Below are 264,050 nucleotides of genomic sequence, written 5' to 3' on the forward strand. Positions count from 1 at the left end.
GGTTTTTTTTATCGATCATCTTGTAACTTCTCGGGCATCAATGGGAAGCTACTGTGGAAAAAATGTTGAACCTAGAAGTTGTAGATTTGTAATGGTGGTACGTGTCAAATTTGTAACTGTTCTTGTTCTTAGCATTTTTTATCCGAATGTCGTAAAAAAGATTATATGCAATTCCCTGGCCCACGCCAACAATTAGGCAACAAGATTGATAAAGGCATGTGGGCGTGGTAAACTAAAATGTTGCACAAAATGTGCTATATCAGCTCAAATGAATAAAAATTACAACAATGTTTAGCAAGGTAAAGTTTTTGTATCACATCCGGTAGTAAGGGTATTCTGTTTCCGTTAAATATTGTTGTAATTTTTATTGTAGTAATACCATTTTAAAAAATGCTTTTGGACTGTCTCGTGTATTTAAAATGTCCACTTAAAAAAACAGTAATAAATAAATGTAAATGTGTAAAAGAGTTCTCCTGCAAGACCAAGAGCCGGGGATCACATTACATCTGAGCCTGAAGGTATCCGTGTCCCTGTGGGGTGGGTTCTGGTCCTTGCCCCTGAGCGCTGGGCCTCGCCAAAATTCCAACTGTGGGCGAGCCTGGTCAGGCCATGTTTACAACACTCCTTGTGGACCCCCTCTTCTCCTGGGTGTCCTCCTCCTTGGCTGGGGATGGCTGGCCCCTGCCTTGCTCTCTCCTGGACCAAGCGTGGGCCACGTGGGTGGCTGCCTAGAGCATGGGGCGGGTCTTCCTTGGGGGTCCTCGCCCGTACCTGGGGTTGGGGTGGGGGGATGCCCAGAACTCCTGGGTGGTGGTGGGGTGCTCGTCTGTGGGCGCTCTTCTGGGGCGGGGCCCCGCGGTGGACCCTCCCGGCGTGGCGGGGGGGCTGCTTTTCTGATTGGGCTTGAGCTTGCACTCTCTGTCCCCCCATGCCTCCCTGCTCTCTGGTTTTGGGTGCCCCCGTGGCGGTCCTGCTGGCCCTGGCCTGGCTGGCGGATGAGATTTCCCGACGGGAGGTTGTTCTCTATCTGCTATAATGCGGGCATTGGGGCGTTCTGGCTGCCGCTGCTGCTGCGGCGGGGGTCTTGGTGTGGGGATGGCTGGGCACTCTCCCTCCTATTTTTTTACATTCCATCATCCATTTTTAGAGGAACATGAACACTCACTTGAGCACAGGTGTTAGCTCACTTTTGCACAAGTAGTTTGCGTGATTGAATGAAATATTTCACACTAGATGGATTGAACGCACAAGTATGCGTGTGTGAACGAGATTTGTATTGTGTACATGTTGACATGTGAACATTTTTGGAGCCAACAGGTATGTTTATAACATTTGAGTGTGTGTGGACAGGCCCCGCCATTCTAGATTTGTATTAAATCTGAACCTAGCTGCAAAGATTATAAACATCCAGCTACTTGTTGCCTTTTCCCTTGTGCTATCTTAGGCAATTTAACATTGGGTGTTGGGTCATCTAGACCCACTAGACAGTGCGCTGACCCTTTTTTTTTCAATGATTTGTGATCTTCACTGGTGTCCATGGATTACATGAAATCCTCTCCACCTTTATCCAGCTTTGTCATGGTAGGGAGAACACGTCAAAGTAAAGGGGGGGGGGGTCTTCTAAGATAGCACAAGGGTTAAATGTAAGCGTGTCTTGCACCTCTCAGCCGGCGTACTATTCCGTGAAATATCGTCATCACATTCTTCTGTTCAGGGGTTTGAAAACTTGGCTGTTTATGTGGGAGACTCACATGGAAGAAGCTGCCAGCTGTTCTCTGTCTGCTGTCGGGTCCAGGGGTGTGTCTAAGTCCTCAAAATCCTGCAAGAGCATCTGTTTTTTCAAGAGCCTCAAACAGGAAGAAAGCTCATTGTGAGGTGAGCATTTCCACTGTAGGAACTGTCTTCATCTCTTTTTGAATCAGTTGGGAGAAGAAGAAACCTCTGTGATAAGTCAACCTCTGAAGCATTTCTTTGGTCTGCGTGACGAGATAACCCACACAGGGAGAACATGTAAACTCCACACAGAAAGGTCCCAGCTGGGATTTGAACCCGTGGCTTCACACTGTAAGGAGCCACAGTGAGAAGCCTCACGCCACAGACTTATTCACATCAGGCTGTTTTAAGCTGTGGAGGGACAGATGCCCTGTACAATTGTCAACGTGAGACTCACTCTGCAGTAGAAACAGTGAGAATTTTTCAACCCTTGTCCTGGCTTCCTTTAAAGCAGGGGTCTCAAACTTGCGGCCCGCGGGCCACTTGCGGCCCCAAGAAAATATTTTGCGGCCCCCTCCTTAATATGAAAATTTAATGTTAGTGTATCCCGCCAGTTATGTCTGAGTGACACTTTTCCAGTGTTGTGTGAGGAACGGACAAACCAACCAATCACGGTGGGGTATAAGACTCTTGGGTGCATGACCTTGACCACGCATGAAGCAGGAAAACATTTAGGGCAGGAAACCCGACAGCCCCCTTCCCAGACCAGGAGGAGTTCCTGGCTTGCCCTTTTAGAAAGTGTCTGTTCACATGTAATTTTCTAGATACATGCAGTCGGTGCTAAACTTTTTTCTGGGCCACACGGACTCGGAGGAAGGTAAAGGTTGTGATTAGGGTTATGCGCGGTGTTACGGCTGTGGCCGTATTTGATTTTGTTTTGTTTGTTTGTTCTGTGTTTTGTGTATTATTTCTGTATCAGAGTGGGACTTGTGTTTTTGTGGATCTATGTGTGTCTGTTTTTGTCTGATTATTTTCAGGTGTGGTGGAAAGGGTGTGGCCTCCCATTGGACCAGCTGGTGGAGGCAGCCTTTAAAGCCACCATTTGGACATCCAGTCAGTGGGAAGGGAGCCTTGCTGCAACAGTCTCCACTGTAGCTTGGCCTGCGGCTCCATTTTGTTTTGTATTTCACCACCTGTTTAGTTGTGTGTTGCACTTTAGTATTTTGTATTCGTAGTTCTTCGTAGTTTGTATTTTTGTGCCCACACTGATTAGTCTTTTGGTTTATAGTGATTTTGTTTAAGTGAAGCTGTAGGGGTGAACTGCCATTTTCTTTAGTACATTTTTTTATCCTGTTTTTGTTAGGTTAGGGAGGTTAGTTTTTGTCTTTGTTTTCCCTTTTCCTTTGTACAGGTAAGAAAACAAGTTTTCAGTTAGTTGGGGTTTTGTTTGTTATTTTGGCCTTGGTTCACCCTGAAGCCTTTTAGCTTCACTTTTAGTTATGGTTGGATTGTTTGTTTATTTGTAAATAAATTTGGTTATTTCATGGAGACATTTGTTTGGTGCTTTTTGCTACGGTCAACTTATTAGCCGAAAACTTTACTTTTTTTATGTTATGCCGCCTCGGTGCCCCTAGACACAAAGGGGCGTAACACGCGGCAACGTATTAGCCTTAACCAAATGGTTCCCGAGTGCGGCTGTGACTGCAGCTCACCGAGATGAACCAGCGCCTGGATTGTTGGCGAGAGCAGGCCGCATTTCCAGCTGCGTTTGCTTAGGTTGGCGCCTTGTTGCTCGCACCCCTTTCTCACTTTATTTTTGTGATGATTGACAGGTGACATTGGAGCAAAAACATACGTCATACACCAAGCGATCTGTGCAGCCATTTTGCAATGTTAGGTTTTGTGGAGGGTACCAACTGTTGTCAGAGAACTGGACTGCGTGGACCCACTTTTGTTCCAATCCACCTGGGTGATCTCAAACACGCTTATTGTTCATCTTGGCTGCCCGTATTTGGTGTTGCCAACATGCATTTCCATCCGTTTTTGAGCCTTTCTTTGATCTCAGGTATGTGTAACGCTTGTGCCAATCTCCAATGAACAGTAGTTTGAGATCAACTATGAAAATAGGAGTGGATGATTGACTGCTCTAAAAAAAACCTCTGACTGGGGAAATGTGCAAAAGTCACAAGCAAGAAAATCAAAAAATGGTTGAATTTTGGTTCTTCCTTTTAGGATTTAGGTATTTAATTCTATTTGAGAGTTTTATTAGTATCTTTTTTACAGAAAACAGTTAATAATAGAGTATAGTTGATAGTAGATGTTTCTTACAAATTTACTACCAAAGAAGGGATGTACCTGAGGAAGTTACACACAACTTGTTCACACCAGGGTCCTTGTTCATCTTATTTTGTGTCTGTGTAAAATATAGTAAAAGAAATCTGAGAAGAATGGACTTTTTTAAATTTCTGACTTAAACTGGCATTGGCTTTCAGACACTCACAAATTGTGTGCGCACGCTGAAGTTGCGGCCCAGCCTCAGTTAGACCCTGCCTTCAGTGGCCCCAAGGTCAACAGAGTTTGAGACCCCTGCTCTACAGGGACAGTCACAGGAGGTCTTCATGATCCATTTACCTGGCAGGCACAGAGATGGCAGAAGGGAAACAAAGCAGTGCTTAGATGTGACATGGAATAGAAAAACAAGAAACATACCCTCCTCTTTTTTACAGGCTTGGGACTGGCAGAGTGATCCAAAAGAGACACTCTGGCAGAGTTATATGTTTTTTATTATTATTATTATTAAATACGTATTTATAATTAATATGTGTGTATTACATTATTTTCAGTGCATTCATTTATGTATTTTTATTCATATTTTTTACATTTTATATACAAGTGGCCAGGATAGGCTCCAGCAGCCCCGTGACCCCGAAAGAGGGGCCCTGCCTGTGACCCCATCCCCGGACAAGCAGTGCTTAATATTCTATTTTACAATCTTTGTTTTATAACTTTTATAATTGTAGTTATTGCTTTTTACTGAACTGTTTTAATGTTTTATATTCATTTGCACAAAAATTGATTTTTGTTTTTGTTTTATCAGTTAGTCTGAAATTTCTCCTGTTTAATGCTGTACAACACTTTGGCTAACTGAGGTTAATACATAGTGTTATATTGATAAAATTGAATTGAATTGAATTGACATGTCCGCAGCTACTGAATGTTACTAATAGACATTTTAGAGGTTATACTTCTAAAAATATTTTGTATAATTTCAATATGTTGTTTGACATTTTCTGGAGAAAGTTTGGGACTAGAGTCATAATCCATTCTCATGCCAGGCGGAAGCACCCTTGTAAAGTTTGAAAGTTTCAGGCCGCCATGACTTTTTCAGTCACCAACTCAACGGGTTCAGCCTTAACAACCGAACCTCGTCCTCCAGGTTGATGTATGCCTGCATGTTGTGTTGATGAGTCAAAGAAATTTGATGGAGCACAGTCTATGTTCCAAATTTGCTTTTCGGCTGTAGAAATAACCACTTAAGGAAAGTAGTTATTTCTGACCTGCTCAGCCGCAGTGGCTCAGGCAGTTGAGCAGGTCATCCAATGAATTAAGGGTTGGCAGTTCAATTCCCACTCTCCCCACTCAGCTGTGGTTGTGTCCTTGGGCAAGACACTTCAGCAGTGGTTCTCCACTGGTGTGTGAACGAGTTTGAATGTCCCAGTGATGGTCAGAGGGACCATAGGTGTGAACTGGCAGTATGAACGAGCTGCCAAGTCACTTCATTGATATGAAATTGAAAAGATGAAGCAGATGTACTCAATAATCATGTGTTTTGACTGATTTGAGAACTTTCATATCTACTCAATATTTTGAAGTGTAAAAATGTTTCACTTCTTTCATTAAGTAATGTGCAGTATTGCTTTTCAGATTTTCTTTGTCCTCATTTTACAAGTTATCTCCTGTGAATGGTTTCAGGTAGATCAATTCAATTTCTTCCATTTTTTTACATATTATTTCTATAGTTTACAGTATTTGAGTTACTTCTACTCAATTTAAATTCTATTTGTGTCAAGTCACTTTATTGCAATGGAATATGTAATATATGTAATATGTAATGTAAATATTAAGTAGATATACTTAATAATCATATGTTTTGACTGATTTGAGAGCTTTCATATTTACTCAGTTATTTTAAAGTGTAAAAATGTCTCACTTCTTTTATTAAGTAATGTGCAGTCTTAGTTTATAGAGGGGAGGGCACCGAGAGGACATCGCCTGATTTCTCACAGTGATGTCCAAGCACCCCCCATGTCTAAAGTGCAATTAAAACTGAGAGGGGAGGGGCCTAATTTCGTGCAACAACCATGGGAGGGGGGCCACTGCCAACTTGTTCCCCCCCAGGCTTACCCCTGGGTCAGACCCCCCCAGTCTCTCTTGGGGCCCCGTCACAAGGAGATCCGATTCCCCCAGATGCCCACCCACCCCCACCCCGTCAAATCTAAACATCTAAACCATTAATCACAGATATTCCTACATCTAAATAATACTAATACCTATTAAACAAAGAACATTATGGTTCACTAATTTGAATTTACTGATTTAATTTATTTTCCTAAAGTAAAACAGAAGATTACCATAAAAACCAAACTACAGATTTGAAACACCTACTTCTAGTTCAAGATAATGACAAATACATAATCAAAGATACAATCAAAGTCAAACAAATAAAATAAAATAAAAGAATATAAAACAAAAGTTAAAAATAAAATAACTAAAACAAAGAGTCTGAGTCTTCTAACAACTAATCCAATGATCTATAAATCTAAAAAAATGCCTTTTATAATCGTTTTGCTGAATTCAGAAGTCACTGAGGGAAGGACTGTCAAAAGGAAGCTCTGAAATGTCATTGAGTGTTAAATCATCATCAGATGAGCTTTCTAAGACAGGATCAGGACTTTTCAATTTGGGGGTTTTCAGTGGAGGGAGTTTTTTCAAATGTTTACTTGGTAATACGCTTTTCTCCAAAACTGGCTCTTTAACATTTGAAGCCCCCTGGTTTGCCTGTTTTTCTTTCATTTTCTGCACACGTCTCTTTGAAGATTCACGTTTGTTTGTTAAAATGTAATTTTCCTCCCTCAGTTTGCTAGTGCTGGCTCGAACAGCATTAATTTCAGTCTTTGCTGCCTCACATTCTTTTTCCACCCTCTTTTGTTCTCTATACAGTTTCTTAAGTTCGTTGTTCTTTGCCACAACTTCTTCATTCATGCTGACGTAACTCTTTTTTTTCTCCTGAAATTTTGAGATCTTTTGCGTCGTCGTAGAAATATTTTCTTGCAAAAGCTGTTTCCGTCGATCAAGGTCCAAAAGCTGTTTCTCCATTAATGGTATTTGCTTGTTAAGTCCTTGCATTTCTTGGGATTTGCTGTTGAGACTGTCGGCTTCCAGTTTTAAATTTTCAATGACAACCTTCTGGTCTGCAATTCTCCTGGAGAAATCCTTTAAGACGTCTGATGGGTCAGACATCGCTTCCTGCGCACCGTCTTGGAAGACGCCTCCAAACTTAGCTTTCTGGCTTTTAATCTGCTGCTTCAAGGTTCCTATGCTGTCTTTGAGACTAACGGTAACTCTCCTCAGAGCACGCAGCTCTTCTTCTGCCTCTGTCTTCTTTTTCACATGTTGTTGTTGTTGTTGGAGTTCCTCTGACAGGGTCTGGTATTCAGCAGCCAGTTTACTTTTGTTGACTTTAAGAGCTGAGATCTCTGCCTGGATGCTCGCATGTTCTTTTTCCAACTCCCTTTGTTGCTGATGCAAAGTACGTAGAGTCTTGCTTTCTGACAAAACTTCAGCAGTCATCTTATTGTATTTATCAAGCGTGCTCTGAAGATTTGTGATTTCACGCTCCATCTCTGAAATATTGTCTTGAGCCAACCGTTTCTCTGCAGAAACATGATGCAGTTCTTTTTCTACGGCTTGTTTTTGCTGAACAGAAACTTTCAAGTCTTGGAGCTTGCGCCTGAGAACATTAGCTTCCTGTTCTAAATTTTGAACAGCGAACTTTTCTTCTGAAACTTTCCTCGACAAAGTTGAGATCAGTGTGTCAGGAAGCTCCTTAGACTCACTGATCCGGTCAAATTCAGCATTTTCTCTTTCAATCTCCTGTTTTATCCGTTCTATGCTGTCTTTGAGAGCATTGCTAACTCCCTTCAGAGCACGCAGCTCAGATTCTACCTTGCTCTTCTTTTTCAAAACCTTCTTTTTCTCTTGGATTTTCCCCGATAGGACCTTTTTTTCAAATTCTAGTTGACCTTTGTCGTATTGAAGAGCCACGATGTCAGTCTTGATGCGGTTATAAGCTTCTTCCAACTCCTTTTCTTCTGCATTTAAAGTATCCAGAGCCTTGCTTTGTGCCGCAACTTCTCCTTGTATTTCGATCACCTGTTCGTGTTCCTCTTGAAGTTGTTGGATTTTCTTTTTCAGCCTGGAATTATTTTCTGCCACCAACTTTTTCTGAGCCAACAGGCCACTCAGTTCTACTCTTAAACCTCCTTGGAATGTTGAAGATTCTTCCAATTCATGCAGTTGACTTTTCAGGTCAGTGGCTTCCCTTTTTAAAAGCTCAACAGCAAGCTGTTCTTCTTTAACTGCCGCTAACAGAGCTTGTGGATCAGATGAGCTGACAGTTCCTTCCAAAAGGAGGTTACAATGATGTTCAAGCTCAGCCTTTTTCCTTTGAATCTCTTCTTTCAGTCTTTGGACGCTGTTTTTAAGATGTGAGCTTTCTTTCCTCAAACCACCCAGCTCTGCTTCCGCCTCGGCCTTCATTTCCACAACTCTTTCTAAAGACTGGATTTCCTCCAACAGAGCCTGGTTTTCAGTCTTGAATAACTTAATGTCTAGTTTTTCAGTCTCGACATCTGTGGTTTCATCTTCATATTGTCTTTTTAAAGTTTTCAATTTCTGGCTTTCTATTTCAAGAATCTTCTTTTCCACTTCAAGTTCGTGCTTCAATAATTTGCAGTTGCCACCAGTATTTTGAAGCTTTTGTAATTCACACTTCAGCTTTAAACTTGAGTTCTGAGCAATTTTTCTCTGCGCCTTGAGTTCAGACAGTTCTTCTTTCAGTTCTTCTTCGTGCTGAATAGCATCCTGCATTACCTGAAGGTCCTGTTGAAGAGCACAGACTTCCTGTTGTGTTTGCTGGATGGACTCTTTTTCTTTCTGGATCTTTAACTCCAAAGCGTCCCTCTCAACACTCATGGTGTGCATCTGGACACCGTTCTCCATCTTCAGTTTATGAATCTCCTGCTCCAGCCTGAGTTTGTTGTTCTTGAGAAGACTTTTTTCGTTCCATAAAGCCAACAATTCTGCTTCAGCATTTTCTTTGCTTTTAATAGCAGTTTGGGTTTGATGGAGTTCCTCAGAAAGAGCCAAATTTCTTTCTTTCATTTGTCTAATCTTAAGCTTATAAGCTTTTGCAGTCGCTTTTATCTCCTCATGATCTTCCTCCCACTCCTGACTTTGTCTCTTCTTCTCTTCAAGAGTCCTTTGTTGTGCCTCGAGTTCCTCTATTATCAAGTCAAACTTTTTATTTTCTTTCTTCAGCTTGTTGATCTTAGTTGTTAGCTTGGAACCAGAATGTTGCAGAGAGTTTTCTTTGTTCTGTAAGGCTTGCAGATGTTTGGTCAAGTTTTCCTTTTCCTGGACAGAAACCTGCATTTCTCTGAGCTTTTGTTCAAGAGCTTCTGTTTCCTGTTCTAACTGTTGGACTACAGCTTCTTTCTCTTTGATCTTTTTGAAATGATCATGTTGTGAAGGGTCAGCGCACCTTAAGTCTTCCTCAATTTGAAGTTTATTGTTTCTTAGAAGCGCTTCCTTGGCTTTCAGCCCCTTCAGTTTGTTTTCCAGGGTTTTCTGGTCCGACAGTTTTTCTATGACGCTTGTCGTTTGTCTTTGATACTTTTCATTCATGCGGTTGAGTGTTTCTATCTTGTCCTGGTAACGTTTACATTTGTTTTCCAAATCGATCTGAATCTGAAGCTGCCTGCTTAGTCTGTCAAGTTCTTTCTTCAAACTTTTGTTTAGTTTAGAGGCCGCTTTCTTCCGTTTGTCAACGTCTTTGTACATTTCCTCAACCTTTTTGCTGTTACCCAAAGTCCCATCAAGAGTTTCGATCCTTTGACGTAAACTGTCATTTTCTTGTTGCAAAGAATCTAGTTGGCCATCCTGAAGAAAGCCCATGTTCACAGCAGTTCTTCTAAAGAAACTCATCACGAAAGTTCTTAAAAACTGTCCTAAATAAAGGCTTTAAAAACTTTAACAGCAAATGCTCCTGGGATTGCGGATCTAGTACTTAAACTGCAGTCTGTCCAATTAAAGTTTAGAGAGTCAGGGGTTATATATGTTAAAAAATATGATGGAGTCAAATGACATGTTGCTTGGTGTGTTTGATGTCATCAGTGATGTCATATTTCATCATAACAACAAAACAAGGCTGTGATGACACGTTATGACACGTCATCACAGCCATGTTTTTTAAGGACCTGGATTAGTTATGATGTCATCGCTTTAAAAAAAAAAGCTGTGATGTCATAGCATTTTTTACATTTGTTTTATTCTTATTTTTTTCATTTTGTGTTACCAGGTTGAAAAGTCTTATGAAATAAAGGTTTTTCTTGCGCATTTGCGAGTTTAAAACAGCAACAATAATCTTATCAAAGTAGCAGTTCTAGCAAACATCATCAGAGACATGTGACTGAAAAAAGAAAAGATCATAGAATTGATTCTTACCTGGAAAATGACAATAGTTGATAGCATGAGTCGAGCAGCCGTAGACATTAGCGTGCAGCGTTCCAATAAAACTCCACAAACTACTTTCAGGTGAGCCTTCTGTGTCAGACAACAGATTATAAAAGGAATTTAAACATTCTTTATCTGTTTGCTGCATTTTTGATTTAAGTCGTCAATGGAAATATCCAAAAATAGGAGTTTTAAAGTTGATAATCGCTCTGTCGGCTGTGGCTCTTGGGGGAATAAGTGATTGAGATTTGTGATCTCATTCATGTATCTGGAAACACACAGCCATGTTATTTACATGCTGATTAAACTGATTAAACACTGTAGATGTTTGTGTGTTTGTTGGACGCGTAATCCTATGTATTCATGTCTGTGTGTACGAGGAGGTGCCGGTCAGAGTGATGTGTTGCAGGATGAATATGTTGTTGTATCCCCCAACAAAACATCTTCAGTTGAAGATGTTGTGCCTCCAAGCTAGGCGTTTGTCTTCAACTTAAAAAGACTAGATAACCTTTTATTAAAACCTTTTCTGCTGAACCTCCTTTAATAAATGAGGGATTTTGCAGATATTTAACTCCAACTACAGCGTAACCACAGATTCTTATTATCAGCAGTGTCCTCCTGTGGTGTTGTTTGTAAGTGTAAAAACAAGAAAAAGATAAAGAAAAAAGTCATTTTAATGTTTTCACGCAGTTTTGTGAAATGGTTAGGAGGTTTATTAGATGATTATGAGACTAGAAGCAGAGAGGAAAAGCTTGTGGCTCAGTTTTCTTTGTTGTTTTTGTAATTTCTAATAAATGCTATTTTGCATAATCAAAAAACTGTTGAAAAAAGTGAAGAAGCAGTCAGATGTTCCAGAGGCAGTCGGGTAAGTTCTTCTTTCTTGTCTTTTTTTTTTTTTTTTTTGATTGGAAAAGATAAAAACTGTTTGAGGTACCTGTGTGTGTACTGTCGGGTTGACGAAGGACTCAAAATGCAGAGAGAAGGAGGCACACAGTTCCAAGTCAAGGGTTTATTTCCAAAACAGAAAGTGCTGCTGAGCAGGAAAACCTAACAAAACTACCCATACAGATTCCAGTGTGAGTATACTTTTGTAACCTCTCGAAATGTCGTCAATAAATGTCATTTTAAAAATGAAAAGAGATTTTTCTTTTTTACAATTTCAAAATAAACATGATTTTTTTTTCAATATAAAAGTATTTCATCCAGAAATAAATGCCACTCAATTAGTTTCTGTGTGTCAGGGAATCCTTTTAAAATGACTATTGGTAATGTCTGAGTTTGATTATTTTCTCATGCACTAATAATCCCAGCCCGCACGGGCTTATATGACAGTGGAAGACAAAATACAGAAAAAATATAGGAAAAGGCCATCACAAAAGAACAATAACTCACCCAATCAGAGTCTAGCAGAGTACAAAGTCTCCATTCCTATTGTCCATGCCTTTGACACAAATATTGCCAAACAAAAAATTTAATTTTAAAAAGCCAACATAAAATTTTATTTTCAGATAACCAAAACAAATCAGGAATTTTCTTTTCTATTACCTTATACAAACAAAGTCTGTGTTTTTCATATAAAGGACAATAAAACAAAAAATTAAATTTATCCTCCACCACTTGCAGCTCACAGACCTCACAGCGTCTTTCCTCCTCAGGAACGCCTTTAACCCTTGTGCTATCTTAAATGACCCCACCCTTACATTGACGTGTTCTCCCTACCATGACAAAGGTGGATAAAGGTGGAAAGATTTCATGTAATCCATGGACACCAGTGAAGATCACAAATCATTGAAGAAAAAAGGTTCAGAGCACTGTCTGGTGCGGGGGTCGGCAACCCGCGGCTCTTTAGCGCCGCCCTAGTGGCTCCCTGGAGCATTTTCAGAAATATTTGAAAATGTAAAAAGATGGGGGAGAGTAATATATTTTTTGTTTTAATATGGTTTCTGTAGGAGGAAAAAAAAGACACAAACATTCTTAATGTTTTCCAATGCTGTAAGAATGTGTAGAATAAATATTAAATTTCAACATTTCTGTCAACGAAGATTTGCGTCATCGCCTGCGACACATGTTTCTACCAGGAGGGCGGCGGACCGCTAGGCAGGTGGCTGATGTAAATCGAACCACCGTCAGTTCCGGGCATTGCTTGATGAAGTTGAAAGCAAATATTCCGATCTCCTGCTACACAACAAAGTCCAATGGATGTCCAGGGGTGACGTTTTGTGTCACTTTGTCTGTTTAGAACACGTGAAAACATTCCTGAAAAGCAAAGACCTGAACTACCCGCAACTGGAAGATACTGAGTGGCTGGAAAAACTGCACTTTTTGGTGGATGTGACTGACAAGCCACCTAAACGAGCTGAATGAAAGTCTCCAGGCGCCGCAAATGCTTGAAGCTGTTTTGTCAGAATTACAAACTACTGTCCACACAAAGAGTTAAGGTGCTCTCAATCTTTATGTAGTTGTAAGGCAGAATGTGGGGAAAAATGCACCCATGGAAAATAATGTGGCAGGGCTGCAGCCTACAGTGCAGCAGCATGGCAGCCAGACATCACCAGAGAGCCTCCATCTTGAAGAGGTCCTATTTTATAGGTGGTTGGCTCCACCCCTTACCAAACAAACACAATTAACAATCAAAATCAAACATTTCCTAAAAACAAAAGAACAAGTACATGCATTTTCCTAATTACCAAAGCAATAATTAGACAAAAAAGTCCAAACTTTAACAACATTCTTTAAACAAAAATGCAAAATAAAAAGAAACCATTTTGAATTTAAAACAGGCCTGTCAAAGGAAACCAAAACAATAGGTGGGTCCACTGGACATTCAGGATACAGGAAGTACTCCTATGGAATCAGGAAGTAAACAAATAAGACATAGAAAACAACCAAAAACAGAAAATGAATAAAGTGAATTGCAAGAACTGTTGGAAGTTTACAGCTATACAGTGTGTGCACCCACTGAATACACTTTATTTAACTCAAATCGTGACAGACTTGTGCTCTGTCACATTCGAGCGCAAGCTGACTGTCTTTGCCAGAGATGTACAGCGAAGAAGAGGATGCTGCTGCGTTTTACCCTTGCACTGACTTGCTTGGCATTTGCACAGAAATCCAACTCAACTGTATTAATTTGATTTTATATACTTTACCTTTTCAAAAGGCTGTTGTTGTTTTTTTTATAAACGCAGGCTGCGTTTTATTGCACTCTGTTTTTATTTCCCAGAGAGGCACGTCATCATGCATTCCATTTTGTTGTTTTTTGTTCGAATCCTCAAAATAAAAATGACATCAAAAATCGGATTTCTTTATTACATTTCTTTAATTTTATGAAAGCAATGAAACATAATTCATTAATATTATAATGAAGTTAAACTTGCGCAACAGAGTAGTCACGTGAGGCGTCGTTCTCCGCAGAATGCACTGCAGGGCAAATAAACATTTAATCGTTAATGCTCATTATGTATTTGTAGTAACTTACTCATTTTGATAGCAGGCTAATATAGCTAATATAGATACATACCGCATGCGTTGCCTTCATTTTAAGGCTTAAATAGGGCTTTTAATATTTTGCGGTTCCAGACATATTTGTTTTTTGTTTTTTTGGTCCAAAATGGCTCTTTCAACATTTTTGGTTGCCGACCACTGGTCTAGTGAGTCTAGATGACCCAACTCCCAATGTTAAAGTGCCTAGGATAGCATAAGGGTTACAGCGCCCTACTTCCACCTGTAGGGGGAGCACTCCTGCTCTTGAGCACATGAGGATCTTTGTCCTCTTTTTAAGTTGAACATATATGGCTCAGCAGAAAAAGTGTCCTTAAATTGCAAATAAGTTCGTAATTTTGGTTTTTGAAGCAGTTTCATTTTCCAGTCGTTTTCATAATAATTAACTAAAGTTTCTTTAACATTAACTATCTAACATTTTAAACAATTAAAAAATAATGATTGTAGGTTCACAGAGGACAAAATGTTCAACACATCTTTACACCAGGGATAAATATGAGCTCTATCCCAATCAAATATTTTACATGCAAGTCTCTCTTCAGGTAAAGTCACCAGCCGGTTCCATAATCCGAGAACTTCTGCTCTTTGTTTAATCACACAAGGTAATGACAAAAGCTGTTGCATAAAGATTTTCTGCACACATCCCACAGTTATCCGCTGTGCTCATTTTTTTCCGGCCTTTGAAATAAGCACAGATAACCAGTCAACCCTCCGCCTCTTGCAGCTGTTGGATATCTTCTATCAGTGAGCCATGCGCTACATTGTGATGTCTTGCTTCCTCATGAACAAAAAGGCACATCAAGTACGTTTACATCATATTTTTATCCTTTTCCAAGCTGGCTCATAATCAAGTGATCTATTTTTTACACCTCATTTTAGTCACAAACAGTCAAAGGGACGGGGCGGGTGGAGTGGGGGGCACCGCCCACGTCTCCAATGTTCAGGCTTCAGTTGTAAGGCAAGGCAAGTTTATTTGTATAGCACAATTCGTACACAAAGTAATTCAAGGTGCTTCACAAAACAGAAAAATGCATCAAAATCACAATACATCATAGAAATAATCAACGTAAAATTTACTTTAAAAGAAAAGAAAAAATTTGAAAATTGATTTAAAAATAAAGGAAGGAAAGGAAAGAAAAGTGCAGATAGGACCTTTCAGTCATATACACGGCTAAACAGAAATGTTTTAAGTCTAGATTTGAACATGAACACAGAAGAGGCCTGTCGTACGACCTTACGGCCTGTCTGTACTGTTCTCTAATGGAGAAAAAGTTATCAGCTCTTTTGTTTTTGTTTTTTGCCCCAGAGAAATACATCTTTGAGATGTACATATGTAAGATTAGTGTATTATAATGTAAATTCCTCATAAAATAACCCCAAAGTGGTATTTTGATCCATTCAAGCATTTCTGAGTATTTCTCTAAAAACCTGCTCTCTGAGCACCAGCCCCTCCCAACCCACAAAAACGAGCGGGTTCTTACATTGTGGCGTAGATACGTTGGAACCGCCCCTTCCAGGAGGAGTCTGAGCTTCCAGCTCCGCCCCCAGGCTAACTCACACACACACACCTTCACACTGGAGCTAGCGATGTTTGGCAAAAACTCTTTCCTTTTATATGGACAATATGCACATCCATCTTTGCAAAAGTTCAGCCGTTTGTTTTTGTAGGCAAGACGCAGACACCCTGATGAGGCCGGCTATAGGTGTACGTCATGAAATGGGTGACACCCACAGGGAGAGAAAGCCGGTGCCTCACAGATCGAGTCCCCACTTACTTCCGGGAAGGAAAAAAACTGATATTTGATAAATAATTGGTTGAATGCTGTAAAGCATTCTTGGTTGAATGCTGTAAAGCATTCTTGGTTGAATGCTGTAAAGCATTCAACCCCTTTGTTTTTCTCTTATGCTATCTTCCGCCGTTTTTCGGCACTTAACTCCTTCTACAATTTTTAACCTATTTTAACCATTCAACTTTTAAAATGTTCAGCTCTTTCAGCTTATTAATGCTATGACTTTTGGTTTTTCAAATCCTTGTACTTTTTAAGATATTCCAGGTTTTCCGGGAATTTTTGCCCTATTAAAATACATTGGGAAGTTATGGTACAAGAGGTTGCCGGTTCGAGACCCGGTTCGGACACCTCAAAAAATTTTCATCCATTCAACTATTAAAATTTTCAACTTTTTCAACTTATTCCAGCTATGACTTTTGGCCCTTGAAATCCTTCAACTTTTCAAGATATTCCAGGATTTTCCAGGATTTTCCAAGATTTTTGCTCCATTAAAATACATGGAGAATCCTTGAAACCTTTTTTTCTTTCAACCATTGTAACTTCAACATGCCTTTAGCTAGAAACACCGTTCAAACATTGCACTGCTCATAAGACTTTGTATTTCAATATAAGTTTTGAAATTATTATGGGATGGCAACACCGACTACGGTTTTGCGACCATTTTGTGCCTAAATGTGAGGCGATTTTAAACTTCAGTTTTTACCTATTTTAACCATTTTACTGTTGCAATGTTAAGATCTTTCAGCTTAATCCTTTCAGCTATTACTTTTGGTCTTTCAAATCTTTGAACCTTTCAAGATATTCCAGGATTTTCCAGGATTTTCCCAGATTTTTCCTCCATTTAAATACATTGAAAATCCTTGCAAACCTTTGTTTCTTTCGACCATTGTAACTTCAACATACTTGTAGCTAGAGACACCGTTCAAACATTAAAATGATCACAAGGCTTTCGACTATAAAATAAGTTTAGAAATCATTATGGGATGTCGACACAACCTACTGTTTGGTGGCCATTTTATGACAAAATCTGAAGCAAATATTGCAATAAACTTCATCCATGCCTGGAACTGAACAAACTGAAATTCACTGGATCTGGACATATAAGGAATGTGGGCGTGGTTAGCAAACAAACTTCGTTGCTAAGGCAACCAAAGGTGTACTTTTATCGATTTGCCTGAAACTGACGTCGATTTGTTCGTTGTCCCATGCCGACCCAAACATAAAATGGTTGCTATGGATATAAAATCAATAGAAAAGCCGCCATTTTGAAAAAGTGGATTTTTTTTTATCAACTTAGAACAAGTAGCTTTTACCAATATGATACTCTCAAACAATGTGTTTTTTTGAGTCAGTTGATGATGCTAGCACTTTTAGCCATTTTAGCATCATCTTCAAATTTTCAACAGTACATCCATTTTTTCAACAATTTCAGCTTTCATGCTTTACTCCGTCTACAAATTTTGACCTGTTTTGGTCATTCTATTTTTACAATGTTCACCTTTGACTTTTGGTCCTTTAATTTTTTTAAATATTCCAGGATTTTCCATGACAGTTCAGCCATTTTTCAACAATTTCAGCTTTCATGCTTAACTCTTTCTACAATGTTTGGCCTATTTTAGACATTCTACTTTTACAATGTTCAGCTTTTTCATCATATTTCTGCTTTCATTCAGCAATATAGCATTCAACCCTGCATTTTCTTTTGGAAATGCAGCTCCTTCTAGTTTGTTCTTATTGTGCCAAAAGTAAAATATTATTATGTATATGGATATAGTTTACCCCGCAACAGTTCAGCAATATAGCATAATATAGGCCCTTTAAATACATATAAAAAGAGTTTTTTAGAGTTTATACTGAACTTCTTGAGTGGAAAGGGGCACATATTAGCTCTGATATGTTAATTGACTGATATATTTCTGTGATGTACTTGGAACAAGAACACCCCAAGTCTGTGAACATGTTTACATGACTTATTTGTTCTTTTCCTACCCAGCGCCGCACCTGGATCGTTGGCGAGAGCAGGCGGCATTTCAGGCTGCGTTCGCCTTGTTGGCGCCTTGTTGCTCGCACCCCTTTCCCGCTCTGCTTTTGTGATGATTGACAGGTGACGTTGGAGCAAAAACATACGTCATACTCCAGGCGAAATGTACAAAAGTCACAAGAAAGAAAATCAAAAACTGGTTACTAAATTTAGTTTCTTCCTTACTGATTTGCATTTCAAAGAGCAAACTTAAAAAATAAAACATTCAACACAGATTTAAAATTGGGAGCATATACTGTCTTCTCCACCTTGAACTTCAATAAGTCCAAGTCCAGGTCCAGACGTAATGATGACCATCTTCAAGTCACACTGAGGCTCTCAGCCTCCCAGCTGTACCAGAGGAAGATGCTAAGTGTCCAACAGTAAGAAGAAGAAGGCAAGAGATGCCGTGTTCAGAAGAACCCATTGATTGAGGTTAAAGAACTGTGAAATTTATGTCTTCTTTTGTGTTTAATAGTTATAAATTAACAGTGTTAACTGACCAGTGTTAATAAGGACGTTTAAATCTGAAAACAGTAGATATAGAAAACTAATTAAACAGAAATATGTTTCTGATATGTTTACTCATTGATATTTTATTTTGGTATTTAATTTAATTTTATCCAGAGTTTTATTAGTACTTTTTTTTTTTTTTTACAGAAAACAGTTAATAATAGAGTATATTTAATATTAGATGTTTCTTTCTTTCATGCAGCTCATAGCCAAGACACGTTCACCCACAACGCACAGCGCTTGTCAGTGTAGCAGGAACGCACAGCGTGCACGCGCACACGGACGGGCACACGCACTATTTAGCCTTGCACTCTCCCGGTTAGAACAGCTATGAACAGTCTTAACATCGTTAGCTGGAATGTGCGTGGACTTGGTTCTGGGCCAAAGAGACTGAAAGTGTTAAATCACCTGAATGATCTTAAAGCAGATATAGCTCTGCTGCAGGAGACCCATTTATCTTTATCAGCTGGTCATCTCCTGTGCTGTTCCCAGTATCCAGCTATGTATTCTGCCAGTTTCAACTCCAAACAAAGAGGGGTTGCAGTTTTGATTAATAAAAATGTTACATTTACTCATAAGGATACAGTTACTGACCCAGAAGGCAGATTTGTAATCATTAATATATCCATTCAGAACAAGGACTTTTGTATAGCGAGTGTATACGGTCCTAATTTTGACGACTCTTCCTTCTTTCACAGATTCTTCACCTCACTCTCAGTTCACTCTGACTCCACAATCATTATAGGAGGAGACGTCAACCTTGTTTTGGACCCTGAACTTGACAGACTCAGCACAGCAGCAAACCAGCGTACATGGCAGTCTGCAAGTATTCTAAAGCAGTACATGAATGATCTAGGTCTCTGCGACGCTTGGCGCTCATGTCATCCAAGCACTAAGGGGTTCACCTTTTTTTCTCCAGTTCACCATTCACAATCTCGTTTAGATTATTTATTAGTCAGTAACTCCCTTTTGAAAGAAATTAAAAGTTCCAAAATTCATCCAATTATTATCAGTGACCATGCACCAGTTTCTGTTACTATTTCAAGGGAAGTACCCAGACCCTCGGGTTCAACCTGGAGGTTTAATACGTCTCTGTTAAAAGACCAGGAATTTATTGAATTCTTTAAAAAAGAGTGGGCAACCTTCTTAGAATTCAACGATACTTCTGAAATATCACCAAGTATTCTTTGGGAAGCAGCAAAAGCAGTCATGAGAGGGAAAATCATCTCTTATTCAACGCATAAAAAACGCAAGGAGAAAGCAGATTTATTAGAATTAGGAAATAAAATAAAAACTCTGGAGACTGCTTATGCTGCTTCTGCACAGGAACACATACTGGGGGACCTGAAAAATTTAAAGCTGCAGTTAAATGACATCATCAATAAACAAACACAATTCCAGATACAAAGGCTTCGACTGGAAAGATATGAAAACTCAAATAAATCTGGCAAATTTCTAGCTAATCAGCTTAAAATTAATAAAGAAAAATCAACAATCACTTCGATTATGGACCAAACAGGGAATGTCACCCATGACCCGGTAAAAATTAATAATGCGTTTAAAGACTTTTATCAAAACTTATACACTCCACAGATCAATCCATCAGAACAAAGCATCAACTCATTTCTCAACAATATAAACCTGCCCAAGTTAAACAAAGATCAAATCACAAATTTAGACTCTCCGCTCTCGTTGTCTGAGCTTCATGAAGCTCTGTTACTTATGCCTAATGGTAAAGCACCAGGACCTGACGGCTTTCCTGCAGAGTTTTATAAGGAATTCTGGGAACAACTGGCACCAACGTTTTATAAAACGGTAAAATTTATCAATGAAAGCCAATCTCTACCACCTAACATGAACTCTGCCAACATTATCCTTCTTCTAAAACCAGACAAAGACCCCACGAGTCCTTCAAGCTATCGCCCCATTTCTTTAATTAATGCAGATGTAAAAATTATCTGCAAAGCACTAGCACAGAGAATAGAAAAAGTCACTCCTCACATAATTGACTTTGATCAAACTGGATTCATCAAAGGCAGACACTCGGATGACAATGTCCGCAGACTCGTTAACATAATAGACTTTGCCACCATCAAAAACCAGGAAATGACTATACTATCACTGGATGCTGAAAAAGCCTTTGATAGAGTAAATTGGAAGTTCCTCATTGCTGCCCTCCATAAGTTTGGGTTTGGAGAATCATTCATCAATTGGATCAAAATATTATATCACAACCCCAATGCATCAGTTAGAACTAATAAACAGACTTCCAACAGGTTTTTTTCTTGGAAGAGGAACTAGACAGGGTTGCCCACTCTCCCCCTCTCTTTTTGCAATATTTATCGAGCCTCTAGCTGCAGCAATAAGACAGAATGAGAGTATTAAAGGAATTAAAACCAAACACAGCCATCATAAAATTAGTCTCTATGCAGATGACATATTACTGTTTTTAAGTAATATACATTCTGTAAATGAAACGGCAACAATCATTAATGAATTCTCTTCTATATCAGACTATTCCATTAATTGGAATAAATCTGTTTTATTACCACTGAACAGTAATGCGGAGCAAGGACTCACAATACCAGTTAAATCAGGCAATATAAAATATCTAGGTATTTATTTTTCCCCCAAAATATCAGAACTGGTGCAGCTAAACTACACCCCATTACTGAAAAACATACAGGACGATCTAACACGCTGGACCAACCTGCCTTTGTCCCTTATGGGCAAGGTAGCCACGGTTAAAATGAAAATCTTACCCAAAGTTAATTATCTCTTCTCAATGATTCCCACACAACCGCCATTAAAATGGTTCAAAACATTAGACTCATCCATATCAAGCTTTCTATGGAACAATAAACCTGCAAGAATTAGTCTAAAAACTTTAAAATCTGCAAAAAGCTGTGGAGGATTAGAATTACCTAACTTCCACAATTACTTTCTTGCAAATAGATTACAATACATCTTAAATTGGTTAAAAAATAATCCAGAAACCAACTCATGGTTAGACTTGGAACAGGCGTTATGTGGAAAGATCAACCTGTCAGATCTTCCATTTATTAGTCAAATAGTTAAAAAACAGGATTGTTTCAAAAGTATTAATATAAATGCCACTTTAACAGCCTGGTGGGAATTTCACAAAATATCAAAATCATCAATTCAACCGTGCAAAATGACACCCATCTGGAACAACCCAGACATCCTCATAAACAAAAAAATTATCCACTTCCCAGCTTGGCAAGCAGGGGGCATAAAACAACTAGAGCACATAATTATTGAAAGAAGATTCATAACTCCCCAGGAACTTCAAGACAAACATGGAATATATAACTTCTTGGAATATCAGCAACTTAAATCAATTATTACTAAAAAGTTTAAATACAGAGACAACGATTTAAAGCTACCAGATGTAGTTACCACTCTGATCAATTTCTCAATGAATAAAACTCTCTCCAAAATATACAAACTTTTATGTAATTTAGATAACAATATTTCACTTCCGACAACAAAATGGGATGCGGATTTGAGCATCAGCACAGATGAAAGTTTTTGGTCAGAACTTTGTCTAAACACCTTTAAAATGACAAAAAGTCCAAATTCCAAATTGCAGCTAATCCATTTCAAAACTCTTCACAGAATTTACTACACTGGACAGAGGATGTTCAAGATGGGTCTCAGTAACTCAGACATTTGTCAGCACTGTGATAGTAATCTACCCGACAATTACATGCATGCACTATGGTTCTGCACGCCTGTCCAGGCTCACTGGCAGCAGGTATGTGCCGATCTATCAGTCTGGCTTAAAGTTTCAATCACAGCTTCACCGTCACTTTGTGTGCTTGGTGACATGAGTGCCATCGATGTAGAAGGAGGATTAGGCTCTATCATTTTCATAACTCTTTGCATTGCTAAAAAAACTATTTTAAAAAAAAAGCAAAAAAAAAGCAAAAAAAAAAAAACATTAGATGGAATGGAAAAGCAAAAAAAATATAAATATAAGTCAACACAGAAATCTGCTGCTTGATCATATCAGCTTGGAAAAAATGTCAGCCCAAAGTTCAAGTAACTTTGAAAGAATTCGGTTTCTCTGGTCTCCCATAGCTAACTCCGTGACTTAGGGGGTGGGGGGGGTATGGTCGTCGCTGCTCCTTGCCCTTCTGCCGTGGGCCGGGGTGGGGGTCGGGGCCTCCGGTGCCTGGCCGGGGGTGGTGGGGGCTCCGTTGGTCGGGGGGTCGGGTCCGGCGCCTGGGTGGGGCGGCCTGGGGCGCTGCGTGGTCCTCTGGGCTTGGGTGTGGGGGTGCGTGGTGGGGGGGTGGGGTGGTGGTCTGGCTTGGCTTGGGGGGGGGGGGGGGCCCAGCGGCGCTGGATGGGCTTCCCGTCTACACCTGGGGCTGGGATCGGCCCTTCCCTGGCTCTGGGGCGGGACGGGACAACCCTCTTGGGACCCCCGGTCGCTCTGGGTGTCATCCGCTTCGGCTGCGGGGTCTGGGGGTGGGGTGGGGTGGGGGTCTTGTCGGCCCTGTCCTGTGGGGGGGCATTCTGGGGGAGGGGGGGGGGCACTATTGGTACGGGGCAGGGGGGTTGACGGGTCGGGGTCTCCGCTGAGGCCATCGGCGGTTTCCCCGGCCGGTTGGCTGCCTCGGTCCCGTCGAGGCCTGACCAGAGCTCTTCTAGGGCCGGCGTTTGGGGGTGGGGGCCTGGGCTTGCTACGGGGGGGGCCGGCGCTTTCTGGCTCCCCTCTCTCTGTGTGGGGGTGGTGGTGCTGGGCCTGGGGTGTCTGCGCCTCCGGGGGTGGGGCCCCGGGGCTGGGTGGGCCTGGCCCCCTTGCTGGGGGGGGGGGCGGGGGACGGCTGTTTGACCACCGGGGGACAGTCTATCATCTGTCCCCAACTTACCCCCTTCCTCATATAACCTCATAATAGGGTGAGGGGGTGGGGGGCTTAGCCTGCGATGAGCCTTGGGGGGGGGGTTTACTAGGCAGTGGCCCCCCTCCTGTGGTTGCCGTATGGAGTGGGCCCCCCCTCTTTCGGTTTTATTTGCACCTTAGACATGTAGGGCCCTTGGTAGGGGGGGTGCTTGGACATCACTGCCAGCAAGCAGCGGATGTCCTCCTAGCACCCTACCCGCCAATTTTAACCGCACCTTAGACATTTAGGGCCCCTTGGTGGGGCGGGTGAGGGGACGTCACTGTCAGTAATCAGGAGATGTCCCCTTAGTGCCCTACCCGCCAATTTTAACCGCACCCCCCTTAGTACACCCCCCCCCTCAATATATACATCCCAACATAAACACACACACATGCACACACACACTCTCTCAAACACACATACACGCACACACATTTTGCAAGGAAGGTGGGACCTAGGACCATCTGTCCCCTGCCTCTTCCCTGGTGGGGGGTACGGGCCCCTTTGCAACGGCGGCTGTGTCCCCGGGGTGCCGGCTTCCTGGGCCCGGCGGTGCTCTCTCCGCGCGGTGGGGGGGTTCACATTACATCTGAGCCGGGGGTGTTCGTGTCCCTGGGGGGTGGGTTCTGGTTCTTGCTCCTGAGTGCTGGGCCCCGCCAAATTTCCAACTGTGGCCGAGCCTGGTCGGGCCATATTTACAACACCCCTTGTGGGCCCTCTTTTTTCCCCGGGGTTCCCCCTTCCTGGGCGGGGGCGGCTGGCCCCTGCCTCGCTCCTCCCTGGACCAACCGTGGGCCGGGCGGATGGCTGCCTGGAGTGCGGAGTGGGTCTCCCTTGGGGGGTCCTGGCTCGTACCTGGGGTTGGGGCGGGGGGATGCCCGGAACTCCTGGGTGGTGGTGGGGTGCTCGTCTGGGGCTGTGGGCGTCCTTCTCCGGTGGGGCCCTGTGTTGGGTTCTCCCGGCGCGGCGGGGGGGCTGCTCTCCTAGATGGGTTGGGGCGGCGCCCTCTTTCCCTCCGTGCCTCCCTGCTCTCTGGCTATGGGGGCCTTGCGGCGGCCCTGCTGGCCCTGGCCTGGGTGGCGGGCTTGGTCGCCCGGGCGGCGGTTGTTCCCTGCCGGTTCCCGTGTGGCGTTGGGGGGATTCCGGCTGCCGCTGCTGGTGCGGTGGGGGTCTTGGGGTGGGGATGGCTGGGCACTCTCCCTCCTTCTTTTCACGTTCCACCATCCATTTTAGAAGAACATAAACACTCACCTGAGCACAGGTGTTAGCTCAACAGACTGAATGACTGAAATATTTCACACTAGTTGGTTTTAAGGCATAAGTATGCGTGTGAACACTATCTGTTTTGTGTACATGTCGACAGGTGGACATTTTTGCAACTAACAGGTGTGTTTATAACATTTGAGTGTGTGTGTGGACAGGCTCCGCCCTTTTTTTTTTTTTTTTTTTTTTTAACATTTAAACCTTACCATAATGATTAACAACCAGTAAACTTGTTGCTTTATGCTGCTTCATGGTCTTATCCCCCTTCCCCTCCTATTATCACCCCCTACCCCCCCTCTCTCTAACGTCCCTCTCTCTTCTTCCCCTCTTTCCTTTTCCGTCCGGTCCAACACCAAAGATTTTCAGACATGTTTGAAATTAATAAAGTTTGGCCTCAATTACAAAAGGGGTTTATTCAGACATACCTTTGGTTTGTCTGAAGATTAATAACCCCTCTTGTTAAAGTAAAATATGTCCAACCCAAGAGGCCCTCAGCTCTCATCTGACTGCCCAGCTGTTGGACAGGACAAGTTAACAAAAAAACAAAAAAAAAAACAAAAGATGTTTCTTTTAAATTTACTACCAAAGAAGGGATGTACCTGAGGAAGTTACACACAACTTGTTCACACCAGGGTCCTTGTTCATCTTATTTTGTGTTATAAAATATTGTTAAAATTCTGAGAAGATTGGATTTTTTTTAAATTTCTGACTTAAACTGGCATTGGCTCTCAGACACTCACAAATTGTGTGTGCACGCTGAAGTTCCGGCCCAGCCTCAGCTAGACCCTGCCTTCAGGGGCCCCAAGGTAAATTGAGTTTGAGACCCTTGCTTTAGAGCCATTGTAGAAGTAACGCCGTCCAAAAACTGACCTCTGTTGTTGGCTGAGAAGCAAGCTGAGTTGCTCTGTGATGTGCTGCTGCTGCATGAACAGCTCAGTGATTATTTTGGAGGGCAGAGGCATGAAAGCCAGTGAAATACCAATTTGAAGGTCACAACCTTTTGTTGATCTGAGCAGATGGGCGTTCTACGATCTGAACCTTTGAGAGGGTGGGTCAATGACTGATGGATGACACACTGCACTGCCAAGCAACGGCATTTCAAAGAGAGAAGCAGTAATGAGTCCACTTTGTGACTGCTTCAGATCACACTCATGGCTTTTAACCTTTTAAGGGTTTAAAAACGTTTTTCTAATTAAGTTTTTGAACAAGCACCACCTTTTTTTTTTTTTTTTTTTTTTTTTGGGAAAAAAAGACTCGTTTTCTACAGTTTTCTACACCTTTCCTTTTCTGTCAGCTGAAACTCTTCACTCAGACAACACACCTGACACTTTTCTCCACCCATTCCAACCTGCATGCACTCCCTTCTTCACTTCTTTTCCAACTTCCCTTTTTTTCCAAACTCTCCGTTTCTCTGGACTGTTGACCCTAGATACTTCAAATCCTTCACATTTTCTTCATCTCTCCTTCCTGTAGCCTCACTCTTCCACTTGGCTCCCTGTTATTCACACACATGGACTCCGTCTTACTGTGGCTGACCTTAATTCTTCTCCACCTCCACCTCTCTAGTTTTCCTCCACCTGTTCCCAGATACAAATCACAATATCATCTGCAAACATTATAGTCCATGGTGATTCCTGTCTAACCTCATCTGTCAGCCTGTCCATCACAATGCAAACAGGAAGGGGTTCAGAACTGACCCCTGATGTAATCCCACCTCCACCTGTCACCCCTACAGCACAGCCCACCACTGTCTTCCAGCCCTCATACATGTCCTGCACTCCTCTAACAAACTTTTTGTCACTCCAGACTTCCTCATACAATACCACAGTTCCTCTCTCTCCACTCTTCATCCTCTTCAATGCCCCCCTTCACTTCACCCTTACTAAACTTTGTTACTTTCTGCTCCACAACAGTCACCTACTCCATTCTTTGTTCTCTCTCATTTTCTTCATTCATCAACTCTTTAAAGTATTCTTTCCATCTTTTAATGACACTACTGACACCTATCAATACCTTACCATCCCTATCTTTAATGAGCCTAACCTGCTTCATGTCCTACACAGCTCGGTCTTTTTGCCTTGCTATCCTATACAGGTCAGTCTCTCCCTCTTTACCATCCAACCTAGCATACACGTCATCATAAGCCCCTTGCTTGGCCTTTGACCCCCCTACCTTCACCTTACACTGCATCTCCCTGTGCTCCTGTCTACTGTCCTCAGTGCTCTCAGTGTCCCACTTCTGCACCTCCTCATTCCACCACCAAGTCTCCTTATTTACTTTCTTTCCTGATGACGCACCAAGTCCACTCCTGCCTGCTTCCCTGATCACATTAGCTGTAGTTATCCAGTCTTCTGGGAGTACTTCCTGACCACCCAAAGCCTGTTTCATGCAACAGTCTTCCTTTTTCAGCTTCCACGGTTACCGTTACTGTTTACTGAAATCATGAATTAATGTTTTCAATCATTATTAAGCACTTGATTTTGTAACTTGAAAAGAATCTGTGATCAGAACCAGATTCAGAAACTATGTAAAACCATAAAATGAATTAATTCAGTGGGGTGGTATTATATAAACTAATTTCTTCCCGCTCTTTTTAAAGCAATAAATCAAGCTCTACTTGACTTTAGTTAATGATCACTATATTTATTTAAGCAAATGTACTGTTTTGTACATGTTTTTTTCTGTTTTTATCTATGAATTTCATCATTTCTGTAATGAGTTTGATAAATCTGTGTACATTCTTTAATGCTTTGACTACAATGCATGAAATCCATCCATCCATCCATCCATCCATCCATCCATCCATCCTTCCATCCATCCATCCATCCATCCATCCATCCATCCATCCATCCATCCATCCATCCATCCATCCATCCATCCATCCATCCATCCATCCATCCATCGTAGATTACATCGTCTACACAAGATGTAGTGTATCTGTGTGCTTCTACCTCCACTCTTCTTGGTCACCCAATGTTCCTGCCTGTTCTCCAAGAACGTGTTCACTAGAGCCATTTCCACATATTTAGCAAAATCAACCCCCATCCGTACCGTCTACGTTCCTCTCCCTCTATTTCCTGCACCAACATGTCCATTGAAATCTGCACCAATGACAACTCTCTCACTTCAAGGGATGCTCATCATTAATTCATCCTGGTCCAACCAGACTTTTTCCTTCTCCTTCAGCTCACATTCTACATGTGGGGCATTAAACAACATTAATCATCATGCCTTCCATTTTTATCTCGAGACTCAACTCAACTGTCACTCTTTTTACCTTCACAACACTCCTAACAAACTCCTCCTTTAAGAAAACTCCTCCTCCATTTCTTTTCCCATCTCCATCATGATAGAACAACATGAACCCATCTCCTTAGCTCGTTCCCTTGCTACCCTTCCGCCTGGTCTCCTGGACACACAGTACGTCTGCTTTCCTCCTCTGCATCATGTCAATAAAATCTCTGCCTTTTCCTGCCATAGTTTCAACATTCAAAGTCCCTACTCTTAGACCAACACTCAGAACTTTCCTCCTCTCTCTTCCTACAAAGACACCTTGCTCCTCTCCTTGTTCAGTAGTCCTATTTCCACCAGCACCCTGTCTGTTAACACTATCGATGGCGGTCGTTGTTAACCCGGGCCACGACCAATCGAGTATAGATATCATGGGTCTGATTTGCATAGTTGGTTTGGCAGAGATGTTATGTCAGATGCCCGTCCTGACACAACCCTCTGTACTTATCCAGGCTTGGGACTGGCACAATGAGACCCTGGCTTGGGCCCCCTTCTGGCTATGTTCAATAATTCTGAAGATATTAAAACTAATGTCACTGAACTTTCTCACATGACTAATTATCACCTATATAACTGTAGCTAACAACTTTATTTATTTATTTATTTGCATATCTACAGCACAGACCAAAAGTTTGGACACACCTTCTCATTCAAAGAGTTTTCTTTGTTTTCATGACTATGAAAATTGTAGAGTCACACTGAAGGCATCAAAATTGTGAAGTAACACATGTGGAATTATATACATGACAAAAAAGTGTGAAACAACTGAAAATATGTCATATTGTAGGTTGTTCATAGTAGCCACCTTTTGATTTGATTACTGCTTTGCACACTCTTGGCATTCTCTTGATGAGCTTCAAGAGGTAATCACCTGAAATGTTTTTCACTTCACAGGTGTGCCCTGTCAGGTTTAATAAGTGTGATTTCTTGCCTTATAAATGGGGTTGGGACCATCAGTTGTGTTGTGCAGAAGTCAGGTGGATACACAGCTGATAGTCCTACTAAATAGACTATTAGAATTTGTATTATGGCAAGAAGAAGCAGCTAAGTACAGAAAAATGAGAGGCCATCATTACTTAAAGAAATGAAGGTCTGTCAGTCTGAAAAATTGGGAAAACTTTGAAAGTGTCCCCAAGTGCAGTCACAAAAACCATCAAGCTCTACAAAGAAACTGGCTCACATGCAGACCGCCCCAGGAGAGGAAGACCAAGAGTCACCTCTGCTACAGAGAATCAGTTCATCCGAGTCAGCAGCCTCAGAAATGGCAGGTTAACAGCAGCTCAGATTAGAGAGCAGGTCAATGGCACACAGAGTTCTAGCAGCAGACACATCTCTACAACAACTGTTCAAAGGAGACTATGTGAATCAGGCCTTCATGGTAGAATATCTGCTAGGAAACCACTGCCAAAGAAAGGCAACAAGCAGAAGAAACTTGTTTGGGCTAAAGAACACAAGGAATGGACATTAAACCAGGGGAAATATATGCTTTGGTCTGATGAGTGCAAATTGGAGATTTTTGGTTCCAACCACAGTGTCCTTGTGCGATGCAGAAAAGGTGAACGGATGGACTCTACATGCCTGGTTTCCACCGTGAAGCATGGAGGAGGAGGTGTGATGGTGTGGGGGTGATTTGCTGGCGACACTGTTGGGAATTTATTCAAATTGAAGGCATACTGAACCAGCATGGCTACCACAGTATCTTGCAGCGATATGCTATTCCATCTGACAAACACAAGGACACTTCAGTAGCTGCAACACCTTTGCATTAGGTGTTACCATTCAGCAGAACAGGTTGTGCTGACTCATGTTGCATTCCTTACCACTTACCTGATCCTTCTAGTTTACAACAGCTAGTTCCAGAGCTTGGTATTTTGCTGGTGTCCACCTCCCACTCCATTTTATGAGCTCCTGCACTTCACAGTCCCCCCTTTCTTGAGTATATTTAGCCAGCCTCACGGGGCCATTCAAAATGTTAGGCAGCAGCTGTTGTTATTGGTGTCTTGTTGATCCTCTTCCGTCATCTACAGCCACATTTAAATATTTAATGAGATCAAGGAAATGTCATTGAAGTGAAGGTGATTAATGCTCATTGTCAGGTTCTTGACGGATTAGAGACAAGTGGAGAAAAATTCATTTCGATGGTTTCATTAACAACAGGAAGTTAATATGAATGGGTGGATAATAATGAAAAATAAAAAGACAGTGCTTGGACTTAAGGAGCAACCATAGACACTGCAATGTTAAGTAAACTCGCACCACAAGGTCATGGCAAGATGCTTAAGAAAATGTGATGTACAAGCTCAGAAGCATTACATGTTTGATCTGAGGTGCCACAACAAGTGAACTGCCACCACCCCCTTTTCCCAGAAAAAGGGTACTAGTATGTAGTTTTCTTGGATGGGGAAGGGAGAAGCTTAGTGTGGGATGGTCCCCCGATACCAACTCTGGTCCTAACTCTCTGAAGGCAGTTCAGCAGTGTTGATTTTACGTCCAGAGAGTAAAAAAGCAACCCGCCGCACTGAAAACATTTCCTGTTGTTTCAACTACAGAAAATCTATTTCTAGCGGATACCATCTGCCCAACAACTGAACTCTTGCCCCAATCTTTACCTCCAACATCGTGGCCAACAAGACCATTACTAGGACCCAGTCAGCAACTGGCAAAATGCCCTGAGAGACAAGTACTAGCTGCACCACCTGACCCTCCAGAGGCATTTGTGTGCTGTGAAGGCCTTGGACCTCTTATTAGTCTGAAAAGCCCAACTTGAAGAAAGATATGAACCTAGAAGAATGTGTGGGTCAGAATGATGTTTAAAATTTGTTGGGATCATCAATGTTTTAATCCAAGTTTAAGATTGTGTGCATTTGTTTGTTGCTGTTGTTTCTTGTGTGTTTGCAGTGCTGTTTTATTGATCTTGCATGTTCTATATTAGTATTTTTGTGGACAGACAGAGCGGCTGGTTGCTCACACCAGGACATCAATGGACATAACTCCTCACCACTCTTTAGTAGGGACTCAGAGCAGGTAAAGGGGCGGGGACGTAGTCTAACCGGCGACTGGAGGCGAGTCGCCAAAGGAAACCGAAGGTGGTGGGCGGTGAGCATGGAGAAGCGCCAGGTCTTCCTCTGATATATATGTCTGTGTGCAACCGACTCAGGCGCAGGAGCCTGAAGTTCTCCATTCGTTTTCCTTTCAGCTACAACACTGTTCCTCCTCTGGATGGACCCTTAAAGAGCAATGTAAGGATTAGATGGACTGGCACAACAAAAGTCTAAAAAGGCAGAGCTAATAAATAAATAAAGTAAAATGGAAAATCCCACAAAACAGATTAAAAAAGGGAAGTAGAACTTTGTCAGACTTTCAGGAAGCCTGGAGAGGAAAATGATCTTTAAAATGACAATTATAATTTTAATCGCAATGTAAAGAGACAGTGGTTAGAACTTGCTAGATTGATGCAAATTCACTGGTCAGTTAGAAAAACAGTTGGATATTGCATTAAAAAGACTCATGATAAAACTGTCGAATCTGACATTTTTTCTCTGTAAGGTAAAGAAAACACAAGTAGCAGGCATAGTAGCGATTGTACTTGAACATCCATTTAAAGGAAAAACAAGAACATTTTTGAAAATAAACATTTTTCAATGTTCACAATAAGATAAATGTTTAACATGTTATCGTTAAAATACAAAAATAATAATTTAAAATGTTAATGTTTAAAACTCCACTTCCAACAAATATTGTGGAGAAACCATGTAGAGGAGAGGCTGCTGGAGGCCTTCTACTGAGCCATCGTAGAACCGGTGCTGATGTTCTGCATGTCTGTTTGGTTCGCTGATTGCTCAGCTGCGGACAAAAAGGCCCTGCAGAGGGTGTCCAGGTCTGCTGAAAAAGTCATCGGTTGCCCTCTTCTCCCCCTGAATAACATCGCCAGAGCTAACAAAATACTAAAAGCCGTCCTTGTGTTAAACCCAGAGGACGGCTGTCAATCAGGCAGCAGAAAAAGGAATACCAACCTCGGACAATGGACAGAATATGGAACTTTTTATTTCACAGCATTACCTTATAATTATAATAATGAAATTGCTTAATCAATTATTGAAGATGGTTAAAGTAATTGATCTCTATTTCACTTCTCTTGCCCCAAAAAGTGATTCATAATGTTTCTAATGAAAAATAATCTGCACATATTTTTGACTTTTGAAACTTGATCTGCAAATGCTATGATGATTTCAGAAATATAATATATATATGGGGTGCTTAGCCTGCGATGAGCCTTGGGGGGGGGGTTTACTAGGCAGTGGCCCCCCTCCTATGGTTGCCGTATGGAGTGGGCCCCCCCTCTTTCGGTTTTACTTGCACCTTAGACATGCAGGGCCCTTGGTAGGGGGGGTGCTTGGACATCACTGCCAGCAAGCAGCGGATGTCCTCCTAGCACCCTACCCGCCAATTTTAACCGCACCTTAGACATTTAGGGCCCCTTGGTGGGGAGGGTGAGGGGACGTCACTGTGAGTAATCAGGAGATGTCCCCTTAGTGCCCTACCCGCCAATTTTAACTGCACCCCCCTTAGTACACACACCCCTCCCCCCTCAATATATACATCCCAACATAAACACACACACATGCACACACACACCATCTCAAACACACATACACGCACACACATTTTGCAAGGAAGGTGGGACCTGGGTCCATCTGTCCCCTGCCTCTTCCCTGGTGGGGGGTGCGGGCCCCTTTGCAACGGCGGCCGTGTCCCCGGGGTGCCGGCTTCCTGGGCCCGGCGGTGCTCTCTCCGCGCGGTGGGGGAGTTCACATTACATCTGAGCCGGGGGTGTCTGGTCCCTGGGGGGTGGGTTCTGGTCCTTGCTCCTGAGTGCTGGGCCCCGCCAAATTTCCAACTGTGGCCGAGCCTGGTCGGGCCATATTTATAACACCCCTTGTGGGCCCTCTTTTTTTCCCCGGGGTTCCCCCCTCCTGGGCGGGGGCGGCGGGCCCCCTGCCTCGCTCCTCCCTGGACCAACCGTGGGCCGGGCGGATGGCTGCCTGGAGTGCGGAGCGGGTCTCCCTTGGGGGGTCCTGGCTCGTACCTGGGGTTGGGGCGGGGGGATGCCCGGAACTCCTGGGTGGTGGTGGGGTGCTCGTTTGGGGTTGTGGGCGTCTTTCTCCGGTGGGGCTCTGCGTGGGTTCTCCCGGCGCGGCGGGGGGGCTGCTATCCTGGTTGGGCTGGGGCGGCGCTCTCTTTCCCTCCGGCCCTGCTGGCCCTGGCCTGGGTGGCGGGCTTGGTCGCCCGGGCGGCGGTTGTTCCCTGCCGGTTCCCGTGTGGCGTTGGGGGGATTCCGGCTGCCGCTGCTGCTGCGGTGGGGGTCTTGGGGTGGGGATGGCTGGGCACTCTCCCTCCTTCTTTTCACGTCCCACCATCCATTTTAGAAGAACATAAAACCTCACCTGAGCACTGGTGTTAGCTCACCTTTGCACTAATAGCTTGCATGACTGAATGACTGAAATGTTTCACACTAGTTGGTTTTAAGGCATAAGTATGCGTGTGTGAACACTATCTGTTTTGTGTACATGTCGACAGGTGGACATTTTTGCAGCTAGCAGGTGTGTTTATAACATTTGAGTGTGTGTGTGGACAGGCCCCGCCCTTTTTGTACTGCATTTGAACCTTACCATAATGATTAACAACCAGTAAACTTGTTTCTGTATGCTGCTTCATGGTCTTATCCCCCTTCCCCTCCTATTATCACCCCCTACCCCCCCCTCTCTCTAGCGTCCCTCTCTCTTCTTCCCCTCTTTCCTTTTCCGTCCGGTCCAACACCAAAGATTTTCAGACATGATTGAAATTAATAAAGTTTGGCTTCAATTACAAAAGGGGTTTATTCAGACATACCTTTGGTTTGTCAGAAGATTAATAACCCCTCTTGTTAAAGCAAAATATGTCCAACACAAGAGGCCCTCAGCTCTCGTCTGTCTGCCCAGCTGTTGGACAGGACAAGTAAAAAAAAAAAAAAAAAAGAAATATAATATATATATATATATATAATATATATCATATATATATATATACATATAAATTATCTGCACATATGTTTTTATACTTGATCAAAATATGCAATGAAGATTTCTAAAACAGTGTTATGTCTATTTTTTCTGATATAGTGTTATTTCTAATCATACTTCATCTTTGTCATTTATTGATACTTAAGGACTCTTAATGACCTGCAACTGTGTTGGTAAGGCATAAACATCTGATAAAAACGTATGAACCGGATAACTATAAATTATGTAATTAAAATGGTTACGGTAGAACAGGGGTGGGATAATATAAATTCAGTTCCTTTCAAGCAACCTTTGATTTAATGTCTAATTATCCTGTCATGGCAGTTCTCCTCCCCCTCCCCTCTTTGCTCTGCTCCTGACTCGACCAGCTGTGACCACACACCTCATCATCCTCCAACCCTTCATAAGGAGATCCAGCTATAGCATTCATCGCCAGTTCGTTGCCCCTTATGGTGCTAAGTCTGGTCTCCTGAGCTTATGTGTTGCTCGTATGTTTTTGTACCATGCTAACTTTTTTTCTCCTGCCTAAGGACTTCATACCACGAGTGTCACCTGAGTCAGATGTCGCCACGAGCAGTTCCTGTGTTCCAGAAAATCCTGAGAACTCAAAACCGCGTCAAGACCTCCAGCCACGCCACGAATCCTGATAACGCCAAGACATCCAGTCACGCCAAGAATCCAGTCCACGCCAAGACCTCCGTTTACACCAAGAGCCTTAATCACGCCAGAACCTTCTACCACGTCACGACTCCAGGCCAAAAAATAAATCCGATTACTTACCATCTTACTTACCTGTGTTTTCCTTCCGGGTTCCAGCGCCTGGGTCTGTCTCGCCTACTAGCCATGACATATCCTAAGTTTGATACGTCTTTGTATGAATGTATAACTGCTGATTGTATTGTTTTGTGCATTATTCTTGCTTGAATTGCTTGAAATAAACCATTTCAAATCAAAAATAGACTGCTCTTACCTCTTTTACAAACTGCTGCCATCAGGGAGAAATTCCAGGTCCTGCAGAGCCAGGACCAGCCCACTTAAAAACAGTTTCTACCCATGGTTCATCAGGCTCCTTAATGATGCTCTGTTATTACTCAGTCGCCCTGCATGTATATGATCATTTTTTTTTTGTGTTGTTTTTGATGTGGTTTCACTTATGATCTTAATGCACGTGGTATATTTTGCTTTCAACTGCTGCTTTCAATTTCGTCATGCTCCTGAAGGCATGACGACAATGAAGCATGATAAACCCTGATACCGCTGAGCAAAGTATCAGTGTATCAGTCTGTTTTCTTGTATCAGCGCTCATCTCTTCTCCCACTCAGAGAAATATCGACTTTTGGAGGACTTCTGTGTTAAGAAAAACAAAGAAAGTATCCTATAACTGTATTTTCCTATCCCCATTCAGCAATAGAACATTCTTTTGGATTTATTTTGAGAAAAAAATGACCTGTATGCTGTCACCTCCGTCTCATAAATGTAGATGATAAGATAGATATGATGCGACACAAACAACTACTGTATATCAGTAACTTTTACTATGTAGATAGGATTTTATTAGAAATAAGACACATTCATTTTGTGCTCTGAAAACTGTACATTAACAAAAAGGCAACCCCTGTAACATAGAAAAAGGGAGGGCGGGGTGGGGGGCTGTGTATGTAAAGGCTGGGTATAAACCAGTGGTGGAGGGAAGCTGGGGGCCGGGTCAGCAGCCATGGTTTGGACAAAAACACATCAAAAGAAGGGACGGGTGATATCAAAACACACACTGTTACATGGTTTTACACGACACTTGTCTTGTCCTGAACCTTGAAAGACAAAGGGAGGATTGGTAGCAGAATAATAATGGTCATATTCATTTTAATGATAACAGCTATCTCCAAGCACAGGTAAGAAAGATACTCATAGGCTAAAATCAATTCTGTAGATCTCTGTTGAAATAATTACAATGCTGTACATCAGGACTCCATGTGAGCCTTGTGCTTTCCAGTGTGCGACCACCTGCATGCCGGCTTTGTCTTGAAAATACTGAACCCTCATTCCCCATGACACACCCTGATGTTTACTCTGCTTGTGTTGTTCAGTATTAGAAACTTGAACACGTTAGAAAGACGGCCACTTCAGTTTCGGTTAGGATCTGACACAGACCGCATGCGTCTGCGGACTGTGGCTCCTCTTTGTCGTCCACGTTCCTTCTGCGGGATGACCGTGGAGATGAGAGACAAGTGGAGGGCATTCTCCTCTCACTACAGCATCTGAGCTGTCCTTAAATGACAAGGAAGCCTAGTTTATCCGTGCCATTATGACTTTCCCCAGTCTCCATGATCTTTTGTTGATCACTGCAGGGCTGGCCTTGTCCCACAACTGAGACAGAGCAGTGGCGTGTATTTGGTGGTCTGTGAGCTCAAAGCTGAGCTCGTCTTCACTGATGCTGCAAACGATGAAGGTCTGAGGCTATCTGAGCTGCGTTCAGTGTTTCTCAGCAGTAATACAGCAATGCCCTCATGGGAGCAGAGAAAACATTCATGATTGTTACACTGCAACAACTCAATACAGGGTGGGACACTGGATCGATACCTGTGCTGTACCTTTGGTACAGTATGATGCACACATAGTGGCTTCATCCTCAAACTGACAGCTGTGTCCCTCACATGCCAGCAGATCATAATATACAGGAAGATGAGCCGTATTCCGTAGACAAAATACCAAGTAAATTGTCAAAAGAGATGCCACGTTCTCACCCTCCTGCATATCTTGTTTTTTGGATGCTGTGACTCTCTTCTAAGGATGCTGTGACTCTCTTCTAAGCCCTCACAGTCGCTCTTTGCTCCAGCCTTTGTACAGAGCAGGACGGTATGTGTGAAATGGATTCTTTTTCTGGTAGCACTGGAAGAAACAGGCGATGCAAGGTGTGGCACCAAAGCTGGGGCTCACACCTCTGTCTGCAGGTCCATGATCTCTTGGCCCACCAGTGGAATGGTGGCGCCAGTCTTTTCCCACTCCACCGTCTGCCGCTCCAGAGGGGAGGCTGCCACAGTTTCCAGGTCTTTCCTTACCCAGGATGGAGGAGAATGTGCCTTCCGAATGCCCTCCCATGCTCTTTTACTGGGGGTTGATTGCTTGTCCTGCTAAGGAAAAGACATTAGAACAGGGTAATGAGTGATGTGTCTCTGTTAGTTTGGTGGACCCACTTCACGTTAAGCTGCTTTTCCTTCATCTGTCAGGTTGCCAGGACCTGACTCGCTTTTGAAGCCCATTGATTTACAAGCTATCTCCTATTTGCCCAAACTATTACTGACGGTTGTTTAAGGAATATTTAATATAGTGCAATTAAATTCATCCAATTTTTTTTAAAAATACAATTAGAAATCTTAACTCTTCAGATGAAGTATGCATCAACAGCATCAAAGCCTATGTCTGTAGCAGAGATGATTCATGTGTGTTGTAGATCAGTCTGAGGGAAAGGAACAGCACAGAATCTTTGTTTTAAATGTATTTTGAGCTGCAGAAGGGAAAGGTCACATGACCTGTTTCAGAAGGTAGAAGCTGCACCGCTTGATGTATTGTTGGAGCATGATGGGTACTGTAGGCAGGAGCCTTGCAAAGTAATCAATTACTTTTCTTTTTTTACATTTAATTTTTATTTTACAGTTACTTTTTAGAATTAAATTTTGCATGATTCTATAACCAGAGAGGCACAATGGAGGGGTAAAAGAGCCATTTGTGACTGCAGACTTTCAGTTTGCAGACCTCTGGTCCAGAGTCTTGTCTAGGGACAATTTGACACATGGCAAGATAGGAAGTGGACCCTCAATTCCACCACTTTCACATTTCACAGCAGCCCATATTAAACCCTTGCATTGGGATGCTCTAACAAAAATTCCACACCTCAAACTCAAGAATTTCAAACTTCAAGATGTTAATCAGCTTTACAGACCTACTCTATTAGTAATGGCTTAGTCAAATGCACCCATAGGGTGTTGATCCATCCAGGTGAGGTATTTTTTTAGGATAATGTAAGTTACATGCACTTATGATGTACAAATGATGCTGTTGTCCAGTACCCTCCAGTTGTTAGTCAGGTGCAAGTACCGGCCCCTTACTGACCGCGTACAAATGCTGCCAATGATCTGATTTCTGATCACCAAATCAGATCAGAAAAGGTGATTTAAAGAACGCGGCAGATACTTCCAGTTTCAGGTAAATGGGGGTCCTGTGTTAGTCTGAGTTAGTCTCTACAGCCTTGTCCCTGAGTGGCCGGTCTTGTGTGATCTCTGATCCCTGAGGGACTGAGGGGACCCTGACTATTTTTGCCGCAGCACTGTCCACCATGGGCTTTGTGCAAGGGGGGTTTTGGGTTCACACCTTCAATCTACATTTAGTGACATCGTGATACATTCTTGTAGACAAATACTCATCCGAACATACCTGCCTGCTCATCTCTGCACAGACATGGATGTTTGTATTTGTGCAGACATGCCAGATGCATGAAGTAAGTAACGTGTCTTTATGTGTTGGTATAAACTCGTCTTTCCCTAACCGGGTCCTCGGGGAACACTCTCCTGCATGTTTTCCATGTTGGTCTGCTTATGCACACATGATTCAGCTCATCGTCAGGCTCTGCAGAAGCCCGACAATGACAGTCATCAGAGGCAGGTGTGTCCGACTAGTGTTGGATTGAAAAAATGCAGGACAGTGTTCCCTTAGGACCAGGGTTGGGAAACACTGTATAACAAATGTAAGTTTCCCTTTATATATATATATATATTTATATATCAGTACCATCATTTGTCTTGGTTTGTGTATGTGCATATTTGTGCCGACATTGGTTAAACATGCTTATTTGTGTGGTTAAGTGTGTAGATGTTTTTCTGTTAACAGTCATGACATCGATAAAATTTAAGCCTCAAGCTACTTTTGCTGAGCCTTTTATTGCTTTCACTCTTTATGTCCAGCGTTTCTGGTTATCTGTACTACCTCTTCCCCTCTTTCTTCTCCCCCACCCCTGTTTTTCCACCTGGTCCAGAAGAAAAGTAAAAACCCTTAAACAATATTTATGATAATAACTGCTCAAAAACTAAACAACTTCCTAAAATAAAATGTTGTTTGAGACACAAAAAGGGGTATACATAAATATACTCTGAGAAGTAAATAACAGAACACCAACAGAACAAAGATACATTCTGTCCAAGAGGCTCTCAGATTCTGCCTGTTTGCTCTGGTGCAGGACAGGACTAAATGGAAACTATTTATTATGCATATGTTTTTAAAAATGAAAAAATCTTAGCTTTAACTTAATCAATTAACTTTGTCAATGTTTGACTTTTTGGGATTTGCATATTGTGCCTATAGGCATGTTTCCTACAAGCACATATTAAAACAGACACAGTCAAACAGGCGGAATAATTTGACCTGGTCAGAAGTCAGAGACTTTAAACATTTTCATAAAATGAACATTCGGGGTTTTCTTGCATGAGCTCACTTTCCCCCCGACATCTGCCTGAAGGAAGTCAATGAGATGCTGCTTGGCAACAAGACGGCAGGATGAGAATGTCATGAAAATGGTTGATGCTCTGAAAGAAAATCTGAAAACACCCCAGCCAATGACAGATGGCCACTTTCCCAAACAGTAGACATAAGTCATTTGGAAAAGGAAAACATTTGGAGCTATCGTGGTTCCTGTAACAACTATTTGAAACTTTTCTGTGTGGATCCATCTGAGCCCTTTATTGACCAAAGTCAAGAGGGGAAGCATCTAGGATTGTAAAACACCGACTCAAGTGAAAAATGTCAATAACATAAATCTGCGTTCACACTGAGCGTAATTGGCGCAGCGGGGGCGTCCAGTTTCAATGTGTAGTCAATGTACAGGCGCCATCATCACATTTTAGGACAAATATCGAGCAGCGACTGAAGCATAGATTTCATCCAGTGTGAACGCAGCGTTAAAATTATAATAAGAATTGAGTTTCATTCTACACCCACAGTGGAGAAGATCTCTGCCTTTTCCTCTCACTGGATTTTTCTTTCCTTTTGTTGTTGTGCAGTGTGTCTTTGCATGTTTGGGTGAACTGACTCCAAACCTCAAAGCTCCTCTCCTGTTTTTGGCTGTCACATGTCGGGTCAGAGGGTCACTCCAATGACTTGGGTGTTCATCCTAACCCTTGTGCTATCCTAGGCACTTTAACATTGGGAGTTGGGTCATCTAGACCCACTAGACAGTGCGCTGAACCTTTTTTCTTCAATGATTTGTGATCTTCACTGGTGTCCATGGATTACATGAAATCCTCTTCACCTTTATACACCTTTGTCATGGTAGGGTGAACACGTCAATGGTCATCTTGACCCCATTGGATAGCACAAGGGTTAAATATGTTTTAGCGTACACAAAAAGATGTCTCCCTGGTGTTATGAGTGCGACATGAACCTCAGCTAGTGCAGTGAAACTAATAAACTCCTGATTTCTGCTGTTTTGGCCTTTTTTTGTCACATTTATACAAAAACACAAATCCTAATAATTATTTAGCTAAGACAAATTCTCCATTAAAAACTATCTCAAATCAAATCAACATGTTATTTTAAATGACATAGCAATACATATAAGTATTCGAACCCCCTGTGACATGGAAGGGTCTGACATTTTTATCTTAGGTGCAGGTCCAATGTGAGAAACATAATGTAAAAAATCTTGAAAATCACATTGCATGATTTTTAAAATGATTTGTTTGGATGCTACTGCTGCCAATCAGCTAGAACTGTGACCCTCAAAGGCCTGTTAGTCTGTCTTTAAATAGTCCACCTTTACTCCACTTATTATCTTAAATAAGAAGCACATTTGCTGCATAGACACCTGTCCACTCCAATCAGCAGGACTAACCCAAATACTATCATGATCAAATCCAAAGAGCGGTCCAAACAAAGTTGTCTCAACGGGGTTCACTAATTGTACAAAACATAAAATCAGTCATTGAGTACAATAGCTGATAGCTAAAATGAACAAAACAGACTGGGCTAAACTGGGCTACCCTCCCTGTAGATCCTCCTTCACAAAAAAAAATGATGACAATGTCAGACCCCTCCATGATTTCTAAGTGGAAGAACCTGCGAGATCACAGGAATGCTATGATTCCTCCACACACATTGTCAGTTTATCCCTGGTGCTATCTTAGATGACCCCCACCCTTACATTGACGTGTTATTCCTACCATGACAAAGGTGGGTAAAGGTGGAAAGATTGCATGTAATCCATGGACACCAGTGAAGATCACAAATCATTGAAGAAAAAAGGTTCAGGGCACTGTCTAGTGGGTCTAGATGACCCAACTCCCAACGTTAAAGTACCTAGGACAGCACAAGGGTTACAGATGCAGCTTTAACATTGAATCCTGTGAATGTAAAGAGTCTAAAGTCAATACGCTCCTTTTAGTCTTAATGGGCTCCTCCCCTGTCAGGTGGGGGTCCCTATAATCTTCAAGCCACTTTTTGAATCGATGTTTTAAATAGGAAAGGGAAAAAATAGGGAGCAGGCTGTGGTTTTCTTTCAGAACTGTTCCCCTTCTTTGGTTCCAGTGTTTACACTGCCGTTTCTCTTGATTATCAGAACCAGGCGTGTCTCACACAGTTTGTTCTTACTTTGCTTTCATGTTCACAGAGCGAGTTTGTTGGGCATCATTTTCAACAAGTCTTATTTCTACAGAGATTTGGAGTCAGCCCTAAAAACATTGTTTCCTTGGTTCAGTTCCAGAGGCCTGGGCTAGGAATTCTGCCTTTTCTGTTTCATGCAGGTTTAAGCTTTGACACTGTAAGCAGATAAAAATACAGTCTTTTAATTTGATAGGGGATGTGCATTTTCAATCTGATAGGGATGCACCGATCCAGCCATTCCAACCCCCATTCTGAGATCTGGGTTCCATCTCTTTACTAGAACATATTCTCATTTGACTGCTTTGTGGAAGAAAAGGTCCAAACATTGTCAAGTTGCTAAATCGATGTTAGAAAACAAGGTTTATGTCTGAAAAGACACCTGATTTCAGATCTAGAGAATGCTGTCCAACAGTAATGTTTGGACATTACTACATACATGTGTTACAAAGACAAAGTAGAAATAACGATTAATTGTTAATGTGCTAAAAAACAAAAAATGAATCAACTTCACTTATTAACCTTTTGAAATATTGCAGTTGCAATACATTTTATGGTGGAGATAGAGGCCAAAAACCAACGCATTCTCCCCCCAACTCATCATATATGGAGGCATAGGCCGGGACCCCCCCTGCGTCACATATTAACACTTTGGGTGACCCCAACTCGTCGTTTCTCAAAATAGGATATCCTAAAAAGCTGGGAAGTAATCAACGTGTTCAACTATAAAAATAATTTGACTTAATTTATGTTTTATTTACCAACAAAAATGCCTAAGCTATTCGAAGTGAAAGCAACACAGTGAGCGCAGCATTCAGACTTATTATTATTAGTACGGCAGAAGTTCAAATCTGTGAAACCTAATGAAATATCTGATCGCAGCAGGCAGCACGCGTTGGGCTCACCCAAAGCATCAATACATGGCGCCCGTGCGTCCATGTTTGACAAGTTCGGGTAAGAACATGTGGCAAAAACGTTCAAACCTGAGAACTTTGATAAAGACTGTAAGGCAGGGGGGTGTCAGGATTCAGGTCTCGAAGGCTGGTGTTTTCCAACCAACCAACCTGCCATTTAAGCTCCTTAATGCCTAAACACGTTGGCTGTAAGCTCTGCAGTTGGAGCTCTAAACTGAAATAAACCCCCTTCTTTCTCTAGACCTGCCTGCTTCATGGTCCTGCTCTGAATGTTAGCATTCTGGTGATGTCACACCACATAGCTCCTCCTATCAAGAACCGTATGACCTTCTCCTGACGTACTGTTTCCATCATTGGGGAGGATGTCAAATGCCAGTGCTGGATGGGTGCATCTCTGATAATAGGGAAGGGAAGGGGCAGAATAGAATAAAATTAAACTCTTTACACTCATGTTGGTCTTGTCGCTGCTGGCAGAGGACACGCTCCATCTTTTGGAAGCTTTGGCATCAACAGGTGGAGATTCTCTATCCTTGTCTGCACTGTGAATCTTCCTGTTCAGGTCCTGAAACATGTCCTGGTGGCGTTTCCGGGTGTGCATTATTTTCTACACAGGAACATTGCATGTTACGTACAAAATAAACACAACAGCCTGTCATCAATTCTTTGTCACCCTGCTACATTTCATCTCTTTATCACACATCAGCTGTTTGCTCGTTCTCTGAAAGAATCGAATTGAAGAGACTAAAATTACCTCAAAGTCAAGCTCTGCATATCGGGATTTTCGTCTCTGGGGGGAAGATGAGACAGAAAGATTACAGATGTGCCTCGAGAACAGTGGAGCTCCAATGGTTCATACAATCTGGGACTCTGGGAGGAGGGAGACACTGACTGGACAGAGGAGGGTTTCTGTGGGTCAATCAGACCCCACATGCGCATGTTTGCTGTTAACAGATTCTGGCCAAATGACCTTTAAGTCCTTGGTCATGGAGCGCTGAAGGAAAGCCTGACCTTCAGACTGCTGGCAGCAGCTCCCTTACATGTCAGCTTAGGCCTAAAGACACCAGCAGGCAGGTTTGTGAGGCGCGCTGTGCTCGCTGCTGTGCGCCCTCGTCCTGCTGCTCCCGTCAGCAGCAGAAAACTGACCACTGCACAGACGCCATTCACAGTGCATGTGCCCAAAGAGGCTGGGGAAGGTTTTGTGGGGTCGTGTTTGTGCGAAAAACCATCTAGAGTAAGATAGGAGAAGTCAAAAGCAATGAGAGTATGAAATGAAAGCGTTGTAGCGTGAAAATCTAATTATTTACATCATTTTTTTGTTCACGTTGATGATAAATGTAAACAATGTCTGAGTCAGAAGCACAGACATGTCATGAAAATGCACAAATGCTGTGTCATTATGAGGATGACTGCAGTTCAGGAAAACAAGGTGAACTGAGCCTGGAGGAACAGAAAGAACTGTGACTGTTTCTTCAGACAACAGAGATATTTAAGCGTGTGCATTTGCAGGTAACACTGGCGCCCCCTGGAGAGGTGGCAGACCCACAACAAACAGCAACAAACTTTCCCGCTCCGTTCAGGACAAACTGTTGTAAAAACTGGTACTTTTTGATTGGACATTTTGAATGTGTCTGCTTGTTAATCCAGTTTGCAGTGTCAGCTGTTTACCTTGTTCTGTAGGAATTACTACAGAACAAATTGAAACCACAAGAATTTAGTGTTTTTGTATTTTAGTCCAGAGAGGAGGAAAAACAACAGCATGTGTGTGTGCAGGTTTTACATCCTTATCACTGTACTGTCATTTTTAAGGGGAAATATAGCATGTGTAGTGTTTTAAACTTCCTTTTAAGAGTCACAACTCGACACCTCCTCAAAGTGACGCAAAATGAAATCCATAGAAAACTAAGTCAACAGTAACAGCAGGATAGTGTTACGTGTCTTTTCTTTAAATATTAAAAAACAAAAGAAGTGGCATACACGTGTGACGCTGAAGTGACTTTAGTAAAGGGTCTAAATCATGCAAACTCAACTTTTTGAGCTTTTAAGTGTATTATAATGCTCATTCCTCACAAAAAACAACCCCAAAGCGGGATTTTGATACACACCCTTCTGAGTGTTCCTCTAAAAACCTGCTCTCTAAGCACCAGCCCCTCCCAAAACAAGTGGGTCCACACATTGTTATGTCACAAAGTGGGGAACAGCCCCTTCCAGGAAGAGTCTGTGCTGTCTTCCCGCCCCCAGGCTAACACACATACTTTCTCTGTGCAGCTAGCGGTGATTGGCTTCACGCTTTCATTTTCTATGCACAGTATGCACATCCATCTTTGCTAAAGTTCAGATGTTGTTTGTTTTCGTGGGAGAAACGCAGACACGCTCCCGAGGCCGGCTTTAGGTTGATGTCACGAAATGGGCGGCACCCACAAGGAGACAAAGGCGGAGCCTCAGAAATTGAATCGTCTTACTTCCAGGTAGGAAAATGAGCTTCGAAAATAACTCATATTTCATGAAAAATGCGTTCTTTAGTGTGCCAAAGCTAATTTATTATTATATTTATGGATATGGTTTACTTTGAGAGGCTTAAAAATAGCCTGATATAGGACCTTGCAGAAGTTGCTTAATCCTTTTTAACGTCCAAACCCAGAATCCACTTTGTTCTCTTAGCTGGTCAGTGGTTGTTTTCTGATGACACCAGCTGTGTGCTGTGAGTGTCATGATAGCGATTATTCCAGATCATAGTTACGACCGAAGCAAAAGAGAATCTTTCACTTTACTAAAGCAAAAAACAATTAATTTACTCAATTCAGACTGATTTTGTCTCAACACTCAGGAGCAGGAGTCAAAGATCTCTCTGCTCTGACGCTACAGGCTGTGTCACACAGCCACTACGTACATTTCCCACGCATGAAATTTCCGTCTTTCGTGATACATGTGTGATCTACGTAATTCATAAGTGGTCCTTGCATTCGTCATTCTTCGATGCAGACAGATGTCCGTCGCAGGTTTTGACCGACATGTTTTCAGTTTTGAGCTGTTTAAAATTTTTGTACGGTTGAGAATTACACAGTTTACGTAAAACGTACGCAATTGTGCCTGATTTTTGTGAGATGCATATGCTAATTTGTGTCTTTCCACAACTGGTCCACATATGTCTAAGGGATTTTAATGCACGTACCACAGATGTATTATTTTTATTTCGTTTATACTGTGCACATATCAGTTTAAAATTATGTAATTGACACATGAATCACTAATAAACTGCATATAAATAATCACACATGGTTCGTGTTCTACGTTGACTTCCGTGTTCTTTGTGTGGTTTATTCGTACCTTTTCCGTGGTTGTAACGTGGTTCATTCGTGATAAATCTGTCAAAATTTCATGTAAACACCAGAACTTTGGAGTTGAACGTATCACAGTAACTCGCTAAAACACAACATTGTTATTAAACTGGGTAATTTCAAGATGTCTATCAAAGCCACAGAGTTAGGAATGGTAGCTGTCAGCTACTCTCCTCTTCTGTACACCTTTAAATTCACTATATAAGTATTGGCTGGGCTCTAAGAACTTCTACTGCACAGCTTCACTTCCTCAACTTCTTCCAGTTTTCTCATCAAGAGATCCCACTTGGTCTATTTTAACAACCAAAAGCAGAGTTTTTGTTTTAACTTTACACTGCTTCCACTTCCTCCTCCTCATCATGTTTTTATCTATTAGCAACTACCCCAGCTGAATGTTGTTTTACAGAGGCATTTCCCACCCGAAGCTCCTAAAAATAAAGGTGTGATGTTTGGTGTATTTATCATGAGTGAATGTTGGACATACAAGGCATTGATTTCTCATTCAGAATAGATTGTCGGGGAAAACAGAAGTGCTGCTGTCGCTCTCATTATTTGAACAGCTGAGTTTCAGTGCTGAGAGCTAAACTGCAGCCAGGAAATTCTGCCGTTTGTTATTTGTATTTAAAAACCAACAAATGATCATGAAGGCCAATAACATACCAGTGATTGCAACAGCATCCATAAATACAGTTATGACCTATTTAAAAAAATGCTAGTTTCTAGATCATATGGAAGAGAAAAATAACTTATATTTACCGGTTGTAAATAGAGGCTATATTCATTTTTACTGATTAATAATAAACAAAAGTTACTTAAAAATGTGTAATTCATTTTAACTGGATATATGAGTCATTTCAAATTCCTAAAGCTGAAGTTTTAACATAATCTGCTTTGAAAAATGACTTGGATGGAAAAAGAATTCAACAGAGTTGCTAGGATTTAAATATTAAAAGCTGTTAATTATAAAACATTTGTCGCCTGGATCGGTGGGTTTTCTGTGAGGAGAGACGGAGCTGCATAAGCTTTGCATCCACGGCAAGTCACTGTCTTACCTCCAGAGAGCTCATGGACAGAGTGGAGACGGTCTCCCCTTTGGACATCACCCCAGAGCTTCCAGACTGTCCGCCGTCACACAAACCGCTTAGCTGGGGATCCCTGGGCTTGCCCTGCAGATGTGCAGGCGAGTCTCTGTCAGAGCAGGGCACACTGACCTGGTCAGCAGGCAGGCTCTTCATCCCAAAGCCGGGAACGGGTTCAACAACCGCCGGGTTTGCCAGGTGTATCAGCCTGGTCTGAGGAAGCTGCTCAGCGCTGTACTTGGCTGTCTGATCTTCTTTCCCCTTTACTGGTTTCAAGGTGCCCGTATTGTTTGTTGGCAGAATGATGTATCCTGGACCTTTCCCTGTGCCCTCACTGCTGCTGCCTTCACCAGTTCCTCGAGGCAGATCTCCGTCCAGCTGCTTCAGGAGCTCACCTTCGTGGACGTACACAGACTTTGCACCTGGAAGCTCAGTGCTGATTCCCTTGGCGGCGCCCTTTTCCCTGCGTAGCGTCAGAGTGTGGCTTGTGTAGTCAGCCACAATCTGGAGGTGAACCTTGGCCATGTTGGCTGGCATGGTGTTAAAGTTAGCGTTCTTCTGGAGCTTGAGGGTTCCAGATGAGGCCTTGTCGTCCCCCTGGAGGGATGCGCGCTTTGTGGTTCCTGACAAATAAATAGATTGAAAAACATTTCAGAATAATCCCACCCGCCTGCTTCTGGAAACTGTTTTAATGACAATAAAACAGTTACAGCGCACACTCCCATGTATGCCCCGCTTGTGTGAAGCCTGTAAACATACAGAGGGTTGATTTATCAAGCACATTAATTTCTGTACTTCCATGTTCCCGTCTGCTGCGTCACAACCAGAGAAGAACTGAAAGGTTTGTAGCTCCACAGGGATCCACTAAATATTGCTTTGGCCTATAATTAGCTGCCTTTGCTTTCTTTGTATTGTTTTATGGTGTTGTGCTAAAAGTGAATATCTGTGTCATCGTTTGATGTTCATGAGCTCCTCATCTTCCGTTTTACATGAAGACATTTATCCCAGTGTATTTCCACATGAGAAACCTTCTTCTTCTTCTAGATGAGAACATCTAGAGACTATTATGGTCTTGTTTGGTTTCTTGTTTTTTTTTGTACAGGTCTTCCTTTCTTTCTTTCTCCTTCTTTTGTGTTAATTGATTGTCTCCAGACATCTTTGCCCCCCAGGTCACTTCACGCCAAACCAAAAGAATCGTTTTACGCTCCAACTCAACAATCTCAATCTCATGGTGGCGTAGTACGGCAGGAGCTGAGCTGACTCAAGAGATCAGGGTGAAGGCACTCCCAACACAGAACTCTGCATTTGTCATGAGTCAAGAAGCTTTGCATAAAAAGATTGAGAAGATATGAGGGACCCTATAATGGTGTGGGTGTGTCTCCATCCCCACCAGCAAAATTTTGTTTGATGTGTCAGTTGTAGAGTCAGTTTCCTGACCACTCGTCGTCTGGAGGAGCACTGAAAAATGCAGGACAATGTTTCTAGAGTTTCTGGGTAAAACTGGTTTATTGTGCCTAAGATGCGACCAGAGTACCACCCTGAAGCTACATTCACACCGCCCTCGTACACTTGTGTTTTATTCAAGCCTATGTAAACACATGTAAACCTGAGTTTCAGGTCTCTGTGTTCAGACCTCTTGCTTTCACGCGTTCTTATGTCCGTTCTCTGGCTCTATGTAAAAATTAGCCTTTCATTGTAAATGGTAAATGGCGTTTACTTATACAGCACTTTTCTACCTTCTTCGAAGGCCCAAAGCGCTTTACAGTCACAGTCCCATTCACCCATTCACACACACATTCACGCACTGGTGGCAGCTCCACTGCCGAACACTGGTGCCAACCTTCAACCAGAGCCAAGGTGGGGTTCAGTGTCTTGCCCAAGGACACATCGACACATGGGCGTGCAAGGCGGGAATCGAACCCGCAATATTCCGATCGGAGGTTGACCGCCCTCCCACTGCCCCACAGCCGCTAAATCATGAAACACCTGAACCTTGACCAATCAGGGGCCCCAGATTTCACAGTGGCGTCCTTTCTGAATCACAGAAGTGCCAGACGGTTGTAAACATCAACATGGATGAGAAATTAATAATTACGGTCTGTGGACTGACAGCTGTGAAAGTAAAAGCCTGGAGCAAGATTCACGAGCTTACCACCGCTTCAACATTTCACACCAAGTCTCTTCCCCTGCAGGTGGTGGCCAAGCGCTAATAAACAGTAGAACAACAAACAGAAGAAGACGCCCCTCCCTGCCGCTCACTGCTTGTCCGGTGTGAACACCACAGGCTGAATGGGCATCCATGAAACCACATATAACACCTTCTTGAACGCACAACACATGGCCGATGTGAATGTAGCATAAGATTTTCAGGTTAAACTGCACAAGTTCACTGTTGTGCTTTGGCAGCTTGTATCAGCAATTTATTTATTCCTGTTGAACAGATGTGTAGGACAAAACAAAAACAAATCAAATAAATTAAATGAAACATTTTTTTCTGTCACTTCTCCATTTGGTGTCTTGTGTTTTGAAAGTTTTTTGTCTTCTTTCTGTCTTAGGAGCTAAAATGATTTGAAGTCCCATGAGGTTTCATATGCAGCCCAGTGCCTGGCGTACCGCAGTCAGGAGGGACTTCATTAAATGGCAGCAATATGTTACCGGCTCAGGCGGCCATTTTTGTCTCCTGTACCCACTCAGCACATGTTTGTCTCTTTCCTGTCAGCATGGGCAAAATTCAATTATGCAGCACTCAAGCTGCATTTCTTGTCAAACACTTTTTTGACAAGCAGATGTTAGTGAGATGGGGAGAGGAACTACGAGCAAGTTAATGCCAAAACCAAAGCCACCCATAAAACATAGTCAGCCTTCTGGGGAGCAGCATCTGCCCGCGCCAGAGGAAGAAACACACACTGATGAGAAACACTCAGCCTGGAGCTTACCTGATCTGCAAGCCATGTCCACGTCCTTCTCAAAGTCCGTCTGAGGACATAAAACACGCATGTTAAAAGAGAATTATTTTTAGAGACCATTTTCTTGGATCAGTAACATAGTATTAGCTGAGCCCACCATGAGCTGAGCGTGGCCGTTTTGAAAAGACCCTCCTGAATCGCCGTTAGTGTCTTCATGCCGGTCTACCACACGACACTTCACTGCCTCTTGGACCTGAAGCAAACAACCAGAGACCTTGGGAATTATTTTACAAACAACATAAGTAATATGAAAAAGCATGCAGTGAGTTTTAACTGAGCAGTTTTCTGCTCCTCTTAGAACAAACACCAAAGAGGATTTTGGTCAGAAGAAGAAGGAACTGTGTCTAAAGATAAGTTCAAACCAGACATGTGATGCACATGCTAAACACGCAGTCTTGAACACATTTTCAGCATATGGTATTCAATCTAGGCAAGCAGGGAGATTCTTATTTTTCTTTTTTTTACTGTTTACTAGCGGTCTTCCACATACAGTCGGATAAGGCTTGGTGGAAAATGTGGAAGCGTTGCAAAACTCGTCAATCTTGCTCCAAGCTTTTTCTTTCTCAGCTCTTTTCCCATTTATGAAGGACTTGGGCCTACTCCTCATCCCCTACCCCTCTGGCTCCTCCCTGTTGCTCCAGCTGTAGGGGCATTTAAGGCTTTATTGATGTCCTAATTAATTTTTTCAAGAGGGAGCTGTAGAAACTTAACGCTTGGTATCCTTTCACGTTGCACTTGTAGCGAGGAGGACAAACGCATTTCTACACACAACGTTAATGTTCAAATGTAATTATTGAGTTTTTGTCTTTGCATGACTTTTTTACGTTATAAAGCAAATGTTGTTACATATTTTCTAACATGGATGACTGGCAGCTATTGATGACATCGAGCTGTAGTAATTTGAAGAGAGTATTTTTCCATAACTCTCCACTTGTAAGGCTAAACTTAGGGGTGGGGAAAAGCCAGAGGGGTAGGGGAAGAATTTGCATTCAGCCATGGTGCACAAACTGCAATTAGTAATTTCTTCTTCATGATCAATTTTAAGAATATTTTTTATGGATAATCAACAATCAATAAGCACTAGATTTGGTTATCCTAAAAAAATCTACTCTTGATCTGATCAGAACCATATATTTTAATAGAAATATGAAAACTATAAAATGAATGAACTCAGTTTCAGTTTGGAATTCTACAAGTTTGCTTCTTCCCAGACCTTTTCAAACAATAAATCAAGCTCTACTTGACTTTAGTTAATGATCACAATATTTAATGAATCTAATGTGAGTTTGTTTTTAAACCAATGCTTTCACTATTTCTGTAATGAGTTTGATAAATCTGTATGATCTTTTTATTGTATTGACTACAATAAATGCTTGACCAAATCAATGGATCGATCAATCAGTCAGTCAGTTGGGTTCATAAAATGTTGCATAGCTACATTTTATGAATCAGTCAGTCAGTTCATAAAATGTTGCATAGCTATGCAAGAATGTGAGAGTGAACACGGAATCCCAAAATTCACATATACAAGCAATAACTGTACATAGACTTTTTATTGAAAGTGGCTAATTCGAAAGTGGCTAATTCTCTTTGGAATAAATTCATTATTTACTTTAATCAGATCACCTCAGCAAGCCTACCTGCTACAGATGATGGTGATTCTTAAACAAATGTTAGTACTTGTTAACTCGTAGGAGTCAGGTGAATCGCCCTGGTGGCTGAATGGTTCCAAATTGTTGTGAAACCCACAATTCCTGCATCTGTTTATCTTTTAACCCACAATTCCCCATTTTCTATGACCTTTTCGTTTTTGGTCTCAAAGCAACTCACAACATTCAAGACACTCAAAACCATTCAACTGCATAACAGTCAGCATAAAACACTTGTGCTATCTAGGCACTTTAATATTGGGAATGGGGTTATCTAGACCCCACTAGACAGTGCGTTAAACCTTTTTTCTTCAATGATTTGTGATCTTCACTGGTGTCCATGGGTTACATGAAATCCTCTCTACCTTTATCCACCTTTGTCATGGTAGGGAGAACATGTCAATGGTCATCTTGATACTATCACAGGATAGCACGAGGGTTAACTGTGCATCAAGTAACGTATCAAACAATAGAAAGAAATGAAGAGCAGCCTGCTCGCCAGAGGAAAGCGTGTTTGAAAGTACGTCTGTTGCTGCACAGTCATATCAGTTACTGGAAACAATGCTGTGTTTTGGGACTTCAAACCATCATATAAAAAAAATAACGTACAGGGACGGGGAAAATGATGTACCACCTGTTACAATCACTGTTAATCGTCTTTGTAAGGTTTAGACCATATTAAAAATACATACAATCAATTGTAATCTTAGATGGCAGATTCTCACACACACACATCTTTGTGGTTACATGCTACTGTAATAATGTTCATGCAAAACAACTTTAAAAGGCTGTGCTTCGAAAAAGAGCATAAGCTGCAGCGACGACACAACCTGTGACCTTCAACAGCCACCGTGGTGTTGAGGGAGCCTCAGATGAGTGTGTAGGTGAGGTACCTCTCTGCGCAGAATGCAGTGAACCATGACGATAACGAAGCCTTCCAGCGAGTCAAAGACGGCGAAAAGGATCTGGAAGAGCGCAGAGCGTCTGTCGGTGATGGCCAGGACGGCCGACATCCACGTGAGAGCCAAGAGCGGCAGCACCACGCAAGAGCTCCACAGCGACGCCCTGCAGGACAGCAATGGACCCCGATCAGCGCCTGCATGTTTTCATTCATGATCAATAGATACATGCATAATAACACTTTAGGCTTGTCCTTTGCTATATTGATGGTTTTACATACAATAATTCCAAATAATCAAGTGTCTCTCTTTATTGTTACTGTAAATAAATGATCTTCTCCTGCTTCTCTTTATCAATAGCATACTGTCAACATTTGCAAACTCTGCACATGCAGAGCTGCATCACAAGAAGAAAGTCTGTTACTAACACAAACATGCATCCATTGTCTTCAGATATATATGCTTACATTTCACATATATGACATGCATGTATGTATGCATTTAAGATGGTTTAGTCAGCACAGAGGATCTAGTGGCACAGGAAAGAGGGGGGGGGGGGGGGGGGGGGCAGTGGGGGGAAATAATAAACCAAAGAAGGCAGACAAACAGAGGAAGCTGATGACAGGAGGACAGACAGAGAGAGTCTGAAGAAGACCAGTCAATGCTGCTGCTCCGATCTGCTTCTCTCATAGGCTTTCCCGAATGTCTCCGTAATTTAAGCGAAATGAGCACATTAAGCTCCAACTACAGAAATCTACAGCTGCCAAACATCCTCACGTATTCATCGAGGCACATTCAGCCTAAATGATCCTTCTAAAATAACAGTCGTATGTTCAAATAAGCAAAGTGATGTCCATTTTGGAATTAACAAGAGAAAAACCCATGATGCAGTTCTTTCAGAAGGAACGCCCACATGCCCTTATTTACCACTTTTATCTAATGTTCTTGTCATGAGTGTTGAAAAAGATTTCTAGAACTAAAAAGTGAATGCGTCCCTAGATTCACACAATATGACGGGATTCTCCACATATAACCCACCCTTTGGGAGGGTGCCGAGCTGCTGTCCTAAGCTGCGTTTCCATTGACTATAAAATAGCTCAAATTGGATTTGCGATAATAAATTCTCCTAACGGAAGCACGACAATTTCGTAATAATTGGAATTTATCAAAAGACGTTTTTTGCGCTTGGAGGAGGTGTTTTTTAGGGCGTATTGAAATGGAAATTTTTAGGAAAACCGCAACTGAAACACTTCGAATTAAATGAGTCACGTGACCAACAACCGGATACCATTGGCTGCCTTGGGCGATGCACAGCGGGCGCCACAAGACGTCCCACAGCATCACATAACTTATCAAAAGTTGAGCGTCTCATGCGGAATCCATGGATCCATAGATCCATAGATCCACAATGTAAAACCACCATTTCCCAAAATGGCTTCATCCGTAGCCACTCCCACTTGTAAGGAGCTTGCTGCTCTATGGCCTGAAGAAAACAATAATGGTGACCGCTAAAGCCTCAATGTCTCTGCTGTAAATCAAAGTATTGTTTACATCCATCTCCATTTTTTAGAATGACTTATCATGTAAGTTATTTTGAGTTTATTTGCATAGGAAACAGTGTAACTGTAAAATTGTGTTTTTTTTCAACATTTCTATAATTTTTCGCACATATGTCATGGAAACGCAGCTACAGACTAAACTAAACTAAACTAAACTAAACTAAACTAAACTAAACTAAACTAAACTGTTTTCTAGATATAATCCCCGCCCCCACCCCTAGTCCAATCTTAATGTCAAGGAATCACTAAACTGCACACACCAGGATTTTAATCACCAGCATAAAGAAAGTCTGCTAGGAAACAACAGAACTTCCTATTTTACCACAAAACTATTACAAACGTTTAAAACAATTTTATATATCCTTCACTCTTACACGTCTTCACAACACTGACATAAAAATTCAAACTGTTGCTAACAAATATTCACTTCTGACCTCAGTCTAGCTTCCTTTACTCTTTCACATGACTTAATTGTGTCTCCTCAGTTTTATTCCTCTGTAGTTTTTCTCCCTTCTGCCTAAAGATGAAACCAGAACATGTCTCCTCTGTTCCCCCTCTTCCTCTTTGTTCAACAGTCAGAAACTCTTCTGTCACCTTCTAAACTCTTCCATGTCTCCACAGGTCTGGAAAGAGGACCAGCTGCTTTTTCCCTCTTCATCATCTTTGTAGTCTACCTCACATCATCCTAACTGATCTTTGCTACCTCTTGCTCCACAACAGCCTCCTCATTTAATTTGTGATCTTTATCATGTTATTCTTTCATCAGATTGTCAAAGTTCCTCTTTTATTCCTTCATCACAACCTGTCAACACATTTTCATCTATGTCTTTATCCTCCTAACTTACTGTTTATCCTTTCATCTCTGTTTCTCTGCCTCACCCGTACAGATCCACCTCTTGGTGTCCAAGTCCAGACCTTTGGCACCTCCCTCCCCTCCCTTTACCTCTGAACACACTCCTGAACCTCTTCATTCCACCACCAAGTCTCCTGATCTGCTCTCTTCCTTCCAGCAGAACCATCAGGTATCTTCTCCTCTCAGTCTCTGATCACTATAGAAGCTGTTCAATCATCTGGAAGAACCTCCTGATCTCCTCTTTCATCTCCTCCCTCAAGTCCATCTCCTTCCAACTTCCACCTCTTCTGCTCTGCCCTTGTCCTCTTCATCTTCTTCACCACCAGAGTCATCCTCACACCACCATTCACTGCTGTCTGTCTACATTCTCCCCACAGCTAATCCAGTCTGCAAGTTCAGTTCCTCATTTTTAGGACTGATTTGGTTTTGGTTTTTATGTTGGCTGTCCTTCCTGACCCGACCCTCCTCATTTACCTGAACTTGGGACTGGCACACGAAAGCTCTGGATTGTGCCCCCCTGTCGGGGAATTCTGCTTAGGTCTAAAATACTAAATCAAAAAAAGAACCTAAATCCTAATATACATTTTTTTTAACTATATTTTTAGTTTAAGTTTCCAAGAGACACAAAAACAGAATAATTCAGTTGTTAAGAGAATGTTGAGAATTTATAATTGATTGGATTTTTTGATAAAATAAACTATACATTTTAAATTGATGAGTTAATATATATTTATATATTTTTAAGTATAAATAGCAAAAGTGTTATTTGTCCGTCATGCTGTGACTAAACGGGATGAGAGTTACCACAGGAAGGGCCATAATATGTGCCACTTAAAATCTTTTATTGAACCCACCATGGCCCTCCCTGACAATTTTCAGGAGGTCCCACATTTGACGGTGTTCAGCTGCACACAGTGAAGCATGATCCTGGTGAGGCACTGTACAGGTTTTTGGCGGATTCAAAGCCGGATTAGTTCTACTCGTTAAAACAAATCGGTAATAATTCAACCAGAGAATGACATTTTGCAGTCTGGCTTCTATTCTCTGCAGTGTGAGTCACACTTGGCAGCAAACAAGCATGGAATCATTATGAAGCATTTTTGCATCATCAAAACTGAATGCTGCGTAGCGCGGCAACATAATACTTAGTGCTAGCTTAGCTCCGATCGGCAGATTTAGCTGGCAGCCTCAGCAGAGGACATCTCTGAAACTCTCTGTGGTCTTTTCATTCTGCTGCCTACAGCAAGAGGCTCACTCAATCAGCCTTCTAATCAAGAGGGCTGATCTGTATTTTTCAACAGTTCTGCTCAGATGTAACGACTTTCTCTTAAGAGAAATAAAATATCAAATAAAACTTTAAGTATTACAAGTTTTGTCAGATTTTGTAATCTTTCTAATACTCCTTCTGTGACAGGATTCATGTTTTTGATGTCCGATCTGACCATCAGAAGAGAGCTCATCTGTCAGGCATAACAAAGATGCTGTTCCACATCATCATAAAGATTGTAGGTGTATTATAATGTTCATTCCTCACAATAAAAAAATGCCAAAGTGGTATTTTGATCCATTCAAGCATTTCTGAGTATTCCTCGAGAACCCTGCTCTGAGCAACAGCCCCTCTCAATCCACGAAACCGAGCAGGTTCCCACATTCATATGTATGAAAGTGAGAACAGCCCCTTCCAATCTGCACTGCCAGCTCCGCCCCCAGGGCTAACCCACTTTCTCTCAGTGGAGCTAGCGGTGATCGGCTAAACGCTTCCCTTTTATATGCACATCCATCAGATATTGTTTTTTTTTGTGGGCGAAAAACAGACATGATGCCAAGGCCGACTCTAGGTTGTCTGTCATGAAAAGGTCGGCACTTACAAGGAATGAAAGGCCTAGCCTCAGAGATCAAATTATCTTACTTCCGGCTAGGAAATAAGCTTGCGAAAATAACTCAGCCTTCATGAAAAAAATGTTTTTTAGTGTGCCAAAGGAAATATGTGGATATAGTTTACTCTGAAAGGCTGAAGAATAGCGTGATATAGCCCTTTAATGCTGAAAGTCAGTTTAGCCTTTTGGCAACAGACAGTCATTACTCCAGTCTGTTCCAGATTGTCTGGACTGAGATCCTGTCTTCAGACTCTGACTGGTAATGTGTTGAACTGTGTCGTGGTTCTTCAGTGTTCCACAGACAACATGGTCCTTCCAGACACCTGTTTTCTAGCCTTTTTTTCTTGAAACTTTGTCCTAAGTTATCAGATTTTACTCCATCTCACTCCTGCAGCTTTATTTAGCCAAAGGCAAGCTTGAATTTTCCACACAGGCCCTCTCCAGATCATTGATACTGATATGGAAGTTCTAGAAGCAGACATCACTGATCACAGTAACATGGAAAAACAGGTGAAAACAGGCACCTGCTGGAGCTTGGTAAGACCTCAAGCCAACACAAAGCCCCCACTTTCCATGCAGGCTGACCACTAGAGGTTGGTTTCAAATTACTCTCACGTTTTTACCTAAAATAAATGTATGTGCAGTTCTGTATAGAAAAGGGGAGGATTATATCTGATGTTTGGATAGAAGCTCAAGCTTGTACCTTTTTAGAAGGGTGTTAATTTTATTGGCAGGAAGCTGGACCCATGGGTGAACCCAAGACAATCCTTTCTTTAATCGCCCCGTCACCAGTTTTCAGAATGTTGTTGAGATTGGTGGAAAAAACTATGTTCAGAGGCTATCTGTCTGCCGTTTTCTAATCAATGGTCAACTCTAACAAGAAAACAGCTGCTTGGCCTCAGATAAAAGCAGTTCAACGATTTAAATCTGAAACTTTCACATTTCTTTCACTGTGACACTTTGTTTTGCCAAATGGTTTTCAGAAAAACCTAAATAAAAAGGACTAACTCTATAGCTGCGTTTCCATCATGTGCGCAAAACTTTATCAAAATTCTAGAAAAACCCAATTTTGCAATTGCACCATTTCTGGTAAATCCTAATTATGTGAATAAACACAAATCAAACTCACACAATAAGTCATTCAAAAACATGACGACGGATACGAACAAGCCTTTCGTTCAAAGTTGATTCTGTTAAAGAACAACAAGGGAGCATTTGGATGACGACACAGCAGTGCCGGGCGGGTGCCGGTCAACTAGACCATTGAGAGCCTTTATATACGTCAATGAGCCAGATACAGAGACGCATGTGAGAAGCCTGTTCAGCAGTATTAGAAAATAAATGTTCAAACAAGTAAACAGTTGAACCCTTTTTCCTGTTTGATAACACAACTAGATATATTCGCATTTCTGCCACAGCCTTAGCGCTCATCATCATCTACCAAAGGAGACGTCGGCGAGCAGTGATGGAGAGCTCCTTACATGTGAGAGGGGCTATGGATGAAGCCGTTTTGGGAAATGGTGGTTGGGGATTTTACAGAGGAGCTGTGGATCCAACAATTCCTCATGACACGCTCAACTTGTGATGAGCTGTGTGATGCTGTGGGATGTCTTGTGGTGTCTGCTGTTTAGGGCTCAAGGCAGCCAATGTTCTCCACTTGTTGGTTATGTGACTAATTTAATTCGAAAAAAGTGTTTGCATTGCAGGTTTGCCCCAAAAACTACCTCCTCCGAGCGTTAAAACCCTTTTTGATAAATGTGTTTAATCGAAATTTACATGTTTTCATCATTTATTAAAGCAAATCCAATTTGCCCAATTTCGTAGTTAATGGAAACGCAGCTACTGTGTGCCTATTAATACACTCTGTGCAAACAGGAATAGCAGAAAAATATTTTTTATTTTCCGAAACACTAGACAGCTATGACATCATATTTAGAGTCAGAACAAACAAAAAAATGTGTCTGTTTTGTTTGATTCCGTGTGTCATTTTACGGATTCATCAGGTCCTATCATTTGACCATCAATGGTAGACACACAGGTCATTCGGGTCACCAACATTTACACCCTTTTTGTTCTTTCCAGCAGTTGTTCTGAGATGATGGTGACACAGCAGCAGCTTCTGCATTCAGGAGGAAAACTGCCTTAGGTCAAAGTTCTAAACCAGGAGAGTCCCATCCCAGTCCTTAAAGGCCACTGTCCGACTTGTGATCCATCAACCCCAGCTTCATATCAGACAAAGATATCTAAAAGCAGGCAGGACAGCAGCCCTTGGAGACTGGGATTGGGTAGCCCTGCTGTAGACAGATTTTAGTGAAACTGAAAGAGGAAACAAGTTAAATAGATCTTTCTGTCAGTTTTCAACCCAACATTTTTCAACATGGTTTCAGCATGTGACATTATTCTGGGGTGTCAAATTTTTTGTGGTCTTGAAGTTGAGTCATGGCAACAGGACGTAAAACTCTATTGGATGAATGGGGAAATACCCCAAGAAAGAAGACTTTAAGTCCATTTGCCATGACTCAACTTTAAGACCACATCACCTGAATAAGAACCTTCATCCACATTTTTTGTCATGTGATCCCTGCCCTGTGCAGTCATGACCAGATTTCATCAAAAGCTAAAAGTGTAAAACAGAAAGTTAAAACAGCGTCTAATTTTTTTATGGGTAGTCAAAAAGCTTTGACCCCACAGAAGAGATGTGGACATTACTGCACCTTATTTTAGACCAAAGTCCTGACTCTCAGCGCATCAGAGGGAAGAATGACAGAGGGAGGAAGGACAGAGAACGGGTCGAGTGTGGAGGGAGGGAGGCATACAGCAGAGGAGAGAACAGAAGCAAGAAAAGTGAAGGTAAAATAATTAGCGGGACTAACATGGCGTTACTGGTAGCTGTAGTGGAAACGTCAGCCGAAGAGATAACCCCGCACTTGGCACATTTGAGCGTCATATTGTACAGTGGCACTGTCATCTGACTGCAAAGTCAAATCAACACGCTGTAACACACAAACAGATACAAAAGCACCAGCACACACACTTACACACCTGAGCTTGTCTCTCTCTCTCTCTCTCTCTCACACACACACACACACACAAACACACGCACAGAGGGTCACAGGGTTCTCGCTCAGTCTCTCTCAGGGCTATGAACGTTTGACGTTTGCTGTGTTGACTTGTTTGTGGCTCACAGGGCAGGGGGGCGGGGCCTGATTACAATTGTTTTTGGAAATTTTCTGCTGGTTTATGTTTCTATTCATAAGTCAGTTTTATGACATAAAAGAACACGCACTCGTCAGTGACCGACCCAACCGAAGATCTGCTTGTTACCCAAACAGCCTCTACTGCAGATGACTTCACAAAGCGAACCGTCTGAATGTGCCTGAAGCTGGTGAAGTCCTTCTGTGCTGGGAGCTGATCACAGACACTGTTGACACAGAAACATCTCAGAACTCCACTCTCACAAATCCAGAGGAACACGTAGGCTCGAGCAGAACACACTGCAGGTCACAGCGTAATCACTGTGTAAGCACTGTCCATGTCGAGGTCAGCTCAATTTACATTTTCTGCACCGGAAATTTCCCTGACAGTTGAAGTGCTCTGACTGAAAAAAACATATTGGACCAATGAAAAGTAAGACCTGTAGCTTCTCTTTTTTTCCCTTGGCAAAGATTTCAAAGCCAACCGGATTCGTTGAATCAATTTCTACCTTATTCTCAGGAGAACAAACTATAGCATTGTTGGTCAATCTCTATGCTAGACAACTGATTGAAGTCTGTGCAGGTTTTCTAAAGAGAAGCACAGACAGCAGCACCACACTGTGGCTTCAGGTTCCATCAGGAGACTCCTTCAACACACTGAGAACAGCAGGACTTCAGAGCTGGACTACTTCTAGATAAGTGAGCTTGTTGATTTTGAGTGGGTGAGTTGCTCCACCTGGGGGGGTGAGGGGCTATGGCTGCACTCGCTGATTGTTGAAAAGACAAAGAACAATGTCCATGTCACACTAGAGTTAATGCAAGCCACCATACAAAGAACAGTGCTGCTGGTCGTGTGTCATGGTTTGAAAGTCAGACAGAGTGTTTGATATTGAATTTTAAAAGCTGCGGTATGCATATGCACAGTCATAGAAGGGGTGATCCAAAAGTTATAAAACAGAATTATTTGCATTAAATACTGTCAAAATAAATCCCTGTTGTTTATTTAACAAGAATAAGATTTTTGTAATTCATTTTTACAGACAAACCACGCCTACTTTAATCAAATACAAGATAACTAATACATAATATGATTTGAACATTACTTTACTATGTAATTAATATTGAGTTACAAAGCTTTTATTGCATGGAAACATTTAAAATAATATTAACACAACTGGGATCCTGATATGGCACGGTCTGAACAATGGCACCTAAATATAGGATAGAATGATACAAAAAGAGATCTATACTTAAATTAAAAATAAACAAACTACCAAACAGGCTTAAAAATTAAAATTAAAAATCAAAAAGAGTAAAAGTAAAAACCAAAGCTGTTTTTCTTCCTAAAGGTCAATGAATAGAAATGTGCTTGTGAGTTTGGGTTGGCTGAGCTCTTTTACCAGGTATGTTCTGGTACACAGAATCAGAACATTAAATCAAAGCTCTGACTGAATCATCTCCACTTCTAAAAATGATTCCAAACTTTAACAAAATACACAGTTTAGAGATTTAGTTTAAGTGGAAGCAGCCATTTTGAAATGACCAGGAAGAGCTCTTCTGCTGCCCCTAGTGGAATAATAATCCACTACAGGGCAGAAAACATGAACCAAATTCTATACCATGGGGTTTTTAAGAACAGTTTGGATCATGTTGATTAGAAAGGGGTCTCAGAAATGTGTGTATCAAATATGATACGAATGGTTTTATGGGGTTTAGTAAATTCAAAACAATAGTGCAAGTATCATTTGATGTTTTGGCCCTGTTTGACATAAAAATGTGTAAATCTGTAAATGTTTCTATTTGAATATGTCTGCCAATCTATGTTTAAAAAACATTTAAATATATTTGAATATTAGGTATTTTCTCGTCTTATTCCTTCTAGCAGAAAAAGTTGCAACACTTCAAAGTGTGTAAATGCGGCTTTTGCAACACAAAGAACACCAACAAATAAATACATAAAACCTTGGTGCGTGAAAAGATATTTCAAAGCAAAAACAATCTAATGAAATATTATACGACCTTCTGTAAAACAGCGGCGAAAGCAGAGCCGCTGAAAGAATCGATTTTCGTAGCCTCTAGAAAGCCAGATTAAAAATCACATCATGGAAGAAAATTTAATTTCAGGTAAAAGGGCAAGACAGCTGTTTAATGTACGCTGCAGGCAGTGATATTAAAAAGCCATCAACACTTTCTGCTCTACACCATTTTTCAAACTTCAGAGGAGAACAGGTAGGAGGAAATGCACTGAGATTTGAAAATAAAAATCAAACGGACATAAGACAAGGCAATACTTCAGTCAGAAACCTCCATCACATCATAGGAGAACAAATGAAACACAAGATTAAAGATAGAATGATAAAAATCTTTTCAACTGAAAGGTCAAACATTTTATTACTTTTCTCCAAGGACGTATAAACCCACATGCTAGAATCCTTTCACTGCACCAGTATGGGGGTTGACCTGTACGGGTGCTGAGGGTTTTGGGGTTGTCTGAGCCTGTAGAGCAGGGGTCCCCAAATCTAGGCCTCTGTCCTACATGTTTTCTAACCAACCTGCCATTAAAGCACCTTATTGGATAAACACACCTGATCCAGGTAATCAGCAGCAAATAAGGCAGGGCTTCTGGAAAACCAGCAGCACACCGGCTGTCGGGGCCTGGATTTGGGGACCTCTGCTGTAGAGGGTCGTAGAGAGGAGTGCAGGTGCATCTTTCATGCGCTCGTATAGTTTACTTTACGCCACACTCTAGTCATTAGTGTTGTACCCGTGCTGGATCCTTACCGATTGGGCATAAATGCTGCCTGCATGGGTATGTGACTGCCTGTAGGACGTCCACACAGACTAACCTCTAATTGTCAAATTTCCTCCTTTCAGGAAGAAACGAGCGTGCACGTATCACTTGAATACCCCTAACGGGCACCTTGAGCAGTCTGCAAGATTTGGGGAGGGTAGAACAAATTTAAACTACATCCAACGCACATGCGTCTCACCTACTTCACCTTTACGTGTTGCTTAAGTGTTCACTACAACCTGTCGCCCGCAGCATGAAAGTAAAATATTTTCTGCGGGCTACCAGTGTGCCCTATACAGGTTTTACTTTGAACTGAGCATGTTTCTTTTTCCAAAATTGATTACTACTCAATTTTAGGGTGGGATGGCACTCTGCAGTGGGAGAAGCCCCCAAAAAACATGATGCAGGTCCAGCTGCAAGTGACCTTGACAGGTTTCATTGGCACAGCCGGTCATTTCTTTTTCTAGTTAGATGGTCATGGCTGATGGATTTCATGGGTAAAGCTGAGACTGACAAGTCCAAGAAGTTCTAATAACAAACAGCAGTGGGTAGGGCAGGGGGATCTGGAATCAAACATGCTCCCCAGGCCTGGAGTTTGACTTCCATTCATTCATGCATCCATCCTTTCTTACATTCATTCTTTTTTACATTCAATCATCAACAGATAAAATCCAATTGAGGCACCAACTAAACCAAATCAGCAGAGTTGTTGGAATGTTCCAGCACTAAAATCCAAACTAAAGCTGTGCTCTCACCAAACCTGATTCACGCAGCAGGGGCGTGCAGTTGCAATGTTAAGTCAATGTCCAGACGCCATCTTAGACGCACCAGCCGTGATTTGACCGGTGCAGCACGTCCAGAGTTAAAAAATGTGAACTTTGGCTGAGAAGATGCCTCACGTCAACCAATCAGAGTCTAAGTGGGGGGAGTCCAAAACCCACATGGAGGAGAATCTGATAGTTTCCTAAATTTCATTATATTTTTCTTATTTGAATATGGACAATAATACAAAGATCCTCTAATTTTATTCTTATTTTTCCTTCCTCTGACTAATGCGGGACAGCGAGTCATCAAACTGGGTCACAGAGAGACAGAAGTACCGGTGAAAGCGTCGTCACTTATTCACAGCTCCTGCACCGTCCTGGGACTGTCTCTGAATGATGTCATGAACGCAGATATGGAGATGGGATTACCGATGATTTTGTAGAGCTCTTCATAATAAATTAACATGATCTCCCAACATCATCTGTTTCTTCCACACAATGTTTATAAGAGCTATACAGCTATCCGGCTAAAAACATTTAGTATTAGCTCCTCCCACACATGGCTGGAGCATCAAGCTTATAAACATACTTTTGGACAGGCGTCGAGCAGCGAGGCCACCTCGCATCCAAATAAAGGAGGCCGACACAAATTTGACGTGCTGATCCCGTTCGGTGTGAGCACAGCATAAGAGTTTACAGATACAGGGTGTGAGAAGGATGACGGCGTTAAGACTTATTGTCTGAACTTAATCAGGAAGTCATGACTGCCAGGCTGCCTAAAGAATGGAACCCACCCACACAAAAGAATGAAACCCACCCACACAGAAGCTGCACTGTCCAATCATCGCCTAATAAACTGTTCTGGTACTACATTGAAGCTCTTGTGAGGCAACACAGAGGTTATGATGAATAGAGACACGTGTCAAAGTGCATAAACATGCTGACTGATCACAGGAAAGTGTTTGACTCAGTGATATTACAATGAGTCCTAGAATGCCTGGCCCTTCAGAACCTTCATCAAGAACTACACAAAGCTGTTCCACAAGCCATCGTCAGATGTCGGATTTACCAAAATGTTGCTTATTTCTTCACTGCTGTTCTGCAAAGACCTGAACTCCAGTTCCTTTGCACATATTACTAAACTTATATTTTACGTGTACAATAAAAGTACCATTGACATCGGGCATATAAACACTTAAAGTTAAACTATCTCAACCTTTTTAAGTTCTTAAAGAAGATTTCTGTCTTTTGAATGTTAACTAATGAAGGCTGATCACCATAGGATATCAGATCTACAGCACTAATGGATCTATACTGTGAGAAACTTCACAGATTCAGGGCCTCGTTCTCACTCTGCTCTGAAGGATAAAAGACTTAGCCTACTTGTAAAACTGTTCAACTGCACCATTCTAGGTTTCCACCACGGTACAGTTGTGCTATAAGCATTAAAATTGATGAATCGGGGAGGTTAGTAAAAGGAGTTCAACTAGCAAAAATGAAATATAGTTTTTGCAGGACTAGATATTGACTGCAAATGTAAATACTTGGTGACAAAGGCGTAGTCAGAGGGCTGACAGAAGGGGTAAACAGTTCCATCTTCTGTACCAGAGTACTTAGTATCTCTGCCAAGGAACTACTGCTAATGGACTCTCTTGAGTGCAGCTAGTGATGGCAACAAACCCCCTGTTGCATTTGGGCATAGTTTGGTACAGATGGTGTTCTGTGAGCAGAACTTAGTCCAAGATGATGAATGGCTAAGCCATGCAGGTGCTCACAGATTGTCAATGCACATGTGAACCACTGCTTTATTAAGACCAAACCTAAGATTAGGGCAGAATATTGTGAGCTGGCTAACTAGCAAAGACAAGACAAAGCCTCCAAGAAAAACAAAACACTTTGTAACTAAAATCCCTGTATGAGATCTAAAGTTACTCACAAAATCCCCGGTCCAATTTTCTGCAAAAGTGCATGTTCAGAACACAAACCTTTGACTTCTTAATTACAGTTCAGCTTCCCTTTAGGAACCCTTAGGAAACATTTGAGTTCAAATTGAGTTTGTGCAGACAGGCACAGATCTACTCAAACACTGGAGCAGGAGCTGGTTTGCAGACCTGTTACTGAAAAGAGGTTGGATTAACAGTCTGAAAGTCATACGATTCATTTTATCCAACAAAGTGACTCTTCTCAACTAAACCCTAACACTTTGGACTTTTTTTTAAAATGACATTTAAACTATGCCTGAGAAGTTATTACATCACTGATGCATGATGGGTCTTTGTTTTCAGTGTATTCTGACAGACAGGATGCCATGTCCGTCCAGTCGGTTCTATAAACTAGTTTTTCTTGATCCCTGTACGTATTTTGACAATATTACTCACTGCACTTAAATTACTGCTGAGTACACATTTTTTAAAGATTATTTTTATCAGAGAACATTTTTTTGTGTGAATCATCTCTTTTGGGAAATCCTCCATCTGCTGTTCCTGCCGTTTTATTATATTTGACTTTTTTCACTTCAGTGTAATTCTCACTTATATCATTTGGAGTTAGGGCTTCAGTGTAACCAGTGTTGTCTTGAAAAAGTGCAGCACGCACTGGGGAACTTCAGTGGCACGGCCCAACAATGTAAGCTCTGAGTTTTTGGAGGAAATCCTTTTGGTTTCATTTTGCTTGTAAAGACGTAGCTGTTACTAAATCCCCCCTTTAGGATTGTCAAAAAAAGCCAGTGCTTTTGCCTCATAAAAGTTACGCAAGTGAAGCTTTAATGCTGACCTCAACGAAGCCACCAGAGATATTTGTTTTGCTCGCAACACATCATGTAAGAAGTTTTAAGAAATTAAATGGATCCTTATTGGGGCTGAGCCTTTCAGAATCCTGTAGCTCTTTTTGGAAAATTATAGCTATACCTGGGATCGTTTTGGTTAAAAACTAGCATTCTAAGACTAATCTTTTTATTGTTTTATTGTAGTTTATTGATCCCCTTTTTGATTTTGTAAAGATAATAAGTTAGAGTTTATAGACATGAAAAGGTAAAAATATCCAGCTCAAATACAAATAAAGGTAACGTTGATAAGACAAACGCAAAGTTGATTTCAACAGAACAGATTTGGACAGCTTCCGTGTGCCAACCAGATTCATGCAAAGAAACGGCTGCGGTCAGAGTACCGTCAGGAAAGCAGAAGGTTATTGCTCTGCAACATGAGCACGAGGGAAAGGAATGCAGAGTTTCTCTAAAAGAGCTACAGCACACAAGCTACAAGGACGATGGCTGAGTCACGTTAGGCTCTAACCAACTAACAGAGCAGGGAGAAGCTGTGAAGTCATCAGTGAAACAGTGGAAGCAAACGTTACAGTAGGCCAATCAGCTGAGGATTCAGCCAGTTTGATCAGAAGAGTGGGATGGGCAGATATTTTTACCCAATCACTGGTGAGATGGGAGGGGGCTTCTGAGACTGATGTGTTCCTGACTGGACAGCCCTGAGTGAGACAGAGGGGATTCTGTGCAAACTCAAACATGACATTTCAGACAGAAAAACAGGTGCAGCTGAACCCAGAGATCATTCAAGACAGCCAACATTGTTCATGAGGTAGAACAAAATGACAACTCAACGCATCAGCAGTAGAGATGGACACAGACCAGCCTGCAGAGTAAAGGGAAGCAACAGGCAAAACAGATCATAATCAGCATAATGCCTTTAAACATTGATTTTACCTGATTCCATTATCACACCAGACCCCTTAAATGTGCTGGAAAGATTCAGAATCAGGGCCGGGCTTTAAAAACTGTTATTAAACTTCAATCATTTTTTACTCAGAATGTTTTAATAAGGTCATGAATCCATTTTCTTCTTGTAAATAAGAATGAGACATATTTACTGTAATAATTCCATGTTTTATTTGAACAAAGTACTAGCGTAGTTTAGTTTAAAATATCAGTTTCATCAAAATTGCTTGTCATAACCCTACAAAACTGGTTTTGGTAATCAATCTAATTGTTATAAAATATCTTAAATTGAAAATTAAATAAATTGTAAACTTGTAAATCAAAATAAAATCCCAGAATCAACGTTTTGAGAACACTAAAACAGGTCATTTAGGACCAGCCACTTACAAAGAACACGTGAGCTGGAAAAGTGAGATCCATACCTAAAAAAAAAAGTTCTTTTTAATGTTATTCTTGTTTTTCATTCTGATTTTTTTTGCCCTGCTTCCCTTTACAACAAACATTCAGACAGAAAAACAACAAAAAAGGACGGATGGATCTGCAAAAAGGCAGATATCAAACAATCTGCAAGCACACAGTGGTTGGAGCAGAGAATGTGAAGCGTAAAAGAAAAAGGAAATGACAACACTCATCGTCTTGCTCAGTTTGGGCAGGACCAATAACCAGAGAGTCGTTCCTCAGTTCCTGTGTTCAGCTTCATCCAGACTTTTCCTGGATTTCAGAACCAAAATGTACATTATGGATAGGAGGAATTTGGACCTTTTCTTTCAATACAGGTTTCCGATTCCAGGGCACTTTGTACAATTGGTACAGTGATCCACTGGTTGAGTCGGTCAGTGACAAATCAGATTGTAAATGATTTTGATGTGAGAACTAGACGTTAAGTCGGAAAATAAAACCCTTTTGCCAAAACGTGGAGGATAACCAAGGCAAGTTTGAAACTCTCATAACTAATCAGGCTGGTTATGGGTCACTGTGAAGAATGAATGTGTGGTATAAGGCATACCCCGCCCTCTCCTTTAGTTTCATATCAGTTATGCCGTCTTTGGACACCAGTTTGTTAAAAACGAGAATCCCAATAACCATGTTAACCTGGCAAAGAGAAAAGTCACAGGATTAAAGAGGATAAAGGCATTTGCTTCACTTTGATCATGCACGATGACTCTGCCAGTGGTAGCGGTGGCATCAGAGTGACCAGTGTTAGTTATGAACTGATGTGCTTCATGTTGAATGTTGGTGGTAAGCAACATTCAAGCAAGAGACACACCAAAAGATGTGAAAGGATGAGTTGCTGCATTATAAATCTATTAAACAATCATGCACAGATTACAAAGAGTGCAGTCTTTTTGACATTCTTACAGTTCTAGAGCTTTGAGGATGCCCGTCAGTAAAAACCTGCAGGAGCTGGGACGCCATCATGGCTTCCAACAGCAGTGCAGCATCACACACGGCCAGAGTAATAGTGTTTTCCCAAACCATTGATTAGTTTGATGTGAAAACATTGAAACAATGATCAGCAGATCAAGCCGTGCATTGATGGTGCTGCAGTGATTCTCATATGAACTGCTGCTCAGCCCATGGCTTCCTGTTCCAGCGGTTCAAGTTTGGACATCTTCTCAATATTCTACGTTCTCCTAAAAATTCACATTTACTTTTTCATTTATTTTTAACCAGCACTGATAAACCTGATGTGTTTTACTTTATCTAAAAAGAGTTTAGCTGTTGTCACTAGTATTGTGCATTCTACTTATTCTACGGTGGCGCTGAAGTGCAAATCACATCAACAAATCACTCGACGCAAAAATGTTGTAAAGATCAATTATTGACAATTTAAAAAGCAAAACAAATATTTTTACAAAAACTGCGTTAAATTTTAGAAAAACGTAGAAAAAAAAAACGAAAAAACATTTCAGAAAAGAAAAGAAAAACAAAGTGGAAGGATAAGTACTGTGGGATATCCCTGATTGGATGAGGACGTTTGTCCATCATTTTCAATTGAAAGTTATTTGACATAAAGCAATACTATATATCATCATCATCATCCAATCAGCAAAATCCCATAATACCTACCTTCTCTGGTTTCTCATTGTGTTTTGTTTTTGAACATTTCACTTTCTTTTCTTAAATGTTTTTTGTTTTTACGCTTTGGTTTCAGGAATTTTGTGTTGATTTTACTGTTATCGCTTCATTGTACTGCACTAATTTTTATTTATACTTTTATATATACCTGTGCAACACTTTGAATTATTAGATGTTAAAGTGCTTTCATATTGATTGATTCATTTGTGTTGTTTTCTAAAATGTAATGCTGTGTTGTTAATATTTGTTTGTTTTTTCACATGTCGTTGTGATCTTTAAAAGGGTTTTGGTGTCGAGGGATTTGCACTCCAGGGCCACCGTACATTTAACCAAAAAACAAAAAATAGGTTTTTGCTGGATCTAGAGGACAATGCAAGACAACGTGTAGGGGGGAAATGCTAAACAGGGATACAAATATGAGGAGGAAGTCAGTCTAAAGAGAGGAACGGGAAAACAATGAAAAAAGAAAAATACTCTGAAAAACAATATTACAAAAAAGAAAGTGCCAGCAGAAAGAGAGGTGTTGAAAGATAAAAAGAAAAGGTGTGAGAAAAAAGTTAACAACTGGAGGATAGAAAAATAATCCACGGAGACAGAAATAAAAAAACAGAAGTGACAGAGCAGGACACAGCCAAAAAAAGCATGAAAAGAGAGAAAAATACAAAAAGAGAAAATTGAGGATTCAGCTGAATGTGCGGATAAGAAAAAATGGGAAATATGAGGGAGCAAAGCATGATGGGGTCCTGTAGACACACAGACCCAAACAGGGAGGGGAAGAAAGAAAGGGATAAATTCTCATTTCATGTGAAGGAGCAAAACTTCAATAATAAGAAGAAAATGACGAAAAAAACAAGCACAAAAATGATAAACAGATTAACCAAAATGTCTTTAACTGCAGAATATTCCTGTCGTTTACTGTTATCCCTGGAGAACATTTGACCTTTGATGATCGTTTATCTATCTATCGATTAGTGATGGAAACAATGAAACATGCAATGTGTTGTTAAACTGTTGTTTTGGTTTTCACTTCTTAAATCAGATGAGTTTTTTTCTCTCCTAATAATTATTATTTACCACATAAAACCCATTGATAGTTTTGTATAGAAAATAATAAATATTGCACAAGTACTCCAGTCCCTAACCTTGGGGTCATGCAAAGTAAAATTAAAACATCTAAAACTGACTGTTGCATGCTGGGAAGTAGATCCAGAATTAAAACAGAAGCTCTGGCAGTGGACAAACACAGACTTAAGAGGAAGAGAAATACCAAGACTACAGCTGCAGCAGGTCCAACAAATGCATAGAGAAGACCTCCTTCCAAAGACAGCCAACAACTGTGAGACATGACAGCAGAGAAAAGAGACACAGAGGTAGAGAAAGAATCAGACAAATGAGATTAAAAGAGGAACGATAAGAGAAGAGAAGTAAAGAGGCAGGTTGAGTGTTTTATGGATAAAGTGATTGATAGAAAAAAATAGTTGAAAAGAGAACAAGAGAAATGTTAATCTTTCATTTGAATGTGTTTAATTTTCCAGCATTAATACTTAAAGAAGAGCAGGTACTCAATAAGAGGCTTTGGACAACAGGCTTACTAGCTCGGTGTTCCATATCCTTTTGCTTTGGTGAAGCCCACTGAAATTGCTACTACGAGAGCAGGAAGACCTGGAAAAGAGACAAACAACTGAATGCCAACCCTCTGCAGTGAGACTGGTACGATGCAGCCAGAGAAGGACAGCAGTAAGAAGGCCCACCCCAGCCAAGACACAGGAAACGCTTCCGTATGATACGGTTTCTGAGGCGGCCTGTTACTGCCATGTATGACTGCCACGCCTCTGTCAAGACCCAGCAGAATGAAGACAGGAAGAAGAAATGAAGGAATGCAGCAATTAGGGTGCATAAGACCTGCAACAGAAGAAGATAACATCATTGAAACATGCCAGTGACGTCACTGGGGTTCTATGAGAAGAGATTCTGACCTTATTCCTCGTCTGAGTCTGTCCAATCAGAATCAGGGCGTTGGAGGAGATGATGGAAAGGCAGAAGTTAATGAGGATCACAGAGCGCTCGGACCGAATATACCTGCAGGAAGGTCAACAAAACTCTGAAGGCTTACACAAGATGATGCATCAATGGAAAGCAATCAAATGTGGGGTTATGCCATGGTCTTACCTCCAGACAGACACATAAATGATGATGAGCAACAGCAAAGTGAGTGAGGAAACTCCACAACCCACGATCAGGGTCACAGATGGGAGCTGAGTCTTATCCATGTTCTGAAAAAAGCCATGGAAAACAAAGAAGCATAAAACATCAAACTCTAGGCAGCATTTTAGTCTGGGACCCATTGGGTTTAACTGTTGGTGTCAAGAACGGCTCCCATGTCAGTTTGTAGCCTTTCTTGGTGTCTCTCCCTGTAGCTGCCCATAAGGGGTCTGAATGGGATCAGCAAGTAAATGAGGTGGGACTCCGATGGGCTGACTGCATGAGATCCATGTAGCCATGTCACCTGTCCGTGCCCCTTAGAGGTTATTATTTAATCTAAATGGAAACCATACTTTGCCCCACTTTTTGCTCGTGACCTTGGCGGGGGGGGGGGGGGGGGGGGGGGGGCGCACGTATGTCTGTGGACCAACCACAACTTAGTGACAGAGGTTAAAGCACATTCCTCTTTCAGCTGCAGGCCGGCCAGACACTGCTAATGTAAGTGAAGCCCCTTCCAAAGAAGCATACACTCAGGTGGTGCCTGATGTCATCTGCAGTACCACATCCCCCCCCGTGCAGACGTGTACCCCCACACGCGTTAAGACTACAAGTGAACAAAGTGAGTAACTGTTGTCGATCTTTCACACACTGGTACAGATGCCAGAGAAAAGTTAAGGTTGCAAAGTTGAAAAACAGAGTCAAAAAGATCAGCACTAATGCAAACATGTTTCTGACCAATTATTTGTGTATTTTAGTATTTAGTATTGACAGGTTACTATGAGATTTAGAAGGGTCTAACCTTCTGAACTAATAGTTGATGATAATTCCTCAGGTTTCAATTCAGTGGGTTAGAAGGCGTCTAGAGGCCATGTCCGTGCAGGTGCAGGTTAAGGTTGTGACACTTTTGGTTTTTGCTGTATAACTTTGAACTTTCTGAGCATAACCTTTGAACCTAAATGAAACAAAGGTGTCTAAAAGTGTTTTTTTAAGGGGGAGTTAGGGCTGTATATTTCTCTAATTAGGGTGACCCAGGGGAGAAACGCGTGGGTGTGCTCTACAGTGAAGAAGTTTACATTTAATGTAAGTAATGACTTGTTATTTTTGCATGACTTTTTGAAGTTATAAAACCAATATTGTCATGTATTTTACGATCACTGGCAGCTATGCGCTAACGTCGATGACCGGTGGCTATTCATGACACCATCGAGGGGTAGTAGAGTCTGAATTTGAAGGCATTATTTTTTCATAACTCTCTACTTTGGGGGATAAATGTAGGGGTAGGGAGGCAATTTGGATTCGGTCTAGCTATAATCAACTGACAGAGACCCCTATTTTTAATTATTTTCAAATTTAAACAACTTATGAAACAATAGCAAATGGCCGTGAGTTGTGTATCATAGGTTGGATTAAGCTAAGACGACAAATAATCAACATTTAATCGAATCATGTTCAGTTATACATAGAACTGAATTGTGTTTGTGTGAATCAGGATCAAACTGCTCCAGTACTTTAGCAGGGTTCTGACACTTTACCAAAGAAGCAGAACTGTCTTTAATCAGAGGCTGAGACAAAGACCTGGTCAGAAAGAACGGTGACTCTCACTTCTTCCCTCCTGCAATTGTCGTGTTTATCTGTTGGTCCGTTCAGTTAAACACACATCCCCACAAAACGCACACATATACATGACTGGCCCCACATGCACAGAAACACACACACACACACACCCACACTAACCAAAATGCAAGGCCTCAAATGTGCAAACACACAATAAATCAGTACATGGCCATTAAGAAAAAACATTTTTTTGTGTAGTTGGAAACAGTAAACTTGTCACCATGGCAACACCAACACCGCCATGATACAGCCAGATGGCAATGTGGGTGTATGAAATTTACATTTACATGTTTACATCTCATAAAAAACCTTCCAGATATAACCCCCCCCCCCCCCCCTATACATACAGTAAAGGTAGAGTCTGTACTTACTGTCTTGTATAAATCTGAATATTTGAAGGAGGATGAAGAGCCAGTTCCCATTCTTTGTTCTGTGTAAAACTGATAACTGTCCTCAGCCCTCAAGGCTTTCCTTCTGAACCATCGTAGAGGGATGTTTGTGTTTACATCGGTTTTCTTTCTGAGCTTTGCAGCTGTTTAATCTTTTCTTTTTTTGTTTTTCTAGCACAATAAACTTTTGAAATGATACAAGTTTTTATCAAACCATTCCTTCTGCCTTTGATTCGTTTAAAAAAATCCCCGTATGAAAGCCGAGTCTCCGTCTGAGATCCAAAAAGGTTTTCTTTTCTAAACTTTAGATAAAGAAGTCCGCCAAAAAGCTGCTGATTAATTTAGTCAACTCAGTCTGGATTGCCATGCTGTGAACCTTTTAACCCAAAATGTTGGCTAAAGCTACGCTACGCTGAAGTCAAAGACAGTTGGGGGGGGTGTTACTGTTTGTGGAGATGTGGGGCGGGGCGCTTCTCGTTGGGACTGAAGTAATTATCCAAAGTGGCTGCAGCAGCTCTTCTCCAGGTGAACACAGCAGAAGTGGGAGAAGGGGCAACAGTAATTATAAGCCTGGCTGTTGCTCACAGGTGGAGGTGGGTGGACATGTGGTGACCCCCCTCCCCCACGCTCGTTCACTCCAGCAAGAGATAATTGGCTGAGTTTAGAGCCTGTCTTGTATCTCAGTTTGATGAGTGTGCGATGGCCAAGTTAATTAAATCCCTCTGATTAATCTGTACTGCAGAGATTTCTATCTCAGACGGAGGGGTGGGGGCTTAGAAACTCCCACACCCTTCAGTGCAGTGACAGAACATGTCATTGGCAGGGTCCATATAGGAACATGAATGGTCCTCAGGTCAACAGAAACTTTCAAACGTACGTACATACAAATGTGTGGACAGATGCATGTGTCACAGAGGAAAATGCTGAGCTTGGCTGTTGAAATCAATTAAACTGAATCTGACCAGTCTGCATGGACATTTCTGCAAAAAAAAACAAAAAAACATAAATATATGTGTTGGTTTCTATAAGAGGCAACAGTAACCAAGGTGCACGGAGTCTATTTTCTGGAGGAGAAGCAAACTAGACGTGTTTTTATATGGAAGTTTTTCTGGAGCATAATTAAATAGAAAAGTCAATACCAGAAATGCTTTTTCATTTTCAAAATGAAGCTGCATTTGTTGACTCAAAATTAGAAAGAAAAAGCAATCCGCCAAACGCTTTTTCTGTTTCTTCTTCTACACTGCTTATTCTGTCACTTAATTAAAATGATAAAGAAAATGGTATTTGACATTTCAATTTCAAAAAGTTCTCTGGTAAATGTGTAGCAAAATTCATTTAGAAATGTCTAATTTGACATTAAAATGGATTTACAGAAATGCTTTTTCATTTTCACTATGTAACTGCATCAAATGACTCAAAAATAAAATTAAATGTCACTCCTTTAAAATTCTTTTTCATTTCCTTCTTTAACATCGCTCATTCTGTGACATAATTAAAGCAAAAATGCAAAGAGGGGATGGTATTTCGTTTTCACATCCACCCCGCAAAAACTGTAGCAAAACTCAATACCAGTGAGCATTTCCAGGGAGGATGTCTCTGATCAGTGCAGCCGGAGTCTTGGTGTTTGCGGAAGGGAAGGGTGCTTTGTAACGTTAACAATGACCAGCACCAAATTCGAAATAGGACAACTATTGCTGAAAGAAGTAGAGGAGGAAGGCATGTTCATAGGCAAAGAAAACAAAGGTGGAGTGTAGGACTTGGAGTAGGAACTTTAAATGTAGAGACTTTGTCAGAAAAAAGAGGAAAGATGCGTTGTGTCCGAATATCCACCCTAACCCCTAACTACAAAAAAACTATATAGTGCTGCTAGGGTTGTGCCGATGGACGATACCATCGTGACTGACTGGCATCACGATGGAGAGACACCATCGTGATGCCACGCCCCTGCCACACTGCGAGTTGACACCATAAGCCGCGGTTACATGTGCAAAATTTCTTGATCGGATCAATGATCGGATTGGAATCCAAACGTGTACATGGGCCCAGAAATACTTTTTCCGATTATAACAAACGTTCACATGGGTCACTCTTTCGGTCGGAATAAATCATTCGCACACGTGCAGTAGTATTTGAAATACCAGAAAAGGAAATGAGTTCCGCCGAGCGGCTATATACATAGACATCTGGCAGCTCGGTAACATACGAGATGATCTTCTAAACGTGCTTTTATTAATGTTACGGTTATTATGAAGCGCCTGTTTGCTCATCATTTTAATTTTAATCCGTGTGGTCAGTGCTTTTTTTATGTGGAAGGACGGAGCTGGAAGAAGACAGGGTTAGGAGAGGCTAACACGGGCTAACAACATTTAGCCTTTGATGAACATAAAATCCATGCGGGAAATTCTGCAATCTGCATATTGGCTGCACGTAAATATGTGGGAATAACATCAGCCTTTATTTTGTTAGGACACGACTGGACAAACAAATCCACGTTGATTGTTTGAACGGTTTCTACGGACTGAGCTACGTTTCTGCTTTGAACAGCTCACACACTGCCCCAAAGCCGCTGTTTGAGCTGACGGTTCGAGCTCTGCCTGGACACACACTTTTACCGGGAGACCCGGTTCTCCTGAGTTCAGTAACTCGTTCACCTAGAGCAGTCCGAAGTCTCCCACACACTCCGTCCACCGGTCCACTTGACTAATCAAGTGGACTACTTCTTTTCTATTTTGTTTTTTATTTTTTTCGTTAAAGTCACTTCCCTCAGTTTATACTGGATCATCGCGGATGAGTCGTTAGTTGGGAAATAAGATAAATAAAGAGTAATAAAGTAAAATAACGAATAATAATTAAATAACAACGAAAGATTAAAAATACCCCGCCCCCCGACGATATCATTGTCCATCCCGATGGTTTACTGCAAACATCGTCAACTGCCAATTTAAGGGACATCGCCCAACCCTACACTATGTAGTGCTGTGAATTTTGAAAGCAATTCAAACACCAAGCTCATTACTTTTTCTTTTTCTAACGCTGGATATGACGTCATCAATTTCAAGTTAAAATCTAATTAAAATGAGCCTTCTGCGAGTGTTATTGATGAGTCCACTGTCTTCTGAAGATAAAAACGTTGATGGTTTATCAAAAAATACATTTAAATATATTTTTGAGGTAAAAAATGTTCCAGCGCAATGCATTGTGGTCTATGTTCGTCGATCAAGTGAGCATTGATGCACACTGTTTTTTTGCAGAGACTTATGAGAAATTTCCAGGGCACTGGATTTATGAATTGTAGATTCGGACAGGACTACAAAATGGCGAACGCACTATATAGTGCACTATATAGTGCACTATATAGGAGTTAGGGTGGGAATTTGGACATAGCCATGGATCTCAAATGTCTTTAAGAAAGCAGCCAGAAAGAGAGCAGCTTCAAGATCATGGAGTGGATGGAAAGAGGAAGAGAGGAGAAGATACTGAGGGAGAGATTTGATAAGAATCTTCTGGAAGTGAAGAGAGTAGGATGAGACAGAAATTGGAAGTTAAAATTTGATGTTGTATGTTGTCAGTGGTTATACCGCCAGGAGACATATTAGAGTGGAGGGATGAAAACACGGATAACATCTTGTCCAGACATTGTAAACTGAAAGTGATCTACGTCTGCAAAGGGGTGGCTTGGGAGAGTGTAACCAGGAAGCCAAGGACAGTGGTGTGAAGATGACTCTAGTGCTGAGAAAGATGAAGAGAATAATGGGAGAGCAGAGGACCATGTGGTGGAAGGTGAAAAAAGAAAAGTGCTGTGTGGCTTTTAGGGAGGAGCTAAACAGGATATCAGGAGTTTCTTCCAGATAAATGGATAGGTAGCTACAACTACAGTGATCAGAGTGACTGGGACAAAAATAAATGGTGTGCGTCTGGAATGAGCAAAGCAGATAAGAAGACTTTGAGGTGGAATGAAGAAGTTCAGGAGTGTTATGAGAAAAAGTTAACCAAAATACAGTGGGATACTGAGAGGACAGAACAGCAGACAGGAGTACAGGAGTGCCTCAGTGCTGGTAAGTATGAAACAGGCTTGCATTTGGTGTTTAGCAAAAGTCCTCTTAAGTCTTTCAGGAAAACTTGTATATAATTGATTGACAATGTTATCATTTCTGTCTTGGGAGATGATGCCTCCATGAAGGGCCCAGACAGCCGTTGTTTAGGGACCTCCTACACTGACTCCACGCTCAGTCATTCTTGGAGTTTGGAAAAGCTGAGGTGTCCTTTGACTGTCTTTTTCTCCTCTGAGTCACTCCTACATTAAAAACATCTCTTCAATTAAGCTGAACTCCGGGAAAGGAAAGGATGTAGTGATAAAAAATCTCCATGTTTCTTCTGGAGTAAAGTTTCTTACAACTGCGACAGATCCAGCACCCTGGGAGCTGTTTTTGGAGGCAGCTGCTGCACTCTGCCTGTTCACAGGCTGGAGCGGGACACCAGACCCACTATTTACTCGCTTATTTGTGATTTCCCACTGCCTCGGGTACCGGCTGGCTTCCCGCCTCAGCCACAAATGCAACATCCTGTTTGTGTGATGCCATATCGTTGTTGAAAGAATTCATCTCTTTACATATGGCTGGAATGGGGCGCCTCTGAGGACACAGCAGAGAATACGCTGAAGTCCCACTGGAAACAGACAACTGCCTGTCTGTAAACGCCTCACTACCAAGGAACATACATGTCTGGCAACCACAGCATATCGTGGCCTCAAACCCCACAACCCTCAGTTAGGCCTCTAAGCTTTGCTCTTACTGTCTGAGTGAGAGCTACCGATTTAAAAAAGGAAATGTTAAATGAACAGAATAGTTGAGAGCAAAAAAAATCAAAAGATGCCTCCAGCAGAGTAGTAGAAGAAAAACAATGCACCATAAAAACAAGGGGAGAAAGAGCAGGAGGAAGAAGAGGATGGAGGAGTAGAAGACTGGGGTGTTTGTTATTCTGAAGCTGTAAGAGTCTAGCTGCAGACGGAGCGGAGGGGCCATTTAGGAGCAACTGCGTCTTGCTGTCGGAGTAATTAGCATGGGGGCTGTGGCTGTATAGGAAAGTAATAGTACATGGGGGATCGGCAATGAGAACAACTCCCCTCATTTGAAGCCAAAGGTTTAAGGTTTTTCATGGAAGATGAGTCATTGGTACAGGCGGACATCACACAGACATCAGAGTTCAACACTAGCTGGATTTCATCCCTTCATGTGCACATCCAGACTTCCCAAGGTGCAGCTCATTTTCATTCCTCAGTCATGTTAACATGCAAATATTCTCCAAAATCACCTTCCAGAAGTCAACACAAACACTGGCATTCGGCTTGAAAACAGCAGCTGACGATTAGAAAGTTTACTTTTGACTTTAAAGACAGAAAATGGCCAACAAAGTGGACAAAAACAGAACAAAACAGGAGTCTCAGCAGATCCAGGGTTTCAGTTTTGGATTTGTTAGTGCCAGAGTCAGATCTGACTAAGGATCTGATCAAGAGAATGCCAAAAGTGTGCAAAGCCGTAATCAAATCAAAAGGTGGCTACTTTGTAGAACCTAGAATATGACATATTTTCAGTTGTTTCACACCTTTATGTGTTAATTCCTAGTTTTGATGCCTTCAGTGTGAATCTATAATTTTCAGTCATGAAAATAAAGAAAACTCTTTGAATGAAAAAAAATCGCTGCTCTATCTTTTACAACAAAGACCAAATGTGAACTGCTTCCCTACTGCTCTGGCTCCCCCAGTTGCTCCAGTTATAGAGGCATTTGAAGGTATAGTGGAGTCCAAAGTGTTTTTAAAGGAGGAGCCGTAGCGATTTAGGGTTGGCTATCCCTCTGCTGGTAGGGTGATACGATTGTGGTGGGGAGGAGAAACAAATTTCCTAACGTAGGTGTGCTCTGAAGCACAGGAGTCTACATTTAAATGTAAGTAATGACTTGTTTTTGCATGACTTTTTAACCTTATAAAACCCATATTGGTATTTTCCAAGCGCTAGCAGCTACGCGCTAAAGTGGCTGACTGGCGGCTATTGATGACATCATCGAGCGGTAGTAAGGTCCGGATTTGAAGACACTACTTTTTCAACATCTCTCCACTTGGGGGGCTAAATGTAGGGGTAGGGAGAAGCTGTAGGGACAGGGAAGCAATTTGGATTTGGCCAAACACTTTAAGTTCATTTCATGGGAAACACATTAAAGGAAGTACGCCATTTTGATTACTGCAACATGAAGAACATTAGAAACAAAGAGAATCTGACGCACCAATGATCACTGGTTCCAATTGAGACTCTAACCAGTTAACTTTAGGAGACAGATTTGAAACTTTCAAAATCCCCCGCAGGAGGGGAGGGGGTATTTGTGACGACTTTATGATGAGGACTCCAATTTAAATTCCAGTGTGTGGACAGATTGATCCCGACTCGCATTAGTCCATCCTAACATGAGTCGTTTCCATTGTCTGTATAAGCAAACTGGACTGAGTGACCTGTCCCCATTATGTTTCAAACAGCAGTAGACACTGGTCCTTAAAAACACAAATCTAATAGACTTCTGAAGAGAAGCAGCTATAACTCAGTCATTCTATTTGTCAGAATAACCAGTCTTGCTCTACTAACGTTTATTTTATCATGTTATTGATAATCCTCACTTAAAATTTTTTTTCTTTAGTGCAAGTTATTCAAGTTATAAACGGTCGAATCAGATGCCTCAATAAAAGTAACGTTCAAAGTGTTTGATCAATTTTGTGTAACCCACTTTCAAGTGGTTGGGGTGTGGCCTTCCAACAAGATCACACCTGATTGGAGAGAGTAGTTGCCACAGATATCTTGACTTAGACTGACTCAGACCAATCACTGCGTACTGATGATTTCTGGTTCCAACATGGGGTTCATATCGTAAAAAGAAGTCGTCTAAATTGATGTCAGTTGGTTGGAACAGGAAATAAACCCTTTTCTATAGGTGACATTACACTCACTCATTCCAGTTCTCATATACAGTTGATGCGAGTTTAGGGACCTTAACCCTGTCAGTGCCATTGAACCCACCTTTTCAGGTTTGTGGAAGGTATGTAAATTAACCCAAATGAAGGTTAATGGAGGATACATACACGGGTGGTTCTAGAATTCAGGGTAATTATTGAGAGTTCGTATGGGACTGATGAAAACGCTCAATCCAAGGGTCTGCTGGGATCCAAAAGCATTCAGCTGAACAGCCGTCTCCAACGTGATCATCTTCTGGCATGGATGGTCTTCTGGGCCCAAAGCAGCAGGCCGACTGCCCTGCTGCTTCCTGTGTCTTTACGCAACCCCTGTTGCCAGTGTTGTTGCCATGGCAACAACTGCACAAATGGTTTCTGAGGCAGTGTTCAGTCTAATAATAACTAATTGCACATACGAAAATCCCACATGAAGACGCTGCCCTGTGCCAGATAAAAGTGAGGCGTTTCTGAGCGGCGCGGCGTCGTCTGCCTGCAGGCTGCGTCCGGCCGCATCGACGTTGTGTGCTCGCCATTGTGCTGGTTGTGGAAACCAATGCTTAAACAGATGCTAACCTGCAGATGCATGACCTTCTTGGGGGGGGACATGGTAACCATAGTGACAGCATAGACCGGCTAACATTTACAAGTGTGCTGGAAGGAACATCCATAGCTGGTGTAGCATCTGAGGAGAGGTGGAGGTGGTGATGGGGTGGGGGGGTAACCGTATGTCCATCATCAGCTGTGTCTGAATCACATCCACACCTCTAGTGTGAACATACGAGCCTGCTGCGTGTGCAGATGGAAAAACACACCGACACAAAGGAACAGAGACTAGAGGAGCTCGTGCGTGGAAGCCCGCGTGAACCTCTAGCATCATGGCTTTGGCATGTCGAAACGGAGAGAAGACAGGGAAGGAAGGGGGAGGGAAAGGCGGGAGAGGGAGGATCTGTTGATATGTCAGACACTGACGCCCTTCGGCGAAAAATGAAAGAAAGAAGGCTGATGCGTTCCCCCAAAGCCTGCAAAACACCTTTAGCGTCAAGGAAGGAAAGGGAGGCTGGCACACTTACCATGTCTGGGTTTAGCCGGGCTAAAATGGCGAAGGTGGACAGTCTGTCACACACGCACTTGGTTCGGAACGAGTCGACAAGCACGGCTTTGCAGCCTTTGGCAGACCAGGATCCGAGCAGAGAGGAGCTGCACACACATTCACACGCACGCACGCAGGCAGGCACGCACGCACGCAGACAGGCGCGCACACACGCACAGAAAGAGAAAAAGGGATGCGGTGAATGAAGACAGTTCCAGCCAAAGGAGGAAGAGAGCGGTTCAAATCCGCAACGATGCCTGGCTTTTACTCCATTTTACATTCCCGCGGCTGCAGCGCAGAAGGTGCAGAGAGCGACGCGTCCGCGCGCGCTCTGCCCGCCTGCATGAACGCACTGCAGCGTCCGCATCAACCCGCACGCCGCTCTGTCACCAGCAGCCTTATTCACATTAATAATGTCAAGGAGGCAAAGAAAGTCATGGATTCCTCTGAGACCTAGAAGAAAACATCTTTTCTAGTCAATAGAAAAAAAAAAGACAAATGTTTGCCAAAGTTTGTCCAATAAACAATTCTCTTGTGATATAGAGTATATATATGTATATATATATATACTTTTGCATCAAATATGTGACACCTGGCATCTCCCCTGTGTCACTTCCCTTTCAGTGTTCTAAGAAAATGTTTGATGCACTTTTCCATTTCTAGGAACTGTCTACCTACCACAAAGCCAAACATGTATCACTAAGTGCTCCCACTCTGTCATGCCCCTCACAACAACAGCCATTCAGCTCAATTGTCCAGCAAAGCGGATAGACAAACTAAGCAGCACTGACAGGCAAACGGACGAAGAGCTGCTGCTGCTGATCTTCTTCTTATCGATTTTTAGACTGAAGTGTGTTGAAGTCACAGCCTCATAGCTCTTATCAACATGATAAGGACGCCTCCTTGGATTCCAATTTCTTTCCAAAATATTAACTCATTAATCATAGCTGCTGTCCAAGATAGATTTTAATTTTGCGCAGAACAGGCTTCCATCAGCCCCCAGCTCAATACCCCAACAACAGAAGATTGGATGTTTCGTCCTTGCTTTGTCTCTGTCCTGTTTTTCTCTTAATTTCTTCCCTTCATGTCTCTAAAGTGTCGCCTTTTCAGGAGAAATCTGCTCAACAATATGAAACTCAACAATTTTTTTTTAATAAATCAATCCTTAAGCAATTAAGCAAAACAAAGCTAAACTTGCACAGACACGAACTACATTATAATTCCCTCCCTACTCCAGAACTACTACAAAACTAAATAATGCTGTTCCTATCAATGGAGATGTCAAAGTCTGCTCTTCCAGATTTAAGCAGTCTCTGAAATATTTAATTTTCAATTTTTTTTTATTTATTGTTACCTTTGAACGTTTCTGGTCATTTCAGTGAGCATTGTGGGCTTTCTTTCTTTAACTGAGGGGTACCAACAATTTTGTCCACCACTGTAGGTAATCAACACGAACATTTTATGATGACTTTTTATGAATCCACAATGTTCAGATGATGAAAACGTGGATGTTTTATAACTAAATTAATCTTCTTTTCAACAGAAACTGTTCAAACACAATGCATTATGGTCTATTTGCCAATCTATCGAACATCAATGCACACTGGTTTTCGCAGAGACTTGTGGGAAGTTTCTAGGGCACTGGATTTTTGGTTTGTAGATTCAGACAACTATACCATTATGTAGTAGTGAAGGAATTCAGACACAACCTAAGTCTTCAAAAAGACAGCGGTGTCGGCTCCACATTTCGGTCGAAAAATTACTCTTTTATTTGGTCCAAAAAGAGTAATTTAACTGGTGACCCATAGTTGCAGTTTTTATTTCCATTTTAAGCTTTAAAACTTTAACACTGGAGATGTGTCTGTCAAAGCCTGCTTTGCTTTGACCGTAACTCCTTACACGATCAACGTGAATCAGCTGATCGGCAGAGAAAAGCAGCTTTGTGCTGCAAGCAACACTTTAAAGCGTCTTTTCTCCAATATGCAACTTTGATAATATAAAGTATTGTGTAACGGCGCAAAGCCACTTATAGTTGATTAAGGAATGTAAACACTGGAGCTAAATCTCCGATGTCAAAGATTTAATAATCTTGTATTAATATCCTTTATGAAAGGAATAAAACGATGATCTGTTTTGTGCCATTGTAACCCTTGTGCTATCCTAGGCACTTTAACATTGGGAGTTGGGTCATCTAGACCCACTAGACAGTGCTCTGAACCTTTTTTCTTCAGTGATTTGTGATCTTCACTGGTGTCCATGGATTACATGAAATCTTTCCACCTTTATCCACCTTTGTCATGGTAGGGAGAACACGTCAATGTAAGGGTGGGGTCATCTAAGATAGCACAAGGGGTTAAGCTCATCTTGCAAAAACGTTAATTCATATTAAAACGTTTTAAATAAAGGTGCTAACATTCTGAAATTTTGTATAATTTCTGTTTCTTCTCTGCAGTCAGGTCCCCCTTCATCTGCCTGGTAGGAGATAAAGGGTTCATCAGGCTAAAGGAGCTTTCAAACATGTTCCAATCTAATGCTCACTACTCCAAAAAGCCAATGTGGATGATAATATCAATTTGAGCAAAGCCCCTGCAGAGAACCAAACCTTCCTCCTCAGCAGTATTCAAGCTTCTCTAGCACGAGAAAACCTTCCATTTCTACGGGATCTACGTCAACCAGGAGAGTTTCTAAAGTCATGTTACCCCCCCCCCCCCCCCCCCCCCAAAACACACACAGTCAATTCAATGGGTAGACCTATGATGAAGCTTACACCCCACCCGCACCCCCCGACACCTGCGTCAAAGTGAGTTTATGTGTAAATGAAAGAAACCTGCAGTGCAAATGGACTGCAGGATGAAAGTGCTTTAAGTGCTAAATAAATATAGTTCTCTGCCTTTTCAGAGTCCGCTTCCACCTTTCAAGACATTTCTGATCTTGCAGCAGGAGTGCAGACTGCAATCACAGCTTTAGTTAGATGTCTGGACTGTGGAGCGTCGACAAAGGCGTAAAGAAAGTGGGAAGGAAGCGGAGGATAAAGCCCTGCTTGGATCAAGCTGCAAACACAACCGTTAAAAGGTTGTTTCAGAGTTCTGTCCTTCATATCAGGTGCTGCATGCGGATAAGGTCAGTCACTTTCCTTTCCCTCAGCGCTTCCCAAATATAAATAAATATTGCTCCTAATGTCAAACATCTTGGAAAAGGCCACTTGTATTTCTCAAATACAAACATAGTGAATGTTTTTAGTTATTATTTGCATCTTTAAACCCCCTACAGTCTAAAGGACACTTTTATTTTGCTACAAATGTCTTTACTTTCCGAGATGACTACCTTTCATTTCAATATTTACTGCTCTTTGAGGAGGAAAACATAAAACTCAGACTTGGAAAATCCGTTTTGACAAACGTTTTTGAGTGATCTATGGGTGGGTGGGGGGTGGTGGATGGGTGGGCACTAAAGTGAGGCTTGTCTTTTGTTTGGACCCACAGGAGAGTTCCTGAGACCCTGAAGCATCACCACTGATCCCCTACATAGACCTGTTCCTAAAAGTTAGAATATCATGGAAAAGTGTTCATTTCCATGATTCCATTTAAAAAAATTTGACTTTCATAGAATATAGTAGACTCAGGGTCCAGGGTTTAATTGATTTCAAACATTTATTTATTTGATTTTTTTTCTTTTTTTACATAAATTGGGGTTCCAGCTCATAAAACCCCAAAAACAGGATTGCAGAAGACTTTTGGAGAAATCTCCATCGACTTCTCAGTTTTTCTTTATACAGAAAAATACAGATTATGATCACATCAAATTAACTTCAATTTCGTTACAGTGATGTTGGATTGAAGACAGCAGAGTTTACAAATACTAGCTCTGGACATTGCAGCCCAAATCCTGACCGACTGTGGAGATTTCACTCTGGACCTCCAGCAGCTCCTCACCGCTTGTCCTCCAAACCCTTTGACCTTGATTCCCAAATGAGAAAGACACTTTCCTTTCATCAGAAAACAGGACCTTGGACTTCTGGCCAACAGTCCAGTCCTTCTTCTCCTTTGTCCAGTTGAGACATTTTCTTCGGTGGTCCGGACTCAGAAGTGGTTTGTCAGCTGGAGGTCGTCTCCAGAATGCGTCTGAATGTGGTGGTTTTTAAAGCTGTTCCTCCACCTCATTCCACTCTCTCTGGAGGTCTGCAGGTTCTTGAATCTTGTCCTTTAGATGATCCACTGAAGCCCACGGTCTAGTCATTAGCTGCTGCATCTTCTCCTGACACATTTTGTCCTTCCTTTGGACTTTCTGTGTATCTACCGTATGTGGACAGCGCTCTGTGAACAGCCAGCGTCCTTAGCTAGGAACTTTTGTGGCTTACCCAGACTATGGAGGGGATCCATGATGGTCTTCTGGAAAGTTATCAAGCCTGAAATCTTTCCTCATGACATCATGACCATTTAATAACATCTGGGGAAGCTGTGCAGGTGATTTGAGTTTAGTAGACGATTAGGTGGTGAAAATCTGTTTCAAACATTCACGTCATGCAGAAATTTAGGCAGATTTTTCCACAGTTTTCTGATTTTCTGAAATCCTGATTTGGGGGATTTCATTGGATCTGAGTTTATATTTTATGACAGTTTTTTTTTTAATGGAAGAATGTAAATGAAAACAATTTTCTATGATGTTTAAATTTTTTGGAAAGGGTCTACAAACCAAAAAACAGTTGTGTTTTCCCTGAAGAACATGGGCTGCTGGAAGGGGTTTGTCTGTACCAAGGTAACCGGGTCTGTTCATTTGGATGTTATTTACTGTAAGACCTGTAAACATTTCTTTAAGCAGGTTTTTAATACAAGGCGTGACTGCTAAGATACTGCAAAAGCAAATTTTGCTTAATTAAATAATGCAAACTTAATGCAAACTTAATGCAAATTTATGAATTCCTCTGAAAATATTTTAGGTTTCTTGCTTAGATTCTGCAAACAAATGCTGATAAATACAAGCCCATGCTTTATATTTTTGATGTATATGAAAAGAGTTATTTTATAAAAGTTCAAGAGTTTTTTTCATGTTTCTGTCATAACATTGCAGTGTGCACAGCTCAATATCCACTTTAGCTCACATTAGATTATTCCTTTGAATGTCTGGAACACAAATGTGTGCAGCCATCTAAATGCAAATGTCCAAACTCACGAGACGGTAAAACATTTTTCCCTTTTGCCTGTTTTTCTCGTTTTACTTAAACAGAAAATCCAGGAAGTGAAATAGTAATTGTTTAAAAACCCAGAAAATCACTGAAATTGAACGTTTTAATTTGCATCTTTTGTTCTCCTCCGCACTCAGTGGGCCCCCTCCTCCTGGCGCCGTCTGCACGGCCCCACTCTGCATGTTGACATGTGGACTCGAGTTGGGAGGGAGAGGAAAGATCCCGCTGAGTGACATTTTTAATTTTCCACATGCTGCATCAGTGTTGCAGCCGTGACAGCAATGGCGCTGCATAGTCTCAGACAACAGCTGTTGAGATGTACAGCAGGCACAAACACAGCCGTCCTTCACTGGGAGGCAGCTCATCCATGAGAGAAAGCGGGAGTAAGACAGCGGCCTGGAGACGTCCTTCTGAAGTCATAAAAGCCAATATACTGATGTGTGAGTTAAAACAGAAAGAGATTCCCATCAGTCCCTGTTCTATTTGCTCTCTTTGGCACACTTTCTTTAGTGCTGTTGCTCTTAGCTGTTTATGCAGCGGTTATTTTGCTATGGTGTCAAACATCAAGAAAAACAAAACAAATGGATAAAATTAGAGGGGAAACCCAAACCTGCCACTTTCCTTAAATGATGAAGGTTAAACTGCTGCATCAGCCTTTATCGATACTGCCTGACAACTCTCTCCGTCTGTCAATCTATCAATCTATCAATCTATCAATGTATATCTAGAAGGGGGCTTGAATCCTAACAGAAGGTATTGGCTCGTCTTCTTTACTTACATATGCAGCAGAATGGTGATCTGGTTTGGTTTAAGGTGTATTTCGTTTTAAACAGGATTTATGTGTACTGCTGTTAAAAAGTAAAAAACAAAAAGACATTTGTTCTACGTGACAGACTGGCGACCTGTCTAGGATGCCCCCTGCCTTCGCCCACAAGTGGCCGGGATAGGCTCCAGCAGCCCCGTGACCCCAAAAGGGAATAAACGGAAGAAAGTGGGGAAAAATAAGACATTTACATTTTATTTATTATTTATTACTAGAATGTAAACAGTATCCTGTTCTTTTGACAACCACAACTCATCAACTGTTGACACAGTTGCTGTTGATCCAGTAGACTCAAGTGAAAAAAAGCCGCCTTGCACTGACATGCAACACTTTACAGCAGTGAGGTGTTTACTCTATCAACGTAAATCAGCTGATTTTATTCAAGTTCAATCATAGCAGCTGGACTTCAATTCTTCCAGTTGCTAACTTCATTCAACTTCAAGACAGCATCACCTGAATGAGAGAGAACCATCATCGACATATCAGCTGATTTTGTGTAGGAGAAAAGCAGCTTTGCGCCGTTATCCAACACTTGACACGATATGGAGAGCCTCTTTTCTCTTCATTAGAATCAGCAGATTCCCACTGTTCATGTAAACCAGGGCTGTCCAAATCCAGGCCTTGAGCGCCGGCCTCCTGCTGGTTTTCCAGAAATCCTGCCTGATCTGCTGCTCATCTAAATGCTGTTCAGCCAATAGGGAGCTTCAATGGCAGGTTGGTTAGAAAACATGTAGGACCTTCAGCCCTTCAGGGCTGGATTCTGACATCCCTGATGTAAACGTCTAAAGAGTTATGGTACTGTATTTCAAGGAGCACATGTTATTTAGGTGTCACCAGCTACATCTCTGGTGGTAAAGGGGTGACCATTATATAGCAGTCATTATTTTATTCATGCTAGTAACCATAGTTCACTTGTACATAGCTTAATGGTAACAGAAAAACAGACAGTTGAGTATTTTTTCCAAAGGCTGGACTGGGTTTTGGTGGCTCCTGCTGGTTTGCGGTCTCTTAAGGTCACAGATCTTTGCTATGTTAGGTTACAATTACAAAAATCTGTCAAATTATATTCCATGTTAACAATCATACAAACAGTTCATGTTGAATCCACTCACTATCTATGATTCTAGACTATGCATCTTTTTTTTTTTTACATGAATGCCCCATTTTCAATTTAAAATATACAGATTGTTAATGAGACACCAACATAACTGCAAAGAGGCTGCTGATGTTCTGACTGAGACCTTCTTCAAACCTTCAAGGTACAGCAGCCATCATTTTTAGTGTAACAGGTCAGGTCAGTGCACAGCTTTAACAATAAGGCTCACAGCCACTACGTACAATTTGCGTATTTTTCACGTATGAAATTTCGGTCTTTTGTGATGCATCTCTGAATATACGTAATTCATGAATGTTTCTTGCATTCTTCGATGTGCGCAGATGTCTATCGAAGGTTTTGAGCTTTTTCAAATTTTTGATTGGCTAAGAACTACGCAGTTTACGCCTACTTAGTTGATATACAATCATTACGTAAATCTTACACAATTCTGCGTGATTTTTGCAAGAAGTATATGCATATTTGTGGCTTTCCATGACCATTCCACGTATGTCTAACAGACTTTTCACGCATGAACCACAGATGCATAACTTTTACATCGCACATATCACGTTAAGATTACGTAATTGACGCACAAATCACAAATGTATCGCAAAATAAACAGCACAATAATCACACATGGTTCATGTTCTACATTGGTTTACATGTTCTTTGCGTGGTTCATTCGTGATATAGCTCTAAAATTTTCACGAAAACATTACTAGTTTTCTGACTTTTATCACCAATTTTCAAATATGGTCAATTTACATCTGTGCAATATGTGCAAATTGTAGGTAGTGGCAGTGGCTCATCGTCTTTACTGCCTGAAAAGACGATCGGGAAGAATCACAACACTAAGTCCAGAAGGTATCAATTTACAGGTTCAATTTAGAGGCTCGACACATATGGAAGCTGGCCCCCAACCTGCTGAGGAGCAAGATGTGCCTCATATCTGCATGAAAGTGAGTCAAGCTTTGCACAGTAACTCACATTAAAATGGAAAAGCAGTTTGCTACCATTTAAATTTCCTTCATAGTTTGTCTTCAGAAGAGTCGGAGTCTCACGATTCAACAGACTCCATTTGAGTTTGATCCTTTGACATGATGATGATTGCAGTTTTGTTTACATTGCGCCACGTAATTAGTCACTTGAGTGACAGGAAGTGTCACGTTCTTGATGTCTTAGATTTGGAGAAAATGTCCCCTTCTCACATCAGATTTGCATCTTTCCATGACCCAGTCATGGTGATGTGATGCACCCAAATATGTGCATCCACGTTTGGTATTTATTTTATTTATTTATTTTAAAGCCAATATTTTACAGTAATTAAAGAAAAAAAATGTACGCATTTGTTAAAAGTAGCCTATGAAATAAAAGAAAAAAAGGAACTGCATTAAGAGTCTGGTAGGCGGAACCTTCGGCACGCCAGCAGCGCCACCAGCTGGCTGAAGACAGCTCAACTTCCTGTTTCTGTTTAAAAACACTTTGGCCAATGAAGCCACTGCTAGATTTGTGTTTTTGATGTAAATCGAGAAGGTTTGAGTTATTTTTGCTGAGTAACAGCGGGAAAAGCCAGACCGGAAGTAGCCGGTGCCATCGCGTTATTTTGTGTTTGTAAGACAGTATGTTGTTAGCCCGTGTTAAATGAGCCTGCGTTGCCATAGCAACTCTGTAAATTATCTGCATCTATGACTCTGCATGTGTTTTGATGATTTTGTAAGACTCCTGATGTGACTTTAAGCATGTTCAAAAGCGAGACAAATATAAAGTGGTTTTTGTAGCAGTTGTAATTTTACAGATTGAATGTTCTTTTGTTTTTATGGTAAAGTTATTTTTCTAAATGTGAAATGTCCACCATTTATAAGCTAAAACAGGCTAAAGTAACAGCACATAGCAGTATGTCTGTTGTTTGTACTACAATTACAAAAGTAAAAGTAAATTAAATTTATGTGATTCTTAGATGTTCCTTTTGAAATTAAAATGTATTGTTTTAGAAAGAAAAAAGAACAAATAAATTGAGTATTTACTGATCTGACGTATTAATCAGATATTTAATGTAGAGTTTTGAGGTCAAATTGTATATTGGACAACTAAATGCACTGAATGGAAAGTGTAATTGTGTTGAAATACTTTAATAGAAGAAGAAGAAGGAGAACGAAGTGAGTGCTCCTGTTGTTCGCCTGCTGAGACTTGTTTTCATTTTACAGACACTATGCTTTTTGTTATTGTGGTCGCCGCACCCCGGATATGTCGTGACACTGACGCTCACCCAACTTTGCTCGCCACACCTGCTAATCAAACAGCAGTTTGGTCAAACATTGTCGGTCTGGCACAACTCAGCAAGGGTCTTCCACATAAGTCTATGGTTTTTCTTGTCAGTCAATTTAGCCTATTTCTCCAGCCTCACTTTCTTAAGAAAGATTCTTTTGCTAAGCTCACATTTGATGAAAGATTAATGCACCTAAAGCAGGTCACGGGCTGAGACACAAAACTAGTTTACACTGCAAAAACTTAGACATAAGTCAACAATTCAATATCCCATTGGTAGATTTTCTTTAAATAAGCAAATAAGCAAATAAATAAATAAAATAAAATAAAAATCTGCTAATAGGGAAAGAAAAATTGTATTACCCAGAATTTGTAAATTAAGAAAATATTTGTAGTCACTAAGACATATTTTGTCAAACTAAGATTATTTTACCACTGAAAAAGCATCAGATTTTTTTCCTTGCAAGACAGAAAATTAGACGATGTTTTTTGGGGTCTTTTCATTTACTTAAGTTTGTACAGTGTAATGCTCTTACGGGAATGTCCCAGAGACAAACCTCGGGAGGGTTTCAGAGAATCCCATTCTATCCATCTTTAAAATTAAATGAGAACATCTGGCTTCTTAAGGCGAAAAGTAATGAGCACCCAAAACATTTGCACTGTTAAACACGATTTGGCATTAAATACATTTGATTAGCCTGGAACATCACATCACAAAGCAGAGATTCAGAGAATAATAGACTTTACCTGTCACTCTCGTCCCATGATATGCAGGTTTGGTTGGAAGTCCCCTAAGGGATGAAGACAGAGTCATAATAACGGATTAAACCAGCACAATCCTCCATCATATTAGTTTTGTATTTGCAAATGTTGCAAAGCAAAAGGGATTTGGCAACTGACGTTGTAAAGGTGAGAGAATTCCACCACAACAGGAGCTGCGAGGGAAGGAGGGCTGGGCTTGATGGACACGGACAGAACTCTGGAGTTCAGGACAGTCGCATTTCTTCCAAAAGAAAAGAAAGACAGAGAGAAAGAAACATGTCATTTCAAACAAGGACAGAGTCTGCAGCATTGGCCTGACCCTCTGCATGGTGATGCATCTTTATAGAAGCTCACAAGGACAAAGCAAAGACGGTTGTTCAGCACCTGTCCCCTTCCTCGCTGTCACCCAACACCTAATTGCACCATCACCATCTGGTGTCGTGTTTGGTACAAATAATATGGTTGAAAGAAACTAAACACATACCTGCTGGCAAATAAAGCAAAGACAACCCATCATGACGTCAAACCGATCCCTTTCTTGGTGAAAGCTGAATGTAGAAATAATGAAAGTGGAGTCCCTGCAGACAGCTTTGGCCTGTTTGTTTAGTCAGTGAGTACCACATTATGCAGGACTGATTAGTCATCAGAAATTTTGGAAGGTTGATCAGTGAAGCGCCTACAGCCCCTGCCTTGTAGCCCAAACCGACTAAGTTGTAATTGCAAAAGCTTGCATGAGCTGGTAACTTTCTGGACGGCACAACGTCACAGTCTGGCACAAAAGAACTTCAGCGTCTATTTTATAAAGTCTCTCTGAAAGATGATCGTCCAATCATTTACCTAACTATCACTTACTTGTAAGAACATTTGGGTAGGAATGACACATTGGAACATAAAGCATCACAATTTCGGGTTAAAACATTTTTTCACCGTCTAAACTTGGTTTATTTCATTTCAACTTCCCCTTTCTCGTACTCATTTTGTGGTAATTTATTCAAACCCTTTGGAGGCTGCTTAAAATGGGTGGCTATTTTTACTTTTTGAACTGCATGTGGGATGAATTGTGATGAAAGACCCAATCAAGAAAAAAGTGAATTGCACCTGGAAGCACCAACACCAAAGCTGGTAAAATATGCTCAGCAGCTCTTTGGTAGTTTTTTTTTTTATTGTGTCCTCAATCCACAATCAAATTTTCAGCTTTCAAAAACGCAATCAGTCAACCTAAACTTTTATGTCATTCAGTTTCTTCATACTAATCTCATTTTTCTTCAGGCAGCATCAATTTAAAAACAGGGGAGGGGTCATGGATGGAAACAACAAAAGCATCCATGAAAACCCAAAGCAGGAAACGAGAAGTAAAGTGAAATATGAAAAATGGGGGGAGTGCTGGAGTTGGTGTTTGCCTCATCTTCTACAAATGCCTTTGCCTTCTGAAAAGAGGTAAAGAGCAGCTTTCTCTCTAACCACAGCTAGATGCTGTAACTTCCACAAGTTTCTAGACACTCGTGTCACATAGTTCTGCTCAAATGTGCACTGCAGGGTAAAGAAGATTGCTAAAATCTCATTCTAGCACAATTGCTGGTTAGCATTGAATGCATAATTGTTAAAGGAGCATGTGGTAAACTCAAAGACAGTGTTGGAGTTGCTGCTTCTGCTTTCACAGGCTCCCCTGCAGCAGTGGGTGCATGTTTAAATTGCAGTGCTGGGACCAACCACTTCACCCTGCGCTACTTTTGGAGGTAGTCGCGTGTATCATGTCCTGTTTTCAATTTGTCAGAGGCTATTTTAAAAATGCGTTTCCTCTTTAGCGTAGCTGTGTCTTCCACATGCATCAGCACATTCTGGACAGTCTGCAGATGATCCTCAGATCAGAAGTCAGGGAATGTTGCTCAGAAGGAACTAAGGCAGCAGCGGACTGTGGATAGAAACACCCGACGCGTTCTCACCCCAACTCGTCATGTATGGACCCGGACAGTGATCCCCCTCCGCATCACATATTGACACCTTGGGTGACCCCAACTCCTTGTTTTTGACTGCGCTTGCTCCGAATAAATTACTTTGGTAAAGTTTCACAGATTTTGACCTTTGCTGTTGGGCTGCCTAATTCTGATCTCTAACAAACTTCAAAGGAGCCTGGACATGCCGTAGTCTAAGCACTGCAGGATTTGAGTCCCTTTTAAATGTAAAAGACAAAAAACGTATACCACGTAGAACAATCATGCCAAGCCCGAATAAAAGCATTTTCAGTTCAAATGCTTTGCAAAACAAAAAGGTTTTCAGTTGTCATTTTTAAAAGAATTCACAGGGTGCAGTGAACGCCGGGAAAACAGAAGCTCATTCCAAAGACATATGAAGGAGCTTGACCATGAATATGGCGAGAGGAGGACTGAGGATCCACTTAAAATAAGATGCAGGTCTGTGCGGAACAGAAATATTGCTTGTTTGTAGGTGACCAAATGTGGTTTTTTTTAACAAGCAATTTACCAATTACTTCCTTAAAGTCAAACAATGTGATTTCCTGGATTCTTTCCTCCCATTCTGTCCCTCACACTGTGAAAAAAATGACAGACCTCACTCTTCTTTTTTACTTGCACAATGGGTGGCTGACTAAATAATTTTATGCCTCACTGTGATGAACAGCAGCTTTTGCCTCACAGACTAACTGGTGCTATATTGACAGCTTCTTAACTCATTCTAACAATTATAATGAAATAAATGCATAGGTATTTTTACAGTAGAAGAGATTCATAATTACAACAAGCGTTTTAGAAATACATTCACTGGCTGCTTTGTTAGGCACACATTTCAAACCGCTCGTATCCAACATTTCCAAGCAGCCAATCACATGGCAGCAACTCAATGCATTTAGGCCTGTGACATGGTCCAGACGATCTGATGCAGTCCATACCGAGCATCTGAATGGGTAAGAACGGTGACTGAAATGACTTCTCTGAACGCACAACAACTCCAACCTTCAGGCAGATGGGCTACCAGCAGAAGACCACACCAGGTGTCACTCCTGTCAGCTAAGAACAGGCTACAATTTAGTCTGGTCTGGTGAGTCTCCATTTCTGCTGCCACATTGAGATGGTAGGGTCAGAACTGGCGTCAACAACATGAAAGCATGGATCCATCCTGCTTTGTATCAACAGTTCAGGCTGGTGGTGGTGGTGTCATGGTCTGGGAGAATTTTTTTTTTTAGCACACTTTGAACCTCTTAGTACCAATTGAGCATGGTTCCAACGCCACAGCCAACCTGAGTGTTGTTGCTGACCATGTCCATCGATTTCTGACCACAGTGTTCCATCTTCTGATGGTTCCAGCATGTCATAAAGCTGGAACCATCTCAGACGGGTTTCTTGAACATGACGAGTTCACTGGACTCAAATGGCCTCCACAGTCTTTATTAACTATTTCATTCATTTTCAAATTTGAAAAGTTTAGCATCTTTCTTAATTTGGTTAATTTCAGTTAATTTTGAATCAACTTTGCTAAGTTTGGTGCAGTTGGTTCATTTTGGCAGAGTTTGGTGCAGTTATTTTGGCTCAACTTTAGTTCATTTTCACTCATTTTGGATGGGTCTGGTAAATTTTGTTTCGGTTTGGCTCAGTGTAGTTAAGTTTGGGTTACATTTTCCACACATTTTACCTTTTTTCTGTCTAAGTGGAGAAGTCATTGATAAGGTAGAGATCATCGCTGTGGGAAAAATCCCTCTTACCTCTGCAGAGTCACAATGCTGCCCAGGTTTCTGTACAGAACTATGCCGGTCACAAAGGCGGAGGAGTCATCTCCATCTGCATTGAAACAAAGAGATGTGTGAAAACATTAACAGCAAAAACACGCCAGGGAAAGTCAATCCAGTCCGCATTTAGAAATGAACAAACGTTTTGTGAATAACTGCAAAAAATCATGGAGAACACCATACCCGAAATCCCTCTTTATGAATTTTATGTCTGTCCCAAATGAAAAAAACTGCAGAGTCAGCATGACTGTTTCAGTTGTGTTTTGGGAGACGAGCTGGGATAATCCAGAGTCCCTCTCCCTGCTCATTGGATCTTGGAACAGGGTTTCCATTTCAAAAGACCATTTTTAATGGCAGTTATTCCTGTTTGAATTACTGAGGATGGTTAGTAAGATGTGATGTAGAGGCCTTCAAAGCCCACATCCTATATGTTGAAACCATGCTCAAACACCTGAATCAGCTTCTTATTGGATGATTGAGTTGTGGAAAACCGGGTGTCTGTTTAAGCCAAAACCATGCAGCACAGCAGACTCCAACGACTGTGATAGGGAAACAGATCTATCTCACCACGGGGAAATGCTTTTATCTCTTTGAAAACAAATTCTCGTTGTGAAGCTAAAGGGGTTAGATAAAACTACATCAAATGTTCTTAACTTTCTATCTCTCAAGTCCTTCTGATTTTAGGGAGGACCTGATGCTTGTTCCAGATCCTGTCTCGAACATCAGCAGGTAGGTGTAAATCTCCTCCTTCAGTGGGTGTCTGATCCACATTTCTTGGTGCAAAAAGCTTCCCAGTCTTTGCTTATCTTAGCAATAAATGTCTTTGCAAAGTTTGCAAAATTTTGGGCAGGTGATTATGTTCACCAAGATGGTCCTTTCCTGTTTCCAAAGCTGGTCTTGAAGAGCATGAGACCACTTGATCCAACGTTGCTTCTCTGCACTTAAGGGTTCTGGGTTTCTTAAACTGAGCCAGATCGTTTTTTTTTGGTCCAGTCTCACTCACCAGCTACATTTTATGGCATTTTCAGGAATTTTCTTTCAGACTTTGGTTCAGATTGATCATCTCACTGCTGTCAGTACAGCAGTGCATTTAAAAGCTGATCATTGCTCTGACAGTCTTGATGGGATGACGGGCTAATCTAAAGCTTGATCCCTTGATTCCTGGAGGAATGTTGAGGTTCAAATGCAATCACTTTTGGATGGATTTCTTTTCCTTTCCCAGTCCTGAGTCATGCAACTGGACAAACATCCAAGCTGTAATATTCAACCACCATGTTTTGATTCAAGATAGTTGTATCGCCAACTATTGCATTTCTGTAGCAGATAATATCTTGCAGGGCTTCTTCAAGCATATTTAGTGTGAGGAGACAATATGTTCCCACAAGGGACATCGTCAGTAAACAATCCATATGAAACAGAAGAGGCAAGTCACCATCAAACTAAGATATCAAGATGATTTTGAAATATTTAGAGCTTCTTAAATAAAATGTTGTTCTAGTTTGTAAAAAGAGGGGCTGTTTTAGTTGAAAGTATTCATCTCAGGCCATATGTGCTGTTCAGGTCAGGAAGAGATGAATTGGCCCTAATCTAGAAACCTTGACAGGTCGATTAATATATCTAGAGTAGGTGACATACTAAGGGGATATCTGCTTGCTGTTATTGATCTGCCCTGCTCAACATGCTGTGGTTTTCACGAGCGCCCCATCTCCCAGAAGGAACTCTGCAGCGTGAAAGGGAATCTGTCAAAACCTGACACCTGGGCTAAATGAAGGCACAATCTGTGATCAAATATTTCTCTCTCTTTGCAGAAATCCCAGCAACATCTGTCAGGCCACCAGAAAATAACAGACTCTCCAGCTTCAGCACGTCCTGTAGCAGACTGAGAGAACAGCAGCTCCCACAAGCAGGGAGGAAAACAAATATGACATGAGGGGTTTGAGGAGGAAGATGTTTTGTGTGTTTTGCTCATGTTCTTGTTAGTTAACCCTAACATATGTTCAACCAGGCTGCCAGTCACTACAACAGAGCACTATGAGAGACAGAAGTCCATCACGCTGTAAGGTTTTGGGATTCTTTGAGGTTGAAATGTGAATTCTTTCTTAGAACACTTTTGTGTTGCATGTGCTGTGATATGGAAATGCAAAGGAAGGTGATGGTCCTACAGATCAAGAAGGGCCAGTTGAGGTGGATTGGGCATCTCTTTCCAGAACCTCCTGATCACCTCCCTTGGCTGGCCTGGGAGCATGTGCGGAGAAGCATGGAAAGGAAATAAAAAATGGTGATTGCTACACCTTTTAAGGTGTGAAATCAGCTTAACAGGTGTAGCAATCAGCTGTGAAAAAAACTGCTACACCTGTTAAGACCAGAAGTTCCAGACATTGTCTTTCGAATGAACTGCTGAGCTCAAAATCGTATGGACTTAGTCACAAAGATTAACAACACCACAAAAGGAGGAAGGTAATCCCCGGCATTGTTTGTAGTTCACCCCGTTTACATGAAGGTTAAAAAGAAAAGGCTTGACAGAACAGAATGTTCTTTGTTATGTTTGAAAGTTGTGAGTTATGTACCTTTGGAGAATACGTTTGAAGTGAGAAATGGTTTTATATTAATTGTGAGCAAAGAACACATCACAGACACAGAACAGAACTTACATTTTGAATTTAATTAAACTTGAGAAAATTTATTTTTACTGGAATTTTTTAGTTAACATCACTGTTTCAAATAGTAAATTACAGCCCATGGTTATAAGCTTATTAGATGTTTTAGACAAAAATAAGGTGCCAAGCGATTTTCTGTTAATTTTTGTGTTCATGTTTATAATGTCAATTAAAAAAAAGAGGGATGCAGTGTATGACAGAGCTGCGGCCATTTAATGATGATGTCATGATGATGAATGTGATGAGCATGAAGCACGGTAAGGAAATGAAGTATAATGGATAAAACGATAGTAAAATAATTGACATTTATGCAAAATGGAAAAACTCTACCCCCCGGCAGAGCTAGAGGAAGTTTTTGTGGAAAGGGGGTAGGGGCATACAGTTTTACTGACACTGCTTCCCTCCGCATCACAGCTCCACATAAGTGGGAAATGATGGTTCATGTATTCGGATTCTAACTGACCCACTTGACTGAATATCCATGACATGAAGCGCCATTTTGAATTTTTCTTTTTAACAACTTTGCCATCACCAACAATAATGTGAATTCTAATGCAAAGAAATACAAAAAACATTTCCAATATATCTTTCCAATATATCTAAAAAGCTATTTAATTCACAAACAGCAGGTCATATATCTTTTTCAAACACATTTTGGCAATAACTACATTTGTGTGTTGTCTTACCTACAGCTATAGGATTTGATACGTCCGAACAAAATACCATTAATACTTCTGAGAACCTCTCAATCATTAACATGAAAAAATAGGCGTATGCTTTTGGCTTAGGGCCTGAATAACTTAATGCAAGTTCATTCTGTCATGGCATGTAAAATGAAATGTTTCTACTTTTTCATTAGTTTGCTAATTATAGTAATATAGTTTTTTTTAAATTGATCAGTGTCATTATTCATTTTTTTCACCTTCAGTAAATGGAGTGGCGATCAGCTGAAGTATTCATTTTAAAACTTTTGATAGTTTTGATATTAAGACACAAAATGTTACATTAAGAAAACTTTCACCAACCTTCTTGTTTTGGTGACCACTCAATAGATTACAGACACACGTCACGCCATATCATATGATTGAACCTTTTAACCTGGTCCTCCAGCTTTACTATCATGATTGTGTTTCTTGTCTTCCTTGCTGTCAATTACCTGGCTCAGATGTGTTGAGTCAATCAGATCGCTGGATCACATGATTCAGCTGATCCTCAGTGGGTGGGGGATGGGTTGCCATAAAACTGCTTTGGGTAAACCATGAGGACAACAACTGAGACCAACGGCTCAAAGATGTTATTTTGAACTACTGTCAGAGAAACAGATAAAAGCTTGAAGGAACCACGTTTAAAGTAATGGAAATAAGTCTGGGAAGAGTGCAGATCGGGTGTGTGTGTGTGTGTGTGGGGGGGGGGTGACATTGCCCTCTTTGAAATACTTTTCCTGCTGCTGAGAAAACTACCTCTAATTGCACCTGATTGGCTCCTGCCGGCTCCTGATTAGGAGTGATGGGCTCATTAGCATAGTAGCTGTGGCACCTTTTAATGGTCAAAGACATTGTGACTGATAGAAAGGCCTATTGCTCCTTAAAACTGTGGTTCTGGCACCAGGAGGCAGGAAGAATGCAAAGCCTACTGGATTTTATGGCACCAAACTTGGCACAGCTTACAAATTCTGTATTTTTCCTTCATGTGAGGAAGAAATTTTCCTCAGGTTTCCTCAGGTTATCCAAGAGAACAAAGAAGCTCTTTCCAAAGAGAACCATGGGAAAACTCTTTTTTCTCTTTCCCAGTGGCAGGAATTTTTTCCTCTGTGCAAGAACGAGAGTGAGTGCAATGTTGGTAACATTTTTCAAGCAAAGAAAAATAAAGTTTCTCAATATAACTAAAGTTTCAAGGTTGTCATCCTGGTATTATACCTGCGTGGAAGCAAGGTTCTTGATATGAAACCTTATGTCGTTAACACTGGAGCTTTGGCTCAAGTGTAGCTCCACTTCTTTCCTTTCTTCTATTAAAGTAGATGTCTGAAATCAAATCAAATCTTTCTTCTACCATAACTCTTCAACACAATTAACAGAATTCCAGTGAAACCTGTGGCGGAGAAAAGCGGTTTTGCGCTGTTATGTAACACTTGACGTTAACAAATGTGTTGTATAAGTGCAAAGCTGATAGTGTCTTCCAGTAATATTGATGGTGATGAGGACCAACATTGACAGAAGTTCTGTTACAAATAAAGTAGCAGACAAGGCTCCGGCTGGGTGGTGGGCGGCTCATGGGTCCTCGGGGGGGGGGGGGGGCTGGCCTCGTCCTTGGCCCGTGTCTCGGTGTCCAGCGCCCAGTGGCCCCCATGGCTGCTACCTGGTACGGCTGAGCGCGCCTGTCCTGTGGCCTGGGGGCCCTGACGCCGGGTTAGCCTATGTCCCCCGGTGGGGGGCCCCCCTCTGCGCCTGGCTGGGTTGTGGGCAGTCCCCCCCCCCCCCCCCCCCCCGGGCTGCGTGGGTCCTGTCTCCGGGGGTGCTACTGGCCAAGGGGTGCTAAGGCCCCCCCCCCCCTCTGGTCTGGCTGGGTAGGATCTGGTTCCCCTCATGAAGACACGGTTTACTTTGGCAGCATGCATGTATCTCCACCCCCACATGCACATTGCCACACTGCTCCTTGTCTTCTTCATCCCTCCTCCTAACCCACAGTGTATTGATGGACAGACATTTCCCGCTGGTCTTCGTGTCAGAATTTCACCTTTGATGTAATATTTGTCTTTTCAGCAGATCTGGTATAATTGTTGCACAGCTTAAAATAATAACTTATTCAAATCGGCACTTGTATCCCACTTTCTCACCCTCTGTCCGTTTTATTCTCTTCTAACCCCCCCACCCCCACATACTTTTCCCCTCTCCCTACCCACACACACTAAATGTAACAAATAAGTAATAAATAATAAAAAAACAAAAAGGGGTTTATACAAATTTACACTCTGGCTTTCCGAAGATATGCAACCTCTTTTTGTGATAGTAAAACCTGTCCAACACAACAAAAGGCCTTCAGCTATAATCTGTTTGCTCAGTTGTTGGAGAGAACAAGTTAAAATAAATAAATAAATAAAGTTAAACAACAATTCCAAATGAAAAGGCGTTTGTTCTGAAATGTTCTGATTTCCGACAACATCAGAAAAGTAGTTATTTCAAATTTCAAAAAGGTACCATAAAGGATACATTACTTGTGGTAGTGCATTAAAGCCCGAGTCATAACTGCCCCTGTAGGTGGACGTGAGCAGTCTGTGGCCAAAAAATGGGCAAATCTGTATGGGACACAAAGGTGACCCACAGAAAATATAAAGGTCATAGACTGCTACGTGAGCCTGGAGAGCAAAATGTTCATGCACAGTTTTGTACAACAGGTATGTAAGGGTGAAATACTGGCGTGTTGTACCTTATTTTTTCTTCTTTTTTTTTGACCCCCCGCCTCAAAAAACAACCTGCAGACCACTCAAAGAGCTTGTTAGCGCTGATCAAGTTGTAAGTGCGTTTTCCTTGCTGCAGTTTGGCTGTTATAAATTTGGAAATTAGACAATCAAAGTGCAGTTTGTGTGAACATCCTATAGGAGTTTTACAGGCACTTGCGTATCACGTGCACACCCTGTGTACGGAGCATTTGAGCGCGGCCAGTAAGGAACCAGTGTGAAAACGTTACTAATGACCCGGGTGTGGGGTAAGCCAACATACAACAGGATCATCCTCCGTGCGTCATAAGTTGCACTTCAAGTAATGTACAACAATGGTACATTCAATTTTCATGACGCGCCTCAAGATGGATGTACAAGCCTCAAGAGAACTGTAAGACACACTTGTCCCCCCTTAAAGGTGCAGTCGCTACTGTCTACAACCCCACATGGGCTGGAAACCCAAAAACCTGTATCACCCATATGGGTCGACCCTCGGTACGGGTGCATGTGACTGCGGCTATGGAAATTCTCTGTGTAAATGTGGGGGTGTGGGCTTATTTATGTTTTTTTTAAATCTTGTTTGCTTATTTGTCATTGTGTATATTGTGTTGACATCCAATAATTGTGCTGCACCTGAAAGTACCTAAACATATTTCCAATCCCTGAGCTCTTCCATATAGTCCAGTGGCTTTTAGAAGTGGTTCCTTCCTCATTCCTGCAGCCCACGTCTGAGCCCTGGAGGTTTTGGTTACACCTGGCTTTGGTTTGTAATGATCCCAGCTGTTTATTAAAGCCCTTTTAAGCCACAAGCTGATGTGTTACCAGCCTGTGGTTTGAGCTGCATGCTGCACAGAGGTGTGATGATTAGGCTGGTATTCAAATGCTGGTGGGGTGACACATTCACCTTGTTTCTTGTGGGAGTGCTGTGCCATGCATGAGGTCGGTTAAGAGGTACTAGATATTCTGGCTAACTCTTGACTCTGGGCTCGTTTAGAATCGTGTTTGGATTTCATTCTCTGGAGTCTTGATTTGTCCCCGCCGGAGGTGACAGGCGGGTGTTGGACCGCCAGTGGCCCATCAGCTTGTAGGCAGCATGCTGGCTATTTTCTCAGTCTTCCCTCAAAGTCAAGGTCACCATCACCTCTACTTTTTTCATTTTTGGGGGGGAACACTTGAAAACGACGACTGGAGGATTTTCTCACTTACGCGGTCAATGACCGGGAACCTGAAGAGGTGAAGGGGACCAGGAGAAGTAGCCAGTCTGGATCTGACCGCAGGGTGTGTTCTGACTGCAGAGCCCCCCCCCCGGTGAACTGTGTCATTCCACACTGACATCGAGGTAGAAGTGTTTAGGGCCCGGACCTTTTTTTTACATATAGCCTTCTCATTAAAATGAGCTTCTTCTTTTAAAGTGTTGATGTGTCTCTAATGTTTTCATTGCTTTTTTGGTTTTGTGAACGACTGTAGACTTCATGCCACTGAGAGCAAGATAACCTGTTAAGACCTGACCTCCACCAGTAAGGGCATCACATTTTGGGTTATATTACCATACTAGTTCATTTTGCTTAACTGTGGTGTGGTCAGAAAGAAATAAAAAAGTTATATCAAACAAGAGCTCAGGTCTGAAGAAGTTAAGTTTCAATTGTCAAGAAACGTGTCTTTTTGCTTTTTTTTTTACTAAACGTCTCTCAGAACATTTTAGGATTGTAATGTAAACCAAATACTGCGGCCATCTTAAAGCAGATAGTCAACTTTTATCTGTGAGCTTTTCTTAGAGAAAGAATGCAGCTCAGTGCTCTGGACTGTAGAAACAGAACAGACTCAACAAACTTGCCGAGTCAGCATTGTGGAAAGCAAAATATAGGTTCTCTGCACATTTCTTTGGTAGTTTTGCATGTTTCACTTTGTTTGGTTTGTGAATTAGCGACACCTGGGTGAAAGGTTGGATAATCACCAGCTCACCTGCACCCTGGAAGGAGGAGGAGAGGAGAGCTTAGCCTGTGTATTTCTGTTGACTGCTATTTTTCGTTATATTTACGCCATCAGTTTCTATGTAACCACCATTATCCGCCCATAGTTAATCATGTTTCTTAACTCATAAGAAGTAAACTTTTTATTCCCTTCCTCTAATTTATTTCTATGAATAAAAATAGACAATGCAAAACAACGGCATAGGTTGCGGCTTCATTTTTTTCGCGTCACCAAACATTTTCCCTCCACTTTAATAAAAAGCTTTAACTTAACAGAAAAAACAATCCGATGTGAATCTGCGTGTCGTAGTTTTTCTCAACTCCTGGTAAAATGCAAAACAAAGCTGTTTCCGCTGATCTCATTGATTCTGAATTGTCGGATGCCTCTGTCCTCTGTGGCACTTTCAATACGCCTCAAAATCCACCTCTAAGTGTAAAAACTTGTTTTTGATAAATGTGAGTTTTTTTTTTAATTGTCGTGTTTCCACCAATCCAGTTTGCACAATTTTGTAGTCAAAGTAAGACTAAAAATCAAGATAAAGCCTAAGTCAGACCGGCAGCAGAAGTTTCCACATTACAGACTTGAAGCAGAACCCCCCACCCCCCCACCTCCATTAAGCAGTAATGGCACCAAAGGGAACCTGCTCTTCATCAGGAAATCAGAGTTCCACATAAATTAATAAATTATTTTGAACATCATCACAGGAGAATCAGTGAACAGAAAACTGACTTTTAAAGTTATAAATAAAACATAATCTGTGATCAATCAAAGCGACAGTAAAAATGACTAAATGTTTACATATAGATAGACAACTTTATTTATCCATTTGGGAGGTTCCCGCATGGAAATTGACAAAAATATAAACGAGAAGCAGGTAAAAATGGAAGTATTCATTTTACATTCAGAAAGTAAAATAGTATTTGGGTTAGCTTCTATGCTGTTCAGTGACACCCATATTTTTTTATAGCCAATTAGTTTAGTATAGAACATCCTCGTGATAATCTGAATGTCATTCTGTGGTACAGCAGCAAAACTGCAGGTGATTGAAACCCAGTGTTGGTGTCTGCCAGCAGGTTTCACACGCAACATTAAATAGAAGTGTTTATCTGAGCAGGAGGCTCGGCTCTGCAGATTAATGACCGTGAATACTGTTTTACAAATCAAAAAGGCTGTTTCTCTTTTGTTTTATGTCTTTATCTGAAAGCATCCAGAAAAAGCGCCCCGCCCAGTCCTGGCGTCTGAAACGAGACCTGCAGCAGAACAGAGGATTACGTTCCGACTCTGCCTCTTACCCGGCTTTCCTGTGGACAGGATGTTCTTTGGGATGTTGGCTCTGTCCTCAGAGCTGCGGGCCCAGTCCACGTTGCCCCTCCAGCCTTTCATAGGGAAGGTGATGTCAGCGTGACCCATCACAGGCCGTTTGTGAATGCTCAAAACTGAAATAAACAGACAAATGGACCATTTACTCAAAGTTACACACCTGTAAAGTACTGACCGCCTGTTGTCTGAGACTCCGTTCACTTTGTTGTTAATTTCAGTTTGTAATTTGACCAGAGTTGGTTTGTTTTCATCTTGGAATATTTTTCACAGTTTTGGTTCCATACCAAGCTGACCAAACAAGATAGAAAAACACGAGTGAAAGCCTCCATTACAGAGAAATGAGAAACTGCTTTGGTTTAGTCAAGATTCTGTTTTCAGATTTGCATCAAAATCCCACGAACAGCAAAGGAAGTCTGATGTTTGCAAAAGAAAACATATTAACACATTTGAGGGCAGGCAGGAAACCGCAGAAACTTTCTCAGTGTAGTGCAGCTAGGGGAGGCAGGTGAGGCACACGTCGCTGCACCACTGGGTGGTATTAGACTATACAGGCTACCGCCACAACATGAAAAGGTTGAATCAACATTAAGAGAGTGAACAACCTTAAACTAAACATTTAAATGTTTTTTTTAGAACTCTGTTGTACTTTTTCAGTTACTAGCTTTAAGCATCACTAGCACCAGTATTTGAACGAGTTGCATCTTAAGGTGGACCGATAACGACTCCTAAAGGGAAAGGGAAAAATCAGCATGTCAGCTGCTTGAGTTCTTTTCAGAGCCAACCTGAACACATAGAAGGAGGGTCTAAGGGCGGGGATGTCCAGGGTCTGTCTAGTTAAGTTTAGCAATCAGCTATTGTTCATATTTTATGACAGATTCTGTGTTTTTGTGCAATTTTTGGTGTGAACTGTGTTGTGACATTGGGCTCTATGAATCAAACTGAATTAAACGGAATTGAACCTCAGGCAACATAAAACAAACCAGGATTCACTTATTTATGGAGCTGAACAACTCAGTAAAATACTGAATATTTCTGTGAAAAAAAATGGTCCTCCTCTTATCACGACTCAATAGTGAAGAAGTGAAGAGACATTTTCCTATAAACTGATGTATTTTTATGGTTTAAGGAAAAGAGAAGCATCAGAAACTAAATCAGTTTAGTTTCCTCACATGATCACAATGCTTAGTTTGAATGTTTGTGTTCAGCTCTTATAACCACGTCAGCTGTCTGATCTGCTCATCATTGTTTTCTTTCTTTTCTAATATTTCTATGCATTTCATCTTCTAGTTCTTTGGATTTTTCCTGTTATTTTTCTTTTTTTTGTTAAAGTTGTGCTTCTCATCAGAAATGTTTTCCCTGCATTCTGCTTTTGTTTGGTTTGTGTTTGGGGGTGGGGGGGGGTGGGGGGGGGGGTTACCCTCCCCAGGGATCATTTGCTTACCCACAGAGCAAAGACCCCTTGATGACCACCATAGTTTATTTTTTTTATCATTTGCAAGGAAACAAAAAAGGTGGAGGAATGAAAGTTGCTGAAATGAATAAAAACTGAAAAAGAGGGAAAATGTGTGAAACGTTTTAAGAACAGACAGCGCTGAGGGATAAAGATAAGACTGACCCAGGTTATCGGTGACTTCATACATGTCTTGGAAGTCTTTCATCCTGAGGCCAATGACATCCACAAAGTCCTCCAGCAGCCGGAACAGCTCTTTGATGCTGGGCCCCAGCTGAGAAAACACAGAACCACAAGAACCTCATTATGGACCAGCGTGGTTGTCGATGGAGGGATGGAATCACTCGTTTTCCTCTCAGTCACAAACAACGCTAACTTTTGAACTTTCTTCTGTTTTCATCCAACATCTTTTCACAAGTGGTAATGCAAGCATCACAAGATCTTTTTAGGAATTTCAAATGTTGACGCTCACGTGTTGATCAGGTGATGACCATTATCACCGGTCACTGCTTCGCTGCAGCAAAACTTGGCACTTTCTTTCATCTTTTTTAACACTAATACTTTTTCGGCCGCAAAACTGAACATGCAAACAATGGGTGTGCGTGTCTTAATATAGAGTCACACAAGTGGGCAGAAACCTTGGGTGAACGTCAACATCACATCACAGTTAGTTCCTCTGCAGCCCAGTGTGGTATCGACTAACTGTTCTCTCCACAGAGGAACCAGGCTCTGGTCTTGTGTTCAAACACCTGCTCCTGTCAAGAACTGCACTTCCTTAAAGTCCACATGGACACAATCCTCCAATCAGAGCTGGCAGGAGGAGGCCCCTTTGGGTGGAGGGAGACTTGACGTACTTCTGGAAAGATCATGTGACAGCTGACCCATTTAGCTGATGCAACTCATAGAACTGCCAAAGAAAATCAAGACTTAAGAAGCTGAAGTTTGAAGAGTTTTAGCACAAACAGACAGCTGAACATACCTCTGTCATTTTTGCATATTTTACCATAACCTCTGATTTGACAAAGACAGAATCGTTTACAGAAGATGATGTAATACAAACATGTTTTCTGCTCAGTATGTTGAAGCTTCAGAACTTAATAGCAACAAGCTGTAGGCCTTCCTCATACTTCACCAGGACTAAGTCAATCAGCCAGAGCTGTGGCCGAGATACGATCAGCTGCTGTCCGGCTCTGTGGCCTCAGGAGAAAACTCGCCTTTCCTGATCCATTTTGACCCTCATCACAGAAAGCAGGGCTTTCTAACATTATACCTGCACTTTTAATCTCAACCACATTAAAAGTGAGATTGATTTTACCCCTAGAGAAATGAAGGAGCAGTCTGGTGTTAGAAAACACAACATTTAAAAAACAAAACAGGAAAAAGCTGCGATTAAAACAAACCTGGAAACGCTCTCACTTTGCTTCATTTCCTGGGTTTAATGCCACGAATATGATCAGCGACGGCAGCATGGATGCTTCTTTTCTAAAATCAGGATTCATACAGTGCAGGAAATGTCTCTGAAAAGAGCTACATCATCTGCTGCTGCCCCCCTACCTGCAGTGACACACACCTGGGAGGTGTGAACAGGTGCAGTGGATGGAGGCGTGGTGGTTTCAGCTGCTCACTCGTCTGCTAGTTTGATTTTAGCTGCTGTTCCGCTACCGCATCACAATAATCTAAACAAGAACAACAGCCAGAGGGGCTGCACCGGGACTGATAAAGTATTAAGAATTCTAAATAGATGCAAAGAACTATATTAACTATGTAAAATAAACAAAAGAAAGTTAAGTAAATCATAAAAACAAATTGCTTAAATTCACTTTTTTCTTTTCAAGCAATTAATCAAACTCTGTTTGACAAACTTCATATTTAATGGATTCCATGTATCATGTTCTAAATAGTAAATGGCGTATACTTATATAGCGCTTTCTACCCTCCTTCGAAGGCCCAAAGCGCTTTACAGTCACAGTCCCATTCACCCATGCACACACACATTCACACACTTCTGTATGTGTGAGTGTAAAGATGTCTCTTTATAATTATAATTATTTACATATGCATTTAGATGTGAATTTTTTTGTTTTTATCCAGGATAAACATGTGTGTGCATTTCTTCATTTTTATTTTATATTGTAATTAATGTATGACTTGATAAGTTTAATGTATGTTTAGTTATTTGTTTGTTTTCTTTTGATTTTTTTGCTTTGCTTGCTTGAAATAAACCCTTTCCAACGATGTGTCCCTCAGCAACCCTGTCCTCACCGCACAAACAGCTGATTCCAGCTAGTAATGAAAGATGAAGAAGATGGTTACAGAAGCAGTGATACTAACCAGCTGTGCCTCTTCCCACCTCTCCCTGTTCTCCTCCATCAGCAGATTGCTGACTGACTGCACAAAGTTCTGGGGGAAAAAAAAGAGAAGATTTCATTTCTGTGACACGGTATGTTAAAATGCACGTAGCGGCTGTGTGACACGGCCCTAACAAGGCCAAGGTCTGCCTTCACGTACAGAAATCAACCAAAGACATTCTACAGTCCACCTTCCTAGGTTTAACCAGCTGTTCAGACCAAACCATGTGACTTCAGTGAAAATGTTGTCCACCATCAAGATGGTCACAAAGTCTTGGCCATATTTTCTAAAATACTGGACAAACATCAGAGTACCGGTAATCCTCCGTAGAAAAAGGTGTTCACTTTATAAGAAGTTTGAAAGAACTAACGTCTATGTCCCAAGTTGTAGAGAGTTAAACTCTTGTGTCTAAATTAACATTTTCAGAGAGAAATCTAAATAAGGTGTAGAAAGTGCGTTCAATATTGGCTCCACTAGTGCTTCATCCACAAAACGGCGTACCCTCATGTCTGCACTGCTGAGGCTGTAGTACGCCCTCCTGAAGATCTCTGTCATGTTCTTCAGCACGTCTAAGATGGCCAGCAAATCCCCGCTGTAGCTGGTTCCGTCGCTGGAGATGACCTTCAGCTTGGTCATGACCTCTGAAACTCCATCTCCTGCCAGGCCGCGCTGCGCTTTGGACAGATGTTCTCGAGTCTGACGGAGAAACACAACAACGCACTTTGTCATCTAGAACTATGGGGCTTTCTTTGTGTTGAAGGACTTTTTTGAAGGGTATTGGCAAAATACAACCAGCAGGCTAAAAACTATGGTTCTACAATAAATGAAGACTCTGCCCTGTTAAAGGTAATTTTAAAGAGCAGTCAAATCTTTGCAGCAGGATCTAAAAGTAGAGCTCACCAAAGTTTGTATACTGCGATAGTCATTAGAGATGCACTTCATATATGTTGGATTCTCCCAGTAGGCAATGCCCTCATCATCCAGGGTGCAGCGGCGGAGGATGAGACCTGGGGGGGGGGGCAGATGACCATGTTTTACCAGAGCCATGCTGGCTGTGTCTGATTCTTCTGTGTGCAGTGGGCACTCACCCACGGCATTGGGGGGACAGCGGACTGCTGCGGTTTCCCCTGCAGGGGTCATCTTCCACACAACGTTGGAAAAATTATCTTCACCGCAGATTTCATGGGGTTCTGCCCACAAGAAGGGGAAGTGCAGCAAAAAGCATGAGGGTTTTCTGTCTGACGCAACACCGCCTACTGTGGCTGCATCCACACACCTGGACACCTCTTTTCGTTACAGGGGCGGACCTCTTCTCGTTCTCCGGGACACGGCTGTCCTCCAAAGAAGGGGCCGAAGCAGATCCTGTTTCTCTGCTGCCTCCCCCCACCACACGTTTTGGTGCAACTTGACCACAAGGACCAAGGCTGCCATTTGCCGTCCACTGAGAAGCAAATGCAACAAACAAACAAACAAACAGGTCACTTGATAAATCAGACATACAACCACACAGGTCCTTCCAAACTGAAGACAAACAACAAATGTCCAAAACAAACATTTAACAGAATTGTTTGCTGTCTGTAAGACAGCCTAGTGTTAGTCATAAATGTTCAGCTGTCCGCTTTTTCATGTATTTCTTCTTGTCTTGGTAAAATACTGACAGTAATTTTTTGTCTGACGTTTCTGAGCTGGTGTTGGGGTCAGGTCAGGGGTCAAGCTAATGACCTCCCAGGAATCAAGCCTGTGTAGTGTCCAATGCACCACAAAGTCTGGGCTTTCTTGATGTCTGACATGCAGAAGGTAACCACGGTTCTTGTACCTGGACACTCCCCGAGATCGCAGTGGATGGTCTCCTGCCACTCCCCTTTGCACTCAGAGCCTCCGTACGAGGGAGGGTTGCACTGCCGGGTCCTCTTCATGGTCCCATTGGAACACGTAGTGGAGCAGAAGCTCCAGGGGGCCCATTCGTTCCATTTTCCATCCACTGGTGGCACAGAAACCACAGAGACAACACAAACTTCAACGTGGCCTCCTGGAGTGTTGGAAGTCAGATAACACTAACTGAGGTTAACGTGTGAGTTAAACACATTGGAATCTCAACATTTAGATCCATGATAAGTGGAGTCTGATTCATTGCAGCTTCATCAGCTTTCTTCTTTTCTATGATGCAGTTCTTTTCAGATTAAAACATCAGGATTGTGCTGTTACAACATACAAACATTGCAAGTGCAAATACATTTTGGAGAAAGCCAAAAAAAAGAAAAAGTGCAAACATAGTTTGCAGCTGCAGAAACATCAATGTGTGTATGTTTAACCTTTTAAGCTCTGACTAATGCTTTGTCCTCATGGAAAAGGGAAGTGTGGCTGATCTGATTTGGATTCTGAAGAAAAAAAAACGCTTTGCCTCTTTCCTTATGCAGTTCTGTCAGCACAAACCTGAAGTTTCAGCTTCTGGTCAGATTACACACAGCTAAGCTAACTGAGCTGTTACTGGCTTTCTTCCAGGCAGCAGCCGCTCAGTCAACTTCCACTTTCTAGCCCTCCTGCATTGTTTTTGAGACAGGATGCATCTGCCTTTATTCACACATTAAGACACACAGTATCCTAGATTTGTAAGGTCTGCCTCGCATGTCCTGAAGGGGCAGAACCAGAGGAACCCTGCTGGGGATGACAGTGTTCTCGCTTTCATGTTTGATGTTATCATGTGAGTTAAACACATTGGGATCTCAGTATTCAGATCCAGTTTGACTCGGATTCATTGCAGCTTCATTAGCTTTCTTCTCTTTAATGATGCAGTTCTTTTCATATCAGAACATCAGGATTGTGATGTATTTCAGCAGTCAGCAAATGACTGCAGAATGTGTTGCCGCAAAACCTTTAACAAAAAGTTGACATGATAAATTCTGTGTCAAACTCGTGTAAAATGTCAAGCCCCATTTCCTCATGGAAACGTGATTCACATTAGCTTTGTGTCTCATCATACATGTTTTTTGTATTTCCCCCCCCGCTGTATGAATGACACGTCAGCAGTGAGTCATGTGACTGATGTAACGGGGACTGATTTGATAAATGGGACCAAGGGAAGAGATGGAGGAGCACTTCAGGGAGTCTACGAGATAAAGAGGCACATCTATCGCCCAACGCATCGGATTCCGTTTTGGGAATTTCTTTCAGTTTGACTCGCCTGAACAAACGACTTTTTGGGTTTCTTTTCGTTATGGATGCAAGCATATCAGGAGTTGGAGTGACTGTGAACTCTGCAGGGAAGACACACAGGAACTTTAAAGATTGGTTTAGGGTGGCTGAGAATTTATGTCCTTTTTGTTTTTGTGGGTTGGTTTGTTTTTCTTTTGCTACATAAAATAAACTGAATGACAAAGAGTCAAATCTGTGGTGTACATATATCAATTTAAAGAATCCAGGGACAGTTAAAAATACTGAAATGAACACAAAACTGAAGAGCTGATCGTTCCAAATATATGAAGCGCAGAATGTCCAGGCACAGAAAACCTAGACAGGTTTGTGAGAATAGGTGTATTTTCATGGTTGACTTCATGGGGTAGACGACATGTTGGACCCTTCAGGAGAAATTAGGTGCTAACACACACGGTGCACTGTCTGCGCTGCCAAGCAGACCTACGGACCATAACTGCACAACATATGGTCAAGTGATGTCATTCCAGGCTGGTTGGTAACAACAAATACTAAGTTATATTATTAAAAAGTTAATCAAGTCAAAAATTGATTGCTTCAATTGTAAAAGTTGATCTTGTAAAGAACACTTGATTAGTGAAAGGATGGTTGCTGCCTTTGAAGATGACACGTGTACCAGTCCGAGCGCTGCAGGTAGGACTTCATGTGAATGGATGAAACCATAAACTGTATTTCTAAACAGTATTTCTGCATTTTATGGTTTCGTCAATTATGGTTTGTTTGTGCACCTATGGTGTCTGCTGTGCTTACCTGGACAGACAGCTATGTTGCAGAACTTGTTCTGCTTATTTGGTCCTTCACAGGGGTCCCCACCAAACTGCGGGGGGGTGCAGGTTCGCGTGCGGTACCTTTGACCCTGGCCACAGGTGGACGAACACAAGCTCCAAGGCGTCCAGTCGTCCCACGCGCCATGCACTGTGATCACAACACGACTCTTACATACCAAGTCTCCCAAACTCTCCATCATTTCAGGGGGGGGGGGGGGGGGGGGGGGGGGGTCTGTACTCTGTTGCACTGTTGTTGGATTCAGGGCTATAAAAGTTAATCCAGTTTTTCAGCAGCAACACTTTGCTACGACGCAAACATTTAAGTCACCTGCTGTGAGATAGTAAAAAATCACCCAAAGGGGTCACCATGTTAGCTTTTTGCCTACAGTGGGCAGGCAACAGCTGGAGTGGGCGGGGCTGCATTCAGGAGGGTGTTAGGAATACACCAGAAGAAGATGGGTGGGGGTTGGGGTGGGGGTGGGAGGCTTACCTGGACAAACAGAAGAATTGTTGCAGGGTCTCTGCTCTCGCAGCGGCCCACTGCACTGCGTGCTGTAGGAGGAGGACACGCAAAACCGCGTGCGGCTCTGCCAGCCCTCCCCACATGTGGCAGAGCAGTCGCTCCACGCTGTCCACTCCTCACCTGAAACTGACTCTACTGGGGAACAGGGGGGCAAGGGGCGGGGGGTGGGGAAGAAAAGGACAGGAAAAGGCGATGACTCATCATGCAGCATGCTGCCTCTGTGGTCACAAAGACGAGGGCCGAGGAGTCAAAGGTTAAATCTGTCTTCCGCCGTCGTCAGTGCCAGCATACGCTCCTTCCAAGTCCAGTGACTGCCCCCCCTTGCTTTCTGACACAGAAATGGCTTCTGTGGCAGGGAGCAGGGTTCGAAACCTGCAAGTTGCACCAAAAATGGTTCTGCCTGTCGGCTGATAAACTCATTTTTGATGTCTTATGTCCAGCAGACGGGAATGCTGCTCACCCAGAATCCATTTTCACTGAGGGTTTTCAGAAAACCAACAGGCAGATAAAAAGGCAGCCATGTCTTTGAAAGGAGAGGGGGGGGGACAAAGGAATGAAGGAGCACCTTACAATATTTTCACCAGTAATTCATTATTCTGAGTAGAAGAAATAATAATGACCAGCCTTTTAAAAAAGTAAACGGCAAACTGTTTGGAACATTTTTTGAAAAAGCTTTAGTCTCAGCGGTCTTAAGAAACTTGTCCGTCGAGGGTTTCGGCCAATGCGTCAGTTGAGAATAACTCAGTTTATGCATATTTTATGTAGTTTATACGTAATTATTACATAAATCTTACACAATTGTGCGTTACATTTGCAAAGTTCTTTCTTTCTACGACCGTTCCACGAATGTCTAATAGACTTTTCATGCAGGTACACCCGATGTATAACTTTTCTATCGCATATACGGCGCACGTCACATTCAAATAATGTAATTGATGCACAAATCACTAATGAATTGCATATAAATAGCAGCAACTTTTTTTATTTGTATTCATGTATGACCAATTTCTAGCGGTGCAATATGTGCAAAATGTCCATATGACATATGACATAGACTTGTGTTCTATGTCATGTGGACACGTGAGACCAAAGTGGATGACTTTATGACCAACGACAGCCGTGGCTTTGAATTTGTAAAACAAAAATCCATCCCACTGTCAAGCATGGCAGTGTGTGATAATGGTTTGGGCTTGTTTGAAAGCCACAAGGCGTGATTACACACATGACCTATGTGTGGAATTTTGGATCCTGCCATCTGTGCACCTGGACTGGCTGAAACTGGGTCATGAAACAGAACAATGGAAGCAGATCCGCTGCAGAATAGCTTCAGAGAAATGAGAGTTATTGAACTTTGATGGGAAGAATTGGAAAACCTGAACTGTTGAACAGGAGAAGCAGGCCGGATTGTGACCGAAACTGAAGACAAATCAAATTAGATGACCTATTTCTGCAACTGAAGGACACTACTGTTGTCCACATTTGCTTCTCCCAACTTATGGCAAACAAAAAAATGACCAGATGATTCAGAGTTACATGTTTGTCTGCACACAGGTGCAGAGCTGTGGGTTCGTGACCAGCAGCTCCTCACAGAGATCATCTCTGTGTCAGTTTTGACTCAGGCCGGAACCTGTCGACAAATTTCTTTAAATGACCCCCCCCACACACACACACCACCACCACCCTTCCCCAAAAGATGCATGAGGCATCTCACCTGTCTGAGGGCTCTTCTGTCCGCTGCGGGGCTTTTCCACATCATCCCGCTTAAGGCTGTCCACCGAGCGGAGCGACTGACTGCGAGACAGATGGAGACCTTTGCCTGAGGAGGGGGTGGGGAGGGGAGAACCAGATCTCCATGAACATTTTGTATGTGAAGCGGAACTATTCAAACAGAGCAGCATGGATCAAAGCTGTGATTTGTGTTGTGTGCAGCTGCGCCTTTCTCCTTGTGCTTCACTGTTTTCACATGCCTCCTCTGTCAGGACCCTTAAGGTCAGACCTGCATCGCCGCCGGAGGCTGTGGTCCTCCCAAAAATATGTCCCAAACTCAAGATGCTTTTAACTGTAAATGCATGGTCATCAGGGAGCCTGGGCAGGCCGCTGAACCACAGCAGATCCACAAGAAAGAAGCCCTGCAGATGCAGGGCGGTGAAGGTGGAAGGCTCACCCGAGCAGGAGTGTGAGTTGCAGGGCCGGCCCTCCTCCACGACGCCCTCACACAGAAACCCCTCGTCTGGAGGTGACTGACAGGTCCGAGTCCTCGTTTGGATCCCGCCTCCGCACTCGCTGCTGCATTGCGCCCATGAGCTCCACCCGCTCCAGCCACCTGCACACAGGAGTAGACGTTGCGGCGGCTTGCATCACTACACTTCAGCTGTGACCACTCTCAACCCAACTGAGGTTCTGTATGTGTTTCTGCATGGAAAACGACATCAGTTTGAAGGAAAACAGCATCTTCACTGTGAGGAAATGACGGCCAGCAGCTTGTTTCTCTAACAAAACATCCCACTCATGTCTGAGGCCCATTCCATGTGAACGCTTTTGCTCTTTGAGGCCTGAGCTTTACTCATGGAGGCTCATGGAAAACACAAACCAGTGTGGAAAACTGCAGATAATCCTGACAATCACAAGGAAAAGAGAATTCTCCTCAGTGCAGAAAGAAGGTTTTCTCTCCTGTCACTGATGCAAACTGGCAGGATGACGTGTTGCATATCAGCTCTGCATTTGTTCTCTGACTGAAAACATTCTGTATTTCTTGACTCTTACATAACTGTTTGATGAGCGCTAATTCTTCATGGGTTTTCGAGCGGTCTCCTGTGATCTCAGTTTAGCACAAATGAAACATGTCTGTGTGGCCTGGAAAACTAAAAAACCAGCATCATCAAAGTGTTGGACGCAGAGGGGTGTCGGGTCAAAGCAGAACCTGGACAGGAACCAGAGGACAAGAGTGCACATTCATAACATGAATCATGCACCCTTCTTCATGTTTCAGTAAAGAACATCCACTGGTTTGATTCCGCAGACTGTCATGGACGCGATCAAAGAGGCTTTAGATTTAGCCTCAGTTTTCCACCTGACTCTCTCTGCTGTCTTCCTCCATAATGCATTTGACAATTAAAGATAATAAATCATTTGTGCACCTGAAATCGTGCTGGCTTTTATCTCTATTGTGTTTTAGTGAAACCCAGGCATTGCACTTTAGCTGCTTATGTGTTAAAAGCCTGCTGTTATTGTCTGTTTCTGCTTCATGCTAAAACCAAAGGAACTAAAGTGAGGAGGAGGAGGAGATGGAGGAAGTCACCACCTCCAATGTTGCTCTGGTGCATTTATGTGAGATGATGACTGGAATCCTGTTTGGATTTGTCCTTCGCCTGTCATTGTTTGCTTGTTATGAAGTGACTGTCAGAACGCACTTCCAATGTTCTTTGAGGAAACAAAAGCACTTTCTGTGAGTGCCGCTCCAAAACACTCAAAACAGCCTGTCTGTCAGAATCCTTATGGCAACTTCAGGAGGCGGTTTGGTCAGGGGTCCCATCACTCATGAGCAGCAACAGAACAATCTGACGCCAGAGGCCCCCCCTCCCAAAAAAATCCTGGTGGTTTTGGTATTTCTAAAGTTATTTTGCTGCAGTTTTGGGGTAATATTCCAATAATAAAGTGGATATTCATTCAGAGCGAGGAAAACTCCTGACCGGATGGTCCAAGGCTACGTTTGTGACTCAGCTGCCATCACCTCTCACCTCATTCAGGGGCAGTCATGTTTGGGGGGGAAGTGAATAAAAGCCTCATCATGCAGAACCTCTCCAGGTTGTCTGTCAACCAGCTGTTTATTTTTGGGAGCAGGTCTGAACCTGGAGCGGGTCGGAACCAGGCGAGCCGCCCGTCCCTGGAGTGGCTCCCCTGTGCTGATGACTACGGTCGGCAAGCAGTAAACAGAAAAGAATTGAAAAAGTAATTTAAAAAAACAACAAAAAAATAACGGGCTGAGTATTAGGTTTAAAAAAAAAATCTAACTGTTGACTTAGAAAATGTAATGTTCTATGCAACTCCCACCGCCGTGTGACCCCGACAACGATGGAGAATGCCTGAAGTTTCTGCACAGAAGCTGTTGGGTTTAAACGGAGAATCTGATTCTGGATTCACTGAATTTTCATAGAAATTTCTTGATACATTTTCCTCACAAATTCGCTCCTCTGCCCCCCCCCCCCCCCCTCCTTGGAGAGAACCTGGATATTAAAAAACCAAACCCCCTCAAACTGTAAAAATAGAGGTGTCACAAATGCTTATTTATTCTGACTTATTTCCAGAAAAATGCAGCACATTACTAAACAAAACAATAGGCTGGACTCCAACAGTCCCTGTCAGGAACTTTCTTTCGCCAATGTTTGTCCTCATGTTCTCCAAACTCCTGACAGTTGACCTCCCACTTTTGGATTTCTCTGTTGGTCTGGATTGCTGCTTCCTTGGATCACGGCATGCTTAAGCCTCGCTGCATCATGGGACTTTGTAAAAGTCTTATGCAGCCATCAGGTGAGCTTCAGGAGAGCTTTTTGTTCCCCATCAGCCGCTGCTTCTCCTGGAAAGGTCACCTCTGTGTCTCCTGATGGTCCTGCTCCTTCCTTCTGTCCTGTCTACAGCTTCAGTTCAGTTTTCTCCCGGCCTCTAATATACATCCAAAATGTCCCCCTGGTTTGTCTTGTTGTGCGTTGTCCTTTCTTAAGATATTCTTTTATTTTACATTTTGTTTCAGTTAAACTCCCATCTGTGTTTAATATGAAGGACTTTCTGTATTGCTGTCCATGTTCAATGCCATTCCACTCACAGAGCAGCATTCATAACATTTCTTAGCTTTCAGCCTCCCCTCATTTGTTGTGCGCTTCAGCTCTGGACCACGTGTGGACCACGTCCTCCAAAACATTTATTTTCTCCTTTGTAAAGGCCCTCCATGTCCTCTCTTTAGTGCTGTAAGAACATGTTAGAACTTACTTCTGACCTGTTGCTCTTTTTCAGAAGATGTGAAACGTTAGCTTGACTCTTCAGCTTCAAGCACACAGAACAAGAGAAGAACTGCTCCATCTGTGGGATTGGTTCAATTGACTGTTAACTCTGATCCTAAGGGTTTTCAGAACAAATTCAGTTTAAAAAATGGCTTTTGTCAAATCTTCCCATCGTTTTACTCGTCTGTTTAGTGAAGAAAACCATCATTCCCACTGACTGCCTCTGCCCCCACCCTGCATGTGCTGCTCTGCTCTCCTAATTCAGCTCATTCTGCAGACAACGATGGAGGTCAGGGGCCTCATTTATAAACGTTGCGTACGAACAAAAGAAGGCGTACGCCACTCTCTACGCAATAGTTGAGATTTATAAAAAGCAAACTTGACGGGAAAATGTGCGGTCCTCCACGCAAGCTCTGACCCAGGCGTACGCACAAAAACGGGGGAAATGAGAAACAGCGACACCGTCGGCAGATGGAAGAAACACGTGAAAGTGAAAATGACAATACTGTCTCTCAGAAATAACATGAAAACTTCACAAAGCAAGTCTTACAATTAACAGCCAACACGAACACCCGTTTGATCGATCAGCAGTGAAACAAATAAAATAAATCAAGCGAAAATTACAACAGAAATTCAAATGAACACTTATTTGCAAAAAGAAAAGTGAAATATTTTCTGCAATATTGGCATGTTGTGCAATTCATCCTCATAAATAATATATTTAACAGAACGAAATAATGTACAAAACTGACATTCCCGTCAATGTGTCCGTCTGGCGGAGCAGATATAGGTGCAATTAGACAGACAGATGGATAGATAGAGAGAGATGCATTAATTGTCCAGTAGGGAAAGTTGTTTTCATAGTAAAACATTTCTTCATAAGCTACAGAATAATGGTATTCATGCATATGCCTTTAGTTTGGTTTATTTTTCATAAAACAATGTATGGCGTATGTCTCAACCATTCAGAAAGCAACAAGAAATTAGATTTGCGCTGATCAATTTCCCATTTCCACGTCGATTATTACCGACATCTGCAGCTTGTCAGATGTAATTAAATGGAGGGAAATAAAATGCCCCATCACAATGCGTAATGACGCACAATGGCTGATCTTGCCCTCTTAGAAGATGTGGCAAATGGAAGAATTCGGAGTGAACGTATCTTTAGACAGCAAGGAGACTTGCTGGAAAACGAGAACGAGTGGCTTATGAGCCGGTTCCGACTTCCTCTGCGGGCTTTTGGGGGGGTGTCACCCGGTGCATCTGGCGCATCGGTGTCCCCCTGCGCCTCAGTCACCACTCCACTTAAAAGGGATTCCCCAATTATTGCCGCCAGTCTACTGCGGTGAAGTTAGTTTTACGTTGGATATTCGACAGACATTCAGCGCAGATCTCCACTGAGGACTCTTAGGGACCGTCAACAAATTCACAATGCATGAGCTGGAGAAGATTGTAACTTGCAAAAATGAATAAATTATCATTAAAAAATGTTCATTTTCTGTCTTCTGTCTTAATAAATTTTTTCCTTATTTTTGCAGTTTGTGTCTTAATAATTTAGTTCCTTTGCAAATCTTACATTACTTTTTGTATTAAAATTACAGCTGTTCACATAAAATGTAATTGTTTCTTCAATAGCTCCCAAAACGCCTCACCCAAAGATATATAACCTATGCCGTATGTTTGTACTGACATCCCAACATCAGACACACCTCTTTGTTTTGTAATCAAAGATGTGAAATATTTTATATGAATTTTTATATAAAAATCCCATAGTTGGCATATGCAAGTTGGTCATTTTTTTCAATAGTTCCCAAACCGTACAATCCAAAAATATGAAACCCATGCCAAATTGTAGTACTGACATCCCAACATCAGACACACCTCTTTGTTTTGTAATAAGAGTTGATTTATATTTTATATGAATTTTTATATCAAAAATCCCATAGTTTTTTAGTTGGTCAATTTTTTCAATAGCTCCCAAACCGTACAATCCAAAAATATGAAACCCATGCCGAATTGTAGTACTGACATCCCAACTTCAGACACACCTCTTTGTTTTGTAATCAGAGTTGTTTTATATTTTATATAAATTTTTATATCAGAAATCCATATTTTGCATATGAAAGTTGGTAAATTTTTTCAATAGCTCCCAAACCACCTGACCCAAAAATATGAAACCCATGCCGAATTGTAGTACTGACCTCCCAACATCAGACACACCTCTTTGTTTTGTAATAAGAGTTGATTTATATTTTATATGAATTTTTATATCAAAAATCCCATAGTTTTTTAGTTGGTCAATTTTTTCAATAGCTCCCAAACCGTACAATCCAAAAATATGAAACCCATGCCGAATTGTAGTACTGACCTCCCAACATCAGACACACCTCTTTGTTTTGTAATCAGTGTTGTTTTATATTTTATATAAATTTTTATATCAGAAATCCATATTTTGCATATGAAAGTTGGTCTTTTTATTCAATAGCTCCCAAACCGTACAATCCAAAAATATGAAACCCATGCCGAATTGTAGTACTGACCTCCCAACATCAGACACACCTCTTTGTTTTGTAATCAGAGTTGTTTTATATTTTATATGAATTTTTATATCAAAAATCCCATAGTTTTTTAGTTGGTCAATTTTTTCAATAGCTCCCAAACCGTACAATCCAAAAATATGAAACCCATGCCGAATTGTAGTACTGACATCCCAACTTCAGATACACCTCTTTGTTTTGTAATCAGAGTTGTTTTATATTTTATATAAATTTTTATATCAAAAATCCATATTTTGCATATGAAAGTTGGTCATTTTTTTCAATAGCTCCCAAACCGTACAATCCAAAAATATGAAACCCATGCCGAATTGTAGTACTGACCTCCCAACATCAGACACACCTCTTTGTTTTGTAATCAGTGTTGTTTTATATTTTATATAAATTTTTATATCAGAAATCCATATTTTGCATATGAAAGTTGGTCGTTTTATTCAATAGCTTCCAAACCGTACAATCCAAAAATATGAAACCCATGCCGAATTGTAGTACTGACCTCCCAACATCAGACACACCTCTTTGTTTTGTAATCAGAGTTGTTTTATATTTTATATGAATTTTTATATAAAAATCCATAATTTCACAAAGCAAGTCTTACAATTAACAGCCAACACGAACACCCGTTTGATCGATCAGCAGTGAAACAAATAAAATAAATCAAGCGAAAATTACAACAGAAATTCAAATGAACACTTATTTGCAAAAAGAAAAGTGAAATAATTTGCATATGAAAGTTGGTCATTTTTTTCAATAGCTCCCAAACCACCTGACCCAAAAATATGAAACCCATGCCGAATTGTAGTACTGACCTCCCAATATCAGACACACCTCTTTGTTTTGTAATCAGAGTTGTTTTATATTAATATGATATAATATAAATAATATAATAATATAATATAAATAATATAATATAAAAATATATATATATCAGTACTACAATTCGGCATGGGTTTCATATTTTTGGATTGTACGGTTTGGGAGCTATTGAATAAAACGACCAACTTTCATATGCAAAATATGGATTTCTGATATAAAAATTTATATAAAATATAAAACAACACTGATTACAAAACAAAGAGGCCGAGGAAAAAATTAAAAACTTTATTCAAAGCCAGCTAAAGCTTCCAGAGGAAAAAGTTAAAACCATAAACTTTCACCGTGTGCATCGCATGGGAGCAGTGAGACCTGGGAACCGCAGGCCCAGACCCATCGTGGCCAAGTTTGTCCTTCACAAGGAGAAGGAAGAGGTGAGGCGCCGTGGCAGGGAGCTCCGGGGAACCGACTTCAGGATGGATGATCAGTTCCCCAAAGAAATCTTGGAGCGCCGAAGGATCCTGTTCCCCATCAGGAAGAAATTTCTGAGCGAAGGGGCCCGCGCTGTCATATCTGTGGACCGACTCTATGTGAATGGACAGCTCCACCGCGACCCAAACGTCACTCCCTGGCTCTTCTAAACCAGATATGTATCCACACCCTTTACACTCTCTGCACAGGTGTTAGTTTATGCTTATATGTGACACACTGGGCATAACTCACGGGGCATAAAGGTTTCCACTTTAGGTAAAATCACCACCAGTCTCCTCAGCAGCTTCAAGCCTGTTTATGATAGGTTTGTTCTGTTTCTACCCTCCCTGTTTCCTTATTTATCCCCCCCTCTGCACTCCTTTCCCTTTTTTCTTTTTTCACACACTATTCCCTCCCCCTCACCTAAGCTGCCACATAACCCAGCCACTCTACAATAGTACTGATCTGCACAACACACTCAGACACTCAGGATGTCCAGCATTACATCACATGCACTGTGCATTACACATTAAGCCTCATAGCAACATCAAGCACACAATTATGTGTACATATATACTCATTTTTGCCTCCATCAACAACATACAGTTTCTAGCATTCACCTCAACAGCAGCATGTCCACCCTAAGGTTAGTTACTTGGAATGTGCACGGAGCTGGAACCAGAGAGAAGAGACTGAAAGTAATGAGCAAATTAAAAGATCTCAAAACTGATTTTGCGTTTCTTCAAGAAACTCATATGTCTAGTTCCTCAGTGAATATTCTCGCCACAGCAGATTTTCCCAACGTATATTCAGCCTGTTATAATTCTAGACAGAGAGGAGTAACAATTATGATAAATAGGGAAATTAAATTCACAGAAACTAGTACAGTCATAGACCCAGAAGGAAGATTTATAATAGTCACTCTTTCCACCCAAAATATGCAGCTGTGTTTAGCTAATGTGTACGCCCCCAATGTAGATGACCCTAAATTCTTTCATTCCTTCTTCTCTGCGCTATCTGAACATACAGACAAATCGCTAATCATTGCAGGTGACCTCAACATGTGTTTAGATCCAGAGATGGATAGGCTAAATAACACAGGAAATCTTAGAATCTGGCAATCCAGAAACACTGTTAAACAGTACATGGAGGATTTTGGTCTTTGTGATGTTTGGCGTTTATTCCACCCCACGAAAAGAACTTATACCTTTTTCTCCACAGTTCATCAATCATACTCCAGGCTAGATTATTTCTTGGTTAACAGCTCCTTGTTGAGCATAGCTACGGAAGCACAGATCCACCCCATTACTATCAGCGACCACGCACCAGTTTCCCTGACTCTTAAAAACAAAACATCACCACCTTCATTAAGGAGCTGGAGGTTCAATACATCGTTGCTCAGAGACCCTAACTTTATAGATTTTCTTGCTAAAGAATGGTCCTCATATCTTCAAAATAATGACCACCCAGGTATTTCCTCGTGCCTTTTATGGGAGGCCGGGAAAGCAGTCATGAGAGGAAAAAAAATCGCCTTCTCATCCCACAAAAAAAGAAAAGAAAACTCTAAACTAGTGGATTTAGAGCAAAAAATCAGACTGTTAGAGGAAACCTACAGCAACTCTCCGGATGAACAAACTCTACAACAAATAAGGAAAGTAAGAATCGAATTAAATGAAATAACTAATCAAAGAACACAGTTTTTATTACAGAGACTACGCTTGGAGAGGTTTGATCACAGTAATAAATCTGGGAAATATTTGGCAAATCAACTCAAAATAAACAAAGAGAAGACAACTATTTCATCAGTCATAGACCTAACAGGAAATGCAACACATGATCCAGCTGCAATAAATTCAGTTTTTAAAAACTTTTACCAATCTCTCTACTCATCCCAAATTAATCCCTCTGACAATGACATCAACAGTTTTCTCAATAGCATAGATTTGCCTAGACCAACAGAGGAACAAATCACAGCCCTGGAGTCCCCTTTTACTAAAGAAGAGCTACATAAAGCATTAACCAACATGCCTAGTAAAAAAGCCCCAGGACCAGACGGCTTCCCAGCAGAATTTTATAAAGAGTTTTGGCAAATCTTAGCTCCCATTTTTCTCAGAATGACAATAGAAATTAAGGACAACAATTATCTACCTCCAAATATGAATTCTGCTAATATAATCTTACTTCTGAAACCTGGGAAAGATCCCACATCACCATCCAGCTATCGACCCATATCGCTGATTAATGCAGATCTTAAAATAATCTGCAAAGCTTTGGCGGGAAGGCTGGAGAAGGTAGTTCCCTCTCTAATACATCCTGACCAAACAGGTTTTATAAAGGGTAGACATTCATCTACCAACATGCGCAGATTAATCAACCTCATAGATTATACAACCATCAACAACCGAGAAGCAACCATTTTGTCACTGGACGCAGAAAAGGCATTTGATCGGGTCAACTGGAAATTTTTAATAGCCACCCTGAACAAATTTGGCTTTGGAAAATCATTTATTAACTGGATTAAAATACTATATGCCTCTCCTAATGCTCGTATCAGAACAAATGATCAAACATCTCCAAGCTTTAATTTACAAAGAGGAACCAGACAAGGCTGTCCACTATCTCCGTCTTTATTTGCACAATTTATTGAACCTCTAGCTGCTGCTATTAGGCAAAGTCGAGACATTGAAGGCATTCAAACCAAAAATTTAGAACACAAAATAAGTCTTTATGCAGATGATGTTTTACTATTTACTCCTAATTCACAATCTTCCATCTGCCAAATCATCTCCCTAATTAATAGATTTTCCTCAGTCTCAGAATACTCCATAAACTGGTCTAAAAGCACAATTTTACCAATTAATTGCAATTATCTAAATCCGTCATCTATTAAAATACAAACAGGCAACATAAAGTACTTAGGTATAAATATCTCCTCTAGGCTTTCTGATCTACTCAAGCTAAACCACACCCAACTACTTAAAACAACCGAGGCTGATCTCACTAGATGGAAAACTCTACCCATTTCTCTAATCGGGAGAGTTGCAGCCATAAAAATGATGATTCTCCCAAAAATTAACTACCTATTTTCAATGATTCCTTCCAAACCTCCAACTACTTGGTTCAAATCATTAGACTCATTCATTTCCCAATACCTCTGGGAAGGTAAACCCCCACGGATTAGTTTGAAAACTATTAAAAAACCTAAAGATAGAGGAGGACTAGGCCTTCCAGACTTCCAGGACTACTACTCCGCGAACAGATTGTGTTATGTACAAAAATGGCTGAATCCTGGTGTGCTGGATGAATCCTGGCTAGACATTGAACAAAATCTCTGTGATAACCTAGATATTTCTAATTTACCTTTCTTCAGTTCTAAAATTAAACAACACAAATGCTTCAGAAGTTTAAACATCAGCTCATCCTTAACAGCCTGGTGGGATTTTCTTAAAAAAAACAACCTCACATTATTTCCATGTAAACTTACCCCCATTTGGAATAACCCTGACATTTTGATTAACAAAAACATGATTCATTTTGCTTCATGGAAGAACAAAGGAATCGAGCAGTTCCAGCATATAATTCAGAATAGAAAATTTATGTCCCTCTTAACGTTATCCTCAACCTATGGAATTAATATAAACAAATTTCTAGAATATCAGCAGCTTAAATCAGCTATAAGCACTAAATACTGCCTGACCCAAATAGACCTAGACCCTCCCCTTACAGTAACACATTTCATGGACCTTAAAAATCCCAAACTCACCTCCAAAATTTTTAAAATGTTATCAGACATAGATGAAACCATTTACTTACCCATGACAAAATGGGAGTCTGAGCTATCATTGAATTCTAGTGATCAATTTTGGCTACAGATCTGTTTGAATGCCTTTAATATGACCAAAAGCCCTAATCTGCAACTTATTCAATACAAGATTCTCCACAGAACTCACTACACCGGACAGAGGTTATTTAAAATGGGTCTCAATCAGTCTGCTACATGCACACAGTGCATAGGTAACAACATAGACGACTATTTGCATGCCCTGTGGGTCTGTCCACCTGTCCAATCATTTTGGCGTAAGGTTTGTGAGGATTTATCAATCTGGTTTAATCATAAGATTCCTGCTTGCCCCAAATTCTGCTTATTAGGTGACCTGAATAACATCAACATGGAATCTAACAAGGCTTATATGGTTCTCACCGCTGTATGTATAGCAAAGAAAACTATCCTCCTAAACTGGAAATCTAAAAATAATCTTAGCATCAACCACTACAGAAACCTCATGTCAGAGCATATTAGTTCAGAGATAATGTCCTCCACAAAAAACCTGTCGGCTTCAGACTCTCCCTGGCTCCAGCTGGTTAGTCACATCACCTAGTGGGGGTGGGATGGTGATAGGTTGAGCCGGGTCCTGGCTGGTTGGGTGGGCCGGGGTGGGTTTGGGGGGGTGGGCTCTGCCGGGCCTGTCGTTCTCCCGGTTCGGGGCTCTGGTTGCCTGGGTGGGGTGGTGGTGGGGGCGCACACTCTGCCGGCAACTTGGCAGGGGTTCCTGGGCGGGTGCCTGCTGGGCGCAGGGTAGGCAGTGCGGCTGACCGGGAACGGCGGCCGGGTGCCGTGCTGGGTGGCTGGTCGCCGTGGCGGGGGCTGGGGGGGGGGCTTGGGGCTCTGGGGCCTGGGGTCGTCTGCCCGTGGCCGGTGTTTCGCCCGTGGCCGGTAGTTGGCGCGTGGCCTGGCCCCCCGGGGGTCGGCGCCGCAGTCACAGCAGGGGTTAATGGGTTCACTTGGGTGGGTTTATTTCATTATTATTATTATTATTATTATTATATTAATTATTTTATTATTATTAGTATTATTAGTATTATTATTATTATTACTTATTTATTTTTTGGGGGGGGGGGGGGCTGGGGGGGCAGTGTGCTAGTCCTTAGGGGGGCCAGGGTATGAATGGTGGGGCTGGACCCCCTGCCCCCCCGTTCTGGCACCGGGACCCTTCCTTGCTGGCTGTCTCTCGGCGCCGCGAGGCTCTGGCCTCCGACTGCGGCTGGCTTGGCGTTTCTGGCTGCCCGGCCGCTCTGGGAGGGGGGGCGCCTACCGCGGCCGGCTGGGGGGCCGGTCGCTCGGGGGAGCCTTCTCCCCCGGTTGTGCCCATCCGCCCGCTCCTCCCCGCTCTCACCCAAACAAATATTGCACACAGGCACATAGGGCCCCGGGATCTGGATGGGAGGGGTATGCTGGCGGGGCTCACTGGGGATGCCCCTCTCTGGGTTCTCGTTGGCACCCGCCCTCCTCCCCGCTTTTTACTTGCATATTAGACACTCTGATTCATCTAGGGCCTTGTGGAGAGGGTCTGGTGGAGGGGGGCACGGTGAAACATCCGTGCTCACCTTTCGCTGGCCCCCCCACAATTTTAACTTCCTCTGTAGACACACACACTGCATGCTAGCAGCACACACACAGCAAATACACACCACTCACAGAGGGACTCCGGAGTGGGGGGCTTTGCGGCTTGGCAGCGGTAGATCCCCCCACACTGGTGACCTCCTATTTTACCTGCAGCACACACACAGCACTCCCACACCTCCATACATGGGTGGGGTCGGGGGGGGGCGGCCGGTCTTCACCCGCCTGGTCCTCTCGGGGCGGCCGGGCTTATGGGTGTCCTGTCGGCTGCGGGAGGGGTCGGGCATGCGGCGCTGGGGGTCGGCCGGCTGGGGGGGGGGTTGCTGCTTGGCGGCGGGGGTAGGGAGGGTAACCAGATGATTGTGAGTATGTGTGTGTGAGTGCATGGGTAGGACCGACCTGGGGGCTGGCTCGCTGGGACCCTCTGGGGCTTTCCCTCCCCATCACAGAGAGGGGAGGGCACTGAGAGGGTTGGGGAGGGGGGGTCAGATATTGTGGCGGGGGGGGTGGTAGTGCGTAGGGTTTTAGGGGGGTGGCTGTGGCTGTGGGTGCGTGGCGATCCCTGGGTTGCTAAGGTCGCGGGCCTGGGCTGGCTTGCGGGGACGGGGCGCCGGTCGGGTGGTGGCCGGCTCTTGGGTTCCGGGGGCCCTGGCTTCATCCCTGGCCTTTGTCTCGGTGTCCGGCGCCCGGTGGCCCCCATGGCTGCCGCCTGGTACGGCTAAGCGCTCCTGTCTTGTGGCCTGGCCGGACACTGGGTTCGCTTGTGCCTCTGGGCATTGGGGGGGCCCCTGTAGGGGGGCCCTCTCTGTGCCTGGCTGGTGGGGTGGGCGGTCCCCTCCTCCTCCCCTCCCGGGCTGCCTGGGTCCGGATGCTGGGGGGGCTTCTGGCCTGGGGGGCTCTCCTCCCCTCTCCTGGTCTGGCTGGTCTGGCTGGGTAGGATCTGGCTCCCTTTATGAACACACGGTTCACGTCAGCAGCATGCATGTATCTCCACCCCCACGTGCACGTGCACACTCCACACTGCTCCCTGTCTGCTTCATCCCTCCTCCTTACCTACAGTGTATTGATGGACAGTTTTTTTTCTCGCTCATCTTAGTGTCAGATTTTCACCTTTGATGTAACATTCGTCTTTCCAGCAGATCTGGTATAATTGTTACAGCTTAAATTAATAACTTAGTCAAATCAGTGCTTGTATCCCCCACCTTTTCACCTTTCTTCCTTTTACTCTCTTCCACCCTCCCCTCACATTCTTCCCCTCTCCCTCCCCACACACACTAAATGTAACAAATAAATAAAAAATAATACGACAAAAAGGGGTTTATACAAATCTACACTCTAGTTTCTTGAAGCTATATAACCTCTTTTTGTGATAGTAAAACCTGTCCAACACAAAAAGCCTTCAGCTCTAATCTGTTTGCTCAGCTGTTGGACAGAACAAGTATTAAAAAAAGAAAAAAAAAAAAAAAAAAAAAAAAGAAAAGAAAAAAATGACCAACTTGCATATGCCAACTATGGGATTTTTGATATAAAAATTCATATAAAATATTTCACATCTTTGATTACAAAACAAAGAGGTGTGTCTGATGTTGGGATGTCAGTACTACAATTTGGCATGGGTTTCATATTTTTGGATTGTACGGTTTGGGAGCTATTGAAAAAAATGACCAACTTTCATATGCAAAATATGGATTTTTGATATAAACATTTATATAAAATATAAAACAACTCTGATTACAAAACAAAGAGGTGTGTTTGATGTTGGGATGTCAGTACTACAATTCGGCATTGGTTTCATATTTTTGGATTGTACGGTTTGGGAGCTATTGAAAAAATTGACCAACTAAAAAACTATGGGATTTTTGATATAAAAATTCATATAAAATATAAATCAACTCTTATTACAAAACAAAGAGGTGTGTCTGATGTTGGGAGGTCAGTACTACAATTCGGCATGGGTTTCATATTTTTGGGTCAGGTGGTTTGGGAGCTATTGAAAAAAATGACCAACTTTCATATGCAAAATATGGATTTCTGATATAAAAATGTATATAAAATATAAAACAACACTGATTACAAAACAAAGAGGTGTGTCTGATGTTGGGAGGTTAGTACTACAATTCGGCATTGGTTTCATATTTTTGGATTGTACGGTTTGGGAACTATTGAAAAAAATGACCAACTTGCATATGCCAACTATGGGATTTTTATATAAAAATTCATATAAAATATTTCACATCTTTGATTACAAAACAAAGAGGTGTGTCTGATGTTGGGATGTCAGTACTACAATTTGGCATGGGTTTCATATTTTTGGATTGTACGGCTTGGGAGCTATTGAAAAAATTGACCAACTGAAAAACTATGGGATTTTTGATATAAAAATTCATATAAAATATAAAACAACTCTGATTACAAAACAAAGAGGTGTGTCTGATGTTGGGATGTCAGTACTACAATTCGGCATTGGTTTCATATTTTTGGGTCAGGTGGTTTGGGAGCTATTGAATAAAACGACCAACTTTCATATGCAAAATATGGATTTTTGATATAAAAATTTATATAAAATATAAAACAACTCTGATTACAAAACAAAGAGGTGTGTCTGATGTTGGGATGTCAGTACTACAATTTGGCATGGGTTTCATATTTTTGGATTGTACGGTTTGGGAACTATTGAAAAAAATGACCAACTTGCATATGCCAACTATGGGATTTTTATATAAAAATTCATATAAAATATTTCACATCTTTGATTACAAAACAAAGAGGTGTGTCTGATGTTGGGATGTCAGTACAAACATACGGCATAGGTTATATATCTTTGGGTGAGGCGTTTTAATTTGGGAGCTATTGAAGAAACAATTACATTTTATGTGAACAGCTGTAATTTTAATACAAAAAGTAATGTAAGATTTGCAAAGGAACTAAATTATTAAGACACAAACTGCAAAAATAAGGAAAAAATTTATTAAGACAGAAGACAGAAAATGAACATTTTTTAATGATAATTTATTCATTTTTGCAAGTTACAATCTTCTCCAGCTCATGCATTGTGAATTTGTTGACGGTCCCTAAGAGTCCTCAGTGGAGATCTGCGCTGAATGTCTGTCGAATATCCAACGTAAAACTAACTTCACCGCAGTCGCCAGTCTCTCATCAGGAGGGGTCAGCTCCGGTGTCCCCCCCCCCCCCCCCCCCCACACAAACACACCCGTGGCAGACACGGATGTGTGTGTGTGTGTGTGTGTGGGGGGGGGGGGTGTCAGCGCTAGACGTTTTTTTGCCTTGACTTTGATGTCCGACCTTTTCTTTTTTATTTCGGCCACGGTCCGAGGTTGTGAGGCTACAGCATTTACAGCGTCTGCCGCCGTCTGCCACTCACGTGCCTTTTAGGCATTAGTAAGGCCACACTGTGCCCTCCAAACAACATTATTCTCCTCTTTTCCACCTCGCCAACGATAACTTCTACTTCACATTGAGTGAAGTTACGTTTTTTTGATTTTCTCTCCGTGTTCGCCATGGTTTCGCAATCAATGAATATTCATTTGTGGGCGTTTCACGGACTATTTATGGGCAACTATGGGCGTGTCATGAGGCCGCAAAAGCTGCGCAGCATTTAGAATTGGTTGTGATTTATTAAGAGAAAGATGCGTAGGATGTGCGTGCGCACGGTTTTATAACTCCGAATATTTCTGTGCGTACGCACATCCTATGTTTCATCCGTACGCCACTTCTGACGCAAATCCTACGCAAAGTTTTATAAATGAGGCCCCAGGTGAGCAGCAAACTGAAAACACACAGCAGAAACCTTTGCCTAGCCGCTCACCGGCGCCCGCTTCATTTGGTGTCCTTCAGAACCAGAAGGTGGTGGAAGATCTGTGCATCCTTCCCTGACCTTTAAAAAACTAAAGGTCAATGAAAAGATCAAAAAGTTGATTTGACCTTTTGCATTTTGTTTTTGGAAGTGAACACACAGACATTGAAATGTAAAACTTGACATGACTAGAAATGTGGGCGGGGCCAGCACACGAGTCGTCTCTAGACTCATTCAGACATGAAGAAAGCAGATGTGATTCCATTAAAACAAATCTGGCAACTCTGACATTTTATATACCCACGGAGAACCCACAGGGTCAAATTTAGCAAATTTTTGATGATTGTCAAGGAAAAAATTGTTATTGTAATTTCCTATTTTTTTTTTTTTGTGTTTTTAGTTTACGTTTTTTGGCTGCTGTTATTTGCTGCTTCCCACAATGAAATAAAAAAAGAAATAAAAACACTTCAAATTTCTTTAATTAGCTTTAAAATCCCTGAAGAAAATCGTTGTTGAGTTCCCCAGAGTTAAATTTCATGTAAAACAATATTTATATATAGTCCTTAATATCAAACTGCATCTGCCTTTTTCTTTTTTTTCCTGTTTTGTTTTCACCCTGAAGATTTTTATGGTAAAAAATTGATTAGTAAAAGATAAACAAACACAAGGTCGACTTCATGTTCAGATAAAAAAACAACAAAATTCAAATTTGAGTCTGAACTATTTTTATAAAAATGGATTTTATGTGAAGGAATGAAGCCAGCTTTAATCCTTGCAGAAAAGGGAGCAACAGCGCCTCCAAATGGAGATGTTTCTTTAATTCAGGGCCAACCACACGTCTCTTTATGAGCTGAGGTCCTCAGGGTGGTTCAAGCCTCTACTGTCAGCTGGGTCACTAATAACCAACTACTGACCACACCTCAGGTTTACAACATTAATGCAAAATGCAAAGTGATTTGACTTCATTGTGTTTTTTGTTGTCCTCTGTGACAGTCTCTCCCCCCCCCCCCCCCCCCCCCTCCAAATTCAGAACTGCTCCCAGATTGAGTTATTAGAATCCTCTGACAGGATATGAGGAGTGCAGAGCAGAAGAAACCCCCATCTGCTGCAGACGACTGGAATTTGGAGCCTGCATGTTGCCCCCAGTTTAAAGAAAAGTCTTTACTTTTTCGTTTTGTCCAAAGAGTAAGTCGACAAAAAAACAAAACACAACACTCACAAGGAGGAAGAATGAGCAAAAACATTCAGACGTTTCACTTTTGAGAAACGTTTTGTTTGAAGCTGATTTTGACCAGTTTTCCTTTTCTTGGTCTGAACCAGTTATTAACCCTTCAACACTGGAACTGTCACCGGCGACGTCTAAATAAACTATTGTAACTCCTCAACTGTTTAGGATGTGAATCAGCTGATTCTGACAGCTTTGCCGGGATGGGCCACCCATTATAAACATGGGATGCTGTCTATCGGGGCAAAGTTGCTCATCATAATCTTTCAAAGGAGACGTCTGCGTCTTCTTCAGGCCGTGGAGCGGCGAGCTGTAGCCACTGGCTGCAGATGAGGCCATTTGGGGAAATGGTGGTTGGTGATTTTACAGACGAGCTATATATAGAACAGATATAGAACAGTTCCACATGACACGCTCAACTTTTGATGAGCTGTTTGATGCTGTGGGACCTCAGGTGGCGCTCGCTGTGCAGTGCCCAAAGGCCGCCAGTTCCTATACCAAGCAGCGCATAGCCATCTGGTTGTTGGTCATGTGACTCATTTACTTAAAAAAATGTATTTCCATTTCAGTTTTGCGAAATGTGTCAATTTCAATACACCTTAGGGACAAAGGATGAAATTTAGCTCCTGTTCTAATAACTCCGGCATATTCATGTTGAAGCAGTTGCTGAAACATTGATTCATATGCACTGTTCAAATAAATAAATGATATAAAATAAAAAAATGTGTTTTGTCAAAAATCCCCCCCTTCGAAAACTTGTTTTCAATAAATGCAATTTTTTTTAAATTGTCATGTTTCCATCAGGAGAATTTATTATTGCAAAACCAATTTGTGCATTTCACAGTCAATGGAAATGCAGCTTATGATTGTCTCATAGGGCTGATCATTATTTATGTAAATTAAAGTCATTTTTCCACTTGTGAAAATGGGCAGTCCCTTCCATGCTAGTTTCCATGAAAGTTGAGAGAACTCTGATAACCTTGTCAACATCATTTTAGATTCTTTTGTGGTTCACTTCAATCTAAAGACGTCCCAACTGATAATAAGTGTGAATTTAGTCGAGGCCTGTAACCTGTTGGTGATCTGCTGGATGAGGATTTCCTCGTTTATCAGAAATGTTCTGTAAAGTGTCAAGACACTCACCATGCAGCTTAAGCAAGACCATGAAAAACATGTTCTGCCTGGAGACAGAGAACTAGAGACTATCTTAGATGACCCCACCCTTACATTGACGTGTTCTCCCTACCATGATAAAGGTGGAAATATTTCATGTAATCCATGGACACCAGTGAGGATCATAAATCATTGAAGAAAAAAGGTTCAGAGCACTGTCTAGTGGGTCTAGATGACCCAACTCCCAACGTTAAAGTGCCTAGGATAGCACAATTAAGAGAGTTTGTACAAAAATCTCCTCTTTGTCTTGCTTCTCCATAGCAGATTTTTCAGTAAGGAGGATTTTTCCTCACTTCCAGAAACGCTGTTCCTTCACTCTACAGCTACTCATCATCCTGAACCAACAGCCAACCTTTTCTTCTCAGCCAACCTCCACCATAATATGGATTTAGAATTCATGAATATTTATCTCTCTGCATTCTAGATGGTTTCTCCACCCCTCCTCCACCCACCTGGCACAATACTTTGCCATAGTCGGAATTTACCCACCATCAGTGTCTCCAGGTTCATTTATCTATAGTCCAAGTTTATCCCAAACACACACGACATTACTGGTCCAGAACTGACCTGCCAAAGATTGTGGACTTATTTCATGAACATTTTTCTGTCTCACAAATAAATCTTTACTCATCCAGTCAGATTGTTGCTCAGTGATATGTTGTGTGTTCATCTCATTCCTGTCCACAAACACCTTGAGGTCATTTTTTGCTTTTCCTTGGTATTTCGGCTGAAAGTTGTGTTGCTCTTCTCTACTATCGCCTCGGACATGGAGGAAAAAGAACACAGAAAAGTGGAATCGAATCGGTTGGTTCCACACGAAGAAAATGCTCCAAAAAAAAGACTATTTAGGCCTCGACTGAAATGACTTCTTATAAACATGAACACACCGATCAGAGATTAAAAGGGTTTTGTTTGGCTCAGAAGTAAGTTAGAAGTAGGCCAAATTATTTTGATCATATTTATTACATTTACTGTTTAATTACATGCTTTATTACATTTATTTGGTATAATTTATATGAAAATTCTGTGATTTATTCTGTGATTTCGCCTATTTATAGGTTTTGGCCTGCTGGCAAACATATATAGATACATTTAAAAAAATCGAAAGCATGGCAAAGGTCTCCATGAGTTCGTTGACACTTTAATTGCACATTGAGTCATGTTAGGCTGTGTTACCGCAATACACATTACGCCAACAATAGGCTACAATACATGGTAATGTCATCATGCATCTTAATGAGGGGCCTGCTGGTAGAAGGTTTGTTGTAAAGATGCTGCCCTTTGATATTCTTTTTTCTTATTGTCACACGGTGAGACGGTCTGTTACCATCCATCACAGCTTTAACTCCACCAACAAGTTTCCAGTATCCCACATTTGAAAGGATCTCGTTTGTCAAAAATGGATTAAATTTCTTATCAAAGCAGATGCACAGACAAGAAGAGTGAGCACACCAAAATTATCCCGCTACACCCAGCAGCGCAAATCAGATACGGATGGTATCTACCATTAAAAAAGGATCACAGAGGGCGCTTTCTTCTCTTAAAAAAAAAAAAAAAAGAGGTGTGATGAATGTCATTGTCATTGTGAAATTCCCCGTTTGGCCAGTCTGATTTAATGTACTCCATTAAGATGTGTGCTGATATCAGGAGAGCCGGCTGAAGTGTTGCCGAATGTCTTTTCCTTTCCTCTCCGTCTCTTTGTGTCCTGCATGCTCATAAATGTTTAATGGCACAGACAGATGCCTTTAAGCCCCCGCAGGCGACGACAAATATGTATTAATCTGCATGAATAGAACATGAAGTTGGCAGACATCCAGACACACACGGTTTTAATTACTCGCAAATCAATTTCCTTTGGGGTGAGGTCGGAATGAGAGGGGCCGCTCTGGAGAGCACTCTATTCGCTCCCTCGCACACACTGGTGGATGAACATGTGCACGCACAAACGTGCACACACAACTTTGTGGAGACAAACATTGTAGCAGTGCATCCTCGCACCATGTAAACACAATGGCTCCCACACTGCAGACTAAAAATAGGCAAGAAAAGTGAAAAATGGTCTTTCCTTCCTTCCTTCCTTCTTTCCTTTCCTTCCTTCCTTCCTTCCTTCCTTCCTTCCTTCCTTCCTTCCTTCCTTCCTTCCTTCCTTCCTTCCTCCCTCCCTCCCTCCCTCCCTCCCTCCCTCCTTCCTTCCTTCCTTCCTTCCTTCCTTCCTTCCTTCCTTCCTTCCTTCCTTCCTTCCTTCCTTCCTTCCTTCCTTCCTTCCTTCAGAAATGAAATCAGCCGTTTAGCTTCATCAAGCCCAAGAATACACATATCCTTTGCATTTGATTGTTTATTATGCATTCTGTTTTCTAATTACCTATAGGAGACTGCAGAGTTCTGTGGTGACAAGTTTGGACTTAACAGAATTTCCATGATTTGCAGAAACTGAGCTGAACCTTCGCATCCAGGAGCCACAGCTACGAATGTGGGATTTGCTCCCTTTTTAGCACGTGAGGTAAATCCATCCACTAAGAATACCTGCTCAAATTTGGATTTGGTGACGAGCAGCACACTGTAGATTTTAGGAAAAGGTTTAGAAATAACTTCCACATAAAAAGTTTTCAGGATTTGTTCCCTAGTGACAAACAGCCGAGCTAAAATCCTCCACTTCTGAGAGGAGTAATGTGATGCAAGAAATGATTGTCATGGAAAAATGCATTTCTCTTCTGACTCAAGAAAAGATTTTTAGTAAATATTACAAAGATTAGATTGAGTTTGTAAAAACATACAGATCATTGGCAAGTGGCCTTGAAGAAGAGCGTCTGTCCTGAATATGGAAGTTAGGGAGTTCAAATCCATGCTTGAGTCATACTGAAGATTCTAAATACAAGACCCAGTGCTTGATACTCAGTATTGTGGGGTTTGATTTGGGGGGGGGCGGTTAAACCACTAAATGGTTCCTTAACACTACTGTGTCTGCTCGACCCATGGGAGGGGTCAAATGTGAAAGACAAATGTCACACACCCATCATCACACAGAGATGATGGCATCTCATGAGTGCAGCAGAAAGAGGGTGAGAGGAAACACAAAAAGATCCAATCAGAACACAGAGTTCATGGTGAGGTTGAACACACTCGGTTACCTTGAAAGACGCTGGGGTGTGTATTGACAAGAGCCTGACGATTACGATACGCATCAATATGCGGCTCAAGATACAATACATATCACGATGAATCCCAAGACTGTATCAGAACAATTTTTCTATATTTCTTTTAGAGAATGACTTCGAAATAACCCAGAATCTTAATAAAATGGTAAAATTCATTTTGTTTACCGAACACCATCGTTGAGGACTGCAGTTGTATCTCATATACATGTCGCTTTAACTCAAGCAAGTTCACATGATAACTTCAAATATATTTTCTTTTTAAAGGTAGCAGTCAACATTATCTGATTTCCAAAATATTTTTCAGTATAAGAAAAATAAAATAGAATGAATGTACCTTAACCAATGAGGTTCTAAAAGTAGGACTGAGGAAATAAAGTGCTGTCTATTTTTAATATTGCAGTTTGCAGTAATGTAGCTTCTCCAGTCAGTACTTTTTATTGGTTCAGGAGCCTGAACGGTGTTTCAAAAATAAAGGAATAAAAAAATGTCAATTCTTTCCGAAAACAGTAAAGTGTGATGATGCAGCGTGACAGTGGGAAGGAGGCGCATTAATGTGGCGAAGATGCGTTATTTACGTGACAGTCTGCACGGCAACTCCAGCTCTACTTTCTCAGACGCGGAAGTAAACATGGATTTCCCCGCGAGTCCGTGTTTTTTTTTATCACGAGGTTGGCCTTTTTCAGAGCGTAGTATCACTGATCCATCAGGTAGAAACTATTGCCGTGAGGTTCTGCAGAACTTAGGCCTGCTTTGCCGACAGCATTTTTTTTTTTTACTTGTTCTGTCCAACAGCTGAGCAAACAGATTGGGGGGGAGGAAGAGAGTAAAAGGAAGAAAGGTGGAAAGGTGGGGGATACAAGCACTGATTTGAATAAGTTATTATTTTAAGCTGTAACAATTATACCATTTCTGCTGGAAAGACAAATATTACATCAATGTGAAAATCTGACACTAAGATGAGCGAAAAATATCTGTCCATCAATACACTGTAGGTAAGGAGGAGGGATGAAGCAGACAGGGAGCAGTTTGGCAGTGTGCACGTGCACGTGGGGGTGGAGATACATGCATGCTGCCGACGTGAACCGTGTGTTCATAAGGGGAACCAGATCCTACCCAGCCAGACCAGGAGAGGGGAGGAGAGCCCCCCAGGCCAGGAGTCCCCCCAGCATCCGGACCCAGGCAGCCCAGGAGGGGGGGAGGAGGGGACCGCCCACCCCACCAGCCAGGCACAGAGAAGGCCCCCCTACAGGGCCCCCCCCAATGCCCAGAGGCATAAGCGAACCCAGTGTCCGGCCCCAAGGCCACAGGACAGGAGCGCTTAGCCGTACCAGGCGGCAGCCATGGGGGCCACCGGGCGCCGGACACAGAGACAAGGGTCAAGGACGAAGCCAGGGCCCCCAGAACCCATGAGCCGCCCAGCTTCCGACCGGCGCCCCGTCTCCGCAAGCCAGCCCAGGCACGCGACCTGAGTAACCCAGGGATCGCCACGCACCCACAGCCACCCCCCATAACCCTACAACCCTACACTCTACAACCCCCCCCCCCCCCCCCCCCCCGCCAAAATATCTGATCCCCCCTCCCCAACCCTCTCAGTGCCCTCCCTACTCCCCGCCACCACGCAGTAACCCCCCCCCCCCCCCCCCCCCCAGCCGGCCGACCCCCAGCGCCGTATCCCCGACCATTCCCGCAGCCGACAGGATACCCATAAGCCCGGCCGCCCTAGCCGACAGCCGACAGCATTTTGACTGATGCTCTGTGCATTAGCCACAATTCGCATTTTTAAATGATACTCGCAGCAACATTGCACAGAGTTTCAGTTCGGTACCCATCCCAAGTAAAAACTAAGTAGTGCACGTCTCATAACAACAAACACCGTGAGGCTGACTGAATATTAAACATGAGCTGTTTCTCTCTGAGATCTTGTAGTTGTTTTGTGCGGTGTAGAGCTGCTCAAAGAGAGTCAATGTGTGGTGCTGCCAAGTAGCGGTCGGAGGTTTAGAATCAGAATCAGAATGACAAATACTTTATTGATCCCACACGTGGGAAATTTGTGCGTTTAAGTGGAAAACAACGATCAGCCGCTGAAGGACGCTCATAAATAATTAAATAAATATAGTCTTGACAGCATTTTTAATCGATACAAATATCGATAAATATAATATCGTGATATATCGTCAAATCGATTTTTCTTCACACCCCAACTGCTAACGGTTTGCGCGTGTTATATTTCTGCTATTTAAGAGGAAAAACATTTAGGAATCAAATCCATAATCAAACAATGGTTCGATTCAAACAAACTGTCTTTAAATAAAAATAAAACCAAGTACATTATATTTGGTTATAGAAAACGGGAAAACATCTCTGAGTTAAAAATTGAGGATGTTGTTCTTGAAAGAGTAAATGAAATAAAATTTCTGGGAGTAATTTTGAATCATACATTATCATGGAAACCACACATAACTTATGTTCTCTCTAAATTGTTCAAACCATTAGCCATCCTACATAAAGTCAAGTGTTTTTTAAACACAGCTACATTGTATATTCTATATCGTTCCCTCATAATTCCTTATTTGACCTATTGTTTAGAAATCTGGGGGCATAGTTACAAGTCAAACACAAAACCTGTTTTTATTCTGCATAAAAAAGCAATTAAAATTGTAAATCACTCTTCATACAATCAATCCACAAAACAAATATTTCCTAAATTAAGGGCAATTAAATTTTTTTATTTAGTAGATCTTAGTACTGGAATTTTTATGTTTAAAGTTAAAAACAATGTGTACCTGCCAAAATACTGGGTTTGTTCGAAATAAAAGTTAATAATTATGATTTTCGAGGTAAAGATATGTTTAAAAACAAAGTGGTCAGAACTAATGCATTAAGGAATAGTATTTTTGTTCAGGGGGTCAACATGTGGAATTTATTATCAGACGAACTGAAAAATGCAAAATCCATATTGCACTTTAAGAAAATGTATAAAGTTAAAATGTTTCAAAAATACCTCATGGACTGAGAGACTTTGGTGGTTGTGAGGTAATTTTGAGAAGTGTTTGTTTTGTTTTTTTTCCTCTTCTTTTTTTTCTGATTTAAGGTTCTAACAATTTGTGGTAGATGTGATGTTTGTATTCAGGGTTGGGGAAATAAGCCTTGGCTTCACCCAAAACCTTTTTCGGTTAATTTTGTTCAATGTTTATGCTATTTTTTATTTTATTTTTTCAATGTTTATGTTGACATTGATCAGTGTCAATGTTTATGTTGATGTTTTTAAGTTTGTTTGTTTAACATAACCAAAATAAATGTTTCTCACAAAAAGAAGAATCAACATACGGACACACTTTTTACATGATGTGACCCAAAACATGACATAAACATCGCATTTGCAGGCCAGCCACTCTGAAATTCACATTTAAAATGTTTGTTTTAAGTATGTAATAAATTTTTTTAATTCCAGTTTTTGAATATTTTTAGATTGTATTTGTCCTTTTTTAATTTCAGCATGCTTCATTTTACATGGAATGAGACGTGATGATAGTATAGTATAATTTTGAACTAATAGTTCTGATGTTTATATTTTGATTGTTGTAGTTTTTAGTTTATCCCTCCAATGGTTACAATACTATTTATCCAATCGGTACTTAATGTAAACGGGCAATTCTCTCATTGCACTCGCGTTAGCTACGGAGTCCCACAAGGCTCAGTTTTAGGACCCATCCTGTTTATGATTTACATGCTACCCTTAAGAAACATTATCAGGAAACACAGCATCAATTATCACTGTTATGCGGATGACATGCAGTTGTATTTATCTATTAAACCTGACCAGAATGACCCCATCCGCATTAACGGGATGGTTGTTGAACGTGTTTCCAGCTTCAAGTTCCTGGGAACCACCATCTCGGAGGACCTGTCCTGGGCCACAAACACCTCCAGCCTAGTCAAGAAGGCTCACCAGCGCCTTTTCTTCCTCAGGACACTGAAGAAGAACCAGCTGTCTTCATCCATCCTGGTGAACTTCTACCGGTGTGCGATCGAGAGCATCCTAACGAGTTGCATCTCAGTCTGGTATGGGAACTGCTCAGTGGCTGACCGCAAGGCACTGCAGAGGGTGGTGAAAACTGCCCAGCGCATCACAGGGACACCACTTCCTGCTCTTGAGGACATCCAGAGGAAACGCTGTCTACGTCAAGCTCGCAGCATTCTCAAGGACTCCTCTCACCCTGACCACGGACTGTTTAACCTCCTCCCCTCCGGGAGGCGTTTCAGGAGCCTCCGGACAAGGACCACAAGATTCAGGAACAGCTTTTTCCCTAAAGCTGTCTCCTTGCTGAACTCTTCCCTCTGACACCCCTAAAACACCCCCCCACACCACCATAGACTCCTCCCCCCCTCTTCAACACTCTGAATCATTTATTTATTCACAACAAGCAAAAACAGTAACTTGTTATTACTTGCACTACTGTCTGTTCATCCAGGAACACTGTATAATCCATCTGCACATTGTAATATTTTCTATGCACTTTACTGTCCATTGCAATACTGTAAATTATGTTCATAGTTCTGCCTATAGTGTTCATACCCTTTTACATAGCCCATCTGTATAGTATATTCATAGTACACCTATCTGTATATCGTGCTTATAGTATTAATATCTGTAAATTATGTCCATAATACTAACCTGTATAGTTATTGTACATACTATAGAACTTTATTCTGTACCTACTGCTTATTGCACTTCTGGTTAGATGCTAACTGCATTTCGTTGCCTTGTACCTACATGTGCAGTGACAATAAAGTTGAATCTAATCTAATCTAATCTAATCATATAGAGAAACTGAATGCCTGCATCAGAGACATCAAGACCTGGATGACAATTAATTACCTCCTCTTGAACCCAGAAAAAACTGAGGTCATTATACTTGGTCCTAAAAACCTCAGAGATGCTCTGTCTGATCAGATAGTCTCCCTGGATGGCATAAGTATAGCCCCTAATTCCACAGTTAGAAACCTTGGGGTTTTATTTGACCAGGATTTATCATTCAAGGTTCACATATCTCAGGCGTGTAGAACTGCCTTTTTTCACCTGTGGAATATTGCTAAGATCAGAAATATACTTTCTAAGAGTGATGCTGAAAAACTCATCCATGCATTTGTTACGTTGAGGCTGGATTACTGTAACTCCTTGTCAGCAGTGTGTCCTAAGAGTTCCTTAAGAAGTCTCCAGCTTGTTCAGAACGCAGCAGCTAGATTGTTAGCAGGAACTAGCAGAAGAGATCACATCACTCCTGTGTTAGTTTCACTTCATTGGCTAGTTCAAAATCCTCCTGCTAACCTGTAAGGCCTTAACCCTTGTGCTATCTTAGATGATCCCACCCTTACATTGACGTGTTCTCCCTACCAGGACAAAGGTGGATAAAGGTGGAAAGATTTCATGGAATCCATGGACACCAGTGAAGATCACAAATCATTGAAGAAAAAAGGTTCAGAGCACTGTCTAGTGGGTCTAGATGACCCAACTCAAGTGTTAAAGTTCCTAGGAATTTGCTTCGATCACAAAATGCAGGACTGCTTGTGGTTCCTAGAATTAGTAAAAGTACAGTTGGAGGTAGAGCGTTTAGCCATGAAGCCCCTGTTTTATGGAATAATTTAGCTCATGTAAGAGAGGCCGACACAGTTTCTACATTCAAAGTTAGACTTAAAGCATTCCTATTTGATCAGGCTTATTATCAGACCAGTTAGTATTCTGAGATTATTTACCTTACTGTTAATTTGTTAAATTAAATTTAACAATAACAATAAAGTTGTTGGTAGGCTGCTAGAAGGTTGAAGCTGGGGAAAAGTATGGTTTACTGGGGTTCTGTTCTTTATCCTGGTCTACTTCTACTCTCCTCTATTCTTGATCATTTATTTATCATTCAGGTCTCTATGCCTCTGTTTGGTGCAGTGCGAATCATGTGTTGTCCCTCTATACCCACTCCCCTCCGGGGGAGCGGGAGTGATTCCAGATTCTAGTTGGTTCGTCTGTGCTTCTGTACTTGGCCGTGGACCCTGCCTCTGGCTCGTCTCGTGCCCCTAGCCGTCCCCCAACTTCATCTAGACATCTCTGAGGTTTATTCTTTTTTTTTCCATAATCCGTTTTTTTTAGGAGTTATTCCAAAGCGAGAAGGAGGGTCTAAGGGCAAGGATGTCCAGTTTAGCCTAGTCTGTTTAGTTTTATTTAGCCATTACCTACTGAATTCTATGACTTCATGTCCTTTATAATTTCAAGTTTATTATAAACTTACTGGCATAAAGCCCATTGAGACGACAATTGTTGCAGTATTGGGTTATCGAAATAAAATTGAATTGAATTAAGCAAAAAAATTGCAGTCTTTATACATCTTTTTGACGATTTTACATTTATGACTGAACTAAAATTTAAATCAAGATTTAGAGACACATCTAAACAAACCGGGCTGCATGGCAGATAGCACTCTTCAAAAATCCTTTGCACTAAAGCTAACGTTAGCCGGTCTCTGCCAGAGCTTTGGTGCAGCTGTACAGAGGGAACATGGCTGAGTAACATTCAGCTGGTCTTTATGAAACATTAGTTTTCACTGTAAAGAAATACTTGAAATGATACTCAGCCCAAAGTAAGAAATTCTTCCACCCACTTGAAACCTTGGTGAGGTAAAAGGAGGAGTGGGTGGGTCAATGTCACGATAAGAAGGCATCTTTTGCTGAAGTGAAACAAAAAAGTTAAATGAACAAAGGTTCTGTTTCCTGTCCAATAATCACTGATAGTGCAGAGAAAAATGGAAGGAGAGTGAGGCAATGTTGTCTTTTTCTCTCTGCAAGGACATTTTATTACGTCCTCAATTCAGAGGGGATCTTTTGTCAGTACAGCCGTGGTAGCATGAGAGACAGCAGAGTCCAATTCTGCTCAATAAGCCCTAAACTCATCTTCCCTCCTTCACCTCCCACAATCCCTCTTTAACTTTGACATTCAGTCTTCTCCAAAACACACATTCTTTTTCAATTACTCAGTCTGCTGCTGCGTGTGCTCTATGCTTCACTGAATGCACGCATATGTGTGTGTGTTGTGCGTTTATTTTTCTGTCTACAATGAACTTGATGAAAGTCACCTTCATCTTCCATTTGGAGAGAGGATGACTGGACGGGCATCTCCTCTTACCGCTCCACTTTCTGCACCTTTGATCAATAGCTGTCACTTATTGTACCACACACATATACATCCACAAGCGTACGCGTGCATGGACACACACACACACACACCCACAGACACACACACATATAGACTCAGGGAGGCTTACATAGATAGGGTTACAACAAATTCATAGATTTACCAAAAAAAGGGAGCGTGAAGAGCAGTGATGGGAGCAGAAATGTGGAGCTGATGTCACATACAGCTCATGGGGGGGGGGGGGGGGGGGCATGGGGGGGAGGCGAATGTTGAAAAAGACATAATCAAATGGATGAGAGAAATAATCATGGAAACATGAAGCCCCGGCAGAAACAGGGTGAGCGGTTCACACAAAGTGAGTTGGCTGTATGAAGGATAAGGCCAGTGCTGACACCCAGAGGACAGAAGTCGTCAACTGCAGCCAAGAGATAACAGGCGGCGAAAGGAAAGAGGCGAGGAAGGGGGGCAGAGGAAGATGAAGGAAGACAGCAGCAGAAAGAAAAAAAATGTAGAAGCAGATAAGAAGAGAGGAGGAAGAAATGCTAAGCCAAACTCCAGCTGCAAGGAAGGGAATGAAAATGCTTTTGTGTGATCTTAATGCAGTAAAAAAGTCCCTTTTTTAAAAACTGTTAGAAAAACTAATGACGCATGTTTGATTCTACAAACACTATAAAAATGAACAGACACTCATCAGTCACATATGTACAAATGTAAATTACTTTAACCTCTGAAGGAGCCTTTGCTGGTGGTGACAGGTGCCAAAAAGGCTAAAATAAAGTTTATGTTAAAATCTTGGTCCAACAGTAAACCTGGATGTGCAAATGCAAGTATTTCAGAAGACAGATGCCCAGCCAGACTATATACACTTGGAACACAGAAAAAAAAACAAAAAACAATTCTGTTCAAAAAAAACAAAAGGAAAAAAAACACACAATATTTCAGAAAAAACATTTGACATTACGCTAATTCATCAATGAGATTTACTGTCCTTGACAGCTAAATAGAACACCTGTTCAGTGATGTAGTGGTAGACTGAGAGGCTGTTGGTTCAAATTCACAAAGGGGTCATACCAAAGACACTGAACAATGGACCTGCCCGTTTGACCTCATCATTAGGTGGTTGAATGTTGGGGGGTGGTCACAAATTCACCAAACTGTTTCTTAGCACAACTGCAGCTCATCACTTCCCCAGGGGAATGGGTTGAATCCAGAAAACAAGTTTCTTACATCCAGGTGTGTGACAGCTGATTAAACCTGACAGTTTTACAACGGTTCATTTAATTCAAGTTTATGCTCAAATGATTGTAAATATGCCAGTTTTTTTTATCGTGCGTGTTTTTTTTGTTTTTCTGTTGCAGGTAGCAGAATGGAAAGAAATGACTATTTTTAGTATTCTGAAGTTATCAAATCAATCTAATTGGAAAAGAAAGATTTTTCCGTGACAGTTTGGCTCCTTGTTTACTGTTTCCACAAATGTTAAAGGTCCTGTTCACAACAGATACTGTAGCTGGGAGTCCACACTGAGAACAAAGTGGACTAGGGTCGGAACACGTATGCTCTGTGGAAAAAGGTCAGAGCCGGCTCTACTTCCTGAGGAGGTTCAGGTCATTTAACATCAGTAGAACCATGATGAGGATGTTTTAAGAGTCTGGGGTCTATAGTGCCATCCTATTTGCTGTGGTGGTCTGAAGCAGCAGACTGAGGGTCGCAGGCTGAATAAACTGATCTGAAGGGCTGGGAGGACGGTGGGAGTGAAGCTGGATGGAGAGAAATCTTATCTTTCAGACAGACAGTCCTTGATTTACTAACTTGTAGTTCTGGTCTGTGAAGAAACACAGATATCTTAGTTCAGTTTCTTATTGGAACTGTTACATTCACTTTTGAGTGGACTGGAATAGAAGTGGCTCAAAAATTTGCCAGATTTCATTAAATAGGTGCTGTCCCTGTCAGATTGGTTGACAGAGTGGAGGTGGTGTTCCAGTTGCTCAGACGCTCTGATTAGCCTGTTGAAAATGAATGTGGGGAACCTCATGATTAATAGATGCCTTCTAAACCTCAGCACAACAGCTTCTGCTGGTACAGCCTCTTCCTGTGGAGCTTGACACTTAACCTGCATTTGAACCTACCACAGAGCACTGCACCCAATCAGCCCCCCTATAGGGGCGTTTGTGACAATGGGCAGGCAGTAACGAAATGAAGACTGCAGCCGTCTGGAACTGGATTAGCTGCTTCTGCCAAACACACTCAATGAAAACTAGAGCAGCTGATAAATCTGGCTCTCCGGACAGCTGATGAACTTCTTGGCTGTTAAAATGTGACAACACTGAGCTTTGACCAGTCAGGGACTTAGATTTGGTAGTGATGTATGGGTACCATACCATTCATAACACGGATGTGCTAACCGTTTTAAACATGATCATGAAGGAGTAATTGATAGTTGCACTTTTCTGCCCGGCCTGAATTCTATGACAAGACTTTTATATCTCCGAATAGAGCTGTGAAAGAAAAAGCCTGGAGCAAGTGTTGCACCACTTTGACTTTTCACATCAAGCCTCATCCCACTGTATGTGGCGGACAAGCACTAGTAAATAGTACAGCAAACAAAAGAAGAACATGCCGCTGTCTGCTGTGTGTTTTTGGGGATTTTTTGGCCACCTTTGTTTTTTTTTCGCCTGTATTTTCCTTTTTCTACCCACCTAGAAAAAGAGCTACAGTATTTTGTTGTACCTGTGCTTTTACTTGTTGCAATAGAAATGATGACACTCATTCATAATCGGAATATTCTAAACAGAATGTAGGAGAAAATGTGCATTCAGATCAAGTAACATCCCTGTGAAAGCAGAACAGAGTTCTTGCTCCTGTTCTCACTGTCCATATGCTGTTTGCCTCAGTCCCTTCTACACTTGGACTTCTTGGGCTGATGTTATCTTTTTCTGTCATGTGACGTAGAAGCCTGCCTGGAGAGCAAGAGGGGGTGCTGGGACAGAGGCGTAACAGCACTTTGTGGTGCAGGACGCCAAAAGACAATCAGTTTGCTAGTGTTTGCTTTTTTTTTTAACAACTATTTCAATCACTTTCAAAATCATGGTCTCCAACTATTTTCCGGCCGCGGACCGGTTTGAACCAAGTTGGTGTTTGATATTTTTTAGCTTCCGGTTTCTGAAAAAACTATTTTTCACGTTAAAATGTTAATAAAATAAATGTAGTTTAAATAATCTGAAAACATTAGTTGATTTTTTTTGCAGATGACCATGATTTGAAGAAGGAAAAGGAAGGAGAAGTTGTTTCTGATTTTAAAAAAATTCAATAAAAGCCATATTACAGTATTTTTTTCTCCAAAGAATGCCTTTATTACATTTTACATAAATCCTGATTCACAGGAACATTTTCTGTGCTAAAGTTTCTTAACAGCCGTCTTAATCTCCTTTTTACAATATTCCACAAATCAGAAACAACTTTATTTGATTGAATCTTCATTCTCTGTCAAATTTTTGGACATGTTTAAACCTAGAATCTGTGATAGAGATTTTCCCTTCAACATCAAAGTGGATGCTGACAACCAGATGCTAACTCTAGCTGTGACCAACTTTTAACCCTTGTGCTATCCTAGACACTTTAACATTGGGAGTTGGGTCATCTAGACCCACCAGACAGTGCTCTGAACCTTTTTTCTTCAATGATTTGTGATCTTCACTGGTGTCCATGGATTACATGAAATCTTTCCACCTTTATCCACCTTTGTCATGGTAGGGCGAACACGCCAATGTAAGGGTGGGGTCATCTAAGATAGCACAAGGGTTAAGATGTGATGGATAAATAAAGCAACATGAAACCACACAACCATCATAAAACTGGTTCATCCATCCATCCATCTTCCTCCGCTTATCCGGGACAGGGTCGCGGGGGCAGCAGACTAAGCAGAGATGCCCAGACTTCCCTCACCCCAGCCACTTCCTCCAGCTCCTCTGGGGGGACCCCGAGGCGTTCCCAGGCCAGCCAAGAGACGTAGTCTCTCCAGCGTGTCCTGGGTCTTCCCCGGGGCCTCCGCCCAGTGGGACATGCCCGGAACACCTCTCCAGGGAGGCGTCCAGGGGGCATCCGGACTAGATGCCCGAGCCACCTCAGCTGGCTCCTTTCGATGTGGAGGAGAAGCGGTTCTACTCCGAGCTCCCCGCGGGTGACCGAGCTTCTCACCCTATCTCTAAGGGAGCGCCCAGCCACCCTACGGAGGAAGCTCATTTCAGCCGCTTGTATTCGGGACCTCGTTCTTTCGGTCATGACCCATAGCTCATGACCATAGGTGAGTACTGGAACGTAGATCGACCGGTAAATTGAGAGCTTTGCTTTTCGGCTCAGCTCTCTCTTCACCACGACGGACCGATAGAGCGACCGCATAACTACGGACGCCGCTCCGATCCGCCTGTCAATCTCACGCTCCGATCTTCCCTCACTCGTGAACAAGACCCCGAGGTATTTAAACTCCTCCACCTGGGGCAAGGACACTCCACCCACAAAGAGATGGCAAGCTACCTTTCTCCGGTCAAAGACCATGGCCTCAGATTTAGCGGTGCTGACCCTCATCCCAGCCGCTTCACACTCGGCCGCAAACAACCCCAATGCACGCTGGAGGTCCCGGTTCGATGAAGCCAACAGGACAACATCATCTGCAAAAAGCAGAGAGGAAATCCTGTGGTCCCCAAACCAGATCCCTTCCGGCCCCTGGCTGCGCCTAGAAATTCTGTCCATAAAAACTATCAACAGAACCGGTGATAAAGGGCAGCCCTGCCGGAGTCCAACGTGGATCGGGAACAGGTCTGACTTACTGCCGGCTATGCGAACCAAGCTCCTACTCCGGTCATACAGAGACCGGACAGCCCTCAGTAAGGCTACCCGGACCCCATACTCCCAGAGCACCCCCCACAGGATGCCACGGGGGACGCGGTCAAACGCCTTCTCCAAATCCACAAAACACATATGGACTGGATGAGCGAACTCCCACAATCCCTCCAGCACCCCAGATAGGGTGTAGAGCTGGTCCACTGTTCCACGACCAGGACGGAAACCGCACTGTTGTTCCTGAATCCGAGGTTCGACTATCGGACGGACTCTCCTCTCCAGTACCCTGGCATAAACTTTCCCAGGGAGGCTGAGGAGTGTAATTCCCCTATGGTTGGAACACACCCTCCGGTCCCCCTTCTTAAATAGGGGAACCACCACCCCTGTCTGCCAGTCCAGTGGTACGGTTCCCGACTGCCACGCGACGCTGCAGAGACATGTCAGCCAAGAAACTCCCACAGCATCCAGAGACTTGAGGTGTTCAGGGCGGACTTCATCCACCCCCGGGGCCTTGCCACCGAGGAGCTCGTTGACTACCTCAGTGACTACAACCCGGGTAATAGACAGCCCCACCCCAAAGTCCTCACTCTCCGCTTCTTCAAAAGAAGGCGTGTCAGTGGGATTGAGGAGATCCTCGAAGTATTCCTTCCACCGCCCGACAATGTCCCCAGTCAAAGTCAACAGCTCCCCACCTGCACTGAAAACGGTGCCTGGGGAGAACTGCTTTCCCCTCCTGAGTCGCCGGATGGTTTGCCAGAATTTCTTCAAGGCCAACCGATAGTCCTTCTCCATGGCCTCACCGAACTCCTCCCAGGACCGAGTTTTCGCCTCCGCAACAGTCCGGGCTACAGCTCGCTTAGACTGCCGGTATCTGTCAGCTGCCTCAGGAGTCCCGCAGGCCAGCCAGGCCTGGTAGGACTCCTTCTTCAGCTTGACGGCATCCCTTACTTCCGGTGTCCACCACCGGGTTCGGGGGTTACCGCCGCGACACTCACCAGAGACCTTGCAACCACAGCTCCGAGCAGCAGCAGAGACAATGGAGGCGGAAAACATGGTCCACTCGGACTCAATGTCCCCAACCTCCCTCGGTACCTGTTTGAAGTTCTCGCGGATGTGGGAGTTAAAGACTTCCCTGACGGAGGGCTCAGCCAGACGTTCCCAGCAGACCCTCACAGTACGTTTGGGTCTTCCAAGTCTTTCCGGCCTCCTTCCCCGCCAGCGAATCCAACTCACCACCAGGTAGTGATCGGTGGACAGCTCCGCCCCTCTCTTCACCCGAGTGTCCAAGACACAGGGCCGAAGGTCGCCTGAAACAACTACAAAGTCGATCATCGACCGCCTGCCTAGGGTGTCCTGATGCCAGGTGTATTGATGGACACCCTTGTGCTCGAACATGGTGTTCTTTATGGACAAACTATGACGAGCACAGAAGTCCAATAACAAAACACCACTCGGGTTCAGATCAGGGGGGGTGTTCCTTCCAATCACACCCCTCCAGGTGCCACTGTCATTGCCCACGTGGGCATTGAAGTCCCCCAGGAAGACAATGGAGTCCCCCGTTGGGGCACTTTCCAGTACCCCTTCGAGAGACACCAAGAAGGCCTGGTACTCCGAACTGCTGTTCGGCCCGTAAGCCGAAACCACAGTTAGAGACCTGTCCCCCACCCGGAGGCGGAGGGACATGACCCTCTCGTCCACCGGGGTGAACTCCAACACTTGGCGGCTGAGCTGGGGGCTCACGAGTAAGCCCACGCCAGCCCACCGCCTCTCACCTTGGGCAACTCCAGAGTGGTAGAGAGTCCAACCCCTCTCTAAGGACTGAGTTTCAGAGCCCAGGCTATGTGTGGAGGTGAGCCCGACTATATCTAGACGGTATCTCTCAACCTCTCGCACCAGCTCAGGCTCCTTCCCTCCCAGAGAGGTGACATTCCATGTCCCAAAAGCCAGGTTCCATGATCGGGGTTTGGGCCGCCGAGGCACCCGCCCTCGACTGCCACCCAAACCACATTGCACCGGCCCCTTTTGAGGTCTCCTACGGGTGGTGGACCCATAGGAGAGTGGTCCCACGTCGCTCCTTCGGGCTGTGCCCGACCGGGGCCCGTGGGAAGAGCCCCAGCCACCAGGCGCTCGCCTGCGAGCCCCGACCCTGGGCCTGGCTCCAGAGCGGGGCCCCGGTGACGCCAATCCGGGCGACGTAATCGGGTCCTCGGTATTACGTTTCATCAGAGGCTTCCGAACCGCTCTTTGTCTGGCTTGTCACCCAGGACCTATCTGCCATGGGAGACCCTACCAGGGGCTTAAGCCGCAGACAGCTTAGCTCCTGGGATCACCCAAGCTCTCAAACTCCCCCACCACGTTAACGTGGCGGTTCACGGGGGAGCATAAAACTGGTATTTTCTAAATATGTTAATAAACATGAACCCACCGTGTCTGCAAGTTTGTTATCTGTCTATGTGAAATATTCAAAAGTCAGTTGCTACATATCAGGCAGAACAGCTTCTGTTACGTGAGAACAACTGTCTCGGTATTTGTAGGAGAACTCCTGGTTTTGTCTGTAAATGGCAGCTTTATTTTTCTGTGAAGTCGAAGACCGTTATCTGGTTTTCCTCACTGGATCTTTTCTCCCCAAAGAAACTTTCCAAATGCGTTTTTTTGCTTGTTTTTCATTAGCTTTTTAGCTTTGACCTTCTAACTTAGCGGTCCGATCATCACATGAACCTGGTCGTTTTTCAAAATAAAACGTCCTTCAGTATCAGAAAAGAAACGAAATGGAAATAATCAAAGTTGGTTTAAGCATTTTTTTTCTGTCTGCAGCCTGGTACCAAGTGGCCCACCGACTGGTACCGGCCCGCGGCCTGGGGGTTGGGGACCACCAAAATACATGTGTAAAGGGGAGTTAAATGCATAAATTAGTCTTTTTAAAAGTAATGCAAACTATAATCTAAACAAGATTCCACTGACAACCGGTTCGTATATGTAAGTGCAGTAAATTACTGTAACAATAAACTGAGATAAAATGCATTATGTTTTATTTGCTCTTACCAAGCCACTACCTAATCCACCCCCGCGATGCTCAGGACCCCCGGCGGTTTAAAAATTCAATCCCCAACCTCCTCTGGTTTGTCGTCTTAGTGCCTCCCACAGCACAGAAACAGTGACTTTTTCTATTTTAAACCAGAGAATAACCTTTAACCCTTATGCTATCTTAGATGACCCCACCCTTACATTGACGTGTTCTCCCTACCATGACAAAGGTGGATAAAGGTAGAAAGATTTCATGTAATCCATGAACACCAGTGAAGATCACAAATCATTGAAGAAAAAATGTTCAGTGCACTGTCTAGTGCAGGGGTCGGGAACCTTTTTGACCAAGAGAGCCATAAATGCCAGATATTTTTAAATGTAATTTTGAAAGAGCCATACAATAATGTAGCGTCCCTTTCCCACACTGAGGCACGGAGACTTAACCTCTTTTAAGGTTCTTTGTTCTGGTTACTGCAGACCGCAACAAACGCCGTACAATTAATTCAGCAACTCCTTATTTTCGCCCGCCGAGACGAGACGAGAGCGCTTCTCTCAACTTTTTATTCCCCTGCTCCCGCTCCAGTCCTCCCATTTCCCTTATTCGGCCCATAGCTGAACCCCATTGGTCCAAACTCCCTAACAACAGGCTGAGCGACAGAACAAAGGGCCAATCAGATCACTGCTTGATCGATGCGTTCCATGAACTCCAGAACTTTTAACGAGGCCCAACAGCCAAGTTAAACTCAGTCCGCGACAATATTTTTAAAACTAAAAATACAAATGAATGTGTGCATTTGATTTAATTTTAACACTTTTAAAGTACAATAAGTCATCGTTATGCTGTTGCTAATAAATGATTCGTGGTAGTTTTGCTGATGGTCTTGTCCGGTTGATACGTGGTGAGTTTCTGCTTCATGCAGGCGTTGAGACTTTAAACGTGATCGTAGGTCTGAATGTTTTGTAGATGTGAGAAAGACTGATCACATGCAGACGCGGAGTTAAACACACACTCACACGCTGCAGTGAGTGACGGGCAGCGGGGTTTACGTTTTTGCCATCCCTGCGCGATTCACCTGCCCCCCCCCCCCCCTTCTCCCTCACACATCCCGTCCCCGCAACTGCGCGCTCTTTCTCAGAGACGGGAGCGCGCCGTTTTAGGCACGGCAATTCACAGGTTTCCGGCTGGTACAAACTCTGTGAAATAATAGATAATAGTAAACTGATAGTTTTTTCTCCAAGCAACGCTACTACTGCGCGCCTCTGGCATCGCATCGCGCCCGAGAAGGACTGGTCTAATGAAAAAAAAAGTATAATTAAAGATTTGTCTGCGAGCCACATGTGACCATCAAAAGAGCCATATATGGCTCGCGAGCCATAGGTTCCCGACCCCTGGTCTAGTGGGTCTAGGTGACCCAACTACCAATGTTAAAGTGCCTAGGATAGCACAAGGGTTAAAACAGGGCTATATGTCTCAAGCTTTTTTCCTCACTAGAGGGCGCTTCAACTGACTTCTGACTTCAGGACCTTTAAAATGTCGGCCAGGCTTGTGTCCTTTAGGGTTTTTCTTTTCGTCCAAAACTTTCTGAGCTTCACCTGGATTCATGCTTCAGTGGTTGTGACAAAAATGGACAACGGCGCTTTTGTCCGACCAAAGTCTCTTCTGTCAGTAAAATGTGGTTCCATTTTTATGGCGCGCAGCAGCGTTGTGCAGGACTGACAAGTGAGACGCCAACGCTGCCTGTGGCTGGAATGAATGTGACACGCCACAGAGACTGTGAGAGAGAAGCCGCAGAAAACCCCCACTGGCACACAGGGAAGATGCAAATTCAGCAGACTTGCTGTGAGGTCACAGCAGCAACTGCTGCACTTCCATAGTTCTGCCAAAACATATATGCTGGAAGATGGCCACGAGCAACTTCCAGCCTGGAAATGTCAGACAACCCGTCTGCTGAAGGGATCAGAGGCAACTCAAAGTTCACAGAAATGCGTGAGGATTAGGGAATTTTGGGTTTCTGATTGAAATTAATCTAAAAACACCTCATTAGACAAACATGTAAGCCAGGAGTGACTTCACCAATTCCCTGCATAACTATGTGATGGTATTAAACACTGAAAAAAGGAAGTCTATAAACCATGGAAGGGAGGGTTAACTACACCAACAGGACTAATCGAACAAAGTAAAGTTAAGATTTGAAGAACTATGTCTTGACTTAATCTCACTGATGTCCACAACATTTATTTGTTAACCAAATTATCACAAATGTTTCATATCATAGGAGGTTCCGTTCAAAGGGCATCTTATGTGTACGGACACATGCCTATGCAGAAGTATTTCTTTTGATTTGGCAGCATTGACAGAATGGGACGTTATGGATTTGTGTCGCCAGAACATGCACACGGAGCGCCACAGAGATGCTCGACATCGTAGATGTTTTCAGAGGTTCAGCTTCTTAACAGAACTTTCCTCTGGAACATTCCTGAAGGTTCTGGGTCCAACACCATCATCTATTTTACATGCAACATCAACTTTTTGAGGTTTTAAGCGTATTATAATGTTAATTCTGCACAGACACGCTGCTGAGGCCGGCTCTAGGTTGACGTCATGAAATGGGCGGCACCCATAAGGAGAGAGAGGCGGAGCCTCAGAGAGGCGAAAATAACTCTTATTTCATAAAAAGATTGTTCTTTAGTTTTCCAAAGGTAATGTATTATTATATACATGGATATAGTTTACTCTGAAAGGCCTAAGAAAAGCTTGATATAGGCTCTTTACCACGCCTTCACATCGGTCCTTCTGGACCTCTTTAGTTACACAGGTGTTTGGATGCAGATGAGAGGACATGGCAAATCTTTAAACTACACCATAAGTCAGACTGATTTCAGAGAGAAAGGATTTGTGTTTGTGTTACAGTGTTGTGTAATAGTGTTGTGTCTACTAACAGACTGGGTGACAACAACCCCTGACTTTCTGGCAGGCGGGTAGGACCAAGCATCTGCGCATCTTTCTCCTATCAGTGGAGGAAAAACGTTAACGCTGTTCCCCTCGCATCATCTCCACAAGCCCAGATCCACAACAGCTTCACACGGAATGCTCTTCACTTTCAGGTGCAGGTCAGCTAACCAGACATTTCAATTCAGAAGATGGATGCCACATTTCAGTGGGAACGATAAGAAAATGCTCTCCAGGTCTTTCAGTGCGCCATCAGATCCTTTTTTCTGCAGCCTGACTGACAGCCTGCTGGAATGAGGCTTTTAACTCTTTTCCCGTTCTACACATCCATCTTTAGCAAAGAAAGCTGTCGATGAGGCTTATGCCTTTCAACAAGGCTGATAAGTGCAACACGTCAACCTCCTCAGGATTTTTCTAAGAAATGTATGTGTGTGTCACAGAAATAACTACTGAAGTCAAATGGACTCTTGATGTGAGACATGCTGACTTGATCAGTAACATTTCACTGATAGAATGACTTTTTAGAATAAAACATCCGAGTTAGAACCCTTTTATTTGTAATACACAGAACCTCTGCTTATGAAAGATAGAAACCATGGACCAATATGAATGTCCAATAGGGTTTAGGGTTAAATTACCTTCAATCGCAGCTAAATTAAGTCACCAAAGCTGTACCTGTTGAATTATTGTGGAATATAAAGTAGAGAAGATCAATTTGAGATGGAAGAAATGGAAATATAGATGGATATACACCATGAGACAGTTCATGATGTTCTGGCGCAACCAGAGGATGGGCCCAGGCTGAAACCCAAACCGTCTCCTCTGTGGACTTCTCCACCGAACTGCATGGCTTTAAGACAGAAAATTCTCCACACTACATGAATGCATCACTGGTTTAAAGTGTTTGTGTGATGGGAGCAACATTACATGGATCCTTTTAAAATGCTGCAGCTTTGTCCAGCATATGAAGCACACTGAGAGGTGTGCGAATCACAAACATGAGCGCAGAAGGACACGCACACACAGATCTCTGAGCAATGCGTTTTCTTCTTCCCACGCCTTACACTGCTCTCATACATCACAGGCCTTTGTCTCCCCACACAGCGTGGGACGGTGACTGCATTGTGACTCACACTCAGAGACACAGTGTGAGGAACAGACAGAAAGTGATGAGGATGAGAAGATAGCAGGGGGCTCCCGTGGGGTTCATCCCGGCTGACCATTCAAAATGGCCTTTGCGATCCAGAAACCTGATGCAAACGTGGAGCGAGCAGCTGGTAAATTTGAACTGATATCACCGTAATTCTGCTGTCACCATCACATTCCTGTGAAAGTAACCAGCGCGTCCACACTCAGAGACCAGAGAAGAGGGAAAGGTGCAACTTTAAAAAAAGTTTACAAAAAAATGTCCTAAAAGAACAGATAACATTAAAGCGTTTCACTGCAAAACATCTGAAAGTTGTTGTTTAGAAGAAAGGATGAGGACATCTTTATTTAAAAAGAGCACATGTCCAAAAAAACAAAATTCAGGGAGAAGTTGCCCTAATGGGGATGCACAGTGGAGTAGTGGTTAGCACTGTCACTTCACACTGAAAAGGTCCTGGTTTGAATCCCAGCTGGGTCCTTTCCTTGTGGAGTTTTCATGTTCTCCTTGTGTTTGTGTAGATTTTCTACAGCTTCCTCCCACAGTCCAAAAACATGCATCCTCTGTTCACTGAAGACTGTACATTGTCTTTAAGTGTAAATGCGACTGTGTGTATGTGGGTGTGTGGCCCTGCAACAGACTGGTGGCCTGTCCACCAGGGATAGGCTCCAACATCCCAGTGACCCCAAAAGGGGTTAAGCGGGCTTAGAAATTGGATGGATTGAAAATTTAAAAATTCTACCCTCAAATATACCCTACTACACACACACAAGCACAAAGACGTCCATGTTTTCCTGATAAAATCCTCTAAAGGCTCTGGCATGAACTTCCATTCCCACCTTTAGCACCATGAGAAGAAAAAAGAAGTGACGATGAGATATTTTAAAGTCTAATCAAGAAGAACCATAAAAAATGTTTCAATTATATAAATACACATAAAAAAAATTAAATTGTTGAGTTTTCAAATTAGATTAGCTTAACAAACACCAATCAGAGCTGGTCAGAGTGAAGTGGAGTGTCTCGTTCCTGAGGACACAAATGCCTTGCTTCCACTGAGCAGTCCTGTCCGGTCCGGTCCGGTCCAGTCTGGTTTAGAATGTTCCAGGCAATTCAGGTGAGCATTTCCGTTCAAAGTTGGATCGTCCCGGCGCATACAGGGTGTAGACCGATGGCGTAGATTTGTATCGTAGTAAACTGACTACAGCAAGAGCGAAGCAGTCAACAACATTGGAGGTCACGCAGCAGCTCGTCTTTTGGTACTTTATATGTACAAGTCATTTAATGTTAATGAGGAATGCAGGACGCAAAGAGGAATGCTGGCGCTGGTTTGGCGCTTTATTTCTGTCGTACTGACCTTATGCCAGTCAACGGATTTCATCGTGTGACTACAGTAGCTACGCTAACCGGTCTGTTCCAGTTTTCTATGGACTTACAACCAACAGGAGCCCAAAATTGGCACGGTTTGGTGAAGCTTAATGGGTCCATTTCATAATTTTAATGCTAAAAATACCAGTCCTGACTGGACTGTACCACTCAGTGAAAATGAGTCACGGTTTCAGTCAACTTCAAAATGGACCGACATTTTTTAAATTAATGGAATTCCATAAAATAATTAATTTTTTTTGTAACTGATGAGGAAGTGATTGAGCCCAATGAAGTTGCACTAAAGAATGAGAAACCCCTACAGTGTTTAACCCTTGTGCTTTCTTAGATGAACCCGCCCTTGCATTGACGTGTTCTCCCTACCATGACAAAGGTGGATAAAGGTGGAAAGATTTCATGTAATCCATGGACACCAGTGAAGATCACAAATCATTGAAGAAAAAAGGTTCAGCGCACTGTCTAGTGGGTCTAGATAACCCAACTCCCAATGGTAAAGTGCATAGGACAGCACAAGGGTTACAAGGCCAGGAGGGGAGTCCTGTAAAAACTCTTCCCTGTGCTGACTGACTTGTGAGTCACATCAGTCTGGAGCCATTAAATAAGGAGTAAAATATAGTGCCGCTGGAACAACCCAAATCTAAATGTTCAGATGGTGTTCTTTAAACCAAGCATAAGTGGGTGGAAAGCTTTAGCAGCTAGCAGGAAGTTAGCGTCAGACCAAGAATAGCTCACAGGCTTTAGCAGACTTCAGGAGGCAAGTTTGCCACTGTCTTACCAGCAGCTCCACAAGGCTTGGTCTCCATGGTAGCACCTCTGCTAAACATACGTGAAGAGCTCCAAACAGCAGCTCAGTGGATGGTACACCAACGTATGAAGACCGAGCTTTAGGCTTTGTTCGCTGACACACACGGACAGCTTCATCTTCCCAAAAATAAACTTGCTGCAGCTTTAATCCGCCTTCATTTCTGCGTTTGTGGGAATATTGATGACATTTGTTGACGGTGCGTGACACGACTCACTGGGAGCGTCACACCTCTCTAGATGAAGTTTGTTCTGTTCAAACATTTTCTCCATCTTTTTTAGTTGCAAACAAAGTTCCGTTGAAACACGGAAGTGCATCAGTCTTCATCATCTTGCGTATCCTGTCTTTCTCTCTAACAGCAGAACCGTGATGCACTCTGCCCAAGCTCAGAGCGGCGCTCACTCATGGAAGCTTTTAACCTTCACCAAACAAAGAAGCAGCATGTTAAGAACACATTTCTTTTTTAACTTGGAAGTAGAAGCATGACACAACGTTCCAGACCCCACAGAGAAAGGTAATTCATTAGTGATCTTTTTGCTACAGAAGAGCCAAACTCAAGGAGAGAAAATTCAATTTAGCCTGAGTAGTCTGAAAACATTTCCTCCAAGCTCTGCCTTAAGGCTTCAGAGCTGCAATAAGTGAAGGTGCTTTCTTTAGATATCTCCAAAATAAATTATCATTTCTTTTGAGATTAAATTGAGCACTGATATTTTTAGCAGATCTGGAGGCAATGAAAAAATAAGAAGTCTATCAAGCCTGAATGAGAAACTGTGAAAAGGCCCACTGTAATTTTGTTATTATGCTTTGATGAGAAGCAAAATGAGTAAATAAATGAATATAAACTACGAATGAAGAAAAAGGAGCCGCTGGATGTTCAGAGTGTACAGAAAGACATTCAGAGAGGCTCTGGCACAAAACTTTACGGCAAAATAAAGGCTCAGTCTGAGATTCCATTCATCGGAATTTTGTTTGATGTTACAAAACTTACAATAGAAAACAGTAAGAGGGAGAAGAACTCTACACAATCATTTTTGATTTTCTTTACAAAGCAATCTCATTCAGCGATTAGTTTATATGCTGAGTTTTCTTTTTAAGTGTTGTAACTTAAGGGAATTGGCTTCTCCGTCCTGGCATTGCTAAAAGGAGCCAGAAGCTCCAGCATTATCAGCATTCTTAAGTCTAAATGTCCTTGTTCCTTGTAAAATGCCAAATCACCATAATCCCAAATTCAGCTTCTCACACTCATCAGGACTTTGAGTGTACTTTGGTTTAACACCGCACTGCAGATGTCTGGGGGTTCTGATGTTGCATTTGGGAGGGAGCTGCAGCTCTGTGGCACTGAAGCTGGAGCCTAGTTAGGGCCCAACATTCCAGAGTCTTTGACAGCATTCAGTCTTTAGGAGACGCTATAGAGGGGTGTCAAAAATAATCTGTAATAATCTTGTTGACGTGTACAAAACAAAGAAAGATGTAAGACTATTTATTATTAACAAATGGCTAGAGAGTTTGACCCCAAACTTTATGTACCGTAACCACCAAGTGTTTCTTTTAACTATTTCCCTAAAAATGTCAAATCCTGTTACATTATCGCCTCAGAATTGTATGACAGAAGCAGAGTAACTCAGAGAACATCAGCAAAGGTTGAGGAGAGCATCTTTTACGTCCCTCCGGTAACTTAAACGAAAACTAAACCCAGACAGTGGCTGGGATAGGCTCCAGCAGCTTTAGGATTAAGATTTGGCCGGTTTAGAAGATGGATGGATTTAAACATCTGAGGTTAAAGTTAAACAAACAGCCATTTATTCGGGTGACACAACATAAAAGCCAGAATGAGGCTGAAATGATGAATAAACTTAAGTGCTAAGGCTTTAGAGCAAGAAAACTTTTGCTGAAATGCAGTCTCCAAAACATGACACCTACCATAAATGTAAACAAAGACTACAAGGTTAAATAAAAAAAAAGGTCAAAGCCATAATAAAACTAATGAGAAGGAAACCAAATGCTTTCACAATCTAAAGCCAGGCAGACAACAGGAGCAGGCTAAAGAACAGATTCCTTTTAGAAAGCAGCCGCCACTAGAGCAGAGGTTCATGGGAGCTTTTAAGCTTCCCTTCCAGTCAGGCCATTGGTGGGAAGTGGCAGCCTCAATCAGCTCTGCAGGGGGGGCAGAGTCAGCAGCTGTGGAGGAGCTGGACCTCTGCAGGAGATAAAACGCAAGAACATGCAGGGAACACCAGCGGTCGCAATAGACTACAACCTTCCATTATTTGTGGGAAGAAGAACATTTGTTGGCAACAGTACTCTGAGGTATTTTTCGGTGACAGTACTCTGAAATATTTTTTGATAACAGTACTCTGAGGTATTTTTTGGTGACAGTACTCTGAAATATGTTTTGATATTAGTACTCTGAGGTATTTTTTGATGACAGTACGTACTCTGAGACATTCTTTAGTGACAGTACTTTGAGGTATTTTTTGGTGACAGTACTCTCTGATATTTTTTGGTGACAGTACTCTGATATTTTTTGGTGACAGTACTCTCTGATATTCTCCGCTGATTTCCACTATGTTTGAATCCTTTATTTAGGTATCCTCCAGGGCAGGGGTTGGGAACCCATGGCTTGTGACCCATATGTGGCTCTTTTGATGCCCACATCTTGCTCGCAGACAAATCTTTAACTATAAAAAAATAAAAAAAGTTTCATTAGACCAGTCCTTGGGCACGATGCAATGCCAGTTTGTAACGCCCTGAAGCTTGCAAATCGCAGTCCCAGCAGATGGGCGCTCCCTTCTTTGAGAAGGAGCCGCGTGTGAGAAAGGAAAAGGGGAGGCAACAAGGTGAAGCAGCGCACTGATTAGGACACGGTGCCCGTCACATACCACACACACATACCACAGACTGCAGCGTGAGTATTGCTGTACTGACAATAGCCGCGGTTACATGTGCAAAGCATCTTGATCGGATCAATGGTCGGAATAAAATTCAATCGCGTACATGGGGCCAGAAAAACCTTTACCGATTAGAACAAACGTTCACATGGGTCTCATTTTCAGTCGGAATAAATCATTTGGGCATGCGCAGTAGTGTTGAAAATACCGGAAGCGGTAAGCAAACAACCACACAGTAGATAACTGGCAGCTCGGTAATATACAAGATGATCTTCTAAACATGCTTTTATTATTGTTATGGTTATTATGAAGCACCTGTTCGCTCATCATTTTATTTTTAATCCGTGTGGTCAGTACTTTTTCTGTGGAAGAACGGAGCTGGAAGAAGACAGGGTTAGGAGTGGGCTAACACGCGCTAACATTAGCCTTGTTTAAAAATCACAAAATCCATTACTCCCCAATGACAGGCTGAGAGACAGAACTGAGGGCCAACCAGCATCTCTGCTTGATGCATTCAATGAACTCTGGAACTTAGAACGGGACCCAAGAGCCACCCAGTCCCTACAATAACAATGTTATTAAAAATAATCCACAGATTTATTGTACTTTAAAGGTGTTGAAATGACAAAAAATGCACAAATTCCCCTGTATTTTTAGTTTTAAACATATTGTATGGCTCTCATGAGATTACATCTAAAAATATGTGGTGTTCATAGCTCTCTCTGCCAAAAATGTTCCCGACGCCTGCTCTATGGGGGATTGATGGTGTTTTACCAAACCATGCCAAGATGCTTTTTAGAGTAAAATGTGACCCTTTTAAAGTCCAGAAGACTTGGTCACGCCTGTGTTTACATTCATCACAACACTGAACTTTAAGGAAAACATCCTTTTAGGCTTTAACTCTAACCGGTGGTTTTATGTATAACATGCTCTCCAGAGCGGTGAAGAAAGCCACCTCAGAGACGTTTCTCACTCTGCTACGCTTCCAAACGCCTCCAAAAGCAGCAAGAAAGACTCATTTGGATCATCACGTCATTGGGATTTCATTAAGAAATCCTTTTAACCAGTGAGCTCTTCATTGCATAAAAGTCCAGTCTGTATGTGTGTGTCTGTCTACTGAGAAAAATGTCTTCAAATATCTAAAGGAAGATGTCGGTTTTAATGAGATACTCTTATAGGGCCGGTAGAGCAGGCTTTGGTTAACATCCTCTGAATTTACTGGAACTCAGTTCTGAATCTCTGAATGTGTTTCCCACACCGAGTGTGGGTGTGACACTGTGTCACCTCTGGGTGTCATTCCAGGTGATACAGCCAAGAAGAGCTGCCTTTACAGCCGCCCTGTGGAGCCACAGCCTGTTTTTAACAAGGACGAGGAGGCACGTTCACTCACTAACACACACCCAGCTCCCTCCAGCTCTGGCACACTGCAGCAATAAACATGTACTGCAGTGGATCTGTAGTAATTCATCTTCATTGTCCAAGACATCAAACCTGAAGAACGACAGCAACAGTCGCAGCTGCATTAAATGTCCTCGCAGCCAAGGAGACCGGCAACAAACATTTTAATTCTCTTCTTTCTCTCTCACACAATTTCACCCTTTGAAGACACAGCCCAGCCTCTCAACAATGGAGTACTTCTTCTCTGAGGGGAGAAGGGCTTCAAATCTCTGCGGCTCTGTTGGAGTGGAGAAGAGAAAATGGAGGAACAGGAGGGAACCTATGGACACAAGCTGTCTTTCACAGAATACCAGGATTCCTATCACATGCCTGCATCAGCAGCCTGGTCTCCTTCAGTCCAACATGACTGATGAGGAGGGCTGAAACAGTTCAACTCGTCCCCTCTTTTTCCTAATTCACATGTTTTTTGAATGATAGGAAATGAATGGTTTCTCGTTAAAGACACCACCGACATGCACGCGCATCCACATACACAAACGCACGCACGCACACACACACACACACACACACACACACACACACACACACACACACACACATGCGCCTTTTATCCACGTTCATCCTGGAGCACAGCTTTTATCATCAACCAATAACTGTCAGCTGTAAAATTGCTTAATTAAAGCATGAATTTTTAATAAACCCTAAGGCGCTGTGGGGAGGGACCTGAAAAAGGCCCCTCACTGACGATTCGCTTCCAGGATGGAGCGGCAGCTCCTCACACTAACCTCACATGCAACTCTCATTATTTGGTGGAGAAATGCTGAGCAGATAAAAAGCAGAAGCTTCACATGCTTCAAGGACAAAGCCATGAACTCCTAAATGTTGTGTTTCCCTTTTCTCTGCTGGATCAGTGCCACCCTCCCAGCGGCCATCAGATTTAAATCACATCATTCATATGTTGGAAACAAAGAAAAATGTACAGCAAACTCACTACACACTCCTCTGAGCATCCACTCACATGTGCCATTCATAATTACACCCCATCTTTGCATGACGGTGGCTGGGATAGGCTCCAGCAGCTTTAGGATTAAGATTAGGTGTAGAAGATGGATGGATTTAAACATCTGATAGACGTCTGTCATAAATAACACAGCAACACCACGTTTTTTTCAGGTCCAACACTTTAAAATTCCTCTCACTGAAGCTGATGTGTCCTGTCATTGTGTAGTACTTGTTTAAATATTGATCATACGTGACAAAAATTGGATGTTTAGCATGGTTGTCAGAGGGAGTTAGTTCATCCTCTCAAAGAAGGTCCTAATGCGAATCGTGTCCTCCTTGCCGTATGGTAAAAGGTCATACTAGAGCATCAGTATACAAGATGATTATTGATGTCAATAGCATAGCAGCATCAAATGGGGAGAGTAGTATCTGAACAGAATGTCTGTGTTCCAAAATGTTCACTTTATTCATATAATTTACTGTAAATGTCAACCTATGTATCATCTGCCCCTGACCTGAGGTCACGGGGCAATATTCTCTCTCAGGGGAGAATGTGAGCTTCTGCTCATAGGCCATTTCCTGCAGGGACTTGTCTGAACCGCCCCAACTCTGACCACCTCAGCTGAAGATAAAGAGCACCATGTGAGGGACTGGGCTTTTCCAAGCAAATGGCTCCTAACAGATGCCTAATGTCTATTCCGTATAATGAGGAACAAGACTGAACTAGTAAATTACATAAAACTGTAATGCTTATCAGGAAAAGTCCAGGATCTCTTGAGTCCTTCAACTCAAATACTGAACCCTTGACTTGGCTCTTCTCTCCAACTGTCCACTGAACAAAGGCAGGTTGAGGACGAACGAGTGCAAAGGAAAAAAAACCATGTGAGAAAGCCGAAGCAGCCTGAAGGAACACCATGCAGATGAAGAACACTGGAAGATGGAGTGAACCCTTCTAAAGGGTGTTAAAGGTGTTAGTGTCCCTAAGGGACTGGAATAAAAAAACAAATAATCCTACCTGTGAAGAACTCTACGTTAACACTCTGTAATAACATTTAAGCTGTTGTTCATTTATGCAGGATTTGCTCTGAAATAAATGCTGTAATCAAAATCAGAATTAGTTTATCGCCACAGGAGTGGAAGGCTTCACATAGGAATTAGCTGCAGTCCATGGTGCAAACATTAAATCACAATAATTATACACTGTGAACACGATTATTAAGCAAGTTATATTTTGAGGATGCATTTTCTTATTATACATCTCCTGTTTTCGTGGTCAATCCACAATGTAAACAAACCCTCAGTCCTGAACATTTCAGTTGGAAAGAAAGTCTTGATTTTCTAAAGAGAATGTGTGCACCATATTGGGCAACCATTCGTGTCCAGATAAAGATGCAAGTAATTGAAAAACAAAGATTTTCCCATCTAACTTGTTTATTTTCACCTGTTGAGGTGAGAATAAGAAACAAACAGACATTCCTGTGTACTGTAAAGGTAAAAGGTAACTTTTACCTTTACAGTACACCTTTACAGTACACAGGAATGTCTGTAAAAGGTAACTTTTACCTTTAGGGCCTTTCAGAAGGGCCTAAAAGTTCTCAATGGGGAAAAGGGAGCCAGGTCATCATTCTTCATCACTGTCATTTGAGATTTTTTGACCATTCTTGACATTTGAAATTCTGAGTCTTGTTTGGAGGTGGTCGGGATTCAGACTTTCTTCCCTAGACCATGTCTCTGAGAACTGAACACCTCTCTCTTGACGCTCCAGGCATGTTGCAGTCACGTCTTCTTTTCTCGACATGTTTCCTTTGACCATGTTGACTGTTTGCGACAAAATGTCTGATGGTTCTGCATTCATGCCTAAATAGCTTAGATATTTCACTCTTGATATTTCAAGAGTTCTGCATTCGTGGGAAAAGACCAATTTTGACTTTTTGACATCAGATATTTTTTAAGCCCGTTTTTACTGAGTTGATTAATCTGCTTAAATATTATACACACCTTTGACATTTTTCCTTTTTTTGGATCTTGTTCCCCGTCTCTAACATTCCACTCTCTCTCTCTTCTTTTCTCCATTTGGCCCCAAAAGAAATGTATTCAAACATAATTAAAAAAAAATATTTTGCACCAATCCAAAAGGGGTTTATACAAATATACACCTCACGTGTCGGAAGATTCATAATCTCCTTTTGTAACGGTAACATCTGTTCAACCCTAGAGGTCTTCATCTCTGATCTGTTTGCTCAGCTGCTGGACAGGAAAAGTTAACAAAAAAAAAATACACATCAGCTCATTAAATCCAATGAGTATTTGAGTTTTTACAGCTTGGAATTTGGAAATTATAAATAAAATGATGTTATTGTGATAACTGTTCACCGTGTAGAAGCTCTAAAATCAACCAAACAAGGATGAGTGTACAGATAAAAAGAAATCAAGTATGATAGAGCTAAAGAGAAGGATCAACATGAAAAAGAATGCAGTAAATTTTTTTTCCCACCCCCACAGGTGAACTGGCCCCCACATGAAGACTTTTCACTCGTTTGTGCTAAGAGCGCCACACCTCGCCTTCCACACACCCACTCACACACACCTAACTTGTCTTCGTCAGTAGGTCTCCCACTCCCAGACAGAAGGAGCTGGTCGCCTTGGTATCCAAGTCTCTTTCTGTTCCAACATTTCACTGTATGTTCGTGGGCTTCATGCAACCTGTTTGTGTGAGCGCAGGCGTGTGAGGACCCATGCATTACTGTGTGAAGAGGCACTGATGTGTTGGCTTTGCGGTTGGATCCTCAGCAGCCATTATGGAGGCGGACTGGAAGGTCCCTGCTTTAGTACCTGTGCTCCAGCTATGCAGAGGCCTGTGGGGGGGGGAAACACTGAACTTTCATCTGCTGCAGCCAGCTGCTGGCAGATGAAGGAAAAGGTTCAAACCTTTTTTTCTTTTCTTTTTGCTTCTGCAGACAATCCAATTATAAAGTCTCTTTCTACTGGCCTAGATCAAAACCATTGAGCAAATGTGTGCTCACAACCCCTTTTTGATGGAGGCAGTAATTTTAAAGACAGCATACAAAACCAGGTGGAAGGTTGTGATTGGTTGTTTGTTAAAAATGTTTCCTGGGAAGCAAATAGAACACATGGATCTGTATGATTTACAGGGTGTCCCATGTCTTCCAAACACCTGTTTCTCTGCTTGTAAGCCAGTGTAAGGTTTAAACAGAGGCAGTTCAAACCCACAGTCAGTCCTATCAATCCCAAAAATATGCTTGTGTTCAAAAGGAGAGAGAAGTAAAAAGGATTTTAAATGATAGATTAGCTTTTTGAGAATGCAAAATGAATGCTGGTGTATATGAATGTTATAAACAGGGATCCCCATAATAAAATTTATGAAGTAAAAGGTTTTATGAGGCAACACTCATTGTGATAACATCCAAATCTTTTCCCGGTTGGCAGGAAGTGAAAAAAGGTCTTTCAGTAGACACAAAAAATCCGGCTGTACTCTGTTCTGTGTCTCACCTGTAGGTAAGGAGACTGTATGCCTTCCTGCAGTAACTACATAGTTTTGTTGCTTTTCTGAATTGTTGTTGGATTTACTATCACATCTTTTTGTCCTATATCAGATATTCTAGTGGTTGTAATCTTGTCTCTCTTCTCTTCCTGCTTCAATGACTGATTTCTATCTTTTCTGCTCTTTTCAAACTGTTTAAGGTGTTGTGAGTGTGTTTTTTTTATGTTTATCCCACTTTTGCACATTTTCGTTTATCTTAAAACAGATGGTATGTGACTTTGTGCTCAGTGGTTACATGGTTCCTAACTCCTGCAATGACTAATTCGTTTCTTTTGTCCTTTAACACAGTGGTCCCCAACCCCCCGGATGCGGACTGGTACTGGTTCATGGGTAACTTGGTACTAGGCCAAAGAGAAAAAAAACAAATTATTTTATTTCTGTTTTTTTGTTTTATTTAGTAAAACTACCAGATTCTCTTCTCTACATCCATCAATGACTCTATCTTGACTCATGTCAAGTCGTTCTCCTCTGTGTAGTGTGTCAAATCCACTTATCACCTTCTTAACCCTCGTGCTATCTTATAGGGTCCAGATGACCCCACCCTTACATTGACGTGTTATCCCTACCATGAGAAAGGTGGATAAAGGTGGAAAGATTTCATGTAATCCATGGACACCAGTGAAGATCACAAATCATTGAAGGAAAAAGGTTCAGCGCACTGTCTAGTGGGTCTAGATGACCCCACACTCAATGTTAAAGGGCCTTGGATAGCACAAGGGTTAATAGTGCCAGTTCTGATCGCAACATCAAAACCTCCAAAGTAGCGAAAGTTATAAAAACAAAAGTCTTTGGACAGAAAAGAGTCAGAAGGAAACAGAAGAAGAAAAATGTCAGCATTTACATACAAAACCAGGAAAGTTTAGCAACAGTTGATCCCACACATTAAACCTGCTATGTATGATGTGGAGCAACTGATATTCTAATGTTGCGATGCTGCTAATAAAGTAACAAACACAGTAGCTTCCCTTTTATTATTCCAATTAGAAAATAACAGTTTTTGTGATGACATCAGTATTTTTTTATATTCACCACACCTTGAAAGTAAGAAATGGCGGAAGTTGGCGTCTGGATTTTAGCTTTCCCTTTTACTGGTTCAGGGTAAGGTTCTGGGATAATCTGTATCCGTTTTAATAGCTACAACTCAAAATCAAGTGAACAAAGAAAGTTTAAACCCCCTGCAGTTATTTTAGAGAGGATGTAATAAAACAAAGTTGTTGATTTGTGAATAGTATCACCGAAAAACTTTCCTATCGCAAAGCTACATTAGGCTACAGTTAACAAATTTTAGCACCGGAAAATTGACTAAAATAATAACATAAACTATGAGTAAGGTTTTTTCCCTGAAGAATAATATGACCTGAATTATGTTGTTTTAGTAATAAAATGACACAAATCCGAAATAACTTATATAGATAAGAAACTCTGTTTTATTGAATCTCAATTATTTTACAACATGTTTGCACACTGTGTTTTTAAACTAGAGTTCATGTAGGACCATTTTATTGTAAAAAAATAAAAGGATTTTTCTGGAAACTGGAAGCTAACAAGAAAATCAGACGCAATTTTTAGCCATGTACAGGCCGGTCCGTGAAAATATTTTTCTGACCTTAAGCCGGTTTGTGGCCTAATAAAGTTGGGGAACCACTGGTTTAACAGATATTCCACAGATTTTGTGTTTGTTGTGCTTTTTCCTCTTATCGTATTGTTACAGTTACATGAGTTTTCCTCTCCACTGTCCCCTTGTGGTTGTTCACTACAGATATTCCTCCAAAAACCCTTCCATGGTCACCTCATTACTGTACAATAACAATAATCGGGTCTAGTTGGAAGCATCTGGGCTCAATAGAATTTTAGCAATCATGGTAAATAGAGATTTGTCTGGTGTTTTCTGCTTTTTGTGTAGCGCTCTCCCACAACCTCAGTTATAAGCTGGTGCTTTATAGATAAATTGAAATAAATCTCTTAATGCATTTACTCATAATGCTGCTATTTATTATGTACAACTGCTAAATATGTAAACTACATGCAGCTATTTTGAAACCCCTTCTGTTGCAAAATAGCAGAGCTTAAGCGTTGGCAAGAAATGAACCTCCATGATGAAAACATGCATGTGCTAGAGACAGAAGGTGGGACAACATACGAGACAGACTCTAATCAACAAAGTCTTTGGTTATTGATAGTTCTGAAACCAAATAGGCCTAGCTGTGTATTGCTTGATCTATCCTAATCAAGGCTGCTTTGCCTCACACCATGTCACGCCTTTCCTTTTGTCCGCTTCCTTTATTGTTCTTCGCCGTTCTCTCTGCTCTGTATCTGTTGTTTTTTCTTCATTCATCATTCACAACAATCTCGTGCTGTGCTTTCTCCACTGTAAGGCTCCACTTAACTGCTTGGGTCTCCGACCTATTTCCACACAGAACCCATTTCCTCGTCCCAGCCTCTTTGTCTTCATCCAACCAACTTAATCCGTTCATTCACTCATCCTGCCAAATATTCAAAAGCCATGTGAGCGTATAAAGGGGCTTCATAGTGACTCTTTCACTTGAAGCTGAGATTATCAGCTGGGAGACGATCTGCCTACGTGGGCTGCGACACATCAAGACAGAAAAGCCATAAAGTGTCTTTGTTTCATTGCTCTACGCACCAAAAGAGGGATGTTTAATATGTTTTCCTTCCTTTCTCACCTTAAGGCATGCACAGCCCACACCCTGCTGGTAAACCATAAGCAGGATTGCATAAATGGAATACCTAGTGAAGGGAAGGCCAGGGTGGCATGGGAATATTAGCTGCTTTGGAGACTGGAGGAGGATAACACAGGAGATACAAACCACACCATTTTCTCTGTTCAGTTGGCTTCCCACATCGGGCTCAGTATCAGCCCACTATCCGCCTGGGGTGGGAAAGTCAGCGAGGTGAGGGTGATGGCTCAGATCAAAGGAAGGAAGAAGTGGAAGAGGACACAGATAATAAGACCATGTGTTAAACATTGGACACCAGCAGATGAAGGAGGGAGAAATAGATAATAGAGAGGCAAGAGAGACAAAAGGAAGCCAAGAGATTTTCTAACCATAGACCGTCAAAGGATGTCAGACCACATCCTGTCCACTGAGGGAAACGAAAGGGAGCTGGGATCAAGTAATAGACAATTAAACTTCAAGCTACAAGCCCCTCAACCCATTTTGCTTCTGCCCTTCTCTCCATCCATCTTCTTCTTTTATCTCTATTTGCATTACTCTTCTCCTCTCTCCCTTCCTATCACGAGTATCCCCACAGCTATCCAATATCAGCTCTTGATTCTCCTCTGTTCCCAAAAGCTTCCCTGGGGCCGATCAAGTGTCACTTCCTAGACTACTAAGAGACTGAATCTGCTGCCGACATTACAAGGTCACAGAGCTCAGTTCCATCAGAAGAAACTTTAAACCTCCGTTTGCTTCTTTCTTTCTCTCTTCCAGCTTCCAACAGCCCAACAGTTTTATCGCCTTTCAACCAATTCTGCAGACATTTGTTCATTTCTTACGAATTAAATCCATTTTTTTGACCAAAACCGATGCCCCTTAAAATCAGAAAGGAACATCACAACATTTATATTTAATGTCTTACATGCAAACATCTGTTTTACCTGTTAGAAAGCTTAACTTTGTTGTTGAAATACTGCAGTTTATCCTCCACAAAGTAAGTTCATTTAAAAAGTTAAATCTGTACTCACCACTTTGATCAACCTTTCCACTGTCTTTGATGCTGGGTAAGCAGTTTTCCAGATAAAGCCCGTTGTGATAACAGTTGTCAGCCTGGCTGAGCTGTGGTGGGGGCTCCCAGCACAAACAAGGGGTCTGCATGATGCCACAAGGCCTGTTAGATGTGCTGGAGGCCAGGCAGTCTTCTAACCACTGGCAGAGCATCTGACAGGCTGCCATACTTGGATTGCGTTTGCCAACTACAAGGTACTCAGTTTTGAAATCCCCACTGGTGCGAGGAGTCGGCGTGCCAGCCCGAGGAGGTCCCTTCCTGATCTGCAGAAACTGTTTTCCGGCTTCAAGGAAGGCCACTGGGACAGAGGCATCACACAGACCCACCACTTCATCAAAGCTTTCCATGCCAAGGTAGCTTTGTGTGGTCTCCAGTAAGGAATCATACTGGAATGTGCGCAGTTGTGAGGGCACACAGTCATTAGTAGGCTTGGTCAACTTGATGAAGATGGTGTAGCGCCGTCGATCTGGGTTCTGCAGGGTCCAAGAACAAGGCACAGTGGGAAACACAGATGAAGATAAAAAATACCCAAAGAACCGGTTCTGGACTAAAGTGGAGCAGGAATCAAAATCTAAAGTAGAGGGTACAACCTGACCCCAACTCCTCATTGGAAGAAGAGGAACAAAGTACAAAAGCAGCACTGGAAAAGGCCACCTTGCTTGGCCAGGAAGGAAAAATATGTTTGCCATGACTTAATGTTAAAAAAGAGATGACAGCTCTTTGAATGAGTCAACTTTCTGCTCTCCTCAAGTTCAATAAAAAGAGGGAGACAGAGGATGAGGACAAAGGGAATGGGGGAACGGTGCTTGTCCTGGGATCCAGCAGCAGGCCCACAGCTGTGTGTCAACCTCAAGATGAAAAGGAACCTGTGAAATACAAAAGGACAAGTTGAGAGTTAGATGTTGTGTCTGACCCAACAATAAAACATCAATTTTGTTTACTGACAGACATTTACAGCTACGGTTCTTTGTGCATTAAACTCAGAGCAGCCCGAGTAGCAACTTTTGTTTCATTATGTAAGTTTAAATTGGTCTCCAGCTGAGAAACAAGTGCGCTCTTCCTGTCTGATCAAATATGTCATCAGTCAGAACAGTCATTTTTTTTCCGTTAGAAAGCTACGCTTATGAAGTCGCAAAAATCATGCACAATTCTGTAAGATTTATGTTATAATTGTGCATAAACCACACAAACTACCACAGTTCTCAACTGACCCAAAATTTTAAAAAGCTCAATATTAAAATATATCAGAGATATAATTATATCATATAAAGACAACCAAAACCCTTGACAGACATCTGAATTATGTATATCACGCATGTATAATGAAAGACCAAAATTTCATATGGGGAAAATGTGCAAAATACAGGTAGCGACTGTGAGACACGGCTTTTAGAAGCAGTGCTTCAGGACTGTGGTTACAACAAGCAACTGAATGCTAGCATGGAGGCACACAGTAGTGAGAGACTGAAAAATACCCACTGAAATGATAGAACTTTTCGTCCCTCTGTCTCTGTGACCTTTGTCATATACTATCTACCCTGCTTAGATTTGATACATGCCCCGTTCAGAGCTGTGCGCTGGTGAGAGCTGCCTCTGTGTGCATTGACTACAATCTTTAAAGAGATTTGACCGAGTGTACGCCAAAAAAGGCAAACGTCCCTGAAGTCATGTTAAATGAACAGTTGATAACTTTACATGTTTATATAAGTTACACCAACTGTCACTTTAGCGGTTATGTAATGAAAACAGCAACAACTCAGAGATTATACTACAGGAAAAGTAATGCTCCAATGTTCTTACTATTGTAATGGCCAAGCCAAATGTGGGGTGTGGTGAATCTGTTGTTGAGCAGCAAAGCAATCCGTCATTTTATAAACAGATACCACCTGACCACCAATAGAGATCATAACACATTCCGCCACATTTGCTTTTTCCAATATTTTCATAGTGAGGAATTAATAAATATTATGTAGATAAATAAAATGAATAACTATAATAAAAAAAATAGTAAATGGCTTTACCACAAGCCACAATCAGTGGGCTTACTAGGACTTTGTTTTACCTTTCAAATGTATGTATACAGTACGTTAAATTGGTCTGCTACATTGAGATGATTACATTTTTTCTCCTTTGCAAGCTGATTAAGCCTGTTTACAATCAGCTGATGTCTTTGGTTTATCCGATTTATGAAATACCATTTAGTCAGAATAATTTGATGTCATTCATTTATTAAGAGAAGTTAATCACGTGCAGATTTTTCCCCTAAAAGCCGATATTTCATGTTTCCACTTTTATAAGATATATTTTGTTTTACATCTGTACATTTTATGTGCACATATCTGATTACTCCATTATATGAATTTTGTGGACTCATAAAAAGCACATTAAATGGCTCATTCTTTGTTATACTTAGTGAAGAGAGGAGTTTACATGACACCAACACCTTTGGTGTGATTGTGCCGTCTATAGCCTGAGATCTCTGGCATTTCCTCCATCGGTACCGTACCTCACTTTCTAAAGTCTCAGGTTTAAGTAAGAGCTCCTCCGACACAAAAAACATTTGGTTTCTACAAAAGCTTACATTTTAAAAGATTCATTTTGACTTTCTAGGAAATGTAGCATTTACTGGAGAAGTAGGCAGAGTTATTTTCCTCTAAATACAGTATGATGAGAAATGTACACCGATTAAAGTTTTGAACACATGAACAGGTTTAAAGTTTAAACTTTATTTTCAAGCTTGTAAATGTTGTGTGTTGCACATGTTGCATGCGTGCTCTTTGTCACCAGTTCTGTTCATCCTTTTTACAGGCAGAACTTTGAGGTCCAGCCAGGAGGTGAAGGGAGTCTGGTTTGGGGACCCCAGAATTATCTGTTTTTGTAGAAGCTCTGTTGGCTTCCTCAACTCAGGACCTTCACCATGCACTGAATGGGCTGGTTTGCAGTCGAGTGTGAAGCAGCTGGAATGAGAAACCAGAGGTCATGGTTGTCAAAAGGTGGCTTTCCCTCTGTGGGTGGATGGAGAATGAACCGTCTGAGTGGGAGAGTTGAGTATCTGTTCACAATGAAGAGAATGTTTGAACAGGATGTATTGACAGATGCAACATCTCCTCTGGATGCTTCCTGAACACCTCACTCTGGATATGGAGACCCAAAGGAAGAGTCAGGACATTCTGGAGGATCTACGTCCCTTTGCTGACATGGGGGCACTGTGGGCCAAAACTGGAAAAGGTGTCTGTGGGGAGGGAGGTCTGGCGTCTTTGCATAGACTGCTGCCCCCACCCAAAGAAAATGCATGGACGAACGGAATATGTGCTTTTTTCAAACAAGTACTTTCTGATTTTATCTAGCAAGCTCGTTCACAAACAGAAGGTGCTTAGCCTCAAGAATTCAAAAAATCTTTTTTTTTTTCATTTCATCATTACTTTATGTATTTATTTGGACTGGGAGAGTAAATGACTTACATATGACTCCGTATAATTCTCAAATCTGTTTGCTGAGTGGAATCGTTTGCTAATGGCCTTTTAAAATTAGTCCTTGTTTTGTTTTTTGGTTTGTTGTGCTGCCCCTCCTCTCCTGCAGCCCCCCATCCCTTCAAATAACCAGTTAAATAATTTTGCTTTAATGGATCACTTAAAGGCTGAATCACTTTTAATGATAAGCTCATAAATACAAGCATGAAGGGTGTCTAAATCTTGATGAAAAAATGGTTGCTTTTACCATCTGCTTGACACTACATGTGTTGTTGTGTATTTTATTCATTGCTGTTAATAATCTAAGAATGCTCTGTCTTGACTATAACAGCAGCCTCTGTGGTCTGTACAGAAATGCAGATCGCAGAGGCTCAGAGTTTCTTATTCATTTAAGCTCCTGGCTGAAACAGCAAGCAATCATAAGAACAAAGGGGCTGCATTAGCCAGCAGCCGGGGAGCAGGAATCAGCGAGAACACACCCAACAGGCTGGCTCTGTGAGCCAGTCCCATCAATGGCTCAATCACTAGGAAGCTACGGTCCCCCTCATAAAGATGTTTCAGGGAGAGACAAGGGAAGCATTGATGAGAAAATGATAGAGTCACATTCAGCATCACTTTTCACATCAGCAGCTCAGAGATCGCTGACTGATTAGCAGTGCAGCACATGGACCTTACTGCTATCTCCCAGAAAAAAAGATTTGCTCGTCTATGAAGACCAAACGTGTGCAAACATATCTGTATGTTTACTTCTTTGAGGTTCAGCATTACATTTCAGTTATAGACAGTTTTGTAGGTAAATCGTGGTGTAGGCCATTCAGTTAGAGAGTGTAACACTTTGCTGTCAGACGTGAAGCTAAAGTGAGTGACTGAAAATTGAATATAGATATTTTTAAAAGAAGCTTGTGAGTTATAGAATCACCAAAAACATTTTTGCTATTTAAGTTGTAGCAAATGGTAAAGATTGTCCAGATGCTAAGATGACAGGTCTTCTGGTTAAATTACTAGAATTTAAATATCCTATATCATGCAAAACCATTTTTTTTTCGTTTTTAAGAGTATTATGTTAATTCCTTACAAAAAAACAACCCCAAAGCATTTTTTTGATCCATTCACCCACATTTGGCGTCTTACTTCCTGTTAGGAAAATGAGTTGCGAAAATGACTCAATTATTCTCTTTTTTTCCTTTTATGTGCCAAAGGTGAAATATTATAATATATATGGATTTAGTTTACTCTGAAAGGCTTAAGAAAAGCATGATATAGACCCTGTAAACCACTCAAGTGTTGATTTACTTGTGTGTGTTTGAGGTCTCTGTCCTGCTGGAAGGTGAACCGCCGTCCTAGCCTCAGATCACACAGACTGTTATGGGATCTGTTTGAGACCACCACATGTATTTACCATCTTTTCCTCACCTCTGACCATTTTTCTAGTACTAACTGCTGAATAGCATCCCTACAGCATGATGCTGCCACCACCACGTTTCACAGTGAGAATGGTGTTCTTTGCTGTACAGTATCTGTTGGGTTTTTGCCAGATATAGCATTTTCTGAAAATGCCAAATGCAAAGCAGTTCTGTGAATATGGTGCAGTCAGTTTGCTGCTGCGACTCATACTTTTGATTGATTCCTAAAGTCTTAAGTATTTGTCAAAATAAAAATGGAAACGGAGGCATTTTATGTGTTTCCTTTATGGCCCTAACCCACATAGCTGTGAAGGGTGATATTTTATTGTCAGAGGTTTTTATTAAATTATGGGTTATGCCTCACATTTGATCCCATTAACATGCAGAAGACTCAACAAAACTCTCTGATCTTGGAATCGTCCCACACAATTTAAATCAACGTTTTAATTGATTTTACCTGAACATCTAAAACAGCAAAAATCCACTCTCTTGTCAAGGATATCTTAACAAACATCATCATTATTTTTGGAGTAGTGTAGGGGTTAAGGGGTTAAAGTTAGGGGTCAGTTTTTTCTAGGACCCTTCAGTTTTAAAAGAACCAAATGGATCCTTGAGTTTTTTTTGTTGCTTAAACTTTTTAATTACTAACAATGATGTATGAAATAGCTTATTAATGTGTACTATATAAAATACATATTTTCATCCCTAAATGTTTTACTAGAACAGAAAATAACAGAAAATAAAAGGTAGTGTTTACCATACATTAAATAAATCCTTCCAAAAAAATAAAAAATGAACCTGCCTTGAAGTATCCCATTTCTGTGTCCAAAACGTGAATGAGTTCCTAAAATGAGCTGGGTAACGAAGTTGAAAACAGAACCAAGCAGAGAGAAAAAGTCTGCAGTCTTTTCCCTCTCAACAGCTGCTGCTCTCCTACAGCTGCACCCTGCAGACTGCAAAAAGTAAACCTGCAGCGCTCCAAAATTAAACTGATAATCATCTGTCTCTGCTGATGAATGTGTTTACTGTGGAAAATGTCAAAGGCCCTTTATTAAGGAAAGGAAAGACACTTTCACACAGGATTCAGGAACTTTCTCCATTATGTTGGAGCAGGAAGTTTTCTGGTGAAAGTTTGATGCATCTCAGATGTTGATGCTGTTTGATGCCCTAGTATCCAAGTTTTCTGTCACAATCAGAAGTGTGTTATATTTTGAGAAAAAAAAAATCTATTCAGTTCCGCCTCCGGTGGGATGATGAGTCAAATAAGGTCCAAGTAATTAAAAAAAAAAAGTAAAATAAAGGGGCTGCACGGTGGTGCAGTGGTTAGCGCAGCAAGAAGGCCCCCAGTTCAAGTCCTAGCAGGGGGACATGAAAAGTACAACAATGGGGGCCTTTCTGTGTGGAGTTTGTTCCACCCATGCATGGGTTCTCTCCAGGATCTCCAGCTTCCTCCCACCATCCAAAAACATGCTTCATAGGTTAATAACTCTAAATTTTCCATAGGAGTGAATGGGTGTGTGATTGTGGACATTCTACCCTGCAACAGATTGGCAACCTGTCCATCCCCTCCTTTTGCCCACAAGTGGCCAGGATAGGCTCCAGCATCCCCAGACCCCAAAAGGGACTAAACGGAATAGAAAACTGAAAGTAAAATAGAGAGCAAAAATGGCTTAAATGAATACAAAAACTGTCACTTCTAAAAGTGCAGGAAATTATTTGCACCCAGTTAGTTGAATTTAGGCAAATGATTACCTTGAAAGGAAGGGGCGTTGCCCAACCACACTGTGTATTTAAACCTGAAAAACCCACTGGGTCAAATTTAGCCCTTGCTTTTTCTTTTTTGTTTAAATGTCATTTTTTCCCCCAATTTATTTTGTGTGTCTTTATTGAACATATTTTGGCGGCTGTTAATTGCTGCTTCAAAATAACCAAACAAAAACCAAGTTTGTTTAATAATTAACATCAAAAGCCCTGAAAAAAACGGTTGTTGGGTTTCCCAGGGTTTTTGAAACAAAAACATTTCTCACTCCAGATTATGAATCCCATCTTTCATAAAGAGAACAAAACTCAAATATTGCCCAACTTTCAATGTTTGAATGATGTCAGCATATTAGAAAATCATTGATATAGCTAAAATAGGTGAAAACTCTTTTTTTGTGTGTGAGAAAATACAAAATGTGGCAAAGTTTGTTGTGTTTTGCCCGAGGTGATTTGATTTGTATGTGTATTTTACTGCTTCTTTTGCAGGACTACTGTCTTGAACAGTTTTTGGATGCTGCACCGGCCTGTGAATGTCTGTCATCCAGTGACTTTAGGGGGACAAGCCCCATTCCTCACATGAACAGATTTCCTCCCACAAGTCAGATGTTGCTGCTGCAGCAGAAACTCAAAACTGGGCAGCAAAAGCCTTTTATTCTTCCTTTCAACTATAACTACTCATACTAACCATTACTATTACCTAAACTAAGAAATAAGACATTGGGGCTGCACAGAGGGGGAATGGTTTGCACTCCTGCCTCACAGAGAGGGTTCGAATCCCAGCTGGATTCTTCTTGTGCGGAGTTTGCGTGTTCTCCTTCTGCATGTGTGGGTTTTCTCCAGCCACTCCAGCTTCCTCCCACAGTCCAAAAATACGCTAAATTGTCTCTAGATGTGAGTGTGCATGTTATGAAGTTATGTGATGTGTGCAGCCCATACAGCGTGTACCACGCCATCACCCAGCAGTAGTTGGGATACGCTCCAAAAACTCCATGACTTCAAGAGGGATTGAGTGGGTTTAGAAAATGGAAAATAAAAAGTATTCATCGTGTTAATTGTTCTATTTTAATATTCATAAATTATTTAAAGTATTTTAAATATTTGCTGAGAAAAATGTTATGTATTTTCTGCTGTTTCAACATCTAAAATGTGGACATTTTTAGGGTTCAAATGATGCTTTTAAATTTCATCTGTAACTGTTTTGGTCATCCTTTTATACAGTGGGGCAAAAAAGTGTTTAGTCTACCTCGATTGTGAAAGTTCTCCCACTTAAAAAGATGAGGGAGGTCTGTAATTTTCCTCAGATACTTCAACTATGAGACACAAAATGAGAAAAAAAATCCCCAAAAAATTACATTGTTGGATTTTAAAGAACTTTATTCATTCATTCATTCATTCATTCATTCATTCATTCATTCATTCATTCATTCATTCATTCATTCATTCATTCATTCATTCATTCATTCATCTTCTGCCGTTTTATCCCTTTCGGGGTCACGGGGCTGCTGGAGTCTATCCCGGCCACTTGTGGGCAAGGCGGGGGACACCCTGGACATTTCGCCAGTCTGTCGCAGAGCTTAAAAGAACTTATTTGTAAATTATGGTAGATAATAAGTATTTGGTCACCAACAAGCAAGCAAGATTTCTGGTTCTCACAGACCTGTAACTTCTTCTGTAAGAGGATATTCTGTCCTTCACTGGTTTACCTCCATTGATGGCTCCTGTTTGCACAGGTTATTTACATAAAAGACACCTGTCCACAACCTCAAACAGTCACACTCCAAACTCCACTATGTCCAAGACCAAAGAGCTGTCTAAGGACACCAGAAACCAAATTGTTGACCTGCAGGAGACTGGAAAGACTGAATCTGCAATAAGTAAGCAGCTTGGTATGAAGAAATCAACTGTGGGAGCAATTATTAGGAAATGGAAGACATATAACACCACTCATAATCTCCCTCCATCTGGGGCTCCCTGCAAGATCTTACCCAGTGGTTTCAAAATGATCCCAAGTGCTCAACAGCGAGCAAAAATCCCAGAACCAGGCGTGAGGACCTAGTGAATGACCTGCAGAGAGCTGGACCAAAGTAACAAGGGCTACCATCAGTAACACACTATGCCACCAGGGACTCAAACCCTGCAGTGCCAGACATGTCCCCCTACTAAAGCAAGTACATGTGCAGGCCTGTCTAAAGTTTGCTAGAGAACATTTGGATGATCCAGAAGAGGATTGGGAGAATGTCCTATGGTTAGATGAAACCAAATAGAACTTTTTGGTAAGAACTCCACTCGTCGTGATTGGAGAAGAAAGAATGCTGAGTCGCATCCAAAGATCACCAAAACTACTGTAAAGCATGGGGGAGGAAACATCATGCTTTGGGGCTGTTTTTCAGTAAAGAGACAAGGACAATTGATCTGTCTAGAGGAAAGAATGAATGGAGCCATGTGTCGTCAGATTTTGAGTAAAAGCTTCCTCCATCACAAAGGGCTTTGAAGATGAAACAAGGCTGGGTCTTTCAGCATGACAACCTTCCTAAACACACTGCCCGGGTAACAAAGGGGTGGCTTGTAAGAGCATTTCAATATCCTGGAGTGGCTTAGCCAGTCTCCAGATCTCAATCCCATAGATAATGTTTGGAGGGAGTTGAAAGTCTGTGTTGCCCAGCGACAACTCCAAAACATCACTGCTCTAGAGGAGATCTGCATGGAGGAATGGACCGAAATACCAGCAACTGTTTGGGAAAACATTGTGAAGACTTAAAGAAAGCGTTTGACTGCTGTCATTGCCAACAAAGGGCATACAAAAACTACTAAGTTGAACTTTTGTTATTGACCAAATACTTATTTACCACCATATTTTGCTAAAGACATTTTTTAAAGTGAGACAATATAATTTTCTGGATTTTTTTTCTCATTTTGTCTCTCATAGTTGAGGTTTACCTATGAGGAAAATTACAGGCCTCCTCCAACTTTTTAAGTGGGAGGATTTGCACAATTGGTGGCTGGGCAGGAGGCTCCGCCTTTGTTTATACAGACACGTAACGTTGCGCTGCACAAAATAGTTCCCAAACAAAACATGTTGTGATATTTATCGCACTCTAACAGTGCGCGTTCATGTTTGGTGTTATGGAGTGAAGGAGAACAGTAATTAAAGGTTTCCCCCATTAGCCCTTGAAGTCCGAACACAGAATTAGCAGAAAAAGAAAATAATCAGCAAAAATGAATGTGTTTATTATTGTTCAAATCACGCACCTTATGCCAAACTTGAAAAAAAAAAACTTTCACAAAAAAAACCTGCATTGATGCATTGATGCGGTGATGCGGTTATAGTCACACCCCTATCTGCAAGCATAAACCAAAGGGAAAATTATCACAGAATTTTCTAAAAACTACTCCATTCAAGTCGAATTATCAGTAATTTTGCAATTAACAGCTGGGGGGTGCGGCATCGGGACACCGAATCCATAACTGGAATTAACAAAATAATTGTAGATGTCTGCTCATCTGGGGCAGCTGCAAGACCGTCTGAGGTGTTCTAATCCAGTGTTTTTCAACCTTTTCTGAGCCACGGCACACTTTAACCTTAAAAAAAATCCCGCGGCACACCAGGATCCAAAAATTTAAAAAAAAAAAAAAAACGGAGAAACTCATAGTCTGTATTGATCTACAGCCCCTCCACAATCTCACATGCATTTTTGAGATAATTGTGGCAGAAAAAGCTTGAAACTGCAGCTGTTTTTTTCTAAAAGATGTAATAAAAGTTAAGTTAGAAGATGTAAAAACAGTTTGATGTGTGTTCGTTGATTTCAAGACGTTTAGCAACAGATCTCCTTGAGCGCTGTCACTCTCACAACCCAATGCATCATGGGAGATGTAGTGCATTAAACGGCCGGCGGAGATCGCGTCTCTGAGCTTCCTTGTTTTGTTCACTTGTTCCACGGTCTGATACCAGATTCTGTGGAAGGCTACACCGCTAAAGACGAGCTTTAGCTGGTATTTTTGTTAGAACTGAGCGACTTTACGAGCTAAATCGGGACAAGGAAGTAAAGACTTTAACCACTTCTGATTGGTCAGACTGATGACATGTGATTAAGCTCCCCAAGAATGATTGGTGGAGACAGTTAAAAGGACGGGACTTTTCCAAAATACAGCCGGAGTTGCAGCTGAATCGCGGTACGTCATTCTTATCAAAATGTCTTTAATAAAATAAAATAAACGCAAAGAAAAAGTATTTTACGATCTTTTATATTCCTAACTCCTCAGTGTTTTATCAGGGCCTGTTTGGATGAACAGAGAGCTGAAATCCTGGAGATGGGAAATGTTTAATTTTTCAGTTAATGAGGGCAATTTCCCAAGGCACACTTGACCATCTCCCACGGCACACTAGTGTGCCGCGGCACACTGGTTGAAAAACACTGTTCTAATCACTCAATGGTGCAGACATCATGGAAAAAAGAGCTAAAAAAATAAAACAATCCAATCAGTTGAGCTTTGGCACAACATTTAGCCAATAAAAGAACCCAAAACAACACAAACAAAAGCTGCTTGTACAAAATAGACTCCTTCTAAACTTTTTCCGAGTTTGGAATAATCAACAAAGAAATACAAAAACACACAGCTACTTAAAAATGTTCTGATTAGCACTGTTACCACTTTACCACTGCCCATGCAGACCTTTCTGCCAGACAAAATACTAAATTAAAAACAATAATACTTATTTGAATATTTAAAAGATTGTTACAAAAATCTTTTAATGCAAAAACAAAACAAGCTCGCCAAAACGGGCCTCACACAATAGAAAAAAGCACTAAGTTGATCGATTCATAAAAAAAAAAATGAGTTTGTAGTGACAGTTTTGACTTCACATTACAGAGTAGGTGAAATGCTGCTCTGGTTGCCATAAAGCTACAGTTTGACTTGTGATCAGTTGCACTTATGCCATTAAAAACCCGATGTACTAAACGCAGAGGAGACAGGCCAGGATGCTTTCTTTAATGTACTTCTGTCCAAGAAATAAATCTGCAGGATGAAGATGTTGTGAATTTGCATTTTAAATGATTAGCAGTCCTGTGTTGTCCCAGGGAGAGCAAGCCAAACCCACACTTTGCCAACAGTAACAAAAACAAAAGAGTTTTCATTTGTATTTTCTGCTCCAATATTTGCCTATGTCTTTGCCTTTGTGACCAGCAAATTGTAATAGTAATTGTAACATCCCCGCCCCATCTGCTACAAATGTTTACACAGCTGTAAAGTTTCTCACAGTTTTTACAACAAACAGTCACAGTTTTTACTTTTGAGGGATGTACACCCTAGCCCTCTGCAACTTACTAAAAATGTGTTGTTGTTATTTAAACAACCGCCAGAGGGCACTGTAGGCGTGTCTCAGTATTTGCTACTGACAGCATTGCAGAAGAAGAGGCACTGATCAGTCTGACAGTGGGCTTGGCGGAGTCAAAGCAACACATATGATGAATTTAATGGATTTTGTGATTTAAAGTGATTGACCCGTTAGCATGTTCTTTATGCTATATGGTTGTCTGAATAATTGTTCATATTTTGTGCTAATTCACTAGATTCCTCCAATGTTTCATGAAGTTAAATACGGTTACGTGTGAAGTGTGCAAATATTCAGACTATTGATGTTATCTCTTCATTATTATGATTTGCCAATCTTGTTCCTTTTTTAAATACATTTCTCCCAAAAGTTTGACTTACTGTGTCTTGTTTATGTTAGGTTCTACATGTTTGTTTGGGTTTTGTTGGTGTTTCACCTTGTCTGACTGTGGCTCCTCCCATCTGATCTAAACCCTCACCTGATCCCTGTAGATCTCTGCACAGCTGTCTGCACTTCGCTGATTTAGCTCGCTTCTTATTTATTAACTTGACTGCTTTCTGTACTCGGTGTTGGTTTGTTTTGTATGCTCACTCTGTGATTTTCAGTTCAGATGGCTTCCCTGACTTCGCTTTTGTTCCTCTGGCGAGGTTGTTGTTATGAAATCATTAGACTTTTCGACTCTTTTCTGGCTCTTCGCCGACCAGCCCATGACACTGTATTAAACAACCTATCGTTCAAAAAATAGGCTAACCAATTAATAGTTTATCACTGCAATTTACTCAAACAGAAAAACACTGTGATTTCCTCCAGCTGTCAGCAGATGTGGAAAGGGTTTGCCTGACTGTGTTCAATCTATTTAACTCTTATTTGAATAATAGATTTATCAGCGATGATGCCCACAATGTCACTGAAAGTAGCAGTTAGTCCACCAGTTTAATAACTAGCATTAACAGTTAGCTCTCATCCTTCAGATAACGATCTATTTCATCTTTTATTTCTCAGATTAAAACATCGTTGACCCGACCTGGTCAAACACTAGACGGGAATAGTTCTACAGGGATGAAGATGGGTTACAGGAACCCAGGAAAGAGAGACGTTTCTCTTTCTTTTCATTTTTTGGAGGTGATTAAAACACTGTTTAAATGTTAAAGCCCAGAGCTGTCTCCGGCAGACAGGAAATAACATACAGTCTTTGAACTATCGTAACTCTGTTGTAATTCCAACGGATTCTGACGTGAAGAAAAGCAGTTTGGTGCCGCAACATTTTACCATTGTATTGTTGTTGTTTTTTTTTGGACTGGATGGAAAAACTGAAAGAGGGACAGTGGGATATTAGAGATAGGGGGACATGGTACAAGAAAAGAAAAATTGGGTAAAGTAGTTGGAGAATGATTAAAGAAACACATTGAGGGGGTAAGATTACAAACAAAAGGATGCAACGAGTTGTTCGAGGTTTATCATTATTACTTTGATAGTCCAAAAACACTTTCTACCACACTCAAATGCTACAGTACTACTAGTGCAAAAACTTTCATGCATATCAACACATACACATAAACTCACATAACTGTAATTTATTTTTCATTTATGCATCTTCTTAACCATTTTGTCCCTTTTGGGGTCACAAGAGTGCTGGAGCCTATCCTGGCAAGGCAAGGAAAATTGTGGACAGGTTGCCAGTGTGTTGCAGGGTCACAATTACACACCCATGCACACTCACATTAACAACTACGGACAATTTACAGTATCCAATTATCCTTTGACATTGATTATTTTGGACAGTGGAAGAAAGCTGGAGTTCCTGGAGAAAACCTGCACAGAAAGTTCCCCCATTGGTGTTCTTGAACCGGGAGACTTCTGGCTGTGAGGCAAGAGCACTGCGCCACCGTTGTACAAAGGCGGGCGGACACCTGAGCTCAGGCGAGTGTCCGTGTTCTACTGTGGACGATGATGTCATGGAATGTGAAGAGTTAAACAAAAGATGAGGAATGCAAGCTTATCCCACCCCTAACAGAAGGTGAGAAAGTAGTGGCAGCAAGGACCCCCGAGACAAGAGGAAAGAGGAGAAGCAGATCGAGGGGGTCCTCCCAGAGCAAAACCCAAAACCAGCCACCAAGACTGGAGTCAGATGGGCGTTCGTGTTTCAGTGTTTGGCCAACCATCAGGTCTTATTGTATCTTAAAGTTTCTAGAGGTCGCTCCGTAATGCAGCATTGCAGTTTCTGGGAACACTGTCTCAGCCTGCAACATGATCTCAATACGTTGGTCCATACATCCAACAACATAGTACTATTACAAGTTATGGATTGAAGTTGTGATTCATCAGTGTGATGCTGTCTTGGACTTTATATATTGACATAAAGTACAGACCAAAAGTTTGCACACACCTTCTCATTCAAAGAGTTTTCTTTGTTTTCATGACTATGAAAATTGTAGAGTCACACTGAAGGCATCAAAACTATGAATTAACAAATGTGGAATTATATACATAACAAAAAAGCGTGAAACAACTGAAAAATATGTCATATTCTAGCCACCTTTAGATTTGATTACTGCTTTGCACACTTTTGGCATTCTCTTGATGAGCTTACAATATGACATATTTTCAGATATACACATACACACACACACACACACACACACACACACACACACACACACACACACACACACACACTGATATATTTATATGTGTTTGTGTGCGTGTGTCTGTGATTATCCATCAATCTTAGAAAGTCTTTACAGGACATGATTTTAGCACTCTAGCACAAGGTCAGCAAACCAATGAATCAATCCTCCCCTTTCCTTTTAAATGTAGACCAGCAGAGGTGAACAATTACTTTGTCATGGACTAAGACATCAAACATTGATTTTGTGACAGACTTAGCGGGACTGGGGGGCTCAATGGCATCACTAAATAAGACAAAGTGAGATGTTGAATGTTCAAGTCATCAGGTCACAACGTTTAAGCTGTAAGTCTTAGGGGGGAGATGGGGGGAGGGTCCCATGCTGCCAGTGGTGCATGTTGCTTGCATCTGTTATAGTTCTGATTTCCAATCAGAGTTTCAATACTCTTCACCCAATCAGGTGTCCAGAGGGAGAGGGGGTATTGCTATGTTAGTGCTATGGGATGACAACATTTTCCTCTATCACAAGCAGCGTTTCCATCACACAAATGTGCAAAACTTTATCAAAATTCTGGAAATTTTGAAAAACTCACTATTTCACAATTACACTGATTCCTTTAAAACACAAACCACCTCAAACAATAAGTCATTCAAAAACATGGCAACGAATGTGGTAATGGTAAATGGCGCATACTTATTTAGTGCTATTCTACCTTCCTCGAAAGCCCAAAGTGCTTTACAGTCACAGTCCCATTCACCCATTAAAACACACATTCAAACGCTGTTGGCAGCTCTGTTGGCGCCAATTTTCCACCAGAGGCAAGGTGGGGTTCAGTGTCTTGCCCAAGGACACTTCAATACCTGGACGGGCAAGGCGGGGATCGAATCTACAATTTTCTGATCGGGGTCGCTTGCCATACCGCTGCACCACAGCCGCCCATGGCCGCCGACGTCAACAGTACTTTGATTTCCAAGAGATGCTTTTAAATTTCTGCCACGGCACTAGCACTCATTATAATCTATCAAAGGAGACGTCGGCGTCTTCTTCAGGCCGTGGAGCGGCGAGCTCCTTACACCTAGAAGCGATTACAGATGAAGCCATTTTGGGAAATAGTGGCTGGTGATTTTACAGAGGAGCTGTGGATCCAACAATTCCACATGACACGCTAAACTTTTGATGAGCTGTGTGATGCTGTGTGGCGCCCGCTGTGCAGTGTCCCAGGCAGCGAGTTCCTACCAAGAAGCACATTGCCATCCATTTGTTGGTGATGTGACTCATTTAATTGAAAAAAAGTGTTTCCATTGCAGTTTTGCAAAATATGTCAATTTTGATATGTCTCAAAAAGCACCTCCTCTAAGCGCAATCCATCTATTCCCACTTTATCCTGATTAGGGTAAGGGGATTTCCTGAAGCTTCTCAGCTCTGATCGATTAGTGTAAAGTAGACCTGCACAATAAATCTCAAATTTATCGTAATTGCAATATCAAGCTGTGCAATATGCATATCGCAAAAGTCAGCGAAAATTGCGATAAATGTTAACCTTAAATGTGCTACGACCATTTAATGGCAGCTTTAAGTATTTAACCAATCAAATAAATCCCTTTATGCATTTGATGAATCAGATGGACCCCTTTACGTCATTGACCAATCGGATGGACCCCTTTTATGTTAGATGCATGTCTACTATGGAGACGAGGGTAATTTGGAGTCTAAGTTGTATTGACTCTTATTTCAATCAAACTGTTGCGGTAAAATGGAAATGTTGTTTTTGGTTGTTTTTCTAATTTTTTATGTATCCTAAGTTATATCATCATCGCAATACTGATCACTAATATTGCAAATTGCGAGATTTCCTCGTGCAGCCCTAGTGTAAAGAATAGTTTGGCATTTTATCACTTGATGACATACAACAACAGCCTCTTGATCTAAAGGGGCCATTTAGAGTCTTTTATTCACCTTATGGAAGACACTGGAAGGAAGAAGACTCACAGGGCGAACATGCAAACTGCAGGTAAAAAGAGCAGAGATGTAAAGCATGACCTCCTTACTGTGAGGCAATGGTGCTAGTCGGTGTAAACACGCCCCACTGTGCTAATATTTGAGAGGAATTTTGCCACCAGTTCGGTTTTCTTGTTGTTTTGTCACATTTAAGATTAGTATTCTTGTATTAGATTTTTTTTTCAATTACTTTTTAAGGTTATTTATTAAATGACTCTGGGCTCCATAAACAGGTTCCCCTTCTGTTGACCCTGAGACATACTGCAATATACTTGCAATAAATACATTCCTGTATGTCATTACAATGAAAATGTAGACGTGTTTAATGAGTTGAGATTTTAATTTCTACACCAGGCTCACATTACCAGAAGTTACGAGCCTAAATAAGAACAATGGATCAGGCATGTTGTCATAAAACTGTTCAACTCTGACCCAGAAAGACCGTTGTTATGGTACCAGTTCATCAGGTACTGACATTCACACAGAATTTAAAATGAATGTAAGATTTCTGATTGGACAGTTGTATATCCCACACAAAAGACAATTGAGGAGACAGGGACATCTTTTGATGTAAAGAGGCACCACTCCTGTAGGACCCAGGACAGTCCCTGATGATGATTGTGCTTCTACAGCTACACAATTCACTCGGAATTTGTTATTCAACCAAGGTTCACTTGTTCCACAACTTTTCTGCTTTATTTGGTATTGTTATTTATCTATGAGGACCCACAAGTCAACATGACACCTGAGTTTGGTCTGCATTCTGAAAAAAAAAAAAGAAAAAAACTTTCTGGGATTTTTAATCCATTTACTCAAGCGTTCTGTAATGCCCAGCATTTTTTTCCACATTGATCTCATGTTAAACCCAACAGCTACAGGAGAGCTTTGTATAAAAGAAAACAGAACCGAAAATATCTTTAATCTAGCTTTCCTCTAGATTTTTTAGGTCACCGAGGCTCATAACATTTTTATTAGTTCCATTTTTAAAACATGAAACAATGGACTCAAGTCTCTTCTAGCATTTGTGTTCATACCTGCGCAGTCAAACACATCAAAGACAGAAAAATATAAGTAAAAATGTTTTCCTGCAGTCCGGCTCACAGACATGAAGTCAGTCTGATCATGTTTCAATGTTTGTCTCCAGCTCTGGTTGTTGTCTCCATGCTTAAGTCTGCTCGTCTTTTCCATCAAATGATCCAGACTGACGGCAGCATTAAATGTTCAGTCATCCCAGAGCAGTCCAGGATGTGTGGTATTGAGCAAAGATCAATCATTGATTCTGTTACATTAGGCTATCGCTAAATGTTGGAACATTTAGGGGGTCACTATGAATTATCTAGAACCAAAACTTACATCTTTTTGCCACAACAGCATTATAAAGGGATCTTAAGAACAGACAGTGCTGGGTAATGTAGTAACTACTCATTTTGTACATTTAATTATAAAGGTCAACATTTTATTCGGTTTTCTGAAGTATCTATTGAATGGAATTTCATTTCTTCCAGGGAGTTACTCATTCAATTGGTCAGAAGAACCATTCTGCATCTGATACGTTTTTTAGGATCTTTTTCTCTTTTTTCATTATATTTTTTTCTGTATTGCAAGTTATTGAAGTAATAAACTGACCTATCAGATGACTCCGTAAAAGCACGTGTTGCCTGTTGGCCCCCACCTCAAACATTTGACTGACAGATTCTATTGAGCCATTTCAGTGAAAAGTTGTGGACTTCAACAAGCTGATTTCTGGTTGGTGACACTAGTTGCCATAGAAAAATCTGGCTCCAAAAGCAGCACCTGTTTGCAGAAAATTGGCAACTGAATTGGCTTCATTCTGCTGAGCTGGAGGTAAGACCTTCTCTATAAGTGACATCACAGTCAGCTGTGTCCAGTTCTCTGATACAGTCAATGGTCTACATTGTGTTCATTTTACTAAGTAATGCTGCTGTCAATTACCATCTTGAACATGTACGGTTTTCAGAATATTTAGATTCAGGTTTCTTTGTTTTTTTGTTTTAGTATTAAGTACAGGCATCTTTGCTGAGACTGCTGCCCCTACAGAGGACGATGGATGGATAGATGGATGGATGGATGGATGGATGGATGGATGGATGAAAACTCAAAACCTGAGAAGGACTTTTACAATTACTGAAGCAGCTAAAAATATAACTATTTGGAATTTATTTGTGAGTTAACCAATGATGTAATGCGGTTAATTGTGACAGCTTTATGCAAATATAAAGACATTATTATTAATACATGATTTATTGAAAAGTTCAAAAAAATTAAGAAAATTAAAATCTTAAAATCCTAAACTTTAGTGGCAGAGTGACAGCTAAAGTTACTGACTGTGAGCCGTTAAGAAAGGTATTTCCCGTTTTATTAAGAGTTGCGGTGTTTGTTGACTGTTCTTTGGTCCATTTGTGCGGACAAGCTGTTGGATGGACAGACAGATGATGCTCTCTTCCCTGAGCCGCACTTGGACCAAAAAAAATTGTGATGTTGTCAGACTGCATCAGTCAAAGCCAACAGAGCAGGGTGCAGACAGCAAAGAGACGTCAGTGTTGTTTACAGCACTGTAACACTTGAGCTACTAAAGGCCCATTAGTGCTACGGGACCAGTCTGTTATGAGGTTAACTGTAAAGACTGCTGCTCTGTCTTCAAGCAAAGAAAGAAAGAACTGGAAATTCAGTGAGCAATTACTCTACCAATGACAGCCAATGACCGGGTTCAGATAAATCCAGAGGTAAACAAAACGTGGCTTTCGCAGTGACTGTAAACCCAGCCAACGGATCTGCTGCATACAGAGCAAACAGCCCGAGCAGTTTTACAAACAAATTAGTGGGCAGAAAGGGAAAAAACCATTCTTGGCTCTTGCATTCTCACTCCATCCAGTCATGCAGCCGTGTGCTGCCCACAGCCAGGAGTGGGGGCAGAGTAAGATCAGAGTCATGATGCGTGTTATCTCCCGCTCCTAACGCCCATATCTCTCAGCAGGGATGTTACTGATGGCAATGTGATGTCCCTTTCTCCACTAGAGCCATAAGTCTCTGCGTAATGGCTGCTTTGTTCTACAATGTAATCCCATTAATATGAAAGGCAATGGCACTGGATAGCAAATCAAATCAGGCTAGATTGCATTTAGATGAAAATGAGCTAATCAAAAAAAGCTATGTGTTAGCACAAAGGAAGGGGATTAAACCTGAAAGAGAACAACCCACTGACTGTTTTCACTTCTCTCACCACCCCAGCTCGACAACACATTTGATGCAATCTATAGAATGTTAAAAAGAAAAACTATAGACCCTCAAAAACTAAATTCCAATCAATTTTAGATTTAGTGTCAATATACAATCCAAACTGTCTTAAAGTTCTCCACAAAAAAGCAATGGTATTCCCAACTTTCCAGATTCATCTCATATAACTCCATCCACATTTTCTTCACCTCTCCATCATTAGCTGTATTTTTTGTGTGTGACCAGCAGATTACATAGAGGGGTTTGGGGAATTGAAACTATAGAAAAATGGTGCATCAACAGAATCATTTGTGGAGTTTTGCTTGTTTGCATCCTTGGTGGCTTGGGGTCTCGTTAACAAGTGGGGTAAGGACAGAGCCTTAAGGCCCGTTCACACCGGGACGAATTTTGCGCGCGATATTCGCCGACGTATAACGCCTCGTGACCAAACAAAGGGCACCAATGTGAGTGTGCACACCGACGCGAAAAAACGCCACGCGTGAAAGCGTCACTTTTTAAAAAACGCCTCGGGTTCGTTTTTTTGGTTTGACGCACCGCGTCAAAAAATATACGACCAATGACAATGGCGCTTTTGCACACGTGTCTAGAGCTTCTGAAGTTACATTAAAACACAACTTGGGGGCGCTCAAACACAAAACTGTCTTGCTGAGCACACATACCAGCGAAGAAGATATACGCCAAGTAGCATCTACACTGCCGCAAAGAAATAATGACGGACATTCTAAAATATCCCCGAAAACGCTCATAATACATTTTCAGCTCTTGTACCAGTCCATAAGACTCCCCACGTTCTTCTCTTCTCGTAACTATGGGATGTACCCAAAATCGGCGTCTTTTCCGGCGTCTTTCATCATTCAACAGAACAATAATTTTTTCATCGCTGGAACTGGAGCAGAGCTACTGGTGCTGGAAATATTCATGTTTTCTTTGTATGATTCTGACAAGCACGTAAATACTTGCTCTCTTCTTCTGAGTGAAAAGCGACTTTAAGAAGCGTGAAGTTGCTCAGCGCCACCTTGTGTAAAGGAGTATTTCTTTTTTTTACATTAAGCGCCATCTAATGTCAGGGAATGAAATTGCATGTTCGCTCGGCTCATCGTCAGCGAAAATCACCTGGGTGTGAACACAAAAAACGTGTTGAAAAACGCTGGCGAATATTCGTCCCGGTGTGTACGGGCCTTTAGCTTGTCAGGTGGGTAAATGCAAAGGGGACTGGTTGCAGACAATATCGCGCCCAGACATCATTAGCCAAAAGCGGAAATTCTGCAAGATTTCAAAATTCTAGCACCTTTCATTACAACTTTTTATAGTGAATAAATGGTTCAGTGTACAACATGAGCTTAAAACGGGGCAAAAAAACAATCATTGTTTTATTCCTTTCAAAAAGGATACTAATAAAAGTTTTCAGATTTGTGTCACTGTTACACTGGAGCTTTATCTTCAGTGTTTACATTCCTTCACAACCGTCATTTTTCAACCCTTAACGCGATCAAAGTGAATCAGCATATTCTGTCGTGGAGAAACACAGCTTTGTGCTGATATGCAACACTTGATATGCATATCGGTGAAAATCCGCGGTGTAAGTGTTGCCTACTGCCGGAAAAATATGCTTTTCTTTGCTGATCAGCTGAATCACGTTGATTGTGTAAGGAGTTACGGTCAGAACAAAGCAGGCTTTGACAGAGGCATCTCCAGTGTAAACGTTTTAACGCTTAAAGCTGAAAAAGACACGCAACTATTAGAGTCGCTAGTTAAATTTGTGTTTTTGGAACGAAAAGAAGAGTATTTTGAAAGAGTATTGAAAAGTCCTGGTCTTCCGTTCCAGCTAATGATGTCAAGCCGCCATGTTGTCTGCAACTAGGTCCTCTTGGTATATGCAGCGGCTGCAACAATGCAGCTGCTTCATGGTTCCATTGTGTAGAAGAAAGAGCTTGTTATGCCCCCTCGTCGCCCCTAGACACACAAGGGGGCGTAACATAATTGGGCCCATCAACTCGGGGTGCGCGCCCCGCAGGACACGCACCCGTCAACTCAACTGAATCCGAACAAAACTCATACAGAACAAACCACAAACTGTGCAAACTCAATTGGTTTCAAAGATCCCGGACGAGCCCCCAATTATGTTACGCCCCCTTGTGTGTCTAGGGGCGACGAGGGGGCATAACATAAAAAAGTAAAGGTTTGGCAACCAAAGTTAAATTAACACACACCAAAACGAATGTCTCCAAACAAAATATATCAAATGTATTTACAAATTAACAAACAATCAATACGAACTAAAAGTGAAGCAAAGGCTTCAGGGTGAACCCAGGCCAAAATAACAAACAAAACCCCACCTAACTGAAACATGTAAACTTACCTGCAAATGAAAGAAAAGGGAAATCAAGGACAGAACGCTAACCTCCCTAACCTAACAAAAACAGGAGAAAACATGTACTAAAGAAAATGGCGGTTCACCCCTACAGCTTCACTTAACACAACTAAAAACCAAATGACTAATCAGAGTGGGCACAGACAATACAAACTACGAAGAACTAAGAATACAAAATACAAAAGTGCAACACACAACTAAACAAGAGGTGAAATCAAAAACAAAATGGAGAAGCGGGCCAAGCTACAGTGGCGACTGTTGCAGCAGTGGCGACTGTTGCAGCAGTGGCGACTGTTGCAGCAGTGGCGACTGTTGCAGCAGTGGCGACTGTTGCAGCAGTGGCGACTGTTGCAGCAGTGGCGACTGTTGCAGCAAGGCTCCCTTCCCACTGACTGGATGTCCAAATGGTGGCTTTAAGGGCTGCCTCCACCAGCTGGTCCAATGGGAGGCCACACCCTTGCCACCACACCTGAAAATAATCAGACAAAGAATACAAACCCAAAGATCCACAAAACACAGAAGTCCCACTCCGATACAAAAATACACAAAACACAGAACAAACAAACAAAACAAAATCAAATACGGCCACAGCCGTAACAGAGCTAAACCAAAAGACAAATCTCTGGATTTACTGGTCAATCTGTGTACCTACCCCACCCATGGTCATGACTGAAAGGATAAGATCCAAGCGTCTGTGGCTACACAGTTGCTTAGAGATAGAACAGGGAGCTCTGTCACCTGGGAGGAGCTCGGAGTAGAGCTTCTGCTCCTCCACATCAAAAGAGGCCAGCTGAGTTAACTGGACATCTCCTCTGGATGCATCCTAAGGAAGTGTTCTAGGCCTGTCCCACCAGAAGGTGGCCCCAGGGACTGTGTTTCTTGGGTGACCTGAGGGCACCTCAGTGTTCCCACAACAGAACTCGAGAGAGATTCTGTGGAGAGGGAGGTCCGGACATCTCAGTTTATACTGCTATCCCCACAAGCCAGCTCTGGATCAATGGAAGAAGATGGATAGATTGATAGATAGATGGATGGATAGATAGATGGATTGATGGATGGCATCCTCAAGTTTCCAATCTCAAGGTCTCTACAAAGTTCACTCAGTGAAACATTTTCCACTAAAGGATTCACTCATTTATATTTACAATTTATCTGCATCATTCAGTGCATTCAAGGCTGGCTGCATATTTAACTACACACACGTCATCATTTCAGTGCATGCCGGTTTTTTCACCCATTGGTATAAGGTTGCATTTCTTTGAACGGGCATTGAAAAGGAAAACTCTGACAAAGTTTCACCAAACCCATCACTAAGAGAAACTCAGAATTAATATGTTTGGAAGAATAAAATCTTCCAAAGCTCTGATACAGACCAACTGAAAACCATCTCCTGAATATACCCCCCTCCCCCACTCCAGATACAGTATTAAACACATTTTTTTCTCCCCTGGAAATGCATCAGAAAATGTCTCATTAACTTATGTCCATGGTCTGGATTCTTACATGCTGCTTCACAGGACCCTGCTAAATTTCCATTTTTAGGAACCCTGAGGTTGCTGCTCCATGTGAAATGAAGCTGCCATTAAAACAGCTGGCATTGGTATTTTAGATAGCACTGATTTCAACTGTGGTCAAATTTGATTTGACTAAAGTATATAAATCAATCTGAAAGAAAACGAAAAACATGAAATTCGGAAAGTTTGTTTTTTCATCAAAGCATCTTATTTATAGACATTCTAGGTTACCTTGATATATACAGAAGAAACAACGAGGATCTAAAATGATTACATTACCTCTACAGCCACTGATTAATGACCAATAACAGCCAGAGATCAGGATCCAGATGAAGTCAACCATCGTATGCCCTTATCCCAACTGTGTTTTCAGAACTAGATTTTGATTCTTTACAGCAGGGCCTCAGACCGGTATCAGTCCATGGGTATTTGGGAACGGGCCGCACAGAAAGAATAAGTCACTTACATTACTTACGTTTTATTTATTTTGGAATCTGAAAGATCTTTCATTTAGAAAAATTTTCGGATTCTCTGTTAGATCTGTCTATGTCATTCTTGACGCAGGCCAAGGCGCTTTTCTCGGTCATTGATAGGTCAGTGATAGGTTACTGCTAAAATAAAACCTAGGAGCTAGAAAAATGAGTAAAAAACAAACGTCTTTGGAAAGTTTCTTTGCCAAGAGGAAAACGCCCAGCCAGGTGACAGAAGATGAGCCTTTGACTTCCAAAAAAAAAGAAAGCTACAATTAATAGACAGTACTTCTTTTTTGCACCATGAGTGTGGGAAGGGGAGAGGATGATGACACCTGTGCGATGTACAATGACATGCCTGTCAATTAAAAAGCTGAAAGCTCGTCTTGTCACTTCTCTGTTCCTCCTTCATCGTAGGGTTGCTACAATAATCCTCCACCACATCTTAAAAACCGGTCCGTGAATAATTCTTATGATGTCATACCGGTCCGCAGGGTAAAAAAGGTTGGGGACCACTGCCTTACAGTATTCCTATTGTGCTTCCACTGTGACACTAGCATTGCAAATAAATAAAAAAAAGAAAAGAAAACATGGCTGTGGAGTTTAGCAGCACAGACCTAAACTGTTTTAATATCAAGGTAGAGTAAAGAGAAAGAAGCTGCAGCTCATTGACTGTATAGGAGAACTGGACAGAGTGAGTCTGACAGCACTCACAGCTTCTGCTTCCAATTTAAGTCAGTCTGCATTTTCTGCAGTATCGACACCGCCATATTAGGACCAGACATCGTCAGTAAGGAGCGATTGGTCCGAGTCTTTCTGAGTCTACATTTCTATAGCAACAACTCTCTCCAATCAGCAGAAGCTCCCAAAATAAAAAGTTTGTTATCAACTTTGATCAAACATGAAACATTTTTAAAGTACTACACACTTAGGGAAAATCACTAAAAAATATTTATATCATTTAACAGACAAGAATACAGACCCTGAAACGTTATAGCGTCTCCTGCTGAAACGGTTAGTGAAGCTGTGAGTCTGCTTTGATTCCTGAAACATTTTAAGAGGCAAAGTGTTTGCAAAGCTCCAATTTTTTACATCCATAAACACATTTCAAAATTATTGCATTAGGATTTTAATCTGAAGCTGATCAGCTACATGACCACCTAGTACACTGCAACAAAGATACGTCCTACTAGTCTTTCTGCTTCATTAGTCACTTTACAGTGATGAGCAGCAAATATCATAGGGCATACACAGGGTGACCTCCAGATTCCAACTTTCTCCCAATTACTATTTCATTCTTGCAAAAAAAATATCAATGTAAAAGAAGGTACATAGTTTTACAGAGCAGAACGTTCTTATCTTCTGGAAATGCTTTTCAAAATAAAGCGCTAGCAGGAGTGAAGAACACTGTAAGATTGAGCCAAACACTGCGAGAAAGAAAATATGTGCAAACAGAAAAAAAATAATGGTAACATCTAGACATTTTTTCTATTTCTTTGGTTACCAGTAGTTTTTTTATTTGTGCTTATCACAAAAGTTATTGAATTACAGCTATGGATGTTTCGATGTTTGGATCTGAGTTTTGTTGGCAGTTCCAACAGCCAGTTTACAAAGAACAAGCAGCACTACTAAACGTGCACGGGAGGAAAAGAAGATAGTTTAAAATCGGAACTAACGTGACAGAATAATCTCCAATAACTTAACAATAGAATGTATGGATTTGTATTCCTATGACAGAACCAGATCAATCTGTCTGAGGCAGAATCAAATCAAATGGACGTAAACCAATGAAACATCCTTTCAAAATTACATAAATCAATGATCAAATCCATCTGGGAAAACACCACTTGGACCGAGGTACTGTAGGTTTATTTAGCTACATTTATTTTTAACTATAAGTTAAAAAAGGACCAAGTGCATCACAGAGGACAACACACGTGTGATGACATCAGCAAAAACTGATTAGTCCATTAGTCCAGTCCAATGTTTGGAAATACTTTGAATTTAGCAAAGACATGTGACCATACAGTGTGCTAGAATGTTCTAATAATGTTCCCTTTGGATTCTTCGGATGTGGAAAATCTCTGAGTCACACTGGTTGAAATTTTGGCAAAAGATGTCCTGGATCCATTTTAGTTCGGCCAATCAGATCGGAGAGAAAAGCTAATCTGATGGAATGACGTTGATGGTGTTAACAGATGAATAGCTATGGTACCTAAAAAATTATGTTTGATTTAAGCATCGCCAGTGACATCCCAGGTGTTAAAAGGGTTAATGGATCACAAGTAACAGCTGTAATTGCTAGTAGTTCGAGATGGGCGGCTGCACCTGAGCTGAAATGACCATAACTATGTACCTTTTCCCAGATGGAATGATTAAAAAAGGCAAATGCCGAAATTTGTCAAACTAACAAATATTGGGGTCGACCCCTAATTTAAGGTGTTGCTCAAAGTCAATATGGGCCTTGCAAGCCAGAAAAGTTAAAAGTCAAATTAGGACCTTGTTAATGCGTGTGAGTGCGTCTGTGTGAGTAAGTCAGAAAACAAGGACATTTTCAGAGCTTCTTCTCACGGTTACATGTCAAACTGCTGATGGCAGCATGAGACACCAAGTGAGAACCAAACTGAGCAGACTTTCTGGCTAAATTCCTCCTCAGACCACTTCAGATGCTGAAATCAGATGTCACAGCTTGCGGTCCTGGGGCTTTCAAATGCTTCTGTCTATTCTAGGTTGAGATTAACGCAGTAAGACACTGACAGCTGACAGAGGAGGGCCTCGCAGACACAATGAGCTCATGAACAAGCTAGGAGTCAGCTCCTCAGAAATGTAAAATGTGCATGCGGGAAATTTAGGAAAAAGCCCCAGTGTCAAAGACATGAGGCCATTAAATTGTGGGTGTTTTAAGTTCTTGAACATCTCATTAGATTATCAATAATTTTCTGAGGTTTAATAAGCTATAACCTCCGCTCTTACCGTAGCACACTGACAATCATGTGGATTCATAGCACACAGCGACTGACACAAAAACTTAGAGGACCGCGCACCGTTTGAAGGTTTTTTTGTGCAGCTTCGGCCTCCTTTGAGCTGCAGTCTTGATTGTAGAAGGCTGATTTATAAAATAATTGGAAAAATGTGTTTTCTTACAAACATGCATCTTAACAGGCACATTGTCCACGTATGACATTTCGGTCTTTAGTGATACATGTGTGATATACGTAATTCTTAAGTGTTTCTTGTGTTCGTTATTCGTTGATGGCCACAGATGTCAGTTGAGGGTTTTGGTCGACAGGTCTTTACGTGAACTGTTTTAAAATGACAGAGTTTATGTGTATTTTTACATAGTTTATACGCAATTGTTATGTAAATCTTACGCAATTGTGCAGGATTTTTGCAAGATGCATAAGCTAATTTGTGGCTTTCCGTGACCATTTCACGTATGTCTAACAGACTTTTGACGCATATACCACCAATGTATAACTTTTATAATGCGTGTACGGCGCACATGCCACGTTAAAATTACGTAATTGATGCACGAATCACCAATGAATTATCTATAAACGGCGCAATAATCATGCACGGTTCATGTTCTACGTGGAGTTATGTGTTCTTTGTGTGGTTTATTCATACTTCTTACATGGTTTTAACGTGGTTCATTCGTGAAACATCTGTGAAAAAATTCCACATTAAGACCACAACTTTTTCTACATATATTTACGAATAACCAATTTCTATCGATGCAATATGTGCAAAATGTACGTAGTGGCTGTGTGACACGGCCTTTAGAAGAAAACACTGCCTAATGTCACATCTACCCAGAACATGACGTTTCTGAAGCTAGTGTGTGTGTGAGTGTGTGTACGTAGCTTAGCATGACCGATAGGAAGTGGCTTTGATTCAGAAGCTGACTTCAAAGGTGTCATTTCAGAAGTCAGAGGAGAGTGACTGGAAATAAGTGTCCATCCAGCCAGCACAGACCTCTAGTGTCAGGTGGCGTGCATGATGGTGCGCGTGTGCAGAGTTTTCCCACGGTTAAAGGGCTCCTTTGAAGCCGGCTCTCCTGCTTCCCTCTCATTGCCATGCAAAGGAACCGGTGGCCCACACTCGGCTGTGACGGCTGAAATATTTACCGCTCTATTTACCAGGGATGTCCTGAGTGACAGGCCAAGCCTCTTCCTTAAAACTTCCTCGCCCTTTTCCCCGTTTCCTCATCGCTCTTCTGGCTCCGGGGCTCTTATGCCAGCTGTGTGGATAATAAACTGTCTGAGTGACAGATTTTAATCCTGTTCTATTCTCATAATATTTGCTCTCCCAGCAGTGTGTCAGCCACTATCAAAATGCCACAGGCAGATTTACAAGTGCAAGAGCCACCAAACAAAGCTTATTTTGGTCTGGGGTTGAAGGGTGTAGAAAGAAATCCATAAATGGTGCAAATCAAGCGGACAAATTTACGGCTGACACCTGTGGACTTAAGATTCTGCAGCAGTCGCTGAGGGAAAGAGGCGGCGAGGCTTGGAAGGGTTTGATGTGGGTGACAGTGAGCGCTTCTTAATATTCCATCTGTGTTTTGTCACATGTGCAGAAACGAGGCGCACCCGCGTGATTAAGTGACATGAAAACAGACTAAAGTGGGCCTCCTCCATCACGTCGGCATTCTGTTTTTGTTTGGCTTGGCTGAGCATTCGTTCTGAAAGACCGTCTTGCTTCTTCAGGGGAATTACTGTCATCAGAATGGAGAACGCTGGTTCTGTTGCTGCAATTTCTTCATCAAAAAGAAATACATCAGGATTCATGTTTTAAAAACATTTCCTAAGAAAAAAAAACACATGTAAGAAATGTATCCGACTTGTAAAAATGTCTTGGGTTGATGTGTTTTGTGAAGTTTCTCATTTGTATTTCCACTGTGGATTTAGGTAGTGTTCAGCCACCTCTCCTGGTGTGCCGAGGCGTGTGGCCCCAGCCAGCGTTAAGATATATTAATAAAAAGTAAACAAAGACCAGGAATGCTTTTGTTTCTACTTCTATTTTTTAGGGACACAAACAAGTTTTTTCTTTTATTTGATTTGCTTGGATCTTGATTTGGGTTTACAAAATGTTTATGATATGAAACTTAATATTTTTGACAGAATTTCCGTAATAGATTGAAATAACAGTTTTTGTAACTTGTAACACAAGCTTTAGGACATGACGTAAAGCTTAAACCGTCTACTCAGTCAACGTCAATTAGCTGATTATAACGCAGAGGATGGTGGCTTTTCATTTTACCTTTGCACCAATATGTAGCACCATTCACGGCGCAAAGCTATTTTTCTCCACTTCAGAATCCCTTGGAATTACAGTGACTGTGTGAACGGCTGAACAGTTACAATAGTACAGAGAACGTCAACACTGGAACTAAATCAGAATCAAAGTCTGAGGACTTCATACATCCCAAGGAAATTGCATCTACAGCAGAACTCCTGTCACAGAGTTTCTACACGGTCAGATAAAGAAAAGAGGAAGAAGCTATGTGCAATATCCAGTCAAGTGCAGATTTGCAGTGTTTAAAACATTAATGTGTAATAATTTGCAGTGTTTAACGCTCTGGTGTTGAAAGGTTAAAGTGCTCCTATTTGAACAGCTTTAGGTTTAGGTCCCACTCCGATCATCTTTTAATCTTTTATTCAAAGCGTTCCCAGTGGTCTTTTAATTACAATGATGCCATTTTTAGCCAAAATCGTTGTCATTTTCTGGGACATAGTTTCTGCAGAGCATCAGGAGTATATTAGAAATTCACCTCTGAGTTGTGGCTGTTGGCACAAAGCAAGTCTGCAACCATTTCCCATTATCCCTTTGATTCCACTCTTACAGCCCTTCACAATGCCAACCTAACATTAGCAGTGCAACAGAAATGGCGAGCAACATCAGAGCTATCCAGTCGAACAGTTTAGATCCAGATTCCAGCTCAGACGAGGAAAACAAAGACATTCATGTATATCTTTGTCTGCAGGTGGATGCATCAAAATGGAGCAGAGCAGGGAACTCATGGCCCACTGATTGTAACTTCTACATAACAAAAATTGCATTTTTTTATCTGCTACTAATTCTACACAATTCCAATAAAAAAATACTTAGGTAATTTTAAGATAATTTTTTCTTTATATATGGTAATTTCCGGACTATAGAGCGCACCTGATTACAAGCCGCACCCATTACATTTTTAAAGAACAAACCATTTTGTACATACATAGGCCGCATGTGCCCACAATGAAACATGTGTTGTAGAATGAGGATGTGTATGTGCTGAAACCTCACACTGCTGTGTGTAAGTAAGAGGAGGGAGCACTCGCAGTGGAAGGAAGGGAGAGCTCGTGCAGCACAAGAGGGAGTGAGAGCTTGTTCATGTTTGATATACAGAGTGAAGGAGAACTGTTATAAAAGAAGGTTTCCTCCAGAAGAACGGTGAATGATTCTTTTTTAACCCGCTCTGGAGGCTCTGAGGATCTGAACAGAAAAGTGAACCCAAAGGAAGATCCGCCTTCGCAGAGAGGATCTCCCTGCATTTTCTGACCACCGTCAGAAAGAAAACAATTAATCCAGGAAAGTTTCAACACATGATATATTTACAAAGAAAGACAGTACACAGAAATAGTTTTCATAGTTTTCATAATATACCTTCCCAAACTAGGGGTGTGATGATAACCGCATCACCGCGGTGATTCACACTGCTTTTAACGATTATTTTTAACTTGAAAGCTGCATTATATGCATTTCTTCTTGAATTTTCCATGATGAGGTTCTATTCGTGCTATTTATTCACAAAGCGGTAATTTATATTAAACTTGACACACTTCCTTGACACATTTACCGTATTCCTCCTGTCTCACTCTTACCCTTTCTGCTCGAGCGCCTCTAGCGGCCGTTAGAAAAAATACATTAAAAAGAAAAAAGAAGAAAAAAATGCATTAATTAACCACATCATTGAATAAATTACGGTATATGAAAAAAAGCTACAAGAACGAGCTAAAAACACCAAAAACACTATTTTCATTGGAGTTTAACATGACTTTTATTTCATTGCTCAGTGTAATTGATACAAAGTCACTTAGAATGATAATTATTGCATGAATCCCCTGTGTAAAATTTTTCTTTTTTATTCATCCTACAGCAACAATCTAAATTGTAAATACTTTTCAGTACATTTCCTGGTAATCTGTTTTTCTCTCTCTCAAAACAATAAAGAACGTTCAAACGCAGGTTTTGATCAAACACAAACTGACATTTAAACAATTTTTACTCACTTTCTGCTGCAGTTGTGAAACAAAAGATCCAGACGAAGAGACGATGGCTTTCAAATCACTAATGCTAAACACTGTGTGATGCTGCTTACCCTGAGTTTGCCTTCATCTCTCTCTCACACACAAACGCACACACTATCTCCAGAAAAGTCATGTTCTGGGTAGATGTGACATGCAAACTTCTGGACTTTTGGAAAGTAACTGGTAATTATCAGTAATAAAGAGTGTAAGTAGGGATGTCACGGTTTTTGTCTGTTTCTTTATCCAAAATGTCAGCACTGAAGCACAACAGACTCGGAAGCTTTTCAGGATGTTTGACAAAGAGAGGAACGAGCAGGACTGAAGCTCGGGAAACCCTACAGCCTACATTACCACAGAACCTCGTCAGCTGCTGCGTACAGGTGAACAGGGCCAGGGGGAAGTTTTCCATGTCTGAAGTCTCCACATTTTTTCAAGATTAGTTTTTAGACTGTGGAAAAAAAACCCGAAGCTGCTGTGTAGCCGTGCAGTTCTGCCAATGTTTCACAGTTGAGCAACAGATTTATTTACAATTTGCCACCAAACTGAGGACAAAACATAAAAATCACATTTCATTCCCATTGCTTTTGATGCCAAATATTAAAGAAAAACCCCTGAAATTCCTCCAAAGCTTTCCTGAAGGACCGAATGCTCCTCTGCAGAAAAGACTGCTCCTCCCACCGCCCCCCTGCTCCCGGACCTCCTATCATCCTGCAGCGCATATAGAAGCCACAAAACCCCCCAAAGGCTGCTGCCGTGGTTCTGTAGCAGAAAACACCACGACACGCCTGTGGGGGCACTGTTACTGCACTTTCTTTGTAGGCATTCCCAGGGGGGTGTGGGCTTCACACAGCACCTCCCCACCTTACATGGAAAACCAGTAAAATGAACCGTATAAAAGACAGAGTGGTGACTTTTAGATGGGTGGGGGTGGGGTAGTAAAAGATCTTCTTCAGCATGAAGCTTTCTAATTAATTTTGCAATGCACCGCTTAAGCAGCGTGTCTATCGCTAACTAGGCGCGCATTCCCCTGAAGCGCTTTGTTTGTGAACCACTCCTTCCCTCCAACAACCCAACTTGATTCAAAAGATTCTTATAAACTCTGAACTTCAAAGCTCACAATGCAAACCCAAAAAAAGTAACCTCTTTGTCCTTTTGTTTGTGTTAAACATCAGCTTAGAAAACAAAAATGTGCGTTGTCGTAGGCAAAAACTTCACATGGGTCATGTTAGACGTTCATGTTTTGCTCTTAAGTTCACTGCAGTGGCAGCATTAATGTGTGTGTGCATGCGTGTGCATCTGTGCGTCTGTAAGAGAGGAAGATATGAGCTCCAGAGATCCAAACATGAAACATTTCATTTGGTTGAAAAATCATTTCATAACGTCTTTCTGGGTCTTAAACCAAATTAGTCTTCTTTACCCTCAGGCTTGGACTGTAAAATCAGCTTCAAACAAGGTTTTCTTTTCTGGAACAGAGCTCAGGTTTTTCATAATCATCCAGCAAAATAAAATCAACACAAGCAGAGTGCATTTTATTAAATATATTTCCCTCAAGTCCCTGTGTGTCACCTGCTTTCCGCACTACAGGCTGTTCTGTGCCGTTCCAGACCGGTCTGAAATCACTGGAGCTAACCGTCTGCATTTCACTTTGATCTCACAAAAGTCTGTGCGTCATGTCTGATTTTTATGATTCATGTCAGAAAAAAAAGGTTTTGTAATCCGAGCTGGCTGCCTCATTCTCGGAACGGGATCTGAATAGGATTAAATGGGAAATTTTTGCAGCTATTTTTCTACTTTATAAAAAGAAACGACCAAACATTTCCTTTCTGAGCAGAATCATTTACTACTTTAGCCTCTTTACAGTTTAACACCCTTTTTTTACTGGAATATTTAGTTATTAGCAACAGCAAAAGGTCTACTCTCAGTCAGAGAGAAGCGGCTCTTTATCTTAGATATTAAATGTTAGTGATCTTCATTCTCTACCTGATAAGAAAATCTCAGTGTGACTGTTTAGTGCAGGTTTTCTTTGTGAGCTTCATGAATAACGCTGTTTTTCACTTTCATTTTCTTCTTCTGATGATCGTTTCACTGAAAGCGGCTCTAAATCTAGAAAATGTCTGTGAGCAAAGAAGGGCTTCACCCATGGATGATTTTATTGATTCAGTGTGAGACAAACCGGTGGAGGCCTGAAAGAATTTCATGCAACACTAACACATGTCAATGTTTTGAATATTACAAAGTAACAATATTCTTTTTTTTTTGGGTGGGGTGGGGTGTCTTTCACAACATTTTTGTGAAAGACCTTCAAAAACCCTTGCACCATCAAAACTGAATACAACAATTTTTTTCTAGTTTTAGATAAGCGACTTATTTAAAATTTAGGGAAGAAAACCTTTGCAGTGTCACTGTTTGGTGTTCAGGTCAAATCTCCCTTTAAAATCTGCCTCATTTCAACAACTTCAGTTTGAAACCAGCAGTTGGTTTTCACACACAACCCCAACATGATGCACTACCACACACAGTTCCACCCATCCAAGCACAGAGAACAAACAAAAGGAAAAGAGATGTGCGGTGAGGTTTACGGCTGGTGAGGCACTGACGTCATCCATCACAAAACCCTACAGAGAAGCTTCTTCAACATTTATAGTTAAAGTGTGTTGTTTAAAATGTAATTTCAACATTTTTCTTCTGTTTAAAAAGTGTAGCATGAAAAAAAGTCAACAGAATTTTTATTATTGACTTACTTTTACTTCTAAACGACATCCGTGCGCAACTCCTCCTGAAGAAACCCATGATTACCTGTTTAAGAAGTGTTCCTTTTCTTTCCTTAGTTTTAAAATCTCTCTATCTCCATGGAGATCTTTACCAGAGACGTGTCTCCACAAATTCCTGAGTTTAGACACAAAAGTTTCCATTTAAAAAAATGATGCTAAACTATATTAATATTAAATAACAACTGGATCTCTGCACATGATTTGCTTCTGCTAATTCTATAATTCTTTAGCCATGGTGTCACATTCTCTGGGATCAACAGCACCCTCTGCCTTGAGGCAGGTGTACTGCGGGCCTCACCTATTGTATTTCTAATGAACATTAGCGTTTAGCGGATAAAAAAACGCTAAACGAGAAATAGAAAAATGAAATAATTTAAACGATTGATTAAAAATTAAAACGACCCAGAAATGACTACAAAGTCAATCGTCCTCCTCCTGCCAAGGTCTCCGTGGTGCTATGGAGACCCTCGTGTTTGAACGTGGTGTTTGCTATGGACAGTCTGTGACGAGCACCAAAGTCCAACAAATCAGCTCAAATTCAGATCAGGGAGGCCATTCCTTCCAATTATGCCCTTCTACGTGCCACTGTCGTAGCCCACATGGGCATTCCCCCAGGAGGACAATGGAGTCCCCCGAAGGGGCACCTTCCAGTGTTTCTCAGAGAAACACCAAGAGGGTTGAGTCCTCAGAGTTTCAGGGCCAAAGCAAAGCGCGGAGGAGAGCCTGACTATGTACCTCTCAACCTCCTGCATAAGCTCAGGCTGTTTACCTCCTAAAAAGTGACATTTCAAGTACTAAAAGCCAAATTCCATGATCAGGGGCTGTGCTGCAAAGGGCACCTAGCATGGACCGCCACCTGCACATTTTTACAGCTCTCCTGCAGGTGGCGGGGCCACCAAGGAGTGATCCAACGTCATTACTTTGGCCTGGACCCAACCTTGACCTGTGGAAAGACCCTTTCCCACTCTGCCCGGCTACAGAGTGTTGCCCCGGTGATGCCAAACTGGGTGACACAATCATTTTTTTATGTTTGTTTTCTTTTAGGAGAATGGTAAGTGAGTTTTGTTTGTTTATACTGTGTGTACAATTGGTCAAAAGTTTTTAATTTTCTGTTTTTTAATATATGTTTACTATGATAAGCTCTTAAAGTACAATGAATAAAATATAAAAAAGCTATTTTGATGCTACTTTATCCTTCTTGGGGTCTCTGGGGCCTACTGGAGCCTATCCCAGCTGTCACTAAGATATTGCACAGTCCAGCCTACAAGCCTACAAGCCACAGACGGAGCCACTCAAAGACCATGTGCTGTGTTGTTTTTTATTACAATTTTTAGCCAAAAGGAAAAGAAAAAGAAAGGATTAAAAAACAACCAGTGAAAGACAGTGCTCTAGAGAAAATGCCAGAGGTCAGAGGAAAGCAGGCAGACAGGACACATAAGACAGAAAGGCAACAAGAATTTGAATGACCACTTGAACTTGACCTAAAGTGCACAGAGCAGGATCTGAGAAGCAGCAACACCCTCAAAGGACACAGTCAGCAGATTTTCCTTATGTGAGTTAAAAACCAGGAATCAAAGCCAGGGTTAGCTTGAGTGGAGCTAAACTGGGAAACAACAAACGGAAACAATGTCATCTGATGGCAGGAATCCCATCTCTAGTGGGAGGGGTCAGATAAAACCACACGTCCTTTACTCCATTCTGAGGCGGTACTCTGGAGATGAGATGTTTGCATCCATGTCTAAGCCATGCTGAGGTCTGGGAGAGCAGATTTAGTGTGTACGTATGAACTGATCAGATGATGTGGACAGAAATCAATCTCTGGAGCTCCTCAGAATTGCCACATATTCAGCCACCGGTTTGCTGAATGGAGAATTCCTGGAGCTTGGGTCAGCACTGATGAAACTTGAGGGTGTGCGGAGAAACTTTCAAAGTTTCCTCAGACAGGATGGCCTCATTACTCCACAGAGCGCAGGAGGCGCTTCTCCTTTCAAATATTTTTCTTACAGTTAACTGAACCCCAGGCTTTGTGTTTTAGGTTGAAATGTATTTTTTTTTCTTTTGTCACAATGATGTTTTTTACAACATAACCCAGCATTAGTGTAATGATCTGTAGCATTTCTATCTAAATTAAAGTCTGCTTTGCTGCACTCATGCTGTTGGAAAGTTTAGCATCTTCATCAAACTTTTACCATTTGGTGTGTGAAAATGAATCTTTTATCAGTGAGAACCGTTGGGTGCACATCAAGCCAAGCAGGTTGTGTTTCCCTTCGCTATGGAAAGCAAAAAGACTGTGTTGGCTGTGACTGAACAAATACAGAAAACAGCGCTTACCACAGAAAGTCCCCTTTCATTACCATCAGAATTCTCCTCTGATCTTGGAGAACGTGAAAAAATGAAGAAGGTTCCTCAGGAGGCGGATGGCGGGAGTTTTTTTTCCATGATGGCAGGAATGAGAAAGAAAGGAGAACTAATACTAGCTTTGGAATGAAATCCAGGTATTTTGTGAAAACCAAACTGTGTACTAACCAGTTTTCTGGTCAGCAGTTTGATACTCTGATAAAAAGTGTCTACAGCGCCAAATGGACCTCACAGACCTGATCTTAGCATGCTAACCCCAAAGAGGCCAACGAGGTGATCCAGTGGTCGTTCAGATATTGGAAACTCAACAGTTTATGAACATGACAAGTGCTGACAGCAGACATTCCCCAACATGTATTGGTGTGCTTTAGAAATGAAACCTTGCAGGGCACTCAAAATGAAATCCCTGCAGATAAATATCTCTTTATCCGTAGCCTTGTAGAACTTTTGCCACTGCTCGACAGTTTCGGGGTTTCAAACTAATTTAGCTTGATTTCCGTCCAGTTCTGTTAAAGCCGTTGTAAACTGCCCCCTCAGCACAGAGCAGACAAACTCAGTGAGACACTCAGATGATCTAGTGCAGCTATTAGCAGCTGAAGACCAAGACTTTTCAGATCCAAGAAAAGCCATCAGAGCAGGCCAGCATCCATTTGAATGTTATGTAGCATATATCTGCTCATATTTTCAGCACTTCATCATCACCATCAGTTTCACAACTCTCACACACATGCACATTCATGTACACACACACATGCAGTGTCACACTGAGGTAAGTGTTTTGTTTTTGCTGACATGGAAAATAACGTCAAAAGCTACTCAATCAATCCATTATATTTGCTTAAAGGAACAGCTTGAAACAGACGCCCACTGGTTTACAACTTTTAATGTGTTAATTAATGTTTTAATGTGAGCTTAGTTCTCCACCACTAAATTTAGAACACAACCAGGTTTTGTTCATTTTCTTTTGATCCAGATCTGTCTCACCATGGGAAATTTTGAAATCTGACTGGACAAAAAGGCACTTTTCTATTAAATGTAACACAAGGGAACACAAAATTCTGATGAATGATTATTTAAACGAGAAACACTTATTCAAATCTCACTACGCATGTAAATGTGTTAAAAATGTAGGCTGGGTTTAACAACAGTTGTCAAAAAATCATTTTTGTTTTCTTTCATATGGTGTACCGTGATTAACTTTGCCGATGAAGAGATAGGGGCAGATTATATAAGTTTTCCCTTTTCTGCTCTTTTTTTCATTTATTAACAGTTATAATTTTACTTATATATATATATATATATATATAGAGAGAGAGAGAGAGAGTGAGAGAAAGAGAAAGGGATAGATAGATACATATTAAAGACTAAGTCTTTAAAAAGACATAGATCTCATGGATCATGCAATTTTGTCAAAACAATCTTTACCTAGTGTGTTTTCACAAAGTTCATAGATTGTTTAGTTGTCTGCATTTCTTTCTAGGATAGGATTTTTTAAAGTAAGCCTTTTCTCTATTTTGGGGTATTATTCATCTTGGTCCAGAGTCACACCACCAAAGATTACGAATTTACTTGATGTCAATTTTCTATATCACCATAAATTCCCAAGATCTTTCCTTATTGAAGCTTTGCTTTTATAAGGAAGATCTACCTCACTTACTGGTATGCTGGATTTTTTGCCACTCGACACATCATCATCATTGGGCCTTCACTTTATACCAAGAGCTAAATCTCATTCTCAGCCCATCACAAGGATATTTTTGTCTTTAAATAAGCAGCTCATTAACTCCACCCTGTTCCCCACCTGGAGTGATGCCTTTCAAAAGTCTGGTCTTAACCACCATGTGGGAGTATATTCATCTATGATTCGAGCTTATCCCAGGTATGCATGACATTGTCGGCCAAGACCCCAACCCTACAGACTACACACCTATTTCATGCACATCTTTCTGTACCACAATTGAATCTTGACTTGAATTCCTGATGATCTCTACATATTGAAATGACATTTACCTTTAGTATAATTAAGGTAAGAACGTAATGAATTAACCCGTTCATCAAAGACAGCTCTTAAAGTCTTCAGGTAGACGCTGCCCCACAGTGTCAGCTGGTCTTTGAGCCACGTCCTCAGTCAACATGCCCTTGGAACAATCAGGCCTGAATGTCCAGTGACATTAAACTGAGGTTTACCAAAATGGGAGCACAGTTATTCCATATGTTTGTGTGTGCATGTGCACGTGTGTTTAGTGGGCGGGCAAAGGGTCAGGGAAGTCTAATGATTTCCGAATCTAAAGTTTTAGGGCATCTTTGAGCATTTTACAGTTTCACAGTTTAACAGCAGAACAAATTGATATCTTGAGTAACGAGATCTGGCAGAGATGATCAGATGGACACAGACCTCAGCAGGTAAAGAAGGGAGGGCATTCAACTGACACTGCTGAGGATGGAAGAGGACAGAAAAGATGAAATATTTGCAATAAGAGTTTTATATAATAGAGATGGGTGAAGAGAAAATGACAAAAGTAGAAAAGATTGAAAATAGTTAAAAGGAATAGGTTGGTAGTATAAATATAAGAGATCTTTTAAACTACTTCTTGCCCATTGTTCCATCCATCATTACCTCCATGTGAAAGGCCAGAACAGCAAATTATTGAAGGATCAAGCAGACAAAATGTGCCGAGCTCAGTACCAGCTGCAATATCTGATAAGTGGAGAAAAATGTAATGAAGTGGAACCTGGAGGGGTCAAACGCTTCCCTTAAGTAGAGCTGTTCAACAACACAGCTGACCAAAGCAAATTGGAAATTCTGCACTTTGGGACCACATGGCTTTCTTTTTGGTGGCACAAAAACTTTACTAAGACATTCATTTCACACAGAACAAACTGCTGCTAGACACAGTCGTTATACAAATCAATATTTGGACGAATATCAGGCTTTTTTACGGCAGGGAACTCTGCCATCTGACCTACATCTATTTGAAGAGAATTTGACGGCAGTAAGAAGAGTGAAGAGTCTGAAAGTAGACTCCAGACCTTCCACTCATCCACACTGCCAAAAGCAGTCTTCCTTTTTTTGTTTCCTGAGAATAAAGACAGTTCCTCCCACAGCTTTTGATTCAAACATTTGATTTTGCCATTCTTCATCTTTGCATGCAACAGAATTTCACAAATTTTACGTTTTCCAATCATACTTTGCTTTAACTTTAGGCTCAAATTGCATTTATGTGCGTTTTTCCAATGTATACGATTAAGCCTGGAACTGGAAATTTGGTCCAGACCAAGTCCTGAACCTTGAGTTTGGTCTGTATTCAGACTGCCGTCAAGCAGACTTTCCTGTTTCCGACCAAAGCTTGTAAACAAAACCACATGACTAAAGATCTCTTCACTCATTGGTGAGGAATTAAGAAGCCGGGGCAAAGCAACTAGAGGCAGAAATTCTGCGCTTTGCAATCCTTGTCGAGATAGTTCACTCATTCAAACTTTATATTTCGCTGACCTGTATCAGCATCAGATACAACACTTTTATTTTGGTATGGCGGAGTCATGGTGCAAGATGGTTACTGAGGAGACGACGTTTTAGACGGTACACTGCTTAGTGTTTATAGATTGTTGGGAAAACAGTGAACAGTAATGTGTCACATTAAAAGTTGTTTCAATGAGCCTGCATTCATCCCATCACATTTTAATTGAGTTGCTGTGTCTCGTCGTTGTGGTGTTATGACATTATTTTGAGAAAAATCTATTAAGGAGCTACAAGGTGGCTTTTAGGATGACGTCACAGCAGCACCAGTCGGGTGTGTTAACAAGACACAGAAAAGCATGTTAGAAGCGTTTTCAGCAGTGTTAAAATAAACGTTCTAACAAATAAACAGCTGGATCCTTTTCTCTGTTTGATAACACGATAATCATTGCCTTCCATTTACGTCCGTTGAGGAATCTCAGACGAACCAAAGCTCAGACTGATTGGAAACGAAGCAAAACCACCTCCAAAGATGAGTCAGAGAGCGGTTCCTGGTCCCGGACCAGAGTCCCCTTGGATGTATTGAGACTGAAAAATTGGTTCTCTGGTTCACTTTAAGCAAACCAAATGTGTCCTGTCTGAATATACTCTAAGAAAACTCATCACAACCAAGTGTCTGCCTTTGATTCATTCACAAGGCAAATTTTTGTTTTTGTCTTTTTCCAGAATGAGCGCTAGCAAGCATTCTAGCACGCTGTCATATTCTTTCCACACATCGCGGTGGTAGTTTTTTAAATAGCTTGTGAGATTTGTGGTGTTAAATTTGGACATTTTTCCGTCTTTGTGGTACTTTGGTCGAACACATTTTGCAAACAGCGAGTGAGCCGTTGGTCTCAGACACAGTAAAACAAGCCCACATGGGTGAGTGCTGCACCATGTTGCAGACAGAGCTTTTTTTTTTTACTTTATTGTACAAACGTGTTGCAGACAGAGCTCTCTAGTGCAGGCACTGAGAGGTGACATCACTTACATGTGACAGAAGCTTGCAGGATGGGCGGGGTGAGCAGACATCTTGCTGGCAACGATATTATTGTGCAACCCTAGTTGTAATGTTCAGTTTTCTTTGAATGTCTGTCAATAATATAGTCGTTTGTCATGCTTAGGTCTAGTAAGTTTGTCTTTTGTTTATTTATGAAAGTCTTTCAGTTTCCATCAAGAAGTGTATCTTCTGGATGTGGGTCTTTCACCTCAAACCCTGGCAGAGATGCCTAAACTGAATCGCCTCAGCCACATGTTTTCCCAAATAACCTCAGACAACAGACTTCCTTCCCTGCACAGGTCTGGCGTGAAAACAGCCCCACCCTTAACGCAGATTCCCCGTCTGTAAAGGTGCGCTATTCAGCGAGGAGAGTCGGGATAAAGATGATTAGTTCCAGAACTGATGGCTCCTGATGGGGCGCCCAGGGCAGAGACACAAATCAGGGCTCTGCTATGGATGATTATCTAGCCACTCCAGATCAAAGGCTTCTCTTCTTCTCATCAAGGAGGATAAAGAAAAGATCATCAAAAGATCCTTGCAGTGTGAAAGCACCTCTGCTGTTTTACTGGTTGAGACTAAAGCAGCTGCAGTGCCGGCCCAACCACCACAGCAAAACCTGAATATGGAGTATGTGATGCATGTTTTCTCCTCAGTTTATATGTTGTCATAAACACGCTGCTGGTGACAGACAAAAATGATGTGAAAAGCATTCTTAAACCCCTCACGAGCCTGTGGGGGTTAAAAGAATAGTGCCACTAGTTATAAAAGAGCAGAATTTACAACATAATGTGTTGATGATAGCTCACACTCTCAGCCAAAAACAGGGTCACGCCACCGCTGAGTAAGCTGTGGAGGAAGCAGAGTGACCCATCTGTGTCTGTGTGCATGCGGGGGAGATGCCGTGAGCGTGCCCACACGCATGCAGAAAATTTGGAGGCATTGCTTCGCTTCACAGCATGCTGTGATGAAGGAGTTGACGTGGCTGTGAGGAGACGCTGAGCTGTTCCTGAGATTACAGCAAATGCTCTTATCGTTATCAGAAACTTCGGAACGCGGGCACGCCTGCAGCAGCTCTCAACACTTTTGTCCACGACTTTACTGACACGGAGTCCTAAAATGCAGCCATTCAGGCTTCTTAGGTCTGCTAGGGATGCAAGAGGATTCAGTACAAGGTCAGCAAATCTGTTTAAAAGGTGCAATTCCGCACAACAAAGCCGCTACAACGCAAAAGATTTGTCCTTTAACTCCATAGAAGTGTGTCTGTGGGTGTGTGTGTGTGTGTAAGCCTAGGGGCGGGGCTGGCAGCACAGACTCTTCCTGGAAGTGACATTTCCTCACTTTGTGACATCACAATGTGACGATCAGCTCATCTTCGTGAGTTGGGAGGGGCTGGTGCTCAGAAAGCAGGTTTTTAGAGGAATACTTAGAAATGCGTGAATGGATCAAAACACCGCTTTGGGGTTATTTATAGTGAGGAATGAACATTTCTATACACTTAAAAGCTCAAAAAGTTAATTTATCTTAGTATAGGCCATTTAATACAATTTTTGGCGTTTTCTCTCGGAAATGCAGCTGTTTCCCAGTAGGGACGCAATGATTCACTTTTCCCACAATTCTGTTAAAATCTAGACTTTTGGGTCACGTTTTTTTTTTTTTCTGTTTAAAAAGATAAGATAAGATAAGATAAGATAAGATAAGATAAGATAAGATAAGATAAGATAAGATAAGATAAGATAAGATAAGATAAGATAAGATAAAGATACTTTATTTATCCCAGTTGTTGTAGCGTCCGCATACAGCCCCAATACAAACACACAAACAGTGGGCGACAATCAGAATAAAACAACAACAATCGGTTCACCTAACAGCTCTAAAAAAACAGACAGACCTCAAATGAGTTTATCTACTACAAATGAATGATGTGTCATAGAGTCCAATGGGGTGAGGAAGGAATGATCTCCTATAGTGGTTGGTGTGACAGCGATGCCGCCTTAGCCTCTTGGAAAAGGTACTCCGCTGACCGTCCAGAACAGGATGGAGAGGATGCTCAGGATTATCCATGATGGATACAAGCTTGTTTAAAGTTCAAAATCCTATTTTTAATTTGCTAATAGGTGAGTAGCGATGACAAAAGATTGTTCCGTTGGTTCATACTTAGCCTGGTGTAAGCCTTGTGCTATCTTGTGGGGTCCAGATGACCCCACCCTTACATTGACGTGTTCTCCCTACCAGGACAAAGGTGGATAAAGGTGAAGAGAATTTCATCTAATCCATGGACACCAGTGAAGATCACAAATCATTAAAGAAAAAAGGCTCAGCGGGTGGGGGTTCAAATGACCCCACTCCCAAAGTTAATGTGCCTTGGAGGCACTTTGGGAGTGGGGTCATCTGGACCCCAAAGATAGCACAAGGGGTAATAAAAGAGTAAATAATAAATTCCTTTGACATACGCGGTTTGACATCTTCAACGTTAGCATACTGGGATGCAGTCTGGACACAACGCTCCCCCCCCCCCCCCCCATTCGGTTCAATGGTGTATCTTTGACTTTCAAACTAAGGATTGTGGCACCTCTCGTTCCCAAGGTGAGCTGGCCCTCCGAGTGTGTAGCTGTAGAGCAAAGTGACCACGCAGACACCAACTTAACGACGCAGCTTGCAAAAACAGAAAACAGCACACCTTGTTGTGATGCGGTGCTGAACTGAGGCAGACTAATGACTCACTGGCTCTAAACCTCTTTGAGTCACAGCCCTCCCAGAAAAAGGTTGCTGGTCATGACCGCCTGCCCTCCCCCAATCTGACACAAGCCTGTACACTGTGACCCACATACACCCCGCCCAATACACCATCATGAAAATCTGCATGTAATGCAGCCACTTTAAAAAACAGGCTATTCTTGGATTTTGTATCCCCCCCCCCTCGATACCCGAACAGGAGCTTTTGGATGCAGAGGGTTTGTTTGCCCAGAGCCACGCCTTAAAAGCTCTGACTGCTGATATTTTCAGGATTCACGCTCTGGAATGTTCAGCCACCAAAACGCCGAACAATGAAACTGATTTACTGATTTGTACGTCTGGACGTTTCCACTGAAGAGCATTTTGGGGTTTCACGTCTGTGCACATTAGAGCAAAAAATGATTTTTGTACTAAAATAACTAACTATGCTATAAATATTATATGTTAAAAAATTTGACAATTAAAAATGGTTTTCTGCAAAAAACGCAAATGTGGCGAGATTTTCCTGTATCCATGACGCTTTGCAGCTGTTAAATCCACCGCTGGCTAAGCCTTTTTGTCATCAGAACACACCGAGGTGTAAAGGTGTTTCCTCGGCTTCCTTCTCCGACGTGCCAACGTGTCGACAGAAATAGAAGACAAGAGATTCCTGCTAACAGAAGGCTTTGACTCACAGCCACATGTCTTATATGCTGACATACTCGAACTGCTTCTACATAAGGTTTCCAGGAGAATAAGTTTGGAACCAGAAGTCAAATGAAATCATTTTCATCTCAAAATCCAGCAGAGTGCAGCCCTGCAGACTCGGCAGGAGCAGGGATGCAAGTTTCTCCATTTTGAAAAGCTCAGGGTTTTTCTGGCCTGAGGGCTGCACCTTTGTCTGTTTATTTTCAGACCAACTAAAGTGATTAATGAGCATAAATGCTAAAAATAGAACGCTTCTTACATTTCATGTCTGTCATGGAGATAAGATCTGCTTAAGGCAGCAACAAGAGTCACACAGTTTCCAATAGCAGGATATTTAAACAGTTTTATGTTCCCCATGAAGGGAAAACATGATTTAGTTTCATTTAGGCTAAACAAAAAAGTCTCAAATGATTTAAAATTTATGACTGAAGCTATGGGGACGTATGAAAACGAGGGCATTCCCCATGACAGCCCAGCGGCAAACGAGACACAGAGGAGAGACTGTCCAGCCTCTGCATTCAGCTGTGCGTCATGCATTTGCTGCTCCAACAAACTGTGAAACAAAAGAGGACTGGAGATATCAGACACTCCTGACTGTTTCCAGCAAGCACTGAGCAAGAATGGCACACAATCAGCAGAACCCCCCACCCCGGCTGGCTCCAGGAGGTCCACTCGCTGCGCTCCCTACTGCTAGGGAACAGGGTTTGCGTTGCTCTGGATCCATTTGAACTCCTCCGTTTTCATCTGTAGCAGCTAATACCAGCAGATATAAGTCACCTCTCTTTGGAGATGAACAGTCATCAGCCAGTGATCAGAATCTGCAGTTTTCCGCCTGATCAGATCAGACAGAAAGCAGCCGAGCTGAACCCATCCTGCTTTGTCCTCCTGTGTGTACATAAGCTTGAGAATCAGTCCCTGTGTTTAAACCTCTGTAAAACTGAGGTTATGTGTCACACAGACGAGGTCACTGCACCCACACCTCACAGGGGGGTTGACCTGTACGGGTGCTGCAGGTTTTTGGGTTGTCCGGGTCCGTGGAGCGACATAGAGAGGAGCCGCTGCACCTTAAGAGAATTCGCAGTTCCCTTGCAGTCACCTTAAAGGACGTCATCAAAATAGAACGCACCATTGTCCTGTGTGTGTGGTAAGTGTATCAGGAAGTATTTGTAGAGATAATGGATGTTACACACACTTATGACGTGGGAGTGTTCCTATTGTATGGCGTCCATTATGCAGCACTATAGTCGTTAGTTAGGTGTGCGTACACGGAGTGTGCAGGTAATACGTAAGTGCCTGTAGAACACCTGTAGGACATCCACAAAAACTACAGTTATATTTTGTTTAATTTTCTAATTTCTAAAGGCTGCGTCACACAGTCACTACATACATTTTCAACGTATGAAATGTCAGTCTTTAACGATACATGCATGATCTACGTAATTCCTAAGTGTTTCTTGCATTTGTCATCGGTCAATGTGCTCAGATGTCTGTCGAGTGTTTTGGCCAACAGGGGTTTATAAGAATTTGGTTTTGAGCTGTTCAAAATTTTTGGACAGTTCAGAATTACTCTGTTTACGCGTATCTTACGTAGTGTATACACAATTAATACCTCAATCTTACTCAATTGTGCATGATTTTTGCAGGATGCAGACGTAAATTTGTCTCTTTCCACGACCATTTCACATATATCTAACAGACTTTTCATGCATGTACCATCAATGTAGAACTTTTATTCATGTATCCGCCGCACATACCACCTTAAAAAGATGTAACTGACGCATGTATTTTGGGCCACATTTGGGTTTTACGTAGGATTACGTGTTCGTACTTCTTCAGTGATTTGAAGGTGGTGCGTTCGTGATACATCTGTAAAAACGACACATAAAGAACACCTTTTTCCCTTTTTATACGTATATTCATGTATGACCAACTTTCATCTGTGCAATATGCGCAAAATGTACGTGGTGGCTGTGTGACACGGCGGTAACAGACAAGCTGCACGTAGGGAGTGCAGCACCTTTCACTTGTCCAACTCCTTGCACAGTCCTCGGGGTTCAGGGGGGTTGAAAAAAAGAAATATTCATACGACCTGCTTGTATTACACCTATTCCTCCCTCACCTACCCTGGTGTGTTGTAGAAGTGTTCTCAGTATGACCAAAGAAAAAATGTGCACAAACATTTTGTTTCTACGTACTCAAAGAGTGGTCGACGACCTTGATATTTCCTGTGGGCCACCTGCGTGGGCAGATTTGCCCATCCTTTGCCCACAGACAGTCGGTATCCACCTACAAGGGCATTTGTGATTAGGGCATAACTGACACTCAAAAACCCAAATCAGCAAATCGCACATCCAGAACTCTGAAACTGGACCAGAGCATCTAAACTCAGAGCAGGGAGAAAGAATTCTCCCTGGCAGTCCTTCAGTCCAAACTGAAGCTGCACAGCAGCAAAAAGAGAAATTAAGGACAGAGTTCTTGTCAGACCATGCGTTTCCAACTGTGCATCTCTCTGTATGTCAGACATGAACAGGAACACTGGTACTAAAGATAAAGATTCAAGTATTACCCCTCGCTACTTTAAACATGCTTTTCAAACACTGACAGCATTAATGCTCCTCAGAGTTAGCCCTAAACTCCTTCATCCTCTACATTCAGGTCCATCAAATGAACATGGACCATGAGTGTAGCAGGTTGTCTGGCATGTTGTGCACATCAGCTGAGAAGCCCCAGTGCAGAAGAATCCGCCGAGCCACCAGCAGCAACTCTGTGCTCCAAGACAAGTATAGTGGAATTCATTACAAAATTCATTGATAGATTTTTTTTTTCTTCATCATTTCCAATCTGTGAGCATGCAGCCAAGCCGTGGTGTTGTTTGTTCAGAAAACTCAATAGTCTTAAAGCCTGGCGCTCCAGAGTGATCAGGGGTGTAATTGGGTAATCCGCTGCTTTGGATAAATCAATAGTTTGTGCAGCTCAACATACTTCTCTAAGTACAGACTTAATTATACTTTAAATCTGCTCTGATGTAGCTTTGCTGCTTTTTCTCACACTGACTTGGCTAGCCTGCTTTATGTAAGACGACTGGTGAGTTAGGAAGTTCTGCCTCTGACCTCTCAGAGTGTCCTTCAACTACCAAAAGAACCAATGAAGATTATCCAGCTCCTGGAGATGTGCTCCACATCCACAAAGACCCTGTAGTTTGATTGAAAGCAACAACATTCACTGCTCAGCCGGCAGTCGCTGAACAAAGGATCAAAGTCTGCATTTGTACGACGATGATTATGAACATGTTTGTCAAGCAGCCAGTATTAAGCTCAGTTTCTGCTTGGCTGCTCTCTCCGCAGTTGTTTCCAGACAAAAGACGAGCCATGCTGCACTGCTTTTATACCTTAGCAACAGGGATGATTAAGTGATCCGACACTTTCCTGCAAGCTGCCGCTCTCAGGTCTGCCGCCGCTTTGAATTCTCACTGCACAAATGTGAACCATATCAACGCTCCACATTCAGGTCTTTGAGCTTTATGCTGAGGCTGTCCAGCCCCAGCCCCACACAGCAGGACATCAGCCAGGCCACACCATCCCAGCAACAGCCGAAACGGTTTCTGGCACCACAGACAAGCTAAAATAATTAGAACAGGTTTAAACGTGTTTGTGACACATAAATGCAGGATGTTTTTGCCTATTGTGTTGCATCATATTTCAAAAGAAAACCCATTGCTCAGTTTGAAAAGGGTTTCAAACGCAGAAAACTTCTGATAGAGCAGCTGTAATGGATGACAGGAGATTACACAGACTGCACAGATAAAGCAGCAGCGAGTGTGTATGAGTCAGACCTGCGCCGTCATGTGCAGCCACATATGTTCGGACATATTTATTGGCATGAAGCCGATAGGGACACAGAGGTTACCTGGTGGTTGAGCCGTGAGCCTCTACTTTGGTTCTGAAGGACTGAACAATGAAACCTCTGCCCGAGTCACTCTTCTTTCCAAAACTACCAATGATCAGGCGATCACAGGAATATTTTTACAGGATCAACTCTGTGAGTACATGTAGAATAACATTAAAAAAGGCTTTTGTAATGACTGACTCCAGTGCTTTTCCTCCATGGCGTGTCTCAGTCGCTGAGCGATGGGCAGACTCAGACAGACGCCGCCTGTTGACATCAGAAGGTCTTGAGTCAACAGCCCCTCTCCATCTGGCTTTTAATCCATCTTTTATCATCTGACTGTCACCTTGTCACCCACGCATTTCAGTGACACCCCCAGCGTCCCTCTCACCCTCTCATCTTTGGCCCTCTGATTTCACAGATGTGAGGTTCTCTGATGGTGCGCAGCCTTGGACACTGTGACCTTGTCTGAAAATTGGGAATCGAGAAGGAGGACGGAGAGGGGGGGGGGGGTGCAGTCAACGGCGAGGGTGTTTCCAGGAGCGCAGACACAAAGGAGGACTTCTGGATTAAAGAAACATGCGCGGATGTCTGCAACGCCACTGATGCAGAACACAGCTGACTGCAAATCGGAACACCTGAGGGGAGGAAGCAGGGGTGGGGGGCAGGGTCAGCACTCAGATTTAGCAATAAACTATGAGAGATTCAAATCCATGCACGTCCAGTACTAAAGTCTCGCGTGGAAAAAGCATTTGATTATATGGCTATCAGAGACACATTTGAACGTATTTGCCTTTGAAATGTTGATATTATTAATATAAGATAAGAAATAGGAGGAAGCCGCTGAACCACGGACACAAAAAAACAGGACAACACAAAACGAGCAGCAGAGGCGGGAAATGAAGCCGCAGAGTTTAAGATGTCATCTGCTGCGGACGAAAGGTCGTTACTGGAAAGGAAAATCTGACAATATCCAAAATATCCACAAAAACAACACGCCGACGGACTCTGCCAACATGGCGTCGGCCTCCCTAGCCAAAGCTGTAGCTCCCTCAGTGAACAGCGTCCATTTTTAAGAGTTCAACTACGTGGAGCCTTTATAGTTTCATCTTAGTATTAATCAACATATTGATTTCAGTAATGTTCTTTATCTAAGCTTTAGAAGCGTTCTTCTTGTTCCATCTTTTCCTTTTTGATTTGAGGAAAAAAAACAAGTTCACAATAAAGCATCTTAAAGGCAAGAAAACTTAACAAAATCTGTTTTGCTTTTATAAAGCCTTGAGATTCCCCCCTTCTTGTTTGGTATTTGGAACATATCTGCTCTTGCTTCCTCTGGCACCTCGTTCAACGGTCGACACACTGCTCAGAAGCAACGGGAAAACACGAACTCATGGCTTCTTCCCACCACCATCATCTTTAACTTTGAAATTAAAGTTTGCATCAATCCACCAGTTATTTTTTTTATTATGGTTATAAGCAATGACATATTTTTAAGCCTTAATCCAGTTCTCAAAGTTTCACAAACAGGCCAAGCCTGTCCTGTCTGGGCTTTCCTTCACAACTGAGGACACCATGAGGTCCAAACACCAACAAGCCATCAGCGATGAAGCCAGCTGAGGGCTGCAGGCTCACAGCCTTCCTCTTTCTCCATGAACACCGCTGGCCCGGTCACCTCCTCATCACACCCCAACCTTGACATCCCATCACCTTCCCCTCTGGAGTGAAGTCAGGTGGAGAAAAAATGAGCAAAAAAGTGAAATAAAAATCTTTAGGGAAAAACACTAGAGGTTTATGTCAATATAAAACAGATACTTTGTGTTTCTTGACGCACTCAGGTCCTTCTCTGGGATGAAGAGCTCAAACGCTGCTCATCTTCATATCCCCCTAACAGGAGGACGCTGGATTGCAGCTAAGTCATTAATTAACTCAATTAAATTAATTGATTTTTTTTAAAAGCCACAATTTTGCGCAAAACAATAACATATTTTTAATAGTGTATATTCCTGAATTCATTTTTGACAAGTTAGTTAAGAGTTGTACTTTGTCATTTGGAGAGCAATCTAAACGTGGCGGAGAACAAAGACGCTGCGCTGCGTTCCCCCCCAGAGACCCCAGAACTGATGGTTCCGGAGGAACCGGTTCGGGCTGCAGAGCTTCTGCTGCCCAGCAGGAAGGAGACATGGAGGCGTTCAGAGCAAACATCCAGACGGCTCCTACATTCCCTCCACCTGCCTGCCTGCGTCTCCCGGATGCTCACCTGCAGTCCGCGCACACGGAACGGGTTGAAGTAAACTTTCGATGAACCCTACAGTTAAGTCACTGAGAGGTCATCGAAATGACTTTGACACCTTTTTCAAAAAAAAAAAAAAAAAAGAATCCAAGTAAAAAACCGAGACCGTTTACCTTGACCGAGCTTTCAGTGACCAAAGCTGCTGCGTTCCGGGCGCTCAGAACAATTCCGACAGGAGAAAAAGGGAAGTCCTACAAGTCCACGCAGCGCTCCGTGGACTCAAAGAAGAGTTGCCTCATGTTGAATCTAACTAAGGTTGTGCTTGGAAGATGAAAACGCAAAAACGCACGGCGGCTGCTCTGGATGTCCGTTACGCGCCCCCAGTGCGTAAAGCAGCTCCAGACAATTCCGTCCCAATTCTCCTGCTGTCACTTAGTCCCCCAAATAAACTTCTTCTGCTCCTCCTGGCTCCACAGAATAAAACGATGTCTTAGTTTTAGCTCCGTTTTCAGTTCAATAGATTTTTCCTTTATTGCTCTGTTTCTTTTTAATTCCCCTCAAATTCTCCTCGGTCTGAAAAAGTTGAGATGTTCTCCCAACGTGGAGCTGTTCCCGCGCGCAAGGTGCGCACGGCGCGCAGGTAGACGTGCGCCTTCAGTGGTCAGGCGAACCAAGGCAGGTTGGTGGCGGTCTGGGAGCCGCCGTCTCCCGGCTCTGCTCTCAGGAGCGTCCTTGTCTGTCCGCGAGTCCGCGCGCAGCGACAGCCACTTTCCTTATTTGGAAGCCAGGGGCTCACGCTGCTGTCAAGTGACCCAAAGCGCACCAACATTACTTCCAGGCAAATCTTTCAAAATAAACCTCCAACTCACAGTCACCGGACACACCTAGAGATGACCTCTAGTTCAAAACACAAACTAGACTTGAGACTTGACTTTCAGAGTGTAAATTAAAATGAACGTGGAATCAAATATGATAAATTAATCACTAAAACAACTGTCCTCTTCATTCTATTTTTTCTCCAATTTTTAGAATTCTATTTTTTTTTCCAAAATCACATAGGGCAACATGTCTATTATTCATGTTCTACATTTAATTTAACAAATCTATTATTCCATCTTGTGATATCTCATTTCGAAATCGCTGTATAGATGAACAGGTGTAACGCTAAATGCCAAAATGTCACAACTGTTTGAACATTGGAATGATCAACATAATTTGTGCCACAAAAGGAGAAATAGTAACATCATGCAGGCTTCTCTCTTGGGAATGCTCTTATTTTGAAGTGAAATTACACTTTTTCATGTGGATTCTACCTTTACTTGTCTCAAAGCTCAAAGGGTGTCTGTGGGTTAAAAAAAGAAAAAGAACACACCCATCAGCCCCCTCTTCTGGAGTGAATATGCGTCAGATGGATGTTGTATTAAGGATTTTGCTTTTTTGCACCACCTGCAATTATCATGGCAGAGAATAAGTTGACAACAGACGAATTTTTCTTTATTCATTTTGCTGTAATGTTTCCAGAGATTCTCTTTTTTCTGTGAGTTTAACATTTTGCATTTTAATGTACACCATATACAAAATATAATTTTACTTTCACCTGTTGTCCCGTACGTGCACTCTGAAGGAGACTGATGTTTTTTAACATTTGTTTGATGAAAAAATGTGAGACATTCAGGCGTATGTCTTTCTACCAGCTTCATGTTGCTGTCCTTTTGGTGACGTATCCTTCTCAAATACATGGTCATGGTTAAATCCAGTGATCATTCATGATGTCCGCCTTACTGCAGAGAATGAAGCCCTCTCAGTGGAACAGTACTAAAAAAAAGAAAAATTCACAAACTTCCCCTATAACCTCTATACTGATGACATCAGACGATTTTGGGGACCTTGGAGACCCTCCTATCGGTCAAGTATTGTCCTGCTGCCTTCCTGTCACGTGCCTGCCGCAGGTTTGCCTTAGGCCAACCTCCAGGCGCTTCACAATATTCATAACATTAATAAAAGCACGTTTACACGATCATCTCGTATATTACCGAGCTGCTGCATAAATGTATATGGCAGCTCCATGTGTTTACAACGGGACTCATTTCCTCTTCCGGTTTTTTCAGCACTACTGCGCATGCCCAAAATGATTTATTCTGAAACATTAACATGGTCACACTTTCAGTGTGACCATGTTAACGTTCGTTCTGAGCACACGGTTGAATTTTAATCCGACCATTGATATTTTGCGCATGTAACCGCGGCTAATGACGGCTCTTTGGATCTGATCTTGAGAGTTGACAGCAACAGTTTCCAAACACACTTCAAAAACTCTGGACCTTTTATCTCCTCATTATCAGTGAAGCAAGCCATGATTAGGTCGAAAAAACAAAAGAAAACCATCAGAGAAATGGCAAAATTATTAGGCGTGGCCAAAACGAGTATTCGGAACATTCTTAAAAAGAAGGAATGCACTGGAGAGCTCAGCAACACCAAACATCCCGGAAGAACATGGAAACAATGTGGATGACCGAAGAGTTCTGTCCCTTCACAACAGTTGGTCAGATCAAGAACACTGGTGGTAGGTGTATGTGTGTCTAGGTCGACAATCAAGAGAAGACTTCACTAGAGTGAATACAGAGAGTTTCCACAAGATGTAAGCCATTAGTGAGTCTCAAAAACGGGAAGGCCAGATTAGAGTTTGCAAAATGACATCTAAAACTTCACAGTTCTGGAACAACATCCTATGGACAGATAAGACCAAGATCAACTTGTACCAGAGTGATGGAAAGAGAAGAGAATGGAGAAGGAAAGGAACTGCTCATGATCCTAAGCATGCCACCTCATCAGTGAAGCATGGTGGTGGTATTGTCATGGCTTGGGCATGTATGGCTGCTAATGGAACTGGTTCTCAAGTATTTATTGATAATGTGACTGCTGACAGAAGCAGTAGGATGAATTCTGAAGTGTTTCGGGCAATATTATCTGCTCGTATTCAGCCAAATGCTTCAGCACTCATTGGATGGCGCTTCACAGCCATACTACAGCAGCAACCAAAGACTTTCTTAACCCTTGTGCTATCTTAGATGACCCCACCCTTACATTGACGTGTTCTCCCTACCATGACAAAGGTGGATAAAGGTGGAAAGATTTCATGTAATCCATGGACACCAGTGAAGATCACAAATCATTGAAGAAAACAGGTTAAGAGCACTGTCTATTGGGTCTAGATGACCCAACTCCCAATTTTAAAGTGCCTAGGATAGAACAAGGGTTACGGGAAAGAAGTGGAATATTATGCAATGGTCACGTCAATCACCTGACCTGAATCCGATTGAGCATGCGTTTCACTTGCTGAAGACTAAACTGAAGGGAAAATGCCCCAAGAACAGGCAAGAACTGAAAACAGTTGCATTGGAAGCCTGGCAGAGCATCACCAGGGATGAAACCCAGCGTCGGGTGATGTCTATGCGTTCCAGACTTCAGGGTTTAATTGACTGCAAAGGATTTGCAACCTGAATGTTTGATCTATAATTATTCTTCTGTCCCATTACTTTTGGTTCCTTAAGTGGGAGGCACAAATGCAAACTGTTGCAATTCCTACACTGCTCACCTGATCTGGATGTAAATATCCTCAAATTAAAGCTGACAGTCTGCAGTTAACACACATCTTGTACGTTTCATTTCAAATCCATTGTGGTGGAGTATAGAGCCATATATATAACTTCAATTTCAGTTGAAGTTATTCTTTTAAATGTAAATATTTTGCCATAAAAAGCACCATACAGCTAATCAGCATAAACAACAGTTTGGCTTATTTTTTCTGATCAGTTAATTCAGTTTATGTAGTTCAGCAGCTATTAGCTCTGTCCAGAGAAGTACAACCGTAAACAATTCAAGAAGCAGTCATCTCACTTCACTGATTCAGATGTTTTTTGATTGGGGCTCCGTGTCCTATAATGTAGGATTTCAGCCACAGTATGCACCACGGTGACTCAGAATCCTCATAAACAAACCGCCATGATAGGATCTTCTGCATGCATGCCCTTAGATTCATGCCCTCTCTCTTCAAGCTGCAAATGATGTGTATTCAGGCACTAACCCTCTTACAGCCTGGCACACATGTACATAAAGATAGTTACCATTGCCACGAGGCTTGCCCCCATAGCTGGGAAAACCCTCTGATGTGAAATCAGCAGATGCTTTTAGATCAAGAGCACAAACAAATGCATCTTCACTCCATTACTGTCATTGTGCTGACTTCAGTCAGGAATAATGTGGCATGCATAACAGCACATAAGGACGCATTAACACAGAAAGAACACAGAAGACAATGTCTACTAATATCTTCTTTCTCTTTCGGCTTTTCCCATCAGGGGTCGCCACAGCGAATCATCCTTTTCCACCTCACTCTATCATGGACATCTTCTACCCTAACATTAGCCAACTTCATGTCCTCTGTTAAGACATCCATGTATCTCCTCTTTGGCCGTCCTCTTGCCCTCCTGCCAGGCAGCTCCATCTCCAACATCCTTCTACCAATATATCCACTATCCCTCCTCTGAACATGTCCAAACCATCTCAGTCTGGCTTCTCTGACTTTGTCGCTGACACAGGCAACATGAGCCGTCCCTCTGATGTACTCGTTCCTTATCCTGTCTAACCTGGTCACTCCTAAGGAGAACCTCAACATCTTCATCTCCGCTACCTCCATCTCAGCCTCTTGTCTCTGTCTCACTGCTACCGTCTCTAACCCATAGAGCAGAGCTGGTCTCACCACTGTCTTGTACACCTTTCCTTTGAGTCTTGCTGGCACTCTTCTGTCACACAACACTCCTGACACTTTCCTCCAACCGCTCCAACCTGCCTGCACTCGCCTCTTCACCTCTTTTCCACAATCCCCATCACACTGAACTGTTGACCCCAAGTACTTAAACTCCTGCACCTTCTTCACCTCAGTCCCCTGTAACCTAACGCTTCTACCTTGATCCCTCTCGTTCAGACACATGTATTCTGTCTTACTACGACTGACCTTCATACCTCTTCTTTCCAGAGCAAACCTCCACCTCTCTAGCTGTTCCTCCACCTGCTCTCTACTCTCACTGCAAATTACAATGTCATCCGCAAACATCATTGTCCAGGGAGATTCCTGTCTTACCTCGTCTGTCAGCCTGTCCATCAGCATAGCAAACAAAAAAGGACTCAAAGCTGATCCTTGGTGTAGTCCCACCTCCACCTTGAACTCCTCTGTCTGACCTACAGCACATCTCACCACCGTCATACTTCTCTCATACATGTCCTGAACTACTCTGACATACTTTTCTGCCACTCCAGACGACCTCATACAGTACCACAGCTCCTCCCTCGGCACCCTGTCATACGCCTTCTCTAAATCTACGAACACACAATGCAGCTCCTTCTGACCTTCTCTGTACTTTTCCATCAACATTCTCAAAGCAAAAATGGCATCAGTGGTGCTCTTACGGGGCATGAAACCATACTGCTGCTCACAAATCTCCACCTTCTTCCTAAGCCTGGCTTCCACTACTCTTTCCCACAGCTTCATTGTGTGGCTCATCAACTTTATTCCTCTATAGTTGCTGCAGTTCTGCGTGTCACCCTTGTTCTTAAAGATTGGGACCAGAACGCTTATCCTCCATTCCTCAGGCATCTTCTCACTCTCTAAAATCCTATTGAACAACCTTGTTAGAAATTCCACTGCTGTCTCTCCTAGGCACTTCCATACCTCCACAGGTACGTCATCAGGACCAACGGCCTTTCCGCTCTTCATCCTTTTCAGAGCCTTCCTAACCTCATCCTTTCCAATCTCTGCTACTTCCTGCTCCACAACAACCACATCTTCCTCCCTTCTTTCCCTGTCATTTTCCTCGTTCATCAGCTCCTCAAAATACTCCTTCCATCTTTTCTGTACACTCTCTTGGGTTGTTAGCACCTTTCCATCTCTGTCCTTAATCACCCTTATCTGTTGCACGTCCTTCCCATCTCTGTCTCTCTGTCTGGCTAGCCTGTACAAGTCCTTCTCTCCTTCCTTTGTGTCTAACCTGTCATATAGCTCATCGTAAGCTTTCTGTTTGGCCTTTGCCACCTCTCTCTTCACTTTACGCTGCGCTTCCTTGTACTCCTGTCTACCTTCCTCAGTCCTTTCTACATCCCACTTCCTTTTAGCCAACCTCTTCCTCTGGACGCATTCCTGTACTTCCTCATTCCACCACCAAGTCTCTTTACCGTCTTTCCTCTTTCCAGATGACACACCTAGCACCTTCCTACCTGTTTCCCTGATAATCTCTGCTGTAGTTTCCCAGTCCTCTGGAAGCTCATCCTGACCACCCAGGACCTGCCTCAACTTCTGCCTAAATTCCTCACAAGTTTCTTCATTCTGTAGCTTCCACCACTTGGTCTTCTTTTCTGTTTTCCCTCTCTTCTTCTTCCTGACCTCCAGAGTCATCTTACACACCACCATGCGGTGCTGTCTGGCTACACTCTCTCCTACCACCACTTTGCAGTCATTAACCTCTCTCAAATGACCTCGTCTACATAGGATGTAGTCCACCTGAGTACTCCTACCTCCACTTCTGTATGTCACTCTATGTTCCTCTCTCTTCTGGAAGTAAGTGTTGACTACAGCCATTTCCATCCTCTTCGCAAAGTCCACCACCATCTGTCCCTCCAGATTCCTTTCCTTCACACCAAACCTGCCCATCACCTCCTCATCACCTCTGTTGCCCTCACCAACATGCCCATTAAAGTCTGCTCCAATAACAACTCTCTCTCCTCTGGGAAAACTCTCTATGACCTCATCCAACTCACTCCAGAATCTCTCCTTCACTTCTAACTCACAGCCAACCTGTGGCGCATACCCACTGACTACATTCACCATCACCCCTTCAATTTCTAACTTTAGGCTCATCATCCTGTCTGAGACTCTTTTCACCTCTAGAACACTGTTTACAAACTCCCCCTTCAGAATCACTCCTACCCCGTTTCTCTTCCTATCAACACCATGATAGAACAGTTTGTATCCTCCTCCAATACTACGTGCCTTGCTGCCCTTCCACCTTGTCTCCTGCACACACAGTACATCTACCTTCCTTCTCTCCATCATGTCTGCCAGCTCTCTGCCTTTCCCTGTCATTGTGCCAACGTTAAGAGTCCCTATTCTCAAACCTATGTTCCTGCCTTTTCCCTTCTCTCTCTGGCCACGGACCCTTCTGCCTCCCCTCTTTCTTCCACCAACAGTAGTCAAATTTCCACCGACACCCTGTAGGTTAACAGCATCGGTGGCGGTCGTTGTTAACCCGGGCCTCGACCGATCCGGTATGTCTAAAGTGTTGTGGATGATTCGCATGGTTATTTTGGCAATTTTTTACGCCGGATGCCCTTCCTGACGCAACCCTCTCTATTTATCCGGGCTTGGGACCGGCACAGAAGTTACTGGCTTGCAACCCCTGTGGGGTTGTGCCTTCTCATATTAGTAGACAATGTCTACTAATATGAGAAGGCATATTTGAAAAATCAATCTAATAAAAACAAAACAAGTAATTATACATTTAGGACTTCACAGTGGGAAGTGCTGTCAGCTTTCAGCATGAAGGACCTGCATGCAAGGTCTCTGATGACTGTCAGGGCAGCTGGGCTCTTTCTGTTTGGAGTTTGTGTGTTCTCCTCATGCATGTGTGAGTTTTCTCTGGGTATTCCTGCTTCCTCCCACTGTCCAAATGCATGATTCAGGGATTATTTGTCAACTGCATTGTTCCTTCTGTGTGTATGTGTACGTACATGTGCGAGTCTATGGCCTGGTGAAGCATGCAGTACCCACCAATACCTTTGTCCAGATGTAGGTGGGATAGGCTCCAGCAACTTGCACAAGAGTGGGTGGGTACTGAAGATGGATGGATGGGCAATACATCTAAACTGTGCTGCATAGTGGTGTTGTTTTATTTTCAAGCGTTAATTTTATCCTCACATGTCCAAAAGCTAATGTGTTTATGCAGTCATCAGTTCTTTGGAAAATCTAAATCTGTGTTAGTCAGTTGGAAAACTGTATTTAAAAGAAGCTAAGAGGCCTTTTGTTTTGGAATATTGTTGAGCTAATAGGAGCACACAGTGTGAGAAAAGTGTGTGGGTGTGGAGACAAAGCAGCTGTGCCAGCAAAGCAAAACGAGGCACTTCATCTTGTAATGCCTTTCTGTGAAACACAAGAAATAATGATTGCCACGTACTCAGGAATTAATTAATGCTTGACATGGATGAAGATTGCCATTCAACATCATATAAAATGGAATTAAGAACTGTTAAAAGCTTTTCCCTCGTCTTATTTTTCAGCTATAATGAAGCTGTAATTTGGGGCACATTACTTTTAATTGCAAACATTTTTCATGTTGTGGCACATTTTTATGATCTCATAATAGTGAGGTTGTGATGCTTTTCTTTAATACATGGGCATGTTTATATTACAGTATTGTTAAAAAGAGTAGGGTTTGTATTTACTGTGGATCTTTAATTTGACAATAAGTCTGGTATACAAACCCATTGAGCCCCCAAAGCTTTTGAACAGAGCGCCTTTCAAGAGCTTGGTGAGCTGAACCAATTGCAAGGAACTGATCTGAAACCAAGTGGTGCTTAGCTATTATATCTCTGTTCCATTCACAGTTTATCTACAACAAGCATGAGGGGGGCCATCCGCTCACATCACACCAGGACACCTTTGGCACAAGATCCATGATCAACTTTGTAGTTGTATCTTCTGACCAACAGAGCTTTCAACCAATCACTGTTTGGTGGTGAAGTTGATTCACTGGTGGAGGAGGAGGCCAGACAGACTCCGGTAGGTGTGAAAGCATTGTGGGAGTCAGTTGAGAAAGCTTTACCCAGATACCAAGAGACAGAGTGGGTTCAAGTGGAGAATGTTTTCCGCCTCCAATGTCTTTTCAGCTGTTCAAAGTTGTGGCTGTGAGGTTTTGGTGCCTGTCAGGGCAGTATTCAACAAACTCAATGACAGGCCCTGGAAGTATGAACTGCTATCAATCTAACAAAGGTGTTCTAAGGATTCTGGCTAGTTTTTGGGATTCCTGAGGCTGCTAATTGGCATGCAACACAGGCAGTTGCAGAAGCACAAAATAAATTAATAAACTCTGTACACACTCAATGGCCACTTTATTAGGCACACCTGTCCAACTGCTCTTTAAGGAAAATTTCTAATCAGTCAATCAAATGGCAGCAACTCAATGCATTTATGCGTGTAGGCATGGTCAAGATGATCTGCTGCAGTTCAAACTGAACATCAGAATGGGGAGAAAAGGTGATTGAAGTGACTTTGATCTTGGGATGATTGTTGGTGCCCGACGAACTGGTCTAAGCATTTTAGAAACTGCTAATCTACTGGGATTTTCACCCACAACAATCTCTAGGGTTTACAAAATGTCCACTGAGTGACAGTTCTGTGGGCAAAAATGTCTTATTGATGCCAGAGCTCAGAGGAGAATGGCCAGATTGGTTCTAGCTGATAAAAAGACAACAGGAACTCAAAGAACCACTGGAACCAACCGAGGTCTGAGCAACACACAACACGTTCAACCTTGAGGCAGATGGGCTACAGCAGCAGAAGACCACATGGGTGCCCCTCCTGTTAGCTTAAGTACAGGAAACTGAGGCTACACTTCACACAAACTCACCAAAACTGGACAATAGAAGATTAGAAAAACTTTGTCTTTTCTGATGAGTCTCCATTTCTGCTGCCATATTTGGATGGCAGGGTCAGAATTAGGCGTGAACAACATGAAAGCATGGATTTATCCTGCTTTGTATCAACGGTTCAGGCTGAATAGATTCATCCATATCTCAACCTTTGGGAAGTGGTGGAACGAGAGATTGGCATCATGGATGTGCAGTCGACAAATCTGCAGCAACTGCATGACGCTATCTTGTCAATATGGACCATACTCTCTGAGGAATGTTTCCAGTACCTTGTTAAATCTCTGCCACCAAGGATTAAGGCAGTTCTGAAGGCTAAAAGGGGTCCAACCGGGTACTAGCAAGGTGGACTTAATAAAGTGGCCGGTGAGTGTATATTTTCTGTTAATTACACATCATAATTATTTTTGTACCAATATTCAACCTGGAATTCTTCCTTTACTCAGTAAGGTGGATGAGCAGAATATTTTGAAGGACTCTGTGGGCTACACTGCCCTGGGGGCTGCTGTGCCCTGTCATCTGCATTGCACACCATTATCAGACATGACTAATTTAGCATGTGGCCAAAGAGTCTAAATGTGTAATTAAATATTTAATAAGGCCACAGACTATCCACCCACCTTGGAAGAGCAGCTTCTGTGCAGCATTTCTGCAGAAAGCCAACCCAGACCTTACCTGCAGACAGTAGCTCTTTTGCTTTCTTCTTGTGTCAATTTGGACATAAATGGAAGAGAACTTAATGCAAACTTCTGAAAAATCTTCTTCTTCTTGCTTTTACAGTTTTTTTTCTTTCTAAATGGATTCATTTTAGTTCTGTGGTTACTGTTTTATATTGTGATGCAGTTCTGTGTCATTTTGATTCGTTAAGCTTATGCTGGATAACATTGTAAGGCACATTAAACCCCAATTACAGCTTGACCTTTGAAGATTCTATTATCTAATAGACTCAGAAAAAGGAACCCTTGTTAATAGTGGAATGATTTTTTCTGTCTGCTTAATGGCTATTAATAAATTAGCTTTTGTTTCTTTTTTTTAATACAGCAAATTGTCCAATCCTGACATAAATTTAAATGCACACAGCACATCCTGCTATTTTTAAAAGTAAAACTCTTCATGAGGCGTCTTTAATGTGAAATGTTGATCATTGGTACATGAATATTTTCAGGCCTTGACAAGCTTGGCGATCTGAGCTAGGACCTGGAGCCAGTCCAGTTCCACGGTGGCTGGGATGTGCGGGGGAGGACGGGACCATCCAAGCTGGAAAAATCTCTGCTGCTTACATCTCATCTCTCAGCTGCATTTCTGCTGAGAGAGGAAGAAAGGGATGCAGGAGATGTGAATATGTGTCATCTTATGGAACATAGAGGGAATAATATGAATTTAACAAAGTATGAGTGTGTGACTGAGTGGAAGGATTGTGAATGTGCATATCTTGAAGACTGAATCAAAGGCGGCCTATATATAGTAAAGGCAGTGATGGTGAGTGCCTCTTGTCACTGGAATTACCACAACATACAGAAACGTCTTTAGGTTTCCATTTGCTTTAAAAAGGTTTATATATAATTAGAGCGCAGGATGTAATTATCAATGCATGTGCTATACTGAGTCTGTAATAAGTGTTTAAGTGTAAATGCAAGTGAAGGGGAGTAACAAAGAGCAAACTCAGCACTTTGTAAGGTTGTGACTCAACAATAAATGTCACCAAATTAAAAAGCTTATCAGTTTATTTGCACACAAACAAAACTGTCCATTCTAAGAGTTGTGATGTTTTTTTGTTGTTGTTGTTTGTTTTTTTAAACTTGTCCTGTCCAACAGCTGAGCAAGCAGATCAGAGCTGAGTGCCTCTTGCATTGGACAGATTTTATTGTTACGATAGGGGTTTATGGATCTACAGACAGACTGAGTGTATATTTGTAGAAACCCCTTTTGTATTTGAGGCTAAGCTTTATTTATGAAACTTATATTTGTATGCATTCCTTGTTGGACCGGACGGAAAAAAGGAAAAAAAAGAGGAGGTAAAGAAACAAAGTGGGATGTCAGAGATAGGGGATAAGGGGTTAGAGTGGGGGGTAGTCATTAATACAAAGTCAAAACATAAAGTGTCGTGAGTAAATGACATAACTTTGTTCACAAAACGAAAATTAAAAAAAAAAAAAAAATAAGTAAATAAAATAGTCTGCAAACAACTATTTACGGGTTAGAAGTATAATCATACATTAATGATTAAGGATTTATCTCCCAAGATTACTGCACAGGTATACATAATATTCGCACTACCAATATATGTGAAGAGCGGTGTAGAAAAAGAGAAAAAAAATACCCATGCCCATATTTGTGCAAAGGTGAGTAAGGGGATGGGTTGAGTGTGCCTCTTAGAGTGTACCTTGATCACACTGAACGCTCCAGCAAAGGCAGGAGGCCAGGCCCCCCACACTCCAGAGCTAGGGGCAGACAGCGCAGCAACCCGGACGATCCAGTCATCCAAGAGCCTCACCGTCAGAAAAAGATCCAGGAGCAACCACCCTCCCGTGCACCTGACCCCCACCACAGAAACGGAGACGGAGGTCAGGACCCAGCAGCCCCCCGGTCATTTGAGAGTGTGGTGGTTCTATAAAAATCTGTAGTTTTGTCTTTCTTTAAACAGCCTTTTATGTATTTTGTTTTTATGTTTTTGTTAAGTTTTTCTGTTGGTAGATGTTAAGTAGAGTTTTCTGTTATAGTACTTGTTTTATATGGTGTCTGTTAACTGTTTCCACAGCCATTTATTTCCTGTAGTAATGGCTGTCATAACTCAGTATAGCATGGGCATTTTTTAAGGTTTAGTTCTTCAATAACTTTGTGTTTAGTTCTTTTTGTGTGTAATAGTTGAATGGAATGAACAGGGGTAGTTTCTTCATTCTTTATTAGGAACCTTTGCCAAAGTCAATGGCATCCTTTCAAAAACATCCAATCATCAAGCTAAAAAAAAGCAAAAACAACTAATTGATTAATAATTTGGAAAATGTATAGTCTTGATCTGCATCTAAAAGCAAAACTTGATGGTTGTCACCTTTTGAAATGGAATCCTAATCTTGGGTCCCCACCATCCCCTGGGTTTATTATTGTATGTTGGCTGTTGATGTCCTTGAAAGCATTGTCTTTTTTGATTATTCCACTCAGCATTTTTTCATCAGCATCTGCTTTTAGCCTCGACTGCGTTGGTGCTTTGGAATAAATGATCATGTTCCAAGGTGCTTTGAAGGGCTCTTGGGATGAGATGGAAAGCCCTTTCATTTTCAGAAGTCTGCTCTCTACTCATGGCTGCAGAGCTAGTAGTTAAACACTGGATAGGTATTGGTACATTTGCTGGAATCTGATCATTCTGAATGCAAAAAGCTGAACCTTTTAAGATGTTTGTACAGTTTATTATGTGAATTTGACTGTGCATTGCAAAATACACTGAAACATACAGAATTACCTTTTAATTTTGTCCGGTCAAAGAGAAACTGACATTTCTTATCCTCTTAAATTCCCTGCTTGTGTGTCTTTTTCTCTTGAATTTGGAAATTTTTTACACGAAAAGATCAAAGCAAAAACAATACAAAGCAACAGAAGTATATATCTACATAGAGAAGTATCAAAAATAGGACAATTAGTCTTAAAATTGATTTGAAAATGCACATATGTCCACATACACCACTAAAATATTACTCTTAATCATAAATAGACCCCTTTTGCTCTTTTGTATACAATACATGACACAAAGAAACTGTTCGTCAAAAGGAGTTTAGTATCAGGTTCTTAACTTCTTTACAAGCACAAATTCAGGTCACTTGAAAACCTATAAGTATCTATAGATCACACGACAAACATGAAGTACATTATCATTTTGTAAATCGACATTGTATTATTTCAGAAATCATCTTTATTTTTAAGATTGTCTGCAGATAATTTTATGATATATTATTTTCAAGATTTTCAAATGTCTTTTATTTGTTTTGAACTTGAGTCTATGGCCCCTTTTTCCAATTCAGTCTAAACATAAATTTATACAAAAAGGGTTTTCACAGAATAACAAGAAAAGAAAAAAACGGAAAACGATCAACTAGGATCAAAATTAAAAAAATAAAATAAATCAATAAATCTTGTGGATATTTATTTATTCTGTCACCCTCCATAAATGCTTTAAAATTTTAACAGTTGACAACTTTTAATGTCTTCCTTGCATCTATTCCATTTCTGATCCCCTCCTGTGAAATTTAACATTTGTTTTCACAGCTGGTATCATAAACATATTTGAGTGCTACAGTCGAGAACTGTACCACTTGACTGGCAGACAGAAGTGGGGATTCCTCTTTTCAAGAATTGGGACCAGAAGGCGTGTTCCAACTACAATCACACCCCTCAGCCTCCCTGGGAAAGTCTATGCTATGGTTTTTCAGAGGAGAACCCGTCTGATGATTGAACCTCAGATCCAGGAACAACAGTGCTGTCTCCATCGTCGTTGTGGAACAGTGGTCCAGCGCTACACTCTTCTTATGGTGCAGGAGGGTTTGTGGGAGTTTGCTTATCCAGTCCATATGTGTTTTATTCATTTGGAGAAGGCGTTCAACCGCGTCTCCTGTGATATCCTGTGAAGGGTACTCTGGGAGTATGGGGTCCAGGGGGCCTTACTGAGGGATGCCTGGTCTCTGTATGCCTGGAACAGGAGCTTGGGTCGCGTAGCTGGGAGCAAGTCGGACCTGTTCCCAGTGCATGTTGGACTACGTCACGGCTGCCCTTTATTACCGGTTCAGTTCATAGTCTCCATGGACAGAATTTCTAGCAGTGACGTGCGGTGAGGTTAATGGCTGGTGAGGCACTGACGTCATCAGTCAGATTTACAAACATATGAACCATAATGATTAACTTATTCACCATTTGATTGACAACAGTTAACGTGTTTTGTTTAAAATATAATTTCAACATGTTTTTTTTCATGTACAAACTGCAGCATAGAAAAAAGCACAAACCTTGTTATTGTCTTACCTTAACTTGTAAATAAAGTCCATACGCCGCTCCTTCTGAAGAAAATGACTTGCCGCTTGCTATCACTTCTTCTAGTATTTGTTAGCGTCATAATCTCAGGGCTCACCGGCGCCCCCTAACATGAGGCACGAGAACTGCTGGCCTCACCCAGCGGCTTTTTTGCCGGCGTTTAGCGCTCAGCACAAGAAACACGTCCCTCACATACAGTTATTGATAAAAACAAACACTGTACATCATATACATCTGCTAAATTATGTAAACTCAGCTCATATAGTACAAGTGATTGAACCGACATACAGAGAGACAGCAGTATCGTCTGACTGCATAGGTATTGCGCAATCCAAGGTGAGGCTCAGTGGTCTGGTGCCTCATCGCACGTCACTTAGTATCTGAACGGCACATGCGGAAATTCAGCGATTTTGAAAAGAAAAAACACCCAGAAATGGTACATTTAAATGGAAAATGACTGCAAAGCACAAATTACTGATTAAATATAATAACTGAATTTATTTTTTTCTCTTTTCTTCCCATAATGATAGGGGAGGCACAGCCTCACCTGCCTCTCCTGACTGCACGTCACTGATTTCTAGGTGCAGCCAGGGACCGGAAAAGGTCTGGTTTGTGGACCACATGATCTCCTCTCTGCTCTTTGTTGTCCTATTGCCTACATTGAGCCAGGACCTCCAGCAATGGGGGGGGGTTGAGACCAAGTGTGAAGCTGCTGGGGTGAGGGTCAGTACCACTGAGTCTGAGGCCATGGTCCATGACCGGATAAGGGAGGGTGCTGCTGTCCCAGGTGGAGGAGTTTAAGTGTCTCTGGGTCTAGTTCACGAGTGAGGGAAGATCAGAGCATCAGACTGACATGCAGATTGGCGCGGTGTCCACAATTATGCGGTCGCTGTACCAATCTGTTGTGGTAAAGGGGACGCTGAACCAGAAAGCAAAGCTCTCAAAGTATCTTTGTTTTTGCTGATTTTAGAAGCTGCTGATCAGCTGACCTAAGAGAGCAAGAGCAAACATAAGGTTGCAGCAGCTCAGAGAGGCAGACAGTTTCCAAGCTGAGCAGGGATCTAAAATAGATTCCAAAATGAATAGTCAGGACAGCCAATGAAATAATGCTAAAATAGGGGAAACAGGAGGATATTAAAAGATGTGCAGCTACATTTTGTATCAGCTGGAGTCGAGCATTGACTAAAGCGCTAAACCCCATATGTAAGGAATTGCAATAATCCAGCCTATTGGCAACAGTGATGAACGACTATCAAAATACTTAACCTAACCAACCAAGGCAAAATCCTTTTTTTGTGTGCTTCTTATTGCCTTTGGGGATTAATACTGACTATTAACGTTTTCTAAATGTCTGCTTTACTGTTTGGTTGAGCAGGTAGCTGAAAGGTTAAAAGAAAGGGTGGGTCTCACTTTTGCCATCTGCCTTACGTGTAAAAACTTTACAACTGAATTGATTTGTTTTTCAGTCTAAGGTCCAAATTAGCTGCAGTAGATTTCGGTTGTTTGTTGAAAGTACCTAAATCATCGGTAAGGGACACAGACCTTTTTATTAAAAACCACTACCTCTGTATTACTGTCAATGGGGCTTCAAACATTTTAAATGTGTCTATGTCTTCACAGCCAAAAGGCATTTATATTGTGTTTCAGCAGACAGATCTTTCTGTTTGAGAGACACATGGTTGACAATGGTCTGCAAAACAGGGAAAAAGACATCAGGTTTCCTACCAACAGAACTAAGTGGCAATTGATACAAGGAGAACACAAGAAGGCCATTAAGGGACCCCCCATGACAAGGGCTCTAAAGAGGATACCAAACTAACACAAAGGGTTGAAAATTAAAATTCTGTGGACGACAATTTCAGTATGGACAAGTCTCAAAGCACAGGAACCACACACTCAGCAGAGTCTGTAGCTAAAAAAGTATCATCGAGGATAGTGTTCTTCTAAAAATACCATCAGTAGGATGTAAACTATTTATTCAAGAACTTTGGAGATAAAGGTACATTTAAAAATTGGCCCAAATTTAGTAAACATTGTGGAAACCCGTATAGCACATGCCGTGGCATGTTGAAAACATAAAGGAACAACACCTGAACTCAGACTACCATTGATGATTGAAGAACAGCTGGACTGATTGAGGAAAAATACTCTTAAAAAGCCAATAAGGGATGAGATTCCATTTTGACTTTGATGGCTTTATCATAGACAATCTCCTGTAAGAAGTCCAAAAGTAATTGGACACTGATGGCCAGTAAAGTAAACCTGCCGAAAAAGGCAGAACAAAAACTGCAATTGAAGGATAAGAACCATGAGACAGAAACTGACCTTATTAATGGAAAGTCTTCACCTGAAGTAGGTGAAACATCAGTACAAGCTGCTTGAAGCAGACTGAAGATTAAGTTTCAAACTGGACATTGGGCTTTTGATGATATGCTGCATCAAAAATCAGAAAAACATTTTATGTTGACTTCCTTCACAGCACCTTTATTCTGTCGCCAGCATCATTTGAAATGACATTTCTAACTTGTCCAACAAGTTGAGGCAGTTATTAACACAAATGAATTCTCAACCAAGTATTGAAGATGGAAATATAACTTTGAAGACTTTATTTGGATTGATTAGTTGTGATCATATTGTCATGGCTAGTACACGGAACGGACCCAGACGCTGGAACAGGTGAGTGAAAGGTAAGTAAAGAGTTTATTTTAAGTTATTGCTGATTCCTGACGAGGCTGTGGGTAATGTGGCTGCGGCTCTTGATTGTAGTCTCCGGTACCGTACGTGCAGAGTCCCAAGAGCTGGGAGGCCAGACAGAGTTCGTGGCATGGCTGGAGATCCAGAGGAGCACAGACACTGTGGCTGACAAACACAGGTGACGTCGACGAGGAGTGTTATGGCAGCTGCTGCTCGAGGAGGTGAGATTCAGGTGACACTCTTGGCATGAGGTGAGGACCTGAAGCGAAGAAAACAGTCAAGGTTAACTTCGGACGAGACAAGGGGGCCAGACGTAGAGAGCTTCAGGAGACTAGGCACCATCAGGGTTAACGAACTGGCGGAAAATGATGAAGCTGGGTCTCCTTAAGTAGCAGGTGTCTGATGAGTATAGTGGTCACAACTGAGAGGGATGAGCAGCAGAGCTGGAGGGGGAGGAGTCTGACAGGCCACCATGACACATATGATCATAATCTCTGTCTTAATCTTTCTGCAAAAACTGAGAAGTAAATGATGATTTCTCCACCGTTTTCTAATTTTCTGAAATCCTGTTTTTGTGGGTTTTAGAAGCTGGAATCTCAATTTATGCAAAAACAAACAAATATTTGAAAATCATTAGAACAGTAGGGGAAAGTTTTAAAATGTCTGTGAAAGTTTGTGAATGGAATTGTGGAAATGAATACACTTTTCCATGACCTTCTAATTTTATTGAGAGTGTTTGTAAATTTAATTCATTGCCAAGGGGGTTAGCTGTAACTGTTACGTAAGAGAAACAATGCTGTAGTTCATATTTAGCTTTAAAAGCGAAAACAATTTTTTTAAAATAGCACACATCAGGTAGTATTCAGTATTATCAGATCTGAAAAAAAGTGACAGAGCATTTGATCTTCAGAGGGTTTTCTGGCATCAGCACATAGCAGCTGAAGGAAAGCAGATTTAGTGTGTGAAAGCTGAAAATGTGTGTCCCGGGAATCCACAAGAGGTTCAAGTTAATTTAAAGTTTACTTTTCCCTTCCACCAGTACACGATGAGATTTTTGAATCTTCTATTTTTTCACATTTGATATATTTTTTACTGCAAACTTGGGAAACAGTTTTTAGGCTGAACCTCATTTCTGAAGTTTTCCAGCCCTAGAAACTGAAGAAACCGAGTCCTTTTGGTTTTTACAGTAAACTTACACATGGGGTTGAAGAAAAATAAGTGGTCTTGAGCATTTTAAAGACATTCACACACACACACACGCACACACTCTTATTTAGTGATATCGCACATGTGCAGAGCCAAACACCATATGTGCTGTTTTGCACCATTAGACAGAATTCCCCTGCAGCTGCAGTACATACAACATTTAGTTGCAGCTGTCATGTCATTCAGTACATTTTGACATTTCAGTAAATGACTGTGTTCATCTGCTTCAAGCTTTAAATTTGCCCAGCATCTCCTTTAGGAAAATGAGAAGAAATTCTGCTAGAGAAAGCTTTTGAGTGAGAAGAGTTGACAAAACAGGACCATTGTTTATGTCTGCTCATATGTTTTATCCTAAAAAATGACTGCTGATGCATTTAGTGGTTTCTAACTCCAGGAGACAAAAATTCCACTGAGCTTTTTCCAAATACCTTATTGCATTTGACATTATAAAAGAAAAAACAAAAAAAGCAGTGAAGAGTTTGTCTGTTTATTTCCAACATGCCATAAAAACAACCATAGAGAAACTAAATAACATTATAGTCATTCAGTCATTCCATTATTTTCAATTTAGGAATTAAAAAGAAGGAAAAAAGAACTCTCCATTTAACTGATTTTAAGAATAACATGTTTGAAAAAGAGACAGGCAGAACTTGTAGCTTATTAGAACCTTCTGACTAATTCACCTATGACGACCACACACCGAATATATTTCTATAGAAATTCAGATACATATTCTATTATTTATCGTTTCATTTCATTTTTCAGCATTTTATTTCGTCAACTTAGCTTTTTTGTGGCAGATTTTCGACAGATGGGTTTTTCTTGGTCATTGAGGCTAACGCTTAGTTTTAAAAAAACATTTGAAAGACTTTCAAAATGTCTTATGAACATCTGAGTGTAAAGGTTCCTAACCACTAGCTGGTGGTCTATGTGTCATGAAGTATTAAGCTGATGGTTGTGCTGTACACAAATAACAGGACATGTTATCTAACACATGAAGTGCAGACTGGATGCAGAGGTGCAAAAGCTTCTCTGTGTCATAACTGACAATGACAAGAACAGACCCAAACGCTGAAACCCAGAAGGATCACGCTCAAGAGTTTTTGCAGTGGAGGATTTTATTGTTCTTGGCAATAGATGAATGGATACGTGGACGGAAAGCTCCGGAGGAGTCCGTGACGAGGAGAGGACCAGATGGAAAATACACCTCTTGTCTGTTTTAAGATCTTCGTGGCGAGTTGAGAGAGAAACTGGCGGACCGCTGGCGGAGCATGGCTCGAGGACGTGGCGTGGCTGGAGGTCTTGATGTAGTGATGACTTGAGAGATAGCAGCGGGACTGGACCCAGGCAGGCAGTTGGTGGAGTTAGCTTGTCCTACAGACAGGAATGATAACTTGAGTAAATGATTCAAAGACAACGAGAGTTTCACAAAGAGCGAGGAACACATGAGACCAGGTACTTCACCATGGCTGGCAACGAACTGACAATGAATACTGGAAACCGGCCATCTGATATACTGCAGGGCTGATGATGGAAGTGTCGGCAGCTGGGTCCAATCAGTGGAAGAGAATGGAAGGGGGACACGACTCCCGGGGGTACCATGACACTCTGTAACTGATGCACCTTATTAGTCTATACTTTTTAACAGGGTTAGGCACTGGTTTCATACAAAATTAAATTGTAACGTGTAAAAACTGCAGCTAAAAAAGCTTTAAACTCTTATAAAATCCAGCTTTGTCCTCAGAAATATTTGTCTACTAAAAATCACAGACTTTTCTCCTGGTTTCTTTAGTCATGACCCAGAGCTCTTGACCATGCTCCAGAGGAACAAAGATCCATCGGTAAATTGAGAGCTTTCCTTTCAGACTCCCACTTCCTCACGACGGACCAACGCACCGACGGGATATCAACGGACGCTGCTTCAGTCTTCCTGTTAATCTTACACCACAATCCCTGTCCCTCAGTCGTGAACGAGACCCCAAGAAATTCCTCCAGCTGGGAAAAGAGCACTCCACCTAGAGAGGACAAACTACCTTTCTCTGGTCAAGAACCATGGCCTCAGACCTGCAGTGTTGACATTCAGAGGATGGAATTATCCAGTATGCTTTGCAGTTTTTGAAGCATTTTTCTCTCAATTATTGTCTCAAAGGAGTCCAGCTTCACACCCATCACGTCCTGGACTTGCAGATCAGGTTATCTTATCTGTTTGAGTCTGCAACCCTTCAGTCTGCTGTTCCACCAGATTACAACAAACAAGACAGCACTAGAGACCACTGACTCATGAAACGTCCTCATCATGGTTCTACAAATGTTAAATGTCCTATTCCTCCTCAAAAAGCAGAAGCTGACCTTTTTACATGCATTGGTGTTGTCAATGTATACTCCCAGGGATTTGAAGTCCTCCACTGTGTTTATAATTTGGTATTTTCCGACAAAGATCACATATTCATTTATAAATATCAAATCATTGCTGTAAATAAGCTTTGTGAATCAGTATATAAAACCAATATATGGGTTCTCTGTAACCTTTGTGCTATCCTAGGCACTTTAACGTTGGGAGTTGGGTCATCTAGACTGACTAGACCAGGGGTCGGCAACCCAAAATGTTGAAAGAGCCATACTGGACGAAAAAAACAAAAAACAAATGTGTCTGGAGCCGCAAAATATTAAAAAGCCCTATTTAAGCCTTATAATGAAGGCAACACATGCAATATGTATCTATATTAGCTATATTAGCCTACTATCAAAATGAGTAAGTTGCTACAAATACATAATGAGCAATAACGATTAAATGTTTATTTGCCCTGCAGTGCATTCCGGGGAGAACGGCGCGTCACGTGACTGCTCTGTTGTGCAAGTTTAACTTCATTATAATAACAAGAAATTATGTTTCTTGCTTTGATAAAATTAAAGAGATGTAATAAAGAAATCCGATTTTTGATGTCATTTTTAATTTGAGGATTCAAACACAAAACAATAAAATGGAACGTGCGTGCCCCATGACAGTCGTTTTAGGTGGCTTGTCACAGTCATATCCACCAAAAAGTGAAGTTTTTCGAGCCACAGTATCCTCCACTTGCGGGTAGTTCAGGTCTTTGCTTTTCAGGAATGTTTTCACGTGTTCGAAACAGACGACAAAGCGACCCAAAACGTCACCCCTGGACATCCATCGGACTTTGTTGTGCAGCAGGAGTTCAAAATATATCCTTTGAACTTCATCAAGCAATGCCCGCAACTGACAGTGGTTCATTTATATCAGCCACCTGCCTAGCGGTCCGCTAAAGGTTAAAAAAAATAAAAATAAAAGAAGCCCTGCTGGTAGAAACGTGTGTCGCAGTCCATGACGCAAATTTTCGTTGACAGAAATGTTGATGTTGAAATTGTAGTGGCGGTCATGTGCATTTTAGGTCTGTTAGCAGCAGGAGATTGTGGGATGTGGGATGATGATCTTATTAGGCCTCAGCAGGAGCGTTTCTGTTTGGCCACATTTCTTTTGGCATATGGCAGTTTTGTTGTTCCACCTTAGTTCATTCTTCCTGTTATGTTGGTTCTTTATGTTGCACCATGAGTGTGGAAGGGAGAAAGGTTGATTACACCTGTGCAATGTACAACGTGGTGTTTGTTCAAAATAAATAGGCTTGATATGTCGGACGAGGCTGCGCCCTTAGCTTCTCGTGTTGCCTACTCCTCTCTGAGACTGTCCGGTGTCGTGCGGTGTATGGGACACGGATAGTTATGTAGCACAGCCAGTTGATTGACCACTCAATATTTTTGACAGCTTGGCTCTCATTTCGTCCGCTGCAACTTGCCGGGCGTTACAATGTATTTTCTACACATTCTTACAGGATTGGAAAACGTTAAGAATGTTTGTGTTTTGTTTTTCCTCCTACAGAAACCATATTAAAAAAAAATGTATTTCTCTCCCCCATCTTTTTACATTTTCAAACATTTTTGAAAATGCTCCAGGGAGCCACTAGGGCAGCGTTAAAGGGCCGCTTGTCGCTCCTGAGCCGCGGGTTGCCGACCCCCGCACTAGACAGTGTGCTGAACCTTTTTTCTCCAATGATTTGTGATCTTCACTGGTTTCCATGGATTACATGAAATCTTTCCACCTTTATCCACCTTTGTCATGGTAGGGAGAATACGTCAATGGAAGGGTGGGGTCATCTAAGATAGCACAAGAGTTAATGCATATCTTCCTTTAAAGTCCTTTTGATTTTCATGATGTATCCAGTTCTTGTAAAGAAAATTACAACAATTCATGTTTAGGTTTAGATGTTCACACAGTTTTGTTACAACATAGATTTGGAATGAGTTTGAGTTTCACTGCAGCATGGCTTTACATTGCAGAGCCTGTGGTTTGAAGGACTGAATTATGAAGATACGTCATTCTGGGTTTTCATACACTACAAGAGTCTGTCCTCCTTCACAAACTGAAGCTAAACTTACAATGCTTCCTTATGGTTCTGTGTGTAATCAATACCTTTTGTTTACTTCTGAAGCTAATATAAACTTATAACAGAGTTTTTCCAATGAAAAGTCAAATCCTTGATTTCCTGCTTTTTTCTCTCCCTGTCTCTATCCACTACCTTCACAAAATGATAAAAACATGTCTTATTTCTCTACTTCCGGCTTTCTGCTTTCTTTTATTATATGGCACTATCACTTATGTGTAGGATTAATTTATTCTGCATCTACCTGTATTTTTTTCATTACTGTTGAAAGCCTGAGGCCTCAGAACTGACTTGTATTATCTTTCAGCAAGTGATGGATGTAACCTCCTAATGAAGCAAGCAGCAGAAGGCTGCAGCACTCAAAATCTTCCCTTTTATGTTGATATAATGCAGCAGCCATTTTAAAGGCAATTCTTACAGAGGCGGTACATTCATTCAGGCAGGTGCACTTTGGCTTCAATTCAGAAACACATCAGAGTCAAATGGTGTTTAGTCCCAAATTCTTTAAATATCACTCTAAGATTCAACAAAGCAAACACCAACTCACAGCGTCCACCAACAAGCAGAAAACATTCAATTAGCAGTGCCTTAGTTCATAGCCATACTATATTTTCTTCACCTGCATCCTCTTTTTGGAAATAACTGCTCTGCTTCAGACTATAGTTACGGAATCACTTAACCAGCCTGAGACCCTACAGTCTGAACTGAGCACTGCTTTGATGCTGCGTCAGTTTAACCCATTGACTGTAAATTGGGACTGGACTGAGTGACCCCATGGCATTCTAAACAGGAAGTATCCGCTGGTTCCAAGAAATCAAAACCTCATAAGCTTCTGGAAAAAAGAAACCTCATTATTGGTCAGAATAACTATTCTTGCTCTGAAGCCTTTTATGAACATGTTCTTGATAATCCTCATTTTCTATCATGATGTTTTTCCTGTAAAATATTTAAGTTATGAACAGACCAATCAGATGAGAGTGAGATTCTCTCAAGCCTTCTTTGAAATGGTATGGGTGTGGCCTTCCAATGAGCTCAATTAAACACTAGTGAGTGTGGTTGCCACAGAAACGACAACTCAGACCGATTTGGATCAAGCACTCCTTTCTGACTGCGTCTGGCTCTATAAAAATGCCAACTTAATTTGGTTGGAGCCAGAAATAAAGCATTTTCTATGGATGACGTCTCTCTCACTCACTCCAGTTCTCTTATACAGTCAGTAGTTTAACCTCAGCTTTCACCTGCTGGATTACTACAAGTCCTGTGGAAGTGAAGAAAACCTTTTTAGCTAGTTTAGTAGATTCTGGAGAGGAATTAGACATAAAAAAACGAACAATATCACACAAAAACTGAACTTTTTTCAATATTATCAAAGTAATTAAAGTTTTCAACTCCTTAAATTGCATTGAAGATCGTTGGAGTGGTTTACTTAAAAGTCGTATCCAGTCTGGAGAAGTCAGAGGACTTTAGTATGCGGTCAGTTTTACCTGCTGTGCGCAGATTTTAAGCGGTTCTGTAAAATGCTTCAGGTCCTAATAGACTCTGCTTGTAACAGATGAATAGTAGATTTAACATCTGGGGCAACTGATTCTCGGTGGGACCACTGCTCCTGACCACAAGGCTGTAATTTATAGGGGGTTTGCCCCCACACCAGCGAGTCACTCTGAGTGATAACAAAAGATTATGTATCAAGAGTTGAGCCTAAGATATGTGAGGTTCTCAAGACGATCATGATGACAGAATCATCACAACTAGATAATGTTACATGTTTCCAACACAACAAAGACACAGATTTCGACCTTAAGTGTGTTTATTGCAAACACAGAACAATGACTTAAGAAGATTTAGATTAAAAACCACAAATCATGAAAAATGCCTTTTAATTATCCATAGATCAGTAGGATCAAGACAGAAAAGCACTTTGTGTTTAAATGATTTTCTTCCCGAAAGCAAAGATCACGGTTGAGAAAATCCAGAAAATGACCCCCTAGTCCTTTTTTATGATCAAAGCATTTCATTTTAGAAACATTATTCATCACCAGTTTGATGCTTTTAAAGCTGAGTAGACACAAAGAAAAACACAATAAAGAAAATACTGTCTTTTTTTTTTTTACACATCTATGTTCTTTTCCACATGGCGTATACAGACAGTTAATACCAGTGTGTGTGACTTTGTCATTGCCATGAAAAATCTAAACAAACCCGTTGAGGGGAAAAAGTGGCTGAGTGTGGTCATAAACCTGAACTGGCAGAAAATCCATGTTTCTTATGCAGTTGCCAGCATGCTTATTTAGGCAAAGCGCTGCAGCTTTGTATTTGCTCACAGGCACAGAGGACCTGAGGTGGAAGTCACTCACACGCTGTACCGTTCATCATAAAGTGTACAGAACATTCAAGTGAAAATGAAAATAAATGTCCATATAAAATCAAAATGTCAACTTTCCTCGTGTTGAAACGAATAGGAACGACACCTGAGACCACAGAAAAGCTGAGTAGCAAATAAAATTAGATGAAAAGACAAACAAAAAAAATAAACGATAGGAAAAAGTGGACATAAAATGAGAAATTGAGAAAAAAGTCCTGATCTTTTCTGCCAGCCCTTCCACACAGCATCAATTCAGGCTCTTTAAATGAGCAAAAAGATTAGCGGGTCAGGATCGCCGACCATCTTAACTTCACAGAAACCATCTCTCCCTTTTCTCAGCAGGCAGATGTCCTCCACACCATACAGAGGACAGAATTGATGTCACTAAAGGCCTGGGAATAGCATGTATTTTATCTTTTATATTTTTTCTGCAAAAATTTATTTTGTGTGTTACCAACGTTTTTGCATTCTTATAAAGTGCTTTGAATTTCCTGTTTGTATGTACGGGGAGAGAAACTGAAGATATAGGGTGACAACAAACCTTGCATTGTGTCTTTAATATGTCACACCTGCAGCAAAACACGATAAAGTGGGATTAGTGAAGTCTTGCTGTGAATAGAGGTGTCCTGCAAACATGAGGACAGCAGCACCTCCACTGCTGTCACTGAACCAGCACCGCGCTCGGATCGCTCCTCCATCCCAGCTGCAGATAGACTGTTTGTGTCTGCGCTGTCATGATACGAGCACGAGACGGACCCAGATGCTGTAGCCCGGAAGGAGGAGGCAGGTAAGTGGTTTGGTAAGTAAAGAGATTTTTTTGCGGATCCAAGAGGTCTTGAGCGTTAGCGTGGCTGGAGGTTTTGGCGAGGCCGAGGTCGAGGCGAGGCTGGCGGTCCAGATGAGGTTCCGTGACGAACCGGAGTTGGAACGAGTGGTGTGGCTGGAGATCTTGATGAGTGGCGTGGCTGGGGATCTTGAAGGAAGGAAGGCTTCAGCGTAACAAGGAGGACAGCTGCTGCTCGAGGTGGTGTAAGACTAAGGTGACTCTCGTGACATGAGATTCCTGAGGCACAAAAAGACAAGGTTAGCAAAAGGTGCCAGACAAGGGGGCCAGACCGAGAGTTCAGAGAGACTAGGCACCATCAGGGTTAACGAACTGGCGATGAAGGCTGGAGCTGGGTCTCCTTAAGTAGCACAGGTGGTTTGATGAGGTGAGTAGTCACAGCTTGTGAGTCAGGAGCAGAGCAGAGCTGGGTGGGGGAGGAGAACTGACAGAGGCACCATGACATGTGCAGTCAGTGTCCCCAAAAATGATAGCAACTCCCGATGAAGAGGTTCTCTTTCGCCAGCTGCAAAAGTTTGGAGACTTTTGTGATGTGTGGGAACTTTTTTTTTGCTACCTGCTACTGCAACATGCTGCCAATCCAACCTTTTTCCTTTATTTTGGAACACATAAACTGAGGCTCTCAAATATATATTCTTTTGCTAAAGTGTGCTATAGGAAGCACACTTTGGGCATGTTTAACCTTTTGATTTGGTAACTGACAGCAAGCATATTGAAGTAATTGTAAGTAGAAAGCGAATGGTGTGTGATGTGTTGAGATTCGGGGGGGTCAGGAGCAACAGCTTTTCTGTGCAGCTTTCAACCAGCATACTTTGTTCAAAGTTGTTAGCTCTGAATAATAATTATCACTACTCTATTCATCTAAAGCAGGAGCTGACATCAGCAAAGCAGCATTTTCCTGTCATTTTGTCTATGCGTGTAATTTGGCCAAAACAAGTTTCCAGGTCAACAGCTGCTGGAACTGTCAGAGAGGGACACATTATGAGGAGAGAAAAGAATGGGGAGATGAGAGCCACCATTACGCTTTCCTTTAAGTGCTGACATCCCAGCAAGGCTCACTTAATTGTTTCTTCTTAGACAAAAGCAAAGTAGCAGACAAAATAATGAACACATTTCATTTATTTAGTATTAGCAGGCTTTTCATCCATTAAACTCTAATAAAATATTAACTTTTCCACATTCAGCTAAAGTTGGAGGAGCGTCTTGTTAATTATGAAAGAAGGCAGAGTTTTCTGTTTACAACAACTGAAAGCTCTGTAAGCTCCGCTTTATCCTGCACAGGTCTAATAGACCGCAAGGCTCACTTAGGTTTCCACAGTTTATTTGAAGCAAGTTGTTTTTAAACCTTCCTGGTCAATGATGGGCTGTAACATCAGTGATCCATATAGTTTCTTGAAGAAGATGAGGGGCAGGATGAAAAAAATCTGACATGATGACATGTGCACTAACTGATCTGCAAAGACATCCTGGCCAGAGAAGGCAAAAGCCTATTTTATTTCTGAAGCCTCTTAGACAAGGCTGGCCAATCCTTGTCCTCAAGAGCCACAACTCTGCCTGTTTCCAGTTCTTCCTGACCAGATTTTTACGGATTAGTTGAATCAAGTGACTCAACGTCTTAATTGGTTGAACACACCCAATTTAGGTCGTCAAAGTCCAGAGAGAGCTGGGAAGCCAGAACTGGCCAGCCCTGTCTTGGATCATCCAACCATCCATTCATCTTCAGAACCTGCTGAATCCATTTAGGGGTCACAGGAGCCAACCCAGCTACTAATAGGCAAGGGTAGGATACACCTTGAACAGGTCACCAGTCTGTTGCAGGACCACCCCAACCAGCATAAGGACTGTCTGGAGATACCAATGAACCAATGAAGCATGTTTTTGAACTGATTTTGAAGAAGTCAGACAAAACAACTGTGTGCATGAGGAGAACATGCAAATTTCACACAGAAGGCTCTGGGAAAAAGCAACCCAACTCCGTTTTTTTTAATATATAAAAACAGGTAAATGACAGAATGGACATTAAGCAAAAATGATTAAGGAATAGCCCTGACAATAACTACCCCTACCAAAATATAACTACAAAAGTGTGAAAGAGCCGTATGTGGCTCCGGAGCCTTTAGATTCCAAAAAAACCTTGATCCATACTGATAAGGATAAAACAAATAGTAACTGCATTACATGGTGGAAATAGATTCACATAGGCCTCTTACTGCCCACCACTGTGTATATAAATTTAACAGGATGGACATTTTATGCTAAAGAAAGCCATTCTGTGATAAACAACCAAGAACAAATTTTTGTGTGTTTTTAATCTATGTTTTAAAAATGTTAAAATTTTTTTCTACTGTAAATTAGGGTAACGAGTTGGACACATTATACTTTGTTGTGTCTGCAAAATATTGATAAAATAGTGGTGTTTTGCTTCTGGATGAGAGTTTTCTTTCCTAAAATATTGATTCATCCAGAGGATTGTGTGGCTTTAACAATAGTCCGGGCATGTTTCAGAGGGGCTTTCTGCAGGGGGGGAGCAGCTCCGCCCCCCTGGCAGCACCACTGAACGTTTGTACATGTGTGTTGTGCACAAATGAAAGCATACACGGTTTAAGAAGAATATCATGATGAACCTCCAAACACCACTGATGGAGCTGAATTACAGAGACCGAACCCAGAGGGGGAGTCCTGTGTTCCACTAGAACATTAGCAGAACCACCATGGAGCCATGTTCACTATGCTGACACAGAAAACAGACTCATCAGCCAAATGTGCTGGAGCAGAGCAGAAAAAAGAAATAATTACTGCAAAACTTTAAACAAATCAATTTTGAGGCAAGTATTGACAATGCATCCATAGAAAGTAAACTTTCAATAAACACTTAAGATCCTCTTCTTTACCACTGACAGCGTCGACAAATTGATTTAAAAAGTAAAACATAGAATGAATTTTAAATGACAATATTAATGATTCACCAATTAATGACAAATTTGGTTCACTTCCCCACAGACACAGATTTGAGGGTTAATATTTGATTTAATTTGAATTTTTCTCAGAGGGTGTTATGATTAATGGCTCTGGAGAAGAAACCAGGCACAGTGTGAGGCAATGAGGAGGCAATCGCATGGAAAATTACAACTTATCTTGATTCACTAAAGAAAAATAAACCAGTAGAAGCTATTGTGAGGACAGAAACTATTAAACTGAACAGTGTAAACTGAAAGAATATGAATGGAATGCACAAAGACAACAAAAGGATCTTGCAATGAGAAAAGAGAAACAAAGTCACTGAGATGTCTTGAATAAAATAGAGCAACTATGGCAAGCAGTTAAAAGAAAGCAGCAAAGACATAAACACAAGGAATAAAAAGCAGAATATACAATTCAGTCAAATTGTGATTTAGACAGGGACTGACATGGAAAGATTTTTCCAAACACAATTTTGAAGCACATTTCTTTAGATTAGAGTTTGTGTGCTTGGCAAACATTTTATTCAACCAAAGTCAATGTCATGAATTTAAATGAACATATTTCAAAATGAAGAATTTTACAGCAATAATTAAGTAAAGACCGTTAAGTAAAAGGTAAGTGCGATCAAAAATAGATTAATTAATCGCACAAAAGTTGATCCAACGACATCACTAGAAACAACATTAATTACATTACAAGCATATGGCCACTAGAAGCACAGCTTGTCATTCAGTTTGACAAGTCCACTCCTTTCATCCTACTGGAAAATCTCTGATCATGCAACATCCCTACAGATGACATCTTTTTTGAACCATAGTTGGAAGGTTTGCATTTGATTATTTAGTATTATTTATCACTTTATTCTTAAACTGTGGCAGTAAAATACACCTGCTCCTTCAACATGTATTCATAGCTGAAGTAGAAAAAACAATTGCAGTTGACTTTTTTACTTCCATTACAAAAACCTTGATTGAAGTTTGTTGATGGATATTCCCGAACTCAATACCTCTGAGTCTCGTGGCTGCAACCCCAGTGTATTTACGCCTTGATCAACTTCAAGGAACAGCTCAGTTTCATCTGCTGACAGCAGGGCAAATTGGTTAATGGCAATTAGATTGGGGTTGTGGTGCACATATTGTCGGTATGGATAGGTTCCAGTACATGTAATCATTTGTTCATCTAGTTAAATACTTCGTGTTAAAATTCTCTAAAATTTTTAATTTTCTTCTAGTCTGAGAAACTAGAAGAAAGGCCAAATCACATCAACAAATCCCGTGATGCAAAAACAACAATTAAAGAATGTGATTGGATGATGATATCCAGCAGGGCTTCATGCCAAATACGGTAACTTTCAGTTGAAATGATGAACAGACACCATCATCCAATCAGTGATGTTCCATAGTACTGACTTTTTCCAGTTTCTCACTATGTTTCATTTTTCAACGTTTTATTTTGTTTTTTGGACATTTTCTTTTTTACAGAAGCCGGAAAAAGGAAGGTATTTTGGGACATTGTTGATTGGATGATGACGTTCGTCTATCATTTCAACTGAAAGTTATTTGGCATGAAGGACTACTGGATACAGGAAGGTCCCCATCAAAGATTCTGTTTCAGGTCCCCCGGCTGGGACTTGAATGCAGCCAATTTAAGGTGAAAAGCTCATGTCAAATGCATGACGACACATTGTCACTGCAGAACCAGAACACTCTACATGGAAAAAATAAATGATAACAGTTGCATTTTATATTTATATTCAAAAACGTTAATGAAAGATGTTAAAAAAGGTTTAGGGTTAGTTTACTTTATCAACATTGTCAAATGAAGAGGTATTCAGCAATCAAACTATGATCACGATCACAGTTTTCTCAGAACAAATTATTTCATAAAACCTCTTCTGATCTGTGAAATGACATCAAGTTTAAAGGCTGGATTGGGTGCTGTCAGGGTTTTGATCCCAAATGTTGTTATGGTGTCAGCAAGGCAGAAATTTTAAGATTCAGATTACCGTTTTGAGGTAGGAATAACTTAGCCATGTAATTTCTATACTGGGTGTTAAAATCAGTCTACAGCTGTTCTGAGGAGATGCCAAAGCTAGCACCATACTAGAAGATTCTGCACCATTATTTATTATGACTAAGACCACGGTCTAAAGAAATCAAGGCAGCATATGTCATGCAAAAATTGCTGTAAACAGAAAGCAGTGGGGAGTGGCAGAACAGACAACAGCAGATGAAAATGTATCTAGACAGATGCTTCAGCCTAAAACTCAGCTCCACACTGCTAAATTCCATAAAGCTGGAAGACCAGAAGGAATTCTGGTGAAGGAAACAAACACTGACAAGCTAAGCTGAAAGTGAGATTTCTGCTTTATGACCTTCCAACTAAAAAGAAGCTAAAAGACAAAAATGTGCATTTGTCTAAGTGTTCAAGTACCTTCTTGACCTTTCTGCAAAAGCCACTACCACAATAACAACATGGCAGTCTTGGTGTAGCAAAGCCATAGTTGCCTAATGATTTAATTTAGAGTTTTTTTAAGTCAGAAATGTGTGAATTTGTTCAACAACCATGACAGCTTCATTAATGACTAATAACCATTTTGTAAATGGTAGATGCGGTACATTTATGTAGTACTGTACTATCTTGCTTCAAGCCCTAATGTTCTTTTGAGTCACTGTCCCATTCACACACATCTACACACCGATGGCAGCTCCGCTGCAGAACACTGCCACCAACCTATAACCACCAGGAGCAATGTGGGGTTCAGTGGCTCTCTCCCAAGGACACTTCGACACATGGGCAAGCAGGGCAGGAACAGAACCTCAGATCTTTCAATCAGGGGTTGACCACTGGTCATCCAGGAGAAGTCACAGCCTGCCAGACTAAACAAAATATAAAACCACAACAAAGAGCAATTCATAACATGACCCTCCCGCTAAGTCCAACTGCCAAATGGACAACAAGGTTGATCAAGGGGTTGGAAACAGGTGATGAGGTCCCAGTCGAGGATGTGACGGTCTGAGACCCATTGACGGTTTCCTGGGCCATAACCTTCCCAGTCCATAAGGTACTGCATACCCGACCTACCCGTCTGAAAGCAAGAAATTCTATCACCTGCGACCGGACCACCATCCATGAGACGAGAAACTGGAGGGGATATAAGGGCAAAATTAAATTAATATTACCTTTGACATAGATCAGGGAATCTTCCGGATGAGTTTACTTTTTTAATGTAGTTAATAACCCTAAAACATCATTTGTAAACTATTACAAGTTGAATAGGTACTTTACCATCCACAGCACAGTTTCAGACACTGGATTTATTTTGACCCTGGTCATCGTCATTTTACCCATGCATGGGTAAGAGAGTGGAGGAAACACACCAGACAATTGCTGGACCAGATATATAGAAGAAAATGTGCAGCCCTGCTGCTCCTCTGTTGTCAAATTCTGCTTTGTTTGGTTTTGGTAGCAGTGATGAGACAGGAAGAGAAACAGCATGAAACTGCCTTGTGATTGAATAATGCATGCATCCATCTGGTGACAGAAAACAAGTCTGTCAGCCCTCATCAGAGTCACCACACAAACACAGAGACATGCACAGATTTACTTAAGTAGATCTATAGCTCACAGGCCCACTGAGTCAACCTCAGTCTCTAAGGTCAGCAGGGCTTTTTGTGGCTGTTATTTGTTTTATCCAGCAAGCACTCAACTGTCTTCTCACCAGAACTAAATTTCATTAGTCATTTATTTACTTTGCGAGGCATTTCACATGATCTTCTTACTATAATTTCACAATAGAAGAACAATCCTTAGAATCACAGATTCTATTAGTTTTGTTTGTATAGCCAACGGCAGGAAGTACAGTAGCTGTGTAGCTAAATAAGCCAACCAACAACAAACAGCCTGTAATTGTTTCAAAATGAACTAAATCAATTATAATCAATCTTTTAAAAACCATTTGGATTGAGGCATGGTAGGTTTATTTTACTATAACATAAAAATGACCACACATGTGATGACATCAGCAAAACTGATCAGTCCATTACTCCAGTTTAATGTGTGGAAACACTTTGAATTCAGCAAAGACATGTGACCATACAGTGTGTTAGAATGTTCTAAAAATGTTCTCTTTGGATTATTTGGATGTGGAAATACAACAGTGGAACTTTAGGAAACTGAAATGTGAATTGATTAGACATTACACATGGGCAAAATCGTTGGTACCCCTTGGTAATTAAAAGAAGAAGTCACAATGGTCACAGAAATAACTTGAATCTGACAAAAGTAATTATAAATAAACATTTATGAAATCGCATCACTAAAAGTCAGACATTGCTTTCAACCATTCTTCGACAGAATTATTCACAAAAATAAAATCATGAAACAGGGCTGGACAAAAATGATGGGACCTTTAACTTAATACTTTGTTCCACAACCTTTTGAGGCAATCACTGCAATTAAACGGTTCCTGTAACTGTCAATGTGACTCATGCACCTGGCCCACTCCTCATCAGCAAACTGCTCCAGTTGTCTCAGGTTTGAAGGACGCCTTTTCCAGATAGCATGTTTCAATTCCCTACAAAGATGCTCAATAGGATAGCACATTTCTCTCTAGAGTCCCTTAATAGTGATAGGATTTCATTGTACTCTTTGCAGATTCAACACATATTTAATTTTCACTTGATTATCTTGAAGAAATCCAAGAAATCTAGGAAACCTCACCTGCTCTGTTCAGTAGCAGGTATTTCTGTCTGAGTCACACTGGTTGATGTTTTAGCTAAACATGTCCTGGATCCATTTTAGGTCAGTGAATCGGATCCAATGAGATTGTTTAAAATTAACCAAAATTACATTGAATCATTGATAAAATGAATCAGTATACCCTTAGTCTGCATGACTGTTTTTTTTCTTACTTGTCTTTCTTTGGTTTACGCTATGATGCGATTGAATTCTTTGGTCATTTGTGTTTTCTTTTTTTCTTTTTGCAACTGAAGTTGGTAGTCAAAAGTAGTAGGCTGGGGATGGTTTCTCTCTGTTGTATACCCCATTTTAATCATCAGTTGTGCGTCTTTGTGTGTTTGTGTTCACTACCTGATGTGTCTTTCGTAGATCTCTCTTGTCTCCAGATCTGAGTATTAGTAAGCCCCCGCTTCCAGGTAATTTAAGTATTTTTTTTTGATTTCATAATAGAGTTTTCATTTTAACTTGGATTTAATACAATTACTTGGATTAATACAATTACTGTAAACTTTGTCTTTGGCTCCTACATTACAAGAAGCTGACCCAGTGTTGTAGTATTTCCTTGACCAAAAGTCCAAAGGTGATAGTCCAATTGTGTTTAAGGTGCTGGACGAGTCCCACTGCCACCTTTTAAATTCACTTGACATGATTTAGAGAATGTCAAATTGTATTCAAATAAGGATAATGACATGATTTTTTTTGTAAGTATTTAATCGCAATTCTGGGCTCCACAGTGGTGTAGTGGTTATCACTTTTGCTTCAGCGTGACGTGACGGCCCTGGTTCAAATCCCAGCAGGGTCCCGTTTTCATGTTCTTCTCACGCATGTGTGGGTTTTCTCCAGACTCTCCAGCTTCCTCCTACAGAGTATAGGAAATGGATGGATGATTAATTCCGAGTGAGGTTATCCCAGTGTGCATGCTACTGAGTAGGTTTACTGACTAATGATGTGACAATTGAAATGACAGAAAGAACTGTTTGTGCATTTAACTGAGTTTTTTTGGGGGGGTAACTCTCCGTTTTGCTCAGTGAGGTTCCAATCTGAACACCGTGTCCGGTATGAATACATCTTTACGGGCTCCAGACAGAAGTCACAGGCTGTCGTGTAAAAGCCTTTCTGAATGGATGAAAAACTGGCTGGCTCGCTGGGACCCTCTGGGGCTTTCCCTCCCCATCACAGAGAGGGGAGGGCACTGAGAGGGTTGGGGAGGGGGGATCAGATATTATGGCGGGGGGGGGGGGGGGGGGGGTTCGTAGTGTGTAGGGTTGTAGGGTTATGGGGGATGGCTGTGGGTGCGTGGCGATCCCTGGGTTGCTTAGGTCGCGTGCCTGGGCTGGCTTGCGGAGACGCCAGTCGGGTGGTGGCCGGCTCATGGGTTCCGGGGGCCCTGGCTTCGTCCCTGGCCTTTGTCTCGGTGTCCGGCGCCCGGTGGCCCCCATGGCTGCCGCCTGGTACAGCTAAGCACTCCTGTCTTGTGGCCTGGGGGCCGGACACTGGGTTCGCTTGTGCCTCTGGGCATTGGGGGGGCCCCTGTAGGGGGGCCCTCTCTGTGCCTGGCTGGTGGGGTGGGCAGTCCCCTCCTCTCCCCCTCCCGGGCTGCCTGGGTCCGGATGCTGGGGGGGCTTCTGGCCTGGGGGTTCTCATCCCCTCTCCTGGTCTGGTTGGGTAGGATCTGGCTCCTCTTATGAACACACGGTTCACGTCGGCAGCATGCATGTATCACCACCCCCACGTGCACGTGCACACTGCCAAACTGCTCCCTGTCTGCTTTATCCCTCCTCCTTACCCACAGTGTATTGATGGACAGATTTTTTTCGCTCATCTTAGTGTCAGATTTTCACCTTTGATGTAACATTCGTCTTTCCAGCAGATCTGGTATAATTGTTACAGCTTAAAATAATAACTTATTCAAATCATTGCTTGTATCCCCCACCTTTTTTCCTTTTACTCTCTTCCACCCTCCCCTCACATTCTTCCCCTCTCCATCCCCACACACACTAAATGTAACAAATAAATAAAAAATAATACGACAAAAAGGGGTTTATACAAATCTATACTCTAGTTTCTCGAAGCTACATAACCTCTTTTTGTGATAGTAAAACCTGTCCAACACAAAAGCCTTCAGCTCTAATCTGTTTGCTCAGCTGTTAGACAGAACAAGTTTTAAAAAAAAAAAAAAAAAATGAATGGATGAAAAACAGTTTTCTGTAATAATTTTAATACAGTAACTACCAGTTTGCGTGGATTACAATACACAGCTGATAGATCCACATAAACACTGATTTAATAATCACCTTATGTATCAGATTCATGTTTGTATATGTGTTTTTATTGAAAGACCCAGAAGAATGACCATTGACTGTATAATATATAACTGGACGAATCCCATGTGACTTCAACCATAGAAACCAAATGAAGTCAATTAAGTTGCCATTTTTCATCATTTCCCAATTTATATTAAGGATATCAATGTTCTGTGGTACATAAAGTATTGGCTTAAGGCATCTGAATGTCTCTTTTTGGAGACCCACTCCATGAAAATTGTGTTTTTGGTGTTTTTTTTAACATGTTCTTGTAGTGTTTTTCTCATAATGGAGAAAATCTATAAAATAATTTCACATTAAAACTGCATTTATGAGTAACGGTATTTCTTTATTGAAATTGTGTTGAATCAGGAGCAGCAGAAAACCAGATTTTTGGAAAAAATCTGCTTTACTGCGCTAATATTCTAAATCCTCTACTTGTAGACAAATAGATGCATTAACATTTTTCTTTTACTGGTCTGAGTATGAATCTGGCTCTAAACTGTGGATAGTTTGATACTGGGCTAACTTCAGCTCTGCAGGAAATGTTTTTTGATTTTAGAAACTTCATAATAATAATTAAAAGACCACTGGTAACGAATTTGCAATAGAAAAAAATAGAGTTGGAGTGGGACTTTAACCCTGCCGTGCCTGAATTTATATTTCAATTTAATGGTATGTTGCATATTAACGACATGGGCATGAAGGGGTTAAAACACATTTGAATTTCTCCCGTATTTTTGTTGCATAAAGAAGTGAAACATTTGAAGCAGATCAAGTTAAATGTAAAGAAAAAGAAGATTCTAGCCCTGCATCCTGAGGAGACCGCTTTTCTGTCACCAGACTCGTTTCCACCGTCAACATAGATGGCACAATTTCCTGCCTCACCAACACAGTTTGTCTTCTCCCCCGTCTCTGCGGATCACCAGGAAAAGGCACTGATTTGGCAGATCAAATTTGCATATTGTGCTGACAGCCAAGACCTAATATCTTGGCCACCATGGATGCATCATGTTCATTCTTTGTTTTTGGACCAATCTTTTTCCCTATTTGTTTAGTTTCAGTGATTAGCAATCAACATAAGTGTTGTGAGCATGTTACAGGTCAACAGCATAAAGACTGAGCAAAAGCAGGCAAAGCCTTCATCAGCACAGGCATGGACATCCCTGCATGTCTGGCTGCACTCCAGAGAAATCATTAACAACTTGATTACCACATAGATCAGTCTCACTAGGTACAGGACAGCTGGCCGCAATCTCTGTAGCTTCTCTGGCCAGATGCACCATACTGATCAGAAAAGTGTGAAGGTGTGAAGGTCACTTTGGTGTCAGTGAGGCAGATGTCTCTGTGGATACAGCAGGAACCCTGCTTTTCCCCTACAAAAGCTCAAGCTTCGACCGCAGCTCTAATCAGCCAGGGAATGAAAGTATTTTCTTTCATTAAGCTAAAAATTAATTCTTTTCTTTAACGTCTTTTTCTAATTTTTGACACTGTTAAATCTTGCTGCTGTGCTGTACCTTTTTCTGTGCCCTATCATTCTGTTCACCTGGTAGGTGGGGCCACCGGTCCTGATTGGCACCTGCTGGCTATTTAAGACAGAGAAGGCCTCAACCAAGCAGGCATGCAGAGGGAGCAGAGTAGGAGGCTGAGGAGCAGTTGGGTTTGAGGTGGAGGTGTGCTGGTTGGTTTGTTTCTCTTTTTCCCCCAATCTGTCCTCAGCAGTCTTATACTGCTGGGTTATGTTATTTTAGTTTGGGGTTGTACCTTGGTAGTCCTAATTTGTGGGCTTTGTTTTTTTTTCTTTTGAACAGTTAGACCTTGTTAGGCAGCCTTAGCAGGGAGCTGCTAACAGTGTGGCTGGGTCAGTTGTCTCCCTGACTTATTTTTATGTTTGGCCAAGTTTTTAATCCCTTTTTTGTCTTGTTAGAGCACAGTTTAACACAGGTTTAAACTGAACACAGAACACAGTTTTTTTTCTTTTTTTCCTCAAACTGTGTATCTCAACTCCCTGGTATCCAGTTTTCATGCGTTATGGCCCCTATGTGATCATTTCCCCTAGACTGAGACGGGGCTGTAACAGACACTTGGTTTCAACATTTAGAGTGTGAGTGTTTGTTATATCATTCAGATGCATCTGAATTCAAATCACGGATTCATAATGTTTGTTTCTAAAGGACACAATCTGTACTGTCTTCTAGTAGTACATCACTGTTCCTCCCACAAAAAAACAAACAAAACAAGAAAACTGCTTTTATTTTTTTGCTCGATAATACTAAATTTCCCTATTTTATAGCCAGGTGGTAAATGTAGACAAAGGCTGGCCAACCTCTGTCCTCAAAAGCCTCTACCCTGCTTGTTTTCCTGGTCTCCCTGGACTGATTGATGCTGACAACCTTAATCAGGTGTTTTTAGCCAATCAGGATGTAGAATTGCTTGAGTCAGCTAATCAGCAGCAAGCTGGTCAGGGAGAAACGGGAAAAAGGTCAGAGTTGTGTCCCCTGAGGGCCAAAGTTGGCCAACCTGGGAGGGTTGAGTCAGAAAAGACACCTGACATAAAGCCAAATCCAATTCAAACATGTGAGTCCCAAACAGAACCTTCATACCGGAGTAATTGTGCCTCAATGACCTCCAATGGTGCTGTTGGTAGACTAAGGGAGGGGTCGGGAACCTATGGCTCGCGAGCCATATATGGCTCTTTTGATGGTCACATGTGGCTCGCAGACAAATCTTTAATTATACTTTTTTTTTTTCATTAGACCAGTCCTTCTCGGGCGCGATGCAATGCCAGAGGCGCGGAGTCGTAGCGGTGCTTGGAGAGAAAAATCTGCACCAGCATTATCACTTTACTATTATCTATTATTTCACAGAGTTTGTACCAGCCGGAAACCTGTGAAACGGCGCGCTCCCGTCTCTAAGAAACAGCGCGCAGTTGCGGGGATGGGATGTGTGAGGAAGAAAGCAGAGGGTGGGGGTGGGGGGGGGAGTTGTGGGCACAGGTAGCAGGTGAATCGCGCAGGGATTGTAATATCGTAAAACCCGCTGCCCGTCACTCACTGCAGCGTAAATGTGTGTTTGGCTCTGCGTCTGCATGTGAGCAGTCTTTCTCACATAAAAAAGAACATTCAGACCAACCTACGACCACGTTTAAAGACTCAACGCCTCATTTATCAGCAACAGCATAACAATGTTATTAAAAAGAATCCACAGACTTATTGTACTTTAAAAATGTTGAAATTACATCAAATGCACACATTCACTTGTATATTTAGTTTTAAACATATCGTTGCTTACTGAATTGGACTGGGTGGCTGTTGGGCCGCGTTAAAAGTTCTGGAATTCAATGAACGCATCAAGCAGAGATCTGATTGGCCCTTAGTTCTTTCGCTCAGCCTGTTAGGTAATTTGGAGCAATGGGGTTCAGCTATGGGCCGAATAAGGCAGATGGGAGGGCTGGAGCAGGAGAATATAAAGTTGGGAGAAGCGCTTTAATCTCGCTGGAGAGATTCAGAAGTTGCTGAATTAATTGTACTGCGTTTGTTGCGGTCTACAGTAACCAGGATAAAGAACCTTAAAAGAGGTTAAGTCTCCGTGCCTCAGTGTGGGAAAGGGACACCACATTATTGTATGGCTCTTTTGAAATTACATTTAAAAATATGTGGCGTTTATGGCTCTCTCGGCAAAAAAGGTTCCCGACCCCTGGTCTAAGGAGAGGAGGAAGGCGCATCTGTAGGCAGAGAGTAATATAAAGACAAGAGTGAAGGACTTTGAGTCGGAAATTTACGATGGAACAAAGAAGGTAGGATGTGCTGTGTGTTCAGGAGAGCAAATGGAAAGGGAGGAAGTGATGAATATGGACAAGATCAGGAATGAATCAATCAGAGGAACAGAGCATGGTAGATGTTATGGAGATGAATGCATGGAAGCGTAAAGAGATGGTTGGACACGTTGAGAGGAGGAACTGTGATTGTCACGGGGTTCTCCTGAACCAGGGGTCACTAATGCAGTGCCCGCCAGCGGATGGTCACCCGCAAGGACCACCTAAAGCACCCAAAAGGGATGCTGATAAAATATTACAGATCACAACGGATTTCAATATAAAATTTAAAACGTTTCCTTAATGTTTGGAACAAATTAGGAGGGCAACAGATCACTGCATGATCAAGATCACACTCCCTGCTCCTTGTATCCACCTCACGTATGCATAATTTAAATGAAATGTCCATTCACACAAAACACAATTTGCGCACCAGATTTTGCGTACACTTTGTTTTAAAATGCGTCAAAGTTGCTGCTTGACATTTGTCCAAAATTGTGTTATCTGCAGCCTTAGTATACACACCCTTTACCCCACAACAATATACACTCCAACACACACGCATACTCCTTAACACACAGACAAGGAAGGAAGGACATCTCATCTTTTGTCCATTATCCCAGACCTCGTGGGGGAAACCAGGCCCTCAAAAGTGGTGGCTGTGTCCCTTGGGTGCTGGCTTCCTGGGCCCAGCGGCCCTCTCTCCACGCAGAGAGGGATCCCTAGTTCTCTGGCATCACATCTGAGCCTGGGAGTGTCCGTGTCCGTGTCCCTGTGGTGGGGGTTCTGGTCCTTGCCCTTGACCGGGCCTTTTTCTAAGTTCCAACAGTGGGTGAGCCTGGTCTGGTCATGTTTAAAACACTCATTGGGGACCCCCACTTCTCTTGGGCATCCTCCTCCTGGGTGGGAGTGGGCGGCCCCTGCTTTGCTCTCCCCTGGACTTACCATGGGCTGGGTGGCAGACGTGATTGTCCGGTGGGCAGTTTTCCTCTATCAGCTATACTGAGCGGGTGTTGGCGGTCCTGGCCACCACTGCTGCTTTGGCGGGGTCTTAGTGTAGGGATGAAAGGGGACTCTCCCTCTCCATCTACACCTGACTGTTAAAAACTTCCAGCAATGATTTACGTTTCATGATGCTTTATGATTTTACCCCACCCCTTCTATAATCCCCCCCCCCACATCCCTCTCTTCTTCCCATCCCTTCTTCTCCGTCCAGTTTAACAAAAACAGATACATATATAATTACTATAAATAAAGTTTTTCCTAAATTACAAAAGGGTTTTTTTTAAAAAAAAAACCACCTTGTGTGTCGGAAGGCCTTCAGCTTTCATCTGTTTGCTCAGCTGATGGACGGGACAAAAAAAAGCTTTTCTCTTTTTCTTGGTTTATTTAGCCACTGCTTCTTCTTAACCAGTGGGAGGGGTTTATATCAGCAGGGAACATAATGAAAGAAAATAGACCACAAAACATTGCGTTTAAACATTTTTGTGAAAAAAGGTAGTTCAATGTTTATTTTTTTACTAAACCATCAACATTTTCATCAACAAAACACAATGGATTCTTAAATATCAGTGTAAAATGTTTGTATTTATAAGAATTTTACTTTGTGAAAAAGGTGAGGTCATATACATATTCACCGTTTAACAAAAAAAGTAGTGTCTGAATCGCTTTTATAATCCAGGCCAGTACACAGTGCAATAAACAGTTTGTCAGATCAGGGTGAGAATTCAGACATAGTCAATGACAATTTTATCACGTGACATCACTTCCTGTTTTCAGGTGTGAATGGATATATTCGATGATGCAGGGGTTTGAAAGTTTGTAATTGGAATATCTTGATGGAGAGTACAATTCTATTACGAACCAATTTGGAACCCGTAAATTTAAACAAAATTGTATGTGTGTCAGAGATGTGGCAGAGGACTGAGAAAAAAAAAAAAATAAAAACTCATGGCCTTAAGGTGATGATGTTCGTAAACAGATGCTGAGGTTGGAGCTGCCAGGAAAGGGGTCTAGAGAAAGGGTGGGCAAACTACGACCTGGGGGCCATGTGCGGCCTGTTAAACTATTTAATCTGGCCCATCAAACTGGAATAAATTATTTTGATAATCATTATTATCAATTTTGATTTTCCTGGGTGTCTCCCCTTACATGGTACATAAATAAATTGACCTTTGTTCAGGTGCAAAAAGTTACTCAGTCTTTATGTGGTTTTGGAAAAGCTGTTGTTTTTCTGGTGTTTATGAGTCACAGGAAAGCAGCATTTCTCTTATTTAGCAATTTTTACTAACAGACATCAACCTATTTGTGCAATTAGCACTAAAATTGGAAAAAAAGCCACATCTTTTAATATAAAACTCCAATTTTTGTTTTAAAATGTATTTTTATTAATTTTAATCAAAATTACAGCTTGGTTTTGTCCATATTATTTCTTTAACTTCTTCTTTCACACGGCACTCAACTGTTCCTGGTCCGGCCCAAATGTAAGCCCTGGTCTGGGAGAAGACCAAAGAGGAGGTTCATGGAGGTATAGAAGTAGGACATTATGGGGTTGGTGTGAGTGAGGAGGATGCAGAGGAAGTTAGGAGGCACATGATTCACTGACATGAAAGGCAAAATCTTCAAATGTTCAAAAATCAGTAAAATCAGTAAAATTGACCACAAACATGAAATCCTTCCTGTCTGAAATACTGGAGAAAGTAAGTCTGAGCTAAAAGGAGGATATGAAAAGTGATGAAGAAGGATCCATTCTACTCAGTGCAACACTGGAACCTCTC

The 264,050-nt window shown here is 41.8% G+C and overlaps 1 protein-coding gene across 15 annotated transcripts; it reads right to left on the reverse strand.

Annotated features, from left to right (window-relative positions):
- Nucleotides 1-35,383: 35,383 nt before the first annotated feature.
- On the reverse strand, nt 35,384-222,043 carry adgrb1a (adhesion G protein-coupled receptor B1a). Of its 15 annotated transcripts, none has more exons than XM_023963830.2 (32): nt 221,360-222,043; nt 170,490-171,396; nt 115,178-115,336; nt 114,725-114,829; nt 112,981-113,145; nt 112,474-112,638; nt 110,330-110,494; nt 109,790-109,954; nt 109,602-109,703; nt 109,414-109,520; nt 109,015-109,209; nt 108,496-108,564; nt 106,330-106,438; nt 104,687-104,830; nt 95,307-95,382; nt 91,730-91,832; nt 91,577-91,620; nt 81,444-81,570; nt 71,347-71,450; nt 71,154-71,256; nt 70,929-71,079; nt 70,770-70,839; nt 70,445-70,511; nt 68,105-68,190; nt 59,499-59,597; nt 52,331-52,502; nt 49,886-49,981; nt 49,759-49,798; nt 46,796-47,445; nt 43,160-43,195; nt 42,854-43,012; nt 35,384-36,981 (listed from the first exon to the last, which is right to left on the reverse strand). In XM_023963830.2, exons 2-32 carry the CDS (start codon nt 171,217-171,219, stop codon nt 36,784-36,786), a joined length of 4,761 nt encoding a protein of 1,586 aa, XP_023819598.1. In that variant the 5' UTR covers nt 171,220-171,396; nt 221,360-222,043; the 3' UTR covers nt 35,384-36,783. The 15 variants fall into 15 exon arrangements, with proteins under 15 accessions (XP_023819598.1, XP_023819597.1, XP_023819596.1 ...); XM_023963829.2 differs by having other exon boundaries at nt 35,384-36,978; nt 112,981-113,148; XM_023963828.2 differs by having other exon boundaries at nt 112,981-113,148.
- Nucleotides 222,044-264,050: the final 42,007 nt, after the last annotated feature.

The sequence above is a fragment of the Oryzias latipes genome, chromosome 16 (assembly GCF_053564925.1).
Source record: "Oryzias latipes strain Hd-rR chromosome 16, Olatipes_Hd-rR_3.1".
Classification (NCBI taxonomy): Eukaryota; Metazoa; Chordata; class Actinopteri; order Beloniformes; family Adrianichthyidae; genus Oryzias; species Oryzias latipes.

Bases quoted from the DNA above. Each gene is read 5' to 3' on its own strand.
- adgrb1a (XM_023963828.2), bottom strand. From the start codon at position 171,219: ATGGCAAACATATTTTTCCTTCCTGGCCAAGCAAGGTGGCCTTTTCCA. The intron at 113,149-114,724 runs GTGAGATGCCTC...CCTGTTCCCCAG, and splicing joins ACAGAAGAGCCCTCAGACAG to TAGAGTCAGTTTCAGGTGAG. The intron at 71,451-81,443 runs GTAAGTGTGCCA...GGCTTTTTTCAG, and splicing joins CCCGGCTAAACCCAGACATG to AACATGGATAAGACTCAGCT.